Raw genomic sequence first — 288,358 nt, 5'->3', positions numbered from 1 at the left:
AGTTTAAACCACCTGCACTCAGCCTCTCAGATGGAGTAACCCAAACAAGAACCTTCTGCCTGTTTCCTTCACATAGAAAGAAACCTTCCAGAACCCTCTTGAACCAAGCAGAATTGGAAAGATCTCTGCACATCAGATCAATACTTTCTGCACTAAGAAATGCAAATTGAAAGAGGGAACAGAATATGTACATTTTACTACTTCTCCTCCTCCTTCTGGCATTTGACTCCATTACTAGATAGAAAGCATCTTTGTAGGTTCAAGCACATCATCGTAATTTCAAATGAAACTATCGCCTGGTACTCTAAGTGACAAAAGGCATGTTTCCAGTTCATGCCAATTTTGCATGTATTCATTCTTAAGTCCATTCTGTCTCATTTTTGTAGTAATCCACAACAACAACAACAACAACAACAACAACAACAACCCGCACAGAAATCCATCCTTTAAAAAATACATACAGTCATACCTTGGATCCTGAACACGTTGCAAATCAAACGTTTTGGCTCCCAAATGCCGCAAACCTGGAAGTGAGTGTTCTGGTTTGCGAATGTTCTTTGGAACCCAAACATCCAATGTGACTTCTGTGGCTTCTGATTGGTGGCAGAAGCTTTCTGCAGCCAATCGGAAGCTGTGCCTTGGTTTCCAAACATTTTGGAAGTTGAACGGACTTCCAGAACAGATTCCGTTCGACTTTCAAGGTACCACTATATTTGAATACCTATTTCAGGCTTCAACATACATCATAGATCATAGAATTGTAGAGTTGGAAGGGAATCTGAGGACCATCTAGTCCAGGCATCCCCAAACTTTGGCCCTCCAGATGTTTTGGACTACAATTCCCATCTTCCCCGACTACTGGTCCAGCTAGCTAGGAATCATGGGAGTTGTAGGCCAAAACATCTGGAGGGCCACAATTTGGTGATGGCTGATCTAGTCCAACCCTTTGCAATGCAGGGTTATGCAGCTGTCCCCTACAGGGATCGAACCTGCAACCTTGGCATTATCAGCAGCATGTTCAAACCAACTGAGCTATCAACATATTCTAACCTAAAATGCTTTCCTTTTAAAATATATTATTCTCTCGGGGGTTTTGAGCTGAGAAATGTATTGCAAAATTTGAGACATGACGTTCTAATCCATGTGTTTGTGTTGTGAATTAGATCCGTTGGCTTAAAAAAGTGGTCCAAATGTAATTCCCTTTCATCCCAAGTCCATGTGCCTGCATTTACACACGAGAGCACTGGACTCAAGATTCACCTTTGGCTCTCAGTCCAATTTCATGGTTGCGCATTCGAGGGAGGCAGCTGAAACTTAAAGAATGGCAACACTAGTGATTTGTAGTAGCAAGTTGAAACAAATTCACTACAAAGACAAAATGGGGAGAAACGGATACAGTAACAAGAAAATGTAAATAAGGACTGCTTCTTGTTATCAGGGGGTAGTTTATTGATTGCCCAACAGACCACAATAAATGATGGTTGCTGGACCAAGTTTGGCTTACGGGGTCACAGTTTGTGTTGGTCCAATCTGCATGTAGAAATCTTTAAGGTGGCATCAACAATGTTCTTTGCTACAATAGTGTTGCCCTACTGAGAGGACAAGTTATGGGAAGGAACCACCTAAATGGTCTAGCCTAGCGTTCCCCAAACTTGGGTTTCCAGCTGTTTTGGACTACAACTCCTATCATCCCTAGTTAGCAAGACCAGTGGTCAGGGTTGATGGGAACTGTAGTCCAATAACAGCTGGAGACACAAGTTTGGGAAACGCTGGGCTCTCCTATGTAGATGTCACATCCAGATCAGGGATGGAGAGCCTGTTTGCACTTCACATGTTATTGGACTACAACTCCCATAATCCCTGACCAATGGCCACACTGGCAGCGGCTGATGGGAGACGCAACCCAATGTAACAATATCTAGAGGGCAACAGATTCCCCATTCCTGATCCTACCAGCAAAGCACGGGGAAAAAAAGAAACCACAGAGTAAGGGCTCTAGTGCTACAAATGTTTGGTGAGATGAGTCAATATTGAATCTAAATCAGCCTTAGTAATTCACCCACCCTGCACTTCCATCTCACTTTGAAGAGATTTATGTGCTGAAGTAATACTGTAAACTGGGAGAGGGTTGTGGTCTTTGCAGGAGAGTTATCTCAGTTGTAGCCATTCAAACATATCATTTCCCCTGGATGTGTCTCCAATGAGGGCAGATGGAAACATTTCCCAGAACATCTGTTACCCATCATTCGTCTGTGCAGCAGCCCAGATGCTGATGACAACTTGTATGCAAATCACACCGACAAGTTGTTCAATGTCTTTCCTATTGAGACTGGGGTGGTTCTAGTCATAGCATTTATCTGATAGAGAAGATGTTGCCATCTCACAATGAGAGGTGCAAATGTTTTGTCAGGGAATAGGCAATTTATGTACCTTGGTTTGATACACATCTGGTGGCAAAAAAAAGTTTCTTATACTTTTAAGCATGGCCATCAGATTACATATTTCTGTCTAGAGAAATGGCATTCATATCTCTCTCTCTCTCTCTCTCTCTCTCTCTCTCTCTCTCTCTCTCTCTCTCTCTCTCTCTCCTTCTCTTTCTGACCTTGTATTTCAAAATTACTTTTATCTCAAGGATGTGACATATAAGAGAAAGAGACTGTGCAAGTATTACTGTATAAATGCCAGCCTTTTTAAGTGTTTGCAAATGCCTGCTATAAAACATTCACATTACAAGAGGTTGATTTACAACCTGTTATCAGTCTAAGATCTATCTTTCTCCTGTTCTGAACTCTAAACGAGACAGGAACATTTGGATAGTGTTGAAAAACATAGCTTCAAAATGGATCCCCGCTTTTAATTAACCCAGCTCCTTGGGTTGAAAACAAAACCACTGGCATTTAACAGATTATTATGGCATCATGCATCAACCTTCGATAATATCAAGCCATCGAGAACGAGGACTTTTAATGCGCAACTATAGAACATAAGGGCAAGAAAGGTGCAGCCCTTGAAAACTAAATTATCTTTAAAGCATTAACATTTACGCAGCTAAAAAGTATTTCAGCATCGGAGGCCGTAGTCATCAAATGGCCTTGGAGTATTCAGGCTGGAATCAGTAGAGCTACTCCAAGACAAGTGGTTTGTAGTTGGATCACTGCCATTGATCTCTGTCATGTGCAAACTGTACACACATGTTTAAAACAAATGGTTGCCTGACAGCAATGCTGGATAGATTTGTGGATTGTAAAGTCCCCCCCCCCTTTCAGGGAGCTCTTTGTTTATTGGCATAACTGCTAAACAACTCTTGAACACCTCTCATGGGAACCTTGTGACTATTGCCATTTTTTAAAAAGTATTTATATTTTATAAAGGTGATCTCCATTAGAAGAAATAAAGTGATATGTGGGGGGAGAAGGAGAAGTGATAGGGGGGCAAACGATGGCAACAAAGATGCATATGAAAGTGAAAATATGCAAAAAATAAAGAGAGCAATATACAATATTCCCATACTTGAATCTGAAAGGATGTGCTGTAGTGGTTGTGAATTGTTCTATCAGTTGTGAAGGGGGGACTTGACTGCACCTCATTCTCACGTTCTTTTATGCCACATTTAAGCTTCCACACCAAGACACGGGTGGCACTGTGGTCTAAACCACTGAGCCTAGGGCTTGCCGATCAGAAGGTCGGCGGCTTGAATCCTCACAACGGGGTGAGCTCCTGTTGCTCGGTCCTAGCTCCTGCCAACCTAGCAGTTCGAAAGCACGCCCAAAAGTGCAGGTAGATAAATAGGTACCGCTCTGGCGGGAAGGTAAACAGCGCTTCTGTGCGCTGCTCTGGTTTTGCCAGAAGCGGCTTAGTCCATAGCTGCCAAGTTTTCCCTTTTCTCGCGAGGAAGCCTATTCAGCATAAGGGAAAATCCCTTAAAATAAGGGATAACATGGCAGCTATGGGCTTAGTCATGCTGGCCACATGACCCGGAAAAACTGTCCGCGGACAAATGCTGGCGCCCTTGGCCTGTAAAGCAAGATGAGTGCCGCAACCCCAGAGTTGTCTGTGACTGGACTTAACTGTCAGGGGTCCTTTATCTTTACCTTTTTACCAAGGCATAGCATATTGTCCAAAAGAAAAAAGAAAAGAAAAGGGAATGGTAAGAATTTCAGCAGCTCTTTTTAGAAACATTCTCACATGCTGTGTGTGTTGCCTACAGGCATATGTAAAATCCCGTTCCCTACTGGTCTTTCAAAAATGAATGTTGTGACCTTTGCAGCAGGGAAAGGAAATTCATATGAAACTGAATGTTCTGTGCCAAGAGATTATGTATGCAGATGGATATATAATCTTGTTACCTAACCTATGGAATTACCACTGAGCTAGGTAATTTTGAGTATATTTTTTCCCTCATCCGCTCCTTAAAACTGTCTTCAAAATCACCTTAATAGTTTGTTCTGTTGCAGTGGGGGCATCAATACCACAGACCACTACTACTGCAAAGCATGTACCTTATTTAAACCGTCTTTCTAAAACGACTAACTAATTTTAATTGGCACAATTTGCCAAGATGAGCAGCCAAGGGCATGGTGAATTTCTGGCAAAACCAGCTGATTCCCAGCTCAGCTGGGAATGATGGGAGTTGTAGTTTGAAATTAATATCAACTCTCCCCTCATCCACATTGACAGTTAATTGGTGGGACAATTATCGCCTGTTCACCTCGCTTGCCACACGCCTCAAGCTGTTGGGTGAGGTGTTTTTTTCTCTCGGTTATCTTATATTTTCAGGAGCAGAAATATGCACGTGGAAACTCTTCTTCCTCGTGTGAATAGCACAGGTTGAATTTGGAAGATTTGACTCCAATCCCAACTGGTACAATGCAGTGCCCCCCCCCGTACTTTCAGGTGATCTTAAACTCTTCTTGTGGGAATCAGGAGCAGCACTCTTAGTGGTTCTCTGCCAGGGACTGTGATGAAGAGGTCTACACTGAGGAGGAATAGTGGGAGCTCGCCCCTCCCCCTACTCCTGGTTAGGATCCTGAATCTTCCCAGGAGCAGGGAAGTAGTATAGATTTGGAACAGTGGTTTGCAGAAGGACATAGTTCAGAAGGCAGAAGCTGGGCAGTACTGAGTGTAGAACAGCTAGGAGGAGAAGAACTTGGAGATAGAGTTAACAGACTCACTGTCGCTGGAAAGCATCTAGCCACTCAGCCCAAGGTCAAGGAGAGCAGATAAGGTGGCGGCACAGAATGCACAGTGGTTGCAAGATCAGGTTGCAAGATGCGGAAGTGAAGTGGGTGACTAGGGAGGAAATGGGAGGAACCCTTCATTGGGAGCACCTTCATTCTGAGGAATGGATTCTTTGTTCTCTCGCTGTGACCATCAAAACTTTTAACTGGTAAGAGACTCCTTCCGCTTTGTTCTGCTTATCTACTGCCAAAGGGGGGAAGGAAGCCGATTCCCTGAAGCCTGACATTCTCTGAATGTCCACTCCAAGGTCACAGGGAGCAGAGCATTCAGGGCTGAAACACCTGCCTCGTGGAATCCTTGTGGAACTTTGTATTAATGCCAGGCCAACATGGTACAATGTTGTCCTGAGTTTTATATTATTATTGTTTTTTCATGCTTTGATTTTTTTAATATGTTGAGCAGTATATAAATATGTGCAGTGAAATATATGCTCATCAAATTTGCAGATGGGAACAAACTGGGAGGGGTAGCTAATGCTGTAGAGGACAGAATCAGAATTCAAAATTACCTTAATAGATTGGAGAACCAGGCTCTAGAGCAGGCACACCTAAACTTTGGCCCTCCAGATGTTTTGGACTACAATTCCCATCATCCCTGACCACTGGTCCTGTTAGCTAGGGGTCATGTGAGTTGTAGGCCAAAACTTCTGGAGGGCCGCAGTTTGGGGATGCCTGCTCTAGAGGAGATATGGTAGCCATCTTCTAATATCTCAAGGGCTGTCACGTGGAAGATAATGGAGCAAGCTTTTTCCCCTCCTGCTCTGGAGAGTAGGGCTTGAACTGATGGCTTCAAATTACAAGAAAGGAGATTCTGACCAGACATATGGAAAATCTTTCTGACACTGTCAGAGCTGTCTGACAGTGGAATGGTCTCCCACAAGAGGTGGTGGACTCTCCTTCCTTGGAGGTTTTTAAGCAGAGTCTGGATGGATGCTTTAGCTGAGATTCTTGCATTATAGGGGGTTGGACTTGATCACCCTTGGGGCCCCTCAACATTTTGACAATTCTATGATTCGATGATTTTATGAATACATAAGCAAATAAATCCACGAATTCCTTTAAAAAACACTATCTTGAAAGATTTAAGGGTTTGCTGAGCATAGAACAGATAGAAGAAGAAGAAGAAGAAGAGATGCCTGTCTCGGGTAGTACCATCAGCGTATGTACAAAGGTCTTCATGCACCCCACAGCTTTAAAAATGCGGACTTCTTTCCCTTTGACAAAAAAAGCTGCTTTTCTGCAGGTCAGAGGACCAGCCTGAGGAGGGGCTGCCATCAGAAAGTAAAATCTGTGCGCAGATATACACAATATGCACATAGGAAGTTCAGTTTGCACATGTGACTTTCTTAAATCCTGCTTAGATTGCACAAAGACCATCATTTAAGCTACAGTTCACCAAATTATATTCTAAATATGCATTGGTTTTTTGCAAAAGGAATAAGAAACTGCATTGCTAAAGTTGCTGCTCCTGCGATGATGCGCACGTAGATAATTTATAAACCTAGAGAGAGAGAGAGAGAGAGAGAGAGAGAGAGAGAGAGAGAAGTTAAGCTTTACTAGGCTTCTTAAAAAGGTTAAGATACATTAGGATGAAGGTATACACACAAACATAACTTTGGGGCTGATAAGCCAGGTTAACTGTGTATTTACTGTATACTGCTGGACATGCAACCTGTCTGTGACTGATTCATAGACTGAGTTTCTAAATCCTGCTTTTGACAAATGTACTAATTGAGTTATTCATTAGTTATGTTCTCCTGGGTACTGGGTGTCAGCTGCAAGCCGGCAGAGGGTGCACATTGTCAGATGGAGCAATGGTAGGTTTTTATGGTTCCAGAGACAAACAGCGAGCCCATCAAATAATCAGCTTTTTAGATTATGACATGGTTGAAAGCAAATAGCTCCCTGGGACTGGACCTATGAACTTAACAGTTCAGCAGTATCTGTGTAAAACGATGCAACCATATGCTGTGCTTGTGAATGACAATTTGATGATTCCTTCAGTGGCAAAGGGAGGCAGATTGGGGGCCGAGAAATTTCTGGTGCCACAACACTTCACAAATTATATTTAAGTGGTTTTCCAGGTTATGAAGGTCTTTGTAACATCTGCAAATAAAATTCCTGACTGTATTTTATTTTATTTTGATATTATTATTATTTTGCATTTTAATCTTTATTGTTTTATACATTTAATCCCTTCACCACAAACAGAACAAAACAAAAACAAAACAAATACAAAAAATATGTAATTTTAAAAGGGTTTTCCATATCTTAAGACTTTCCTCATCCTCAGTATGAGACCTCTGTTTCCTTGTTGACTGCATATTTATATATCATTTAACTTATCATAACTTCATCTTAATCTTTGTATCATATAACATTGCAGAAGTTAATCGAAGCATCTCAGAGATTTCATATGAGAACAATGTTCTTTTAAAAATATTCTGAATAAATCCCATTCTTTGTTAAACTTTTGGTTTGACTGATTCCAAATTTTTCCTGTCATCTTTGCCAATTCTACATATTCAAATAATTTCAATGGCCACTCCATTTTAGTTGGTATTTTCTCTCCCTTCCACCCGTTAGCTATTAACATTCTTGCAGAAGTAGTTGCATACATGAATACCTTTCTCTGTTCCTTTGGAACCTCTGCAGCTATGATTCCTAAAAGAAAGGCTTCCGTTTTTTTTAAAATAAAAGCTAATTTGAACATTTTTTTAGCTCATTATAAATTATTTCCCAATTATTATTTTTTATCTTATTACATTTCCACCACATGTGATACATTGTTCCATTGGATTCTTTACATCTCCAACAAAGGTTTGAGCTACTTTTATACATTTTCACCAACTTGCTGGGTTTAATGTACCATCAAGAAAACATCTTCATGTATTTTTTCTTTTAAGGTATAGCATGCCATGAACTTATTTTGATATTTTAACCTAGTAGTTCGAAAGCATGCCAGTGCAAGTAGATAAACAGGTACCGCTGCAGTGGGAAGGTAAATGGCGTTTCTGTGTGCTCTGGTTTCCGTCACAGTGTCCCGTTGCACCAGAAGCGGTTTAATCATGCTGGCCACATGATCCAGAAATCTGTCTGTGGACAAACGCCGGCTCCCTCAGCCTGAAAGCAAGATGAGCGCCACAACCCCATAGTCACCTTTGACTGGATTTAACCATCCAGGGGTCCTTTACCTTTACCCTTTACCTATATAAACTATGATGCTGTGGTTCTGCATATTGTTTTTGCTTCTACGTTTTTGAGACTGATGCACGTTGGAAAGCAGCACATACATTTAAATAAAGACAACCAGGATCAGAGGTGAGAAGTATTTGGGAACTCCCCTCTACCTTGAAGTGCTGGGGCTATAAACTTCACGGCTGCCTCCTGGGATTTACCCAGAGCTAATTGTCTCCCATGCTGCCGCTGGAATGCCTAAAGGCCACCAAAGTCAAGTGCTTTGGTGTGCAATGATTGTAGACTGTCATTACTTATTAGTCTTTGAGGAATAGAGCAACAGCTGTTCCCATCACAAAAGCAATTCAGATGTTGTTGTTTTTGGAGGTGGGGTGGGGAGAGAGATGTATTTTTGTCCACAATGCTTTTGTTGGTTTGTTGGCAATCGTATGGTTTTGCTAATATTGCAAGCTAACGATTATGGAGAGCTGCCCAGATCTACCATCTCCTTTCCCCATGCACACAAAGCTCTTCCCTCCTTGCAAGGACTTTCTAATTCACTTCAGTGAAGTTGCTGGGGGGAAGCATGCATAAGCAGTAATGCAAATTGGGCTCAGCATCTAAAAATGATTTGAAGGACTGGGCATATAAAAACTGCATTTCTGAGAAGAGGCTGATAAGCATGGAACATTCCCCCCCCACCCAAATTGCCTGCTTCCCCCTATTTCATCATTCTTAATCAATATTTCCCCATAAATCAGCCTCTCCCCACTGTTTTCTATTTCATATTTCATCATTTTGAATCAATATCTTTTTTTTCATAAATCAGGCTCCCCCCACTGTTTGAACCATATATTATAATGGCAAAATGTTCAAGTTCTCCGGTGAGCCAAAAGGGGGGGGGGGCTGAACACGATGAGTGGCTTCTAATACCAAGCAGAATGAATAACCCCAGGAAAATGAACGCCTTCAACTGGTAAATTATATTTTTTTAAACATGTTTTGTAATCCGTTTAGTCAAAAGATTAATTTTTTATATATTTCTCCAAGCGCAGTAGCCAGAGGAGATCATTTAGTTGAATTTGTATTAGACTGTGTTTTAATGGAGAGACAAAAGCATCTTTTTTACATTGTGCTAGACACGCTCTACTTTCAGCTGTTCGTCATCCAAATTCTGTAGTCTGAATGTGGCTAAGGGTTGTTTGTTTCATACTGAAGCACAGTCCTAGCTTGTTTGATAGAATGTCAGTATTCTGATGAGAAGCAAAGTCTCAAACGCTCTGTGTCTGTGATTGAAACAGCTGTTTGGGGCTACATTTGAGCCTGTACACATAGAACTTCTGACCCACCAAGCCAAATGCAGCTCACCGGCCAGAGATTGCGACCTGCCAGTTGGTTAACAAACGCTGTATATTTTTTTTAAGTCCTAGACAGCCCATACAAGCTTCTTTAGGACTGAAATACTGGTTTCAGTTTGCTGCTCATGAGATTTGAAGACTTATGAAAAGACCTCAGTTTCTTGTGTGCAAATGGCCTCTCAGAATTCCCCCATCTCATTTGCAGGCAGCAAGAGTGCCAACTTGCCCCCATGACTAAGGGTCCCCAGGGTCATGGGTGCCATGCAGCGTGCATGGCCCTGGCACTGAAATTTTGGGTACCCAGCCCCTTCATGGGGAATTTTGTGGGTGCTCAGGCAGAGGCTGGCACCTATGGTGGCCAGAGAGTCATGCAATGGAGTTCAGTTATTTTGTCCAAGTGGATGAAAAATTTTCCACTCATTTTCTTCTTCTCACTCTCTTTTGCTGCTGCTGTAAGTAGCAACATGAGCTGTAACTGTGTTGGCAGCCTTGCTACTATTTTTCATCTCCCACAATGTCCTTGATCTAATATCATTTCATGGGTGTGTGCATGAGAGGGGGGGGAGTGGAATCTACACACATATTTAAAAAATGCTGTGAAAATGCTTTATTTAAGAAAGGTTTTGAAAAATACATTGAATTTTGCATAGCTCACTGTCGCCATCTAGTGTCTCATTTGTTTATCACACTTTGCAACACATTTAAAACGTTCTATTTGCCGCTGTGAGATGAGTCTGAGAGAGAGAGAGAGAGCAGAAAATGATGGAGAATATGCAGGGAGAATTCTGCAATGTGATCTTATGGGAGCAGTGGGAGTAGGAAGGTGGAAGCGAGTGAAATCAAAGTATCAAAAGGGGTTTCCCTCCCATAAAAATGTTATCTGATAAATTTTGGCTCGGCTCTTATCTTCACACGCACAAATGCTTAAAATCTGTTGGTACCTAAAAAACCTCAAAAGATTCATTGTGGGGTGAAAGAGAAAAAAAAAGCTTATGCTGCCACAAATCTGTTAGGATGCCACAAAACACATTGTTGCCATTGCAGCTTAATTCCATGCAAACTTGCTTAGGATCACCCTATTGATGTACTTTTTATTCATTGTGTGGGGGATGACTAAGGGGTGGAATGAAACACTTCAAAGGATGTGCACAGCTTTTCTGTACAGCTACTGGGTTTAAGTTCCTGCTTTCCCTTCACTCCATAATCTTTCTGATGCCATGCTGTTTCAGCATAAAAATTAAGGGGGAAATGCACTCGAAAAGATTATGGGCCTTGATAAACACCCTTTAAACCATGCCAGCTGAATCAACGGCGCTATGCAAGACAGAGATGTATTTGCAATGTGCTCTTTGTTTGATGCTTAATCCTTTCTTGAGCTGGAATGAAATAAAGCAGGTTCCACCTTTTGATGAAATTTGTTGTATGCTCCCAAATGATTGGTTTGAGCTATCTTGCACTTCTGAAGACCTAGCATTAATATTGCATTTGCAGAAGCTTAGTGACAATCTCGGCTGGTGTCAGGCCTTAGTATTCCATTACAGTATTCCCTACATATGATCTTTCTACCATGGGAGGGAAATAAAACTATGTTTCTTCTTTCCTTTACTCTCTTTTTTGCAGGGGGGAGGGGGGGAGTGCTTAGCTTTGGTATGTATCCTCCCAACAAGACATTTGTTTAAAAGTCAGGTAAGTGATCATATGTAAATAGGCAGTTCCTTTAACTTTCCCAGGGAGAGTAAATACTATTTTCAATATTCCCACACTCTGGTGCTACTCCTTTGCACAATGCCTGCATACTTAGCTCCATTGGACACAGTGGAATTCCCGAGTAAACGTGCATATAATTTATTTAAGGGTAGAAGAAAAGCATAATTTGGCCTGCAACATGTGCTAGGAGACCCCTCTTGCTTTTTCTACAATGCAGTCACTTCTATCAATTATTACAGTAAGACCCTTCCTTTTCCTCCAGAGAATTCCAGGTAGCATACATGGCTTTCCCTCTCCCCATTTTATCCTCACAGCAAACCCTGTAAGGTAGTTTAGACTGAGAGACAGTGACTCTTTCTGGGGGGTGGGGCATATTTGGCCCATAAGAACTAGGTGCCCATATACATTACTTTGTGCATGCCGCCCCATACATACATATAATATATTGGGAGCAAGAGAGAGCGAGCGAGTTGGGAGTGTAGAAATGAATTAATTCAAATATATGCTTTGCTGTTATAAATTCCAATTATTTGCCAGCATTCACGTTGAGCTTGAATGCTGTGCTGTACTAGTAACATTTAGACTTTGTACTGTGGCCAAGAATGTTTTGTTTCTCTATGTATTTGTTCCTGTCTTCCTGAGCATAGTTTTTGTGCATTTCTGCATCTTCGCTACAGGGTAAATGCATAAAGGATATGCAGAGCTTTTTTAAAATTTTATTTTAAAAATAACTTTATTTCAGCTCTTCAAAATAAAACAAAATACAAATAATACATAAATTATAAGAAAAAGAAAAGGATAACACAAACAAAGGGAACTACAAAATATACAAAAAAACCAAAACCAAATCAAGATTTGCAAAGGAAGACAAAAGAAAAGGAAAACACAAAGAAAACAAAATAATATTTCATAACACTTGATAATATAAATCATATAAATCAGACAAATACAAAACAAAACATTGCAAACAATACAATAAACATATAACTTTAAAAAATTAACTTCCTACCACTCCTACATCACTTCCCTTTTCCTACTTTAGGATATGCAAAGCTTTAACCACCCTGAGACCCCCGGGTATGGGGCGGTATATTATTGTTGTTGCTGCTGCTGTTGTTGTTGTTGCTGCTGCTGCTGTTGTTATTGTTGTTGTTAATTTATTTATACCCCAACCACTCTGGGCGGCTCCCAACAGAATATTAAAAACACAATAAAGTATCAAACACTAAAAACTTCCCCAAACAGGGCTGCCTTTAGATGTCTTCTAAAAGTCAGAGAGTTGTTTATTACCTTGACATTTGATAGGAGGGTGTTTCACAGGGAAGGTGCCACAACCGAGAAGGTCCTCTGCCTGTTTCCCTGTAACCTCACTTCTCGCAGAGAGGGACCTGCCAGAAGGCCCTCGGAGCTGAACCTCAGTGTCCGGGCTGAACAATGGAGGTGGAGATGATTAAATAGTGATTAAAACTTATTGTTAGGGGCAGCATGAATAGCAACTACGTACTCTTTGACTGATCATAAGTGTGCAATCAGTTTAGAGAAGTAGGAATGTGAAGCATTCATTGAAACCAAAATTCAAGGTGACGATGGGAAGATTCACACTTAAAAATGCTTGACCTAGATACATGAATTTGGCTAGCATCCTTTTCCTCTGCAGAATGCTGGGATAGTGTTGAAGGCATCAGAGGAAGTTTTCGGGCAGAGCAACCAGTTCCACCACACCGGACACCAAGCCTAGGGGCACCACAGCACGTCACAACTATAATGTAGTGATTTGTACAAAACAGAAGGTGAGAGGCAAGGGGTCAGGTGCTGAATTTTGGCCTCGCTCAGGGCTCTCCTCAAATCTGGAAGACCAAAGCCCACCCCTCAAGGTATCTCCACCAGTCAAATCATCATCATTATTATTATTTTTAAAAAATAAGGTGATGCTGATAAGTGGAAAATCTTGAAATGTGTCAGGAAATGCAAAAGGGGAACTTGGCTTAATTAAGGCAGGATGTGCTGGCTGGCGAGCATCCATTCACTCCGAAGTGATGATTAATTGTCAAGCTATAGGTATCATTTGCATTAGGTATGGTATTGATTTCTGGAGGATGACTCAAGCAGATCCAGCTAGGCAGCCTTCTGACGGATGCTGGCACATAGTGGGATCTGTAAAGAAAAGCTTTATCTGGCTTACCTCAATGCCACTGCTCAGAGTAAAGCCAAAACGCATGCATAGCCTTGGGGCATGTCCATAATTTCAACTGAACCAAACTACTTAGTTACACGGGAGGGCAAACGGTCCATGAACGTCATTGTCCCCTGCACATGGGTGTCACATGAACCCCTCCTTCCTCAATGTGCATGTAATGGTAAAAAAGTTTTTAAAAGGTAAAGGACCCCTGGACGGTGAAGTCCAGTCAAATATGACTATGGGGTTGCAGCGCTCATCTCGCTTTCAGGCCAAGGGAGCTGGTGTTTGTCCACAGACAGCTTTCCGGGTCATGTGGCCAGCATGACTAAACCGCTTCTGTCGCAACAGGACACTGTGATGGAAAGCAGAGCGTACAGAAATGCCTTTTACCTTCCCGCCACAGTGATACCTATTTATCTACTTCCACTGGCGTGCTTTCAAACTGCTAGGTTGACAGGAGCTAAAGACAACAGCGGCAACACGTGGGCCAATGAAAAATGAGGGCATAAATGTATATCTTTATAAGTTTCAGCGAAGCAATATTCAAGAGTACAGTACCTATAGTATCAAAATAAAATTCATCCAGTGATATAATTTGAATGCTTAGTGATATCTGTCGATGCAAATAATAGCAAATAATAGACAGTGATCCAGATAATGACACTGTTTCGATGTGGTCTTCCTCAGTGTTCAACTACAATATATATATATATATATATATATATATATATATATATATATGATATCAAGGACAATAACCAGCATGAACAAGGTTCTTAATAATCAAAAACGCTAATTTTCATCCAATACAATAAAGGTAAACCACACAAAAGTAAACAAAATAATAGCATACCTCAGAAATGTATACAGTGAACTTCTAAGGAGCAGTGGTCATAAAACTATGTAACCACTGCTACCCAAACCAAGGTGTTAAAAGTCTAATATACACCAAACTGACCACAGGTGACTCTCCTGCTAATCATGAAGACACAGAACATTTAAAGCTACAGACCAACTCTGATTTAAGATACAGAAATAAAGAAGCATTAGCATACAGTTAAATATCGCTTCGCTGCAACTTTTAAAGATATACATAAAGATATACATTTATGCCCTCATTTTTCATCGGTCCACGTGTTGCCGCTGTTGTCTTTAGTCTGGAGTTCACAACACAGGAGTTAGTTGATTTAAGGTTGACAGGAGCTGGCAGAGGCGGAGCTAGTTGCTCTGGCACCCGGAGTGGCACACATGCTGTGGGGTGAGCATCCCAGGGGGGTGTCGCCCACAGTGAGCATCCCAGGGGGGCGGGGCGGCGATGTCACACACACCCCTCAGAGATGACACCCAGGGCGGACCTCACCCCCCGCACCCCCCTTCCTCCACCACTGGGAACTGGGACAGGGCAATGGGAGCTCATCCCATCGAGGGGATTCAAACTGCTGAACATCTGATCAGCAAGCCCAAGAGGCTCAGTGGTTTAGACCGCAGCGCCACCCGTGACCCTATGTAACGCAAAGTGTGCATGGATAGCATTTGGAGTAAGGGAGAGTTGGCACATTTCGTCTGTATATGAAAGACATAGTCATCTTCCCTAACTCTTGTCCCCCCCCCCCCCCCTTCACAAACAGTTTTGCTCCTTTTTTTCTGAAACAGGAAACTGCAAAGAAGAGGTCAGCAATTTGTGGAAAGCAAATATATATTTCACCACCTCTGTTTTTGTTTCACCATTACCAGTCAGGTATAGCACAGTGCACACTCCTTTCAGAACCAGTTCAAAAGTTAATAATATAGGATGTCAGGAGATATTAATTAGGAAATTAAAAATTATAACTTTATGTGTTTAACTTATGCCTCATTGAACAAAACAAAGGAAATGATATTATGACTACAAGCATAGGTAAAATACTCTGTCCTCACCACTACTGATATATTCAAATACAGTGGTACCTCGAGTTACAAATGCCTCAGGTTATAAACGTTTCAAGTTACAAACTCCGCTAACCTGGAAGAGTTACCTCGAGTTGAGAACTTTGCCCCAGGATGAGAACGGAAATTGTGTGCCGGCGGCGCAGCGGCAGCAAGAGGCCCCATTAGCGAAAGCACGTCTCTAGTTAAGAACAGTTTCAGGTTAAGAACGGACCTCCGGAACGAATGAAGTTCGTAACTAGAGGTACCACTGTACTTATTTTCTAATAGTTCATCAGACTATATGTATTTTATTTTATTTTGCTTGCACAAATGATTTGTTTCAATTACCACAGATTTTACATTTCTCTGTTTCATAAGAGATCAGGTGCCTACAATTCCAACTGTGTTGTTACAACTATCAGAGGTATGGCAAAAATGCTATAGATAAATAAACTATGGGCCAAATTGCAGCAGGAATCTTCCATGTGCAAAATGGTGTTTTTTTTTCTCTCCATCCACCCCAGTGCCACCCCACAAACAAAGCCACTCCATGTACTCAGAGATATCAAAAAGTTCCTTCTGTTGCAATAATGGAAGCTGAGATTCAAAAAAGTACAGTGGTTCAGAACTTAATTCGTTCCGGAGGTCCGTTCTTAACCTGAAACTGTTCCTAACCTGAGGTACCACTTTAGCTAATGGGGCCTCCTGCTGCCGCTGCGCTGCCGGAGCACGATTTCTGTTCTCATCCTGAAGCAAAGTTCTTAACCCGAGGTACTATTTCTGGGTTAGCGGAATCTGCAACCTGAAGCGTTTGTAACCTGAAGCGTTTGTAACCCGAGGTACCACTGTATATGGAAAACCTGGCATGCAGGCAGAATGGTTACTTTTCTAGCAGTAATTTTTAGTCATCTCATCTCATATGCGCTTGAAACATTTTAAAGATTTGTACATTTTGGAGATGTCTGCACTTATCACCTTGTGTGATGCATATTTTTATCTATATACAGACAGTTAAACCAGTAAATGTCTGCAGTGCAGGCATGCCCTATCTCACATTCAATGCTACGCTGGGTTTTAAGATTATATTTCTGCCCTTTGAAATCCACCATCCATGCCACTTTCCCCCGTGACCCATTTGATCCTTTATTCCATGGGGAGGACCATCATCAGGGGGCTAAGGGCAAGAAAGCTCTGACATCTAAAAAAAAAACCCAGCAACAACAGTATGGCCAGGATGGCACTGGATCAAATAAGCAGTTGTACATTGAAAAGTGAGGAAGGAAAGTTAAGGTTTTATCCTTGGCCTTATTTGCCCAGCGTTTCCTGCAGTATCAGTTGGGGCTTGACCCTGAGCGCACCTGAGTTCATGGTGTTACCAATGGCCATCCCTTGATTTGAAGCTAGCGTTCTACTGTTAGCTGCCAGATGAACTCTTTGTACCGTTTCGGTTGACCCTGCTGTAGCCAGATAGGAAAACTGGCCGGAGGTTAAAGAGGGAGGGAGGGAGAGAGAGAAAGAGAGAGAAAGAGAGTTGCCCAGCAGGTCAAGGCTAGTGCCTCTGTTCCTCTCCGAACATCCAGTTAACTTAACAAGATTAGTGTGCTGTGTATTTGCGCTAGGCATGTACTTATCCCAGGACTGCTAGAACGCTCAGCAGCCGACACATTGTACAAAAAAAAAAAGAAAAAAAAGATGCTGCTTCAATAAACAGCCACTCTGTGACCAATTACATAAAGTGTCAGAGGCTTCTGGGACTTGTAGAAGTCTGGTTTGAAAGCATAATGCCGACTGCGACGCCACTTGGTTAGCTTGCAGTAAAGGGATTCATATTGATTACACAGCTGATTTTATTTGGGTCCCCCCTCCTTCCATACTTCCTCCCTTCATTTGTTGCATTTGCTTGACATATGCTCCTGAAAACTGACATCCATTGGGATTTTATTTTGGTTTGGTTTGGGGTTTTTTCTTTGTTTCTTTTTGCAGCTCGCGACTGCAAAAGATGTAAGCGATGGTTCAATAAGCAGAAAAGTAATACTTTGCTCCTCAGTTCTAAACACTCGTAGCAAACAGGGACATTTGCCATGGAGATGGTGCCCAAAATGGCTTCCCCGTTGCAACTGAGGAATCTATTTTCATATGATTTTTATGCCGGGGGGTGGGGGAGCTAATGCTACTCTAGACTGCATCAACAGAAGTATAGCATCCAGATCAAGGGAAGAAATACTATCACTTCATTCTGCTTCGGCCAGACCACACCTGGAATACTTTGTCTAATTCTGGGCACCATAATTTGGAAATACGTTGACAAGCTGGAACGTGGGCAGAGGAGGGGAACCAAGATCATCAAGGGTGTGGAAACCAAGCCTTATAAGGAACGGTTGAAGGAGCTGTGTATGTTCAGCCTGGAAAAGAGAAGATTAAGAGGAGATATGATAGCTATCTTCAAATTTCTCAGGGGGCTATCAAATGGAAGATGGAGAGAGCTTCTCTGGAGCGTATGACTCAAACCGATGGCTTCAAGTTACAAGAATGGAGATTCTGACCGAGCATCAGGAAAAACTTTCTCATGGTATGAGCTGTTTACAGTGGAACAGTCAAACAGCTCAAAAGCAGAAGTGAAAGGGTAGCAGCTTTGAAATAGATGACATATTGAACCCTTCTATTCAGCCCAGTTTCATGGGGACCAGACCATCTGCAGACTGTGCAAGAAAGAAAAATCATTTAATAGGTGGGAAAATTGTCACCTGAACTTCTTGTTTACCCTTCACAGATCAATAGACATTGAGACATACTGTCCATGGAAAAAGGAAAATATGGCATGGTATTTACATATGTTGCAGCATGTGTATGACATCCCAATCATGCAGATGATTTTTTGAGGTAGTCACTGCTGTAAAATGCAAGGTCCAACTTTCATCCATGAAACAGTCGCAGCAAATTGTACACTAGCCACAATGATTCTGCTAAAACATACCAGTAAAATATTCCTGTCAGGACCAGATCTAGATGATATGGACAGATTAGCTACATACGAACGAATTGCAGTGAATTGCATGTCGATGCAAAATAAGAATGGATAAATATGAAGAAATCTGGAACGAATATTTAAGCGATAAGGCGGATAGTGGTGGGAAGTAGGGGAAGGAGAGAGGGGTGGGGAAATATTGTTAAAAAGGGGTAGGCATAGGTATATCAGTGTATTCAAATCTGAATTGTCAAATTGTGTTATTATTGTTGTTATGGTTTTTGTTGTATGTGACTTTAGCGGTTGTTGTTTGTATTGAAAAAAATGATCAAATAATTTTATTTTATTTTTTAAAAAAGTTGCTACCCTTTCAAGAAGCCTTCCGTATTGGTACAATGCGCCCGGTTTAAGCACCCACAGCACCGTTGCTTTCATAAAAGATCTGCTTGATATCGTTTAAATTATTCTGCAGCTTTTTGCCAACATGTGTGGTAACAGCTGCTCCTGTGAGTAAGTTAAGTACTGAATACTCTTAAGTCTTATAAAAGTATCCTGTAAATCTTACTAAACTAGCAATAAGGATCACACAATTGCTGTGTAGATCTTATTAATATCAGAATAACTATTAGAGGGTTAATCTATATATCTCACTAATATAGCAGTAACCATTAAGGTATTTTAATAATAATAAAAGTGAACGTCACCTTAATATATAGCACTAATGGCTTTTGTATATACAGCAAATCTACTTTATTATTGTAATAAAAGAGGAAATACTACTCAATAAAAATAGCAGGAAAGAGAAAGAGATAGCTTATACAGCATGAAAGTAGTAAAAAAAGAAACCCTGGGAAGAAATGAAATACCCGCACACACACACACACACACACACACAAATTTTGCTGTAATATAAGTCTAAAGTACTGCAGGCATAAAGAGAATAAATTGCGGAACAGTGTCATGGAAGTTCATTATATGAGCAAAGATTATTTCACATGCATTCTGTCCACCTATGCATCTTTATTAAAATATTGTTTAATAATGGGATTCCTGATCAGCACCAAGAAGCAACTATAAAACCATATGACATTTTCCTTTTAATGTTCTATTTTCTGCCCAACCTGCTGTTTTTGTAGCACGACTTAAAAGAGGCATAGTTACATTGGCACTTGCCAAATTATTATTGTTATGGCCTTGAGTTTATAACCTGCAGTCTGGCAGGACTTAAAATATTAATGCCTTGTATTGATACTCTGCAAATCACCTCTATTCGACCCAGTAAGTGCTTGCATGGGAAATCTCCTGGCAGCTTGTAATATTTGAGGTATTACAGATAGGGGAGAGGGGAAAAAACTATTTTATGTATTAGAGGGACATCTAAATCATGCTGCTTTGTTTTCCTATATGATGGAAAACAAATTCCTATATATTTCCTATATTACCAGGGCAGATTTAGGGGCGTTTTAAGCCAATATTAAGGTCATGCAGCTCTCTACTGCATTTCTACTAGTGCTAAACTGAAAGTTCTCAGATGAAAACTTTTTGTTCAGAACTGCACATTGGGGGTGGGGGGCAAAGTGAAGTGAAATTGCTCTCCCTCCCCCTTTTTGGTGCTGCTCCTCCCAGTCTTGGAGAGTCTTTCCTGGTGGGAAGTCGCCTCTGTATCCAAGGGAAGGAGAAGAGCAGCTGATAGGAACAGCTCTCTTTCCATCTGCCCCTAACAGGAAGCCAGCAATGTCGTCCTCCTGAAAAATCATCAAATTGCTCTCGCCCATTTATCTATCCACAAGTGGGGTTGTGGGGTTGGGCTTGTCCCTGTTTACAGAAGCATTTTTTAAGGGTCGGAATCCACTGTGTGCCAACTGTGCCATGATGGGTAGAATTTAACATTGCACCTCGCTCCTAGCCAAACAACCCGGTCGATCAGGAGAAGCTTACACCAATCATTTGCTAGCTGACACAGATATATAGAGACCACTAGGGCTGTAGCTAAATATTGCTACTTGGTGACAAGAATAAGACATGCCATTATGAAAGCAACCACCAAATATAAAGTTCCTTGTTAACCCCATAGCAGATGGAGAGGCGACAGAGGCCCAGTTTTATAACAGCCATGTAATATGCTATAAAATTTTAAAATTGTGTAGTGCTCAATATTATTATAATGTAGGAACTGAATTGTATTATTCTTTTGCTGGTCTTTGACCGTATTAAAGTTTACTGCTACTACTACTAACATTGCACCTGGAGGAACATTCTGTCTGCACAAGCGTTTCAGCCTGCCAGGTGGGATGATCAGTGTATTTACACCCCTCTGACCTCGCTGCCTGTGCACCCTTCTCCATCTCTCTCCCAGGATGCTTTAGCAATGCTGCCAGAGGCAGGTCAGGTGAACAACACAGCCCCAACACAGCCTTCCATATGAGGAGCAGAGGCGCCATCTTCTGAAAAACACTGAGGGAGCCTGAAGTGATGTCCTTGCACAACATCCTGATGTCACTCTGCATCTGGCTCTTTGTTTGCCCTGAACAATGGGGAGCCTCCCCCCCAAGTAAACCAACAACAAGGGGCCCTAGGAGCCAGTGCCTATGTTCGGCAGTGGAATTTGCTACCAAGGAGTGTGGTGGAGTCTCCTTCTTTGGAGGTCTTTAAGCAGAGACTTGACAGGCATATGTCAAGAATGCTTTGATGGTGTTTCCTGCTCGGCAGGGGGTTGGACTGGATGGCCCTTGTGGTCTCTTCCAACTCTATGATTCTATGATTCTATGAGGAGAAAGTATATTTCCAATTACCAAACAACAACAGATGAACAACTTCATAGCCTGCCTCTTTGCTTTCAGAAGCATCTAGCTGGCTGCTGTTGAATTCTGGACTGATGGGTGTCAATCTGATCCACCACAGCGAGGTCTTGAGCAAAGTTGTTGAGCTTTTTCTTTTTAGGAAGACTTCAGCTTTCTTTAAGAACAAACATGAATTGTTGACCTGGGAGGAAGAAATGCAAACCTCCCCCCAAAATAGTGGTTTTAAGCTTGGAAGTTGTTTCCTTTGCTTTTTTCCATCGTGATGCCCTACATATGGGTTTTATCGGACGTTTTGCCAATTCGACAAAATTCCACACTGACACCATTTTTACACCTGAAAAGCAGGACATGTTAGTAATTTCCCTGACGTATGGCAAGCCTAGCCTACCATGATGTCTGGTGTTAAGTGTGTGTGTGTGTGTATAAAAGCTGGGATATAAACATTGTATTTTAAAGAAAAATCAAGAATCAGATGACAATGACGCCCTAAATATCGCTTTGTAGAATGATGAGCTGATGGAGGATGGAATGCTAGCAATGTTAGTAGCCATGTGAATCAAGTTATATATGTGTTACAGATAAACTTCTGGAACCACAGCTGTGAAGAGGTTTGACCTTGTGGACCATTTTTGTTGTGGCAACCACAATACCAAGCAATCAGGTGCATCGGATCTAAGGGACTGTGCAACTGGAGTCTTCCATCGCTTGTCTAGTAGAAATTTATGAAACATACAGGAAGGGAAAAAAATGTAAAATGTAATTATTGAGCTTGGGGGGAGAAACAGGCAAAATATAATCTACCAGAGTTTTTGTTTTAAAAACACAGCAACATCATGATGCTTTAGATATCCATGATTTTCCACACCCCCACACAAGAAACATATCAATGATGATGATCATGCTAAGCCACCATCAGGGTTGAGTTGCATCAATGGATTGGTGGGTAGAGTTATGACTCATGACATTTTTGCTCAGCTAAGTAATTAGACATGTGTTGTGCACTGCTTAATTGGATCTGCATGGTGGTACTGTGTAGGGGAACAATGAGCCTGAAACAATATGCATTAGCCCAGCTTGTGTTTTTGAAAAGGAAACAACTCTCAAACGCTCAGAACGTTGTGCAATAGGTCAACCCCTTTCACTTTGGAATGAGCCCTAGAGTTTATCCATTGAGCCTATTCCATCCCATTTGAAATCTCCATTCTTTGTCCTGTTCCTGAAACCAAATTTCCAAGGTCATTCATTCAGTTTATTTTAGATAACAACTCTGGTCTTCAATAGCTCAAGCTTTAAAATTGTAGCCCTTGCGTTTGCATTCATAGGACTTGATCCCGTTGAATGTGACACACACACAGAAGAGCCATCTAAAGCTCAACAGAGCCATGTTCCCCACCACATCCCCTGGTTCATGGGCACCACAAGAGGGCATTTCAGTGGTGTCACAGATACTTCCTTTATTCCATTCATTGCTGTGGATGCCATGCAAGTTGCACTGCATCCCTATGTACAGCCATATACTGTGATTCACGGAAAGATATTGGAGATATGGTAACTCCCCCCCCCCCTCAGTAGGCTGCATTTGGCTTGGGAACTGACAGAATTATAATAAGAGCCTGCTGGATCAGGTCCATAGCCCAAGTCCAGCATTGTGTTCTCACAGTGGCCAAACAAATACCTGTGGGAAACCCGCAATCAGGACTTGAGCACAAGAGCAGTCTCCCGTCTCTTTGTGGTTTCCTGCAACTGGTATTGTGAAGCATACACCTTTTAAGTTGGAAGTTGGAAGGGAAGCTGAGTATCTCGTTCAACCCCCTGCAATACAGGAATAGGCAGCTGTCCCATACGGGGATCAAACCTGCAACCTTGGCATTATCAGCACCATGCTCTAACCAACTGAGCAATCCAACTGAGCTATGGGGGCACAGCATCATGGCTAGTCAAGTTGTCCAAGAAGAGATTACTCCCAATTTCATGATGGTTACATTTCAAACACACACACACACACACACACACACACACACACACACACCTCACACACCTCACACACCTCACACACATACCTGTATATAATATATTTTTAATTTATATACATTGCAACAATTATTCAACCATAATTTTAACATTTCCAACTTTGACCCCCTTCCCCCTCTTTCTGTGGTTCTTTACATTCATTTTCATCCTTTCCTGTCAACTTATCTTCACTTATTCTTTTATTCATCTATTTTCATATACATCTCATACAGATTTTTGAAACTGCAGGTTTTTACAGTAATCTTGCCCATGCCTCGATCTGTTTACAGTTTATTTGCAAATGCTAAATGGACCATTTCCATTACTTTCCAAAAAGTTTGTCAACTTGATTTCTTATTCTTCCAGTAAGATTCACCATTTCTGCATACTCTATTAGTTTCTGTAACCATTCATGATGGTTGCATTTCAAGGCACCACACATTCAATTGTAATCACATATATCTGAAACACCGTGAAAAAGCCTGCAAATGCCCTGTTCTGGCCCGCCCCACCCATTTTTGTTATATATTTTTGTGATGTTTTCAGGTCGCTTCTGGGTTTGGCATGATGCATGTGTGTGTAGTCACATGTCAGGCGTGCCTATAACAGCCACTGCCTGTTTACAATATTGTGCACATTTTAACAGTAAACCGAGTGCATTTGATTCATAAGACCCTGATCTGGTGGCCTTCATTCGCACACAGAGCTCTATTTCTATGGAAGATGAGAGCCTCGTATCAGGGCTGCAAAAATCTGGAGCATATGGTGGGGCTCGATCCATGATAGTATACCTACATCCGTCAGTGGATTGCCTCTCACTCAACGAAAAACCATTGTTTTCAGCAGAAGTTAGACAATGCCTTGAAGAGCGATCTGTTATGATCAAAAGGGTAGCTCTTTGCCGAGACTGAGACAAATCCATTGCTACTAACCTCCAAGCTCTATCAGGCAGCTCATGACTAATTGAAAGCTCCTTTTGATTCATGTTTCGGTGTTGCCAGCCTACTGAGCCTTTTCAGCAGAGACTCATTCTATGAGCTGACAATTCAGACCAAAGACTAATGTGTCTTCTTCCCTGCCTCTGAGTGTTTCTACGGTGTGGGTTTCTCTCTCCCCACCCCCACTTCATATTCCCAATGGGCTCAGGTAAGGAATTTGCAGCATTTCATTTCTTATATTAGCTGGCACAATGTATTTCTGTCTCTTAAATAGAAATCCATCATACTCGTCAATCTCCTCTCTTGAAATACTATACTGTAATCTTGCGAGGCACTCCCTCTCTCCCATCAACAAGCCGTCCGAGGTTTATCTATGCTCCTAACCTTTATCTGAGACACTTGTCTGTTAATGCCTTTTCGAGGTAAGCAACCTCTCTGGCTACAGCATCAATTAATGTCCATTTAGAACATTACCCACCCTCTCGAGTTTACTTTTGGTTTGCACCCACACCACTCTCCCACTTCCTTCAAGGCACACACTTCCCTCAGTATGCCACACTTGTTTCTTACACTCCCATTTGGATTTCTTAGAGGATTTCTAGAACTCAGGAGGAGAAGCTCAAGAGCTAAGGGGTGGTACTTACTGAGGGAGGAAGCCCGGAAGAGTTGGGATGGATTTAGTGGCACATGATGGGGGTAATGGGTAGCACCTGGTGAGTGAGAAGATGGAGCCCGGCTCAGGGCTAGAGCCTGATAAGACATGGGAGCTCAGCTAATAGCAAATAAATAAGTAAATTGCTCAAGCCAACCTTAAAACTGATTGGCCCTGCCTTTGAGTTGTCTCCTACTCAGGAGGAGTGGCTGGTGTCATGCAGCAGCACTGCAGAACTGCCCTCCCACCAAACTTCGGCCGTCCAGATGTTTTGGACTACAATTCCCATCATCCCTGACCACTGGTCTTGTTAGCTAGGGATCATGGGAGTTGTAGGACAAAACAGCTGGAGGGCCGTAGTTTGGGGATGCCTGCTCTAAACTATCCTTTTAAGTTGCAATGAGGCCTGTGTCAAGAGAGTGGCTCTGTGTAACTGCTCCACTGTACCATAATAATAATAATATTTTATTTTTATTTTTATTTGCATGCTGCCCCTCTGACTGGGTGGCTCCCAGCAGAGTGTTAAAAACATGATAAAACTTCAAAAATCAAAAACTTCCCTAATCAGGGCTGCCTTCAGATGTCTTCTAAAAGTCAGATAGCTGTATATTTCCTTGACATCTGATGGGAGGAAGTTCCACAGGGAAGGTGTGACTACCGAGAAGGACCTCTGCCTGGTTCCCTGTAACCTCACTTCTTGCAATGAGGGAACCACCAGAAGGCTCTCAGAGCTGGACCTCAGTGTCCAGCCTGAGCAATGGGGGTTGAGACACTCCTTCAGGTATGCTCCTGCTCCCAAGAGATCTCATGCTTTCTACTAGAGACCCTGAGAAGACAGCTAAGAACTCTGAAATCTGGCACCCTCCCTATGTATAATCTTACCATTTAAGTAAGATTTAAGTTCTAATAAATATTTATATCATTTCACTGTAGTATTTCTGGCCCAAGTACTGGTGCAGATTCTTAGGATGATAACTCTAGATCCAGCTGTTTTTCGGACTACAACTCCCATCATCCCTAGCTAGCATCAGGGATGATGGGAACTGTAGTCTGAAAAAAACAGTTGAAGACCCAAGTTTGGGAAACCCTGCCATTAGGTCAAGGATAGGGAACTTGTGGCCTTCCAGATGTTGTTGGACTACAACTCCCATCCTTCCTGATCACTGGCGGTTCTTGCCACAGCTAATGGGAATTGTAGTCCAACAACATCTCGAGGAATGCAGGGTCCACATTCTTGCTTAGACTTGGAGCCTCACAACCATCAAGTGACAGAAATGAAGAAAGGTGAGTGTGACACAAAAGAACAGTGGGGGAAATACGAGGTGAACATAAGGAAAGGAATCTGGGTCAATAATTGTTATCACACAGTGGAAACTGAAAGGAGGTACTTCCTATTAATGGGGGTTTGCGGATGTCATTGCTCAGTCTTTATTTCACAGATGGCTTCTCCTCTTCAATTTCCATCAGAGAGTTTGCTGAGGCACAGAACAGTCTTCATGAGAATTCACTTTGAATGGTTGGGGTACCATGGAAGAAGCAAACCCTGAACATTGTTGAACTTGACTTGACAGATGATGTGTGGTCTCTTCCCATTATGACCAAATTATAGCTCTGTTATAGATAACTGAAGTGCTGTATCTATAACTCTCTCAGATAACGATGGCACAGACAAGCTTCAGGGAAAGGTCTAGCATAATTGTATCTAATACAAGTTATAAATAGCTTCAGTCTCCCAACTGTGCCTCAAATATTGGGACTGGCTCCAAGTACAATATTGTACCCTTTCTCCTAATCATAAAAAGTAAGACTATGTGCTTTAACTTCTTGTTTATATAGCACATTGTCAAACAGGCAAATTCTATCCTTCAAGAAGAGGAGATTTTGCCATGTGTGGGTGATCAGTTTTAGACTTGCTGAACCCACTAACTTCTACAGGGATGGAGGGCCTATTGTGATGGCCTTACCCAAGTGGCTTTCTTGTGGCTCTTGGGAATTATCCCATCATTTTTGGAGGTAGTCCTGCTAAAGCCCTGATGGACCTCTGGAATGGGCTAGTGACCCCAGCAGTTAACATGATACTCTTGGACAGCCTTCTTCCATTAGCAGAGCAAAACAGGTTCTCTTGTGGTCTAAGGAGGAACATTGTTGATCACTACAGTGATGAAGGCAAAAGACTTGTATTAAATCTGATCCAATGTGTGCCATTGCTCGCCTTTTGGTACCTACTGTGTGGTAGTGATCACGGGAATGAAATCTTCCTTTTCTGTCACCTTTGTGTCCTCCTCAGAGTTGTCTAATGGAGGCTTTACAGGTAGTCAGTTGACCATTATATCCTGGGCCCCAAGTAGGAAGAGAGGGAGCTTTGTAGCCTTTTGTGACCAGTTTGCTAGGCAATTTGCAGGTGAAGTTGCTCACACCTATTCTGACTTGCACAATGCAATTAAGGCAGGTCTAATAAATGCTTCTTCTTCTTCTTCTTCTTCTTCTTCTTCTTCTTCTTCTTCTTCTTCTTCTTCTTCTTCTTCTTCTTCTTCTTCTTCTTCTTCTTCTTCTTCTTCTATTTATATACCGCCCTATACCAGGGGGTCTCAGAGTGGTTCTCAGAATAAAATAAAAAAATGTAAAGCCACAAAATACATAATCAAAATAAAAACAACAACCCAATAACCCCCACCCCAAAAAACCTACAATTTAAAAGGGCATAGGATCCTCACAACATTTAAAGTAAGACAATTAACAAACTTGGACAGGCCTTGTTGGAACTTGTTGGAAAGACCATGATCTCAGAAATGTCTGCAGCAATATTTATTGGCAACCAAATGGGCCGGGTGCCTTTCTGATACAAAGACAAAAATAGCTTTGAAATAAGAGTGGGAGGGGAAAAGATTAGCTCTGGTTGTAGAGCTGATGTAGTAATAATGTTACATCTTCCGCAAGGGAAAGGCCTGTATCGAATGTTGCAAATGAGTCCTTCAAAACTTCCTTATATAGTTTTCTGAGATACTTTGTAATTTGTGCAGCCTGAGGATATGCAGAGAGACCTTGGAGAAATAAGAACAATCATTTGTTTTCTTGACTCTTGCCTTTCTTGGCTTTTACAGATTGCCAAAGGTTGATTGGGTGATGTTTAACACTGCCGTGTGTGAAGAATTAGCTCTGGCAAGACTAAAAGGAAACATTAGTAGGACCATTGCTAGGGCGGGGGCGGGGGGGGGGCATTCCCTGGTCCCACCACAACGAAGAATTTTCAACTTTTTCAGTTGTAGATATTCGATCCTTCGGCAAGCTGTTTGCATGTGTAGAGTCTTCTACATATTTCTGGACACGAAAAGGTTATCTCAATCCATTTCAGTTCAGATCGAGGGCAGTTTGGGTCTAGAGGCATTATGGAATTTTTGTTAACAGCCCAGCTCTATTATTTATATCTGCTCAGAAATATTCTGCACTCAGATCAAAATGGGTTATGTCCAACTAACTATGCATAATGTGGCACACCACCCCAAGCTCCGAGTGAGGTGAGATTCCAGGAATTCCAGGCACATTTGCAGTGTTGGTGTTTCCAGTTGAGACTATGGTGTCATTATGGTATATGGTTGATTTACACATACAGTTGGTGCCTTGCAAGACGTATTTAATTCGTTCCGCGCCTCAATTCGTTTTGTGAAAAATTCATCTTGCGAAAATTTCTTTTTTTGACCATAGGAACGCATTAAAAAATTTCAATGCATTCCTATGGGAAACCACAATTTGCAAGACAAATTTTTCGCAAAACGAATTCGTCTTGCGGGTCACCATCAGATCGCAAGACGCATTCGTCTTGCGAAAAAGTCGTCTTGCGAGGTACCACTGTATATACAACCTGAGCCTGTGGTGGAGGGGTTCACACCATTAACACCTTAGTTTCTAGAATCTCCTCTTTGTCTTTCCAACTACCAGTGCAATGAATGAAATGGCCTACCCATTTGCAATCTAGTAGAGATCTACTCTTCTCATTTCCTAAATTTGCTACCTAGCATAGTGCCTAGATGTTATGTACTCAGTTGCTACATTTTGGTTGCCATGATGGATACTTGTCAATTGTTTGTGCCACAAACTAGGCCCCAAATGCAAGGCCTGTGCTCCTTCACACTCCTGCCCTTACAGTTGCTTTTAACAGTTTGTCCTCGTTTCTATCTTTTTGTTATATAGGATATAATCATCATATTTTTTTTGCATTTTCTAATTTACATAAACAGATGAATTAAAAACATAAACATATAATCCTCCCCTCCATTGAGGATCTTAATAGAATGATTTCCCCCTCTGCATCTCTTTCATAACTCTTATTCTTATAAGTCATTCCATAGTTCAATTTTTTACCACAAGTCTTCTGTCAATCTTACCCATGTATGTAATTGTTTACAATAGTTTTTCAAATAAATCATAAACTTTCTCTGTTCTTTATTAAAGACCTAATAATAATAATAATAATAATAATAATAATAATAATAATAATTTATTTATCCCCCCCCCCATCTGGCTGGGCTTCCCCTGTCACTCTGGGCGGCTTCCAACAAACATTAAAATACATCAAATATCACAGATAAAAAACTTCCCTAAACAAGGCTGCCTTTAGGTGTTTTCTAAATGTCAGGTAGCTGTTTATCTCTGTGACCTCTGATGGGAGGGTGTTCCACAGGGTGGGTGCCACTACCGAGAAGGCCCTCTGCCTGGTTCCCTGTAGCTTTGCTTCTCGCATTGAGGGAACCGGCAGAAGGCCCTCAGCACTGGACCTCAGTGTCCGGGCAGAACAATGGGGGTGGAGACGCTCCTTCAGGTATACTGGACCAAGGCTGTTTAGGGCTTTAAAGGTCAGTGCCAACACTTTGAATTGTGCTCGGAAACATACTGGGAGCCAATGTAGGTCTTTCAAGACCGGTGTTATGTGGTCTCGGCGGTCGCTCCCAGTCACCAGTCTAGCTGCCGCATTCTGGGTTAGTTGTAGTTTCTGGGTCACCTTCAAAGGTAGCCCCACATAGAGCGCATTGCAGTAATCCAAGCTGGAGATAACCAGAGCATGCACCACTCTGGCGAGGCAGTCCGCAGGCAGGTAGGGTCTCAGCCTGCGTACCAGATGGAGCTGATAGACAGCTGCCGTGGACACAGAATTGACCTGTGTCTCCATGGACAGCTGTGAGTCCAAAATGACTCCCAGGCTGTGCATCTGGCCTTTCAGGGGCACAGTTACCCCGTTTAGGACCAGGGAGTCCTCCATGCCTGCCCGCCTCCTGTCCCCCACAAACAGTACTTCTGTCTTGTCAGGATTCAATCTCAATCTGTTAGCCGCCGTCCATCCTCCAACTGCCTCCAGGCACTCACACAGGACCTTCACCACCTTCACTGGTTCTGATTTGAAAGAGAGGTAGAGCTGGGTATCATCCGCATACTGATGAATACCCAGCCCAAACCCCCTGATGATCTCTCCCAGTGGCCGCATGTAGATGTTAAAAAGCATGGGGGAGAGGACAGAACCCTGAGGCACCCCACAAGTGAGAGCCCAGGGGTCTGAACACTCATCCCCCACCACAACTTTCTAAACACGGCCCAGGAGGAAGGAGCGGAACCACTGTATGACAGTGCCCCCAGATCCCAACCCCTCTAGATGATCCAGAAGGATGTTATGGTTGATGGTGTCAAAAGCCGCTGAGAGATCCAGCAGAACTAGGAAACAGTTCTCACCTTTGCCCCTAGCCCGCCGGAGATCATCAACCAGTGCGACCAGGGCAGTTTCAGTCCCATGATGAGGCCTGAATCCCGACTGGAAGGAATCCAAGTGGCCCGCTTCTTCCAGGCATGCCTGGAGTTGTTCAGCAACCACTTGCTCAATCACCTTGCCCAAGAATGGTAAATTTGAGACTGGGCGATAATTAGCCATATTTGCCGGGTCTAAAGATGTCTTTTAAAGAAACGGTTTAATGACCGCCTCTTTCAGCGGGTCTGGGAAGACTCCCTCACAGAGGGAAGCATTCACCACCCCGCAGAGCCCATCGCCCAGCCCTTCCCAGCTCGCTTTTATTAGCCAGGATGGGCAAGGGTCAAGGAGACAGGTGGTCGGTTTCACTCCAAGCAGCCTGTCCACATCCTCGGAGGTAACAGATTGGAATTGATCCCATAAAACATGACTAGACAGGGCTCTGCCACTCTCCCGCCCTGACCCTGCTCCCACGGTGGAGTCTACCTCTTTCCGAATCTGAGCTAGTTTTTATCCTTTACCTGCTTTAAGTCTCATGTGTTCAGTTTATCAGTATGTTTTATCTGATGCTGGTCTGTGGCTGAAATAAAGTTTGATAGTGATTCAATACTATAGGCTATCACCTCACCAGGCAATTCCAGGAATTTGAATCCCTGCTTAAATTTGACACTTGCTGGATCCAGGAATCAGATCTTCAAGCTCAATGTCTTTTGGCCTGGCTGGGCAATAGTGATATTTACCGTAGACCGCAATTGACTTCCCTGGGAGTGAGGTCCATTAAACTCAATGGGGCTTAGTTTTGAGTAGACATCGCTAGGATTGTGCCATTAATAAAACCATGCCACTTAATAAAAGGCAAATGCAACTCTACCCAGTTCATCATACAAATGAACGAGGTAGACTGCATTATAAGAAGATTAAAACCCCAGTTCAAAGGGAATGGGGAATGATGAAAGAGAGATAAATGGAGCAATAATAAAGCTATAAAATAGGGGGCTAATAGCAGATAATCATGACATAAAAGGTTTCCAGACGATGCCTTTAGAAGTCTACGGCTGTAAAGGTAGCAAGCAGGCTCTCGCTAAAGCTGCAGGTGGAAACAATAAATTTATGATTATTATAGCAATTATGCCCTCCTGTATACCAGAAGGAACCCTTTTTACCAGTCTTTTACCAGTTTTATGAATCAACCTTCACTTGCAGATAAAGCTGTCCCACAAAGAACCTTTATTGCAAAAATCTGTGTGTGTCTTGGGCATCTCCGATCTAGTTTTACTAGCTTTTCTCCCTCGTTCTGTTTTATATCTGTTTCTGCTACAACCCTGATTTTCAAAGTAACACAGCCTCTCTAATGATGCGGACAGGGAAGAGGGGCCCTATCCTGTGTGGCACTCAGTCACTACCCTGAAAAATACCCCAGATTCCGTCCTTGTATTCCTTTCTTCTGACATCAAAGTGCCTTTTATACAGGAATAAGCATTTTTCTTCTTGCTGTTTTTAGTGTGTTGCTAGGTGGCTGAGTTGAGCTTTAAATGGATATTTTATTGCTGTTGGTTGTAAATGACAGCTGGTTTTAAGTTTTGTTTTGTTTGCTTTCTGTTTTATGGTTTACATAAAATATGGGGAGCCACTTTGGTTCTGAAACAGAACACTGGTCCATCTAACCCAATATTGTCTACTCTGATTGGCAGCAACTCTCCAGAGTTCTCTGGACCTGCCAGGAGACTGAATGGGGAAAGACAGACAGACAGACAGACAGACAGACAGACAGACAGAGCACTATAGATGTTGTTTTAGTATTGATCATTCTCAAACCCTTTCTGACTCATACCGTATATGCTCATGTGGTCTGAACTAGCAGTGACTGACCAGGAATGAGACATTGAAATCATGGTAGATAGCTTCATGAAGGTGTCAACCCAGCTGTGAAAAAGGCAATTGTGCTAGGTATAATTTGGAAAGGATCTGAAAATAAAAATTGCAGCTGCCCAAGGCCGTTATAGAAATCCATGCTGAAAATGTAAAGGAGCCCTGGACGGTTAAGTCCAGTCAAAGGTGACTATGGAGTTGCAGTGCTCATATCACTTTCAGGCCAAGGAAGCCGGCATTTGTCCACAGACAGCCTTCTGGGACATATGGCCAGCATGACTAAACTGCTTCTGCCACAACGGAACACTGTAACGGAAACCAGAGCACACGGAAATGCCATTTACCTTCCCACCACAGTGGTACCTATTTATCTACTTGCACTGGCATGCTTTCAAACTGGGAACTGGGACAGAGAAACGGGAGCTCACACCATCGTGGGGATTCGAAACACCGACCTACTGATTGGCAAGCCCAAGAGGCTCAGTGGTTAAGCCTCATCTCAAAAAGGATATTGTAAAGTTGGAAAAGGCTGAGAGAAGGACACTCAAAATGATCAAGGGAAGCTCCCTTAAGAAGAAAGGTTGCAATATTTGGGACTTCTTAGTTTAGAGTTTAGAGAAAGAGGTTAAAGGTGCTTTTCTTCTGACCCACATCACAATAAACTCTCTGCCCTCATCTCCGGTTCTGATTTTCTAAATATCCTGAGTTGAGGAAAGGGGAGCAACCAGTGCTGGATTTATGTATAGGCTAAGTAGGCTGAAGCCTAAGGCCTCTAAATGTAGGGGGCCTCACCAGCCCTCCCACTCCTCAGCGGGCAGTATCCCCTCTCTTAAAATTGCAAACCCAAGACTTCATGCAAGGGCAGGGCAACACAGGCCTCTAAGTCTAGGAGGCCTCACCAGCCTTATGTCCTTTAGAGGAGAAATTGTGAATTGTAGAATCTTAAATACCCGCCATCATGCTTAGTTTCACTCAATTTTGTTTATAACACTCTTCCATTTTCTTCTAGTTGTGAGGGTGGGGGACATACCTGCCAAATTGCTGTCGGAGAAATAAGGGACCGGGCCGAAAGTAGCAGACCGGAAGTAGCGCTGCCGCCATTTTGGAACTGGCCGGAGCATGCTCAGAAGTGACTTTTCGTGCTGCTTTGCCCAGTTCCAAAATGGCCGCCACGCCAGAATAAACCGGGGAAAAACAAAAAAAAAATCATTTTTTCAGCTAGGAACAGCTGGAAAAACGGGGATTTCCCAGGGAATACGGGAGACTTGGCAGCTATGGTGGGGGAGAGGAGTAGCCTAGGGCCTCTCTTCATCTAAATCCGACCCTGGCCGCAACCATTTGCTGTCTCACATAGATTCCTTTCCTTAGTTCCCCTTAATGGCTCATCACCCAGGTTGTTTCCTCATGAGGAGGCTAGCCTGGCTATTCCAAGAATTTGAAGCCTTGATTATTATTATTTTTTTAAAAAAAACAAACAAAAAAACCAACAACAAATTTTATTGGTTTTTAAACAAATACAGTGGTGCCTCACAAGACAAATACCTCGCACAACGAAAAACTCGCTAGACGAAAGCGTCTAGCAATTCTTTGTTGCCTCGCAAGACGAAGCTTTCTATGGCCGCGTCTCGCAAGACTTTTTTTTGCCGCTTTTTTTTTGCCGCCTGCCGTTTGTTTCCACAAGATGAAAATTTTTGTAAGACGGCATGACCTGCGGAACAAATTATTTTCGTCTTGCGAGGTACCACTGTACAAATTCAATAACCATTAACCACTGGATCCAAGGATTAGAAAGGTCTTAGCATATACGTAGCTTAACACCCAAACTCATTCATTCATATATATGGCTCTTTTGAGCCTTTGGCACTTGTCATGGGCATGTCTGTGAAATTATTTCAAGCCCTGCAGTTATGGATTGTTTCACTCTTAAGCGCAAAACCAGTGTGCCTCTTCACTCGCTTGCCAATAACTTGCTTCATGGTATGAATTGTGTGCCTCGGAAAAGTTCGGCACTAACCCTTTCTCCTACCCAGTACTGTGTTGTTGTGACTTGGTCTGCCTGAGAATGAGAGAAGAAATGACCCAAGACAATCACTCCCATTGTGTTGAGATCAAAGGCAGCAAAAAGCACCCGAAAAAATAGCAGCATGAAGGGAAATAATTGCTTGCATTTCCAGGAAGATACTGCAGGTGGTGATAGCATAATGGGATCTGTCCCATATACAGTAAAAACCCATGTGCATGTCACACGATGCTGTGTTTTTGATGCTGTTAAAATAGGCTTGCCATACATCAGGAAAATTCCTGACATGTCCTGGTTTTCAGGTGTAAAAACGGTGGCAGGGGAAAAAATTGCCGGAATGGCAAAATGTCAGGGAAAACCCGGATGTATGGCTGTGCGATGGAAAAAGCAGCGGAAACAGCTGCAAAAGCTTAAAATTACTATTTTTGGGGAGGGAGGTTAAGGGTCTTCCTAAAAAAAGCTTTGCTGGTGCAGGAATGTTGCTTTTTGAAATATGGCAACCCTATATAAAACCTTGCTGTGATGGATCAGATTGACACCCATCAGTCCAGAATTCAACAGCAGCCAGCTAGATGCTTCTGAAAGCAAAGAGGCAGGCTATGAAGTTGTTCATCTGTTGTTTGTCCTCAGCATTTGGTAATTGGTAATATACTGCCTCCTCATCATAGGCACTGACCCCTAGGGCCCCTCATTTTTTATTTTTTATTTAGGGCGCCCGGCTCCCCTTTGTTCAGAGCGAACACGGAGCCAGGTGCAGAATGACTTCAGAATGTTGTGCAAGAACATCACATCAGGCTCCCTCCATGTTTTTTAGAAGATGGTGCCTCTGCTCCTCATATGGAGGTTTTATTTGTCTTAGCTATCAATGTTGATAGGCAAATTCTTAGAGGTAACTAAGGTAACTGGCACTGCCACATCTTGTGGCACTGAGAGCCGCACATAGACTTTGCAAGATTCCGAAGATAATAATAATAATAATAATAATAATAATAATAATAATAATAATAATAATAATATTTATACCCCACCCTTCCCAGTTTAGAAACCGGGCTCAGGGCGGCTAACAACAAATATAAAACATCAACCAAAAACAACTTAAAAACAACATAAAATACTTTTGGCTGTCCATAGGGTTTATTGTCAAATTTGTGCTTATTGCATTTGATGGCATATGGTAATAATATGATGATCCTCTTCCAAAGCAACTACTCTATTCCAAACTTAAAAATGGATAGCGTAATGCTGGTGGTCAACAAAAGAGGTTTAAAGACTGTCTCAAGGCAAACCTTAAAAAATGTAGTATAAACACTGACAACTGGGAAATACTGGCCTGTGAGCGCTCCAATTGGAGAACAGCCTTTACCCAAGGTGTCATGGGCTTTGAAGAAACTCGATCTCAGGACACAAGGGAGAAACGTGCTAAGAGGAAGGCACGCTTGGCAAATCCACACCGTGATCAACTCCCACCTGGAAACCAATGTCCCCAGGGCAGGGGCACCGGAGCAATCTCCGCACCACGGCGCCCGGGCGCCCGACATGCTTGACACGGCCCTGCCACTGTGGAAGGACGTGTGGATCCAGAATTGGCCTCCACAGTCACTTACGGACCCATTGTTAAAACCGTGCTTATGGAAGACAATCTTACTCGGCTACGAGTGATCGCCAAAGAGAGAAAGAGAGAAGAGAGGTCTTAAGACTTAAAGTCTGAAGTTGACTTTTATAAAAATGTTTTTCAGATACATCAAACTATTGCAAAACCATTCAGTTGAAATGGAAGCAAGGAGAATGCCGTTTTTCTGCAACCTGAGCATAAGACAGCTGGGGATCATACCTTTAGTCTTAATAACTCTGTGGCTGTGGGTCTAATAAATGAGCGATGAAGACCACATATTGATGCCTTCTGAAAGAGAACCAACTAAGTAGGATGTCCAGCATGGTTCTTCCTATGATCTTATTTAACTTTGTACACTTGGTGTCCTTTGCTCTTTGTTAAAATGGCTGTCTGTAGCAAGACAACTGAAGCCTGGGAGCACTTTTCTTCTTGATGAGCAATCTGCTAGAAGACCTGTGCCTCTACATGTATGCAAGGACTAAGGCTGTCTGTCTATTAAAAGGCAGCAGTTCAGGGAATGTCCCTCAAAGAAACCAGGCTGGCACAACCAAGCCCCCTGTGGTGTTAGCTGTGAAATGCACATTGTAAAACAAAAGATTAAAGGCATTGCAAAATGTAATATCTTTCCTGGTAATCTCACCACTCCTGTGGAGAAAATTAACATTCTCTTTTTTGGGGGTGTCAAACTTCAATCATAAAGTTGATCGTTAGCGCTGCAGGTGAACTCCCGATTTAGCATCCTTGTAACTAGAAGGTCTAATGGCTTTTTCAGATACCGTAATTCAGGATATGATCAAACCTTTTCTGTAGGAAGGGAGAGGTGGGCAGGAGGAGAAGGCCTAGAAAAGCAAGTCAGGAAGATTGGAAGCCGCCGATAAAAGGTGGTTCCTTTGCTTTCATGCATAACACACTATTATTTCTGCAAATTGGCTACTTCTTCTTGGACCTGCTCAATCACTTCCCATATTGAAAAATGCAAGACAGTGAATGAGCATTGTGTATCATTACAAAACTTTGAGAGTCAATTAATCTTACTGTATATTAAATGAATACCGGTAGTACTTTGATATACAGTATAGGGACGCGGGTAGCGCTGTGGGTTAAACCACAGAGCCTAGGGCTTGCTGATCAGAAGGTTGGCGATTCTAATCCCCACGATGGGGTGAGCTCCCTTTGCTCAGTCCCAGCTCCTGCCAACCTAGCAGTTCAAAAGCATGTCAAAGTGCAAGTAGATAAATAGGTACCACTCCAAGCGGGAAGGTAAACGGTGTTTCCGTGTGCTGCTCTGGTTCGCCAGAAGTGGCTTTGTCATGCTGGCCACATGACCTGGAAGCTGTACGCTGGCTCCCTCAGCCTATAGAGCGAGATGAGCGCCGCGAACCCAGAGTCGGTCACGACTGGACCTAATGGTCAGGGGTCCCTTTACCTTCACCTTACTTTGATATATAAATCAGCATATGCACATTTTATGCAAATCCCTGCTCACTCTCATTCCCTTTGTGTTAAGTGGTCACCCCTTGTGTTAGGTATGTTAGAGCATTTGCTCTATTCCCATGTGGGAACCCTGAAAAATACAATCCACCCCCCTGAAATGTCAGTACATGATGTGTGGATTCTGTAGACAGCTTCCTAAACTAGAGCAACACGTTGCATGACATTATTTCTAACTAGTGATGCTACTATTCATTTCCTTCTTTGCTCTAAAGCAGGCTTCCTCAAACTCAACCCTCCAGATGTTTTGAGACTACAACTCCCATCATCCCTAGCTAGCAGGACCAGTGGTCAGGGATGATGGGAATTGTAGTCTCAAAACATCTGGAGGGCCGGGTTTGAGGAAGCCTGCTCTAATGCAAGTTGTTAGATTCAGCCTCTTTTGTGGATAGGTGGAAGCAGTTGCGGAGGAAGTGGCTTCGGTACCCAGGGTGGTGGGGGCGTGGCACGTCACACGTGGGGGCATGGCACGTCGTATGTGTGAGTGTCCCAAGGGGGAAGGCGTCTGCCCACAGTGATGTCACTCCCCCAGGCTAGCACCTGGGGCAACCCACCCCCTTCCTCCGCCACTGGGTGGAAGAGATGAATGGGTTTCAGAAATAAGAGGAACTTAAGTTTTCACAGAGTCTTTCATTGTCCCTGCCCACTGGCTCTGGGATTGAGAGTGAGACTGGAATCACAAAGTTTATAAAAAGGACTGAACTGATGCCATCTGTGCCCCAACTCAGATACACACACACACACACACACACACACACACACAGAGAGAGAGAGAGAGAGAGAGAGAGAGAGAGAGAGAGAGAGAGAGAGAGAGAGAGAGAGAGAGAGAGAGATATTCAATCTCCTGGAAAGTTAGATTTCATACAATTTCCAGGCTTTTTTCCAAGCCTTGCACTATGCTTTCTCTGACACCTTCAATCAGAGTTAAAGGAAATGAGGAAAAGCTGCAGGATTAGACCATAAAAGGGTTTAGATAAGCTTCAAATTTAATCAGGCACACTTTGGAGTGCTTATCAGAACTGCACCTCTGAAGTGTTTGAGGTTCACCCATCACTAACATGGGAGAAATGCGATAGAGGAAGCCATCTGTCAGTAATGCAATATGACCTTCCATTGTCACCTTAATGCTTAGTGGAGCATCCTGCCCCCCCTTTCAGTAGTACGTTTACCGTAAGTGCAGTGCACCCACACAAAATGAGACCGTTCAGTTTATTAGCCAGCGGTTGGAATTTGTACTGTGTGGATAGGGGTAATTATTTTGAAACCGAGCTGCATCTTGAATTGGTGCTGGTTTATCTTATAATGTTCCAATGCTGGCTGCAAGCTCTACTGTTTTGTGCCAGAGCAGAAGGGCTGGAATGAATGTTTCTTTAAACTTCTGGGCTGGGTTGCTGTTCACTTTATTAAATACAAGGGCAGTGAGCAGAGGCTAAGGAGAAAAGTTACCGCCAAGTGATATGCAATTAGCACAGGGGCTGCAACCTAAGGCCCCCGGGCCGGCTCAGGCCCACCTGGCTCCAAAATCCAGCCCACACCGCGAAGCTGGAACCCGCCGCGAAGCTGGGATTCCAAGCAATGGTGATGGGAGGAAGAGGCCGAGCGGCGGCGGCTCTGCCAATCAAACACCATGCCTGGTTTACCTCAGCGACATTTGATTGGCAGAGCCGCCACCGCTCGACCTCTTACTCTTGCCGCCACCACCCTGGTGCTCCTGTGGGTCAGAGAGTGTGTAGCAGATGAGCTCACTCTGCCTACCCGCTTCACGAGAAGCAGCAGCGGTGGTGGTGGTGGCAGCCCCTGGGAAGGTAAGTGCAGCACCTTCTTTCTCTAGGTGGGGAAGAAGCCGGTTTCGCACCACCACCAGCAGCCCTTCGGCAAATGAGGCAGGTGGCAAACCGAGAAGGCAGCTAGGGCTGGGGTGGGGGTGGGGAGGAAGACTACGTGCCCCCCTCACAGTGTGCATAGGAATTTGTTATCTATCTATCTATCATCTATCTATCTATCTATCTATCTATCTATCTATCTATCTATCTATCTATCTATAGTCCGGCCCTCCACAAGGTCTGAGGTCTGAATTGGGATCTCTGTACTCAGCAAACAGATCCAAGGAGTTGTTAAAGATGCGCATCAATGCAGCCAAATTGAGGGGGCCAGCGACATGCTGACCTGGCATGTGACATTAACACCCAATATTGAGGGGTTCTAGCCTCCTCCTCAAGAACTTTGGGGGGGCACATATCTGACTTCCTTACTGCCTCACCCCAATGGGTGTTCCTGTATGTATGTATGTATGTATATATGTATTTGGCCTAGTTGTCTCTTACTGCACGTGTTTATACAAGTCCCGCCAATGTTTTAATTCGCTTACAATGTATCGTCAAATAGTCAATAAATTTCCCCCGTTCTATTTATAAAAAGTCTTTCTTCTTGGTTTCTTCTTCCGGCAAGTTTCGCCATTTATCCATATTCTGATAAAAATTTTTGCCGACCTTCCTTTGTCGGAACTGTTTCTTCCTTCCATCTTTGGGTATAAATCATTTGAGCGGCCGTAGTAGCATACATAAACATTTTCCCCCTGTTCCCTAGGTAGTTCTCTACCAATTATATCCAGTGCTTTTTTTCTGGAGTGGCAGGGGTATGCATACCACTAAACATTTTGTGAGTCTTTGTACTTTTGTCCATTTACTTTACTGTATTTATTTTTCCCAATTTTAACTACAAAATGGTGATTTTATTGAGTCAAAATGAAAGTACCCCTAAACATATTTTTAAAGGAAAAAAACAAAACCCATTGATTTTACCTAAGAAAAAAGCTTCTGTCCCCCCCCCACAAAAGTCATCTTCATTGTTTTCTTTCAACTCATTATAAATCATTCCCCAGAAAGCTTTTGCTGTCTTACATAACCACCACATATGGAAAAATGTAACTTCTTTCTCTCTACATTTCCGACAGGTATCTGATTCCGACTGATACACTTTTGCAAGTTTACTGGGAGTCAGCTACCATCTATACATCATTTTCAAATATTTTCTTTTATTGCATAACATGCTTCAAATCCACATTCCACAATCTTTCCCATTTCAATATTTTGCCCTATACCCCCAACGCTCCATTAAGTGCCAGTGACCCCCACTTTGCTGTGAAATTAGCCCAGCAGTTTTGCAACACCCGTTGAGCTGCTTCTCTTTCTTGGGATGTTTGGGGCTGGGATTCATTGGGTTCACATTTTAATACAAGCCTGTTTAATTCACACAATTCATAAGCTGAAATGCAGCTGCCCTTCTGAATCTGCCATACTCTGAATTTTGTGATGCAGTTCGTCAACCCAAAAATGTGCACAGGAACACGCATGTAAGGTGAAAGTGCACACGGGAATGAAAACACATAAAAATAACATTAAAAAGTGTTTTGTGTTGTGGGAAATGGCTGCAAGAATGCATATGTTAGGAAAAATGGCTCCATTATATTGGCTTTTTGCTGACAAAAACATAATACTCAACTGGTGAAGAAAGGGGCCAAAAGGAACTTAAGATGAGAAAACATGAGAAACAGCTTGACTGATTAATCCATCCCTTCTGCCTCCCAACCTTCAAATCATCTTCATTTATACCTCCACTATTTTCCTGACTTTTTACAGCTCTCCCTACTTTTCAGTCTCCTTACTATTGGATTTCATTTTTTAAAATATATTTATAACTAGGTTTTTTCTGCATTTATATAAAGTTGTGATTCATAGGCAGCGATCAATAAATACTGGGTAGGAACCAAGTAACTTGCTTAACCAGTGCTAAGATTTACACTTAATAATAATAATATTTATACCCCGCCCTTCCCAGTCAAGACCAGGCTCAGGGCAGCTAACAACAGAAATATCAAAGCAAGTATAAAAGTATAAAAGAAACAATTCAGTTAAAATGCAGATTAATACAATGTTAAAATTCAATTTTAAAATTAAAAATCTACAAGTAAGATAAAACCATTATAAGATAAAACCTTAGGGGAGGGTAAACCCGGGGTCAGACTGTGTGAGTCCAAAGGCCAAACGGAACAGCTCTGTCTTGCAGGCCCTATGAGAAGATGACAAATCCCGCAGGGCCCTAGTCTCCTGAGACGGCGTTCCACCAGGTCGGGGCCAGTACTGAGAAGGCCCTGGTCCTGGTCGAGGCCAGCCTTACCACCTTGTGACTCAGGATCTCCAGTATGTTATTATTTGTGGACCTTAATGTCCTCTGCGGGTCATACTGGGAGAGGCGGTCCCGTAGGTACTTGTGTAACAAAACGTTCCCCTTTCCTAAGCACCTGCTGTACAACCTTTAAATCTGTGTTGTGTTCTCCCCAATCCACTTGAGAAGACATTAGGCGGGCATGGGGTTCTGCTGCATGCAGAATAGATAGATAATAGCCTCTTCATCCCAAAATTCTCTTTCTCACTTGCCCTTCTTTTCCTGAATTTCACCTTTCCTTCTTTGATTTCCTTCTTCTTTCTCCTCCTCCTTTCAGCTGCCTTCCTCAAGGTCTCCCATTCCTTATCTTCCTAACTCCTGAGCATCTCTTCTCATGAGACTCTCCATCCACTCACAAAGCTCTTGAGAAACATTTTGACCCAGCTGGATTCTTGAAGTTTTTGAACAGCCAGGAGGAAACGCTACTGAAAATTATTGCATTCCTGCTGTTGCCATCTCCCCTCTCTCATATTATGTCTCAGAATGAGGCTAGGTCTGGGGCATGGTACCGGATGAAAAATGGTGGTCAGCCTACCAACACAGTAGGGGGGAAATACAAGGGTGGGGGGTGGGGAGCAGATGTTCCACTGCTCCAGCTAAACGGTAAGCAACATCCCTGAGAAACTTCTAGAGAATTTCTCCTGCCCCATGAGGAGTTTGTGAAAACCCCAACACAATGCTTCATCTCACCACGAATAAGGAGGATAATTTTGAGAGAACATTTGCACACAGATTTACTCGTGTTGAGCAGACTTTATAGTTAGCCCATAATGGTTTGGGAACACTGTGAAAAGCTGCCGCTCACTGCTGGCCATGTGCAAGATGAGATAAAACAGAGCCATATTTACATAAGTCTGACACCAGATAAAAGCCATAGTCTTTATGAGCTGAGGGACTGGGGAAATTTCAGAGCTGCTTCATCCAACTGTTCCTACTTTGATATCCCTGTGCAATTCCTGTCATCCTAATTAATGAAGTGAGTCCTGTGAGACTTTAAAGGATTCTGCTACAGAGCCCAAATTGCCCTTTATGAAAGTTTTTGTTAAAATAATAATAATTTAAAAATGCATTTCGCAAATGGGCTTGGGCGAGGAAAGCTGACAGCCTGGTACAGTATCTCCCTGGTATCTGTGTGATGTGTAGTCAGAACGTGGCATCAGGAGTGACTAAGGTTGCCATATTTCAAAAAAGTACAAACCAGGACATCCTGAAAGCTGTTGAGCTTTTTTTACACAATTGACTTGCCTAAGATCCAGGACAAAGTGCCGCCTTCTGGAAATCCCAGTAATGTCTGGGGAAAATATGGACATATAGCAGCCCTAGGAGTGACTGGTGGGGAGGAGTGGTGGAGAACACATGGCTTTCTGGTTACTGCATAACTGCCAAGTACCCCGTTTTCCCCGGGAAACCCCCGTATTTTCTTACCGTTTCCCGCAGGTATCCCAAATGGCAAAATACCCCGTATTCCCCTGGATTACGGAGCTCCTGCCAGTGGCCATGTTCTTCTGGTGCTGTGCCAGCACTGGAAGTCACTTTTACGCACTTCCGGACATGTGTAGAAGTGACTTCCGATGACATTGTGCCCATTTCCAAAATGTCAGCAGCGCCAGAAGTCGCTTCTACGCATGTCCGGAAGTGCGTAGAAGCGACTTGCGGTGCCGCGGCGCTGCTGATCCCGGATTTTTCCAATCCGGAACTTGGCACCTATGGGTTACTGCCATCAACATAACACAACAGCAGAGCCAATCTGGTGCTGCAGAAGCCTCACTGCCACCTTGTCCCTCTCTCAGGTGACCTTGTGATTCCGTAACCTTTGGCCTTGTAGTAATAAATAGGAAAGTCCTACTAATGATCCATGCCGTGATAGAACAGAAGGCTTTGTGCTACTTAGACCTGGACTATTGACCTTCATCAAGCTTCATTCCCAGATGAAGTTCTTTAATTTTGAGAGCCAAATAGACACGCTGCAGAGAAACAGTTGGGGGCAAAAGGAAGGAACAGTTAAAGAATCTGAAGAGTAATGGTAGAAGGGGGGCCGGTGAGTCTGAAATATGGATGCGTCAGAATGAACAATTTGTTGGAATTAGGGGACTGAACTGACTGATCAGAACTGCTTCATGTGATAGCATTTTTCCTGGTGTTGGGCCTAAGTGTTGTGGAGTTTCATGTGATGCTTCCTGCAGTCATTTCATCCCCCCAATTATTTTTATTAATTTTTCAAATTAACGGTAATTAATTTAATTTAATACAATTTCTTAAAATCAGGTTTCCTGCTCGTGTTCCAAGCATTTGATAATTTCCACACATCTCCCATATGCAAATATATGGAGGTTTAATGATCAAATAAGCATATAAAACTTGCATGATCAAATTACTAAGATTCCAGTCATCTATAGCCTTTGCTTGTACTGAGCTGATATGAAGTGGGGGAGGAAATGGAAAGTCTGCCTTTATCTTTTCTTAACTTTTTCATGTACATCAACTTAAAGCTGATTCATGCAGTCACATTATTCGCCCTATACTCACATACCCTCCAAAATTTCTCTGATGAAAATAGGCACGTGCTATTTAATAATAATAATAATAATAATAATAATAATAATAATAATAATAAATGATGATGTTGATGATGTCCTGACCATCTGACTGGGTTGCCCCAGCCACTCTTTGTGGCTTCCAACATGTATAAAAGCAGAACTTTCCTATAGATGTCTTCTAAAGATTGTATAGTTACTCATCTCCTTGGCTCAGGGGTTGCATAACTCCATTCCCTCCAACATTTCTCTGATGAAAATAGGGATGTCCTAAGGAACAGCGGGATGTTCCGGGGTCAAATCAGAAACTGGGATGGCTTCTGTCAACCAGGGACTGTACCTGGAAAATAGGGACACTTGGACGGTCTGTGCTTACAAATTTCAGGTGGCATCCTGATCATCATATAGTTTCTCCATTTGCAATTGAGTGATTCGCCTGGATCGTTGTTTGAGGGGAGAAACATTTTGAGGTGAAGAAATTATCACCATGATAATTGCCCATGTGGAGTGTCTCAAAGTGCAAGGCCCAAATGAGATTTCAGAAAGAGAAAGCTGCTCTTTCAGGGGTGCTCCCCCTCCATAACATTTCATATAATTAAGGATCCGAAATCAGGCTCCTTTCACTGCGACTGTCGTCTTCAAAGGTTACTATGACATTTCCAAAACATTCTGTTGCACATATGAATGAACCATGTTTGTTCCTTTGCCGTTGCTATATCTACAACACCAGATCCTTTGGAATGGAACTTGACATTTTACATGGCAAAACAGATTTCTTTTTTGTTAATTAAATTTGAGGAATTAATGGTCTCAAGTTGTAATGTTTAATAAAGTATAAAACAAACATGACAGAATGCTTGCAGTCAAGGCAGCAAAGATCCAACTGCAGCACTTTAATAGCTAATCCTGAGGAAAGCACGATTACTGATGTGGGGATATATCTAAATAAGGGAGGAAACCTAATTTTCCAATAAGGGCAGTGGGAAGGCTGAGTTAGAAGGAGGTCTGCAGTCAGAGGGAGGGACCTGAGGCGTGTGGTCATTTTGACGTGGCAGTGGAAAGCTCAACCACCATTGCTTCTTATCCTCAGTTTTCCAAGTCAGTATCGCCAAAAAGGGAGCACTCTGGGCGGCTCCCAACAGAATATTAAAAACACAATCAAACATTAAAAACTTCCCTAAACAGGACTGCCTTCAGATGTCTTCTAAAAGTCAGATAGTTGTTTATTTCCCTGACATCTGATGGGAGGGCGTTCCCCAGGGCAGGTGCCACTACCGAAAAGGCCCTCTGCCTGGTCCCCTGTTCTTATGAAACACTGTAATGCATTTGATTAACTGAGCAAACTCATTTTGATGTACGCCAATGCTCCCATGCCTGATAAGGGCTAGGTACTCACAATGTTCAGGTGACCTCCCTATGCATTGAAAAAAATGCATGCAATGGTCAGCTGGCATGTGAAGGGTTTTTTTGCACCTCTATCTGTACATTCCTCAAGCTTCTCCTGGAGTTAGCTCAATAAAGGTAACATTTCTGCCACACATTTAAAACAATCATACCACTTAAAAAGTTAATAAACTACAGTTCCCAGGTTTCTCCAGGACTATTTAAGTGGTACGAGTACTTTAATGTATGAGTGCTTTAAATATTTGTATAGCTAATGCTCCCCTACCCAGCCAGATTAAGGTAAAGATAAAGGTAACCCCTGGGTGGTTAAGTCCATTCAAGGGCAACTATGGGGTTGCAGCGCTCATCTCGTTTTCAAGCTGAGGGAGCTGGCGTTTGTCCACAGACAGCTTTCCGGGTCATGTGGCCAGCATGACTAAACCGCTTCTGGCGCAATGGAGGACTGTGATGGAAACCAGAGTGCAAGGAAACGCCGTTTACCTTCCCACCGCTACGGTACCTATTTATCTACTTGCACTATTGTGCTTTCAAACTGCTAGGTTGGCAGGAGCTGGGACAGAGCAATGGGAGTTCACTCCATCATGGGGATTCAAACTGCTGACTTCTGATTGGCAAGCCCAAGAGGCTCAGTGGTTTACACCACAGCGCTACCCGCATCTCAGCCACACTAAACGAGCTCCATGCCTATGCTTCAGTATGTGGAGCTACCTTGTGCAGGCTCACAACCTCCCTCACATGTTTTTTCAATGTGTATGGGGATGGGGTCATCTCTACTTCCTGGAATTATAAAATATATTAGAATGGTTAATTCTGCTCTTTAAATACCTCATATTTAACTGGCATCCTTCCTTCTCAATATGTTTGGCATTTGATAGCACATAAGTGTTCCAAAATCATTTATCTTCATAAGCAGAATGGATCGAGCCCTCAGGTTAGTACCATGTCCATCTGAAGGTGGTCTCTCTCCCCCCCCCCCCGAAGCAGGATATTTAATTTAGTTAGCGACTGTGGAGTTCCTCATTCTCTGTGGGCTTAAGCAATTATTGAAAAAATGATAAACGTGCTTCAAAATTTGTACAGTGTTTTATTCCACTGGATGCACAGTTACATTATTTGTTTTAAATGACCATGGTTTGATTCTGTCTCTTCAGAAAGTTATTCTGTAACTGAGGCTCGCTTTATCAGAAAAGGCAAGAAGATTTTCCTGCCTCAAAAGTAAATAGTATAGATGAACATTCTTAGATTGAATTGCTTAATGTAATTGCCAAATAGTACCGGTAGTAGTAGTAGTAGTAGTAGTAGTAGTAGTAATAGTAGTAGTAGTAGCAGTAGTAGTAATTTATTTATTATTTATACCCTGTCAAAAAATGATTGCTCATCCTTCCATTGACAGGGATATTCAGCTAGAGAGCCACCAGCATTGTCAGATCCAAAACATGACTTGGGCCAAACCACACATTCTGCTAGTACCCTGTTTCTCATATTTTAAGACATACCCATAAAATAAGCCATAGCAGGATTTTTAAGCATTCAAGGAATACAAGCCATACCCCGAAAATAAGACATAGTGATAGGCGCAGCAGCAATGCCGGCCGTGGCAGGAGGAGGAGGAAAAAAATAAGACATCCCTTGAAAATAAGCCATAGTGTGTTTTTTGAGGAAAAAATAAATATAAGACATGTCTTATAATATGAGAAACACGGTATAGTGGTACCTCAGTTTTTGAATGTCTCAGAAGTTGAATGTTTCGGTTTTCAAACACCGTAAACCCAGAAGTAAATGCTTCAGTTTTTGAACACACCTCAAAAGTCGAACATGTTTTGCGGCTTCTGCTGAGTGCAAGATTCTGAAGCCTAGCTGCCAGCTATTGAGTTTTCAGTTTTCAAACATTTTGAAACTCGAACAGTCTTCTGGAATGGATTACGTTTGGAAACCGAGGTACCACTGTATACCATACTACCTCCAAATGGGTTCCACAAGGGTGTCTCAGCTACCTCTACAGCACTTAACTTCATCCTCTCTTCCAACATACATCAGAACTGCTAGAGTCAGACTATGGTGGAAGACAATATATCTGCAGAAACCTGCTTAGAGGAGGAAGTGAAGTCTCTTGACCTGAGGTAGGCCTGTTCTAAATGGCCTTGTCTAAATGAACACCAGATAAAACAAAGCACATTAGGAGGGTTGGAGTCCAGTGTCATCACTATGCTGATGGCATCTAAATCTGCTTTTCTGAATCACGAATCAGGAGAGGTTGTATATCTGAATCATGAGGTCTTAGACTGGAGTCTGCACACAGAGGTGTGCTGGATGACTGAATCCTGGTGAGATGGATGTCCTGTAGGGGTGTGTGTGGTTTCTGGGTTCAGAAGTTAGGCATCTAACTTGTCCAAGATGGGATTGCAGTGCCCTTGAAGAAACAAGTATGTTGTCTTGGGGTGCTCCTAGAGCTATCATGTCACCATAGGCCCAAGTGACAAAGAGCCCCCTCTTATCAGCTTCAGTTGGTGTACCAGCTACAGCTTTTCCTAGGTGGGAATAGCTTGGCCACAGTGACCATTGTTATCTTTGTGTCTTAGTTACTACAATATGATTAATGTGGGGCTCCAGAGCTGCATCTAGCTAGGCTGTTGTGTGATGCATCTGGCTCCTGCCATGTAGCACTTTTAATGAAAGAACTGTGCAGGCTGCCATTTTGCTGTTGGACCAAGTTGAAACTTTGGGTATGAATAAGCCCCTGAACAACTTGGGACCAGAATACCTGAGATAACGGCTTCTTCCATGTTGACCTGCCCAAACAATGTGTTTAGCATCAGATGGCTGGTTATACCACAACCTGCAGATATCCATCTGCTACCAACCATGAAGAGGACCTTTTCTGTGACAGCCAAACTCTGAATTAGCCTCCCCCTAAAAAAACAAAGTATGCACACAATGTGTTGGAGATTCATTCCCCGTGTCTGCAGTCATGGGATTGTTGTCTATCACATGATGGTGTATGTTTTTTCATTCCACAGAGTGGGAAGTGACGGAGAGAGGATGTTTGTGTTACTGTGTTCTGTAAAGTGGGACTATTGTCCTTTGTTCTTTCTCTTTGCTGTCTGATGCTAGAGAGAGTGGGAGCCATGTTGCAGTGCTCTGAGTGTATTATATGTAAATAAATGTAGATTAGCCAAAATGCTGAGTTGCTGAGGTTTGTTATGCAACTGCAAAGACTCTGCGGATCCCTAAGTGTGCTGATGTCTCCAAGGCATCAGTCACTGTGATGTTCAGGCTGGAGAAAGCTTTTGAAGCTGCCAAACTATTGACCAGGAAGGAGAGAACATGCCATTCGGGCATGTGCATTTACTAAGGTCCTACTCGTGTGCAGGCTAGGCCGAATGGAGGTACTGACTCGCCTGGGTGGGGGTGGGGGGAGGAGGGGATGGGATAGGTCAGGACACGGTGGGGCCAGTCACAGTGATGAGCCAGGGTGGGGGGAAGAGGGGGCGTGATACATCATGGGTCGGGACAGGGTGGGGGGAATCACAGGGATAAGCCGGGGGTGGGGAGAGGAGGGGGCGGGATACGTCATGGATCAGCACAGGGTGGGGGGACTCATAGGGATGTGCCTGCATAAACAGAACACGTGTAAAACAGGGGTACTCTGAAGGGGAGGGGAGTCTGAAGGGGGACTCTGAGTCTCCATTTAACAGACTGAGCCACAGCAACGCATGGCAGGGCCAGCTAGTAACAAAATAAATGTGTATAAAAGCACAACCCTCTAAACTGATAAAAGACCATGTCCTTTATAAATTAGGCAGGCAACAATATCGTTATAAAACTGGTTTATTTCTTAAAAATAAATACAAAAATATAAATATAAAACATTGGCAGATAGAATCTGATGAAATGAAGTTGCACAAAGTTTTTTTTTTTAAACCAGCTGCATATCACATTAACACCACGTGTATATTTTCAGGGAAATTTGTAATGTACAGAATAGGGGCATACGTTTTCTTCTTCTTCTGGGGCCACAATTTCTAAAAAGAAGTGCACAGAGGTTCTGTGCATTAATTTTAATTATTTTCCACTTTCTTTTTCAGAAATTGCACAAACAGAACCCACAAACTAGAACTGCCACTGAAATTTTACCTATAGCAAAATTCAAAGAATTTATTGGAAAATCTGATGGGTTTTGCACACTGGGCTGTCAGAGCAGTAATTTTTTGTGACAGAAAAAAAATATTTTCTAGGCATGCAGATTTTGGGGAGAATGCTCTCTATGCAAGATTTTGGAAAGCTCTCCGGGGTCTTGTGTGGGCAGTTCCTGAAAAAGAAATAAATTTCTAAGGAGAAACATAGGAGTGCATGTGGAACGTGCATTCATGACCCTCTGTGGATCACAGTCTGGGTCTTTTAAAAAAGCTATATTTGCAAGTGTAGAACATGTATTTAACAAAAGCAACTCAAATCTATGGTTGCTCGGGAGATTATAAACCTGCACAAAGGTAGTGTATCCTTTATTTCATAAATTGGACCACACTGAATTTCAATAGCTTTGGCTTTTGGAAAGGGGTTAAATAAAATGTTGTATATATTCCATGTGACATTCTACAAGAAAGAATAAAGGACATTAATGAGCAAATTCGAAAGGAAACAAGAAAGAAAGGAAAGGGGGGGAAACCCATTGTGCTGAGTGGCAGGAAAACGTTCCTGAACATCAAATATTGTCACGTGGAGAAGGTGTCTGTAAAGTTACTTCCTTTCAAATGAACAAAAACTGTATATCCTACGGTCGGTTAGGAAGTGTCTTTATCGCTTTCGCCTCCACCATACATCTCAGCAAGCTTATTAAACCGAGGCCCCCATTCCTTGAGGTAATCATAGTTTTGGTCTCCCTCAGTAGTACCAGACTCTAAAGAACTCAAGGATTCAGCTATAGAATCATTTCCTTCATAGGCGTAAGTTGCCAGGGAATCGTACGGTGGCGCAGAGGGGTCATTATCATGCTCTTTCAACCTTTGGTTAATGAAATCCCGGACATCTGTGTTATCTGGGGCAGAAGGAGTCCTCCGTGGTATAAATAATGTTTCCGGGATGATATCTCGGCGTAGCTTCTTATCTTCGATAGCCGCGGGATTCCGCAGTGTGCCAATATCAAAAGCCTGTGTGTCTTCTTCTCCACCACCTTCATCATTATAACTGACAATGTTGTCTCTGATATCTTCTTTAGACAAGATCAGAGGCTCTTTCTTTCGCTGCCTCTTTAGTGCAGCAAACAACACCACTATAACTTGGAAAAAAGAAAGAACACCATTAAGAAGGAATTCCAATTTGCGATACTAACAAACATATCTGTTGTGTCCATCTTTATTATTATTATTACAATTTTTTACCAGCTTGTTGCAAGATTTGGGTATACAGTGGTACCTCGGTTTTCAAACGTAATCCATTCCAGAAGACCGTTCGAGTTCTGAACCGTTCAAAACCCAAAAACTCAATAGCCAACAGCTAGGCCTCAGGATCTTGCACTTAGTGGAAGCTGTATGGCATATTAAACTTCTGAGGCGTGTTCGAAAACCGAATCATTTACTTCTGGGTTTATGGCATTCGAAAACTGAAATGTTCGTCAACTGAGACGTTCGAAAACCAAGGTACCAATGTACTCTACGATGTATTTGGCATCCTGTATCAAATCAACACACCATTGTTGTGTTGTGTTTTTATACCAAATCTATGAATATTGGAACATATTGTTTCAAAAGTCAGGTGCCTGCCCCTCTCTCTCTGCCAAGCGGTGGCAAGAGCCCAGCCATGCACTCACAAAGGGTCTGTCTTTCTTTGGAGAATTGAATGTGTGGCAGAGACTGCTGTGCTTTTAAGAAATGTGGTTTATTTGCCTATTTACACCTTCAGTCTGCATGGAGGGAGTCCAGATCTCATGGCATGGTCATTTCAAAAGGCAGTAGTGCAAGCCGCCTACAGCCAGCCCTCCCTAAAGATGGATCTCAACTCTTCTTCCTGCTTCTTCTTCCCAGGAACCCTTTTCCTGTCCCCTCAAACATACACCCCATCCCCTTGGTAACATCTCACTCTCCAGTGGACCATCAACACCTTTTGTCATGTATAAAGTTTGCTCTTCAGCCAGCCAGGCAGGCTGGTTTGCATAAGCCAGCCCAGGAATTCCCTATCTGGCACAGTTCTGCACTTTAATCCATATCCCAATTAATTGAAACCCTGGAAAGTATGGGGTTCAGGGGCATTCCCCCCACCCTTAAATCTATAACAATATTAATCTACGTGCAACCATTGCTAGAAACCTACAAAGAAACATTGTGGGGGATTTGTAATCCTGACCCTTGACTTCCAGAATAGATAAAATGAGAACATATGAAATTCCTTGGCTGAATCAAAGCAAGAAGGTCAATCTGTGTTTTTTTGTGTGTTTTTTACTGCAATACTTCTGGAAACTCACAGAAAGGGTGTGAGGATTCATTATTTATTGCTTTAGCAACGAAGATGTTGCTATGCATTTGCAAGGGGGCAAGACTCCCCTAAATTTAGTGAAGGGTAGAATTTGGCAAATATTTAGATTATGAAGGGAAGATGCCAGGCCGATGAAAAATGCAGGTTGAACCAATTCTTCTGTTCGGAAGATTGCTGACAGTGATGCCATTAAGAACCCAAAGGCAGCTAAGCACCGGGCCATTAAGAACACTTGACCGTGCAGATGTCATCCTTCTTCCCAGCTGAGAAGTGGACAGTAACAGAAGAATTGAGAGGGCGAAGTTGCCAGGGGTAACAGAGGGTGTTTGGAACCAAGTTTGCTGAAGCTATGAGAGGAGCAACGAGAGGCACTCTTGGGGTGTAATGTTCTCCATGCCCTCCAGCAAACCTCAGGTAGTAAATATGTGTAAAAATAAACCATATTTCATAAAGACACTACAGTCTCCTCTGTGCCTCAGAAACACAAACCCAGGTTAAGTGCCAAGACCCCTAAAATATGGCTACTGCTTGGCAGAGATTGGGGTGGCCTGTAACAAGGTATTTATCCTGAATGTGGATGTTCCTCTTAGCTATCCTAACAGCTGTTGAGAGTTCTATCCCCCTTGAATATGACTAATCCTTTTTAAAAATAAAATCATCTGTATGCCATCACTGCATATTTCGGTCATGAATTCCTTAAATTACTTATGCATTATGTGAAAGAATTTCCTTTTGTCTGCCGAGAACCTACGGCAAGTGCACTTTAACCTAATACTGAAAACAGCCCGCCCAAAATAGCCTGCTTCTTTTTTAGTGCTATAGTCTGTAAAATGCAACGCTTAACTAATGCTTCCTTTGTTCTTTTGCTTCGAAAAGTAGCTGCTAATTGTCATTTCAAACTTGACAGCTGTTCTTTGACATCTCCCATCTCCGTTTCCCTCAGATCTGCTTGCTGAAGCAGGAACTATGCCTTCTTTTGAGGAAAGAAGCGACAGCAAAGCTAATTGGAAATCCACAGTTTTAAAAAAAGTTTAATTGACCCCATAATCCCTATTAAAGAGTGTACTATTTTCAGCTAGGATGGCTTGGTGGGGCTGTGTTGTGCACCTGACCTCTGTGTGGCTGAGTCACTGCAGTGTACTGGGATGGTAAGGAGGGGGCCAGGATGGAAGAAAGGTTTTTGCGATGCAAATTTGCCAGCAGCAGCAGAGCCATTCACCTTTCTACTGGCACCATTTCCCCTCCTCCAAATCCTGCAATTGGTTCCACCAGCCTGCGATAAGGTAAGCAGCATAGCTTCACCGTGAAATCCGCTGCCGTCTATTTTAGGTCATTCACTCATTTCTTCATACGTTGCACAATTTGTTTACACGGATAAAGTATTCCTAATTTAGGCCGAAAAGCGCCCGGAAGTTCAAAGGAGGGGGTAGGAAACTTAGGATTTTTTTTTATTTTGTTAAACAAAGAAAGAGAGAGAATAACAGAACTCCACTCGAGCTTGTTATCTCCAAAGTGTAGAGGCTGATTCACACGTTTAATTCAATTTCCTTTTTTCTTTTTTAAGGCATGGCAGCATTTCTTCTCGTCTGTTATTTCCTTTACTCTCTAATGCAAAAGTTCCCTTTTTGCTCGGTTCACCAAATGATTCAGTAATAAATGTGTGAATCTTGGAAGAGGCACACTTTTTACTCTATGTGAAGCTCTCCAGAGAGGTAATTATGTGTACATATTTTATAATATAGTTTTAATTCTATGAATGTTCAATTGTGTTGGGGTTTTTCAGTTGCTCCTGGGACAAAAAATTCCTCAAATTTGATGCCTGTGGGCAGCTTGGCACACTCAGACAATGCCCTTGTTGCCGACCAAGGCCCCTAGACCCTCTCATTTTTTGTTAAATGAGGGTGTTTTACATTTTTACTTTTTGTTGTTGCTTGGCTGGGTTTTTTGGTGGTGGGGATGTTGCCTGTTTCATTCATTCATTCATTCATTCATTCATTCACTCTCTTTGTTTTTCTTGCCCTGTTAAAAATGTATTGCCTGTTGTTTGGGCTGGTTCTGAGCACTGCCAGTTTTTCTTCTTCTATGAAATAGGTGTTTTGTGGTGCCCACAACAGTTGCTTAGATTTCCTAATGTGCCCATGCACCTGACAAAAAAGGTTGGTGATCTCTGGAGCAGCAGCATGCAAGCTGGAACGTGCTGAAGTGGTTATGCAGTTCCGACATCATCTGTGCAGGTCACTCACCAAGATAATATTGTACCCTAATCCAATTTCAGGGACAATCAGTGTTCCAATTTGATTACTGAAAGGTGGCGACAAGTATGTAAGGCTGCAAAAAAGACTGGCAGGGCCTAATAGCAGTGCCATTTCATTTAGCAAAGAGTAGTGTTCCCTTGCAACTTACCCAGGAGAATAATGATGCAGAGCAAAATGGCAATGAGCGCTCCTGTGCTAAGACCTGCTGGAAGGAGCAAAGCTTCAGCATTGCAAGACTGCATGTTCCCCCGGCTGTCACAGGCGCACACCCGGATAGTCAATGTACCCGTGCTGCTTTGGATGGGGTAGTCATTGTCAGATATCACCACTGGCAGAAGGTAAGTACTGATTTCGTGCCGGCTAAAGCCATTCCTCCTCGTCAAAATCCGGGCAGTGTTATCTAGACCAGTTAGCCACAAACAATGTACAACATTACAACAAAACCACAGAGCTATGCACTCAAGTGTTACATTAACAGAACTTGAACAGACTTCTCATTAAATATTTTCCCACAGCCACAGTTCCATGTTTATTGACATTTCCCCTTGCCATTGTTTTAAATGAACAACCCCCTCCCCCACAATTTTGTCATTAATAATGCGAGCTAGCATGAATAATATTCAAGGCCATCAATGTCCCCCTCCATTTCCCCTTCACTCAAAAGAACCGGTTTGTTTCCTTAATGAGCAATTGTTATTTTTTGTCCCCTAACAGGAATCGAGTGGTATGGGACATGGGATATGACTCCATAATCGCTGCATCATAGACAAAATGCAAAGAAAACCCCAAGAAATGTCTAGCTAACCCCATGGACAATCTGAATGATTGAAGGTGCACACTAGTAACTGAACCTCTTCTGGATTAAGCTAGATAGATGACAGATATCCATTGGTATCTGAAGAAGTGTGCATGCACACGAAAGCTCATACCAAAATATAAATTTAGTTGGTCTTTAAGATGCTACTGAAGGAGTTTTTTTTATTTTGATCCATTATTGGATCTCTCATCTCTGAAAAAATTGGCGGCTGATGTGCTGCTGGGGGATGGATATACCATTGACTATTGTACATGATGATTAATCACATGCAAGAACATTATGCATTCACTGATCACATACTAGGTAGGACTCTGCCTTCATACCCTGCTTGTGGGTGTCTCAGAAAAGAAAAAAGTAAAGTAAAGGTAAAGGACCCCTGGATGGTTACGTCCAGTCAAAGGTGACTATGGGGTTGCGGCGCTCATCTCACATTCAGACTGAGGGAAGCCAGCATTTGTCCACTGACAGCTTTCCAGCTTATGTGGCCAGCATGACTAAACCGCTTCTGGTGCAACGGAACACCGTGATGGAAACCAGAGTGCATGGAAATGCCGTTTACCTTCCCACTGCAGCAGTACCTATTTATCTACTTGCACTGGAGTGCTTTCGAACTGCTAGGTTGCCAGGAGCTGGGACAGAGTAACGGGAGCTCACCCTGTTGCAGGGATTCGAACTGCCGACCTTCCGATTGGCAAGCCCAAGAGACTCAGTGGTTTAAACCACAGTACCTCCTGTGCCCCCAAGGGTGTCTCAGAGACATCCAGCTGGACACTGTTGGAAATGAAATGCTTGAGTAGGTGGACCAGTCCACCATTTTGCTACTACAAAAATCATTTCCCAATGGGAAATAAGAGTTTATCTGGAGCTAATGTACGGGATCTTGCAATGATGGCATAGGTTTTGCTCTACAGCACTGTTCAGTGGGCCAGAATAGTGCCTTTCTGTCCTTTGAAATTGAGTTGAGACATGTCTTTATTTCTATGCCGTGCTTCTGAATCCAGTCACCCAACTACACAAATAATTGTTGTGTTGTGTTTTATGATGGGCATAAATCTGAATAAACATCTTTTGTTTCACACAAATAATGGAATGCTCCAGAAATGTGCACAAAGAATCACTCATCTCACATCCCACAATGTCTTATTCATTATACCTTCATTGTCCTGGACTGTGAAATTTGGATTAACAGCAGCTAAACTGAAGAAAAACTTTTGTCCTCCAAGGGGATCATCTTTGTCAACTGCACTTATCGTTTGTATTAGCTGCGGAAAAGGGCAAAGAAAAACAAATTCACGTTTGTGAGAAGGTTGTCTGATTGCTCTGAGAAGTACAAGTGGCCTTGAAGGACGCTTTCAAAATACGCTTCTGTGTTTGCATGGTACATAACTTTTATCCACTCCAAACAACACAGTCAAGTCAAATACAAATTACATTATTTACCTGGTTTCTTTTTATTTCCCAGAGCTTTAATAGGCAGCTGGAGGCCCAGGAGCCAAATCTGGCTTTAGAAAACTTTGCATTTTGCCCCATATCCTTTATGGTCTCTCTCTCTCCCCCCCCCCACTATTATTCACTTGAGCTGCTTTCTTCCAAAAGGAGATATAGGCAAAGAACTCTTTAATCTATCTTCCTGCAGTAGGAACAACGAGACACGTTTGGATAGTTTATCCTTGCCCCATCTCCCACAATGTTATGCCTTTCAACTCCTCTGCACAAGAGAACAGATGGGAAAGTGTGGTGGGAAGGCCTAAGGGAAGGACTTTGGCTACCATGATTCATCTTTATGAAAATCAACTTCAGATTTATCTTAACTATGATTTACTGAAACAAACCAACTTCAAACTGTGATTTATGAAGCCAACTTGTTTCAACGAGCCATAAACAGAGATTAATCACAGTTTAGGCGTCATATGTAACACTAAATGGTGATAAAATGAAAATTTCCTCTCTCCTCCTTGTGGCTGCATTGAAAAAGGAGAGGGAAAGTGAGAGTAAAGGAAATCAAACCTTAGTCACATAATGATAAACCATGGTTGAACGTTCTGCTCAAATGATTTTGTTATGTCAGAACTTAATAAACTGCAATTAATCTTAATTGTGAATTAGGGAAACAAGCCAACTTTAAACATTGGTTTACAATTCCGGTTTGTCCCCCTATACCATAGTTGAGGTTCAGCTAACCACAGTTTCCGGTTCATACATAGTTATAAACCATGGTGTAAGGGGAAAAGAATATAGAGATCCGCTTCCCCTCATCAGGAGTAGCCCCTCCCCAAGCAGCGGGAACAGCAAGGACGCTCAGGAGTCCAGTCAGGAAGTGGGGAGAGAGGGCCAGGGCTCTCTCAGCAAGGGAGAGCCCCTGCGACACAGGAGAGAGGAAGAGAGAGAGGGGGAAAGGGGGGAAAAGGAAAACATGGAGCGCAGACCTTTCCCCCCCGGTTCCGGAATTACGCAGGAGAAGGAGGGGAAAGAGATTTGCCGTCCCTAGGCTCTTATGCTGGAAAAGGTCCAGGGGCGGTTCAGTACCGGATTCTGCGTCGGACCAAAGCAGACATGTTGTACAGACCCAGCTCACTGTAAATAGGCTGTACCAAATAAAAATTGCTGAAAGACAAGCATGCGGAGCGTCGTTTACTCTAGAGGGGAGCCGCAACAATCCCCTGACACATGGTTAACTCAAATCAGAAGCAAAAGTTTATGGCCTTTTTGCAACCCCAACAATGAAACTCAGTGGGTGATATTGGGCCAATAGCTGTCTTTCAGCCTAATTTAGCACATAGGATTGCTGTGAAGATAAAATGAAGAGAGGGAGAATCATGTGTGCCACTTTGAGCTCCTTAGAGGCGAGACGGGATAGAAAAGTAATAAATAAATGCACAGGTAAAGGTAAAGGTAAAGGGGCCCCTGACCATCAGGTCCAGTCGTGTCCGACTCTGGGGTTGCGGCGCTCATCTTGCTCTATAGGCTGAGGGAGCCGGCGTTTGTCTGCAGACAGCTTCCAGGTCATGTGGCCAGCATGACAAAGCTGCTTCTGGCGAACCAGAGCAGCACACGGAAACGCCGTTTACCTTCCCGCCAGAGTGGTCCCTATTTATCTACTTGTACTTCGATGTGCTTTCGAACTGCTAGGTGGGCAGGAGCTGGGACCGAGCAACGGGAGCTCACCCCGTTGCAGGGATTCGAACTGCTGACCTTCTGATCAGCAAGCCCTAGACTCTGTGGTTTAACCCACAGCGCCACCTGGGTCCCATAAATGCACAACTCCCAACTAAATCAATATGGAAGAGGAGATTAAAAAGTCTTTGCCTATTTATCCATTTAGGAAGAATGCAGTTGTGGACACACTCAGATGCTACAGACTCTTTAGCCTTTGTTCAGTTCAGAATATGAAATCTGTTGAAAATTAGTTGTAAACCAGGAAAAAAAAGCTTCTTTCTGCTAATAGTGCCCTGCACACGTATGTGACTTGCAATTTGTTTGTAGCCTGGTCATGTGTATTGAATTTAGCAGGCATAGCATAAACTTATGGCCTCAAATGTGGCATGGGAAGTAATGTAAATACTGTACATCTAGGTCTTACTCCATTTCTCAACCTATATCTGAGAGCTTATAGTGGCGTTTGGCTAAAGGGATCCAAGGTGCTACCTGAGATGTTGATGGCTGGGGGATTCAGTCTGTTCTCACTACACATGAACCCATCTGAGGTGAAATGAGAAAGTGCTGCTCTCTGCCCCCCCCCCCACCATTGTGCCCCATCTCCTATTTCCACCATTGCCGGGGAGTGCCCCCACTCTAGCCAAACTTGGCAAGAGCTGAGGCATCCCTCAAAGCATTGCCTCTTGTCTTCTCCACCCAGGGGCGGGGGGGGGGGAGATGAGCAGCAAAACTGTGCACACACCGGTGAGAAGTGGGTGTTCTACAAGCAGCACCAGCGGTGACGCAGGTGGGACATAGCCACCTGCTTCCGCCACCTGAAGCGGGTGCTTTCTCATTGGTGGGCTGGCTCCGGGTTGAGTAAAAAGGGAGATGCTTGCTCTGCCTGGCTTCAGGGCCCTGCTAAACTCACATGGCATCACCCCGAGGACAGAGAGTGTGGGACCATTTCCCCCCCCCCTGTCCCCAACCTGCCTGCTGCTCTGTCTGTATGGGGAGTGGGTGGCCGGCTAATGATATTCCAGTGCATGCCTTAGCTCCTGACTGAAAGTACCTGGCAGCGTAAATGAAAATGGTGAGTCAAGGGAGAAGTCTGTCAAATTCCCCCTCACCCTTTCTGAGTAGAAAATTCCGGCTCAGCCTCTGATCATAGCTGCCAAGGGAAACCCCCCCTTTTTAAAGCCGTTTCCTGCTGTCATCCTGAATGGTGAAATATCCCGTATTTCCCCCGGATTTCTTCCGGTGCTGCTCTGCCCATGTCTGGGCACCGGAAATCGGGCAGTGCTGGCACTGGAAGTTGCTTCTTTGCATAGAAGCGACTTCCGGTGCCGGCGCTGTTGATCCCGTATTTTTCTAACCGGGACTTGGCAGCTATGCCTCTGATAAAAGTAAACCCTATGGAAGGATGGAGCACAAAAGCTCCCCTTAGATACTCCTCTGCTCCCCTCTGACAGGAAACATAATAGAAGCATTCTCCCTGCCAATTTTGGCAAACCCTTAAAAAAATCCTCCCCCCTAAAGGTGAGAACGTGTGCCCCTCCATCAACCCCACAAAAGTGGAAAAGCAGTTGGGGGGAAGGAGTGATTTGAGCAGAAAAACAGCAGGAAGTGAAAGAGTTAAGGTGCCCCTGTCCTCTCCCTCTTCCCATTTTCTTTGTCCTCAGGAGGCACAATTGTGAGTTGCAAGAAGCCCTAATGGCAGGTACTTTGCCGCTCTTCAAGGCAAAGTCATTTCACATTGATCCAAGTACAGTTCAAAGCATCTCCTAAAGAGGCAAAGCAAAGCAAATGTTTGTCCTTCTGATGCAAACAACTTTTTATGCTGTTGTGTGATTTGCCCACAGAAAGCCTTTTGAGATAAAAACCGGCATTTGCATAAAAATAGAAGGCTGACAGTGATGTTTTAGAACACTATCCGTGTCAAGTCAAAGCGCAATTGAGTTATGTAGCAAAGGATGCTTAAAAAATGATTACAAATTACTGTTTGTAACATATAACACTTTCCTCCATGAAGGCAGCACTGAATGCAATTAAGAGGGTGGTTTTTTTTAAGGACAAATCCGAGAAAACAACTGAAGAGAAACTGTTTTCTTTTGGGGGGTGGGGGGTGGGAAAAGGAGCTTGATGTCTTCCGAGCACAAAGCTTCCTTTTGTGGATCTGCAAGAAAGTCATTTGGTAATTTACATGTTGATGTAGCTGGGAAGCATTGCTGTACAAGGCTGGAGTCTGATTTGCTGGCAGCCATTTCCCCCCTTTTCATGTTAAGTTCCCCAAACTGCTCTCAAAAGCAATCTTTCACTCTTAAGGAATAGACACATTATTGTAAATGAATGACTTGGTGCCTGTTCCCATAACAGAACCAAATAGCTTTAAACATTTCCATAAACGACTTACTTGGCCTGCTCTCGCATTTTCACACACAAAAGTATCATAGAACACAGCAAACTGTGGCGCGTTGTCATTCACATCCAATATCCGAACATAAACAGAAACGCGAGTCATCTCTTTGGGGTTATCTGTAAAAGCAGGGGAAAATCAGTAATCTTTTTTAAAAAATAGATTCTCTTTTCTATCAGAACTAAACTAGGAGGCCATAGATACATGGCACTTTAAGAACAACAACAAAAAAAAAAACCAGCGGTTTCACTATATGAATTTCTACCAGCTAAGGCAGAATCTTTGATGCCACAACTTCAAACACACAGAATTAAAGATGATTAAACTAGGAGGTCCTTTTATGTGTTACTCATACTTTGTGAGGGAGAGTCTCACCCTTAGGGGACCCTCTGACAGCATCTGTAGGATGTGGGATCTGCCCTAATCCATGCTCCTCTCACACCACTCTGCTCACATAAAAGGCATGGGGTGGGGGCCTACACCATAGCTCCTTTGCAGACCAGCATTGACCTTCCCCTAGACAGAAGCAATTCTGACATGGTGAGAAGCTCCTAAGAGCCTACCTACATTGACTTTTCCAGTGTGGGTGTACCAGTGTCATGAAGGAACACGCACTGCAGTGGCTCCCACATACTGAAGCTTAACATCACATGAGGTACTGGGTCTTCCACATAAATCCAAAGAAAAATAATTTCCCACAATATGCTCTTCTCATTCAAAGATGAAGAAAACATTTGCATCAACAGCAATGAGCTTACTGATTTCAGCTGCTATCACACTAAGATTGTGCCATTGTGATGTTTCTCGGTCGAGCATCTTGGAAGTATAAATAGATCCATTTCCAGAATGTATGTTGAAGATTCGGTCAAGGTCAGTGTGGCGATCCAAAGAAAACCTAAATTGGATCAAGTAGAGAAAGATTTGCCAACTGCACATGCACCGCTTTCATCTTCTTATAAGGAACAGCCATTCCAATTTAGTGTTCAGACAGATGTTGCATCACTAGAGTTGTGGAGCCATTGGGAAGCTCCTGATCCAAATTTTATTCAGACCTATCTCTTCCCAAGATTCTTAAGAAATCATGAAAATCTCTCTGCACACCCCCCCCATGACAGTTCCTAAAGCCATTTTGCACAATGAACCATGGACTCGATGAAGATACAGAAGCACTTCCAATCCCCACTTGACTATTCTCATGCGTGAAGCAGAAGAACCATGAGGAGTGCAGCAGCCCCACATACGGCCATCAGAAACGCCTCTGAAATGTTACTGAGTCTATGTTCCTTTTGTTGAAAAAGTATCCAGCTCATTGACATGTGATATGTAAACTGCAATGCTGGGCTCACACCGGTGGTGGTATAAAACTTGCTTCAACTTCTACTGCAGTGCTATGTCTGTCTTTGCTCTTTCTTCCTCATCTTTTGTACTGACTATGGTAATTTCCTCCCAGCTTTCTCCTCAATGTTATTTGATTTCTTAATCTTTGCTTCCTTTCATTCTCTTCCCTTTTGGTGACAGATCCCTGTTTGCCCTAAACAACAGAAACCCAGTTCCATATAGCATGTGCACCTTTGGGTTCTGGAGTGTGTATGTGCTTTTAAGATGGAGGTCTTTCTCTATTCTTGATGCTGGCCTGTCTAATAAAGGTTCCATACAAAATGTTCAGAGTATTGATGCCTCCGAGTTGCACTTCCGTGAAGAAAGCAACCCAAAGAAGGCAGCAACATTGCCAGTATGAAAAAAGAATTATTGCACCATTTGCCGAGGCAGAAAAGATGTGTGCAAGCCTGTGTGCCAACGACTTGTGTTAGCACAAATATATATAATCATCACTGAGGAAAATTCATATTTAATCTCTGCTTTTTTTATATGTACTGTGTTGCTGCATCAAGTGTTTTCTGCATTCTGTAAAAAGGCAGCTCTGGCAGAACTGTAATAACCAACTACTGTGCTTTAATAAGCAAAAAGGTATCTTTTCTTTCCCTGTGAACTGAACAAGATAAATACAGTCATTTACCTTTATTAGCTCTATTATCTCTGTGGTCCAAAAATATTTAATTAGAACGGTACAATGTAACCCTGCTGCTCCTTCCTCAAACCCCAGATAATTTCATGGAAAATTGCAAAAATTGTAGGGACAGTTTTTTTCCCGTCCATTACTATCAATAGTTCTAGTTAATTATTCACCTACAGCTTATTTCACAGAAAACAGGTTATTTGGCTATGCTGAACAATGGGTTGCAACTGACATCAGTGTCAATGTTTCCTCTTCATTATCTTCTCACAAACCAGCTATTTATTTTGGCACAGCCAGATTGTGTTGGGTAGGGGTAGGGGGTGCATTGGCAGGGAATAATTATTGTTAAATTCTTTGGATGCGAAGACCTACCTTACTATCAACATGCAACCTCCTTTATTGGAGGATTTGTCCTGCTGCACCACAGTCCTGGATTTGCATGATAGTCCAAATTGAAGCATCTGTAGTGCTTTTTAATACAATCTTGGATGTGCATGAAATCAGGGAACCCACTATGGTATTCTGGAAAGTTGTTTCTCTCTTTGTTCTCTATGATTTGGACAGCTCTTAAGACAACATAACAAAGTTTTGCACAACAGCTCCAGAGACCGAGGAGCAAATGTTTGTCTATGTTTGGAGGGAAATGGAAAGCCATTTTAAATCAAGATGGCAGACTGCACATTTCAAAACTGCAGTGATTTTTGGGGGGTTTCTTGGTGCGTGCCATTACTTAGAAATTATTTCTTCTTGCGGATTCCTAAATAGTGACTCTAGATAGCTGGATTTGAGGAAAGAGGTGTCATTTCTTTTCTTTTCCTAGGAAAAAATATCAGGTAATATATTCCTATAGAAATATTAACTGGTTTTCTGATGCCCTATCCAAACTTGCCAAATACATTTGCCAGTACTTGTTTGCCCATTTTTTTTCTGCCGTACATTCACATCTTTCATTAACTGTTGCTGAAATTCATTTTGTCATTCCAATAAATATCCAAACTGCATGGACAGACATTAATAAAGCGGTCATATAATGGAAACAATAGAATGGGATGAGAGATGAACTTTTGCCAATACAGAGCTTCAAGTCTTGGCATGGCCAACTAACCTTCATTTTTAGCTCATGTTTGGCTTATGCTATTGTCAAATATGACTGAAATGAATGAAGGAGCCAAACCAGAGTTCTCATTAGTTCTTAGTTGTATAAATATCACATATAAACAGTTGAGGAGGAGAAGTAAAATAACATGCTTCTGAAAACAAAACAAATCCATAGAGCCGAACCAAATATTCATGACAATGCTCCATTGTTCTCTGAACTTTCATTGAATATGTAATAGCTGCAAAATGATATCTAACAATTCATTTTGAGATGTGTTTTCAATAATTACAACAATATTTGGCAGTAGATGGTATGCTATACTTAAGTCATGGACTGCATTTGAAAATTGATATGCTATGACATAGGTTGAGTTTGGACAAGCATATCTGCTTAATAAGCTGAAATATCAGTGAATTGGTTGGTTGTGCTTATGGGTCTCTGCTTCTGCTTTTATTTGAGGAATAGAATGAATAAACCAGCAACTCTTCCATTAACTATAGTTGCCTGGTAACAGCTTCAGAATAAGCCAGGCCAATATACCGTGGTTTGGTTTAAAACCTAGCATGTCCTGAAGCTGTTAACTATGGTTTTCCAATTACCTGTAGTACAAAATGGGAAATAATGAAAGATTTCATTGTTTGCTCCCACTGCGAAAGGGACATTCTAACTCATCCATTTTGAGATTTCAAATTTGATGTTTGCCAAAACATTTGAATGTCAATTTTAGATTTAAAGTTGCATAGTCAATTTCAAAATTCTGCGTTTTAAGTTTGGATTTTTTTGGGTAACATTTTGGCTCTACAAAATAAGCTTCTGGGGGAAAAAATGACACAATGTTGTTTTGTCTTGTGTGGAGAGTGAGATACAGTGGAACCTCGGTTTATGAACACCTCGGTTTACGAATTTTCGGTTTATGAATGCCGTGGACCCATCTGGAAAGGATTAATTCACTTTCCATTACTTTCAATGGGAAAGTTCACTTCAGTTTATGAATGCTTCAGTTTATGAACAGACTTCCGGAACCAATTACACCCATGCTTCGGGTTAAGTACGCTTCAGGTTGAGTACTCCGCGGACCTGTCTGGAACAGATTAATCCACTTTCCATTACTTTCAATGGGAAAGTTTGCTTCAGTTTATGAACGCTTCAGTTTATGAACAGACTTCCGGAACCAATTGTGTTCATAAACCGAGGTACCACTGTATATACCTATTGACTAGGGTTTTTTTCGCCAAAAGTAAGTATCCTTCCGTAATAGTATCAGAGCAGAGACAGTGCTACTGTTTCATTACAAAAATGAGAGACAGAAAGTCACAACATTGCCTTGAAATTTCATACTCTGGCCTGATAGACTTCTGAGAATGTCATTCTACATGATCAAAACAATCTTCTTCAAGAATACAGTATCACTCAGTACAGGAAAGAATACCTTAGATATTCTTCTTTATCAAGTCCTTATGCCTACCTTTCTACGCATCTCACCAGTCAGAGTAACAGTATCAGCTGAAATAACTAGATATAGAGATGTTATCAATCTAGGGTTGTTGTTGTTTTTTTATTCTGGCCTTTACCTGATAGGACCTGCAGCTGAATCTGGATCTCGGGCCATCACAGTGCCTATGATTGTGCCCACCTCAATATCTTCATGGATCTCAAAAAGGTAAGAGGATCTGCTGAAAATGGGAGGCTCATCCACATCTTCCACTGATATTTTCACAGTGGTCGAATCTTTGAAAGGTCCGAGGTAATAAAAGCGTGGGTCAACATATAGATTCTCTGCCTCCACTTTCAAAGTATATAGCCTTCGATTCTCATAGTCCAGTGGCTGTAAGACAACATAGGGATAGAACAAAGTCAATAACACAATGACACAACAATGTGTTCAGTGTCAGAAAGTCACATTGTGAAAAGTGGGATAGCATGGCAAGCACTATTTGCCATTTATGTAATGGCAACATTATCCCAGGTACCAAAGGGAATACAATAATGACATATTCCAAGATACATTATCACTTGCTTTATGGTGGAGTGGCTAACATGTGCCACCCCAAAATGTTGGGATACACCTGTTGACCATGCTGGCTGGGTTGGATGGGAGTTTAGAGTCCCGGATGTAGTGGGTTAATCATTGGGTCTTTATCCAGCTTTTGCCATGGACAAGTAGTCATGCATAACAACTAGTGACTCTAGATGGGGAGGACACATTTCCATTAAACACAAACACACACACAGTCATCTAGCCAATTTGATGAGGACTGGGTGATCACACAACTGAGAATAGGATTGAATACTGATTTCCCTTGAAGAACTGGAGTGCTGGGTTTAGATTGGTAGGGCTAGCCCAACCATTAGGGAGAGTTAAACATGCAGCTCAGATACCCCCCGGTTCTTCCTCCTGAGCCATTCCCCTCTGTCAGATGACAGAGTTGTCCATGCACAAGGCCTGTCCTCATTAGCCAGTTGGCTCATGCATATTGGAGGGAGATTTTCCACTGTCGTGCTTCTGTATATGAAATGGCGAGATGGCACCATCTTGTCACTAGGCAAAGCAGTGGCAGACTTTGGGCTCTCAAATTTCAGCGGCACCTTTTGCAACGCTAACATTTGGTGGTGCCCACAACCTCTCACAGTCCATTCTGCAGCATCACTGTGGTGTCCTTTGCAGTGTTCTGCCCAGCGCCACCGTACCAACAACATCACCCTAAAACCAACTCTTGGAAAGAGAGAATAGGCCCTCTCCTCCTCCTCCTCCTCCTCCTCCTCCTCCTCCTCCTCCTCCTCCTCCTCCTCCTCCTCCTCCTCCTCCTCCCCCCCACTGTCCATTTACTTGTCATTTTAGCTCAGAAGAAGAAAGCAATTTGAGTGGAGACTGCTATTCCTTTCCCTTGCTTTCAGAACTGCTTGCTTAAGAAGCAATGGGTTCTGGGATGTGGCAGCAAGCCTCCTGCTGGGATCTGAGTAGTTGCCCAATGATGCCAGTCCTGAACTTGGCACTGAATCAGACTCTTCTTCCAATTGGGGAAAAGGACGGGTGTGCATTGTGGGGAAGATATCCACCACTGGAACAGTTGCCTGGCCATTGAATCAGCTACTCATGTTCTCCTTGCCCTCAATAGTACCACAGCTGAAGCAGGAGTACTGTACAATTGTTCAGACCATGAACTGGCACCCACACTGTGGAGAATGCACATGTGCCAAAACGTTATGATCCAGTTTAGTACCTAGTTTAGTACCTGTTTTTCCCAGTCATTTGCCAAGAAAGTTTGAAATGAGTGTCTCAAATGCAATTTGAGAAGAGGCAAATCTACACATCATTGCATCAGATCAGAGGTGGTGACATGACTGAATGCTTTTGGAAAGCCCTTACACCTGGAAAACTAGATTCCAGAGAAAAGGATTCAGGTTTTCCTTTTGATATTGTAGCTTTGAAAGTGCAGGGCTCCTCCCTGCCCACTGGCAAATAATTTTAGAAACACAATCCTTAATGAAATGACATGGTCTAGTTTTACCAGCATATCTGCTGTTTTTGTGACCTTTGTTTCAGTGGGCAAGTCGCTACTTCCTAACTACCTTCTAATGCAATTGAGTGGTTGTGACTGTAGAATGAGACAATCCCATCCATGCCTTTATGCATCAAATTGTCAGAAGGATTTGATGTAAAAACAAATAGTTCACTTGGCTGTTCTGTCTTTGCTTCAGCTCTCAAGTGCATATGCAAGTTGCGAATCTTCAAGTAATAGCAGTTTGCATGCAAAATCCAGGGTCTCATCATCAGCACCATATAAAGCAGTTTTAAAGTCCACAACATTGGCCAAGCGACCACCATAAGGCTAATTTTACGAAGATCCAAGCTGCGCGCGCGCACACACACACACACACACACACACACATGCACACCATGAATTTAAATTATCTTATGGAAAATCAAAATCTGTGCATAACCTGGTTCATTTACATTGCATTTCATGAATCTCACATCAGTGAAATTTTGGCAAAATATATGTGACATTTTGTCAGCAAATGCTTTTTAAAGTGAGAAGATGAAAAGTTTGGAGTTATAATTAGAATACTGTGTGTGTGTGTGTGTGTGTGTGTGTGTGTGTGTGTGTGTATAGACAAGAGATTCCATTCTCCGATTTCTCTGTGACTGCAGATGAAAAGTGCTAGCTAATTAATGATTTCTAGGGAATGAACAAGCTGAGAGAAAGTGCAGCTTGTCTGACACTGGAGCAAAGCTTCATTAGCATGCACAATATAACAGAGAGATATCAAAAGGTGGACCCAAAATGGATTCTGGAGACATTTTTGAATTTATTTCCCCTCAAATATTTAAAGTTAAATTAGTACTCATGAAGGATGCCAGGCTGTCTTGGCGCTTAAATCTTCTATTTACTCTGAAGTTATATTACGTTGGCAACAAACGCTCCCTTCCCACATTTTTGAGATTCCCCTCCCTCCATCTTAACCTTGTTTTCAAGGAGAACTTTACGTTGTACATGCTAATTATGTCTCAGATATATTCTCAGATTTTCAAACTGCCAAAGGTAGTGCACTGCAATGCAACAATCTGTCCTCCAGATAGATACTGACAGGGAGACACAGAATAGCTATGTGGACACCCATTCATTGTGGCTGTGAAGGACCATAACTCTTTGAGAAACTGCTCTGGAACTATGAAAACTCTGTTGGCTTCCCACAAATCTCTAAGGCACTTCCTCTCAATTTTTCTTTGAATTTTGCTTTGGCAAAATATGGCAACAGTTCTAAATATGGCAACAGTTCTATTGATGACAGCTTTTCCTCTTTTGATACAAATATGAAATACTTTGCATTTGGGTCCACTCTTCTACCTCTGAATGCATTACTGTTAAAATATTTTTCCTACAATAAGCAACCTTTGCTAAATTTGAAAGGTATGGCAAATAACTGCACCGCTATCCAGAGGACTGGACAACAGAGTACACAAACAAGTGTTTGGAGTTGTTTTGTTTTGTTTTGCATTTGTAAATTTAGGCTTCATCTCTGCAAACGTCCCTGGGTTCCTTTAGAATGCGGCCAATGGTAGTACTGGTCTATCCCAGTTTTGAACTCAGAGGGAAGGCTTGTGGATGGAATTTGGTTTGAGCACAGTGTTCTTAAAATTGGTGACAACAGGAAGAAGCACTTCAGCTTCTTGAACAGGTTAGAGCTTCTACCTTTAAAAGGCCCAAAATATTATGCCAAGGTAGCAGCAATGTCAATTTACATAGCTGGCAAATGTGGAGTAGGATGAAACCATTTAATCACAAGGGCATATTTTATCCATTAATAAGATAAAGCTAATGCCCTAAGATGCAGACCCTCCAAGTGTCCCTATTTTCCAGGGATAGTCCCAGATTTACACAAGCCATCCCTGTTTTTGATTTGATCCCAGAATGTCCCACTTTTCCTTTTCCTATTTTCATTGGAGAAATGTTGGGGGGTATGGAGTTATGTGACCCCCAAGCCAAGGAGAAGACCTTGAGAAGACATCTGAAGGCAGTTCTGTATAGGGAAGTTTTTAAATGTTTAATGTTTTATTATGCTGTTATATATGTTGCAAGCTGCCCAGAGTGGCTGGGGCAACCCGGTCAAATAGGTGGGGTATTATTAATGGAATAGGACGTCTCTATTTTCATCAGAGAAATGTTGGAGGGTGTGCAAGATGACTACACACTTATGCCACTTATGGAATCAAGAAGCAACATAACTAACTAGACCAGGTCTGAAATGAGTCTGTTAATTATTTTCCTGAACAGTTTTGATTATACAAACAAATGCATACTTTGGGGGGAAATTTTAGCACTGTGCATTTTTTAGCACTCCACCTTTCACTGCCTCTCCTTTGCATCAGTGACCTAATCATCGTGTGGCCCAAACTGATCTGCTGACATCATCACATTAGATAGTTTGCTTTTCAGCAAATAAACAAAATAAATATGCATAAACATTGCCTCCTAAGCTCTGCAAATATGAAAAGAAAAATTAAAACTCCCCCACATACACTCTTTAGTGTAACTAGTAATGAAAAAAATCATTATGGTTATTGCTTGTTGTTGTTTAGTCATTTAGTCGTGTCCGACTCTTCGTGACCCCATGGACCATAGCACGCCAGGCACTCCTGTCTTGCACTGCCTCCCGCAGTTTGGTCAAACTCATGTTCGTAGCTTCGAGAACACTGTCCAACCATCTCGTCCTCTGTCGTCCCCTTCTCCTAGTGCCCTCCATCTTTCCCAACATCAGGGTCTTTTCCAAGGATTCTTCTCTTCTCATGAGGTGGCCAAAGTATTGGAGCCTCAGCTTCACGATCTGTCCTTCCAGGGAGCACTCAGGGCTGATTTCCTTAAGAATGGATAGGTTTGATCTTCTAGCAGTCCATGGGACTCTCAAGAGTCTCCTCCAGCACCATAATTCAAAAGCATCAATTCTTCGACGATCAGCCTTCTTTATGGTCCAGCTCTCACTTCCATACATCACTACTGGGAAAACCATAGCTTTAACTATACGGACCTTTGTCGGCAAAGTGGTGTCTCTGCTTTTTAAGATGCTGTCTAGGTTTGTCATTGCTTTTCTCCCAAGAAGCAGGCGTCTTTTAATTTCGTGACTGCTGTCACCATCTGCAGTGATCAAGGAGCCCAAGAAAGTAAAATCTCTCACTGCCTCCATTTCTTCCCCTTCTATTTGCCAGGAGGTGATGGGACCAGTGGCCATGATCTTGGTTTTTTTGATGTTGAGCTTCAGACCATATTTTGCGCTCTCCTCTTTCACCCTCATTAAAAGGTTCTTTAATTCCTCCTCGCTTTCTGCCATCAAGGTTGTGTCATCTGCATATCTGAGGTATCCCCTTCATGGATCAATGCCTTGTCGTGGCGAAGGGGCTTGAATAACTCGGAGAAGCTATGAGCTATGCCATGCAGGGCCACCCAAGATGGACAGGTCATAGTTGAGAGTTTTGACTAAACGTGATCCACCTGGAGAAGGAACTGGCAAGCCACTCCAGTATCCCTGCCAAGAAAACTCCATGGTTATTGCTACTTCTATCTTATTATAGTCCTATGTCTACATTTTTGTAATAGCTTTTCTATGTAAAGGAAATGTGGAATCGAAAATGGAGTTACATGGCATTTCTGGACAACAAACTAACTTTTAATAATGGTACCAACTCTGCAAAATATAAAATGTAATTCCAAAGTTGATTATTTTAAAGCACTCAGTAATTCATGGAGATAACATTCACCTTTCGCACTGTTATAACTCCCTCCTGTGTATCCTTCTGTGTAACAACGTCAAACATATCCCTTCCATCACCATCAACAATGCGGTATTCAAGTTCGGCGTTCCTCCCAATGTCTGCATCAGAGGCTTTTATGGTTCCAATGGCAGTGCCAACTGGGGAGGATTCTGGGATACGAAGGTGGACTGAGCCTGCAAAGAAGAAACCGTCAGAAATACATGAGCATTTGTTAGTTACAAATCATGTGATTAACAGCAGAATCCCATAATGTCTACCCAGAATCAGAAGTATAGCCCGCTGAATTCACTGGGGCTTACTCCAAGGTATAGGATTGCAGTTTAATGACTCCATAGCTTTAGCCATTAATTCAAGAAAGTAACACTTTGGGGTATACTGATTTCATTCAAGAGACATAACTTTGGAAAATCTTGTATGTGCGAAGGCTTATTCTACCTGTCCAACTTCCCAATGGGCTTTTCCAACAGCGAACTCCTATCATAACTTTAGGTTTGAACATTTAAAGTGGATTAAAGGGCTCTGCCACCATACTGCAACAAATCCAGTTAAAAATGGACTTTTGCGGTTTGGAAAGTGATGTGAAATGTATTGCAAAGTGTGGAATAAGTGAATGATTAATGGGAAGGCTTGAAACAGGTCTTAGTTCTGGAACGTTAGTTTTTCACACCAGAATTTATCCTATATATGCCAGTCTTTCTCATTTTGAAGTTGACTGAATCTACGAAGTCATGCCTTTAATCCAGCAAGCCTGTCTTATTTGAAGTTCACTTCCAAACATGGCATTAAAGCACTTTTAACAAAGAAGGAGCAGATGAATTGCCCAACAGCACCAACAGTTGCTTGGCTGCAGGTAAAATTTCACCTAATTATGTGTATATTCAAACACATACTCATGCTTGCAAAAATGCTCCCCAGTTTTGTTTAATACTGATGCTGAAAAACAGTTCTCATGTCTTCGGGAGGCTGCCCGTAAGTGTGAATAAGCCTTGCTCATTGATATTAATATACAGCATTCTGATAATAACTGCATAAGAGGCGTTCAATTTCATTAGTCCCCTTGATACATGGTCAAGTCAGCAAATCAGATAAGAGATAAGAGCAGTTTAGTGTACAATTTCACATTTGACATGAATTGTATTGATTCCTCTTTTAAGAAAGAATCAATAAGGCCTTCAGCACTTCCATGAATCAAACACTTTTTAGGCCCTTTCATGAACCCATTAGTTTTGTTACTTTTAACGTGATTTAAGTCTCATTAATAAAGAGGGAAGGGAAAGGGGAGGAATGCTTCATTAAAAAAAATGCCCCATTGCAGAAGGAGGGAGTTTGGGTTATGTCTGCATCTGCAGATATAAATTTGCTCTGAAGGGACTTAGCAAACATCCTCTACCGTAGATGGAAGGAGCATGTGACCAAAATAACAATGGAAATGAAATGAAATACAGGAAATCTATTTCGAACAGAGAGTGAACCTTCAGCAGATAACATACTGATGTCTAGAATACTGTATTATTCGCTTTCATACGAATCACAATCCCAATACCAAAATATGAGAAGAAATACTAAATAAGCTGTGTCAATCAGCCAGGAGAAAACATTGTTTGCATAGGGACTAAGCAGACTTTACTCTGAAAACAATGTACACTGCAACATTCCCCCCCCCCAAATCAAAATGCTCATGGTTAAAGGGTCATGATTGCAGCTATGCAGACTACAGTTTACTTTGCATTAAGTTGTAGAAAAAAATGATTACAATAAGTTCAAAAAGCTGAAACATTATCCCACAACCTTCTCCCCCTTTTCTGCTGTTGGTGCTTAAAATTGGACTAAACATCTGAATATTATTGTTGAGTGCCTGCATTGTATATGCACATTTTATATGAACTGTGCAGAAGTAGCAAATGGGTCTCTGTATGTGTTCATGGAGAACCAATAACATGGCATGAGTCATTCCCACATCTTGTCATCGATACACAAGTCAGTCTTCAGAGATGAAGCACATATTGCTAGGGTGAAAAAGGTAAAGGACCCCTGGATGGTTAAGTCCAGTCAAAGGCGACTATGGGGTTGCGGCACTCATCTCGCTTTCAGGCCGAGGGAGCCAGTGTTTGTCTGTAGACAGCTGTTCTAGGTGTCATGTGGCCAGCATGACAAAACCACTTCTGGTGCAATGGAACACCGTGACAGAAGCCAGAGTGCATGGAAATGCTGTTTACCTTCCCGCCTCAGCAGTACCTATTTAACTACTTGCACTGGCGTGCTTTTGAACTGCTAGGTTGCCAGGAGCTGGGACAGAGCAACAGGAGCTCACCCCATCATGGGGATTCGAACCGCCAACCTTCTGATTGGCAAACTCAATGGTTTAGACCACAGCGCCACCTGCGTCCTTACTATTGCCTCCTGGTGGTAGACATGCCCCATCCAGTCAGGAGCATTTAGAAGTACTTATCTAGTGACTCATCATCACCATTAGGTTGACCATCTCCATGCCTCAAGTTGACCTTCCTGGAAGATATCTGGGGCCTATGATCACACAGTGAGTACATGCAAATAGTATGTCCCTTGCCACGGGGACCATGTAGGATAGCATTGCTGGGATAACCCTGGTCTGTGGCTCCAACTCTTAGATATCTTCCAGATTAGCTGTCCTATTTGGAATCGCCACCCTGTGTTCATTCACATATGGACACAGACACTGTTCTTGCAAAATTCTTGCATCAACTCTTTTCTGTATTGCATTGTTGTTGTTGTTGTTGTTGTTGTTGTTGTTGTTGTTGTTTGTATAATTTAAAACACAGTTACCACTCCAACCTGTCCAATGTGGACAAGGAAAGCACTGCCGAGTCTTTAAGTTACTTGTTTGTTGGCAGTTCAATGATAGGTAAAGAGCCAAGTCTTTACAAGAGGAAACAGTACAGATATGTAAGACCAGTCAATGGCAAACTTTTAAATACATTAGAAGGGAACTTTGGTGACTGAAACTTACTTATAGTTAACAGTACAGAAAGGGTCTTTGCCGTAGAGAATTACATTGCGGCACGATACACCATGACAGTGTGTAAACTCTATTCCCTCGTATGTTATTGCAGTGCAGAACCTGCTATTCTGTGGCTTGATCTTGATGCTAGAATGGGAAGATCTGGACCTTCCTTTCCTACCAGATGCACCCTTCCTTCTAAAGCTTCTGAACATTACTATGGAACAGAGCAAAAGAAGTGTAGCTCCTGCATACCTGTGCTAATGTACAAAAGGATTCCAAGAGTCAAAGTCAATGTTACCATAGTAATCTCAGATTCTTGTATTTCTTTTGACACTTGGGAGCATTAATAACTCAATCTAAACTGAAGCAAAATCATTCAACTGATAATGGTAAAATAATGGGTGCTGCAACATCAGCCATCTTTGGTACGTTATCAAAGGGCTGCAGAAGAATATGATGGCACCAAACAAACGGAAAGCACAAAGGAAACTGTTTCTTGATACCAAGAGTTTTCAGTCTCTCTAAAATATGCTTTCTAGGGGGGCGGGGAGAGAAAGATTCAATATATTACAAAGTACAAACTCCCTCTGTTTTACTTGTGCTTTAGACAATATTATTCAGGAGGCATTTTTAAGTCTGGTTGTCATTGTTTTCTAAAACAAAAACAAAAAACCCTTGGTAGTTCAGGAGGCAGGGTTTAAAAAATTGAGTAGTACTTTTACTAATGTGCTTTTAGTAACATTTATTTATTTTAATTCAGTATGCATATGTTAAGCCTCCAACAATATATTTAACAAGGGTTCTCTTTTCTAGATATTTCGCCCAAGAAGGATTGAACAGGCCTTTTGCGGATCAATAAACACGTCGATACAAATATTCCGGGCACCTCTGTTTTACGTTATGGAATGCTAAGACTGAATATCACTTCATATAACCTGCAGCAGATCTTAAAGTTGTTAAAAACAATGACACATAGAATTTGCATCCATGGGACAGCTGGGGGTGCTATGCTCCTATTTCTTCCTCTCTCAGGATATGTGTCTCTCCCTATGTGTGCGTCCATCTACAAAGTTAATAAGTCAAAAGAATTATTTTAGAGAGTGCAAATCTAACCAAAAGTGACAAGTAGATGCTAAGTTCAAATGAGAATGTGTGTGTGTGGGCGCGCAACTGTGTCTGTTTAGAGGAGTGAGGTTTAAAATATCCATGGCATCAACCTAATATTACCATGGACCCATAGCTGCGAAGTCTCCCGTTTTTCACGGGAAACCCCCGTGTTTTAAACCATTTCCCGCTGGCAGCCCGGATTGGAAAAAATCCCGTAAATCCCCCAGATTTCAGTACCTGCCAGGGAGGCTCCTTCTGTGCATGTCTGGACATGCGCAGAACCTATTTCGGGTGCTCTGCCCATGTCTGGGCACTGGAAATCGGGCAGAGCGGCACTGGAAGTCACTTCTGAGCATGTCTGGACATGCATAGAAGCGACTTCTGGTGCCGCTCTGCCCATGTCTGGGCACCAGAAATCGGGCAGTGCCGGCACCGGAAGTTGCTTCTACGCATATCTGGAAGCGACTTCTGGTGCCGGCGCTGCTGATCCCCGATTTTTCTAACCAGGAGTTGGAAGGTATGCACGGGCCTTTCCTCGCAACTCAAGCCAATGCGTAGTAAAAGCTGCGCAGAATTGGGTGGGCATTCAGGCAGGGCTCTGGTGCTTTCAGGGCAGTGCCTTGCACATCAGGGCCCAGATCCAGTTGCCTGGGTGGTGCTCAGTAATTTTCAAAAAAAAAAAGCATATGGAGGCAAAGATGGCAAGCAAGTTAAGAGAGCGCGAGGGGAGTTCTGTGCAGTTCAGTAGGCCAGATACATGCTTATTTCCCCCTCCCCTTCTCGATTCCCACCTTCACCCCAAATACCAAGAACTATTCTGGAGTTTCTGCAGCTGTGACTGCTGCTGCCCCTCCCCCAAACAAGGATGTCCCCGTTTCATTTAATATTCATTGTTTTTAATAACAGCGAATAAATCCGTGTACAGTATAAGCCTTGTGTTCGAGTGTGTGTCCCATAATCTAGATTTGCTTTAAATTAAACCAGATGGCAGTCGCCTCACTCTTTTATTCTGATGCTTTTGTAGTACAGAAGGGCTATTAAAGGAAGCTTACTCTGGGGGAATCGAGGCGGATTGTCATTGACATCAGTCAGGGTGATGTTGACTGTCGTGGTCCCCGATAATCCACCCATCTGGCCTCCCATGTCTTTTGCCTGAATGACAACTTGGTACTGCTCTCGGTTTTCCCTGTTCATGTTTGGTAGAGCTGTCCTGATGATTCCTTGGAAGAAAATAAACAAGCATTTGTTAACATTGCTGGCATTCACTTTGCACGGCAAGTCACACACACAAACACACAAATAATGTACCCATTATAACATTGAGAGGGTATATTTTAAAATATCAGGAATAGTTCAGCAAAAAAATGGCCAACACAGTGAGAAAGCAAAAGCAAGACGTAGAGAAAAATCTATATATTAGTGGGTACAAAACTCCTTGCAAGTATTATTATTATTATTATTATTATTATTATTATTATTATTATACTGCCCTTTAACCAAAGATCCTAGGGCAGTGTTTAATATTAAGAACATAATTCACACAGCATAATTCATGCAATATTATTATAATAATTAGTACTAGTAGTAGAAGTTCTTATTCGATTTATATACTGCCCTTTAACCAAAGATCCTAGGGCAGAGTTTAACATTAAGAACATAATTCATACAGCATAATAAAAAAGCATAATCATAAAATAATCATTAACAGCTCCCACCCCCTGTGTTTAACAGTCCATAGCTTATTTAATGGTCGGTGGCCTGGGTAGAGAGGAATATTTTTGGCTGGCACCTAAAGACATGAAATGATGGCACCAAGCAGTATCTGTGGGGAGAGCATTTCATTGATGGGGAGCCACCGCAGAAAATGCCTATTCTCATGTTGTCACCCTCCAAACCTTTCAGGGAGGGGGGACATATAAGTTAGTACAGTGGTAGCTCAGTTTTCAGATCCAACCACCAATCCGATTTACTAGTTTAGTGAATGTGGATGACATTTTACATGAGAATGAGAGCATTAAAAAAAAAAAAACCCCACTTCTTCCTTGTCTATAAATCTGAAGTGGTACAGTCCAGAAATCTACCACCTCTTGCCGTATACTGCATATAAATTAGCTCTTACAATGCATTCCCTATATTTCCCCCAACCCCTTTCTGTTTTCAAAGTACAAAATTCATACATCCGTGATTTATTCAGATTACAGTCACCAAATCTGCATTTTAACACTTCTCACACTTCAGAGTTTCTGAAGTTACCAGAATATGGCATGTAGCTGAAGCCTAGTCATGGGTACTCTGCTTCATTGAGTGACTGGCAAAAAGGCATTCGAATCCTTCTTGGAATATAGAAAAATAGAAACAGCATCCCTGACCTGTTTCTGGCTCCACGGAGAAATATGGTTGGCCTTGAAGTATGCTATAGATGATTCTGGCACTGTTGCCATAGGAAGGGTCATCTGCATCGGTGGCTGTTACTTGCACAACAGAAGTACCTAGAGTATTCAAATAAAACATAGTTCCATAATCTCAGATGCCAAAAGTATTAAGCACTACATTCAAAGTAGCCCTCTTAACAACTCCAAGCTATCTTCCTTTCTGCCTCTGGAATCTCTTGTCATAGACGCCCATATTTTAAAACAACGAATCTTAGACGGAGAGTCAAGGACAGAGCAATTTATATCATCAGTGCCTCTACATGATGCCTGGTGGGTCATGGACGCTCCAGCAATCCTGAAAGCATGGAGGCTAGCAAAGGTAAATCAACACAGAGTTATGAGCTGCAGGACTCAAGGTTACCCAGGTGCATCTCCCAGCATAAATTAACTCCTGAACCACCAGCCCTCCTTGCATGAATTAGTTGAGTGACACTAATTTCCTTTGTAAATACTGAACAGAGGTTCAAGGCTGTATTTCATTTCACATTGACAAAAATATATATCGTGGTGTGATCAAAAAATAATAATGGGTTCAGACACCACTGGTGGCAGACCCATGGGGTCTCATATTTCGGTGGTGTGCTCTGGAATACCAAATCTATACCCCACCCCAGCTTCTTATGATCCATTCTAAATAATAACTGTGGCAACTCTTGCAGTGTCCCTGAGCTTTGGCACCCAGTGTGACAGAACTGGCCATGCTCCCTTAAATCCAAATATGATACCATCACCCATATACAGAAAAGAAGGTTCAGTTCTAGGTGGTTTCCCCTGATTATAATATATAGTTGTGAGTACCCTTTTTGTTTCCATAGGGTTGGTATGCAGGGCTTTTCAGGGAGAACTCACAGGAACTCAGTTCTGGCATCTGAAGGAGCATCTCCACCCCTATTGTTCAGCCCAGACACTGAGGTCCAGCTCCGAGGGCCTTCTGGAGGGCTTCTTGGTAGCAGCGCCCACCCTGTGGAATGCCCTCCCATCAGATCTCAAGGAAATAAACAACTATTTGACTTTGAGAAGACATCTGAAGGCTCCCCTGTTTAGAGAAGTTTTTAATCTTTGATGTTTTATTGTGATATTCTTTTGGGAGCTGCCCAGAGTGGCTGGGGAAACCCAGCCAGATGGACAGGGTATAATTATTAAATAATATAAAGTGAGATGAGCGCCACAACCCCACAGTCGTCCGTGACTGGACCTAACAGTCAGGGGTCCCTTTACCTTTATATATATACACCATATTTATCATCATCATCATCATCATCATCATCTTCATCATTATTACTGTGGCACCTTTGGTTAGAAACTTAATTTGTTCCGGGGGTCCATTCTTATCCTGAAACCGTTCTTAACCTGAGGTACCACTTTAACAAATGGGGCCGCTCGCTGCCACCACCACACGATTTCTGTTCTCATCCTGAGGTAAAGTTCTTAACTCGAGGTACTACTTCCAGGTTAGCGGAGTCCGTAACCCGAGGTGCCACTGAATTATTATTATTATTATGGCACCTCTTTTTCTAGAAAAATAGCATTTTTGGTATGTATTTTAGATGTCTCGCTGCCTACAAAACTACTATGTCACAGAGAATGCCAGGACAGAATTATCTCCCCTCTCATGCTGGTTTCCTAGGTGGAGGATTTTTTTTAAAAAAATATTTTGTACATTCAGTCATCTGCAGCACCACCTGATGTTGGAAGTAGTAAAGAAATGTCGGGATCTGCCTTACCCTTGCATGTTCTCCAGATATTTGGGACTACCATTGCTGACTGGGGCTGCAGTTGTAGCACAAAAAGATCTAGAATGTACCAGTTTAGAAAGCTGACTTACACTGCTCCAGAGGGGTCTTTTTTTTTTTTTAGATCTGCCTATAGATAGCCGGAACTGAGCTTGGGGACCTTTTAGATGCAAAGCACATTCCCCAGCACTGACCTACAATGAATTCTGCTGAAGGGCCTTATGCAAGTTTGCTACCTTAGCAAGACCCAAGCCATGATGATTCTGATGGAAAGACGTTGTGCCCCTTCTGTTGTTGTTCTTGCTACTCAGCAAGAATTAGCCTTCCAAATTCCAGCTCAAGGCTATTCCTCTTTTTCTTCATCATTTAAACTGTGCCTTGTGAAATCACTGTTCATGTTTCTTTAAAAGTAAACCTCTTCAGCATCTTCCTTGGAGGTTAATACAAAAGAAAAATGGGGCAGTATCTAAACGTTCCTAAATCCGCCGCTGAGCAGTGCGTCGTATTTCTTCCCTCTTACAATGACTGTGATTTTGCCTTATGTGGTAGAGTAGACATTTTAACGAGGAGATTGAATTAGTGGCCACAAATGTGAAGTTACCGTACTAATGCTTGCATGTGTTTCTTTATTTCCCCCCTGTGGGATTTGAATGCTGAATGTAGTCTTTTCACACATTATGTGACAGCAAATCTGGGTTTGTCAAAAGATTTTGCATTCAATAGGGAGCTGCAGCACATTTGGGTTCTCGGCTGAGTGTGCCTGTGAGCTCACACATAAGTTTTGTGGGTATGAATCAGCCCTCAGTCAGTCTCCAAGACTTTATTCTCATTGAAGAGAATGAGGCATCCCTTCCTCATGTGTAACCTTGTGTATACTTGCTGAGAAAGGTGCAGACATGGAATAATGACCTTTGCTATTTTTATTGTAATTTGTGCCCATATATGAAATATATTGAAAATCAGGTAATATACAGTTCCCTTATAAATAGAAGAAAACACTAATGAGATCCATATAGATGCTATTATTTTAAGTACTCTTTGGCAATCACTCGTAGCCGAGTAAGATTGTCTTCCATAAACATGGTTTTAACAATGGGTCCGTAGGTGACTGTGGAGGCCAATTCTGGATCCACACATCCTTCCACAGTGGGGACATTGGTTTCCAGGCGGGAGTTGATCACGGTGTGGATTTGCTAAGTGTGCCTTCCTCTTAGCACATTTCTCCCTTGCGTCCTGAGATCGAGTTTCTTCAAAGCCCATGACACCTTTGGTAGCACTCGCAGGCCAGAGTTTCCCCGTTGTCAGTGTTTATACTACATTTTTAAAGATTTGTCTTGAGACTGTCTTTAAACCTCTTTTGTTGACCACCAGCATTACGCTTTCCATTTTTAAGTTCGGAATAGTGTAGTTGCTTTGGAAGACGATCATCAGGCATCCGCACAACATGACCAGTCCAACGAAGTTGATGTTGAGGAATCATTGCTTCAACACTGGTGATCTTTGCTTCTTCCGGTACACTGATATTAGTTTGCCTGTCTTCCCAAGTGATGTGTAAAATATTTCAGAGACACTGTTGATGGAATCTTTCGAGGAGTTGGAGATGACGTTTATAAGTGGTCCATGTTTCACAAGCATATACGGTAGTAAGGTTGGTGGTATAATAGCTTTGTAAACAAGCATTTTTGTTTCCCTGCGAATGTCCCATTCCTCAAACACTCAGCACTTCAATCACACTCTGCACTTCAATCGGGAGAAAGCCACACTTGCAGAGCTCAGGCTATGCTGGATTTCGGCATCAGTGTTGGCCCTTGTGGAAAGGTAACTGCCCAGGTAAAGAAGTGATCAACACTTTCCAACGTTACCCATAAAAGCTTTATCAATAAAGCTTTATTTAGCACCTCACCTCTTGCTTTTTCCTGCAAGACCAACTGCAGTCATTAACAGTCATCAACAGGCTTACCACTCCTATCAGCCAATCACCCATTCCCACCACCCTTCTGAGTAATACCCCTCCCCACCCTCTGACTATATATAGGGTCTGGTGACTTCTGTTTCAGTGTATCTGAAGAAGTGTGCATGCACACGAAAGCTCATACCTATGACAAACTTAGTTGGTCTCTAAGGTGCTACTGGAAGGATTTTTTTTATTATGTTTAGTTCTACTGTTGAACAGCTCTTACTATCAGAAAGTTTTTTCCTGTTGCTTAGTCGGAATCTCCTTTGTGTTTTCTTGCTTCCACTCCCCTTCACTGGCTGATCTTTGTGGGTAAAATCAGTGATGGTACCACAGCATATCTGACACATGGCCGGGGAGCAGGGGGAGGAAAAGATGCAGGGTTACTACTTTTGATGGCTCTTTTGTGTCGGAGGAAAGGCTATGACTCCGTTGCAGAGCATGTATTCTGCCTGAGAAGGTCCCAGTTTAAACCCCTGGCATCTTTGAAATATTGTGTTTTAATGTTGTAACTGGCCTTCGGAACTTAGGGTGAAGGGCAGGCAATTAATTAGTTAACAATATTGGCGGGGCACAACTTTGGGGAAAATGTCCAGGGTTTCACTCATCACAATACACTAGGGGTTGCCATGTTTCAAACAGTGAAATTCCTGACAGAAGAGTTGTTGAGCTTTTTAAAGTTTTGCCTAAAATTGGTGAGCTTTTTGGGCAAAATCGCAAAAAAAAAAAAAATGCCAGGAAATAGGGGGGAAACGGACATTCCAACATGGGCTGCCATGTGTCCAGGTGTTCCCAGACATTGGACTGATTTCTGCCTCCACACTGCTGCCAACTGCACTATTCTGGATATGTCCAGACATATGGCAACCCTAAAATATGCAGAAGGACTCCCAAAATAAAGCAGAACCCTACACTCTGGGGAAGGAACCTCTGTAAAACTGGTAAATCTAAAGACTAAAATTACCTAACTGCATCGCCGAGCTCTGCTTATCCATCAGTCTATCTGCATGAGTATTCAAGGTAGAAGGTATTTATTCCTAAACTTTAGACTCGGGGTCTTTTGCAAAGAAGTCCTGAAACACTGCCACCCACTTCCTGAACACTCACACTCTTGCTAGAGGCTCAGGCAAGGCACAGTTTCATTCATTGCCGATAAAATGATGGATAATTAAAGCAGGAGATGGGATTCAGTCTATTGAATTCGATAAGTTCGTAATGAATAATTTGGCCAGCTTTAAAGGCATGGTGGGTTCTATGCTGTAGCTTCCCTGCCTTCCACTTTGCTGTGCTGAAATGTATGAGCTTCTAATCAGCTGGAAGACTTAATCCGTTCCAATCCATTTGAATACATTAAGGGCCTTTCCCTTCTGTTTCATCTCAACATTTAGCCGGTTTAGAAACTGCACAGCCTTCAAAGGCTTCTGAGGTACAATTAAAGCGAGCCCTGACTCACCCTTTCAGCACCACCCGGCTTGTTACTTTTCTGCTTATTATACTGTTACCTTTTTAGAAAAATCATTTTTATTCCTTGCCTTGCCAGCCAGTTTCTAATCCCTTTCAGTGGTGCACCCAATGCCCCGTGCTTTGTAGATCAAATCTTTTGAAGAATCGACGAGTCCTTTAGCAATGCATCGGAGGGTAGCAGAAGCGTTTTGGGAAGCCAAACAAATTGCGAGACACCATTTCCCACTTCTTTTTCATTTCTTTTTTTTTCTCAGTTTAGGAATAAGCTAAAATATTATTCTGGCTCACCAGGCAGGTATTTCTTAACACTGTTCCTCATATTTGCTGAAAGCAAATTCTACAGCACAATGTAACACTTCTTCTTTAGAAAGCCTAAGTGTACTACTAAGATATGGAAGGAGGCGGGGGGTCAGAGCTTCCTAACACAGCACCTGTTTTGCAAAGACAAGATCCCAGGATTCAGTCTCTGCAATTTATCTCAACATCTGAAGTAACACAGGGAGAATGGATTGCATCCCTTGAGGCAGCAGTGGTTGGTGGGAAGTGACATTTTTAAACTTTCTTCCCTATGTTAAAAACTCTCTGAAACGCCAGCACAGGTGGGAAAGGGTTGGAACAGAATGTTTCTCGCTTGCTTCAATAAATTTCTAGATGCAGGAGGAGTATTCAAAACTTGAATCCCCGACTAGCAGGCTGAAGTAGTCCAAGCCACATTTCAATTGTCACCTCATTTCCACCTCATTCTCCCTCCCTCCCTCCCTCCCTCCCTCCCCTCTGTGTGTGTGGTTTTGGCCAAGCTTAAGTCTTTCGAGCTTCCTCAAGACCCAAATTACATTGAATGAGCAGATATAATGACACAGAAGCAGATACCTGGACAGCACCACCGGAAACTGGAGATTCGGTGAGTGCCAAAAAATATTTTTGAATGCTCTTTAAAATCAACAACACCTTGCATGCAGCAAACAAGTATACATTAGACAGTCCTCTTTCTGATGTAGCTAAGACATGCAATAAACTTTCTTTAAAATAAAAATGGAAGAGCATTTGACAACTTGACACTCTGCCTGCAGACCGCAGTGCTACCACTTCACTTTCCCTCCTTATTCTGCAAAATGGTGAGTTCTCAAAAAGATTCTTTCAGGTCATTCTTCCAATGAGATCCCTGTGATAGGTTTTTTTAATGCTACAGGAATGACTCCAAGCGTGGTTATCATAGCAGATAGCCACAAATTCAAGGGGGGGAGGGGGGAGATGAATGTCTCAGGCCACTCCTGTAAATGCAGAGTAAGTGTGTTTGTTCTGCCTTAAGTGGCAGAGCAGTTTGCTGGGTGGAGAAGGGATGTACTGTGCTTCCATATCCCCCACTCCAGAGCAGTGCTGCAGTTCTGTAATTATAAATTCTGGACCTAATGCTTCTGCAGGGGTGCCAACTTTAATAAAATATTGGGGAGGGGGCAGGTAAGCCCAACCCCATATAATTAATCATATGACACAGTGCACAAACACCACTTTAATGGCAATGCCCATTAACATTGGGGGGGCACAGCCCCCTCAAATATTTTATTGGGGAGGCAAAGCCTCCTTGGCCCTTAGGAGCTGGCTCCGATGCAAGAAGGGGGAGGTTCTCCTTAGATTATAATGTGCATTAATTGTACTCTGGTCCATAGATTGATATTGAAATATAATTGGAATCATTGTTTTTCAAATGAAATGCAATAGGTACATCAAATGAAACAAGGCTTTTAAAGGGAGGCTAAAGGGCATTTTAGAAATGGACAGTAGGGAAAAACACCTCTGGGTACATCGTACCTCCCAAGTGCCCTGGGAAAAATGGGGTCAGCCCGGATTTTCATGTGAGATCGTAGCGGACATATTGGGTGGCTAAACCTCACTCTCAACAAGGCTGTATATTGTCTCCCTGCTTATTTAACATATATGCAGAATTCATCATGCGAAAGGCTGGACTGAATCCCAAACTGGAATTCAGATTGCCGGAAGAAATATCAACAACCTCAGATATGCTGATGACACAACCTTGATGGCAGAAAGTGAGGAGGAATTAAAGAACCTTTTAATGAGGGTAAAAGAGGAGAGCGCAAAATATGGTCTGAAGCTCAACATAAAAAAAAACCAAGATCATGACCACTGGTCCCATCACCTCCTGGCAAATAGAAGGGGAAGAAATGGAGGCAGTGAGAGATTTTACTTTCTTGGGTTCCATGATCACTGCAGATGGTGACAGCAGTCACAAAATTAAAAGACGCTTGCTTCTTGGGAGAAAAGCAATGACAAACCTAGACAGCATCTTAAAAAGCAGAGACATCACCTTGCCGACAAAGGTCTGTATAGTTAAAGCTATGGTTTTGCCAGTAGTGATGTATGGAAGTGAGAACTGGACCATAAAGAAGGCTGATCGCCGAAGGATTGATGCTTTTGAATTATGGTGCTGGAGGAGACGCTTGAGAGTCCCATGGACTGCAAGAAGATCAAACCTATCAATTCTTCAGGAAATGAGCCCTGAGTGCTCACTGGAAGGACAGAACGTGAAGCTGAGGCTCCAATACTTTGGCCTCCTCATGAGAAGAAAAGACTCCCTGGAAAAGACCCTGATGTTGGGAAAGATTGAGGGCACAAAGAGAAGGGAGAAGGAGACAACAGAGGACAAGATGGTTGGACAGTGTTCTCGAAGCTACCAACATGAGTTTGACTAAACTGCGGGAGGCAGTGGAAGACAGGAGTGCTTGGCGTGCTCTGGTCCATGGGGTCACGAAGAGTTGGACAGGACTAAATGAGTAAACAGCAGCAGCAGCAGCAGCAGCAGCAACCTCACTCTCTTGCCTTGGAAAAGTGCTTTCTAGGGGCGAGAGTGAAGCACAGCTCCCAGAAGACACACATCCTAGTATGGGCCTTGAAAAAGTGGACAGTATGGGTACAGGTCCTATGTCTGAGTGAGCAAAGAATGGCAGGAGGTTATTAATGCCTGAATCTCTCTTTGTAATTGGCCTTGACATTTTAATTGTTTCATTTCAAGACACACTAACTGTGGTAAGTGCTGCCCCTATTATTATGCAGGTTGAGGAAGGGCACTTCAGGCAACAGAATGTGCCCTAACTTTAAAGAGGTGAATGTTATCATTTATTTAGCATACTACTTGACTTTTATTGCCACAGAGTGGGGCATTGTGAGTGGGGTTCACCCTGCACATGCATCAAAGCATATTGGACAGTCTCTGAAATGTGGTTTCACAGTTGCCAGTTTCCTTCCCTTGTAACTGGGCTGAATTCTTTTTGGAGAGGAAATATGCAGTAAACCCAATATATATTGCATAAGCCAGAGGTTTTCAACCTTTTTGAGCCCATGGCTCCCTTGACTAATAACCTTATTTCTGTGGCACCCCTGTGGGGCTCAGGAGCCCAGTTATATCACCCCTTGCCTGCAGAGCCGGCACCCTTTTTCGATCACCTTCCCTTGTGGAGTGTTTCCTCGGCCTCCTCTCTTCTCCCCTCTCTCTTGGGAGTCCTCCGGGCAGCCGAGGCAGCTGCCCCTGGTCTCTGAGCTGCCCCCCTGCCCCCAAAAGAGGTGCTTCCTCACACTGCCCCACAGGGGCCTGGAAAGAGGATGCCCCCATTCCCCTGGGCAGCTTGTAGCCAGGGCAGCTGCAACAAACAGCTGTTTAATAATAATGATAATGATAATGATAATAATTTATTATTTGTACCCCGCCCATCCAAGGCGGCTTCCAACAAAGATTAAAATACATTAAAATATCACACATTAAAAACTTCCCTAAACAGGGCTGCCTTCAGATGTTTTCTAAATGCCAGGTAATTCTTTATCTCTTTGACATCTGATGGGACGGCATTCCACAGGGCGGGTGCCACTACTGAGAAGGCCCTCTGCCTGGTTCCCTGTAGCGTTGCTTCTCGCAGTGAGGGAACCGCCAGAAGGCCTTCGGCGCTGGACCCTCAGTGTCCGGGCAGAACAATGGGGGTGGAGGCAGGTTCAAGCCTTTGGGAGGCAGAGATGCAAGAGGGCATCAGAGGAGGCAGGGAAGGAAGGAGGGACAGAGGCACACCATCATTCAAGGCGCCCTAGGGTGCCAAAGCACACTGATTGAAAACCACTGGCATAATGCTATTAATACCCCTGACCTGAAATCATGCTCAATGTATACGGGGATTGATAATACGTTTTGCTGTGGATTTTTTGCTGTGTATTGTTTCTTAGTTGTGTGGTGTAATAATATTCAAAGACCACTTGGGCAAATGAAGGAAATGTGATGGGTGTCCAGTTGAGAAGAATTATTGTGGCTTTGGAAACAGGAAGAGAGGAAATATCATACTAATGATGGAGTGAAGGGAAAAGCCCGAGGACCAAAAGTATGTGGTAGCTGCTATAAATAGTTGGACGGACTTCTGAAGAGAAAGACAAAAGGAACGCTAGCTGAAAATGATGGCAGGATAACTGCTGCAAACCGCCTGTGAACCCAGAGGGAGGTCGCACCTGTGTGAAGTTTGCATTGATATCTTTGAGGTAGAAGGGTGGAAGAGATTAGAGGGCCGAGGGACCAACTAGGAAGGATGACAGCAATCAGCAATGCTGAGAAATGTAGCTGGGGTAATTCATACGATGAGCTGCTAAAGCCCAAAGATCCAAAGGTAGGCAAAAGGTGGGCAGAGAAATTAAAGGCAGGGAATAAGTAGGTTAGGAGAGATGAATGGAAGGGACACAGTGAAAGAAGAGCGAAGGATAAAAATCCTAAAGAGTTTTCAAAGCTGCAAAGTCTTTCATTGGCCTTAGCAAGCCAACAGAAAAGCAGTGGTGAAGATAATAAAAGAATGGGGGCGTCATGTTGCAGCCAAGGAAGAAAAATTATATCCAATATATATTTCTCTACAAGTTGCTGCCGTGTGAGAGACAAATTGCATTGTAGAGGGGGCTCCTCAAACCGGGGCTTAGACTAGAGCCTCTAGATCTTTTAATCCAGCCCTGAGACTCCCGGGATAATCACTGATTGTTTCATAGACAGTGGATTAATATTTAGGACATAAGTACTACTTGTTGAGTGATGAGACAGAGAGAGATAGAGTTAAACAGCTGGTGTGGCAGGATCTTGTTAAGAATGCAACAGTAATGTGATGTGTTCCAAATGTAACCTGTTCCAAAACAATCGTGCCGTGCTATACGGGACTCTCCGGAAACACAAGGACACACAACCTGCATCCCCTTTTAGTGCATAGAAATAAAACGAGACTTGTGAACTAGGGAGAATGGAGGACAAATTCAAATTTGTTTCAATTTTAATGAGAAACTACCTAATTTGCACTTGTCAGATCAACACGTAAACCAAAACACAGCTGTCGTCTGAAATTTGCACTTCTTTGAATTTTGGGATGTAGTTCTACAACTAAACAACGAGTACCAAAATGCATATACTTGGGGTAGCTGTGCATAGAAATGCATTATATTAGGGAAAATTGTTTGCAAAAGTGTGTATATTGGTAAAAATTGCATAAAGAAATATGCACCAAAATGCTGACAATTTATCACGAGAATTTTAAAGCAATCAATCACAAATTGCTGCAGAAATGTGGAGAAGTGAATTGAAGATTGGAAAAGTGAGAAGCTGAGAGAAACCAAAATTGAGATTGTCCATACCTAATTATGAACCTTCCCTCACATTGCTATTTATCTGGCAGACTCTTGAAATATTGGGATGCCAAGTTTGTGGCACATCATGAATTATTTGTTTTTAATTGGCCAGTTTGAAATTTTTGAGGGGTGAAACCTAACAGCCTTGTGGCTGCCTGATGCTACATGTGACAAGCTAGGTCAGCCAGGTACAGATAGCTCAACTGGTAAAGCATGAGACCCCTGAACCTCAGGGTCATGGGTTTGAGTCCCGCAATGGGCAAAGGATTCCTGCCCTTGCATGAGGTTGGACTAGATGATTCTTGTGACCCCTTCCAACTCTACAATTCGATGATACTATGATTCTATGCCAAACAGATCCACCGATTTACTTATAAATACAGTTTCCATTCTACAGACACAGATTCATGCTCTTGTATGCTTCTGAGAAACACCATTAGTTCAAAACCAAATAAAACAAATACAAAAAATTAACGAAATTTGCTTATATGCAACAACTAATGGTGTAACAGTGCAAATCCATGAAAGCTCATTCAGAAGCAAGTCCCAGTAAGTTCAGTAGGCTTTACTCTCTACTAAACAAGCTTGGGACTGTAGCCTAAGAAATCTAGTTTCTATCCACATTACAACATGAAAGTGAACCCCCTTCCAAGGAGCACACTCAATGTATATGGGAATCAGACTGAATGACTTGCCACACCTGCAGCTATTCTCTGTGCACAGTTCCTAATCCAGAATGGAACTCTGTACATCAAAGCTTGCTTCCATACATATACTTGCTTTGCTGGGTCAGCGTGCATTAATTTGCCCTTTGTGTCTTGGTGACGGAGGTCTATTGAATTAAGGAGCATCCCAGTCCTGCTTTCTGGGCTGGCTAAAAGTGCACAGCTTGGATGTTACACCAGATAGCTAAGAACATTTTCTGTTGGGGAACTCTGAGTGAACAGCTCATGCTTTCATGCTCGGGATGTAATTGGTTGCGACATTTGCAAATGGGGAATGAATATTCCTTCTGGTCAAATGGAGGAAGGGCCATGGCTTAGCTTCTTCCATAGCAAATAACACAGCAATTAATGTTTTAGAATCTTTGTTTTATGGCTTCCAGTGGGTTGGTGCACTTTCTTCTCTATGCATCCTACGGACATATCAGTGAAATGTATCTGAATCCTGATCCAGGAGTTTACACTAGATTACCTTCCAGTTCTGTAATACTGTGACAATAAAAGTTATATTCTAGTACTATGGTATGTGCATTTATTCATTAGTAACCACTGTGGAGTGATGGATTCTCTCTAAGTTCTAATCACAGTCGCTCTCCCAACTAACTGTTTAGTCTCAAATTATCCTCTGTTCCTTCACTTTTTATGGAGAATATAGATCACTGGGATACAAGTAATAGGAAGAGATCCATACTGGATATAAAATGCATCACGACAACAGCACTACTACTACCATAAGGATATGAAGTGTGCAGTTCCTCATTCCATTCCATTCCACTGTTTTTCCTTAAAAAGAAAAGACAAGACCTAATTTAGGGCATCCCCCCTCCCCTGAAAAATGCAATTCCCACCCTGGCTGCCTGAATTTACAAGAACAGGACATATGTGGTGTCTCACCTTTGCAGACATTTATTTCCATTTGAATGTAACACTCACCAACAACTGACATTTCAGGAACACTTGCGGTGTAAACTTCTTCGGGAAACGTTGGTTCATTGTCATTGATGTCATGGATTTTGATGACAAACTCTGATTCAGGCTCCACTGGCCTGAGTGTTCTCCTGTTAATAGCCTGGGCACGTAAGGTGTAGTAAGCTTTCTCTTCCCTGTCAATTCTTCGTGTGGCATGAATGTCACCTGTTTTCTCATCAATAACAAAAAGAGTGCCAGCTCCATCTCCGGACAAAATGTACTTGAGGGACCCATCTCCTTTGTCCTGGTCAGAGTGAAGCTAAGGTTGGGTGGTGGGAGGAGAGAGAGAGAGAGAGAGAGAGAGAGAGAGAGAGAGAGAGAGAGAGAGAGAGAGAGAGAGGTGTTTAATAAAATGGTTCAGAAGACAGCGAGTCACACAAGGTGCTTCAAGCAAAATATGCATTGACAAAGCCAAGTCCCTTTCATTTTATGCTGACTCGATATATCACCATGTGTGTGTGCGTAGAGCATTAAAATTGTCATTTCCCAATAATGCACAGAATATTCGTTAAGAGCTCTGCTCCCATGGCAGATTTTAGTTTCTCCGGCAACACCTGTTCCGTGCTGTGGAACATTCCTGTCACAAATCTTAAAGAAGAATTTTATGGTAATGCTGACCTTTTCTTCCCTTGGAAAAGAATCTATTAAACATTCACAACCTGCTGTGTTAGTTGTAAATTCTCTAAACAGATAAAGGACAAGGCGGGGTACGTGATAATTAAGAAAAGCTGCATAACTAGTGCCGGAGCTGCACAATTTTTGAAAGAAAGCTTGTTATTTCTTCCCAAAGAGCAAATGGGGAACAAAATCTTATGGAGAATCTTGCAGTCTCCCTAGGTGCTCTGCCTGTGATCTTAAGGTGAATATATATCCTCCGCTTTCCCATTCACCAAACAGTGCTATCTCCCAATGAGCTGTTAACTTCCACTAGATTCCACTACCAGTAGATCAGGCACCCCCAAACTCAGCCCTCAGATGCTTTGGGACTACAACTCCCATTGTCCTTAGTTAACAGGACCAGTGGTTAGGGATGATGGGAATCGTAGTCCCATAACATCTGGAGGGCCGAGTTTGGGGATGCCTGCACTAGATATTCAGGAGGGGTTCTGATGTTCTGTGAAAGACCACATCAAATGTGGAAACCATCAGGGAAGGAAATATCAGGGAAATGGAATAAAGTGTTGTCTGAATGCAGTCTGCAAACCCAATTCCCTTCATTTTTCAAAATGGAGGTCCCTGGAAATGTATCAAAACTCTCCCTCAAATTCAGCTGGTCTTCACCATTAAGCTCATACATTTTCTGCTACTCAGCGTATCTTAAGATCTAAGGCGTCCTTCCATATGCAATACCTTTATGAGAACGTGACAGCATCCTTCTCCCTATTTTATGAGCTTTCCGTGCATCAATACCGTTAAAAGTCTTTGCCAATGAGGAAGGACAAATCTTTAATGTCTTCTACAACTGTCTACTCAGAAATAAGCACCATAGAGTTCAATGGAACTTCCTTCCCAGATAAGTGTGAACAGGATTAAAGATTTAATGGGCTCAACTCAAAATTGAACTTACGCCAAGAAGACCGATTTCATTTCACATTAGTAACACTGATGCAGGAAGAAATACATGCAGAAGAATGAATGTAGCTTTCATTTTGTGTGCATCAAGCAAGTTCAAGCAAACAATCTGGGGTTCCCCCCCCCCATGCAAATAATCAGCCATACGGTTATGTCCCTAATGATCATATTTGCATACTGATTTCATTATATTTAAATGTTAACAGCAGCAACAACTTTTTCTGTGTGTAAGCAATCTGCTAGACATTTGCATGCTATAAAATGCATCCTGGATAACATGCTTAAGGAAATATGTATCAACCTTATGGGGGGAGAGAGAATATATCAGAAAACCTATAATGAGTGAAGAAACCATTAGAGGCTTTTTTTTTAAAAAAAGAGCAGAATCTGTGAGGGGCTGCCCCCCCCAACAACTTCGATTCAGAACAGAGGAACGCTAATAAAAAACTGGAGCAGTGATTTGCATGATCATCTTCAGTCATATCAGCCAATATAGAAATTAATCACATAATTATTAGTTCAGGTTTGAGATGAAGGATGGGATAGGAATTGGGGGGAAACTATTTTGATACCTCTTGTTGTCTCAACTATTTTATAACCAGTGCTATATTTTGAAATAAGCACAGGTTTCAGGAGCCAGTAACATCAGCCCATACCTGCCAAGTTGCTGTCGGAGAAATAAGGGACCGGGCGGAAGTAGCAGACTGGAAGTAGCGCTGCCGCCATTTTGGAACTGGGCGGAGCATGCTCAGAAGTGACTTTTGATGCTGCTTTGCCCAGTTCCAAAATGGCGCCGTGCCAGAAGTCGCACTGCAGCCATTTTGGAACTGGGCAGAGCAGCATCAAAAGTCGCTTCTGAGCATGCTTCACTCAGTTCCAAAATGGCCGCCACACCAGAATAAAGCAGGGGGAAACAAAAAAATCTGTTTTTTCAGCTAGGAACAGCTGGAAAAATGGGGATTTCCCAGGGAATACGGGAGACTTGGCAGCTATGCATCAGCCGTGTCCAATGATAACTTATCTCCTCCAACCAACAACATCAACTGTGGTTTCGGCAGAACCTTCACTTTATACACATCGACATCCACATTCGCCCAGCCTTGCAAAGCTGCACATGGGGCAAACTCTGCTCAAGTCTTTGCTGCTGGTCATTTCCAGGTGTTTAAAGAGCAACGTGACAATGTCTTAGCTTGGAAGAATGGAAGCGGTCTTCAGAATGTCACTGCCCACTGGCACCATGCAGCAAGATGTGTTGGGTGTTTTTTTTTTCAGGGCCAGCTCTAAGCAACATCCACATCTGGCACCACATCCAGATACAGATGTTGTCCTATCTCCAGATGAAGAGCTAACATGGAGAAAGAGGCTGCAGGTCATGCCTCTAGTCATACCATTATGACATAAGGCTTCCTCTAGTCCCACATCCACTGTCAGGGCCATCCCACCCATGAGGCATGGTGACCAGGTGATTGTCTCGGGCAGCAGGATCCACAAGGGCAGCGGATCTAGCCTCCAGGGAATGCTTCGTGCGCTACCACAGCGACAGCTACAAGTGAGCTTCTTGGTGGCCAGATCTGCCACCTCCTTGGCATCCCCCATGCCTCCTTTATTGTGAGCTCTTGACGAATAACAAGCACTGCTGGTCTTTTTTCACTGCTTGGGAAGAAATGCCAGAGACTGTCCTCTGGGGTCTCCCCCTGCTTGGCCAGATTCAGAGCAGGACCCTCCCCACTGACAACAGCCTCTGGTCACCTTTTCAACCATAAGGTAAGGATGATTTGATTTCCCCCCACTTGTTCCTGAGGTAGATCTTCACTCACCTCTTTCTTCCCAGTACTATATAGATCTTTATAAGAATGTGGGTTGGAAAGACCTCAGTTCAAAGTTCAACTCAGCAACAAATCCATTAGCCGGCTTTTGTCAAACCCGCCAAGTTCTTTTTTAGCTTCCTTCTCGTGACTGCAATATGTGAAGCATTGACCTAACTTAGGACCCAGACTGTTCAATTTTATTCAGCAGCAGTGGTACATCACTGATATTTGGTGGTGATGGCGCTGTTTGTGGAGGTTCTTTATGTTCCTTGGAAGCTATTCTGTAATGGGAAGAGAAGCTGTTCTTCCCCTGTGCCTGTTCATCCTTTCTGATCATTTTAACTAGTGGGGATGCAAGGACAAAGACAGCATGACAACATGCCATACATGGGAAAGCGGGTAACTCCCCCCCCCTCAATACAATTCAATGAAGGAAAGAAATTGATTCTTTGGGTACAACATAAAGTGTCCATTGGCCATCTTAGGCTGTGGTCTAAACCACTGAGCTTCTTGGGCTTGCCAATCAGAAGGTCGGCAGTTCAACTCCCTGTGACTGGCTGAGCTCCCGTTGCTCTGTTCCAGCTTCTTCCAACCTAGTGGTTCGAAAACATGCCAGTGCAAGTAGGTAAATAGGTATCACTGTGGCGGGAAGGAAACAGTGTTTCCATGCGCTCTGGTTTCCATCATGGTGTTCTGTTGCACCAGAAGCAGTTTAGTCATGTTGTTCACATGACCCGGAAAGCTGTCTGTGGACAAACGCCAGCTCCCTCGGCTTGAAGCGAGATGAGCACCACAACCCCATAGTCACCTTAGACTGGACTTAACCATCCAGGAGTCCTTTACCTTTACGTTCTGATGTATGCACATTATTAGAGAGCAGACGGCATATCAGCGCCCTATTACCAATAAAGCTGAAGAACCACATCCCCCTTTCTGCAAAATAGCTATAACTATGACAGGTAGGGTTATTGCAGTGACTGCTCAGGGGTGCATTGTATCTTTGACTGCTCAACAGAATAGCATCCTCTTTGACGGATCTCTGTCAGTGAAGACCAAACTACATAGATTCAGTGGTAGGAATAGCCACAAAACTGGCTGCAAGACGGTAATCTCATAGCAATCCCTGAAGTCATGGAACCTTGAACAATCTGGTCATTCAGAGATCTCCCCCAAGGAGATCAAGTGATCACACCAAAATATAAATTTCATTTGCAAGTGGGCCACACTGCTGAGCCCCTAATTATGCTTGTTATTATTTACTGCTAGTACTATCTATTTACTAGTTCAGAATAAAAAACAACTATTTTCTTCCTCTGTCAGAACAACAACTAAACAAAAGGGGGGAAATTAAACTGTCAGAAGGAGCAGGGAGCTCACAAATAACAGTGAAGTTCTCATTTTCTGTCTTACATGTAAAATGTTCACACACGTCTTTTGGCTAATGGGCATCTGCGATTTATGTCAGCCAAGCTGAGAAAGGAAAAGACATCTGTTTCACTTAGCAATTTTGTTTCCCAAAATGATCTGCTGTAAAGATGTGGTTTTGTTTTTATATCTGTCTCGGATATTTTGCAAACTGTTATTGCAATGAATTCCTTTCTTCTCTCCCCAATGGTAGCATTTTCATTCTCCAGCAGTCAACACCACATCTTCCTCTCCGGAAATTTGAATAAATCTGAATATTTTGCACATTCATTTCCCACATTCATTTCTTTATCATTGGGACTTCACCTACAGCAACCGCAATTACTGAAAGTGATAGCCCTGCATTCCAGTAATAACATATGGCTCTTCCCTTTGAATATATTAATTGGTGTGATCTAACATAGTGTTGTTAAGCTGAAAACTATTCAAGTGTTGTGACTCATAAATGCTTCATAACGTCAGGAAGGAGTTTGCATGAAATGGGCTCTTGCATATTTAAGTTCAGTAGAGATCTGACAGGCAAAAGTGACACAGTTGCTAGAAAATTTAAGTGATTTTTTTATATTTTTAGCATGCTTTCTAAATTAATTTTTCATCCGTTCCAGTATATTCAATTCTCTTGGTGCTGGTTGTTTTAAGCACTGTCCAAATCATATTTAAATTGTCAAACTTCTTTCTTCCCTTCGGCATAGATCTTTTTGAATGTGCTTGGCTCCTGTTGTAAAGCCTTGCCTCTGACCCAGGTGAAATCTAAACACATATAAAAACCGTTCTGAAAAAGCTTTTTTAAAAAAGTGTTTTTAAAAATACAGTACACTGAATTTTCCATAAGGCTCATGTTCGCCATCTAGTGTCACATTGTACTTAAAACACATTTAAAACATTTTATTTGCAGCTGCGTAGCTGAGTCCCTGGTGTTGAGATCCCACCCCTTAATCCTCTGGGACTGCCTTGTGGGCAGGGGAGGCTTGGTAATCCAGCAAGCTGACTGGAGTTTGGCTGTCTCAGTTGCATCCAAGCTACAGCCAGAAGGGTATGTTCTAAGGTTGCCACCTTTGTTCCGGGAAAATATAGGACAGAGCAGGGCAGGATGGTTGGGGGACACCCCCCCCTTTATCTGGTGCTGAAGTGACCAAAGCAATCCATTGCAAGCTATTGTAGCCTAACAGGATGGCCTCTCTGGAATTTGTCGCACACGGATGTGTGTGGCGCGCGCACACACACACGTGATTTTGTAAAACTGTCTGTGCTCAGCTACCCAGAGTTTAAATGCATGACCTTTTGCACATCCTTTCAAAGAGATGCATTTGGAGAGGATCTCTAACTTGGCACAGATGGTAGATAGATAGATAGATAGATAGATAGATAGATAGATAGATAGAGCATGAGCGAGGGAGAGAAGACCTAAAATTCAGGACAAAACTGTATCAATACAGGACATAGCATATTCATAGAATCGTAGTGGGAAGGGACCCTAAGGGTCATTGAAAAATGGGACAATCCTGTATTATATGGGATAAGCGGCAAGCCTAGATGCTTACACCAAACTTAAACAAAGAATAGCTGGTATGAGCACTGCTTGAGAGATGGACATCAAGAGATGTTTGATTTTGCCGTGTGGCCTCACACTACCAGAATAGTAAAGGGACGCAGGTGGCACTGTGGTCTAAGCCACTGAGCCTCTTAAGTTTTGCCGATCGGAAGGTCAGCAGTTTGAATCCCTGCAATGGGGTGAGCTCCCATTGCTCTGTCCCAGCTCCTGCCAACCTAGCAGTTTGAAAGCACATCGGTGTAAGAAGATAAATAGGTACTGCTGCGGCAGGAAGGCAAATGACATTTCCATGTGCTCTGGTTTCCGTCATGGTGTCCCGTTGTGCCAGAAGCGAATTTGTCATATTGGCCACATGATCCGGAAAGTTGTCTGCGAACAAACACCAGCTCCCTTGGCCTGAAAGCGAGATGAGCGCTGCACCTCATAGTTGCTTTTGACTGGACTTAACCGTCTAGGGGTCCTTTACCTTTAACTTTTTACTAGGGACATGGGTGGCACTGTGAGTTAAACCACTGAGCTTAAGACTTGCTAATCAGAAGGTCGGCGGTTTGAATCCCCGGCGATGGGGTGAGCTCCCGTTGCTCGGTCCCAGCTCCTGCCAACCTAGCAGTTCGAAAGCACATCAAAGTGCAAGTAGATAAATAGGTACCGCTACAGCGGGAAGGTAAACGGTGTTTCCATGTGCTGCTCTGGTTCACCAGAAGCGGCTTTGTCATGCTGGCCACATGGCCTGGAAGCTGTACACTGGCTGCCTCGGCCAATAACATGAGATGAGCACCACAACCCCAGAGTCGGTCACGACTGGACCTAATGATCAGGGGTCCATTTACCTAGGCAAGAGTAGGCAAGAGGTGTGTTGTCAGTGTATGGTGGAGCATGAGCATAATTGTGTGTGTGTGTGTGTGTGTGTGTGAGAGAGAGTGTGTGTGTGTGTGTGTGTGTGTGTGTGTGTGTGTGAGAGAGAGAGAGAGAGAGAGAGAGAGAGAGAGAGAGAGAGAGAGTTTAAAAAACAATCAGGTGGTGGCTAGCTTGACATATATATGGTTACAGAAACTCACTTTATTATTTTCTACATTTTTTTAAAAAAAAAGTATTACTTTTTCTGCAACAAGATAATGCCTACCCCCAAGTTAAATCAGTTTAGCACCAGGGCAGGAGAAGCAGCCTCCGTTTTATGTCTGTAGCCCTGATGGCACCATGATCAAAGCAAGTTTACAATGCAAAATGGCACATGCTCTGAGTATTTCTCTTCTTCCAAAATCAGGATTGGCAAAGTGGGTTCTTGTGTCAGGGACTGGGCAGTGGAGACAGCCTCCCCATCCTGACCCTTCCAGGGAGAAGGAAGAGGAAGACAGTATAGATTTACAACAGGGGGTTGAGGGAGGTAGCAGCTCAGAGGCAGATGAGGGGGAAATTGGGAAATTATGAGAGAGCCAGAGGGACACCCAGCTGACGTGTTGTCATTAGAAAGCATTCCAGACCCTCCATCTCCCAGAACCCAGTGTGCCTTAAAAGTAGGAGGGCAAAGACTTCAAAGACTTTGTCTTTGTGGCTTCTTCTTTGTGGAACAGGAATTCAATAATATGAAGCACCAATCATTCCTATGAGCTGGACCACAAAGCCATCTTCCTAGCCCCCTCACTTGTAACGCTTAGATCCTCACCGTACTCATCCAGATCTTATTCCTGGTTCCTTATCTTCTTCTGGGTTATTTTTTTTCCAAATACAGAGAAAAAGCTGCAACAGAGTGGATAAAGGAAATGTGGTTGTATGAATCAGTCCCAAAGTCAAACATAAAGTTGATTGTTTGATGGGTACAGGATTGTGAATGTATATTAATAGGCCTCAACTTGATGGGGTACAACCTGGAAACCAATCTAAAATTTTCCCCAATAGTAAAAGTTTATGTATCCCCCAAATAAAACTATTCACCACCTATTATGGAGATCCATCTTGACAGGGCTGAGATGCAGTGTGACTGTTAAATGTTTTTGGCTTTACCAAGATTTAAAGCATATCCTCTTTGTGACATCACACCTGACATCAGAATGGCACTTTTGCATTCAACCTGGACTATCTCCATGCCAACAGCAATGGCCAGTAAACTTCTGGGGCCAAGTAACCAATCAGCCTGACTACCCAGTTGTTTCTATCTAGACTATTGGATGTTTATTTTTTGCTCTCATAATCAAAGCCTGAAGAAGAGCTGTGTATAATCTGAAAACCTCCTTCTACTGTTAAAGAAAACTAATAGTCAGGTACTGGGCAGAGGAAGAATGGTGGAGACCACCTCCCCATCCAGACCCTTCCCAGGAGGAGGAAGAGGAAGGTAGTAAAGATTTACAACAGGAGTTTGAGGGAGGGAGCAGCTCAGAGGCAGATGAGGGGAAAAGTTGGGAAATCATGGGAGAGTCAGAACAACACCTGGGCTGACACGTCATTAGAAAGCATTCCAGACCCAGCATCTCCCAGAACCTGGTGAGCTTTAAAAGTAGGAGAGCAAAGAGCTCAAAGACAGGGGGAAAGTTAGCAGCACCCGTAGAGGAGATGATGAAAATGATGAATGAGGAAGGGGGTGTGGAGATTCACTCGGGACAATGGCATTATCCAAAAGGCTGAGTTCTCTCTGTAAAGTTTGAAATAAAAAAGGACGGTAAGAACCCTTTCCTTGTCTTTATACTATTCTGGGAAACCAGCCGGGGGGGGGGGGGCTGACAGCACCCTGACATCTTGTTTGTTTGTTTCGTGCTTAAGCATATCAGAAACGTCATCGTGAGGCGGCAGGTGATGGTTGGTGAGGGAGAAATTATCACTGTGTCTTGCATATGGCTGTGTCAAGAGGGCTCCCTCTGTTAGATTGTTAACTCCAGAAGTGGCTGATATGCTTGGGTGTGACTCCTGACCTAACGCTGGCCTTGGAGCAGCTAGCCTGGATGGGACAGGGGGATGCAGGGGCAGCGGCAAGGTTGGGGCTACAGGGACATACCAGCGGGCCATTTTGTCTCCACCGATGTGTCTGCACAGCCCTAACAATGTTGCCATTCTGCCGTGCTCCCAGACCTTTCCCGGCAAACTGCAGCAATTTCAGTTCTGTTAGGGGTTGGTAGGTAGTTCTGTGACTCTTTCCAGCCACCCCAGTCACTACTGACTATGTTCAGGGTGATAAAAATACTTAGGTGGAATCTAGACACATAAAAACCACTGAAAATGTTTTTTTAAAAAACAACAACAACAACAACACACATTTTGAAAAATATATTGAATTTGCCATAGCTCTCCATCGCCATCTAGTGTCACATCTGTATAATGCACTTTACAACACTCTTATTTGCGGCTGTATAGCTGAGTCCTTAGTTGCAGCAATGATGGTATAATCACACAGGCATACTGTATGCACCATACAGGTCATGGATTCCCTTTATATCTATGTTCAATTCATAGGTAGAAACATATTTGTTCCCATGTAGTGTATTAAATGGCCTTTAAGTTACCCAACAATCAGAAGCAGAACTCTCTCTCTCTCTCTCTCTCTCTCTCTCTCTCTCTCTCTCTCTCTCTCTCTCTCTCTCTGTGTGTGTGTGTGTCTAGATATTCTATTTCCTTGCCACACATTTGGTCGTTTTTTCTTTTCACTTCATAATTCTCCTCCCAGGACATATGCCCTCTCCATCTCTTCTATGACATCTCACTTTTAATGTGACTCAGCTTGGTGCCAACTTTCGCTCATTTGTAACGGAATCACTTATTCCAACTTTACACTGAAAGGCGTGTTAAAAGTAACTCTTTGGTGATGAAGAATTTTACACTGTATTTCAATCAGACACTTAAAGTCTCACCTTTAATAGACTGAATTCTCACTCATTTATGTTGCCATACTTTGAAGTTCCCTTTCATTCTAAGTTAAAGAGAGAGAGGGAAAAAAATAATCATGCTGGTGTGTGTGTGTGTTTGTGTGTAGGAACAGGCCTTGAAACCTATCAATAATTGTGAGCATCACAACACAGACAAAGCAATGCTTTCCAAAACTGATAATGGGGGTCAGCTTCCCACAATGAGACCCCTTACGAGCTGCCAAAGGATAAAATAAAATAAAATGTCCATAATTTGAAGCAAAAGCAATTAACACATATTGTATATTGTGGGGAAAATTCTTGAACATTTCATCATGGGGTTATCTGATCCCCACTTTTTTTAAAAAAAAAACTTACAATGACATTATTAAAATATCTGAAGCACAACTGTAACATTTACAACTTGTGATGCAGTACAGTACTATTTTTATCCTATCCTAATTTTCTTACCAAACTGCACCCTCCAATTGCCCTTGAAAGCATGCTAATCATTCATTTTTACTCATTTTTAATTACTCAGGACAGCAAGCTTTAGGACTGGACAATTAATCTTAAGGGTGTTTTCACACATTGTGCAGAGGCAGCTCCTATTTTATCACTGATATTTTAAAAAAGCAAGTTTCAGCCAATATTAGTTTCCAGGGTAGTGTGCCTCCAAGAGACAAACAACTGCATGTTTATGGTTCTGCACGTACATTTACAGAATCTTACATGTACACACACAAGCACAAAAACAGAATTAGAAGGTACAAGGTAAAAAGGTAAAAGGTAAAGGACCTCTGGACGGTTAAGTCCAGTCAAAGGCGAGTATGGGGTTTTGGAGCTCATCTCACTTTCAGGCCAAGGGAGCTGGCGTTTGTCCACAGAGAGCTTCCCGAGTCATGTGGCCAGCATGACTAAACTGCTTCTGGTGCAACGGAACGCCATGACGGAAACCAGAGCGCACGGAAACACCATTTACCTTCCCATCACCATTTACCTACTTGCACTGGTGTACTTTAAAACTGTTAGGTTGGCCGGAGCTGGGACAGAGCAACAGGAGCTCACTCCATCACGGGGATTCGAACAGCCGACCTTCCGATCGGCAAGCCCAAGAGGCTGAGTGGTTTAGACCACAGCGCCACCCACGTCCCTTTTTAGAAGGTACAGTATAAACAACTCCCATACACATTGAAAACATGTGTGGAAGCAGTCACAGGGCCATGGGGTGTAGTCCATACCCTCCAAGTGTCCCAATTTTCCAGGGAGAGTCCTGGAATTATGAAAGCCACCCTGGCTTCTGATTTGATCCCGGAATGTTCCTATTTCCCCTACCAGTGCTGTCGCTGATGAGCTTGGGGAAGAAGATGAGCTGGTGCTTGTCATGAGCAGCAACCATGGCAGATGCAAAGCAGCACCCTGTTACATCTCCATGGTCTCTTTGTGGCCACTGCTGCTGGCCTACTTCCTTGGGCATCTCATAGTGGCTGCTGGAGAGCAGGCGAGGAGGAGTAGAGGCTGCCACCACCGAGGTCCAGCCCCACATAATGGGTTGGCTCTGGGGAGCAGGCAGGGGGCAGGGCCACCCTGAGCACGAAAAAAGGGAGAGCGGAGCAAGGTGCGAGGAGTCTTGATTTATTTTTTAGAAAATGTTTTGCACGTCCGCATCTGTGTCTAATGTTGCCCCTTTCTAAAGTCCGCCCCCCCAAAAATTTTATTTTTATTAATTTTTGAAATTATTACAGGATACGAGCTGCAGCCATAAATAATTCACAGAATGCGCATCCAAACTCTGCCATTAAAATTCCGTTCTGGAGTTCTTCCTCGGCACATAGTTAAAATAAAGGTCTTTTCTCAAATTCAGCCTCTTTACCACATCTGTTCGGCAGCAGTTCATTCTCTCTCCTCCCCACTGCATTCCTCCAAAAGCAGTCCAGGAATAATTTTAAATAAAGTCCATTCATTTTTTTTTATTAAACATACTTTTTATTAATTTTACAGAATACAAAAAAAAAAAGCGGTACATACATAAACACCTTTTCCACCTCCTTCCTACCCACCCACATGGGTCCTCCCCTGCCACAGAAGTATCCCATGTATGTGAACAGTCAGAGATGTTCCATTTTATGCTTGGATTTCTGTCCAAGTCCATTCAGCCTCAGTCAAGGGGGGAAGGAATAGTAAAACCTTGTTAAATACCTTGTTGAGCATAAATCAAAAACCTCCCCACTCTTTTCTGAAGTAACAGACAGTATAACACAGGCAGCCCCAAACTGCGGCCCTCCAGATGTTTTGGCCTACAACTCCCATGATCCCTAGCTAACAGGACCAGTGGCTGGGGAAGATGGGAATTGTAGTCCAAAACATCTGGAGGGCTGAAGTTTGGGGGTGCCTGGTATAACATAACAGCGGCTACACACATCTCTTTCATTTTACAGGGGAGGACAAGAAGAAAGGAGACCATTTAAAAACCATTAAAAAAGCCTTGCCCTCCCCCTTCCTTTCCCAGCTGTTTTAAGGATTCTCAAGCTTCAAAGAAAACATTCAGATACCATCAAAGGGTGAAGCCCATTCCTTTTGGTACCTAACTGATTGCAGCCCGTTAGCATATGTCAGTCGAGGAGCACCTCTTGATTACTGCCAATTGTCCAAATTATAGAGGAACCAACTACAAATCATGCTGGAGACGGAGGCTCGTGCATGATAGGGACACCCTCCCAGGTTGTACCTGTTCTGCCTTTCAGGTTGGCAGACACAGGCTTGATTGGCACAGTGAGCTGCCCAGACCCCACTGGGCAACGTTGCCATGATTTTTGCCTCATAAATTCTGTTTTTCCCTTGCCTGAACCTCCTCGCTACCCGCAGAGGGCAGTGAGGAGCTACCACCACTGACTGGTGATGTAGCCCGAAACCCTCTAAGGTTTCCGGTGTGTTTTTCTTTCTGTAAATCTAGCAAAGAATAAAATAAAATATAATTGGGGTTAAGGGGCTTTCTCCAGATGGTGGAGGGCATAGGTGCTGTGTCCGTTTGGTGTAGCAGTGGTGGCACTCACCCTCCTTCTGAAAGGAAATGCTCTGTGGGAAGGGGTTAAAAATGTGGGGTCAAGGAGGGTCAGTTAGGGGAGGGAGTGACAAAGGTCTCTATGCTAGTCCTGCTGCACTCACCTGCTGAAAGCCCCTTTGGTGTTTGTTGGAATGAGTTCTTGCTGGGTACAGATGCATGTGCACAAAGCATCTAAGTCAGGGGTCAGCAAACTTTTTCAGCAGGGGGCCGGTCCACTGTCCCTCAGACCTTATGGGGGGCCGGACTATATTTTGAAAAAAAATATGAACAAATTCCTATGCCCCACAAATAATCCAGAGATGCATTTTAAATAAAAGGACACATTCTACTCATGTAAAAACACCAGGCAGGCCCCACAAATAACCAAGAGATGCATTTTACATAAAAGGACACATCTACTCATGTAAAAACATGCTGATTCCCAGACCATCCGTGGGCTGGATTTAGAAGGCGACTGGGCCGCATCCGGCCCCCCGGGGCCTTAGTTTGGGGACTCCTGATCTAAATTATCAAAAAGGTGAAAAGATCCCTGCAAGAATGTTATTTGCCCCAAAGTAGAAAGATGAAGAGGTCTCAACAAAGGAAGATTGGATAATGAAACTAATGGAGTATGCAGAAATGGCGAAACGTACTGGAAGAATAAGAAATCAAGACAAAAAACTTTTCAGAAGGGAATGGAAGTGGCTTATTAACTATTTACAAATAAACTGTAAACAGATTAAGACGTTTGCTGGATTATTGTAAACACCTGCAGTTGGTGTTTTTTTTTTTTAAAAAAAATGAGATATATATTAGAGTAGATGAAAAAAATAAGATAAGAAGATTTGGAGTACGCAGGAAAGGACGGAAATAAATGTAGGGAACCGTGAAAAGAGGCAGATGGGAGTCGAAAGTTAAAAAGTTTAAATTTGGCAAAATAATTGTTGTAATGTATATAAATGAAAATTATAGATAACATTTTTAAAAATGGGGAGGAAGGTGAACAGATCCCATGGTTTCAGCTAGGTGGACAAGAAGCAGTGATTTTGGAGATAAATTTATTTCCCCTTTCCCTCTGTTTGCAGGAGGTGGGAATTCTTTAAATTCTGTAATGCTTACTCATTGTAAATTGTATTTCCAATTCACACCAATGCATACACCGCTCTCCCTAAATTCACTGACCCTTTCTCTCCCAGATTCTCCTCATTATGCTTCTGCTTTTATAGAGGGCAAGAAAAGATCTGAGAGTCCTTTGGATGCTCATTCATTTCCTGTCTTCTCCTTTATTACTAGATTATTCCCCGCTCCCGCCTCAATAATAAGGCAATGAAAATTCTGCAAACAATTCCTAATGTAGACATTTACAACAGGGGGGGGGGGACCCAATCATCGCCTGGCTGGGTAATATTACTTCTAGGCAGCATATATTTTAATTGAAGAAAACATGTTCTTGCAATCCTCAGGAGCCTTCCCTTCGTCACATCTTACAATTTTCCTTGCACCTTCACTATTTAATATCCATCATTACCCATTTAGTCATTCATGCCGGGCAAAAATTATACCTTGTTTGGTTTTAGAAACAACATTTTCTGTCTACTCCCACCCTCTGGCTAGTATTGAAATATTTTCCCTAATTGTGTGTATATTACGGTATATCCACAACTAGTTCTTTATGTGTTTGTATGAAATGAGAAAACCACAGGATGATTTGCCTAGCTACCAGCGGGAAACATTTATACTATAATCAAATAAATTATAAATCACTCGTTATTTTGGTCATGGCTTCAAATCAGTTACTCTTACTTCCAGGTAAGTGGGTAATGAGACAGAGGGAGACGTTTGCTTGTTTACTGCTCAGCCTCATTGAGCAGACCTCTCATTTTGTCAAATGTTGCCCTGCTGACATTCAACATCATCGTTTATTATCTCTTTCTCACTTTAGCACTCATTAAATGGGCAAGACTGGAATCTATTTGCTTATACAAAACATCACTAGCAGAAGACACCAAAGCAGTGAATTCCCAGTCGCTGAATCAGGCCAATTCCCATGATTTATACCAGGTTACAGAATTCACTCTGCTAATAACAAAGCCAGTTAGAACTGGATATGGAACAACTGATTGGTTCAAAATTGGGAAAGGATACGACAAGGTTGTATATTGTCTCCCTGCTTATTTAACTTATATGCAGAATTCATCATGCGAAAGGCTGGACTAGATGAATCCCAAGCCGGAATTAAGATTGCCGGAAGAAATATCAACAACCTCAGATATGCAGATGACACAACCTTGATGGCAGAAAGTGAGGAGGAATTAAAGAACCTTTTAATGAGGGTGAAAGAGGAGAGCGCAAAATATGGTCTGAAGCTCAACATCAAAAAAACCAAGATCAAGGCCACTGGTCCCATCGCCTCCTGGCAGATAGAAGGGGAAGAAATGGAGGCAGTGAGAGATTTTACTTTCTTGGGCTCCTTGATCACTGCAGATGGTGACAGCAGTCACGAAATTAAAAGACGCCTGCTTCTTGGGAGAAAAGCAATGACAAACCTAGACAGCATCTTAAAAAGCAGAGACATCACCTTGCCGACAAAGGTCCGTATAGTTAAAGCTATGGTTTTCCCAGTAGTGATGTATGGAAGTGAGAGCTGGACCATAAAGAAGGCTGATCGCCGAAGAATTGATGCTTTTGAATTATGGTGCTGGAGGAGACTCTTGAGAGTCCCATGGACTGCTAGAAGATCAAACCTATCAATTCTTAAGGAAATCAGCCCTGAGTGCTCCCTGGAAGGACAGATCGTGAAGCTGAGGCTCCAATACTTTGGCCACCTCATGAGAAGAGAAGAATCCTTGGAAAAGACTCTGATGTTGGGAAAGATTGAGGGCACTAGGAGAAGGGGACGACAGAGGACGAGATGGTTGGACAGTGTTCTCGAAGCTACGAACATGAGTTTGACCAAACTACGGGAGGCAGTGCAAGACAGGAGTGCCTGGCGTGCTATGGTCCATGGGGTCACGAAGAGTTGGACACGACTAAACGACTAAACAACAACAACAGAATTCACTGGGCACTGAAATTCTTCCATTGCTTGTGAAAATGCAATTTTTTTGTTGCACGTCACCCCAAACTCTGAGTGGGGTTAGATTCCAGGGGTTCCATGCACTTATCTAGAGTTTGGTTTCCTTGGAATGAGGGGCAATTGAAACTTTGGTGTCTTTGTGATACAGTCGTACCTTGGATCGCAAACACCTTGCGAGTCGAATGTTTTGACTCCTTAACACTGCAAACCCAGGAGTGTTCTGATTTGCAAATGTTCTTTGGAACCTGAATGTCCAACGTGGCTTCTGATTGGCTGCAGAAGCTGCGCCTTGGTTTCCGATTGTTTTGGAATTCGAACAGACTTCCGGAACAGATTCCATTTGACTTCCAAGGTACCACTGTATAGCCTGAGCCTATGATGGATGAACATCACCCCCAGCATTAACACAGCGGACACGGAGCAATGGATTCAAACTACAAGAAAGGAGATTCCACCTAAACATTAGGAAGAACTTCCTGACAGTAAGAGCTGTTCGACAGTGGAATTTGCTGCCAAGGAGTGTGGTGGAGTCTCCTTCTTTGGAGGTCTTTAAGCGGAGGCTTAACAGCCATCTGTCAGGAATGCTTTGATGGTGTTTCCAGCTTGGCAGGGGGTTGGACTGGATGGCCCTTGTGGTCTCTGCCAACTCTATGATTCTATTCTATTCTATTCTACTGCCAGAAGATCTTGCTTCTCTCATAGCTACAGCCTTGGATTCCAACAGAAATCAGGCATGTCTCTACCTCTCAGCTGCCCAGCCTATAGTCTGCTTCTAGCATCTAGAGTCTAGCTCACATGCCTCAGCGCTGGCTTTGTCTTTCTGACTATGAAACAATTGAGGGAGGTAAGCTGTTAGTGTACTGGTGCAGAAATGAAAGTGTGCTTGTTTTTTACTATCTGTTTCAGTGCCTTGCTCATTCTTTTCTTTGTTTCTCTTTAACCCCCCCCCCCCCCGAACAATTCCTAAGAAACTGGCATCATCTCTTACTGGAGTATAAACCTGAATTGCTCAATGGGTGTTTCTGCTCCTCCCTCTATTTTGGCTCAGGCACAGCTCACCCAGAGGTCCTCCTCCAGGAAACACAAACCCCACTTCTAACGCCAATGTTGCATGCTACCCAGATCTCTGAACTGCACAAGATCCCAGGGGTCCCAGGTGCTTACCCAGGGTTCAGATTCCTTGGAATGAGGGACAGCAGATACTGCGGTGCCTTTATGATATATGGCTTATTTACACATATGTACAACCTGAACCTACAATGGAGGGGCTTACAGCATTAACATTCCCCAAAGGCATTATTTCTTCCATAGCCATAGCCTTTAATCCCAGCAGAAATCAGATGTGGCTCTGTGTCTCAGCAGCCTGCAGCCAGTGGCATCGCAACAGGGTGGGGTGGGGGCTGGGGGTGGAAAGGCGGTGCACTCCTGGTGCCACGTCTGTAGTTTGCTGCCGGCGCCACTCGAGTGTCATACAGACAGTGGTGGGATCCCGCCATCGCCACTACAGCCGCATGTAGAGGATCCCGGCACTATCTGTACGGCGCTGGAGTGGTGGCGCCAGCAAACTGCTATGTACAGCACATGTGCAGTATCGCTACGTACGGTGCATTCATTGTATGTTGCGACACTCGACATGCATGCTATGTAGCGATGCCCCACCCCAGGTGTCACAATGCCTTCATTTGCCCCTGCCTACAGTCTGCTTCTAGTTCACACACCTCAATTCTGGCTTTTGTCTTTCTAACTACCAGACAGTTGTGGGAGTGGGACTGACCTATTTGAGCTCTGGCACAGAGCCATCTCCTTTCTTACCTTGATGACTCATACTTACGGGCCATTACCAAAAATCTTATCTGACTATTCCAACAATTGGATCCTTGTTTGCTCCAGGGATGAGAAGGAACTCAGGCATATCACAGAATCAGAGAGTTGGAAGAGACCACAAGGGCCATCCAGTCCAACCCCCTGCCAAGCAGGAAACACCATCAAAGCATTCCTGACATACGGCCGTCAAGCCTCCGCTTAAAGACCTCCAAAGAAGAAGACTCCACCACACTCCTTGGCAGCAAATTCCGCTGTTAAACAGCTCTCACTGTCAGGAAGTTCTTCCTAATGTTTAGGTGTTTAGCCTCCCTCCCCCCAACCCCCCCCAACATACTTCACAGCAATATACCCGTGTTTTATTCAATTGATTTTAGTCCTCAATTTCAGCAGAATTGTGTCCTAAGTTTCCCCCCTCTCTCCTACACATGTACTTTCATGCTCCGAAGAACAATCTTTATTGTTTCTGGTATCTAATAGAAAATGTTACATTGCACTTTGAGAATTTTATTCATTAAAACAAGCTCCTAATCTTCACAGCTTGAGAGGAAAGGTTAAACTGTTTTCTTCAGCCATTGTGAGTATGAGCGTTCTTTTAATAAAATAAAACTACAACTCTCGATGTTCTTATTTGGATTATATACGTACCTACGTATTTAGTCAGGAGAAAAAAGAGCTTTTGGGAATGATTCAGACAAAGCTAAGCACCTTTAAGTTCTATCTTTTTTTTAGGGGGAATAAGGGAGCATGCGCCTTATTTCTCCAGTTACATCAATGGGAGCGGAACATGATTCTGACTTTTTCTAGGTGGGCTGGATTGTATCAAGAGCAAGTTATTTTTTATTTTATTTTTTAAAAAAATAGCGTGGACACATACAGAATCTGGATAGCGCTGTGGTCTAAACTTCTTGGGCTTGCCGATCAGAAGGTCGGAGGTTTGAATCCCCACAATGGTGTGAGCTCCTATTGCTTTGTTCCAGCTCCTGCCAACCTAGCCATTCAAAAGCATACCAGTGCAAGTAGATAAATAGGTACCTCTGTGGCAGCATTTCTGTGTGCTCTGGTTTCCGCCACTGTGTCCCATTGCACCAGAAGAGGTTTAGTCATACTGGCCACACGACCCGGAAAGCTGTCTGTGGACAAATGCCAGCTCCCTCAGCTTGAAAGCGAGAGGAGCACCACAACCCCATAGTCACCTTTGACTGGACTTAACCACCCAGGGGTTCCTTACCTCTACCTTTTTACTTGTGCATCCACCTGAATTCTCCTTCCCTTACCTGAACAGTCATGGCCATAACAATAGTTACGGCTAGCTGCAGTTTATTCTCAAACTCTCAAGCTGAAACAATAATTAGATCCTAGTTTCAGTCTCTGGTGTATGGGATATCTCAGTCAATAGAGCATGAGAATCTTAATCTCAGGGCCATAGGTTTGAGCCCCATGTTGGGCAAAAGATTCCTGCGTTGCAGGGGGTTGGACTAGACGATTTTCGTGGTTCTTTCCAATTGTACAATTCTGAGATTCTGGTTTGAAAGCAAACTATGGTTAGATGTAACTATGCTTATGAGCAATGAGTTAAAAATCTTTTCACTATCCAGAAATGGGAGAGGGGAATGCCACATGAGTCCATGTTTGGTGATCTTCCCAGCATGGCATCTAACCAAGACTATTATCTTCCTTTAGTGTGACAGATTTCACAGATGTAACCTCACCATTTTTAAGCACAAAAGATGAGCAATTCCCCGCTCCTCTGAAGTTAAACTAATCTAATGAAAATATTTCTTTCAAATTCCTAGAGATGTTCTGTGGAGAAGAAAGCTCCAACTTCTCACAGAATTCATTTTAGATGAAAATCCTTCCTTCCTTCCTTCCTTCCTTCCTTCCTTCCTTCCTTCCTTCCTTCCTTCCTTCCTTCCTTCCTTCATCTAGACCAGGCTTCCTCAACCTTGGCCCTCCAGATGTTTTTGGCATAAACTCCCATGATCCCTAGCTAGCAGGACCAGTGGTCAGGGATGATGGGAATTGTATTCTCAAAACATCTGGTGGGCTGAGGTTGAGGAAGACATTATTCATTTGCTGCATCTAAACAACTCAGAAAAACATTAAGGGCCAAAGCAAAGCAATATCAGCTAAAACTGATAAATATTGTAGCCATACAGCTGTCCCCTGCATAGGGAAGCCTTTTTAAGGCTTGATGTTTTATTATGTTTTTATAGGTGTTGGAAGCCACCCAGAGTAGCTGGGGCAACCCAGTCAGATGGGTGGGGTACAAATAATAAATTATTTTTATTATTACATAGTTTTGCGAGACGACTCCCCTCCTGATTAGCCTTGCACCTTGCACCAATACTTTAATAGTTGCCATCTTAATGCAGCCCAGCCTGCATTTTCTCAGCTGAGTTTGCTTTTTAGGAAGCACAGAGCATAAGAACTGCCACACAGGAGCGTACCTAGGGAATGGTCAAGTTAGCCCCTGCCAAGGGTGCAGGCACAAGGGGTGGCACAAAAATTGTGCTTCTCGCCTCTGGCTTGGAGGGGCTAGAAACCCAAACACTCCTTGCCAATACAGTGGAACCTCGGTTTATGAACACCTTGGTTTATGAATTTTCGGTTTACGAACGCCGCAGACCCATCTGGAACGGATTAATTCACTTTCCATTACTTTCAATGGGAAAGTTCGCTTCAGTTTATGAACGCTTCAGTTTAAGTACTCCGCAGACCGTCTGGAACAGATTAATCCACTTTCCATTACTTTCAATAGGAAAGTTCACTTCAGTTTATGAACGCTTCAGTTCATGAACAGACTTCCAGAACCAATTGTGTTCATAAACCGAGGTACCACTGTAGTGCAAGGGAGCCTAGGTGGGCCTCTGCTTCTACACCAGCTTTTGTCGAAAGGAACAACATGTGATGCAAACCAGAAGACTCCTTGCAAAAGGCCCATTCGTTGAGTAGGCTTCGAACATAAAATATCTGTTCCTCCAGCAACAAGGATGGGGAATGGACAACATCCTGGTAACTTGCAGCTTAAACTCTGAGCCACTGTGCTATCCCATCTCTCTTTCTCCCCCTCTATACTTCTGGCCAAGTGAAAGTTCTGTTGCTGGCAAAGGAGTGAAGAGGAGGGCTAACTCGAATTACGATTGGTTCAAGAGCCAAAATGACATGGTAGGGTCATTGCCCGTAGCCCTAAAATTAAGGGACAAATCCTGCACAAGTGTGTTTGGGGAGAAATGCTGCAATGTCCAAGGGCTGCAACATTACAAATAACAATGAAGCTGCCTTTTGGTGATGCCATGCAAAACTGGAAGATGAAGTTATTTAATAATAATAATAATAATAATAATAATAATAATAATAATAATAATAAATTTATATCCCACCCATCTGGTGGGGTTTCCCCAGCCACTCTGGGCAGCTTACAACATATAAAACACAACAAAATATCAAACATTTAAAAACAAGATATCCTATAGAAGTGACAAACAAACCAATAAATCAATAACAATAAACAATAATAATAATAACAACAACAATAATAATAATCGGTTTACAGTTATTTCATTGTTGTTGTTTAGTTGTTTAGTCGTGTCTGACTCTTTGTGACCCCATGGACCATAGCACGCCAGGCACTCCTGTCTTCCACTGCCTCCCGCAGTTTGGTCAGACTCATGTTTGTAGCTTTGAGAACACTGTCCAACCATCTAGTCCTCTGTCGCCCCCTTCTCCTAGTGCCCTCCATCTTTCCCAACATCAGGGTCTTTTCCAGGGAGTCTTCTCTTCTCATGAGGTGGCCAAAAGTATTGGAGCCTCAGCTTCAGGATCTGTCCTTCCAGTGAGCACTCAGGGCTGATTTCTTTAAGAATGGATAGGTTTGATCTTCTTGCAGTCCATGGGACTCTCAAGAGTCTCCCCCAGCACCATCATTCAAACAATCATAATCGGTTTACAGTTATACCCAAATTAAAATAACCTCTGACCCCAACTAAACAATTTAACCGACATCAACCCAACAGAAAGAGTTTGGGAAATGATGGGCCTACTTGCATGAGATGCCTGAGAAAAGGGCTGGTGCGATCTCTCTGTGTCCCACCCATCCTTTCTATATCTTGCTGGTTAGGGGAGGCCAACTGAAGGACTCATGTTCAATATGCCCAGATCCACCTTCTTACTGCCACTTGCCTTCAGGGTGCCAGATTACAGCCCAGTGGTTCCTAGCTGCTGATCCTTCTTTTAAGGCAAGCCATTTTACACAACATGGGAAGCTTAGGGTCTCTATATTTATTATAAGCCATGCTGTTCTGTACAGAAGGGACAATGAACTTGATCCGTAATTATACCTTGAATCACAACAGAAAATATGCCAGCTTGGAGCAAGCCCCCCAAAACAAAACAAAAACCCATCTGCTGTAATCATTAGTTAACTTTTTTTCCAGGCTCTGTGGACAAAAGAATCCTGACAAACATGCACACATAAGCAAGGCTTCCAGCAGAGAGACGTTATTTTTAAAAGAAAAGCAAAGAAACATTCATTCTTCAACTTTTGTATCGCCGTGAAATACCCACAAGGGATATGTAAGTCGCTGATTTCCCTCCGCACCGCCCCCATCGAACAGCCCACACTCATCTCAAATGCCCAAATAACTAGGCGATTTAAAAGGTCAACAATGCTTGAGAAAGAAAGAGGGGGGAAATGGCCCTTAAGCACCAGATTTAAAATCGCTACTCAAATTACCGAGCTGCAGCTATTGCAGCCAAATATAACTTCAAACAACCATTTTGGATGACCTCTCTTTATTTTTTATTTATTCTTTTTATTATTGATAGTTATATCACAATGGATGTTTGCTTTCCCCCTCCCCTCCTCCATTAGCCGCTGCTTGAATACCAATTATCCCATTTTAATCCTCTCTTGTAGAGGGCGAGGGAAGGCTTTTGCGATGGGGAGCCACCAACTCAGAAAGAGAAACTTGTTTCCCGAGACATTGATTTAAACCTTGAATACGGTTTTACATAGTGTTTTCTTTCCCTGAAAGGGAGAAAAGGGGAAAAGAGACTGCCTATAGTCTCACATCGTTTGCAAGGGAGAGTCTGGCTGTTTCCCAGCGCAACAGTAGCTAAGTGCATCTCACTAATGATCCTCTTGTGTGCCTTGTGGAAGGATGCCCATTGCTTACACTGCCCCTACTCTAATTCTCCCGGCCAGCTGATCAATAAGATTCCATTTCTTTGCACCCGCCTGCACCAATTGTCTCATTTAGATGTGAGAAGCAGCCATGGCAGATCAATGCCACAATGGGGGCTGCGGTGGGTGGGCTCAGGAACTTTTCAAAAATGATTCCTGCAAAAGGGTCTGTACGGAGCAAGCCACTTGAGGGCAAGGGAGACTCCACCTGTGTTTCTCAGTAGTAAAAATGTAGCTGACCGGTCTACTGACTGGCCTAATTAAAGCCTACGAGCCCAGGTTTATGTCAGAGCACCCTAAGATTCTCAGTGCTTGGAGTCGGATGAATTAGCAACTAGCTCCACCGGACACTTATAATGAAGAAAGGCATTCTGGAAATACTGAGAATTGCTGCTGATAATAACCATGGTTACTTGCTTTGCGCATTATCCCTTGCCTTGTGAGTCTGTACTGCGGGGAAATAATTGAGACTACTTGTAGGAAGTACAAAAAGTGGGTTGTGAGAAGAAGCCCACAGTTGCTTACTAGCTTCTGGAAACCTCCAAACTGACCACAAATCCCATCACAACATCCAGCTTAGCAGGCTCTCTCTCTCTCTCTCTCTCTCTCTCTCTCTCTCTCTCTCTCTCTCTCTCTCTCTCTCTCTCCGTGTGTGTGTGTGTGTGTGTTCTGATTAACACAACAGAGGATTTCTTATTTATGTGGCACAACATTTTGGCTTCTGCCTTCATCGGCTGCTGTTTGGTGCTTTCATAATTGTCTACACATCATACTGCCCGATCTCACTGATAAACTAAGACAACAAGATTTCCACATCAATCTAGGCTAATTGACTAAAAAAAAATCCCTGCACAAATTAATAGCACCAGCCCAGACAGGCTTTGTCCCTGGTCACAATAGTGTAACAGAGCCCAATAGGAAATTATTAAATCTGATCGAACATAGCAAAGCAACTCAACTCTCACTGACAACTATGTCCCAAGATATCTTCCAGGCCTTTGATTGCTTAGAATGGAGCTACCTATCAGCAGTACTAGCCAACATGAAGTTTGGCCCCAACTTCCTATAACTGTCTGCACACACACACAGACAGGTAAGAGTGACAGATGGAGAGTTTAGCCTGCTGGGGGCTCATAGTTGATGGATAGAAACCCCTGCATCTTCCTGCAGCAGCCCATGCCATTTCTATGCCACGTGGGGAGTTGGCCTCCCGCCACAGTCGGCCCACTGGCTTCAGTGCTAGGTGCAGACAGAGGAGAGATGGAGCAAGCATGGAATTTCATGTACAGAGGCAGTTTTGGGGTGCTCCGGGTGCCACCCTGCAGGGGGCGCCAAAAGAAAGCTGCAGAATGGAGCATAAGAGGTGGGGGCGCCTATCCGCTGAAATTTGCCAGCCCAAAGTCCGCCATGGTCATATACTTATGTGCATGCAGTTCTTAGCTTCTTAACACTAATAGGCAAGTATGTGTGAGTCTAAATTGTCCTTTGCCCCATGCATACTTGGACCATGCAATGAGAACATTCAACAAATTCTGGCATCATCTCTATTACTTCTCATTCCTCGGTGATTTGGGGAATGGGATACGATACCAGAGAGCTTGCAGGAATTATTGCAGTGGAGCCCACCCCTAAGGTTTCTGGGCCCTGGTAAACAGCAGCGACGGCATTACTTTGTGGCAGCACCCATTACGGACCAGAATTCAAAGTCGGCATTGTCTTGCGAATGTACAGCTGGCATTCAAGAAAACAATAACTCCCCCCAAAGTTGTTTCCTGAGTGGAATGGGTTTTATTCCACCACAATCACCAATCTGGAAGACCAAGCCACCCAACATTAAACATCATAATAGTTAGTTGGAAGTTAGTCATATTGTTTGAAGCAATGCTCACTTGAGTACAATCATAAAAACATTGTCCAAACAACAACCACAAAAGGCAGCAGAGTCTCTTGTTTAACCCCAACCCTCTGCAACCCAAGCAATCAGTCTTCTTTGCTCTGCAACTTTGAGAAACAGCCGTGCAAAATGGTCCTTTCAAACCATAGTGGCTAAAATGTCTTAATTAAGTGGAATTGTGTTCTGAGCACTTTGTCGGGGGCATTCAAATAGCAGAAGGTTCTTTCAACATTTCCACAAACACAGGTAGCACTTCATAATCCTCATTAGTCAGAAACACGTCTTCTGCCATAGGAAATATAAATGCAGAATTTCTGATGAGTTCGCTTGCCGAAGTGCTCCTTCTCTCTCTCGGCATCATTCATAAAAATAATGAGGCAAGTAATATTATTATTATATTGTTAGTTTACCTTTTAATGATTCAGGTCAAGTGAAAGGCCGTTCAGTATGAATATTCTCTAAAGAATTGCAGGCTGGAGCAATATGCCAGGTGATATGTGAAAGGAAACCCTCTTCATTCTGGATAGACCAAATGTGTACAAGAGGAGGAGGAGGAGCAGGAAAACCAATGCTCTTTTTAAAGAAAAAAAATGGTGCTGGTGAAGTGCCACACTTTTAACATGGGTGTGTGTGTGTGTGTGTCAGGACTGTGTACCATTGAGTCCCCCCAGAGGATAACATTAGCTAGCCTTGCTCCCACCCTGATGTACTGAATGATTTATATAAGGAGACTGTGCGAATACAAACTAAAACTACATAGGTTTCATGGTTGTGGACCCTTTAAAAAGCAGAGCAACATGGCCCCTCGAATCTCGCCTGCAGATTTACCGACCCTGCTAAGAGCACAAATCATCATTATTAGACCCCCAATAAGTTATTGCACCAATAAAACCCCATGAAACTAATTTCCCTCAGTGGAAACCAACAGACAGATTGCTTCCTTACCTTGTTAGGAAACCAGAATTAATAATAAATTTCATTTCTGGCACAGTAGCCCATTATTTTTTGATCTGCTTGCACGACGGTGCTGGAAATAAGTGGATGGTTTCAGCATACATGCCAACTAGGGAGGTTCAGGGAATTTGAATATATTTGCATATCCCCAAGCAAGCTCACCTGAGCCATTCCTCCTGAACCAATCTGAGGACTGAAATAAAAAGGTAAAGGGACCCCTGAACGTTAGATCCAGTTGCGGACAACTCTGGGGTTGTGGCACTCATCTTGCTTTACTGGCCGAGGGAGCCAGTGTACAGCTTCCGGGTCATGTGGCCAGCATGACTAAGCCGCTTCCGGCGAACCAGAGCAGTGCACGAAAACACCGTTTACCTTCCCGCCGGAGCACTTTGAAATATACTCTTGCACTTTGAAATATACTCTGAGTCAAGAGTGAATTTCTTGCTCTTTATTTGGCTTGTAGTAGCAATAGAAGAAGAAGAGAAGAATGGCTCTTTCCCAAAAACGTCTGCTTATATACATTATTTACACAATGGGCCTTGCGTGATTGGCTACTTCAGGGATGCACCTGTGGACCAATCAGGTTGCGAATTGACTTCTGCCAACAGCCTGATTGGCTGCTCCTGCAGGCCAATCAGGTTGCTGATTCACTTCCACCTGGAGCTGGATTGAGTGGCTCCTGCGGATCAACCAGACTGCTGCATTCTGGATCCTATTGTTCTAGGATTCAGCTCAGTACATAACACACTTTGACGTGCTATCGAACGGCTAGGTTGGCAGGAGCTGGGACCGAGCAATGGGAGCTCACCCTGTCACCAGGATTCAAACCACCGACCTTCTGATCGGCAAGCCCTAGGCTCTGTTGTTTAACCCACAATGTCACCTGAAATATAGTTCTCCTTTAAATTGGTTTTAGCTTCCACACAAGACTTTTTCCTCTTTTTTCTTTTTCTATTTATTATTATCATAAATAAATATGGTAATCATAAATTAATAAGAATGTGCACCCCTCCACCGAGACCATTCCATCGTAACTATCCAACCTCCCAAAATTGCAACACCTCTTGTGATGGTTTGACCCTTTCTGTTTTAACAGCACAAATTCTACAAACACCTTCCATATCTCCTCAAAATCATTTCTGCTGTGTATTCCCCATCTTACCTTAATGGTACATATTAATTTATCATTAATAGCTATATCCCACACCTCTTTGTACTGTCCTTCCATTTTATATTCTGCTTGCCCCTTCCACTTCCTAGCTATCACAATTTGTGCAGCTGTCAATAAATTTGTGAGCAAGTCCTTCATAATGCTACCTCTGGATGTTTGGTCAGCTTTAACTTAGAGATTTCTGTTATATTTGCCCCCCTTTGCTTCCAGCATTCCCAGAAGCAGGGAGACAGGCAAACCCAGAAGCTGCACAGTTGAGAGAGGAGCTACCCAGCTACCGGTATGAGATCGTAGCTAAGCAACCAGAAGGGAGGGAGCAGCTGGACGATTCATCAATCGAGAGTTTCCCCAAACTCGGAGGTCTGAGCGTGTCAGAGAACAATGGAGGTGTGTGTGGGGGGGAGAAACTTCCCATTGGCGTGCTTCTTCCTGCGGAAGTGGGGAGGAGTCAAAATAGGCAGGAGTCAAAGTAGGCAGCTGATATCCTTATGGAGGGTTGCCTGTTTGTGTTTGTAACAGAATGCTGTAATAAAAGAACTATAAATCTACCAAATGCTCATTAATTCTTATTGGTGAGCCACCAGAAGGGAGAGGGGAGCTCCCATACTTGACAATGAAATGCAATAAATTCTCCAAAAATTGCGACGTGGCCAAATGTGTGTTGTTGTTTTTTGTTTGTTTGTTTTTTTAGAAAATAATAATCCAGTCTTGTTTCACAGGTAAGAGCTGATCCAATAAACTAGGAAGCCTAGTCGCCAATGCAGTTACCATGGCCACATTCAAAATGGGGCTACAACATCTCCAGGAATGATGCAACAAGATGGCCTCCCAAGGATATTGTTCAGACAAAAAGATGGCTGGGCCATCAGCTGTAAAGACCAATGTCCCAGGAATTTTCTGGGGTGTGCTGGCAAAAGAAAGAGTCGGGGAAAAAAAACACGTAACCTAGCCTTAGATAACAGCTCTTTCATTTCCGTTGGATCTTGTGACTGACCTTAATTAATTGCACTACAGAAGGATGACAATTGGACACAAAATAAGAAATGATGCAGCTACGGGAGAAAATGATCACCATATGTTTGAAACAGGAGCAGGAAACCTGATTTTAAGAAATTGTATAAAATTAATGTAATTTGGTTTGATTTGTAATAATTTGTAATAATAATAATAATAATAATAATAATAATAATAATAATAATAATGCACCACTGCTACAGTCAACTTCACAGCCCTCTTCCCACTAGATTTTTTTTAAAACAACACCAGGTTACCAACACTGGACTACTCATGGCTTTCCACACATTGAGCTTCACTCAAGTGATATGCAGCATGTTTAGAAATAGCACAAAGTGAATTGTTTGGAGCTCAAATTGTAACACATGAAAATACAACACAAGAAACAAAAGAAGCAATAAAGACACAACTGAAAATCACGGAGAAAGCTAGCAAGGTGCATCACAATGGTTACAATAGATAGGCAAAATAATAATTAAGCAATTCGCCAAGATTCTCGGCAATTTTCAAGAGGCCCATGGGGGTGCGGAGTTTGGGAACTACTGGTTTAAATGTATATACAGTCTGTTCTCAGGGGACCTCAGATGTAGTGAAATATTCGTGTCAGTTAAATAATAATCACAGAGCTGTTACAACTAAACTAAAACAGTTGTTTCCCCCCCCTCTCTCTCTCTCTGTGTGTGTGTTGCTGTTCTTAATCCATCTACACATCTATTTCCGTTATTATTTTCTGAATTGGTCAACAAACTAGGTGCACCCAAAGTCCATTCTCCTTCTTCCTTTTGTGTACTCTTTTGCATTCTGAAATGGCTCTATGATAATCCAAGATGGTGCTCGCGTTTTTTGGAGATCTGCATAACGTCATGCAACTTTGCTGCCACATAAATGTCTCGAGGACTTTTATTGCACAAAACCTGTTTAAGGGCAGGCAGCAAGAAGGGCAAAAGGATTCTAAGCTATATTAGAGCCAGGTATTATGTTTGCACTGCAAAATGTGCTTCCTACACTGAAAGTCAGTGAGTAGTCACAGGATGCAGAATATATTGCTTTTAAGCATTTCCCTCAAGAGTCAGCATACCTTTTCACAATGTACAAAACGCTTTGGGCAAACGTTTCATAAATGGATCTTAAATATCAGATTTCAATAAGAAATTAACTGGAATTTCTAGCTCTATACTTAATCAGTGTTGAGGGGAAAGACTAAGTTCGACAAAGTTTGAGAAATACTACTGGTGCAAGATAAGATTCAAGGATTCAAGTCCTTTCTAAAACTATATTTTCAAAGAGGATTACAAATTGTACTGAGAGATGGTAGATTCTCAATTTTTCAATTCTAGAGTTTCTTTGATTATTTCCTTATAACAAATCATGCCAGTAAGTCCACCTAGTTTAGCGTTGTCCGCTCTGACTCACAGTGGCTCTCTAAGGTTTTATAGACAGAGAGTCCCTTCTAGTCCCACCTAAAGATGCCATGGACAGGGATTTAACTTGACACATTCTTTATGCAAAACAGTTGCTCTAGCACTGCTTCATGATGTGTTAGCGCCCACACATTCTTCCTCCTTTCATTCCCCACCCCGCACCCCAATTTTAAACAATCTTTACTCTGCCAGTTATCCCAATGGGAACACAGAATTCAGTGGCCAAGATGCTCACCGGAGCAAGGGGGTTTGAGCATATTACACCAATCCTGGTCCAACTGCACTGGCTACCAATTAGTTTCTGGGCACAATTCAAAGTGCTGGTTTTGACCTATAAAGCCTTAAATGGCTCAGGACCGCAGTACCTCAAGGACCGCCTCTTTCCCTATGAACCTACCTGAACCCTGAGATCATCTTCTGAAGCCCTCCTTCGTGTGCCTCCTCCTCAAGAGGTCCAGAAGGTGGCAACACGAGAACAACAACAACAGCAGCAACAATTTATTATTTATACCCCACCCATCTGGCTGGGTTTCCCCAGCCGCTCTGTGGCTCCCCTTCTGTGGAATGCTCTCCCCAGGGAAGTTCGCCTGGAACTTTCATTATAAACCTTTAGGCTCCAGGCAAAAGCGTTCCTTTTTAACCAGGCCTTTGGTTGATCTGTTTGACATCCTATACCCTTTTAAAACTTGGCTCTTGGGAGGGGGGGGCGGTTATTGGGTTGTTGTTTTTATTCTGATTATATATGTTGCTATTTTTCCTGTGAACTGCCCTGAGACCTTCAGGTATAGGGCGATATATAAACTCAATCAATCAATCAATCAATCAATAAAATAACTATGCCAGTCCCACGGCTATTGTACTTTCCCCCTATTCCAGGAGCATTGTGGGGAACTTAAAGCGCCCTCAATCTAGAGCAGGCATCCCCAAACTTCGGCCCTCCAGATGTTTTGGACTACAATTCCCATCTTCCCCGACCACTGGTCCTGTTAGCTAGGGATCATGGGAGTTGTAGGCCAAAACATCTGGAGGGCCGCAGTTTAGGGATGCCTGATCTAGAGGGTCAAAAACTACTTCCCATCTACTCCTGATATATCCTCAGAATGCCTCACTATGGCTTCTTGGGTCAAACCTCTTGTGGAGATGATGATCCACAGAATTTTCTGGATCCTGGGATGCCCTTCCAGGGACCACGGGATTGTGCTGTTCAGCTATAATCCTCAAACTTGCTGTTCTGACACTGCCCTGGCACAATTTCAGGCTTATGAACAGAATATATCTACTATGTCAGTTATGAATTCTTGGAATGCCCCCCCCCCACTTCATCCAATGACAGATATTACTATAAAAGTTATAGTCCAATAATAAAATCCAATATACCTCCTACATGTATATGCCCTACAGATTCATCACTGTTTTCATTAGCTGGGGAAGCATATTTAAATATATCGATTTTCATTTACAAAGAAAAGAATCAACTCATAGCTGAACTGATGAATATCATATTTCTAGAACTCTACCCTTTTGTTTTTTAATTGACTTGTATTACTCTACACAGCCTTTAAGTTTGAAATCTTTTACTTGGACAATAGCTTTTGCTTCTAGACTTTAGCACTGTCCGTGAAGCCAGTCTGGGTCAACTGATTGTCCCTGTGGAAGGCAGAAAAAAATATGCCTCCACAGGCACATTCACTCTGCATACAAGCCATCCATTTAAAGCAAAACCAACCCCAAACAATCTGGGGAACTGATTCTGCCCCCCTGCAACAGTTCTGTCCCTTATCACTTTTCCCCTCTTCTCCTAAACTGGCCGAATGACCCAGATCCTGCCAAGACTTGATCACACACTGTCAAGAGAAGGGGTGAGGATTTAGCTCATCCTTCCAACTGGAGCTCTGAATGCTAAACATCTGTGAGGAACATGGTTTTCAAGTATTCTAGTGGCTGAATAGTCTGGTTCTGTCATGAAACAAGAAGGGTTTGGATTTGATATCCCCCTTTATCACTACCCTAAGGAGTCTCAAAGTGGCTAACATTCTCCTTTCCCTTCCTCCCCCACAACAAACACTCTGTGAGGTGAGTGGGGCTGAGAGACTTCAAAGAAGTGTAACTAGCCCAAGGTCACCCAGCAGCTGCATGTGGAAGAGTGGAGACGTGAACCCGGTTCCCCAGATTACGAGTCTACCGCTCTTAACCACTACACCACACTGGCAAAGCAACTTTCTTCAGGCAGCAGGAGAGGGGAGATAGAGGAAGGCAAGAATGATGTCAGACTACCACAGCAATTTTTTAAAAAAAACTTTTCAGGGGGCACTATTTGGATGTCTCTTTGGGAATGAAAATGTCCGGGGCATGTGCTCAATATTGAGCTAAGAGGACAGCCTAGAATACATGAAACGTTCCCCAGAATAACAGTGTCTGGAAGAATTGGTGGTCTGAGAAAGCTGTTTTCAGAGATGCATATCGCCCGTTGCTGGTATTATCTAGAAACCGAATGAGCTTCTAAAAAAAACCACCCCAGCATTCCTCAAACACCTTGTTTGAAAACCATTGGATTAGGACATGAATGCAAGGATATGGTCTAGCAAAAAACATTTTGCACAGTCCTCAAATCCATTTGCACATATCAGTTTGCATCGGGAGCGGACAGTGTAGTGTGTGGGGGTACTCATCTGAACTCTTGACAGCCGAATCACCGCTGCTTACAGGAAAGAAGAGGGAGAGGGGCCAAACAGCAGGGAGGTTGGCGCAGTGCAAATGCACCAGCAGAGCCAGCCTGATATTTCTGCTACTGCATCAGAACTGCACCGCCCTTCCTGACACCTCCCCACCTCCAGGTTAGCAACAGTGCTTAGTCGTTGATGGTGGTGATTTTATTATTTGAACCCTGCCCATCTGACTGGGTTGCCCCAGCCTTTTCAGGCAGCTTCCGGCAAAATATAAAAACACTAGATAAAACATCAAACATTAAAAAATTCCCCTATACGGGACTGCCTTCAGATGTCTTCTAAAAGTTGTGTAATTCTTTATCTCCTTGACATCTGATGGGAGGGCGTTCCACAGGGTGGGCACCACTACCGAGAAGACCCTCTGCCTGGTTCCCTTTAACCTCACTTCTCACAGTGAGGGATCTACCTGAAAACCCCTTGTGTTGTTTCCTTATTGTTCCATGAGTTGGTGGTGTCCAATGTGAGCATTGTGCATATGCGCATTCACCCACAAAAAACAGTCATGATGTGATTTCATCATCAATGATTCCTCGTTGCACAGTAACTTAGACTGCACTCCAATACACAGGAATGTACCCTAGTGAACTCAGTGGGCTTTTACTTCTCAGTAGATGTGCAAAAGATTAAGTCACAAAACAAATAAATGATGGGATTGCATGATGACAACAATTGTCCTTTGTGTGGTCATTGCATTCAACTTCCTTATATTTGTCTGCAGGAAAGTGCCCAGTAGTCTCAACAAAGTTTGGGGAGGAAAAACAAACAAATGAACCCCAAAGATTGACAAGGCTTTTCCATATACAGTTAGTTTGGTATCCAAAAATCTAGCCAGGGAAATGATGGGGATAATTTGCAAAGCATCCTTAAAAAGAACTACTGGTAACAAAGGCAAGTGCAACTGACTTTCAGGGTTGGTGTGTTGTGTGACAAGCACACAGAGTGCAATGAGATTGAGTGGGAGGGGGGAGGCTCGGTTAATTTCATTGTACACAGATTGTACATTGACAATAAAGGCATTATATTTCTAAATAATTGTTAATAAATGAAGCCCTCAGCCAAAAGCTTTTGTTTCTTGTTATTTTTCCTCAAAGTGAAATCCATGCAACCAAGTTTCTGAAAGAAGCTGCAAACAGCCAAATAGGAAGAATAAGTTAGTCAACTTTAGCTCTTGGGTAGGAAGTGTTGATCAGAATTGTTGATTACTAACACTGACTTTCACTTACAAATAAGCTGTGGCCTTTGAGAATTTTGCCGCTATCTAGTGCCATGTTCCTTTGGTGTTAATGAATGAGAAACGTTCGGCTTCCTTTCTTCTTCCTTGCACCCCAGTGCCTCATTATCTCTGAATATGCTTTATAGATGGGAAACTGAAGCCTTCTTGTAGAACACTTACAAACACATTAACACTTCCACACAATATGTTATCCTTTAGGCACTCCTGTGGTTAGTTCTATTACATTTGTGGGAATCCTCCCCAAGGGTCCTTGGCTTCATTGGCCTCATTGGACATGTTAAAGCTGTCAAACATGAACTCCACTCAATTGTGGTGAGAGATGGCTTGGATTTTGCAACCATCCCTAGGAGTAAGTGTGGCTCACTAAAGGAGTAAGCCACATTGTGATCTTCTGGCAGGGCAAAAATAAGGAAGATGTTATAAGAAGAAAACGGCTCAAATTCCTTGCATGGGCCAAGTTAAGGCTTGTATTTTCTACCTCCTATGCCTATATTATCCAATTGTTTTATAGTGCATAGTTTAACAATATATTTAAGATCAAAGTACAGTGGTACCTTGGTTCCTGAATGGTTTAGTTAACAAACAAATCGGCTCCTGAAAGCCGCGAACCCGGAAGTAAGTGTTTGGGTTTGCAAAGGTTTTTCAGAAGCCAAACGTCTGTTTCGGCTGTCGGAATTGTTTCTGGGGCCAATCAGCTAATCAGAATCCACGCCTTGGTTGTTGAACATTTCGGAATTCGAACGGACTTTCAGAATGGATTCAGTTTGAGAGCCAACGTACCACTGTACACATTTTGTATTCACACATTTTTTTTAAAGATCATGCTTTTGTTGGCCACTTGTATCTGAAGAAAAAGCCCGATTCTGGAAAGTGCTCCCTTACACAGATCAGGGCTCCACTGCTGTTACCTGCTGAAAATCCTTCCTCTAGCAGCTGTTCACCCTCAAAGGTGTTTTGAACATTGTCAGATCTTATGTTTTAGCTCTGGAGTGCTTTTTATGAGCTTCCTTAGCCAAAGAGGACAAAATGATTTCCCCCCCCCCATTCAATTTGGCCTATCTGAATTAATAAAGCATATGTAATATGGCATGTTACATTACATTATGTGAGGTTATTTGAGTTGAGTGTCTGTTATGGAGCAAAGCAACATAATGCAATGTGGATGTTTAGTCAGGGTAATGTGGCATAAATGGAATGCTTTCAGGACAGCTTCCACTGTTATATGACTTATTGCAAATCCATATTTATCTATTTTTCTTCCCTTCCAAGGGAATCTGCTGCTTATCAAAAGGCATAAAATATAATATCTCCATTCATAGATGCAAAAATATTGTGCTAATTAAAAACAGAGATGAACGGTTTGAGGAAGGAGAGATCTCCTGTTTCAAATGCCAGAGTTTGAATGCGCTTGAATAACCTCAGCTAGAAAATTTGCACAGGAGCACAAAGCCTTCTGGCTATCCCTGAATGGCTCCGAATGAGTCGCTGATGATGAGAATGGCACACTAATTTGTAGGCATAGATCTGTGTGAATAGCTCCCCCAACTATTTGAATTGTTTTGTGGTCTAGTGGCCCTATACCAAAACACAATTCCCTGGAAGTTTTCTACTAATCTCATTGGGGCTGAAATCCAACTGCATGTAGGTTTGAAACATGAATCTACTCGAACTCAGCAAAAATAGTGACAAATGTGCACAAAGCCAGGCAGCAAGTCCACTATAATAACTAATTCTGATCTTTGTGTTGAGTCTACGCAGCTGAGCAACAGACCCAATATATGAAAAAGAGAACACCACTGTTTTAGCCAGACAGTCTTCATCAAGAGCTGCTAACATGGTTAGGATCAGGCTATAGGAGCATGAAAGTGGGACCCAGGTGGCTCTGTGGGTTAAACCACTGAGCCTAGGGCTTGCTGATCAGAAGGTCAGCGGTTCGAATCCCTGTGGCGGGGTGAGCTCCCGTTGCTCGGTCCCAGCTCCTGCCAACCTAGCAGTTTGAAAGCACGTCAAAATGAAAGTAGATAAATAGGAACCGCTACAGCGGGAAGGTAAACGGCGTTTCCATGTGCTGCTCTGGTTCACCAGAAGTGGCTTTGTCATGCTGGCCACATGACCTGGAAACTATACGCCGGCTCCCTCGGCCAATAATGCGAGATGAGCGCGCAACCCCAGAGTCGGTCACGACTGGACCTAATGGTCAGGGGTCCCTTTACATTTACCTTTATAGGAGCATGAAATATGTTCAAACCTGTTCTTGGATTTTTATTATTATTATTAAAAAAGAAAAGACTTGTCATTTCTTCCCCTGAAATATCCTTTTGCCAATGTGTGTAGAGATTTCTCTAGATATTATATTATATAATTACGCCATCAATATTCTCTGCATAATGCTGGGACCCAGTCCTTCTATTTGATTCCAGATAGGTATTCTAAATATCAAAGGAGTTCCATCCAGTGCTATTATTCTAGATAAAGAGGTGCTGGAGCTCACTATGAACTTCTCCCTTGTTCTCAAAGATTGGCAATGGTGCCCACCTGAGAGGTGCCGGAGCTGAGCTCTGGTGAGTTTTGGCTGAAAGAAATCCCTTGTTCCCACAGTCCCATAGATTCCTCTCCTAGATTTCATGATGCTATAATTATGGCCCTGAGGGCAGATTATGGTTGCTTCAAGAAATGCACCCTCATAGGGCACACAAGAAACTCACAAGTGTTTGTGCGCATTTATACTGTAACATTGGAAGTGGTTTCTCTTAGATCTTCCTGATAGCGATATGCAAGAGTCATCTCCAAAATCTAGGGATTTATCCATAGGGAAGATACACACGGCCACTTCTGACATAGAATCACTCACGTATCATCTATGAGTGTTTCCAAGCATGGATTTTATCTGACATTCTACTATGGAAGATTACGCACTGACAGGACTTCGGGTAACGTAAGCTACAGGCCTCTCCGCACTTCTAGTGTAGTAGTTTTCAGACTTTCTCCTCCAGCAAACCCTTTCCAGATTGACTCACCCAATCAGATATCGCTAAATGTACTGCACAGAAAAACAAGCATATTGCTGAGAATTATGGAGGTGCTCACTGAGATCACAGGAGCGAACTCCTAGGGGCCGAGGTCCCTTCACCCCACAATAAAACATTTGAGGAGGCTGCCCGCCCCAAGTTGATGGACATTGCCATTTAAATGGTGTGTGCACACCACGTCATGTGCTCAGTTATATCAGGTGGGGCTTACTTGGGCCCCCCAATATTTTTTTCAAGTTGGTACCCCTGACTGACCTCATGAGGGACAATGTCCAGGTCTGTTCAGCCTCAAATCAAACTTTGATTTGATTAAGAATGAACCTGTCAGGGCGGTTGCTGGCTACCCTCGAGCAACGACACTCCAAACCATCTTGTCTTTAGTACTTTTATTGTGAAAGTTATTTACAAGGCAAGAGCTTCATGAAAACATGTCTACTCAGTACTATCAGATTCTCCCAATGGCGCTTTTTGGCTCCTCCCCCAGCAGAGTAGTTTGGGGACCCCAAATCTCCTCCTCCTGCGTTTGCGAGCCACTGATCGCCTCAGTTCCGGGGTGAATTTGAAAGGACGCCCCTCTGCTGTTTCGCCGCTGGAACTCTCTGCTGGCCCCTCCTTCCTTGCTTATATCACAGGCAGCAGGTAGGGCTCTTGTATGCTGCCTGAGCCCTGGCCTGCTCCGCTCACTTCCTCCTTCCTGTCTCCTGTCCCTCCACTGTTGTCCGAGCCATTCGAAGAGCTGGATTTCATGGGGGGGTGGCTGTTCCCTGTAAGCCCACCCCCTTTCAGAACCCTACAGCATACCATGTACAGGTGAAACTCGTAAAATTCGGAAAGTGCATTTATTTCAGTAATGCAACTTAAAAGGTGAAACCAATATATGAGATAGATGCATGACATGCAAAGCAAGATACATCAAGCCTTTAAAGGTAAAGGTAAAGGGACCCCTGACCATTAGGTCCAGTCGTGACCGACTCTGGGGTTGCGGTGCTCATCTCGCATTATTGGCTGAGGGAGCCAGCGTACAGCTTCCAGGTCATGTGGCCAGCATGACAAAGCCACTTCTGGCAAACCAGAGCCGCACACGGAAACACCGTTTACCTTCCCGCTGTATTTATCTACTTGCACTTTGACGTGCTTTCGAACTGCTAGGTTGGCAGGAGCTGGGACCAAGCAATGGGAGCTCACCCCGTCGCAGGGATTCGAACCGCCGACCTTCTGATCAGCAAGCCCTAGGCTCTGTGGTTTAACCCACAGCACCATTATTTGTTGTAATTGCAATTATTTGTTGTTAGGCGGGTCAATTTTAAATGGAATGTAATTAATGAAATGTAATGGCGATGTTTATTTTTGTATTATTGTAACTATTTGTTTTATTACTGTGGAATTTCCAAAAGAAAGCATTTGTAAATTTAAAAGAAAAATTAAAAATAATAAGTTGCATTACTGAAATAAATGCACTTTTCGACGATATTCTAATTTTCCGAGTTTCACCTGTATTTGTTTGTGGCCTGTTCATTGCAGGGTAATCGATAGCCACCGTTTATGAAAGTCTGGGTAATTAATTTTCCAAGGAACCCCATCAGGGCTTTCCTAGTGTATGGCATGCTGTCATAATGGAGTGGTAGGGATGATGTCAGCTGCTACACAAATTTTCACACTTGGGGAAGATTTAATGAATTTAGGTCACTTGCAATTTGGCTACAGGTATTAAATCACTGAAATGGCCACCTACTGCAGCCAGAGTTTGTGATACATAAGTAATACTTAGGATAGGGTCCTATAAAAATCCTTGGAAATCTATAGTACTACACCAGAGCTGCAATTTTCTTTCAAACCAGGCGAAAGTACTTGAGAACAAAGCTTTGTCCTTTTTTAGGTCTATGCAACTGAACATAAAACTCTTTCACTCATGAAATTACTAATCCAAATTTTCACTTCATGTTAAAAAAAGGGGGTTGTTAGCAAGGGTCACCTTTTTCATCAGAGGAAAAGTCAATGTTGGTAGATGAAGGGTAGTTGGTGTTCCAGAGGAAGGTGTACAAACTATAAAATATAAGTCATACTCAAAAATGCTTTTTGTATACAAAAATCAAATCAACAAATTCAGAAATGCAAAAATCACACGATTTTTAATCCACATTAGATAAATGTGTGTTTCAATCCAATACTCCCATTTCTAAAGCTTTTGGTTTTATTTTTTTTCAACAGAACAAACAAAAGGTCTCTATATATTTGAGAATGAAGTCCTCAAAGATAATTTCCTACCATTAAATCACTGCAATGCATAAGAAGAATAGGAGAAGATATACATATTGCCTACCTTGCCTACATATTGGTTATCCGAGCCGGTATATTCCTCCAGCAAGAAGAACTGGTTCCACATCCAGCCTCGCTTCTGGCGGTGCAGAGCTTTTCCTTCATTCCCTATTCCACGTGCAGCAAAACTTTTGGGCTGCTGGTCTGTAGTCCTGCTGAATACCATTGCTGTTAAGCAGGGGTGGAGCAGGCACACCCAGAGTAGTACCACCAGCAAGCCTTGTTGTATTATCATCGTTCTCCTCTGCTGACTGTTTTCTCAAGTGCCTTTGGCTTCAAGTTGGACAGTTTGCCTTCAACTGAGCTCTAGATAGTCTTCAGTGGAACGTGAAGCCAAGCTGTTTATACCAGCTCATCCCTCGTCTGGGCATATCCAAAATCTTAAAAGGAAACAGCGAGAGAGAAAGAGAGAGAGAGAGAGAGTGCAATACAGTTACATATATATAATTGCAGGCTAAAAGTGTTCCCTTTGTTTGCATTAGATTTCACATTGTTCCTGGCAGAATAGCTGTAAAATCTTACAGCAAATTGGTTAGCAAACAGCTGATGTGGCAAGTATAAAGGTTATCTAGAAATTGTCACCTAATCAGAGCTTGGTAAAATATATTCAGCATGAAATGCTTGGGGAAAATGAATTGTGCAGATAAACGTGTTTTCCTCTGCCCCTCATCAACTACCCTTACCTTTAACGTTTGTATTTAAGGTCTTTGAGAACATTCATCATGTAGACTAGGGGATCTGCACCATTGGCACTTAGATATTAAATACTGCAGTCCTTACTTGAAATGTTTTCCACCTGATTTGACTTACAAGTAACCCAGTGTTTTATTAATCTTGTTACCAAGAGGCACTTAAAGGCTAATGCAAAGGCCGCTTTTGAAACCACAGAAATGGTGGAATACTAGTTCCCCAGGGTGCTTTAAATGGCAAAAGAGGACATCATATGCATCGGAAGAAATACAACATGACAAGAAGCAAACTTTCTAATAGAGAGAGTTTCTGGGATGCAAAGTTCCAGCAAAACCCAACGCAGAATACAAAGCCAGTGTCAATGGAAGGACTAATGAAATGGAAGGTGGCCTCTTTTTCTTCTTCTTCTTTTTGCCACATTGGATATACAGGGTCAAGCGCTGCATCCCAAAGACATGTCTTTATTTGTTCCTAAAATATTTATTAGGAAATTATCAAATTGGAACTTGAACCTGTGCTCTCTTGTCTGTTAGCTTCTTTGGCAACGCTAGCTCACAATGGTAATAGAATCCCTAGAATGCAACTTCCTTTGCTAAAGTCAGGCTTAGTGGTCAATCAAACCTTTGGCAGCTGCCTATTGCTGAACTTCTTGTTGTACTATAGATAGGTTCTACGTGACTATGATACATTAATGGATGAACCTAAATTGAACAGATTTGCTCCATGCCCACCCAGGAGCCCTCCCTAAAAGCTGAAGCTCAACACTTCTCCCCATATCCCTTCCATAACTTTGGTTATCTTTGAGCTTGCATAGCCCAGCTGGGTAGAGCATGGTGCTGAAAATGCCAAGGTTCCAGGTTAATATATATATACCGTATTTGAATTTTCTGTTTTACATTTTAGAATATTCATTTAGCCAACATTAAAATATCAATGACTTCCCTTCTCCTTTCATTATTTATTAATATCTCCATTATTACATCCATCAAAATTTATTTACACTGTTGAATTTATCTTAATGTTGCCAACGTTTTCAAGTGTACACAGTTTCCCCCATACATTCAATAAACTCATTGCATTCTTCTTTAGTTGGGACCTTGCTCGTTTTCCATTTTGGGGCTAACAAAACACAGGCTGCAGTAGTGGCATACATAAATAACCTTTTGTGACACATTGAAATTTTTGTCTGAATTATCCCCAACAAAAAAGGACTCTGTGTTTTTTTTAAAGTACTTAATTTTTTAAAAAATTCATTATGAATTATTTCCCAATACTCTTTTACCCTTTTACAGGTCTACCACATATGAAAGAACGTACCCTCAGCCTCATTGCATCTCCAGCACTTATCTGATTCAGTCTTATACATCTTAGTAAGTCTACTCGGAGTTAAATACCATCGGTACATCATTTTCAGGTAGTTCTCCTTCAAGGAAGAACATCCTGTAAACTTCTGATCACTCTTCCAAAGTTTCCCCCAGAGATTGAAATCTATATTATGTCCTATATCTATTGCCCAATGTGTTATAGAGGCTTTGCCAAGCTTGTCTTTTGTTTCCCCCAATGTTGCAGGTTTGATCCCCATATGAGACAGCTGCATATCCCTGCCTTGTAAGGAGGCTGGACTAGATAATCCTTGGGGTCCCTTCCAACTCTACTATTCTATGATTCTCCCTTCTGATGGAAAAGCCATTTCCTCTTCCCGTGGAGATGACTTTGCGGGCTGGGAGCAAGCCCTCCCCACGCACATGGGGCGGGATAGCCCCTGCGCCATTGGTTGGTCCTCAGCCACATCTTCCTTAGGCCGTCCAACCCGGACTTTCCGGGGGCATGGCATGGGCTTTTTAAACTGCCCCTGGCTGAGGACTCACCCCTGTTTCCCCCCTGGTTGGTCAGTTCTCCCGCCCTCCCTTCCTTAGGTCAGGCTCTTTATTTCTTGACCTTGCTATGGACCTTGGTTGGTCGCCTTGGTTGTTCAAGGGGCCTGGCAGGAATTTTTTCCGCTTGGCAAATTTGCACCGGCCATTTGGTTTTTCGCCTACCTCATAGCGAATCATCACAACTTTGTAAGGTTTGGTGGTTAGGCATTGGAGTATTAGGTTGAAGGGGAGGGGAGGTAGTGGCCATCACCTACCCTTCCTAATTCAAGGGTATTCTGTTAAAGGAATCTGGGGGGTATGGTCTCTGTCCGAAGCCCCAGACGGGGGGGGGGGATCTAGGGGGCTAGGGCCATGGCACGACCCCTAGTGGTGACTCTTGGGGAGTTCCTAGTTGATGTGCATCAGCAGGGCTTGTCCTATTGGTGGTTAACCCTTCTAAGACTTCTGCAGGCAGGCAGGAGTCAGATATAGTCGTGTGATTTCCAATGCCTAAGCCAATACCACTCACATTCTGTAACCAATAAAGTTGTGGCCTTTTTTTGTCCATTAACCTAAAATACTGTTTCATGTGTCTTTATTCCACTTCCTGGATGGGTTTGGGACCTTGCCACACAAAGGAGGATTCACGGAAGCTTCTTCATCTCATTCCACTCTCAATGACCTAACACAGGGCCACAATTTAATATAGAGTTATATGAACTGTATTAAATTTAGGGCATCAAGCAGATACTCTCCAAAGTAATCCACTTTAACACCCCCTTTTGAATCAGATGAGGGAGTTATGCCCATTATTACAGTACTTCAAAAAGGGGGAAAAAGGAAAAAGGGAGGGGGTTTCTCCAATAATGAGCCATGAGGCTTGCCTTGACCGATTAACAATGCATACGCTTTGCAAATCGTTTTGTTCCCTAGAAATGAATTAGCAATCAGTAGACTCTGTAATTCTAAGTGCAAAGCCCTGACCTATATTACTTTATATCTACACAGAGTATTGGTTAGAAATTACTGCTATTTTTTTTTTTTTAGAAATATGGTTTTGTGTTTTCCTGACTAACTCGCACTCGAATTTTCAATAGAATGTTTTGCAATGAGTTTAGTACCATAACCAAACCATGAAAACCACTTTGCTTGCTTTTATCATCATATTTTTTAAAGCAGTGTTTGTGAACCAAGGGGGAAGCCAACCCCAGAGAGAGGGCATACGAAAATCTAGCAGGGTGTGAGTGTTCCCCCCAGAAAGTGTAATATAAGTACAGTGGTACCTTGGTTCTCAAACTGTTCTGGAAGTCTGTTCCAAAACCAAAGCATTCCAAAACCAAGGTGCGCTTTCCCATAGAAAGTAATGCAAAATGGATTAATCCATTCCAGACTTTCAAAAACTACCCCTAAAACAGCAATTTAACATGATTTTTACTATCTATCACAGGGGTAGGCAACCTAAGGCCCATGGGCCAGATGCGGCCCCATTGCCTTCTCAATCTGGCCCACGGACGGTCCGGGAATCAGCATGTTTTTACATGAGTAGAATGTGTCCTTTTATTTAAAATGCATCTCTGGGTTATTTGTGGGGCATAGGAATATATAGTCCAGCCCACCACAAGGTCTGAGGGATGGTGGACCGGCCCACGGCTGAAAAAGGTTGCTGACCCCTGATCCAACAGGACCATTGATGCATAAAATGAAAGCAATAATGTACTGCAGACACACAATCAATCAATCAGTAGCTGAACTGGGTTCCACAGTAAAGAGAGAGAGAGAGAGAGAGAGAGAGAGAGAGAGAGAGAGAGAGAGAGAGAGAGAGAGATGCAAAAACAAAATGAAAAAAAAATAGCAAAAAAGACTCAAAACAGAAGTGTGGCACTCAAAAGTGGAGCACGTTCGGCTTCTGAAAACAGTTCGCAAACAGGAACACTTACTTCTGGGTCTGCAGTGTTTGGGTTCCAAGCTGTTTGAGTACCAAGGCATTTGAGAACCAAGGTACCACTGTATAAAAATGAATTCACAAATTTTCAATCCATTTGAAAATTCAAATGAAGTAATCTGGGGAGCCAGGTTTGAAGAGTGGGGATTATGTTAGCAAAAGGAGGCATGGCTTTAAAAGATTGAGAAACAGTGTTTTAGACAAATCAGAGGACATGCAATAGTAAGCTGGAAATCTACCTGGAAGAAATAAGAAAGGTGCACGTCAACCTGAGACAACTTCACCCTTCCTGGAGTTCCAGGAACTCTTCTTCCTGGAGCCAGTTTTGGACTATGGTCTGTGAAACCAGAGTTCAAAAATGCACTCAGCCACCAAGCTCACTGGGTGACCTCAGCCGTATTTATTGTGAGAATAAATGGGGAGGAGTACCATGTATGCCAGGGACACAGGTGGTGCTGTGGGTTAAACCACAGAGCCTAGGGCTTGCCGATCAGAAGGTCGGGAGTTTGAATTCCCGCGATGGGGTGAGCTCCTGTTGCTTGGTCCCTGCTCCTGCCAACCTAGCACCTCAAAAGCACGAAGTGCAAGTAGATAAATAGGTACTGCTCTGGCGGGAAGGTAAATGGCGTTTCCGTGCACTGCTCTGATTCGCCAGAAGCAGCTTAGTCATGCTGGCCATATGACCTGGAAGCTTTACACCAGCTTCCTCGGCCACAACCCCAGAGTCATCTGTGACTGGACCTAACGGTCAGAGGTCCCTTTACCTTTACCTTTACCATGTATGCCACCTCAAGGTCCTTGGCAGAAAAGTGGGATATAAACACAACAATAAATTAACATTGGAAACATATCATGATCTAAAAAGTAGGGGTAGCAGCTACCAGTCTTGGGTAAAAGGTAAAGGTAAAGGGGACTTCCGGTCCGTCGCGGCGGAGAGAAGGACGCAGGGACTTCTCGTGCCGAAGTCCCTGGCCTCGCGGAGGGGGGGGAAGTCCGCAGAGCGAGCGGACTCCCCGTAAAAACACCGGGTAGAGAGTCCCGGTGACTCACGCGCCCAGCGGCTGCTCCGTTTTGCGGATCCCCTGCTGCCCGAGAGCTCAATAGAGCGATCGAGAGCCGGCGGGGTGGAACCACGGGAGCCATTTTGGGCTATATCTTACCTCCGAGAAGCGAAGCTCCGAGTCCTGACCCGGCAAGCGGCGGATTCTTCCGAACAAAATTAAAGATTTCCATAAAGTAAGTGGAACGTTTATTTGGACTATAAAATCATTAATTGGGAAAATAGGAGAGACTTTAAAGAAACGGAAGTCGGTCTCTTCCTAATGGAAAACCGGGAGGCGTTTTAAATAAACTCAAGCCGAAAGAGAAAAAAGTTTCAGGGTAGGTGGACCCGAGAGAAAGAGAGACTTTTCTGAACCTTCCCAGCTCCCGAGTCCGGCACCCCTCGAGGTACAGCATTATCGAGGGGAAGAGTGCTTTGACAGCTGTCAAAAGCTGTCAAACTGTCAAAAGACCGGGTGGATTTTATCGTGCTGCTGTCAACAGTAAAAAATTGTTTGAAAGTGAGGCAGAACTATTTAATTTGGAATTAAGAGTGGATTTGTGATTGAGTTAAAGACAAAGGAAAAGAACAGCCAAAATGGAGTTGATCGTCTAACAGGAAGGAATTTTCCAGTACCCTTTGCTCCCTATCTCCTGTTTGTCTGCGGTTAAGAGAAGTATGAAAACAAAGTACTCTCGAGCCTTCCAGGACGCGGTGCTGAACTATCTACAAACATGGGAGGACATTTACAAGGAACGGCAACATCCCAATTTACCATCAGTTGAGGCTGAAGTCCAAGTTCAGGACTTAGAGGATAATTTGGACTTGGAGGTGGTGGAGTTTGAGACTGTGTGTGAGGAGAAACAACTTGATGAGAATTTGGAAGGGGACTTGGGCTATAAAAAAGATGTCTGGGATGAAGCAAAGCACGGATTTCAAAAGGAAGAGAAACAAGCAGAGCAAGAAAATGAGAAGATCAATGGAATTGAAGATCCTGGAGGGGTTAAAATGTTGAGTGGTGTTATTGAGGGATGGGAAAGACAGGGGCAGGGGGGGGACAAAGGCCTGGAGATGGAACTGGGAAAGAACAGGGGTGGGGTGAAAATTTTAGTTAAAAGGTTTTGTTTTGGCTTTTGAAAGACGGTTTTCGAAATCTTGGCTTGTCAATGGAAATGCTGATCCAATTGGGGGAAAAGACTTAGGGAGAAGGGATGGAGGGTAAAAAAAGGGAAAAAAATGCTGTACTTTCTGGAGGGTGTTAGAAGAATGGCTGAGGAAAGAATTTTTAGGTTAAATATTAATGTTTGTGAGTTCAGATAAGTGTCTGGGCAGAGAGCTGCCTATCCTCCTCTCCTTACTCTGAGATACCCAGTGGCAGGGGGTGCTCGGAGGGGGGAGGAGGGGGTGGAAGGAAACCCAGACGCAAATAATGGAACCTTGGAAGTGCTGTGCCCTGCGGGCTCCTCTTGTGGCAGGAGGGGGTCTGTGGGAGGATAGCATGGAAGAGGAGGAGGATTAAAGTTAATATTACAAGAATAAGATTTTGATTTGGAATAGGAAACCCGCCATAAGCAATTAGAGATTGTTAGGAAAACCAGAAGGAAGAGTATCGAGGAAGTCACAATTATAATGTTATGATAATAAGAATTGGGAATTTATAACCTTTCCCTATTGTTGATGTGTTGTTTGTATTTGTTTAAATATGCTTATGAAAGAGCTGGGGAAAACCAATCCTCAGAGCTCCTCCACTCCTGTCCCTTCAGTGGCAGGGGGGGGATGTGGGGGGAGGAGGGAGGGGGGAGGCTAAACCCAACTTACAATGGACCCCTTTGATTCTTAACGCACACGGGTACTACCGGTGGCAGAGGTGGACCGGTGGGTGGAGAGAAAATGAAGGGACAGTGTTATATTGTATGGTTTGTTTGTTTTGTCTGTATAAAATTAATAAAAAATATTTTTTAAAAAAGGTAAAGGTAAAGGGACCCCTGACCATTAGGTCCAGTCGTGACCGACTCTGGGGTTGCGCGCTCATCTCGTTTATTGGCCGAGGGAGCCGGCGTATAGCTTCCAGGTCATGTGGCCAGCATGACAAAGCCGCTTCTGGCAAACCAGAGCAGCACATGGAAACGCTGTTTACCTTCCCGCTGTATTTATCTTCCTATTTATCTACTTGCATTTTGACGTGCTTTCGAACTGCTAGGTTGGCAGGAGCTAGGACCAAGCAACAGGAGCTCACCCCGTCACAGGGATTCGAACCGCCGACCTTCTGATCAGCAAGCCCTAGGCTCAGTGGTTTAACCCACAGCGCCACCTGGCATTAAATTCTGGTTGGCATAGCTTCAGCTGCAGATATTAAAATAAACCAGAGTAGTTCTCATTGTATTCAGTCTCTCTCTCTCTCTCTCTCTCTCTCTCTCTCTCTCTCTCTCTCTCTCTCTCTCACACACACACACACACACACACACACACACACACACACGCACTCCTACACAGGTATTTACAAATTCATGCCAAAAAAAATTATTTGCACGCGTCTCAAAGAATGAACTACAAATTAGGAAGCTTCAGATCTTGCATCTGCAGTGAAGTTACTAGGTGGCTTTGGAGTCAACAGCCTCTGAATTGCCACAGCTTTCCCAACCCTATTATAATGCATGGGATAAATGCCAAGCATGATTGTGCTGCTGTGATACATACTGGACTGAATTCATGTTAACCGTACCCTTTTACTTCTTACCCGACTTATCTGTTGATTAAATACGAAAGTAGAGCTTCATGCATCATCTGAAAGTGACAGGGATATTCACACCAAAACTACTGAAAACAATGTGCATTTTTGCATAGACCAGAACTTACAGCAATGAGTCATTCAACTTAACGTCGAATTGTAAACGATTTGTCACCTTGTATAATGTGCAATTTTTAGGGAATCAACTGAGCCGTCTTCTCTCAAAGAAGATGCCTGTAGACCATATCTAATGAATATAACAGCTTGAATGACACAGATTGGAATCCAAAATACTATGCCAGTTACAAGTTGTTACATTTCCCTTGAAGTCAAAATTACTTGATATATGGTGTGTGTGGGGGGGTGTTATGTGCCCATGAAAATGTGCGTGCATGCACACACACAGAGAGAGAGCTCTAAGGCAGGCTATAAAAAACATAAAGGATCCTTGGATGGTTAACTCCTGTCAAAGGCGACTATGGGGTTGAGGCACTCATCTTGCTTCAGGCCGAGGAAGCCGGTGTTTGTCCATAGACAACTTTCTGGGTCATGTGGCCAGCATGATGAAACTGCTTACTGACGAAAACCAGAGCACACAGAAATGCCATTTACCTTCCTGCCACAGCGATACCTATTTTGTGCACTGGCGTGCTTTTGAACAGCTAGGCTGGCAGGAGTTGAGACAGAGCAACAGGAGCTCACCCCACCACACAGATTTGAACCGCCGACCTTCTGATCAGCAAGCCCAAGACGCTCCATACCATGCCTGACTAACATTTTGGGCTGCAGTCCTAACAGTCCATGTGGGACAGAGCCAAAGAGATGCCCTGCAGTTGTGGGAGCAGCAGATTGTAGCCACTCCATTTGGAGAACAGCCTTTACCAAAGGTGTCATGGAAATTGAAGATGCTTGAACTCAGGATGAAAGGGGAAAACGTGCTAAGAGGAAGGCACATTTGGCAAACCCTCACCATGATCAACTCCCACCCGGAAACCCAGCGGCGGAGCAATCCGATCAGAAGCTTGGGGTGGCACACATGCCCTGCATCCAGAGGCGTGGCCAGCCACCTGCGGGGGTGGGGCCAGCCGAGGCAGGATGCTCCGTGGGGCCTCCAATGAGTCTGCCTGCCTCCTCCCTCTCAGCTGCCCTACAGCTGAGGGGGAGGCAGTGGGCGGACCGTTTGGGCAGCGTGAAGCCTGTGTGTGACCAAGCCACCACGTCACTCCCAGGAAAGACGCGTGGCTCGGGTGCACTGCAGGCCCCACATTGAGTGCTGCCCAGCATTTTGCCACCTTCCTCAGTAGTGACACCCAGGGCGAACTGCCCCCTACCGCCCCCCCTTCCTCCGCCCCTGCAGAAACCTATGTCTCCACTGTGGAAGCACGTGTGGATCCATAATTGGCCTCCACAGTCACTTACGGACTCAGTTAAGACCATAAAATAACACATGTGCTCCAATCTCATTAAAAGGAGGGAATACATGATTTCTGCAACAATGTGAAAGCTTAAAATTCATACTTCAAGTATTCTGAACTATGTTACCCTCCCCCCCCCCAAACACTACTCCTCCACAGGCCTCACTACCAGTGTGTTCAATAAAATCACCCCATAGTGCATAGAAGTTATCGTTTTTCTTTTGATCTCTTGCTACCCACAATTTCCATGTTAGTTTTTCCAACAAAGTTGCCTGCCAGACTGCTTCATGCCACTTCATCACAACTATGATGCCGGAGAGCATACATAGTCAGACATATATGCCCCTATACATCAAGGACAATTTGTTCATGGAAACAAGACTCCCATGTGTGGATCATTTGTCTGGGAGAATGACAATCTGAGAACCACAAGCACATTCTACTAGAGAGATGGTCTCTGCTGTCATTTCTGACAACGTCCATCACTCATCGTGAATGAGGGGGAGCCTCACTTCACCCTCCCTCCTGGTCCTGCCAAGTGATAATCAGCTCTGTTCAAGATGACAGCAGCATTGAAGATCCTCGTGTGCACCATCAACAAACACACAATCTCCTGCTGCACATGAAGATCTTTGGAGAAAGTTTTCATGTGGCGAAAAGATTCTGCTTCAGGAAAACATTTCCCTGACAGGTGGTGTGCAAATAGATGCACATTTAAATATTTATACAGCAGAAAACACTTGACTTTGTTGCTCAAAGTTCAGTATGTGGCAGTAAGGACTGCCCACTACATCTATAGCTTTTTTTGTGTGGAAAAAACAGCAACAACAGATTAATCAAATGGAGCACTTTTTGGACTACCTGTGTGAGAGGGATACACTTTACAAAGGTCTGTTTCTTCCCTCCTAGCTGCATAGGCATATATATTCCACTTTCCGCACATTCCCATTTGATGTTGAAGTGTTGTTAAATTTCTCTGGGGAAATAATTCTTGGATGTTAGCAGTTGTTATTGAATTTCCTTCTTGTTAAATTAGGTCAGTGGAATGAAAGCTTGGATGGAATTTGTCGAAGTTACAAAACTAGCTAATGCACACGGAGATGGCAGGCAAGGCTGCTTAATGGATTCCTATAGTAGTTTCAAGTCTCTCTTCCACCCCTGGCCTGCCATATCTACCCCTTTTGAGACTCCTGCTTGAATTCAGTTTGTTGTCTTAAGTGCAGGAACTTTCATGATCACCTAGCTGAAAGCAATGGTGTATTTCTGTGCATTTAAAAAGCCCTGGTAATCGAGAGCAGCCGTGTTCGTATAGTGAACACAAGGGAGTCTTCCCCTTAGAAAACTCTTAAAACATAAAAGAATTGCCATAAAGTCAACAAGACTCACTTTGTGCTGTGTTAGATTGTAAGTATAGTTGAGGCAAGCAACCTTTAATGCACTAAGCATTATTTTTTTACAGTACAAAAATAACTTCTGGATATTTTCATTGTGCACTGGTTAAAGTGTATGCATAGTATAGAATTAGTTTGACAAGTTAATAATTTTAATCTACAGCAAACCTGGGTAGTGTGCAGCCCTGTAAGGCCTAGCCTAAAATATTCATTTTTTCAGAGTTTCCTGTTCCTGCTCTCTCTCGAACCCATATATACCATATACCTGGGGATATTTAACCCCAAACCCACTGACCCAAGGTATTTCATTCGTCTTATTGAAACTCTTTTCGCTTCCTTCAAAATTCCTCAGATTTTCATCTGAGGGGAAGTCTTCAAAATTATTATTTTCCCCAGTGACCTAAGAACATATGAAAAACCCAAACAGAGAAATTCTGCTAATTCCATCAAATGAAAATAAATTCCTCAGATTCTCCATCTGAGGATAAAATCCCACATTTATTACAAAACTGGTGTGTGTGCATGCAAAATGTTTCTGTGCATTCCCACTTTCTCTCTTTGTTGTGCACGTACACAGTACTCCATATATTTCCATCGGCCCACCAGCTGAGGTCCAGGTCATAAAGGGATATGTACTGCAATGGGATGTTACACTACATGGCTGCCTCCTCTTTCCCTCATTCCCATATGTCAAGTCTGGAACAAAGCAGCTGCACAGCTAACCACATATGAACCAGCATGCCGCTCACACAGCCATGAATTTTCCATCTGTGACCTATAATATGCTTATTTTTTAAAAAGACGAACACAGCATATAAGCATTTATGACATTATTTGCATCCTTATGTACCTCAGAACATAAACCAGCCTACATCTACAGTAAAATTTGCACTGTTACTTTCCAGTACAGGCCAAACCCTCTGAAGGGCTTGATTTCAGCACGCATCCTTTAATAAATGTTTGCTAACAACAACAAAATCAAAACTTGATTTCAGCTTCATAATGCACACATCCTTTAATAAATGTCTGCTAACAACAACAGCAGCAACAGCAACATGAAAGCTACAGTTAGATGCACAGTTTCTTATCTTCCTTGTAGGAAGGAAAGATAGTGGTACTTTGGTTCTCGAATGTAATTCATTCTGGAAGACCGTTCGAGTTCTGAAATGTTCAAAAACTGAAGCGGAAACGGCTGTCTGCAAATTCAATTGAGAAAATTTAAAAACATGCAGCGGAAGCCATTCACCTTCCAAGGTGCATTCAAAAATGGAAGCATTTACTTCCGGGGTTTCGGCATTTGGGTTCGGAAATGTTCATCAACGGAGATGTTCGAGAACTGTAGTTATTATTATAAAGCAACCACCAACAGAAGGGGGGGGGGGAGGGAGAGCAAGGTCCACTGGCTTCTCCCAACAATCCTGATCCCATTTGTAAGCCTTGCACTCCTTTTTCCTGTATTCTGAGATTCTCTATTTTCTTCCTTAACTTTATAGTTGCAAAGAAAACCCTGAAGTCACGGGGGCTGTAAAAATGTCACAGGCTTGCCAAAACATTTGAAGTTATCTATGAAAGTATATTGTAACAAACCAACCTCTGGTATACCAACTGCAGCAATTATTTGTTGGGCTAAACACATAAATAAACTGAACCTGCAATTTTGTATATAGACCTCCACCATCCAGTTTGGCTTCTGATATCCACTAGGGCAATGCAGGTTATTTGTTCAGTATATTAAAGTGTTGTCTGATGTAAATCAAATATGATAATTAGTTGCACAATTCTAATGTACATCGGAGAATTAATATATCATGCTAAATCTGTAATACAAATGACTATGGGGAAAGGTGTGGGAAAAAGTTGAACCAGTATAAAAGGATATAATAATAATAATAATAATAATAATAATAATAATAATAATAATAATGAATTATTTATACCCCACCCATCTGGCTGGGCTTCCCCAGCCACTCTGGGCAGCTCCCAACAGATTTAAAACAGAATAAAACATCAAATATTTAAAAACTTCCCTAAACAGGGCTGCCTTCAGTTGCCTTCTAAAAGTCAGATAGTTGTTGTTTTCCTTGACATCTGATGGGAGGGGGTTCCACAGGGCAGGTGCCACCACCAAGAAGGCCCTCTGCCTGGATACAAATAGTTTATGTTTATTATAGGAAGTAACTTGTATGATTATAAATTTGACCCTTTAAACACAAAAAGTGTCTGAAATAATTGCATCTGAGATTTATTCTGTTTATTGAGCATTTTTAATTATTATTATTTTTAAAAATGGTGGATGTCCTAGGATAGGGAGGGCACAATGTGCTAGCATGCTTTCAACAATCTAGATTAAAACTGAATGAACCAGGTTAACATTTCCTGTGTCCTCCAGGTGATTTCCTGCCCTGAAGTGTGATTTCCATTGAATGACACTGACTTTCTATAGAAAGACACTTTCTCCCTCCAGGGCAGCTAAAATGTGGAGTCTCTGGGCATTTGCTTTTCAGCACTCTCACCCTGTCAGTCAGCTACTGAGTTTATCAGAGAAATGGAAGCAGTATTAAAACTTGGCAAGCATCTAAAAACCAGCCCTTAGCTCATCAAGAGCTTGCAGCGTCTGCTCAGGCTGAAGCCTTGCAGCTTCAGAGAGCAGAACCTGTTCACCAAGGCATGAAGAACTGGGGCATGGGGAAACAGTGCATGCTTAGGAGACTGTATAATTTAATAATGTGCTCACTGATGTCTGTATGCAAGCGTCTCAAAGTTGTGCTACAGCCCAAGCATAAACCATGGAGAATACCATTGCTGCTAATTAGATGGTGGCAGTACGAGTAAGCTCTCTTGTATAGACAGACAGGTGCCAACCGAACAAGTCTCAGGATGAAAATAATCATCTTCCAGATGAAAAGTGCAGGGGAGGAAACACCTTTATAAAGCTGAATAATTATTCTTCCATGAAATGCAACTTCCTCTTTATTTTTACTTTCAAAACCTTTTCCTTTATTATTCACAGGGATGCTTGGGGAAATTTGAGTTATATGAAAGTACCTGGTCTGCACCTCTTGGAATAATGTGGAGATCAGAATTTAGCTATGGGTCTGATTTTGTACTCCTCTGATCATTGCAGCACGGATGTGAATTAATCAATAATAATAATAATAATAATAATAACAACAATAATAATAACAATAATAATTTATTTATACCCTGCCCATCTGGCTGGGTTTCCCCAGCCACTCTGGGCGGCTTCCAACAGAAGAATAAAATAATCGATTAAAGATTAAAAGCCTCCCTAAACAGGGCTGCCTTCAGATGTCTTCTAAAAATCTGGTAGCTGTTTTTCTCTTAGACATCTGATGGGAGGGCGTTCCATTCCATGGCGTTCCATGTACCTTTAAGCACAAATGCACAAATGGCATTTGTGCTTAATAGTACATATTTTGATACAAACTACCCAAATGTGTTGGGTTTTTTTTAAGAAACAAAAGTTTAAATACATACACAGAGAAGTTTTTTTCCCCTTAAAAAATCACAGATTGCTGTGGAAAATGAATGGAACTGAATAATGGGTAAAGACACAGGAAATGCTCCCCCCCTGCAGTGGAACATCACAGCGTTAGGGTTTCAAGACAAACCCAAATAAAATTCAATGAGAAATTTAAAAAGTCAGTGAGAGTATTGATTCCTCCCCCCCCCCGCAAGAGTATTTTGCATATCCCTGCAGTGTCACCAGAAAAATGTTGCCAGGAAAGCATGCTCCCCTGTAACTTTGAGTATTATCTCAGCAACTGAGCTCAAAAGGTTTCCATTTTGCATGAAAACCTCCCAGGATCCATCACCCAGTGACAAGAAAGTAGTTTACACTGGCTATACTCTAGCAGCATAGACCAGGCATCCCCAAACTGCGGCCCTCCAAATATTTTGGCCTACAATTCCCATGATCCCTAGCTAACAGGACCAGTGGTCGGGGAAGATGGGAATTGTAGTCCAAAACATCTGGAGGGCTGAAGTTTGGGGATGCCTGGCATAGGCCATGCGAGTGGTTCTCCATGGAGTCTGGAACCTCTGGAATCTGCAGATGTCTTACTTTCTACCATGTTCCAACCATGTGATCCATCTATTGACTGGCTATCGAGGGCCCTGAAACATCACATAGGCACAACCAAGCATCGCATTGGCATGACAACATAGCAAATGCATTCATACCCACTCAAGTTAGGGACCTGAAGCCAAAAGGATGCACACTCATCCCCCCCCCTTATTTGCATCCCACTCACACCCTTTTTCATAGCAAGAAAAGGTACATCTCATTAACTCAGAGGTACCCACGGTCTTCTCTCCAGATGTTGACTACAACTCCCATTATCCCTGGCCATTGGCCATACTGGCTGAGGCTGACAGAAGCTGCAGTCTCATACAATTGGAGGACACCATATTGACAACCTCTATATTACTCTTCCCCTCCTTTGTTCCACTGCAACTTTGAGCATTCTTTCTCTACCTCAGCCCTTAATGGGATTCCCAAGCTAGAACTGGCATTCAATCTGGGTCCTTCTCCTCCCCATTTCCGTATTTATTATTTGCATTTATTATTTGCAAGGGCTTTAAGAGACTAAATAGCGTGTCAGTGCTTGTATTTCCCTTCATAACATTTAAGCAAGGATTTTTTGAAGTGTAGAGGAGGCTCAAGGAGTCTAAATGAGTTCAGCCTCCATCTGAAGTTTATTCCCCCATCATAAACTTTTGACAAAATGCATTAGAGTTAGTTGTGTATGCAACTGAGGACTCATTAGGAAATAGGGAAGGGGAGGAAATTCGATTCCGTTCAGATAAAAAGGTGAATCTAAGTAATTTGCAGTTTCTGAAACAATGCGCTAATCGAAACACTCCCATCCTTGGAAATTCATATCTCTCTGAATTTTGTGATGCATTTCTCTAGCCAGGTATTGTGTACAGAAGTGCATACACATTTGCTGGGGTAACATTTGCATAAAAATGCCTATATTAGTAGAAGTAAGTTAAAACATTGCTTTGCAAATACGTGTTTGAGAAATTGCATAGAACCAATGTGTATTGGGATAACTCGATACTGAAATGCTGGTGAATTTTCATGAGGATTTTTAAAACAAAAGACATCTCAAACTGAGGTAGAAATGTGGAGGATTGAATTTAGAACTGGGAAAATGAGAAACTGAAAAACGGACAGATTTGCCCATCCCTAAAAACAACCTAAGCAATCCCAAAGCCCCGGAGAATCGTTTTCTTGCATTTATATGCCCATATTCAAATATTGCTGGGCTTACAGTCAGTCTGCCTCAATCTTCTCCAGATCCAAATTTCAATGGGATGTGTGCCTGCTCCCTTGTATACTGCCACCTGATCATACTCAACTGGAAGACAAAGAAAGTGTCATGCTCAGGGAGGTTAGAGAATTAGAGCTATGAGATGTGCAGAAAAAGTCATACTGAGCATCAGACTTGGGAGGAACAATATGATACCTACCCACCCTCCAATGTGATTTCTAGAGTCATGATAATCAGTATCCCAAAGCCAGTGGATGTCAGGCTTGGGGAAGGGTGCGAGGGGAGAATTGCTAAAACCTGCTGCACGAGCATCAACAGGCTTTTAAATCCAAGGACTAACATAATCTAATTGAAGCTGGTTCAGGTCTTTTCCAAAGAGGAATGCAAAATGCATCCTTTGAGGGTCACATATACTGTCTCCTTGTTATATTTATAAATATTAGCCATTACATTGGCCCAGAGGCTTACAAATCCCACTACAATTTCACCTAAAGTCTGAAGTGAGCTTGGGGGGTTTCCTCTTTACAAAATCTTATTAACAAATAAAAGCTTTAAGCTAGTGGAATTTTCTTTGTGTGAGCATTTTCTATGGCAAAATTCAACTGTGGAAGGAGTGCCTGAGAGACAACAACAGATGAATTTCAAGGGAAACAAAAGCATGTGGGAAGGGGGTAGGAAAATTGCTCAGCCTGGAAGTTTGTGTGTGTTTGTGTGTGTTGCACATCTTGCAAATATTTGACTGCACGTAATTTTCCAGAGGGGTGCGGGCGGCGATGTGGTCTAAACCACAGAGCCTAGGGCTTGCCGATTGGAAGGTCAGCGGTTCGAATCCCCGCGATAGGGTGAGCTCCCATTGTTCGGTCCCACCTACCGTAGCAGTTCGAAAGCACGTCAAAGTGCAAGTAGATAAATAGGTACCACTCTGGCGGGAAGGTAAATGACATTTCCGTGTGCTGCTCTGGTTTGCCAGAAGCAGCTTAGTCATGCTGGCCATATGACCCGGAAGCTGTCTGCGGCCTATAGAGCAAGATAAGCGTGCAATCCCAGAGTCGTCCACCACCCCATACCCTGTTTCTCATATTTTAAGACATACCCATAAAATAAGCCATAGCAGGATTTTTAAGCATTCAAGGAATATAAGCCATACCCCGAAAATAAGACATAGTGATAGGCGCAGCAGCAATGCCGGCCGCAGCAGCATCCCTTGAAAATAAGCCATAGTGCATTTTTTTTTTGAGGAAAAAAATAAATATAAGACGTGTCTTATAATATGAGAAACACGGTAGTTCTAACCTGCAAAACTTCCAGGTTAGAACTATGGGGGGAATGCTGTCTGAATCCATGCCACATCTGAACCATTTTGAACTTAGAAAAATGATGCTGAAATCCAGAAAAGGAGACGATAGTCACAGTGGGGCGGGGGGGGGCAGGGATATGGAGCATCACTTGGCAGCAATTTGCTAAACAAAGTACTGTATGTAATATCAGATAGCTTACTAGTTATGTGCCTTACATCAGTGTGTCACTAGTCTCCAGAGTATGCTTAAAAGGGAGAGAGGGAGATTAGGAGTGCTTATATCTGCAAGTACTCCATTAAGAAATTATCCTTTAAGAAGCTTTACAATGAAAGATTGCATTCTCCAGAGAAACACTGGGCACATGAGTCATTTTTTAGCAAACGGGAAAGCCGCAATCTAGAAATCAAACCAACAAAAGCATGTGTTGAAGGCTGCATAGGTTCGCTGCAAATAAAATAATTCTTACAGAATGTTGATTTCAGTGATGTGGGATAATACCGTATGTATCTACATCTGTGCATTGTTACTTTCATTATTTTGAAAAGAAACAACAACAATTTGTTTCTGAGTTGCTCTGTGCTCTCTCCACTTTTATCTGTGTTCCGTGTTGCCCCGTTCACTATACTGGAGAACTTGAAAACAGCTCTAACTTTCCCCCTTCCGGCCAAAGTGGGTGAATTTATAGGTAAAAAAGGTGAAGGACCCCTGGATGGTTAAGTCCAGTCAAAGGCGACTCTGGGGTTGCGGCGCTCCTCTCGCTTTTCAGGCCGAGGGAGCTGGTGTTTGTCCACAGAAATGGGAGCTCACCCCGTCATAGGGATTCGAACCACTGACCTTCTGATCGGCAAGCCCAAGAGGCTCAGTGGTTTAGACCACAGTGCCACCCGCGTGAATTCATAGGGCTAGCAGTCACTTCAGAATAGATTAAGCCTGCCAAATTGTAGGCAGAAGCACGCAGGGGTTTTCATGCAAGGCACCTTTAAAGTGTGATTCTTTCTTTCATAAAAAGGGGGCGGGGAGCCTATAACTTCATTATTATCCAAACTCGATGCAATTCACTGACACAGTCAACCCTTCTGAGGGGGACAAAGCCCGGCAAATTTCAAAGCGGTAGCTGCAATGCTTCTTTCACAAGGGCAGAATTTATCATTTCAGGATGAGTGCAGTAGAAATCAGAGGAGGCTGGGACACTGAAGGTGGAGGGGTGGAGTAGCATTGATCCCCAGGAAAAAATTGGGGTGGGGTAAAGGGGAAGAGGAGGGGGGAGATCTCTGTGTGTGCATATGTTGGTAGAGGAGCAGGTCTTCCCATCTTTCCCAGTCTTCTTCTGATCTCTGTGAATATTCCTAGCATTTTTAACCTGCAGTTTGAATTTTTTGTGCATAGGGCTGCTTAGTTTGTAAATCTAAATCACCAGCGGAGGGCCTGTGTTTTCCTTTGGCTGTTTGAACATGCTTATTAGCATTCTCTATCCTTTTGACTTTTCCTTTCTCTCTGACTCACGCTTCTTTCAGAATTAAAGGATCTGAAAATGTTATATGGGCTTATGCAAGATGATTGAATCTCACTGAGGATAAATTATTATAATTAAAACAAAAAAACCTTAACAGTACTTTGAAGAGTTGTTATTCCCACCCCCCTCCCAAGTCCAGGAACAGGCCTTTTGTGATGGACCTGGAAGCAGGATACCTTGTTTCAACAGAATCCTGTTATGGCTTAAAAGACTAGCAAATTTATTGTGGCATATGCAAATCCACTTCTTCAGATGTGGGAAGTATTATCCTAACTTGCAAGAAGACAGATCCCTGGTTGGGGAGGACGATGAACACAACAAGGCCAGAAAAGAACAGATAGCACCAGGGAGGTTATCATTGACATTATCATGTTAATTTACAATGGACATTCTCAAAAAGCAGTAGTTGAAGGCACAGAAAACCTAGCATTGGTAATCCAATTACTGGGACAAGTGTGCAGTTGTTTTACACTTTCACCCCCAATTTTACATTGGTTGGGGAGATGGACCTGTGTGGTTGATCAAACAAGGGAAGGGATTTTGACTTATGTCAATCCCTACTTCGATAAAACGTAAGAAGCTTAAATATATATTTTTTTGTAAATATCTGACTGTCTGCACCAGAGGAGTAGTAATTAGGGAACTTGTTACAGTACTTGGAACTGATGATGATGATTTATATACTGCCAGTGCTTCCCCCCCCCCCCTAAAAAATGTTTAGGGATACTCTCATTTTGACTCAAGAAAACCACCATTTTATAGTTCAAATCAGGAAAAATAAATACAGTAAATGGACAAAAGTACAAAGATTCACAAAATGCTTAAGGGTGCGTACCCCCAGGAAAAAAAGCATTGTATACTGCCCTTCATCACAAGATCTTAGGGTTGTTCACAATATAAAAAATAACAAGGTAAAAGCACAAATAAATAGTTTGACCAAAAGCAACAAAATATGAACCCTTCCTTCCAGAAACACATTTAAAAGGCTGTAGAATGTTAATCAGCCAACATATAATATTCCTTAATATTGCTTTTCCCCAAAACATTTTGGCTTCTTGTAACTCCCCAACTCCTGTGTCTTTTTATCTGAACTATAGGAGCTTGCAATTTGCAGTATTATTATTTTTCCTTAAAGGAACTCTGGAGATCTTTGGTCATTGTCTATTTCTTACGCCACTCTGCTTCTGTTTTCTAGATCTGTGTAGCAGGGAATAAGCCAGGTGTAACTTAAATGAAAATAGCTGTTCCTAGAAGTAGCATTTGCTCTTTATAGGTCTGATGCTCTCATGTATGTTAATTGTATTGAGAAGGTATGACTTAGCTGTGGTTACTAACACAATTCTATTCATTTTACTCAGAAGTAAGTAAACCCCCAGTGGAATAATTATAGCAAGTATGGGATCGGAGAACCAAATTGATCTATTTCCTTTTCTGTTTCCTCTGTGCTGAATTTTAGATTTCAAGTTGCTCGGGGCAGGGGCCTGTGACAGGTACCTTAAGGGTGAAAGATAACTTCTGTGCTGTTTTGTTCCATTGTATAGAACTTCACCGTAATGACACAATAATTATATTAGTTGTCTCTGAATCAATGTTTTCATTAATCATATTCATCATTAAGATATTATCATTGCCATAATGTTGGATAACTCACTGGCTTCACCCTCACTTAGCCAACAAGCCACTCATCCTGCCCCCTGGTCCAAAAACTACCAACCACCATTAACAATTAGTCAAAATAGGGTTGAGTCAAATGTACTTACAGTGGTGCCTTGCTTAACGAATGCCCTGCTTAACGAAATTTCCGCTTAATGAAAGGTTTTTTCTAGTGGAGGTTGCCTCGCTAGACGAATTCGTTTTACGAAAAATTCGTCTAGCGAATTGCGGTTTCCCATAGGAATGCATTGAAATTCAATTAATGCATTCCCATTGGCAAAAAAAAAAAAATTCAAAAAAATTCAATGCATTCCTATGGGATTCGCTAGACATATTTTTCGTTATAAGAAAAGACCTGTGGAATGAATTAAATTCGTCTAGCGAAGCACCACTGTATCAGCATAGTATCTACTACCCCAAGAGCTAATGAAAGGTTACATTTATTACATTGCTGCTGCACGCCCAACTATTGCAATATAAAGTCTATTTCTCACATTCATTCATTCATTCATTCACCGTGTCAAAAGTAATTTTAGGGTTATTTGGGGAAGTTTTTAATGTTTGATGTTTTGTTTTGTTTTTAATATTCTGTTGGGAGCCATCCAGAGTGGCTGGGGAGACCAGATGGGTGGGGTATAAGTAATAAATTATTATTATTATTATTATTATTATTATTATTATTGGCATTTTCCATTTTCCAACAGTGAGGTGCACAAGCAGCCTCCATCTTGAGCAATGCTCAGAGTCAGTGTTTTAGGCCTGTTGAACCCAAACAGTGTCAGATTCTGGGTGTAGATAGCTAGGACATTACACCAACTCTAAGTGCTAGTGCAGATTATACAGACTGTATCTAGTGATTTGCATTTTCAGTATCATAACTTTGTAAAAGTTTGTTTGAAAGAAGTAATCATGGAAAGAGTTGCATTTCAAACAGGAAAAAAGGATCAGAAGGATGAAAGAAATCATTGTAAGAGACTTTAGCATGGATGTAGCACTTTATACTATCAAAGGATGTTGCAGAATATTCACTAATTAAATCGTTCTCGCAATGCCCCCTGTGCTGTTAATTACTATCAACCTCATGTACATACTAGTATGAAAAAAGTACAATTGTACAATTGTAGCAAAAGGGACAAAATGAAGGAATTGTGTTGCATCGTAATTTGTCCCCCAATAATTCAAAATCAGGTCTCTGCATGCCTATACAAGTAAAAAGGTAAAGGAAACCTTTATATTTACCGTAATTCCAGCCAAAGGCAACTATGGGGTGTGGCGCTCATCTCCGCTTTCAGGCAAAGGGAGCTGGCATGGGTCCACAGACAGCTTTCCGGGTCATGTGGCCAGCATGACTAAACCACTTCTGGAACAATGGAACACTGTGATGGAAGCCAGGGTACACGGAAATGCCATTTACCTTCCCACCACAACGGTACCTATTTATCTACTCACACTAGCGTGCTTTCAAACTGCTAGGTTGTCAGGAGCTGGGACAGAGCAACAGGAGCTCACTGTACCACATGGTTTCGAACCACCAACCTTCTGATTGGCAAGTCCAAGAAGCTCTGTGGTTTAGACCACAGCGCGACCCGTTTCACCAATTAGCGATCTCTAACAATTTATTCCCAGAGCAGTCCTTTCTTTTACTCAAGGCTCCCCTTTGATACCTGAAGGCGCATCTCCACCCCCATCATTAATCCTGGACATTGAGGTCCAGCTCTGAGGGCCTTCTGGAAGTTCCCTCACCTCGAGAAGTGAAGCTACAGGGAACCAGGAAGAGGGCCTTCTCGGTAGTGGCGCCCACCCTGTGGAATGCCCTCCTATCAGATGTCAAGGAAATAAACAACTATCTGACTTTTAGAAGACATCTGAAGGCATCCCTGTTTGTAATCTTTGTTGATGTTTCTTCTTCTTCCTCTTCCTCTTCTTTTTCTTCTTTTTCTTCTTCTGTGGGGAACCACCCATAGTTGCTGGGGAAACCCAGACAGATGGGCAGGGTATAAATATATTATCATTATTATTTGCTTCTCCAAGAGCATAAAAATGGCAAATCAGTGAATGCTCTTTCGCTTTTTCATTGTTAGAGGTTTTTTGTTGTAATACTACTACTAGGGACCCAGAAGGTCGGCGGTTCGAATCCCCGCGGCGGGGTGAGCTCCCGTTGCTTGGTCCCAGCTCCTGCCCACCTAGCAGTTCAAAAGCACCTCAAAGTGCAAGTAGATAAATAGGAACCGCTACAGCGGGAAGGTAAATGGCGTGTCCATGTGCTGCTCTGGTTTGCCAGAAGCGGCTTTGTCATGCTGGCCACATGATCTGGAAGCTATACGCCGGCTCCCTCGGCCAATAATGCGAGATGAGCGCGCAACCCCAGAGTCGGTCACGACTGGACCTAATGGTCAGGGGTCGCTTTACCTTTACTACTACTACCGTAGCAGGTTGGTGTGGAGGGGGAGAGTTGGTGGTGTTGTCAGAGGTGGATTTAGGGCAATGTGACCAGTTCTGCCAAACTAGGCGGGGGCATAACATGGTCTCACATCCATGACATGGTGAAATGAACGAGAGGTGGCATGCCAAATTTTGGCCTTGCATAGGGCACAATGGAAACTGGAAAGACCAAAGGCTGCCCTTCCTTTTCAGCTCTTAACTTCTATCCATCACCAGTGGCCTTACGAGAGCTCTGTGAACCACTAGCAGCCGAGCAGCACGAATTCTACAAAGTTATCAATAAAGCTAAGGTTTATTCACTTGCACTGGCCATTTAAAGATAACCTGGTAGTTCTTTAATGCAGCATGACAACTTGAAAGCGGAATGCAGCATGGCAAGTTGAAGCCTGCTTGTGTAGTCGACATCACCTCCACCCGAACGCACCCTATGACACCAGCATTTGGGGATTATGGTTCTAGGGGAGGGGGGGGGAGATCACTTGACCGAGATTCAGCATCAGCTGCTCAAAAGGCCTACCTACTTCCCCCCCATGCCCTGCAGGGTTAAGTACTGCTGAAAGATCCACTCCTATTATGTTTAAAGGTAGCTTGCTTGGCTAGACTTGCGGTTTAAATTGTCACTTTAAACTACAAGTTTTTGAGGAGTACCTTTTACCATTATGGGCAACAGGAAATATAGCTCGAGGGCATGACTGTACAACCCTTAATGCCTACATATATTGTGTAGTCAAAAGGAAAGTGGGACAGTTCCAAATGCATGGAAGAGATGCAGTTTGAAATACACAGGAGATTATCCTATATAAATACATCAGTGGTGCCACTATTACGAGAAGAATGTCTTGTCTTCAGTATAACGGGTGACTTTGAATTTAAGAGTGTAGCTCAGTGCTTTCAAATCACATTTAATTCAAAGTTCCTAAGTAGGGACATGATTCAGGGCACTTCTTCCTCCTAACTTCAGGGAGAGCTCAGTAATCCGCTCCCACTAAATTCTAAAGCAGATAGAAGTGCTTAGAGTCGGCTGAATCGTGTCCTAATAATTATCAACAGACCAATGCAGATTTGCTTTCAAAGGGAGATGATTAGTACAATTAGATTTCAAAGAAAAGCTGATTCCCCCCACCTCCTTCTAAAACACGGTGACTTATTGCACGGAATCACAAAACAAGAGTAGCAAAGGAAACAACGTTGCACAAAATGTATTTAATTATGGGGAACAACAGCATCAAGTGAAAAAGAAAGAAAAAGAAGCCAACAAAATCGGGTCACCATATGTTAGTGTGTATTCAGCAGGTGTCTAAAATAATTGGAAGATTCTGATTGTTCGTTGAAAATTTTTATCAAAACATTCATGGCATCTCAAAGTCAGTAACTGTGACAGAACTCTGGCAAGATTCTACAGCTGTTCCTGGACAAAGATTGCTTAGCAACCATGACCCATGCATTGGTATCTCCACCCCCATCGTTCAGCCTGAGGTCCAGCTCCAAGGGCCTCCTGGCGGTTCCCTCCCTGTGAGAAATGAGGTTACAGGAAACCAAGCAGGGGGCCTTCTCGGTAGTGGCACCCACCCTACTGAGTGGATGGGTAAAACACCCTCCCATCAGATGTCAAAGAGACTTTCTGAAGAGATCTGAAGGCCGTCCTGTATCGGAAAGGTTTTAGTGCGTGAGGTTCTGTTGTGTTTAGGTATATTCTGTTGGAAGGTGCCCAGATTGGCTGGGAAAATCCAATCAGTTGGGAGAGGTACAAAAATATCTCTTCCTCCTCATCGATACCTACATCTCATCAAATGTTTTAAAAAACCCATTTTATTTTTTACAGGCTTTCCTGGAAGAGTGACTTGACGATGGTTTGTGTGTTTGTTTGTGTGTGTGTGTGTGTGTTTTACAAAAGTTCACCTGTTTTTAATTGATTTCATTGCTGTGTATTATTGTGGCACTATCTTTTGCAGTTTATAAATATTCCTGATAAATAAATGATAACATTAATAAATTGCACTACTCTGGAATAGGGATGGCTAAATACACCAATTCTGGTTTCTCTCAGTTTCTCTTTTTTCTTCTTCTTCCAATTTTCAGTTCAGTTCTCCACATTTCTACATCAGTTAGCAATTTTTTAAGTCCTCATGAACAGCCATCAATGTTTTTGTGTGAAGTTCCCCAACTATACATGTTTGAATACATAATTTTGCATAGAATACACATTTTTGCAAAGCAATTTCCCCTAATATATTGCTTTTTTGTATGCTACCAACATACTTATCTGTACACTTAATAGAATAGAATAGAATTACCATAATATATGCATTATTTTATTTTATTTTTGCACATTGCTTGGCTGGAGAAGTGTATTGCAATACATGGATAAGAGTGAATCTTGAGCGATAGCAGTGTTTTGGATCTCATGCCGTTTTTGAAAAATGATAATTTGGAAAGTTTGCTTTTAAATGTAAACTGAATTGAAATTCTCCCCCATCGTGTTCAACAAACACCCTGCACTTTAGGGAAGTACCAGACCTTCCCACTATTTTATTCAACAATTCTGATCTCATGAATATTGGCAATGTTCAGAACGGCTATCCACCAAAAAGGATAATTGATTTTGACAATGGTATGATTTTTGCAGTTCCAGAATGGTTTCTACACATGTTACATACTGCATGCATAATTAACTTGATTGCATATCATTCCCTATTCAAAAGAACAAACTTGGCTTTTTCACAGTTTTCCCCATTCATTCTCACTCATATGGATGTACATTTCCCCCTCAGATATTTTTGTCTTCCCAAACATTGGCATTATATTTTCAGGACAATTTTCTCCAATACCCAATTTTAGCAAGTGATGCAATTCTCCATTTAAATAATTGGCAGCTTTTTTCAAATTGTTCCTAGCTCTTGTTCTTTGTGCAGAGTCCAGCTACTGTATTGCACTTTGCTATTACAAGTTCTGTTAGCCCTATTCTGATCCTTTCTTCCTATTTAAAAAAAATCAAGCATGGTGAGCTATTGTGCAAATGCTGGACTTTTACTTATCAGTTCCCCCATTTAAAGCCCAACAATCTTTCACACCACACTGTTTCTCATGGAATCACGTAATTGCAAAGTTGGAGGGGAGCAGTGCAGGAATCACAGCTAAAGATACTCTGACAGATGGCCATCCAACCTCTGTTTCAAAAACCTCCAAGGAAGGAGAGTCCACCGCCTTCTGAGGGAGTCTGTTCCACTGTCAAACAACTCTTACTGTCAGAAAGTTCTTCCTAATAGCTGGAATCTACTTTCTTGTAATTGGAATCCATTAGTCCAGGCCTACCCTCTAAAGCAGCAGAAAGCATATTTGCACCATCTTCCATGCGACAGCCCTCCAGGCATTTTAAGATGGCTATCACATCACCCCTCAGTCTTCTCTTCTCCAGGCTAAACATACCAAACTCTTTCAACTCTTCCTCATTAGGCTTGGTTTGTGTGCCAAGGCCCCATGACCCACAGTTCCCTAATGGACAATACACGAGTATTTTGGTTTATGGGATAAAAAGGCCACAACTTTATTGGCTACAGATATGAGCAGTTTGGCTTAGGCAATGTGTGGAACCAGGCTGTATCTCAACTCCTGCCCATCCGCTGGGACTCCAACTAAGGGCAAACCACCAACAGGACGAGCCATTTGACATTTATCAAAGAGGGGCACCCCAAGGGGTCCCCATTGGGGTTGTGTCATGGCCCTAGCCCATGTCCGGGCATCAGACAGAATCCACACCCTCAGATTGATTTAACAGGGTATCCTTATTGAGGAGGAGCAGGCGGAGGCTACAACTTCCCCTCCATCCAAACAAAGGCCAAGAGAAGAGGGTCTGCCCAGCAGCACCATGGTTCAATCTCCTGGGCCACACCCCCTCCCAGTGCTGATTGGCCAGCGCCAGTGACATGGCCTGGATGATGCAAAAGGGGCCATCAACTCTCCGCCCCATGCAGGATCACTGGATGCCTGGCCACAATGCCGTCCACCAGAAAAGGTAAGCGGACTTCTCATTACATTCCCATTCAACACATAGCCTTACTTAGCTATATCTTTTTTGGTTTGGCTATTACTAATTGGAGGAGCGGGTGAGGTTTTCTGCTTGTTAAAATTTTGAGAAACAGATCAGCAACCCCGTACCCTAGCCTCCATTAATTAAGTCTTGTTATAACTATGGAAAGATAATGGCTTAAGTAATAGCCCACCCCACCCCATGTGCTGGCTGATTGCACATCACATTGTGCTTAATTTTTGAACCTTTTGTTTTGATAATTATTATTATTATACTGGCCAAGACAGTTATTGAACCACATGACTCGAAATCTCTAGAGTATTCTGTGTGACATGCCAGTTGCCCCTCAAATTACTCACATCTTTCCTAATTTTTCTGTTTCTGAAAGTCTGCAGAATCAGTGCGTCATGGAACATTACAATACGGCACTGAGGCTGTCAAAGAGAGAAATCACCAGCGAAGAGAGCTGGGCTTACTTTGCATAAGTATATTCATTCATTCTCTCGCTCGCTTGCAAGCGAGCAATGTTAAGAGAACAAAATGGAGAGAACTATTGGAGCTTCCTGCGTTTCCCACTGGGGAACTTGGGACCACAAGTAACAGAATCAAATCATATCTGAGACGGGAGCCATGATCACACCAGGGGAACTAAATGTGCCTGCTTGATGACATCTGGGCTTTGTAAACTCCTTTCTTCCCAAAGGGGATCCATATGTAAAAATCTGAGTCTGTTTCAGCCTAGCCGCAAATAATACTGACAAGCGGGATGTTTGGTATGGCATGTAGCGCATATGGCACAGCAAAAAAGCCTGATTATAAAATAAATACAGAAAATGAAAAAGAAAGCCTATAACGGGGCCACGTGGCACTACCCAAGTCCTGTAAAAGCTTTAAGGTCAGCTTGCATGTTGATTGTAGCAGCAAGGGAATTCTGCTGTAAAATCACTTGCTTCACTTTGTCCACTCCCAACTTGAAAGGACTCAGAATGATACAGTAACAACTTGTGGCTACAGAGAAACATTTTATTCCAGAATCAATGGAGGTCGAGCACTTGGTATTTTGCTTCTAGGTTACCCACACTCAATCTAGTTCCATTGTTTCTCCCCTCCCTCCCTCTAAAGAATACTTATTGAGAAGCTGATTTAGTTATTGGGGTGGCGGTGGGGAGAAGCCTCACTGCATTGATTCTGCATTACCCTGCAGTGTGTCCATTTGAAAACAGATGCAGGTGGTTCTGGCAATGGGGGTGTGTATCCATCCAATGATGTTGTGGTTGGGTGACTACGATAGCAATTGCCACTTTCTTCGTTCTTCACTTGGGGCAAGTACAAAGAGAAAAAGGCTCAGATAACCTAACCAAGCAGAGGGTTTTCAACTGTGTCTAAAATAGCTTCATCCACCTAAAATCAATCTAGATTTAAAGTAGCATACAGTTGTACATTGGTTCCTGAACTCAATCCATTATGGAAGTCCATTCAACTTCCAAAATGTTCACAAACCAAGACACGGCTTCTGATTGGCTGATTGGACCCAGAAATAATGCTGACAGGCAAAACGGATGTTTGGCTTCCAAAAAAAAAACAAAAAAAACATTTGCAAACTGGAACAGGTTTGCAATATTCGGGAGCCGATATGTTCGAGAGCCAATCAATCAATCAAGCAAGCAAGCAAGCAAATCTTTACTATGGTCATAGACCATCATAAGTAGGGTGGGGTACAATCATTAAAAATTTGTAAAACATTTTGGAAAGCTAAAATTCTTAAAACAGAAGGTTTATATAAAAGGAAGCTAAAAGAAGGGTTAGCAGCATGAAACGGCTGTGGAAGAGCATAAAAGGTTAGTATATAAAGAGCTATGGCTATCAATTTACAAAGGATTCTGATATGAGTGTTCATTAAATCCAGTTTGTGGCACAGGTCATGATCTGACTAATTCTGGTCGCTGCTATGCAGAACCTGGCAACATTGCATGTTGCAGCAGGGTTGGTATCTGAAAGCAGGTAAAGGTAAAGGGACCCCTGACCATTAGGTCCAGTCATGACCGACTCTGGGGTTGTGGCGCTCATCTCGCGTGATTGGCTGAGGGAGCCGGCGTACAGCTTCCAGGTCATGTGGCCAGCATGACAAAGCCACTTCTGGCAAACCAGAGCAGCACACGGAAACGCCGTTTACCTTCCCACTGTAGCAGTCCCTATTTATCTACTTGCACTTTGACGTGCTTTCGAACTGCTAGGTTGGAAATAACCCAAGATGCATTGGTTCTTTCAAGAGTCTGAATATGGGAGATACGCGCCCGCACACACACACACACACACACCCCTTCAGAAGCATAAAGATTACCACAAAATAGCAGTCAGTATTCTAGCACAGACCAAGTCAAAACTTAACACAAGATATATTGTTGCCATGTTTTGTTGGATTCGGAGGAGGCTGAATTTCCAGTAGTATCCAAACTCTATGCACCTATGCTTACAGAATGCAAGCTTCATTTACTGGGAGTCTATAAACCAGTTTCCAGCTCTCTCACACAGAGTTATATACATATGCTTATTTCTGAAGGCTTGGAAGATAAACAGGAATTAGGGTCATATTTTGTCAAGAGAACTTTGCCGGGGTGAGAAAATGTAACCTATAAACTGAAAATCCCATGTTAAATTGAAATGCCAGATGTTGTATCATATCACATTTACTAGCAAGCATCTGCATGTTAATATTGGTTTATTCCTGTTTGGCTTTCTGTATGTGTAGCCTCTGGCTAAGCAGCCAGCTGTAATAAGGGAAAGCAACATCCACAAACATTGAGAGATTTCTGAAACGAATGAAGCTTCCTAGAGTTTTCCCTTCAATGGATATTTATGTACCCTTCAAATTGAACGGGTCAGGTAGAGTCCTGGCGATTAGACTTTTGCAAACAATTTTCACAGAAAAGAGAAACTTGGTTCCTTGGTTTCAGGAATGGTGATATAGCAAGGAAACATTACATTACAGGGTTGATATGTACATCATTTAGAGAACGCTTCATTAGGCATAGCTTTTTTTGAAAGCTGGATCCAAGCATTGTGTGTGCAGCAGAGTGTTTTAACCTATATATTTCTACACATATGTGTAGAATGCCAACAAGAAAAAAATACTGGGAATTATAGTTGCAGAATATCTGAGTGTAGAGATGAAATGAAGGAATTCAGTCTTTTTAAAAATTATTTTCAGAAGTCAACATTTCCCCTACCATGCATCCTTCTGACATACTGCCCTCAGTTTGATGACCCATGCACAAGACTTTTGTAGAGGTTTCAAAAGACATTGAAGAATTAAACTCTAGAACAAGCAGTGCAGATGACCTTTGAAAGACGATGGTCTAGGCTCATTTGCCTAGAATGTATTTAACCTACATGTCTGGTGAAGTGAGGGACTGAAAGTTGCTAGTTTTCTCTTCCATTTGGAAGACTGGTTCACTGAGAAAAGTCACATCCCCCCAAAAAAACTAAAGGAAAAGACAAATACCTTCTGTAACTTTTTTTAAAAAATTGTATACTACAGTTATTTAGTCTGTGCATCATAATATACTACAAGCACAAAAGTTCAGTGATCCCCACACTGAAGGTTTGCAATCTAATCTATATAACTATTTATCACTAGGTTTTTGAGAGAGCATGAGTTTAGAAATTCAAATTTTAGCTCTGGGACTGGAACTCATGTTTCAGATTCATATTCTCCCACTAGCCTAATTAAGATCAGTTGACATTTTCCACCTGGTGTGGAAACTTCTTGCAAACTTCTGTAGTGAGATGAGACCAGAAGGAGCATGCATGGTTTGTAGGCTTCTCATGAGTACCTGGCCGTCCACTGTTGCAAGGAAATGGGCCTCTGGCTTAACCCAGCATGCCTCTTCTTATGTTCTTATGAACATAATTATGAGTCCTGCATTATACACTGCATAGGCCTATTGCTAAAGATAAGGACCAAGCAGGCAAACCAATTGTAAAACACTCTTATCCGCAATTAAGATAAAGCAATTAGGATGTCCTTTTCTCCCAAGCTTTAACTTCTTCATACGGATTTATGAGATCAATCATATTAAAATCAGTAGGACTATTGTAATATAGCCAATTACAGATTGTGGCCATAAAAATGTAATTAGTGTATAGAGGGGAACCTCGGTTCCCGAATGCCTCTGTTGCCATATGTTTCGGTTCTTGAACGCCAAAAACCCGGAAGTAAATGCTTCTGTTTTCGAACATTTTTCGGAACCCAAACGTGCAACATGGCATCCACTGAGTGCAAGAAGCTCTTGCAATCAATGGGAAGGTGCGCCTTGGTTTTTGAACATTTCGGAAGCCGAATGGGCTTCCAGAATGGATTTTGTTTGATAACCGAGGTACCACTGTACTAGCATCATTCCTATAACATCAAAAGTAAAAATATCATCAAAAAGCATTATATCTTCTGCTCTGGACTGGAGATTTTGTTTCAGAATCTGAGGAGTCATCAATGTTTAATGATGTTAATAATAATAATAATAATAATAATAATAATAATAATAATGGCCATTATTAGGAGCAGAGAATGAAAAGGTTTCCGCAAGAGGGATTGCCTCAGCAGTTGCTTCCTACAATGATCCAGAGATAGGACACACATACAGTGTTTTCCATGTCTATTGAGGGAGTTGTATTTAATTACAGGAAGGCCTTGTCCCTGGAACATACCAACCGGATCTTTCCAGAGGAAAGGGAACACACTTTGGTTCTGGCTCTGCTATCACTGATTTAAGAAAAAGGGAAGGGGTGTAGAGCAGGCATCCCCAAACAGCGGCCCTCCAGATATTTTGGCCTACAACTCCCATGATCCCTAACTAACAGGACTAGTGGTCAGGGAAGATGGGAATTGTAGTCCAAAACATCTGGAGGGTTGGAGTTTGGGGATGCCTGGTGTAGAGGGTTGGGGTTGACAAGGATGGATTTAGGGACAAAGGAGGTATTAGCAGCAGGGGGCACTTCTTCAGATTGCATTTTAACCCCCTGCTCTGCAAAATTATTATTATTATTATTATTATTATTATTATTATTATTATTATTATTTCCAAGCCTGGCTTGAGAGAACTTCACTAGCATCTCTACTTCAAAGGTTATTATCAGCACTTTAAGGGAAGCCTGAAAATGAATTGGTAACCAATGCAATTGGCACAGGGTGGGTTCAACGCAGTTGAATTGCCTCCACCCTATTGCCACCCTGGAAGCTGCATTTTGTATCAGTTTCCTTCAAAGTCAGTCCCATATAGATGGCATTGTGAGCAGTCCAGTCTGGATCTTAACTAAGGAATTGCATCTAGTCCATCTAGGTCTGCAGAAATGAGCTCTCAGCATGGGTCTGAGCATCCAAAGGTAACACTGGACCCAGGAGCTGAGTACCTGGTTTTTTAGGGGACCTGTAACGCCATTCAAAACACACCCATCCATCCATTCAGGCAGGATTCTCAACCAACAGTATCCCCATCTTGTCTGGATTATAATTCAACTTGCTCACCCTCATCGCAACCTGAATTGCCTCCAAACAATCATTCAGAATTTCCATCAAAATGGAGGCTCAGTGACGTTGAGGAGCTACACGAAACACATCCCCTTTGGAGGTCATTCTCCTAATAATAAGTAGCTACATTTAAAATAGTGCTAAAAACAAAACTCAGTCTCTGCTGTTTAATACCTGCACTTCAACAAGGTGCGCTCATAACAAAGAAGCCTGAAGGTGACAAGTTATAGATGATGTTCCAACTCTGCTTCTCATCTGGCTTCCTCTCCCCAAGGACTGGTTCTCACATCAAATATAATAATAATAATAATAATAATAATAATAATAATAATAATAATAATAATATTTAATTATTTATACCCCGCCCATCTGGCTGGGTTTCCCCAGCCATTCTGGGAGGCTCCCATAGAAAATTAAAAACACGATAACACATCAAACATTAAAAACTAAACAGGTCTGCCTTCAGATGTCTTCTAAAAGTCAGATAGTTGTTTATTTCCTTGACATCTGATGGGAGGGCGCCACTACCAAAAAGGCCCTCTGCCTGGTTCTCTGTAACCTCACTTTAGGGCCTTAAAGGTCAGCATCAACACTTTGAATTGTGCTCGGAAACATAAAGGTAAAGGTAAAGGGGCCCCTGACCATCAGGTCCAGTCGTGTCCAACTCTGGGGTTGCGGTGCTCATCTCGCTCTATAGGCTGAGGGAGCCGGAGTTTGTCCGCAGACAGCTTCTGGGTCATGTGGCCAGCATGACAAAGCTGCTTCTGGCGAACCAGAGCAGCACATGGAAACGCCGTTTACCTTCCCGCCAGAGCGGTCCCTATTTATCTACTTGCACTTTGATGTGCTTTCGAACTGCTAGGTGGGCAGGAGCTGGGACCGAGCAACGGGAGCTCACCCCGTTGCAGGGATTCGAACCGCCAACCTTCTGATCAGCAAGCCTATACTCTGTGGTTTAACCCACAGCGCCACCTGGGTCCCTGCTCGAAAACAATTAAGATTTTTCAGAACTGGTATTATATGGTCTCGGTGGCCACTCTCAGTCACCAGTCTAGCTGCCGCATTCCGGATGGGTCACCTTCAAAGGTAGTCCCACGTAGAGCGCATTGCAGTAGTCCAAGTGGCAGATAACTAGAACATGCTTCACTCTGGTGAGACAGTCTGCAGGCAGGTAGGATCTAAGCCTATGCACCAGATGGAGCTGGTAGACGGCTGCCCTGGACACAGAATTGACCTGCGCCTCCATGGATAGCTGTGAGTCCAAAATGACTCCTTTATCATTCCATTGTCAGTGAAATCATGCAAGTATTCCCCAGTCCACTGGTCCCACTCTGGCGCTTTTTGCTGCCATTGTTGTGGGCATTGCCTATGCAACTCTGACAATCCAGGTGATGCAAAAAGTCAAGTGATACAGAGGCCATGTGGGAGCCTACCACAATGAGAGGCGAACACATCACAAAGATGGCACTTGAATCAGGCCTGAGAGACTCCTATCGATTTCTATATATTTCCTGGATTCATCATCTTAGTTATTTCATATTTTTGGAATTTTTTCAATATGACACATCTTCCGTCCTATGATATGTTACAGATGACTTTAAAAAAGAAAAAGAATTAGATACGGTAGTTAAATACTCCTCAAAACATGTTCCTCTCAAAAACTGTTATGCAGACCACAAGATGGCACCAAAGGATTTAAAATCATAAACCTTGAAGGAGGAAGCAAAGAAAGAGACCTTGATGGGAATTTCATCAGGAAACTCTACTGTTCACCTTCAGGTGGGTCAATACATTATTAACATAACCCTGCCTGCTCTGACATGCCACTATAATGCCTAATTTAGATTCATTTAACATGCTTAATGTTTCCCTTTTGTGTGTGTGCTCAGAGAAACAGTAAGACTTTTGAACGAAGGGCTTCAATTGTTAAACCGTGGTATGTATGGGAAATGGTCAAGGGAGAGGTTTCAAGGGTAGCCAGATAATGTAACATTAGCTTAAAGGTAAGTTACTTTTGAAAAAAAGGATTAATTTAAATGAGAATTCAGCTAGTGTTGTTATCCTATGACGAGACACAGAAAAAGACAAATTGCAACTTCTATAACCCAGTGATAATTTAGAATTGTCTTATTTACACACTCACACATTACAGCAATATCCTCCTTCCTTGGAACTGCATCACAATCCCTACAATATTTTGGTAAATAAAGGGTTAAGTATCCATAGCAATGTTAAACAAAATTATTTCCAATACATCAAAAAAAAAAAGCAACTGGCTTGCACATAAGCAGGAGCTCCTTGTCATTGGATCTGGGCTTTGAAAAGTACAAGGCTATTGGGGGGGGGGGTTGTTTAAGAACCACTTTTTGTTGTAAACACAAGGCTTCCACATCTCGATACGCCCTGTTTTATGGTATTCCTAGGACTGAAAAAACATGAAGGGGTTCAAGCATCTGGCTGCACCACAAACATAATTTAAGGCTACAGACAAATGCAGTTTTGTAATCTTAGCCACATGATCTTTCTCTTCTATCTAATTTAAACCGGCTTTGCCATCCTGATCTCTGTTACTCAAAGCACAGACTTCTGAATTAGTCGGAATATGTATAGGTAGCAAACCTTTAATAGGATTATTTCTACAGTACTTCAGATCATCATTCAGTTTTCAATTCTTATTTCTCAGGGCTCTGCAGAAAAGTCTCTCTGAGTGTGGAGGCAGGCACTCCTTAAGAGAAATATATGCATAAATCATTCTCCTTTGAACCAGCGTATTTGTAAAAGCTGAAAAAGATTCACGGTTGTAATCCTGCACAGAAAATTAGATGCAAAGGTACTGTTAGAAGCTTTTGCACTGGGTCTCAAATCTTATGTGTCTTCTCTTCCTTTAAAAAAAAGAAAGTAAAACTTTTATAATTTACAATGCTGCTATGCATGATAAAGAACATAGTTGTACCGTAGTAAGACTCCCAGCCACCCATCATCTTAATTTGCTCAGAGATTGTGTGGAGTGAGTTGTGTGTTTGTGTATTTGTGTGAAAAGCTAGCTGGCAAATTTGAGAGATCATGTAGTTCAGTGATATGGTTGATTGATTTCAAATATTTATTTGCTGCCCTTCATTATAAAATTCCTGGTCAGTGTACAAGGTACATTAGGAAAACAAGGAACTAAAATTATAGCGACACTCCAAAGAAGAAAGCATATCAACACAGTTGTACCTTGGAAGTCGAGTGGAATCCGTTCCGGAAGTCCATTCGACTTCCAAAGCATTCAAAAACCATAGTGAGGATTCCGATTGGCTGCAGGAAGCTCCTGCAGCCAATCGGAAACGGCGGAAGCCCCAATGCATGTTTGGTTTCCAAAAAAACGTTCAAAAACTGGAACAGTCACTTCCGGGTTTCGATTGTTCGGCAGCCAAAACGTTCAAGAACTGGACTGTTCAAAAATCAAGGTACAACTGAGTAAAAATCACTTAAAACTGGACATTTAAATCAGCAGGTGTTTCGTTGGCTATATAGGTCTTCAACAAGCCCTGAAATACAACTAAGATTGAAGCCTGTCATCCTTCAGGGGTGAGGTGATGCCACAGCAAATAATGCCCCCCCCCCAATTGCCACAAGATATACATGTGCAGATAATTGAAGAACAAGGAAGTTATGATCTCTAGTTGTCTGTCTTGAGAGACAATGGAGTACACCTTCAAGGGTGAAGTCAAACTGCTGCATTTGCAGCACTGAAGTGACCTCCCCAGGGTAAAACTGAAGGGACAGGATTGTAAGGAGCAATGCATTCTCTCTGATAACCAGGTCGCAAGTCGCTCAGGACTTCATATCTCAGCAGCATCACTGTGAACCTGGCCAAGTCGGACTTCAAGTTGTGACTTCTCTTTATGTCAGCATCCCAATTTCAAGAACATTGGAAGCGAAAAAATTGGCAGTGCTGCAGCAGCTGCCATGCCATCAGTAAAGCATGGAGGGGGGGGGGGAATGCCTTGGTGATGCACCTGAAAGTGAAAAGTAGGCATGTGACAAGCAGATGCTTGCAAATACATGCTCATGTTATAGGGTTGTGCCAAGTGAGCGCACCTTCAGTGGCAATCCCAAGAAGCTACGAGGATGCATTTAAATTTCACACAGTTTGAAATGTTTGGGTATGACACACTGGCTCCTAAAAAACACTGTCACCCTGTTGGTAGCTTATTGCATAAATCCACCTAAATACCCATAGTCAGGATCACCTTTGCATCTTCCCCCACCTAGTTCCCATACCATAATATTCTGTTCAGTCTATTTTAAGCAGTAAGCTCATCTAAGGCCAGTTAAGGCAAAGAAGAACATGTCAAAATTGTGCATAATCTAAATCTATGTCTATGTAAGTATTAATGCTCTCAGGTTTTTTGGTTTTTTTAAAAAAGAATTAACTCTACCTGCAATAGATATTCATAGTCAGAGCTAATCTCCAGAAAAGTAGATCTGGCCTATGACTTACAGAAAAGAAAATGAAGGATTTCATTCCCCATGTATCCATTAGTCTCTCTCTCTCTCTTCCCCCGCCAAAGTCCTTTAAAATTTATGCTTGCATTTTGTCACCAACTGGAGATTAGCATTAATGGACAGCTATGTAGCACATTCTCCATCAGAGGAGGATTCCCCCCCCAAAAAAAGTCGAAGGGCATAAGGCTATAAAACTGCAATAGGTGTACATTTAACTAGAACTTGCTCCAGAGAGCAAGGACTATTTTAGCTATGATGTCTCTCTCCTATACCGTGACTCTCCACATGGCTGCTGCAATGCCCTGTGCCACCAGCAGGGGTGCAATTTCAAGTTTCTGTAGGGGAGGCAACATTCGAAACAAGGTTCAAAGCCCTGTTCTAGTATATATTAAATATTAAATTGCAACAGGCCTATGTCATCTTTCAAAACTCCCCTCAGATAGCCAGTTATTTTATCTACCGCTTTGTATTGCTTTTAAATGTTTTTGTGTTGTTGTACACTGCCCCAATGATTTGAAGATATGTCAGTATATAAATACTTTACTATCTGAATAAAAAGCAAGTTTTAAAGTCTGCATACTAATATTGATTCAGGTTTTCTCAGAGTTGTACTTCTATAGCCATACAATGGATACACAAGAGAGAAGTAGTGGCAGAGTCAGGATAAACACAATTGCCCACCCACCCCCAACAACAAAAGAACAGTCTGTAGGGTAAAAAGCTTTAAAAAGCCAGTCCCATAATAACTCAAGGGCATGGAATGGGGAAAACTTGCAACCAGGTAGGAGGTGGGAACATAATGTAATGCCTGGAATATGAGAGGAGAAGATTTAATAGGCCTGTTTCACACATCATCAAAAGCTGAACCATGCAAATACATGAAATTGTGGTCTCCAGGAGAGGAGATCACAGTCTTTTTGCTAAGATCCAAGGTATGGCTTATCATGTTATCCTAACCGAAGCTCATAGGTTCCTGGAGACCCCACCAGTTGTAAATTATAGGACAAACTTGGGTAACAGCACATGGTTAGTTTCAACTCCCGAAACTGTTCGAAAACCAAGGCGCGGCTTCTGATTTGCTGCAGGAGTTTCCTGCAGTCAAGCAGAAGCTGCATCAGATGTTCGGCTTCCAAAAAATGTCTGCAAACCAGAACACTAACTTCCAGGTTTGCGACATCCTGGAGCCAAAACGTACGAGTGTCAAAGCATTCAAGAACCAAGGTATGACTGTATTACTCCTACTATGGTGGCAAAAAGGATGAGTCCCTTCCCACCTTGGACAAACAAGCAGTTCACCTGGAAGCTAGTGCATGAAGAGGTCCGACTGGCAACAGTTTGCAGACAGATGGAAATTAATATTACTACTACACCTGGAGAATAAATGTTGAGAGACAACAGATGTTTTACTCTGTCTTTTTCTCCCTTCCTTTTTCTCTGCATCTGTTAAGAAGAAACATGATTCTTTTTTAACCTTTCAAAATGGCACGTTACATGTTTTTACATATTTGAAAATATTTTGCAAAAGGAAATTAACACACACACACAATATGTTTTGTAGTGTTGTGGAGGAAGGAACATCGGCTCTATCCTCTGCTGTGGAAAGAGAATTACAGGGCCCAGTAAACACATGAACCAACAAGAATTGTAAGGTTTTAAGAAGATAGGTGGATTATTATGACTCTGAAGAAAATCCTGGTTTGCAAAAGTGCCATTTGAGCCCATTGCACATCCACAGGAGCAAAATGCTCTTTTATACATGCAAATAGATTGACAGATATAGATATAGAGTCCCAGTTACTGAAAGTTCACTTTGCTTGCCTTGGATCAGAAAAAAAGCCTTTGAAACCAAGGTATATTGCTGATAAATCTAACAACCTACCATACTGCAGAATTATAAGACTAGAGGGAAAAAAGATAGTAATTTTTCATCTGATATTTTCACTTCCAATCCTTTCATAAGAGCACACCATCTAAAAATAATGCAGTTAACAATAACAAGTTGCAGTGTGCAATTTAGCTCATCTCAGTGAATTTGTTGTTTGTTGTTGTTTAGTCGTTTAGTCGTGTCCGACTCTTCGTGACCCCATGGACCATAGCACGCCAGGCACTCCTGTCTTGCACTGCCTCCCGCAGTTTGGTCAAACTCATGTTCGTAGCTTCGAGAACACTGTCCAACCATCTCGTCCTCTGTCGTCCCCTTCTCCTAGTGCCCTCAATCTTTCCCAACATCAGGGTCTTTTCCAAGGATTCTTCTCTTCTCATGAGGTGGCCAAAGTATTGGAGCCTCAGCTTCACGATCTGTCCTTCCAGGGAGCACTCAGGGCTGATTTCCTTAAGAATAGATAGGTTTGATCTTCTAGCAGTCCATGGGACTCTCAAGAGTCTCCTCCAGCACCATAATTCAAAAGCATCAATTCTTCGACGATCAGCCTTCTTTATGGTCCAGCTCTCACTTCCATACATCACTACTGGGAAAACCATAGCTTTAACTATACGGACCTTTGTCGGCAAAGTGATGTCTCTGCTTTTTAAGATGCTGTCTAGGTTTGTCATTGCTTTTCTCCCAAGAAGCAGGCGTCTTTTAATTTCGTGACTGCTGTCACCATCTGCAGTGATCAAGGAGCCCAAGAAAGTAAAATCTCTCACTGCCTCCATTTCTTCCCCTTCTATTTGCCAGGAGGTGATGGGACCAGTGGCCATGATCTTGGTTTTTTTGATGTTGAGCTTCAGACCATATTTTGCGCTCTCCTCTTTCACCCTCATTAAAAGGTTCTTTAATTCCTCCTCGCTTTCTGCCATCAAGGTTGTGTCATCTGCATATCTGAGGTTGTTGATATTTCTTCCGGCAATCTTAATTCCGGCTTGGGATTCATCTAGTCCAGCCTTTCGCATGATGAATTCTGCATATAAGTTAAATAAGCAGGGAGACAATATACAACCTTGTCGTACTCCTTTCCCAATTTTGAACCAATCAGTTGTTCCATATCCAGTTCTAACTGTAGCTTCTTGTCCCACATAGAGATTTCTCAGGAGACAGATGAGGTGATCAGGCACTCCCATTTCTTTCTCAGTGAATTAGGCATTCTAATTAAACTACATCCAACCTTCTGGAATCCAGTTTGCAGGCCATTCCACAAATGCATGCAGTGACCCAGTTGATGCATAAAATGACTGCATGCAAGCTAGCATTAGAATAGCTAAGCAAGAGAAAGAGCCTGCATAGTTTGCAGCCTTCACCAACCCGGTGCCCTCCAAGTGTTTTGGATTATAACTCCCAATAGTCACAACCTGTATGGCCATGCTGGCTGGGGCAAACAGGAAGAGCACCAAATATCTGAAGGGAACCAGGTTATCAAAGGTAAAATGCCAGCAATGTGAACATTTAGGTTTGATAATCCGAGAGAGGCCTGAACAACCTATTATCAACCAAGGCAATTTCAGCCCACAAATCAAGTATGGTTGCCACCAAAGTTTCACTTAGTCCCATTTAAAGGAGAATTCAAAACATGACCTGTTTATAAAGCAAAGAAGAACTGGATTGTGTGTGGGAGAGGGAATGAGCAATGTATGGAAACCATAAAAAATGAGGAAAAAAATGGGACCCCTTCAGGAGAACAGCAGATAAGTTCTAAACATCAATGGCCAAAAGGACACTTCCCATTTGTTGATAAAGGCGGCATCAAGTAATGACTCAAATGTGTTTGCGTGAGCACACCCTGTTCCCCAATAAGTAAATAACTAGACACCACACAAGATACTGGTTTTGGGTTCAAATAAGGCCACAACTTTATTGGTTACAGATGTGAGGTTTGGCCATAGGCATTGTGGTAAGCAACTGTACATTTCACTCCTGCCTGTCCACTGGGAAGGTTTCTAGGGATGAAGCTGTGTGGGGAACACACCCTATGACCTATTTCAAATTGGCGCGTCCCCTGAGAGGTTCCCATTGGATGAATAGTATGGCCCTAGCCTCCACCTGGGCATCGGACAGAAGCTACTCCTCCTGGAACCTTTTAACATGATACTCTTAGCCGTGGAGGGGCAGGCAGAGGCTACAGCCGCCCCTCCAACCAAGACTAGGCTTACCTAATGCCTATGCACCTTACAAAGTTGTGATGATTGCTATTGGTGAAACCCAATTGGTGGTGCCAATTAACCAAGAGGGGAAAATTCCTCCTTGACTCTGAGAAGGCTAGGCGACCGACATTTTCCATAGCAAGGTCAAAGCATCCATAAAAACCCTAATCTGAAGGAGGGTGGGTGGAAGAACCGGCACAGCGAGAGAAAAGGCTGAAAGGTCCTGCCATCCGGGCATTTAAACTTCCCCTGGGCACAGCGCCAAGGGCTGCAATTGGTCAGTTGGCCCTGCACCCAGGGGAACGCCCCCTTATTCCTGCCGCCATTGGCCCATTTGGCGGCAGAAATACGATCCAGCCTGTGATAGATAGGCCACCCACCTGAAAAGGGACCAAATGGACATATCAGCAAAATCATAAGTCAAAAATGCAAAAGATGGACGTTGCAGAGCATCTCTGCTGCTCTGTAAAGTCTCACCGCTGTGCCCAACCAGAGTTTGATATACACCTTCACAGAGGGGTAGTGGGTGATAGGCACAGCGCATATGTGACAAAGAGCTGAAAGAGGAGTGGAAGGATTCAGTTAATGGCCACTGTAAAATGTGGCACTAGGCATATGAAATAGAACAAGCTTTCCTTCTGTACAATGCATTTTTTTTACTTTGCCGGGAACTAGCACCTCCCACTGTGACACACCCGTTGTGGGAAAACTCTTCTAGTTTTGCAAAAACGAACACAGGCAGAACCCCTGATGAATATGGTGTTTTTCCTCCCACCCCCTGCCGCCATAGGGTAACCTCTTGCAGACTGACCCACAAAGTCATTCCCTAAAGAGCATCAACCAAATTTGTATTTTGTAAACCGGTTCCTAGTTTTAGTTGATGTATGACGTGGGTTTTCAGAGCCTCCTCTATCAGTGCCTCTATCCAGTGCTTTTTCCCTAGAAAAATAGGTGCCAGTACTAGCCAAGAAGTTGTTACAGTAAGTGCCATGCTTTTTAACAACAACAACAACAACAACAACAACAACAACAACAACAACAACAACGGTGTCGGTACTGCGTACCCTTGAGTACCCCCCCTGGAGAAAAGCACTTCCTCTGTCCCACACCAATGGGATGAACTACGTGATATGTTTCATGACATTATACTCCTAGGACCCAGCTACATTGGCAAAGAAAAAGAATTTTATATGTGTTGTTTTAGGCATTCTAACACAATGACACCAGATGGCGCTGTGGAGTTCTGCTTTTGCCAACCCGATTTCTCATACAAAGTTTACAATGCGTTTAACTGAAACGCTTCTTTGATGTGTCGGGATCCAGCCTAGATCCAACCCTAGTCTGCATATAAGTGGGAGTTAAATGTGCTTAACTTTGGCTAGATATGCCCCAGAGTGGTAGGTGCTGATGACAAATGATAGCATGTAATATGTAGTGGGAAGATGGTCATAAATGGTCCCCGGTGGAGTATTTTTGCAGTAAACATAGTAAAATAATATGAACACCCTATAACCCGATTTGCAAAACAGATGATAGGATGTATTCATGTTTACAATTAGGATTGGGTCATAACTATTCATTATTATTATTATTATTAAAAATCTATTAATTAAAGGATTGGGTCATAACTATTAAAATGTCCATTTAATTAACAGAGACTCTCATATGCAATGCTAATGCTTAGGATGAAATCAGGACAGAAGTGTTATGCATATGCAAACTGAAACAAGTGTCATGTTATTCAACATATTTTGAATGCTTCGCCCCCAAGAGGGAGGACTGCATTGTCACCAACAATTTATGACTTAAAAGCTCAAGTGTTATAACATCTGCAAATATTATAAGGCTGCTTCAATTTTAAAATCATGCAGTCTAGGCACACTGAAGAGAGATATTCTATATTGTTTATAGGGTGACACAAAGCACCAAGATAGGATGAATGCAATACAGTCAACCTGTAGCAAACTACGTGGCCAGTGATAAAATCATAATAGCAAAAAATAATAATAATGCATATATAGTGATATAAAAATGCATAGAATCCAAAATGGTGCAACGACTTCTTTGTTCTTCAAAACACAACCCAAAAAAAGTCCTTTATCTTTTGAGCACTAGCAAAACCTGGAAGATTTTTGGCCGTTTCATTTCCTGATAGGATTTCTTTTCTTTTTTTTTCATGGGCTGCTTTTGCAGCAACCATTTTCTTTTCATATTTTGATTTATGTGCACTGCACACACAAAAAGGAGAGAAAGTATAAAGTTTAGGTTGGCAACAAGGAAAGTTCAGAAAGACAGTAGCATGTTGCTGGGTAGGTGGGGGAAAGCATATATGTAGAAGCAATTCCCCCACCCACCCCATGTTTTATATTCCCTTGACTCAAGCTACTGGTGCTGAGAAAATATTACACACTGCCAACTAGCAGCCTTTAGTTCAGAAGCTGCTTCCCCAATCTCATCCACTCTGCTAGAGCAAGCGAAGCAATATCTCAAAAGATACTTCCCGCACTCGTGCCACCTGCAGCACACAATTCTTCCTTATCAACTGAATGCACAAGAATCTATTCCACATACAGTCCTGGGAGGCATTTAAAAAAAAGGGGGGGGGAGAGAAGAGCTGCTTCTAGCAAGATACCAGAAATGGATGCAGATTGTAAATTAAAGAAACAGAATATGCGAGTACTTGGAATGAAACTTAACAGCTGACTCAGACCCAATTCTTGGTATGGGAGATGGTTCCATCTCATGCCTGTTTAGCAACAAGATAATGTAGAAAGCACAGACAGGACAGGACAGGACTGTAGAAACATCAGAGGTAGAATCGGCAGGTGAGGTTGGAGTGATTCATCCCTTATTATCCCTTTCCCTCCTGCATGGTTTATTGCAACACTGTATCTCTGGGGGGGGGGGATGGGATTGCCAGCCATGCATGCCACTCTCATAAGAGTTAAGCCTTAGCCTGGCCAATTTATACAGTCGGAATAATCATCTGATATAGGGCCCCTTGTGAATAATACCTATTTGCAATGCAGGGGGGGGGGGGCTGCATTTCAAATGCTCCCATGCATTAAAACACAAAACAAACAAAAAGTTATTCACATGTAGAAGAGGACTAGGACAGACCCCAGCCCCTGCTGTGCCAGTATAAGGGATTGTGGGCCTTTTAAAAAACGGAAACAGAAAAACAGAAAGAAAATAGGGATACAATTGAAATGTGTTCTGTTCCTCAGTAGTCTGAAGGAATACTGTATGAACAGGAGTGTTCTTACTATAATTATATGTGTTATATTAAAGAAGGAATAATCAATCGATCTAAACCATGCTTCCCAAAGTCTACTGCCATTTTAACAAAAAGTCTATGGGGGTTTGAGTGGCGTAAGGGATAGGAACACCTACATTACAAAATCAGAATGGTTCAGCTATCATTTGGTTCTGTTTGGTCATTCTTTGTTGCAGATAAATAAGCTTACTTACAAAGTTCTAGGTTCCAGGTACCTCAGTTGACAATCATGACAACAAAAGAGTCTGAACCTGGTTAAACCAGTATTTCAGGTGGAATAAGGAGCATAGAAGCACACATTGTAGACTGTCTAAAAACAACTGAATTGCCATAGCTTCCTCCAAAAACTCCACCTCCATTTCCCTGCATTTTCCTAATCCTACGGTTTCTAGGAAGATCTAGGTTCAGAACTTTGGCAACTAAACATATCTGAAACTGATTAGAAGTATGTGAGGCAGTGTAAATGGTTCAATAGGCCTTGATTTAAAAGACTTCTCAACAAAAATGGCTGTACTCCAAAGCACATTTACTTGCAGGTAATACTGTTTGCAATGAATCGATTCCCCTGAATTGTGTTTAGGGCAGACACACAGTGAAAAGAAGGGTGGACCTCCATGGATTAGCAAATGTGCTAAAGCATAAGAAGCCTAATTCAGGGCCAAATTTACCAACAAACAAAATACACCTATGAACTCTATTTTTTAGATGCTCAATAGTCTCTGAGGGAAAATAAATGGGTTCTCACCCAAAACAATCCCCTTCAGCGGCGGAGCTTCATGCTCCGTCACGGGGGCGGAGAGCAAGCGCGCTGCCCCCAGTGATGTGGCATGCATTTTGGGGGCGTGCCGTGCAATAGTACGGAAACATATAAGACCATGTAAAACCAACACAATTTATGGGTTCAGAGGTCTCATTCTTAAGATTTCTTCTGTCCATCATTTCATTGGCCTGTTTAGCGAATTCATTCGTTAAAGGATGAGCTATATTTTTGAGATGCTTAATCTTGTGGTGGGAAACAAGTTCAGCAAAAAGAAACCCTGCAATTTCTTTACTATTGTATGTTCAAGTTATAAGGAATGCCTTTCAAATGGGAGGCAGAATTTGTGCAGGCTACAAAGAAGACCCTTGGAGTCCACAAATTGTGTACTTCTCAACAGTGGCAAAGTATATATTATACCAGGGATCCCCAGACTTACCAGGCTTCGGGCCGGTGCCCGCCGCGCCGACTGCGCGGCGGGACGGAGGGCAGGGGAGTGTGCGCACAGCCGCCCGGAGGGCGGGGGAGTGCGCACCCGTGCACATGCGCACACGCACACGGGCGGGAAAAAATTGCCGAAAATTGCTTGTGCGCATGTGTATGGGCCTCCCCCGACCCGGAAGTGCATCGGAAATGACCACTTCTGGGTCGGGAGAGGCCCATACGCATGCACACAAAGGATTTTCGGCGATTTTTTGCCGATTTTGAATATCGCCACCGTGCTGCGCGCTGTAAGAGCTTACGGCGGCGGCAGCGGGCGGCGGGGGTTGTCGCGGGCCGGATTGGGAGGCCAATTGGGCCGCATCCGGTCCGGGGGCCATAGTTTGGGGACCCAGTATTATACACTTGGGAGCATGTGTGTCTATCTTGTATTTATTCCTGAAAGTACTAAAGCACATCTTTAATTCTGAGATGAAAGCCCAGGTACAAATGGATATGATAGAGTGATAGGAAGAGTTTTCAAATGTGTTTTGGGGGAAGCCCATGTATGTTGACATGTTGCATGTGAATGCATTTATTTTTGCTTTATCATGGATGATATCCAACAAAATCATCAACAACTTAAGTCCGTTGATTTCAGTTGGTCTTCTCTGACTAACACTATATATCACTCGTATTTTTAGACCATCTTTTTCAACTGAACTTCCCAGGGTGCCACAGAGTCAGAATACAGAATAGACGACCAACAAAAAGCACCATAAAATAATAATAACATAGAGATAGCCAATAATAATAATAATAATAATAATAATAATAATAATAATTTATTATTTATACCCTGCCCATCTGGCTGGGTTTCCCCAGCCATGCTGGGCGGCTTCCAACAAAATATTAAAATGCTAAAATAAAATAAATCAAAATATTAAAATACAGTAATTCGTGAAACATTAAAAGCTTCCCTAAACAGCCAACAGCAGGGGATTGCATAGTCACACAACAGCAGATGATGAGCCCTCAGTGCCCAAGCAGAATAAACAGGTCTTCAACTGGTGAAATGTTATCAGAGGGGGGAGTCCATATGACTCCAATGGAGGGAATTCCACATTCAGGGAGTCATGACCGAGAAGGCCCTGCAAGATGGAACTCTTAGCATCATTAGCTTCAGTACTGTCCAAAGTTAACCTCTGACATCAAACCTGAGTGACTGATCAGAGAATACATGGCAAGTGGGGTGACAGAAGAGCATGAGACTCTTAATCACAGGGTGGTGGGTTCGAGTGCCACATTGGGCAAGCAATTCCTTCATCACAGGGGGTGAGGCACTCGTGGTCTCTTCCAACCCTACAAGTCTATGATTCTATTCATCACCTGTTCTGCCTTTTCAGTTGTATCAACTGCACCACATTGTACAGAGTATCCTGATGGATTGCTTTGAACATTATGTGGAAGTGACAAAGCAAGAAGAGGGAGATGTGCAAAGGGGCAAATCGTGCGTCTCTCCCATGAGGAGGCCTGCGACGCAAAGATAGCTTGCAGCAGATGTGTGACTCCACTTTGAGATGTTGTCCCCAAAGCATGGAAACTGGAAGGACTCGCTTCTGCTTCCTGCTTCAATGCTACCATGATGCACCTTGTGTGGAATTCTTTGGTCTCCAGTGTAGAGATCCACAATGGATTAAATCCTACATGTCACTTGTAAAGTTTTCAGATCAGCCATAAAGAGTCCTTCACCTGATGGTTTCTTGTTCAAAATCTGGTCTTTCTGCAGCATTAACTAAGATGTGAACCAGTCTCCCTGTCACCTATTAAATAAGAAAGACTCTGGTGCATCTACAGTGGAAATTTTATAGCTGAGATGTATGTTGCATAAGTTGTTCTCACTTCTGGATGTCTCCGTCTCTTCCCTCTGTTGCTTTATCCAGGTCATCTGGGCCAACATTGGTGTTACATAGAAGCCAGAACTTGTGGAGGAGTCCAGTGAGGAGAGTGGGCAGAATATTTCAGCCACTGACAATGAATCAATTGGCAAATGGACAGTACTTAATACAGTGATAGAAGGCATGTCACTTTGTTATCACTTGCTCAAGCAGTCATCCAACCCTTTACTGACCCTTGTGAGCTACTGCTGCAGCCTAGTGGCATTATATGGGATGGTTTTTTTAAAATAAAAAACCCATTTTTAATCAAAAATATCTAGACAATTAGTCATCTGAGCAAGTATTGCAGAGGAAGAGAGAGAGAGAGAGACCCTCAGCATCTATTTCCCTAAGATATCACGTTGAGGTCAGGAAATGACTTTCTGAGTGCCAGAAATGCTTACCATTTTCAAATTAACCTTCTCTGTCTTCGGTACTGAGTTCTTTAATGAGAAAGATGAAACAATATAGTCTTTGTTTAATAGCCATGTTCATTGGAGAGCTCCCTGGATTGCTTTTAACTTTAACAACAAATTACTTTGGACGATATAATACAAGAGAAATGATGCTCATCTAGGGACCATGGCACTATGTGTAGTGTATCAATTTTAAAAAATTGCAATTCTGTTTTTGGCACCCGAACCCTTTTTAAGCTATGTATTCCTGTACTGGGAAGATTCCTGCATATTTTTGAAGTAACAAATGACTGCGACTCCGAATAAAAATCAATACAGTGTCAAACATTGCTTAAGTATGCCCACACAGAACATTCTGCATATCATGATAGCTACAAGTAAAGGGCTATCCCTTTAAGACTAATCTGTTCCACCCAAAGTTACCAGCCTAAATTGGAGACAGACATGGCAACGTAAAATGAGTGCAAAGCAAGCAGCAAAAGCTGTATTCTCCCCCATAGTTACTCCCCCAAAATCAATCATATGGTATGACAAACATAAAATGAAAACAGTGTAAGTGACGTCATTTGTTGTGACATTGAGCCTCTAATAAAATTAAATCCATCTATTTAAATGCCACATTGATACTCAGAACCAACTAAAATCACAAAAGAGAGGCATTGCATTATGGAACAGTCACCCACCCTCACCAAAACACATTGCACAGTAAATCAGATTCCTTCATCAGGGCAGGGCTTGAAATTGAGGAGTTTGCAGAGCTAGAACCAGGTAATTTGATTATGTTCCAAAACAGAGCATCTCTCTCCTCACCCAGCCACACTGATGGCATGAATCTAGAGGAGTCTCTTCTCCTCAGGGTAGACAACTTCTCTCACTCATTCTTTACTCTCAGCCAGCTTTTACATCCACCTTTTCTTTCGCTCTCATGCAATTTGCCTTTGAAACATTAAAAGGAAAAAAAAACCAATCACAGCAGAGGAAGGTATTTCAGATGAAAGCATATTAGCATGCACGGCGATATGCAAGAGTGCTGAGGAGCAGCTCTCAAGAACAAAACATTTCTGAAAGGAGATCATTTGGAAATTTGGTACTGAACCCCAAGCCAAAATTTGGCCAGATATGCATAGGAAGCCAGCTGTCACAAAAAATGAAGTAAATGCTCCTTCCTCCCTCCCGCCTCTCTCAGTATGGCACACAGGGAGAATCAAAATAATGCCCCTCCAAGCATCTTGGAAGTAATGGATGTGCAGTTTTGAACAACACAGATGCTCCTCTCTCTCTCTCTCTTCTTTACCAGAGTGAAAGACAAGGACAGGAGGAAATGGCTCCATTTGTGTGCAAGCAAACAAAGATGATAGGTCAGGTTCCTCTGGCTGCCGTTTGTCACAGATCACACGTGCGGTCGGTGGCACCCTTTATGCTAAAAGCCCTGTTAGGTTTAGGTGGCTACATCTGGCACCATGTCGCACGTTCGCTTGCTGCTAATTTTTGCAGCGCAGCCGTAAGAGCAGCTGACAATGGGGACTTGTCAGGATGGGGACTTGCAGCATGCTGCATTAATTTAACACCACATCAAATATGGATTTTATTGCAGCAGCGACAGTAAAAAGTCGCACAACTGCTGCCTGTATTCCCACTTAACGCACTGTCCCTCTCTCTCTCTCTCTCTCTCTCTCTCTCTCTCTCTCTCTCTCTCTCACACACACACACACACACACACACACACACTGCTCTACTCTTTCTCAAGTACACAAAGCGGGATGGGTACACACGCTTAGCATTCTCTGCGTATCCTACAAGACATCAAGACAGTCGTATAAGTTTAGCCCATGTGCATCAATCCATCCCCACTGTCTACAAGGAGCAGCCTGAAGCAGGATTCGCACTGTGTGTGTTTGTGTGTGTGTGTCACACTACACAGCGAGATATTATTCAGGAGGAGGAGGAAAACTATGAAAGTGTTATGGATGGGGAAAGAAATCCATTATCCTTCGTGCAAGGATTCTGCAAAACCTGGCTTGTGTGTTTGCAATTGAAGCTCTGACCATGATAGTCACCCTTGTGAGAGATTAAGCTTTTCAAGTGCACACAGAATTTATCTTCCTCCTGCTTGCCCTCCTACCAATTCCTTCACAACAGCAAAATGCCGGTGGGCAGTGTGTGTGTGTGTGTGTGTGTGTGGTCAGGAATTATATGTTGCTCTGAATCTAGCTTGGCAATTAATGAACCGGCTTTGCAAACTGCATAGCTCTGTCATTCTTGAGCAGGTAGAAACGCAGCCCACCTAGAATTGCAGATATATATATATATATATATATACGGTATATGTGCAATTCTACCTATATATGTATATATAGACATAAGTTCTCTCTTACGACCATCATACAATCCTGGAAAAAGTTACATCTTTCAGATCTCTGCTGTTGTCACAATAAAACATACTGCTGCTGTTAACAAACTCTCTCTCACACACACATAATAAAAGCCAGGAGCAAGAGCGTTCCTACCTTTCTGCCGCGAATGAAGGAGCGTCCAACAACCTATGCAAAGCCGTGGAATAATTGCAATAGCTTCCTTCCTTCCTCTTTGTTTTAGCGGTTTTCTCCTATTTCTCTCCCCCCCACAAGACTGATCCTACTTGAATTTAATTCAGGCTTATTCTCCGAGCATCACTTAACTCTGGACAGCAGGGAAAGGAGGGGCGAGGGGGGAGCATTCGCTCTCGCTCTCTCCCTCTCCTCTCTGACTGGTTTTCATTCAGAGCGCCTGATTAAAAAAAAGAAAAAGAAAAAAAGCCACCACACAGGGGAGGAGAGAGAGAGAGAGAGAGAGAGAGAGAGAGAGAGAGAGAGAGAGAGAGAGAGAGAGAGAGAGAGAGAGAGAGAGAGAGAGAGAGAGAGAGAGAGAGAGAGAGAGAGAGAGAGAGAGAGAGGTTCTGCTGATGGAGCCGCAGCACTTGCCATGGGAAGGTTACACAGACTGGAAGGAAGAGAAGGCTTTTCCAGGCTCACAGTGATTTGCAAGTGAATGTGGTGGGAGGGGAAGAAAGAAAGGAGGGCTTTCTATGGAAGACTCCCTCCTCTTGCTCCTGACAGAATAGCACTCTTCTGCTTCAAGTCCAAGGTAATCAGTTCATCTATTCCGCTTGCTGTAATAATACACAATCACAGCATCGCCACTCCTGGGCTTTTTCTTGCTGGTTTGTTTTTAACCGCCGCCCCCCCCCTCACCCCCCACTTCCTCATTAGATATCTAATTTTCCTCCCTCTTCACCGAGAGAGAGAGAGAGAGAGAGAGAGAGAGAGAGAGAGAGACTGCGGCACTTGTCATGTCAAATCCAACAGACCCCCCACCCCCACCTCTCAAATTAAATTACAGCCCTCTCAGAGATGATATCGAAGAAATTGGTGTTTCCAATTCACACACACTCTTTAACTGCCTGGTCGGGGTTTATCTGCTGCTCATCCTCAGCTATGTTAGGATGAGTTTGCTTCCCCCCCCCCCCGAGTTGTACCGGACGCCTTTCTGGCAGCAACTGCCCATAAAAAAAACCCCACGCACCGAACAAACTTGAGTTATTCCGACCTCTTTGGGGTCCAGCGGTTTTTGTTTTTTGTTTTGTTCCAGCTGATCTCTAGCATCACATTGTGTTTGGTAACATTTACTGGGATCACCGCCCTGTAGCTTTCCATTCTGCAGATGTAATCCTTTGCGCAGATTAAATCTGTAACAGTTGATGCTCCCTAATGCAACAAATTGGACTCAGCACAATCCCTTCTCGGATCCCACTGAACCCGAACCTTCAGCAGTGGGAGAGAGGGGGAAAAATTGCACAGACTCCACGACACTTTTGGGGCAGATACTGCAAACACTCCCCTAAGCGTAAGCCAAAGGATGTCAGTGTTGCTCCATCCACTCTGTGCCACAAGGATTTTAAATAATAATAATAATAATAATAAAACCCCTCTTCAAAATATGAGAATTGGTTCAAGTGTCCACTTACGATGGAGGGAATTTTCCAAACAATAAGGTAGCCTGTGAAGTAATACTGTATTTTGCTCCACACCACCAAATAATTAAATTGGCTACATACATATTTTAATAATTTAATTTGTTGGCGTATGTGTTATATTTCAGATCCTGTCCATAAGAGCTCACAGTAATATCTGTATGGCTCACAAAAAAAGAAACAACGCCTATTAAATGATAAGCCTCTACGAAGACAGTAGACTTGCCAGAACAACAAACAAACAAACAAACAAACAAACAAATGTATATCCCTAGAGGCCCTCTGAATGAATGAATGAATGAATGAATGAATGAATGAATGAACAAGAATCAATTCTGCCCTTTATCCTGTAAGTCAAAAGAGAACAGATCTGAGATTATTTGTCACATGGGCCATAAGTGACCTATAGATTAGTGATTAGCAACTGGAAGTCCCTATACCAGTACCCACCAGGAACGGGGAGTCATAGCAAAGGCAATAATAGGGTATGCAAGAATCACAACTGTCGCAACAGGACTATCTCAAAAAGCTGCCTTTGGAGGTCAGTTTGCTATCTTGGCTTTGAACATCCCCATCCAATTCTCAGAGTGGCCTTCTAATTGCTGACCAGAGGACAGCTGGGCTGTTCCTTAATATGCATTTCTTGTCCTCCCATGCTGAAGCGCCTGAAACGTAAGAACACATTCTGCCATTGCAATTATATAGAAGTCATAGCTACATGGTGAGGCGTCACTGGTTTGCGCTGTTCCGGGGTGAGGTAGGGACATCACCCTTGTCAAATAGAATGTTACAACTGCTTGAAGGACTGCGGGAATACCACAAGCAAAAATGCTGTATTTGTCTGAAGATGCTAGCCATAGTTGATGCTTGACAAACAGCAGCAGCAGCAGCAGCAGCAACGAAATAGTCGGGTGAGGCTGAAATCCACACACTTACCCGAGAGTAAATGCCATGGAATTTACTGAAACTTCTGTCTGGGAGTAAACACTGTAAAGGATTCGAGTATGGGAAACCCACTGTGTGTATAGCAAAGAGTTTGTGCCTGAAATCCTCCCCTTATTCAGAAGTAATTATAATTTAACACAGTGGTACTTACCTCTGAGTAAACATTACAGATTGTACTTTAGGATTTGCAGTAGGAGGACTTGAGTTCAAATTCAACCACACAACACAGTGGGATGGTCTTAGACAAGCTACTATCTCACAGCCCAACCAGCTCATAGGAGACAGGGTGACATTTGTGCGACTATAACATTGAAACAGTCACATACTCTGCCCTAAGCTTCACGGAGGAAAGGCGGTGAAATTTACTTGTAACTGATAAGCAAAGCTTGCCTGTAAAGCTATTCACCACAAGGAGCAAGCTACAAACACATACCGGTACTGTAAATGCTACAACTGAAGTGTCGTGAATTGGTATACTTCAAAAAGTCCAATTGAAAGAGGAAAAATATCTGAGGGAACGGGGTGGGGGTGGGGGTGGGGGTGGGGGGGTGGGAATACACCACATCAAAACACAGTTCCTACTTATTAAGTCGTGCTGGCTCCACACCTTACAACAGACATCTCAAAATCTTGGTCTTTTCTTTAAAAAAGCAAGACAGAAATTGCAACCACTTTTCCTCAAGGACACACAACCACTTGCCATACTCTCTCTGTTTCCTTTAACTCCAAGTTGCATCAGTCATACAGACATACCTGAGCAGTCCGCCTCCTCAAATCGTTTCCCTCCATTTACCCGAAGCTCGGAATGAAACAGTCCTCGTTTTTTTTGTAAATTCTCCACAGACAGAGCCAGCCATGTGAACTTCTGCAGAAACTACAGGCGTTTCCAGCAATGCTTATTCTGCCTCTGTTTCATAAAGGCACCAGACCTGCACACTTTCTCTCCGTTGCATGAGGTCAAAGCAGCCTCTTCAAGCAACAGCTACTGCAGCTCAGGACTGGGAGCTAGCGAGCACTGAATTTAGGAAATATGGCACACCTGCAACAGAAAAAAGGCTCAAGGACTGAGAGCTGCTAGGGCAATTCTGGTCCCCTGGGAGATACTGCCTGACCCTTCATTTGCCAGTGCAGGCAAAGAAACTGGATGAGCTACAGTCATGACAATGAACATTTCTGCCATAATTTGTGATATATCTGTTTGTGACGTATATGTTACAGTGAATGCCCTGGATATGGTGAATGCTAAGACTCATACAGTATATGAATGTTGATCCCCCAGGATATCTTGCAAAATTGTCACAGCCCTAATTCCCCCTTCCCTTTCAGACATACCGGTGAATGTCAGTAGGTAGCATGGAGCAAATGCTAAATGTTAGATAACAACATTTACTAGTACTGTATGTCTGAAAAAGGGGACAAATTAGGGCTTCGCTGCGTATTTATTTATTTTATTTTTAAAAATATACTCCTCCTTTCCTCCAGTGAACTCAAGGTGCCATGCATGAATCATCCCTCACCTAAAAACTTTACGTGAACATTTTGACATGCTGTGAAAACGACTCCTTTTGGTGTTGTTTTTTTAAAAGGGGTGATTTTACCAAAATGTGGCAGATGTCTTTACTCCCAAGGTAACTGTCTCAAAAAGCCCACCCCCACATTTTTACAGTGTCCTTCCTTGCAATTCTTTACCTTTTACTGATTCAACACACCACCTCCTTGTTTCTTCTCAATGTGATCCCAGCCAGTCTATTCCTTGTGATGCCATAAAACCATGAAGCCACTCATATTGGATTATGTGTCAACATTTTTGAGGGCAAAAAAGCCAGTCCTTTTCCCTAATCTTCTTCTTCTTCTTCTTCTTCTTCTTCTTCTTCTTCTTCTTCTTCTTCTTCTTCTTCTTCTTCTTCTTCTTCTTCTTCTTCTTCTTCTTCTTCTTCTTCTCCCCCCCCCCACCCATCTGGCTGGATTTAAAAACACGATAAAACATCAAACATGTCTCTGCTGTTAATATCTGTGCTTCCACAAGGTGGGCTCATAATAAAGTAGCCTGAAGGTGACAAGTTATAGATGATGTTCCAACTCTGCTTCTAGTCTGGCTTCCTCTCCCAAAGGACCCGTTCTCACATCTAATAATAATAATAATAATAATAATAGTAATAATAGTAATAATAGTAATGGGAATAACTTAACAATTTAACAACATGGTAGTTGCTGCATCATTAAACTTTAAACGAAGACTTGGATAACAGCCCGTATTGGAAGATTGGAATGAATTCAGGAAAAGCTGCGCTGGCAAATAGACAGTTGGAAAAATATATATTTACAAATAAAGCTGTACTCGATGGATGAAAGGATATATGATTTTGGATATGATTGAGAATCGCATAGCCAGGGACGGAGAACTTTAAAGCGATAAAATCAGAATGTGGAAAATAGGAGAACAACAGAAGAAGGCAGGAAAGAGACATGAGACATTCTTCAAGAGGTCCAGACTATGAGAAGCCTGGAAAGAATTAATAATTAATGATTTGGTTTACAATTTGTTCTTTTTTTAGTTTATTGTTTTTAATTGGAATATGATTACATGTTAATTGGCTGTTTGTATTGGAAAATTAATAAAAAATGATTTTTTTAAAAAAGAAACTGACGTTTTAAAATATTCTCATTTTATGTCAGATGAACATAAAATAGGTGTTTCTGTTTGATAAAGGATCACAATCAGGAATATCCATTATGTTTCCAGAGGTGGGGGCAGGGGGTCTGAATTAATAGTCTGACCTTCGCCTCAAGCACAAATGCACACTGAGTGAGAAAGAACTAAATATCTGACATATGGTCTTCAAAGTAGTTCCCCGAGCTCACCCATTGGCGGTCATCAAAGAGTGTGCTGCCCCCGCAGTGGGGAATTTTTTCAAGGTCCATAAGTTCAAATGAATTGTAGGAGCCAAATATTGCTGTGATTTGGGCACATTGAGATGTTGAATACTGTTGCATGCCACCCCAATCTCTGATGAAAGACACACCAATCTCCAAGCGGCATGAGATTCCAGGCACTTACCGAGGGCTTGTGTCTGCTTTTGGAAATGAGACACAGTTGAGACTGTGGTGTCTTTAGGATCTAACGTTTGTTAACACATAAAGGTAAGGTAAAAGTTGAAGGACCCCCTGGACAATTAAGTCCAGCCAAAGGCGACAATGGGGTTGTGGCGCTTATCTCGCTTTCAGGCCAAGGGACCTGGTGTTTGTTCACAGACAGCTTTCCTGGTCATGTGGCCAGCAGGACTAAACTGCTTCTGGCACAACAGAACACCGTGATGAGTGCCAGAGTGCACAGAAACGCTGTTTACCTTCCCGCCACAGCGGTACCTACTTGCACTGGTGTGCTTTCGAACTGCTAGGTTGGCAGGAGCTGGGACAGAGCAATGGGAGCTCACCCCACCGTGCAGATTCAAACCACCAACCTTCTGACTGGCAAGCCCAAGAGACTCAGTGGTTTAGACCTGCAATGGAGGGGTTCACACCCCCAAAACGTCTTGCTTCTCCCTCTCTTCAGCTCACTGTTTTGCTTCTAGGTCACAAAATCTGCTCTAAAACACTCAGCTTTTTCTAAGAGTTGAAGGAGGAGCAGCACCCATTTGACATCTGGTCCAGATCCCGCATTCCTTTGTTCTCTTAATGGCCAATCACCCACATGATCACCTCAACAGGCAGCTAGCCTGACTTGATTAACATTCAACACTTGTTGGATCCAGTGATAAGAATGGTCTGGCACCCACAAACTTGTAACAGTGCTTTTTTAATCCTTTTCAAGGCTGAAAAGCTTGATAGTTCCCATTTATGTGTTTTTATTCATATGGTGCAAGAAATGAGTTTTTGGTATTTTTATAATGCAGAGGAGGACATTTTAAAGATGGTTACAGGTAGGTAGCCATGTTGGTCTTGGTCGAAGTAAAATAAAAAAAATTCCTTCAGTAGCACCTTAAAGACCAACTAAGTTTTTATTTTGGTATAAGCTTTTGGTATCTGAAGAAGTGTGCATGCACACGAAAGCTTATACCAAAATAAAAACTTAGTTGGTCTTTAAGGTGCTACTGAATGATTTTTTTTATTTTATTTTAAAGATGAACAGGATAGGGAGAGGGGGAGAGGATGTTCCTATTTTACTAAGAGAAATGTTGGAGGGTATGAAGTTATGTGACCTCCGAGCCAAGGCAATAAGTAACTATACAACCTTTAGAAGACATCTGAAGTTAGCCCTGTATAAGGAAACTATTATGTTTTTATATATGTTGGAAGCAGCCCAGAATGGCTGGAACAACCCAGTCAGATGGGCAGGATATTATGGAATAGGGCATCCCTATTTTCATCGGAGAAAAGCTGGAGGCTATGAAATTCCCCCTGTTGGAACTCTGTGGGGGGGAGAGAAAAGTTAAAGAGAAATGGCAGCAGAGAGTGAAATAATTTAGTATCCCATCACCTTATTCTCTGCGGAAAATCACCTAGTTTCCCCCTCAGTTTGGCCCCACCAGTTTCATTTGTTGGTAGGTGGAAGTGCTGTGGGTGGGTGGTGGGTTATTCTTTATTTTAACACTATGTTCCATTTCATTACAGGACGCCAATGCTTGATTGAGTAAATGTAAGCATTTTGAATATCAGGGACACAGTGTTGTTCTCCCAAGTTTTTTCAGCCTTTCCTTAACTCCAGCAATGACAGTGGCATTTGAAAATAGCAAAGCCAGTTTGCTCAACCTGTTTACTCAATCCTTTTCTAACGTAAATAAATTACCCCCATTCTAAGTGTCAGCGTAGCATTTTTCAGAGGGAAGATTTAATCAAAAGTGTATTTTAGTTGGCATGGCTGTAAATTTCAGCCCATTGCTCCAGTAGTGTTGCAAATGCATCTCTTCCTGAAGAGATGACAGGAAGTAAGATTGCCATCCCATTATGCTGAAATAAGCATATATGTGCATATGCAATTGCACGGAAATGAACAAACGAGCAAGCCCTCCTCCTTTGATAAGGTTAATCTGTGTTTCTCCAGATACATTGTCTAAACTTTGCACTTGCCAAAATGTGATGGCTTAAACGATAGAAAGCGACAGCTAACTAGCTCCAGTCCCATCGCTCACACGAGGAAGAAGCGGAGCTTGTGCAGCGAAGCGTTTGTCATCAAAACAACATCACGAACATTTTTCATTTTTTAAAAATGTAGTGCGTAAAATTAGGACGGGTGCAGCTACTGTACTATATAATTAAGAAAAGGGATGGGGAAGAGAGAGACCGGGCTTCTGTACAGTCACACATATGGACTGGCACCAGTGCAGAGCAGCATCTTAGAAACTTTGCACCTGTTGATATTTTTGGACTACAACTCCCATCACTCTCGACATTTGGCCATGTTGGTAGGGTCTGTTGGAAGCAGGAGTCCAACAACACCTGGAGGCCCATTCATTTATTTAATTTGCATCGCGTCCTCCATCCAAAGATTCCAGAGAAATTCACAACATAAAAATGAAAGCACAAGATGCTCTAGTTCTGTCTGCAGAAAGCCCACAAAAAGTGCTGGAGCTTGCATGTGAGAACATTTTACAGCATTATAGCTGCTGCTCAACAAGAGTAGGAGGAATGCATATACATAGTCATGTTTCTACTTTGTGGTGGCGACAAGTGATTTCATCTCCAGGGATTCTTGACTAGTGGGTGGTTCCCCCAAGAGCAAGGCCAACAAACTCACCACCATATCCTGAAGAAAACATGCCCCCCCCAAGGTGCTTCAGCTTTTGCAACCCCCCACAAATTTACATCTGCCTGTCTGTGAGCTGAAGACGGTGAACTCCACTATTAAGAAACAGTGACACCTTTTGTCTTGCTCCTTGCCATAATGATAGGCCCTTCCACAACAGTCAAAGCCAAATCACAACAGCATGTGGGGTGTTCTTCGTGTGTGTGTGTGTGTGTGTGTGTGTGTGTGTACAGTGGTACCTCGACTTACGAATGCCTCGACTTATGAAGGTTTCAACTTCCGAAGTCCGCTAACCCAGAAGTATTTTCGCCGTGTGCGCAGTCTGGGTGCTTCAACTTCCGAAGTTTTCTACTTCCAAAGAGCGTCGCGGAACGGATTGCCTTCATAAGTCGAGGTACCACTGTGTGTGTGTGTGTGTGTGTGTGTGTGTGTGTGTGTGTGGCGTCAGGTGATTCTGACTCATCATTAGCAGTGCTCATGCTGATCTGCAGTCTGACTGAGAAGGTGTTGGCACTCTGATGAGACTGCAGAAAGTCCCCCAATGGTGGAGAACACTGTTGTGTGAATCCACCCACAACAGGCCGTGCCTCAGGACCTTGCTGAAATGCAATGAATCATTTTCTCCATTCCAAAATCAAAACACAAGAAGGAGCTGTGACGTTTGTTCAAAACTTGTGTGTGTGTGTGTGTTCATATACACTTTTGTTCTGCTGCAGTTTGGCATCCCCATGAGCTCCAGCATAATGGCAGAACAGCAGGCAGGTGAACCAGCAAGAAACATGAGTGGCAGGCACTCCGGGTGAGCTGTTTAATGGATGCGGAGAGGCACTTCAGAGGGAAGTTTGGCAAACTTCTCTCTGAAGCACCTCCATCTCGCCTTGAATGAGTGCATCATGTAGGGATAAAAGGTAAAAAAAAGGTAAAGGACCCCTGAATGGTTAAGTCCAGTCAAAGGTGACTATGAGGTTGCAATGCTCATCTCGCTTTCAGGCAAAGGGAGCCGGCATTTGTCCACAGACAGCTTTCCGGGTCATGTGGCCAGAATGACTAAACTGCTTCTGGTGCAACAGGACACTGTGATGGAAGCCAGAGCGCATGGAAATGTTGTTTACCTTCCTGCCACAGTGGTACCTATTTATCTACTAGCACTGGTGTGCTTTCAAACGGCTAGGCTCGCAGGAGCTGGGACAGAGCAATGGGAGCTCACCCGGTCGCAGGAATTCTGATTGGTAAGTCCAAGAGGCTCAGTGGTTCAGACCAAAGCGCCACCCACGTCCCCTGGCATGTAGGGATAAGCCAAGGTGGGTCAGGTGTAAATAGAGAAGGGGTTGGGCAGCTGCACGAAACGTGGGCTTGGAAAAGGAGTTAACGAGATTCCTGAGTGAATAAAGCAGGAGCAGCATGTTAAAATGATAAGTTTAATGTACACAACATGCTGGGTTTGAATTCATTGCATTTGGAATGCTGCAAAGAGAAGTTTACCTTAAGCAAGAGTTTCCGCTTAAAGCAGGAGGCTGGCGTTTTCCCATTACAGTGAGCTAAACTACCTGATGACTCGTCTGCCAGAGACCCAAGCTGCAGCTCTCACAGCAGGAGAGGAAACTTGAGATGGCTGGCAGTAGTTGTTGCAGACAAGCTCTGCAATGTTGAACAAGCTTAGAAACTCTCTCTGGGACCAGAGAGAGGAACATTGACTGAACTGCATAAAGAATGGGAAGGGCTGGAGCACATTTCATGTTTGCAATGTGCTCCTTGGTTATTTTGTTCTTAACAATATTTATATGTAACTAATGTTAAAAATATTCTGCAGGAAAGCTTTGAAACTCATCATTGGGGTGGAAAGCTGATTGGTTTCTACCCAAGGTCCAGATCAGGGATTCCACTGAACCACTCTAACACAGCAGTCCCATGTGTATGCATGTATTATTAAACATTTACAATTCATAAATAAAAGTACAATTTAACAAACCACAATGAATCTGGAGCAGCCAGACAATTCTCAGTGGCCTGGTGTCAAGAAGCAGCAAAAACAGGGGTGAATAAATATGTATTCAGGAGGTAGTGAGAACTTGGAGGAATTGATGCCTGGCTTATTTCAGGGACAAGACTATTCCACAAATTAGGCACCACAACATAAAATCTTCCCCCATGTAATAATAATAATGATGATGATGATGATGATAATAATAATAATAATAATAATAATAATAATAATATATTTATTTATACCCCGCCCATCTGGCTGGGTTTCCAGGGTCTCATCCTCCGATCTCAACTGAGTTGAGTGTTGATTTCATGCTCTTTATTTCAGCTCATGGTAAACAGTGAGTGAGTGAGTGCTTTCCCCAAAAACCTCTGGCTATATATACATTATTTACACAATGGGTCCCGTGTGATTGGCTGATTCAGCTCCCCTCCTGGAGCCTGATTGGACTGTTCCTGCAGACCAATCAGGTTGCTGCCTTCTAGGATCCTATCTGCCTATTGTTCTAGGATCCAAGCTCAGTACATAGCATCAGGTAGCATAGCTGCCAAGTTATCCCTTTTTTAAGGGAAATTCCCTTATGCTGAATAGGCTTCCTCGTGAGAAAAGGGAAAACTTGGCAGCTATGTCAGGTAGGTCTATGTGGACAAAGGTGTTTCTTCAGATAAGCAAGCCCTATGTTGTTTAGGGTTGACAGACAGGGCTGCACTTTAAGCAATGATGTCACATGCCTGCAGTAAACTTGTCAGGGGGACACTATACAGAGAGCCGAGCCCTGTCATCCTGACTAGCTCCTCACCCAGCGTCAGCACGAGCAGCGAGTCAGGAGAAAAGAATGAGGAAGTGAGTGGGGTGGAGAGAGGGCTCTGTCAGGCATCGGAGCCCCAGTCCCGCTATGAGAGAGGGTCAGGGGAGGAGTCTGGAGAGATGCCGGACACAGGGCTGCCAGAAAGGAGACCGTTCCCTCCGACACCTGAATTGAGGCATGCTCCCACCCGTAGGGCCAGGGGGAGGTGCTTTGGGGTGCCCAGGCTTTTATGCTAGGCAAGAACCCGGAAGAAGCCATTGCGGGGTTCTGACTCGGACTAGGCAGTCATGTTTGCTGAGATCTTTGCACTGTAAATAATATGCACAATAAAACTCTGAAAGACAAGACGGAGTGGACCGTCTTTACTCAAGAGTAGCTGCAGACGCCTCTGACAAAACTGCTCCCACAAAGCAGTTGTCAGCTACTGCATTTTGCACAGGTTAACCAACTTGAAGGTCAGCCCCACATAAAGTGCTTAACAGGAATCCAGGGATCTCGAGGTTACCAAAACATAGATCACATAGACCCATAGCCAGGTTATCCTCATCCTGCAAAACATGTGCCTGACACACCAGACAAACCTGCACAACACTTAGATAAAGTTTCCACTTGGGGTCCTCAGACACTGATGGAACCAGGATTACTCCCAGGCTATGGACCCACCCCTTAATGGGGAGTATACTCTGTCCCATGCCTGATTCCTAATTCCTGGACCAGGAACCTCTTTCCCACAATGCATCCATCTTTTCTGGATTCAGTTTAAATTTATTGGCCCAGGATTTGCCCCACCGCACCTGATTCAGTTGTAACAGTGAAACAGAACTTAATAATATCTGTGTACTTGTGATCCTGGACCTCAAGTCCCCTAATGAATTGCCCCAATGGCTTTATAACTAAACTAGCGTTCCATAGTCTTGGAAGTGAACATTTGCTCAACACAGCTTTTCGGCTATCGCCTCTTCTGTACAACAAATGCTATTTATGAAACGACCTGCAATCTAGATCTCATCCGGACGGTAAATATGAGAAAGTAACAGGATTAGAGCACCTTAAAGAAAGAATAAAGAACAAGTGCCTGAAATTAACTTCCCAACCTAAGGGGGGGAAAATCAAAAGAGTTGAGGCAATTCTCTCTTACACTTTCACAGGCTGTCCCCTGCAGACATAACCTTTTAATTTCCTTTCCATACTCCAGAGAACTTCGGACTCCTGTGTCCATCATACCTGACCCTTACAAACAACGTTCCATGTTGTTAAATTATGGTTTGATTTTGTTGTTAGATGCCTTGAGGTTTTAAAGGAGAAATAGTAGAATATTAATATTTTAAAATAAATAAACATTATCTCCGTGGTTCCTATAGAAATCTCCCTCTTACTTCCCCGTGGTCCCAATTTGACTCCCCAGCACCTAATCACCCAAGTCTGCTGTTGGATAACTTGGTGATGGTTTTGATGGCTATATGGAACCTCCAAGTTTAAATGTCTTATGACGCTGAACACAAGTTGGCAGGAAGCAATAGCTGGACAGAGCTATTGACCTCAATACCTGCTTGTGTACTCTCTTGAGGCATTTGGCTGGCCACTGTGGAAGACAGGATTGTGGCATTGACACATCTTTGATCTAATCCAGAGGTTTTTATGTTCTCACACATATGGTCCTCAGATAGATGAGGCTGCCACGACTATGAGGCATGCAGGACTCACGGTACAAATTCTAGCTAAGTATGTTTAGCAAAACAACAACAACAACAACAACAACAAAACCACACATTTACTGAGATTCTTGGACTTTTTTTAAAAAAAGCATTTAAGGTAAAGGGACCCCTGACCATTAGGTCCGGTTGTGGACAACTCTGAGGTTGCTTTACTGGCCGAGGGAGCTGGCGTAAAGCTTCTGGGTCTTATGACCAGCATGACTAAGCCGCTTCTGGCAAACCAGAGCAGTGCACGGAAATGCTGTTTACCTTCCTGCCGGAGCGGTACCTATTTATCTACTTGCACTTTGTGCCTTCAAACTGCTAGGTTGGCATTGTTTAAAAAAGAAAGTACGGTATTCAATCCGGAGCAATGAAATAAAACTATGTATCAGATACTTCTAAAGAATGAAGGCATACGAGAGGAAAATATACTGTATGCCGGTAGAAACAAATGTGTTTTTTTGTTTGTTTTTAATGACCTGATGCACAGATGTTGTATTGAGAGCAAACTGAATAAAAGCAACTGCTTGTGGCAAGGGCAGGTATAAAGGAAAATTGACAAGAGCCCACACAATCCATAGGGCTCTCAATAGATTAAATGGAATTGTACCAGACACATGATCCATTACTTAAAATATAACCATCAATCAATAGATTTTCAAAGCCTTTGCCATGTATGTGCAGTTTGAGTTGTATCACTTGCCAATGAGTAAGATTCATTTCAACTGGGATTTTTCTTCCCTTTTTCTTTTGCTTTGTTGTACTTCCCACTATGTCAATTTCCTTATGCTCACTTTCTAACATTTCCAAACAAGGATATGAAAACATCTGAAAGAACAGCCGAAACACAAAGTTGAGCGTCCTTGGGATGACTCAGTCATTGGCAAATGATAAAAGCTGACAAAGAGAGGAAAAGAAACACTGAGGAAGAAAACCAAAGCAATTTGACAAAGGTCACCAGGCAGATTAATGACAACAATCCTATCGCCTAAATTATCCTAATGTCAAAGGGGTGGAAACTCCATCACCCCCAATGAAATATACTCGGAGTCGAGAGTGAATTTCATGCTCTTTATTCAGCTTGTAGTAGCAATAGAGGAAGAAGAGAAGAATGCTCTTTCCCCAAAAATGTCTGCTTTTACACAATGGGCCTTGCATGATTGGCTACTTCAGGGCGGCACCTGTGGGCCAATCAGGTTGCGGATTGACTACTGCCAGCAGCCTGATTGGCTGATCCTGCAGGCCAATCAGGTTGCTGATTCACTTCTACCTGGAGCTGGATTGGGTGGCTCCTGCAGACCAATCAGACTGCTGCATTCTGGATCCTATTGTTCTAGGATTCAGCTCAGTACATGACACCCAACAATCTGTTTTACCCTAACATCCTGCCTTCCCTTATTAATCAATACCCACATTACTCAGTTACTTACTTTGTAATAATGCAGTAATCTGGAGAATTCACCTTTTGTGGTGGGGGCTCAACTGAAGGGGCAGAGGATCGTCAAGCCTCTTTCCTGTGATAGTCACCCAGGACTCGGCTATGCCAAGAATCAGTGTTTTGAATGCGTTATAAACATGCAACACCAGATGGTGCCAGCGAGCAAAATAAATAAATCCCATAGTGTTTTTTATTTTGTTATAATGATTTAATTTCTGACATCATCATCATCATCATCATTTCTATACCACCCCATACCCAAAGGTCTCAGGGCAGTTCCTTATTTATAGCATTTTTTCCTGTTTGTAGATCCACTCCCAGTCCTTCACTTTCCTTAGGATAATTCACACAACCATTGAATCACTGGGTTGAGGGATGAGTACAAAACACCCAACAATGCCTACATGAGCACATGGATTTCCCTATACACAAGCATTTCCAAGTCTTGAGCTCAGAATCATGGCATGCCGTAAAAGAAGTTATATTTAGTGCTTAAAAGTTCTCCTGCATGTTGTCCAACTGTTCTCCATCAACAAATGTGTGGGGGAGAGAGAAATTTCATTAAAAAATGATTGAGCATAAGAATTTCGGTAAATTGTCAGCTTGAAGGAGAAAGACATTGAAATAGATTAGGTTGAAAGAGAAAGATTTTTGCCTATTCTGACAGGCATATGGATAGCCGATGAGGGTACATATTTGTGGATTAATGTATATGGAGGGCAGCACATAACAAGTGTGGTTTTAATGCCATGTATACCGAAGTTTTTGCTCTGCTCAGTTTTCCCTCTAACCTGGACATTTCTGGAGTTAACAGATAAGGGGCATAATCAAAATTAACAGAAAGGCTGGGACACCAGAACGTATATTATTCCCATGATACATTAGCCATGTTGATACAAGCCATGGTCACACACAAAAATAATTGATGGGATACATGACGTAGGGTTGTAATATGTCCAGAATTTCCCAGACATATCTGGAATACTGCAGTTGGCAGCAGTGTCTAGGCAGAAATCGGTAAAAATGTCTGGGAAAATCGACATATGGCAGCCCATGTTGGCAGTGCCATTTTTGCCAATTTCCCCAAAACTGCATTTTTTGAAAACTACGGCAACCCTACATGACAACACCATCATTCCCTTATAACAGCTTCAAATCCTGTCAATGCTAATTTCATATTTTTCTTTCTTATACCAACATATTTCTCCCAAATTAGTGTATTTTTTTTCTTTGTTCTGTCTGAAAACAGATGATCATTTACTAAGTGGAAATTCATCATGTTATCATGTCATCAGCTTGGTAAGCTGGTTGTCTTCTGCATTGTCCTGATGAGTGATCTGCAGAATTTTATCATGATTCCGCACCTGATTGGAAATTTGGGGGAACAGGGATCTGGTGAAATTATTTTTACCACTTAGGAGAACAAAAGAAATAGCCAATTTGCCATGTGGGTCTGTGAACTAACTGGCAAGTAATGATATCTGATGAATAGGAGTCTACATTCAGCCACTGTGAGTCACTGAAGTGACTCACAAAATGATATCCTTACAGTGATTTAGAAGGCTCAGAAGCATAATTTCTCATTTTAACGACAAGTAATTGAGAACTGAAAAAATCAGCCCACAGATGTAAGTGCAAGGAGGTGAGGTGGTTTTTGTTTTGTTTGTTTTTTTAAGATGGAGAAAAACTGCTTTGAGGAAGAGCTTTTCCAAACAAATGGTATTTACATTTTATGAAAGAAAGAGAGAGAGAGAGAGAGAGAGAGAGAGAGAGAGAGAGAGAGAGAGAGAGGAGGAGGAGGAGGAGGAGGAGGAGGAGGAGGAGGAGGAGGAGGAGGCGGCCAGTAAAATGTCCAGGATGAAATACATTTTTTTCAAAAAAAAAAAAGTACACAAAACCACTACTGGTATTGCACTCCACTCCAATCTCTGAGTGGTGTAAGATTCCAGGAGTTCATGTTTCTTTTTTGAAATGAGTAGTAGTGGAGATTGTGGTGTCTTCATAATATATGGTTTATTTACACATATTTACAAACTGAGGCTATGATGGAGGGGTTCACAGCATCAACACCCCCAAAAGGGTCTAGTAGTTTCTCCCATAGCCACAGCCTTGGGTTCAAACAGACATCAAACGCCTTGCACTGCCTCCCTGGCTTTACTTCTAGGTCATATCCCTGCATACTCTGCCTTACACTCTGGCTTTTGACCTAATTATATACAAGATGGAGGAGGAGCCCCACCTATTTTCCATCCAGTCAATAGCCCCCCCCTCCTTTGTTCTCAGAATGGCCCATCTCCCAGGCGATTACCTCATTCGGAAGCTGGTGTAGCTTATATTTTAACACTTGCTGGGTCCAGGAATTTGAAGGGGTCTGGCACCCCTCGAGCTCATGACAATGACAATGATACTGAACGATTACATGGTAATTATTATTATTATTATTATTATTATTATTATTATTATTATTATGCCTTCATTAAATTTGTATACCACCCATAGCTGCCAAGTCTCCCGTATTCCCCGGGAAACCCCTGTTTATCCAGCTGTCCCCAGCCGAAAAAAATGGATTTTTTTGTTTTCCCCCGGTTTATTCTGGCGCGGTGGCCATTTTGGAACAGGGCAGAGCAGCATCAAAAGTCGCTTCTGAGCATGCTCCGCTCAGTTACAAAATGGCGGCAGCTCTACTTCCGGTCTAGTCCCTTATTTCTCAGGCCGGAACTTGGCAGGTATGATACCACCCTTCATCTAAAGTTCTCATTGCAGTTCACAGCAAAAAATACAAGATAAACACATGAAATACATAAGGGAAATGAGAACCAAAACAAATCAAGTCAATTCCTTCCCCAATACCCACAAACACATTTAAAGGGATATAGGATGTTAGGCCTGGCTGAAGTGGAATGTTTTTGCTGGGCGCCTAAAAGCATATAAGGTATATGAAGGTGCAGACTGAACCTCACTGGGGGAAGCAAATGGGGAGCCACTGCAGAAAAGGCCCATTTTTGGACCACCCTCTGAACCTCTCCTGGCAGAGGCACAAATAATGCTAGTATCTCCTGTTTCATTTCGGAACAAATGTTGAGTATATCTGAAGAAACCCATGCACCGGAGACAAATCAGCATGAGAAACAGTCAAAGGGACAGATTGTATGGCAAAGGTTTGGAACCTGCAGACTCCACCCAACTCCCAGTTGGTCCCACCAGTATGATGAAGTCAACCTAGCAGTTTATGATGAAGCCCTAAACACATTAAACTGACTGTTCCATGGGGCGATCTTTGAAGGCCTTCCTTCTGATATCCCACTGTCTGAGTTGTAGCAGGACACATGAATTTCTCTACCAAGAGGGGCGCACTTAGTGTTTGTTCAGCACTGAGAAGAGATCTCTTTTTTCCCATGCCCTTTCAGCTTTTTAAATCTCATTGTTTTCTTCTGCATTTTCTCTTTTCTTTTTCTTCCCATTTGAACTGCCATTAAAAATATCATTGTTCTAGGTGTCCCTATTCCTTTCTCTTTTTTAAATGTTCACTGCCCTGAAAACTTAAGGGCAGCGTACAGGTTCTTTAAAAATAAAATGACTAAAACGAATCCATAAGGGGCAAGGATATGAACACTTTAGGTTTGAATTGTCACATGAAATGGAATGCCTGAGGGAACTAAGAAGAATTGACTGGTGTAGAAAAACGGAATAGCTTCATTAGTAAAAACTTGCCCTGTAATTGAAGCTTTGTTCCAAAAGATGTCTTTGATTCCAGCTGAAGCAAAACAAAAAGCGAAACGGCACCTTGCGAGTGAGGCTACAAGTGAGAATGGATATCGAAACCACACTTTGTGTTGCACTGACATCCTTCATTTGAACTGACAGAAAATATGGCGGCTGTTGTGTACCTGTAGCTGAAAAAGAGAGGTTGTAACTATGCTACCTGCTTGGACTGATTCCTTAATGCCTCCAGCAAAACAAGGCACAACCGGCTGTGGTTGTTTTTAACAGCCCCACTGAAATCTAGGGCATATGCAAGTATTTTCTGCCCTACATTAAATCCCAGTTCTCACAGGGAGCTGCTTCAATCACCACGTGAAGACCGAAAACTTTGGGTCCTCTTTTTCTTTTAATTGCAATTTGTCATATTGTCCAATCCTGGCAGAGATAGGATGGACTGTGGTCAACCTTAATGATAGTGTGTTTGAAACAAGCTAGCTTTGAACCATAGGTTATGCAGTGGGACTGTTTCAACAAAACATAGCTAAGGTTAACCATAATTTACAGTGTGGACATGACAATAAACTGCAGTGAATGATAAACTAGGGTTGCCATATTTCAAAAAGTTGAGCTTTTTTTTAAAGGATGATCAGCAAAAATGATACTGCTGACACGGGTTGCAGTATGGCCGGATGTTCCAGGACATTCTTAGTGATTTTACCCGGACCATGCTTCCAACAGCAGTATCCTGGGTATATCTGGGAAATTCCGGACATATGGCTGAATCAGAAACTTCTGATGTCCTCACAGGCACACCAGACAAGAGGGGAGGAAACAGCTCACTATGGTTCAATCTCAACACAATAAAATTACTTGGTTGGGCTTTGTTGTCTGAATGATGTCTAAGCACTTTCCCTGACCCTAACTGGTTACTATTCTCAAAGTAACAGGATTGATCAGGTAAAAGTAAAGGTAGCCCTGACAGTTAGTTCCATTCGTGGACGACTCTGGGGTTGCGCGCTCATCTCGCTCTATAGGCCAAAGGAACCGGCCTTAGTCCACAGACAGCTTCCGGGTCATGTGGCAGCATGACTAAGCTGCTTCTGGCGAACCAGAGCAGTGCACGGAAACACCGTTTACCTTCCCGCCGGAGCGGTGCCTATTTATCTACTTGCACTTTGATGCGCTTTCGAACTGCTAGGTTGGCAGGAGCAGGGATCGAGCAACGGGAGCTCACCCCGTCACGGGGATTTGAACCACCTGATTGGGAAGCCCTAGGCCCTGTGGTTTAGATCACAGCGCTACCCATAGCTGCTAAAAATAAAAATAAAAATCCATCCTTCATTCCCAATGAAATTCAAGGTTTTGAGTCAGTCATCAGTCAAACCTGCTTATTTGTACTATCCACTCAATGGTGACTGAAAGCGTCGGAGGCTCAAGAAGCCTTAAATCTTCCTTTAATGTATGTTTAAGTCAGTGAAGTTGCAATCCATTCATATTCACTTCAAGATACGGTAGTGACTGAAAAAAACCCTTGGAAAAGAATGAACCTCAACATCACCATCTGTCCTGTGGAATGTTTTCAATGTATTTCCCCCCTCCCCTTTTGGTTTCACTGTACAGTATCTGCATGGGGTTTGGGGGGTTGGTTGGTTGTAAGTTACTTTAGGTTGTCCTGGGCAAGATAAAGTGACTAACAAATTTCTTTAAAAGAAGAAAGAGTGAGAGAGCAGGGAGACAAAGATGACATCTTTGTGGAGCCATCCTCAATTTGGACTGTCCCCCTGAAAACCTTGGGTCTACTTTATATCATGTATTTGTTCCCCGTTAGCAAAAAGGTGATATACAAACACAAGAAATAAAATGTTTTCAAATTAAGGATCCAGACGTTTTCTATACAGTAAGTGATGCCTGATTGATGGTTTTTCATGGCTGCTATTTCCCTCAGTTTGGGGCAATGGTTGGTGATTTGGGCCAGAATGACAAATATAACCAAATCTCCAGATCATTGTGTGTGAAGAGCCTTTCAGCTCTTTTTTTTTTTTTTTTTTTGCCTGCTCAGCTGCTTGGTGAAGTCAGTCAGTATTATTCCCATTATTCCCAGGAGCACAGTCTGACACCAAATCTACGTATGCAAATGGAGACTTAGTTTCTTTCCTCCCCCGCCCCAAACTGCACTAAGATGGCAAGTGGCTCAAAATTATACCATTTCCCTGATGTGCTAGTTTTGCATATGCAAACAGCTTTATTTGCATTTGTTGTTACTGGAGCACACTCAAACTTTTCCTGTTTTCAGGAAAAGATCTGTTGTGCAAGACTGCTGTATACAAAGTTGGGCGTGATCATGAATTAACTGGTGCCATTCCGCAAATCCACCAGTCAGACGTGAGCCTTAATGCCAACTGCTTCATTCTAGCCTCAAAACATTGCCTTCTTGTTTTTAATTCCTTGGCTCAGAATGCAAACCTGACTGACTTGTAATGAAGTGAGCATTACGACCAACATCCATCCCCCCCCTCTTTGACTTGGATATTAATTTGAGCCAGAGAAGAAATCCTTTGCCACATTCCCTGCTTATCCAACATTCAACCCCCTGCAGGAATCTGTTTGCCCAAGTGGGGCTCAAACCAATGACCCTGGGGTCCCTCCCTCCCTCCCTCCCTCCCTCTCTCCCGATCTCTCTCTCTCTCTCTCCTATCACTTTCTCCTTCACTCTGTCCTTCTTCTACTCCCTGCATATGCAATTCTGAAAAGCCTAGTTTCCCCACTGAGCCTGATGGCATCCAGGACTCAGCTATACAGCTGCAAATAAAACGTTTTATGTGTGCTTTATGTGCATTAAACAATGTGACACTAGATGGCGATGATGAGCCTTATGGAAATTTCAATGTATTTTTTAAAACGCTTTTTTAGAAGACCATTTTCAGAACGGTTTTTATATGTGTGTAGGTTTCACCCCAGTATGCCAAAGCATTTCTCAATTTGATCCTACTACACGGTTTTGCTTGTTTTGTATTATTTTACGCATTGCAACTGCCCATTATTTTTATTGATTATAGTTTAGTAATTCTTTATTGTGATTGATGTGTGAACTGTTTAATTATTATTTGACGATATTTCATTTTACTGTTTACTATTATATTCTAAAGGATGGTGGAGTATTGCTTTATTTGATATAAGAAGCTTATTTCAAAGTTATTGTGACTTTATTGGATCACATTATTAATACTACTCGTGTGAGCTTTGCTGTCTATTTTGTTGTTTCTTCCACTTGTAAATCCTGTGTATAGTAATACAGAAAAGAAGTATACAAATTAAAAGTGAGATTAAATGAAGCAACAGCTATGGAAGGAGTTGCTGCAAAAGATGAAAGTGCCCCTCCCACCAGATTTTTCTTAATGCACATATAGTAGGGTTGCCATATTTCAAACAGTCAAAATCCGGTCATTTTCAGATTTCCACATGGATATATCTGGTAAAATCCAGATGTATGGCAACCGTAACATGTATAACAGTCCTGCTTCCTCTTTCTCATACAGTCATACCTCGGTTTAAGTACACCTCGGTTTGAGTATTTTCAGTTTAAGTACTCCACGGACCATCTGGAACGGATTAATTCACTTTCCATTACTTTTGATGGGAAAGGTCGCTTCAGGTTAAGTACACTTCAGGTTAAGTACAGACTTCCGGAACCAATTGTGTTTGTAAACCGAGGTACAACTGTACTTGAAACCGAAGGATTGCTGCTTTTTTAATATCATTCCAAATCATCAGATATTGAACTTTGCTGTTTTGTGGCTGCAGTTTAAATAATTCAATACTGTTGCTACACAGTTTTCATCCATTAGTCATCCTTTCATAAATAAACTCTGAGGTATCTAATAGGAAACAGTTAAGTGAATAAGCAAAGCACATTTCAACCTGTTTTCCTTCCTCGGCAGCGATCCCATCCCTCCTCAAATCTTTTCAGGGATTCTTAGTATCATCATAAGAGGTCCTGCCTTCAAATTTTGCCAGCTGTTTTCCCCCCTCAATAGGAATTCACACGGCAGTTGCTGAGGTTGGCTGTTTATTGCCCTCTCTCATCTCTCAAAAATGTCACCAAGTAGCATGAAATGAATTTTGCATAAAGACTTCTATGAGACCATAATGTTTTTGCTTCAGGGGGCAGTGGCATTCGAGAGGGGGGTGGATTAAACAAAAAATACCCCCCTTTTTTAAAAAAAAGGATTTTGAAATTCAGCTGAAAACCTGACAGCAGCCAAGGGGCTTGGTTTCAGTCTCTCGTTAGGTCATTTAGTACATCTTTTCCCTCCATCTCCTTCCAAGGAAAGCAACTATTCAAGGAGTTAGGAGTACTGACATTTCCCAATTACGCTACTGTACAGCATAATACAGAGTTATGAGTTATAATGAAGGCCTACGGGAGACTATTAGCACAGTTTTTTTGGAGATAGCAAAAGGCTTTCTTTAAATATTTATTTTAGTCACTAACCTATATGTAGGAGCAGCAGTTGAAAGAGATGTTAGTGAACAGGCATCATCTTCTAATGTAAACGACAGGATGGGGCAGGTGAGCAGCTGTTTCCGCTGCTACATCAAGGATTTTTATTTTCTCCTAAGCACTGTGGCAATTGAAAATAAGTCTATTCTTTCATCCTTCTTGAAGACAAACCGGGAAATAGATTGCACCAAGCGGAAGCACACTGAGAACAGTGCTGTGGTGGGACAATTTGCCAATTTGCCCACCCCATAAGACAGATTTCCAAATGTTCATCGATAGTCAATGTGACTGGAGAATACTTGATAGTTAGAAATAAACTCGGGGGGCCATATCCAGGTTTGTTAATCGTCTTACTCTAAATGTTGCGAGGATCCTATGCAATTTTGAAATGTGGATTTGGGGGTGGGGTAGGGTTTTTTGGCTTGTTGTTTTTATTTTGATTATGTATTTTCTGTAGCGCTAGTCCTGGCACACTGTTGGCATGCAAAGGGGTCCTTTTTATAGTCTTCTTTCCCATTGCCATCCATGGGCTTCTCTGCAGAAGGGCTGTCTCCACCGCTCTTCTCCTGCCCTCCTCCTGGACCATCATCAAGTCGATTTCCTGATGGTAAAAATAAAATAAAAAGGACCCCTCTGCATGCCAACAGTGTGCCTGGACTAGCGCTACAGCTCGACGCCCACAGCTCTTGCGTGAGGCATGATCAACCTAAGTGAAGGGCCTTGTGAAAATGGATGAATGAATGTGTGAGTTTTCGAACCTCTTGGCACCAATGTATTAATGTATACTTGACTATATGAAATAAATGTTACATGAAAGGTGTAAACCCAGATCTGGTCTCCAATGTGTCTTACTGAAAGTCCTATAGAACACGGAATATCACTTCTCTCCCCCGATTTTAAGAGAACAAAGTCACCATGGTTTAGTGACAATGGGAGGGTGTTCCACAGGGCGGGTGCCACTACCGAGAAGGCCTTCTGCCTGGTTCCCTGTAACATCACTTCTCGCAGGGAGAGAACCACCAGAAGGCCCTCGGCACTGGACCTCAGTGTCCAAACTGAACGATGGGGGTGGAGACACTCCTTCAGGTATACTGGGTCGAGGCTGTTTAGGGCTTTAAAGGTCAGCGCCAACACTTTGAATTGTGCAATGTAAGCTGCTGCCCCACTCCTTTCTCAGAAAGTTGAAGCTGCCTCATTCCACTGTGGCTGGGCTACACAGGGCCATCTGGGTAGCTTGGGGTCATCAATCTGCACCTGCTTGTCCGGTCCTAGCATCAAGATTGTCACTCAAACCCATGACTGCTATGAACACTTTTTAAAAGCGGAAGATGCTATTCACAATCTTTGTGTTATATCTGGATAGTGACCCTCTCGTTTCCTTCCTTCCTTCCTTCCTTGAGCACGTGAGGCAGCTGAGAGACAAGGAAAGAAGGAAGGATAGATCTGGGAAACTGCAAGCTAACAGGAAAGAAATTGCTGAAGAATTTAGGCCCGAAGAAGGCTGGATTTTTTTTATTTTTTTTTATTTGTAGATTTAAGGAATGGAAGGGCAGACTCACAGGATGTATGGTTGCCATACGTCTGCCATTTTGATACAACCCATGGTGACACAAAAAATAATTGATGGGATACATGATGTAGGGTCGTAATATGTCTGGAATTTCCCGGTAATATCTCGAATACTGTGCTGCAGTTGGCTGCCATGTCTGGATGGAAATTGGATAAATGCGCAGGAAAATCCAGCCTCCCCTGTGGGCAGTGCTGTCCCCCCCCCCAAAAAAAAAATTCCCCAAAACAGAATTTATGAAAGCGATTTTGCCCAAAAAGTCAACAACTTTTCTGTCCAGATTTTCACTGTTTGAAATATGGCAGACTTACAGGATGTAGAGAGGTAGAGGGGTCCAAGAAAATAGAGCTTTCTTTGTGACAGAAGGGCTGCATATCTCACTCCAGCTGAGGTCTCCTTGAATACTTGAATGCTAAGAACCTATATTTAGTTTTGGTCTCTACTGATCACTGTGACACTTCCTCCAATTTAAAAGAATTCCCCTTTGGTCTTAGCAAATGATGAAAGAGACTGAATAGCATTGAAGGAGGAGGGATTCATGACATCCTTTGAAATGCAACGGTACCTAATTGCACCAATAATCTACCTTGCATATTTTTTTCAAGATCTCGCAAAACATATTGATCCAAGCATTACTTATTCATCCATCTGAAAATCTCTCTCTCTCTCTCTCTCTCTCTCTCTCTCTCTCTCTCTCTCTCTCTGCTTTCCCTTCAAAGACAGAAGAAAGCCCCACACAACCATTCCCCATCATTCACAAAATTAGCCACAGACTGTAAGGTTATTGCATTATCCACTTAACGTTCAGTATAAACAGATCAGCTCCATGTAATAATGCACCTCTGTAAGTCACCACTGACTGTCAGATTCGCAAGTTTTGAACAGGATTTGTATTCACCTGAGGAGGAATATCAGAAGGAGGCTGCATTAGTGTAAACAGCTTTCTTATTAATCCAGGAGAGATGACATTGACGTGCTAAGACAGATTTAGCAAATACCTTCATCTAAATCACACAGTGAACTCAAAATGGATCATTTTTAATCTAGGCAATTGTACACAAATCATCTGGCACTCAGAGACATTTTGAAATTAAATCAATAGCTAAGCCTTTCACAAGGGAAGCGTAATTATCGCAGGCAAAATATTCCAACTAACTTGCTGCTAGTCACCATGGCCTGTTTATATTTCATGACAAAAGAAACCGGTGTACAATTGGGAAGCACACAGCTAAGTACAACTGGAATGAAAGCAACACCCTGCATCTAGGCCCGGGTCCGGTGGCGCAGGGCACCAGGCCACCAAGGGCGTCACTGTGCCCGCGGAGAGGCGTAGCAGAGGCGACCTCAGGCGCATCTCTCAGCTGTTCAGCGGCTTCAGGCTGCTCTCCGGAGGCGTGCGGACCTGGGGCCGCCTCCGCCGCGCGCAGGGGTGTCACAACAGGGGGCGGGCAATGCCCCCTGGCCCAGGATCCATCACACCAGAGGGCCAGGTATACTGAAGACGGCCCTGTCCTGCATTACAAAACACCAAATAATAATAATAATAATAATAATAATAATAATAATAATAATAATAATAACAACAACAATAATAATAATTCCGCCCTATACCCAGGGGTCTCAGGGCTTTTCACAGAGTAAAATCAAGATATAAAACCACAAAATACCTAATAAAAATATAAACAGCAACCCAATACCCCCCCCAAGAAAAACACATTTTAAAAGGGCATAGGATGTAAATTGGATCAACCAAAGGCCTAGTTAAAAAGGAACATTTTTGCCTGGCGCTTAAAGGTGTACTTCTCCTTAAAGAACTTCTCTGGGGAGAGCATTCCACAGCCAGGGGGCCACTGCAAAGAAGGCCCTTTTCTTTTGTTTCCACCCTCTGGACCTCTCGAGGAGGAGGCTCACGAAGGAGGCCTTCAGAAGATTATCTCAGGGTCTGGGTAGGTTCATATGGGAGGAGGCGGTCCTTGAGGTATTGCGGTCCTGAGCCGTTTAAGGCTTTACCAAGGAAATATAAGTTCTGCTAATCACCAAGTTTAAGCAAACATGCAGAATTCCATTCATTTCGCACAACATTCTGCTTTTCTTTTTTCCTGGTACTGTTTTGTGTAAGACATTCCAATTTTCCTAGATATAGCCAGGAACAGCCTCACACTTGAACTCTTGACAACAGAAGAGTTCCACAAACTTCCACAAACCTTCGAACATATACCAGCACCCAGGAGCGTTAGAAACTTGGCTTTCATGGAAGCTGGGATTTTATAGGCATGATATGCTCAACCATATGTTTTCCCATGCCACAGGATCCCACAAGATTGCAGCACACACAGAGCTCGTACAAAGATCTGCTTTGTGTTACAGACATGTGTGCTGCTTCTAAACCGCTGCAAACACACAGTGTGTGTTTGGAGGGCAGACATGCATTCCCAAGGAGTCCTAGCGAACACGATTGTAGCATACAGTGAGAAGCAACAGCATTTCTCAATTATCCGTTTCCAACTCTCCCAAGCTATCAGCCAGTTATCTAGGATCCTTGCAGGTACTTAATAAATCATAGATAGAAAAGCCCTTTGGGCATACTTAGCCCATATTGAATGACCTCTATTATCTTACTATATGTATTTCCTATGCCCATGAGAAATACAGCACATCTCTAGTTCCCTTTAAATAATAATGTGTTAAAGAAGAGGGGAGGAAGCTCTTGGCTGTTAAGATTAATGTGATGCACAGAAAAACTGCAGCAATCCTAAAGCACACCAATTTACTCCCAAATGCTTTCTCCGTGTGGGGCTAAGAGAACGTTGGGCATGCATCAGAGTTGCTGGGGTTATTTTATTGTATGCATTAATGCACTCACTATTATAGTAAAAGGTAAAAGTAAAGGACCCCTGGGCGGTTAAGTCCAGTCCAAGGCATCTATGGGGTTGCGGCGCTCATCTTGCTTCAGGCTGAGTCATTTGTCCACAGACAACTTTCCGGGTCATGTGGCCAGCATGACTAAACCGCTTCTGGCACAACAGAACACTGTGACAGAAACCAGAGCGCATGAAACGCCGTTTACCTTATTGACACAGTGGTACCTACCGGTATTTATCTACTGCACTGGCATACTTTTGAACTGCTAAGCTGGCAGGAGCTGGGACAGAGCATCGGGAGCTTACCCCGTCATGGGGATTCAAACCGTCAGCCTTCTGATCGGCAAGACCAAGACCACAGTGCCACCACTTCCCTGCTCTTATAGTAGCAAGCTACACACAATGGGCCAGTGCATCTGGCTGTTAACCAGAAGGTTGGTGGTCTGAACCCACCCAGGGATGACTGTAGACAGGATTCCAGCATTGCAGGGGGCTGCAATGACTTTATTCTGTGAACTGCCCTGAGACCTCCAGGTATGGGGCAGTATATAAATTCAATAAATAACAACCACCATCCGGGTTCGGCGCGCACGCATGCGCAGAAGCACTAAAGTGCGTGCTGCGCATGCACGGAAGCACCAAATCACAACCCGCGCATACACAGACGTGGGTTGCGAACGCTGCAGGTTGCAAATGTGCATCCCGCATGGATCACGTTCGCAACCCGAGCGCCCACTGTACAGTGGTACCTCTAGTTACAAACTTAATTTGTTCTGGAGGTCCGCTCTTAACCTGAAACTGTTCTTAACTAGAGGCGTGCTTTTGCTAATGGGGCCTCTTGCTGCCGCTGCACCGCCGGCACACCATTTCCATTCTCATCCTGGGGCAAAGTTCTCAACTCGAGGTAACTCTTCCAGGTTAGCGGAGTTTGTAACTTGAAACGTTTATAACCTGACGTGTTTGTAACTCAAGGTACCAGTGTAAATTGCTTTTTCTTTACCCTTCTAGCTGAGTCCCAAGTGTCCCTATTTTCCAGTGACAGTCCCAGATTTATGGAAGCTGTCCTGGTTTCCAATAATGTTCTGCTTTTCCTTAGGATGTCCCTATTTTCATCAGAGAAATGGTAGGACACCCCTATTTTCACAGGAGGGTATGAAGCAATGCAACGCCCGAGCCAAGAAGATAAGTAGCTATACAACCTCCTATTTCCATCAGAGAAATGTTGAAGGGTATGGAGTTATCTGATCCCTGAGCCATTTGAAGGCAGCCCTGTATAGGGAAATTCTTTCATGTTTGGTGTTTTATTATGTTTTTATATATGTTGGAAGATGCCCAGAGTGGCTAGGGCAATCCAGTCAGATGGGCAGGGTATAAACAACAACATTATCATTATGGAATAAGACGTCCCTATTTTCATCGGAGAAATGTTTGAGGGCTTGACATTGTACTATTCTGTGTACATTGCGGTAGCCTTTGGCTATGTGCAATAAAAATGACTGACTGACAATGTGCCTTCCACACAAACAGATTATTTGTGTGAGCAAATGGCACAAATGAGATGGCTGAAAGACGGCTGAAAGACGTACTATAAGACCCAAGAGGGGAACAAAAAAAAAAAGAGAAACAGAAAGCTGGGTGGAGCCATTTCTATCTCAGTGCTGCCTGTTCTGCTGCTATCACAATTAGGAGAGACCAAGCTGAAAAGCCATCAGGTGTGTAGACATGTGTACAGTCTATGCCTACCCTCAACCTAGAGAGGTGATGATGGCTCTTAGCTTTTCTCTGCTTCCTCTTGTCTATTCTGTGCTGGATAATTAAGCCCAGAGTGAATTTGCCAAGTGATCATTTTTATATTACCTTTTAAGATAGGCAAAAATCACAGAATTTCTCATTAATGAGCCTCTGTAACGTTTCTGTATTTTAATCAAAGGCAAACCAAGCACACAGGTTTAGGGTAGCCTCTTCCCACCCACTCCCCAACCCCCACGTTCATTTGGATTATGCTGCTTTTGTTTTACTAATTGTGTATCTTTCTTGAGGGACCAATATATTTATTAGCAAGCAGGTGGCAACATACCTGGAAAGTCGTTGTGCCTCTTAGACCTGTTGAGATTGCAAAACTTAGCTGTCATTTTTTGTTTTTAATAATTGGTTCTCTTGAAGGTGCGATTTTATATTTTATAAAAATTTGCCTTTTGGTCAGCTTGAAGTAATAAAGCACAAGATGGCTGGCTGGCTGGCTTTATTGTTAGCAACCATACCTGGGTTTAAAAATCATCATCATCATCATCTTGGGAGTGATGAAAATTACTATTGCCACACTGCAATTAGCACCAGTTGGGTGAATCCCCTTTGAAAGCAATGGGAACTTTTTTGTCTTCAAATGTTTCTTGCAGCATGGGCAGATTTTTTGGCAGGCTTCTGGAGCCGCCAAAAGGCTATCAAAAGCCACATGGATATCCACACCAGTGGTAATTCAGGAGAGGAGATTCCTGTAGCAAGGCAGAGGAGAGATCAAGTTCCCATTCACTGAAGTTCTAAAACTGTGACTGAACTGTCCGTCTTGCCAAAGGCAAGGTGGCTCTTTTAAAATGAGATTCAGAAGCAATACAAAATACACAAGTGAGTGAGAAGATTAAAGATTTCATTCTAAAACAGCAAGCAATGTATACATGGTTTTGACCTATAAAGCCTTAAACGGCTCAGGACCGCAATACCTCAAGGACCGCCTCTTCCCATATGAACCTACCCGGTCCCTGAGATCATCTTCTGAGGCCCTCCTTCCTATGCCCCCTCCTCGAGAGGTTCGGAGTGTGGCAACACGAGAATGGGCCTTCTCTGCAGTGGCTCCCCATCTGTGGAATGCTCTCCCCAGGGAAGTTAGCCTGGCGCCTTCATTAAACACCTTTAGGTGCCAGGCAAAAATGTTCCTTTGTAACCAGGCCTTTGGTTTATCTTATTGACATCCAACACCCTTTTAGAATGTGGCTTTCTTTTCTTTCTTTTTTTTTTGGGGGGGGGTTATTGGGTTACTGCTTTTGGTTTGATTTTATATGTTCTGGTCTTGTTGTGAACCACCCTTAGATCTCTGGGTATAGGGCGGTGTATAAATTGAATAAATAATACATACATACAGTGGCCCCTTGACTTACGAATTACTCGACATCCGAAGTTTTTGACTTACGAATGGGACAAATGGCCGCACGCTTACTAATTTTTCTACATCTGAACGGAAACCGTTGGCGGTTTTAAATGCGGTTTCCTCGACTTACGAATTTTAGATGTGGTTTCCTTGACTTACGAATTTTTCCGAATATTTTTTTTTTCCTATGGGAAACCGCTTTTTGACTTATGAACTTTCCGACCTACGAATGTGCATTCGGAACGGATTAAGTTCGTAAGTCGAGGGACCACAGTACGTATGTACATACATACATACATACATACATACATACATACCAAGCAAGCACTTCAAATTGCCACTTGGAAGCCCCCAAGAAGCAGCGAAGTGACTCCCCAGTTAGCCTCAGTTTGCACAGCCCTGCGGCCGATCAGTTTGTGCACGAGCTTCAGAGAAATTCTGCCCAAACCTTATTTTATCGATAACTCGTGTAGCTTTCAAGACTGGCTACGTGCAGATCATCTATTAGCCACCCCCTCCCAATGCCTTACTTTCTCAAAACAATGTCAAACATGAAAGAAGTTACCCAGCACTATCCTTCTGAACTGATAAGGCGGGGGGGGGGGGAGCTTCACCTCCTCCCAATGTTCCCAAAACATTTAAGATTGTTCTCAAAACATTCAAGAGAGAGGGAAGGGGGAAGGAACAGAGACAGGAAGGACTCCGTGTCAGACCACTAACTCCTCAATACATTTTGTCTTCTGGATGCATTTCCCATACACTGTGCCACTTCAAACTGCAGGTGGCAGTAGACACGGCTGGCTGCTTCTTCATACAAAAATATTCCTGCATGTGGAAAGCTAGCAGGTCAGGGGGAAAGATTCCAGGCCGGCCCCTGTAAAGAAAGGTCACGTTTCTGCTCAGAGCACCTGTCCTTATATTGATCAACTCGTCATTTCTGTCCCTTGAGCATTCTGAAGTTGTACAAGCAATACTTAAATTTATTACCCTCAACGTGAAGTAAGGGCAGAGGACTTTTTGTTGTAGAATCCACTGCTTGAAGCGCCAAGGGTTGCCAAGTTCACTTTGACAGAAGTTTCATCTGCAGCAGTTAACCGCTGATAACATTTAGCCTTGTACCGCTGGAAGTTTCATTGCAGCAAACTTCCTCTGCTCCAAGCGACAGAAGCAAGCGAGCCTGCTTTTTAATAGTCAAGCAGCATGTTTTTGTGCCGCTATATATCTAGCACAGTGTAATAGTCCAAAGAGATTCAAAGGGCAAGTCCAGTTCACATGAAACCTGCTGATCACGGCACATTTAGGGCTTCTTCATATTGCTCAATAATCCCTCAAACCCTCATTTAAAACAAAAATGATACAGAGGTTGTTTACAGAGTAAATTAATTTTTCACAAATGCTGTCACATCAGCTGTTATTAGACTCTCATCCAAGCAAAGTACCCAAAATTGTTGTGCTGCTGGTAGTCATGACTGAAAACACAAATTTACCAATATAACTATATTGTTTTCAGAGTCAATGAACTCTACATGATATGGAAGAATGCAGCTTATCTGGGAAGTCTGAGTAGATTATGTGCACTCAGCGATAACAAACAGCATAAATTATGTTACTTGGACACTTAGAGAGACAAGGAGTGAAGAGAAAGGACAGTGTTTATCCTCAGTAGGAAAGAGAATAATACAGAAATAAGGAGCATGAGGTTTGCTTGGTGTAGTGCATTTTCCAAAGGCAGCCACGTTGGTGCTAAATAATCCTGTCAAGTAGATACACAATACCCTCTGACATTCTCTTCTGTGGCAAATAGTCATCAAGTTGTCTGCTATAAGAAACTAAAATTAGCAAACTTGAGTGAGACAGTCACCAACCCAGTAACAAAAAATGTGATGAAGCAAAAATTAGAAGAGGTTATATTGGAGACAGAAGAATCACAAGGGCACAATTTCAGACCCTCCAAGTGTCCCTATTTTCCAGGGACAGTCCAGGATTTACAGAAGCCATCTCAGTTTCTGATTTGACCCCAAAATGTCCTGCTTTTCCTTAGGATGTCCCAATTTCCATTGGAGAAATGTTAGAGGGTATGGAATTGTGTGACCCCTGAACCAAGGAGATAAGTAACTATACAATCTTTAGAAGGCGTATGAATGCAGTCCTGTATAGGGAAGTTTCATCAGAGAAATGTTGGAGGATATGGCAGAACATCCCTATTTTCATTGGAGGGTATGGAATTATGTGACCCCCGAGCCAAGGAAGCTTTAGAAGTTTTTATAGTATAGTATTGTATAGGGACGTTTTTTGATGTTTAAAATTTTATTATGTTTATTCTGTTTTTGCTGTAAACAAAAACTGGTGAAGGATCTAAGGCAGGCTTCTTCAACCTCAACCCTCCAGATCTGAGCCCTAGCTAGCAGGACCAGTGCTCAGGGATGATGGGAATTGTAGTCTCAAAACATCTGGAGGGCCGAGGTTGAGGAAGCGTTATCTAAGGCCCTCTCCAGAGTACACCCACCAGCCTCCTATGTTGCATCTGGAACAGACAAGAGCATATGCACTTCAGGAATCACCACAGATCACTGGTCTTCAACTGGTAGGTTAGGACCCTTTAGTGAGCCACAGCCTGGTCCAAGGTGGGTTGAAACATGAGCACTATCATCATGCAAATTATATGGTAAAAGTTAAGGAATGGGTCCCCAAATGCATGTTTGAGTTAAATTGTGTCCTGGGTCTGAAAAGTTGAGGATACCTGCCGTATCTGCATGCAATTAACCAATTCAAAAGGCAGTATAATATATTTTGTTATTTGTTTTAACAAATTTTATATACTGCTGGATGTTGGTAAAATCTCTAAGCTGTTCCAAGGGGCTGTCACAACTTCCTGTATTGGGAAGTTTTTAATGGTTGACATTCTATTGTGCTATTATTTGTGCTGGAAGCTGTCCAGAGTGGCTTGGGAAACCCAGCCAGATGGGTATGTTGTTGTTGTTGTTGTTGTTGCGCGTGCACACAAGCTATTTCCATCGCTTTTCTGGGTTGGAAGTCGGCAGCCGCGCCACACTGCGCTGGTAAGAGCGGGTGACGGGGGTCCCCGGGGGCCGCATAAAAGAGCCTCGGGGGCCGTATGTGGACCCCGGGCCGTAGTCTGGGGACCCCTGACTAAGAGGGTGGTGTTGTGGGTGTGTTATTCCTGAGCCTGGGAATTAGGTGGGTGACGTTCTCTGAAGGGGGTTGCACTCTGGCTGAGAGAGAATCTCCATAGTGTGGAAACACTCCTGGATTTCAGCTTGTCACTGGAATGTGTAGTGGTTTCTGTGACTAGGAGAGCTTATGCTCAACTTAGGCTGGTCTACAGCTTTGGCTGTTCTGGATCGGAATAGCCTGGCCTCAGTTGTCCAGTTGCTCTATATTCTTTATTATTCTTTATTTAATTTGTATACCACCCTTTATCAAAAGTTCCCAGGTGGTGTACAACATTACTGAACAGCAATGATAAAAAGCATAGTGACAGACAGCATAATAAAAAAATAGTCACCATAATAACAGTCCTCTCCCCCATACTTTCACAGACCATAGATTATTTAATAGCCACAGGCCTGGGAAAGAGGAATGTTTTTGCCTGGAGCCTAAAGACATGCAATGATGGTGCCAGGTGAATCTCTCTAGGGAGAGTGTTCCACAATGGGGCTACCCTGGGGCTGTGGCTAGTGCTTGGTTGATAAGCAGGGCAGCCTATGAGACCATGAAAGCATTGCATTGTCTGCAAATGAGCCACTGGACCCAATTTAAGAAGTCGGTTTATGGCCATGCTGTAGTGTAGTGCTTATGCGACTGTGAATATAGGTGGCTAGGCTCATTGTCTCGAGGTTTTGGGGGGGGGGGAGGTAACAAAACTGATTTCCAATGTGCCCCCCTTTATTTCCATAACAAGTCCTTGAGTCTGTACTCTGGATAGTGACACCGGGGACCTAGAAGGTGCAGGGCTTGTCAGTTCAACTCCTGTACAGTCTCATCAGGGCTGTCCTTAGGACAATAGGAGCAACTGGGGCAAATTGGGCCCCGCTTGCCATTCCTAAGCCCCCCCCCCCGCACCAGGGTAGTCTAGATGGATTTTATTTATATCTATAAGATTATGCAGACTTTGGCTGTGAACTGGGGCCCTACAAAAAAACAAAACAATAAAGTTGTGCCCCACTGCTTCAAATTTGTCCCCACTGGGTAGCACTGAGTCTCATATTTGCCGGGGCCAAGTTGCCCTGCACTCGCACAAAGTCTTGGGTTTGCAATTTTGGGAGAGGGGAGACCACCTGCTGGGGAGCGGGCAGGCTGGTGAGGTCCCCTACTTAGCCTATACATATATCCGGCACTGCAGTGGAATTTGCTCATGCCACGAATAGATGTTTCTACAATTGGGATGCAAGGATCCGACTGGCATGGGAGGGAGGGGGCATTTAAGTTAGAAAAGCCTCATTTATGACGAGCAAGAAGTGGCTAGAGCAGTCCTTCCGCATTCTTCATATTTGCTCTTAATTTTTCAGACAGGTCACTGGTTCTCACATTAATGTGAAGTTTTCTAGAATTCTGCCGACACCACCTTTCTAACCATTAGTGGGCTCTGGGGCATTCTGGTTCATCTGAGAGGCCTGTCATTCCAGAACTGGGAGCAAACTGCACAAAATGTCAACATATCCTCTGCTTCCCCTGCCCCCTGCAACACACAGTACTTACAAAACGATTTCGCCCCTGTGGCAAAGAGAAGATAAACAGCTGGTACGCTGCTGTCTTTTATACAACCGGCTGTAAGTTTTCACAGGGACCTCTATAATGGCTAGCCTATAATTTCTCTCCCAGGACTGTGAAACCATAAGGGCTGCTTCAGTTGTCCTGCCTGGAGGTGATATTCGAAGAAATGTAATGGCACATAAGAATAAGCCGTTGGGGAGAATAACACCTATGGAAAGGTAGAAAGCTTTGCAGCGTGGGAAAGAATCTGTGGAAACCTGCAGTCATATTTTTCTGCCTGTTTCTTTCACACATTTCAAGTCCTATAACTGACTGCCAGCATTGTAGAGAATTGCATGTCCCTTACTTATCCATAATAATAATAATACAGTCATACCTTGGAAGTCAAAGGGAATCCGTTCCAGAAGTCCGTTCGACTTCCAAAACGTTCGGAAACCCAAGCACAGGTTCTGATTGGCTGCAGGAAGCTCTTGCAGCCAATCAGAAGTCGTGGAAGCCCCACTGGACATTCAGCTTCCAAAAATATTTCGCAAACCGAACAGTCACTTCCAGGTTTGTGGAGTTCGGGAACCAAAATGTTCAAGAACTAAGCTGTTCGAAAACCAAGGTAATTATTATTATTCTTGTTAATAATTCCACTCTGGGCAGCTCCCAGAAAATATTAAAAACATGATAAAACATCAAACATTAAAAACTTCCCTGAACAGGGCTGCCTTCAGATGTCTTCTAAAAGCTATATAGTTGTTTATTTCCTTGACATTTGATAGGAGGGCATTCCACAGGGCAGGCACCACTACTGAGAAGGCCCTAGTTCCCTGCAACACACCCCTTTGCGCAATGCATATTCTCCATCACTTCTCTGGTGCATCTTCCACTGACCTAAATAAATGATAGCTGAAACCAGCAAATGGACAACAAAAGCCACCGTCATCAACAGCTGCTAGTCCATAGCTGCCAAGTTTTCCCTTTTCTCAAGAGGAAGCCTATTCAGCATAAGGGAATTTCCCTTAAAAAAAGGGATAACTTGGCAGCTATGTGCTAGTCACAATGTCTATATTCTACTTCTGCTGTGGGAGGCAGTAAAATCTCTGAAACCAGAGAAGGAGAGCTTGCAGATTTCCCACAGGCATTTGATTGGTTTCTATGAGATCAGGATGCTGAAGTGGATTATCCAATGGCCTGATCCTGCACTGGCACATGGGTTTTGCGTCCATTGCAATGTCCTCAAGTCCACCCGTGTGATTCTCCAGTCTGAGGCAGCGGACAGATTTCACCTGCAAGATTTCAGCCCGTTTGCTTTTTCCAACAGAACTCGGTGGCCTTAAATGTCGGTGCCCTTCGTTCACTAAATCAGACTGAGGCCACCCAAACAGGTTATCCAGCATTTGTTTTATGCTGCAGAAAATGTAAGCAGGGGAGAGAGATCAGCCCAGCTAGTCTACTCTTTTATAAAAAGTCGGCAGAAAAAAAATCCTTTTTTGTACACTTGAGATCAGCTGAAGCTGCACTTCTGTATTGCACAAAACCAATTTTATGTCCCTGCACAAATACACATTTTCCAGGAACTGAGACTCCACAGAGGGAGAGAGAGCGTTTCCTCAAGTAATTACTTAAACATTGGTTTGCAAAAAGTAATAAAAAATGCAGGGTCGATGCACTGGTTTTATTTTATTTAAATGCTGAGTCATCTATAAAACTAAAGAAATTAAAATGTTCTATGCCAGTTAATTAACTTTCCTCCATTCTGCATCTTTTCGGACCCACAAATTATTAGAGATTAACAGTGTAATTTCTGAAGATTTGTGCAAGTGCATTTGACTGCTGCATGGGAGTATTTGTTATGTTCTGCAGTATTATATGGTGAAGCTGACAGTACAGATCACCTTAAGAAGCACTTACGTGCCAACGAAATGATATTCATGAATGGGCCAGAAAATGCATTGTTATATGAACAGCTGAATGTAAATAATATATTGCAATGGTCTGAAACGTTTTGAGCTTCGTGGTGAATTCAGGTGCTTTGCTTGATCCAAGGTTCTCTGCCATCACTGAAGAGTGTGCATTAGGATACATTCAGGGGTCAGCAAACTTTTTCAGCAGGGGGCCGGTCCACTGTCCCTCAGACCATGTGGTGGGCCGGATTATATTTTGGGGGAATAAATAATGAACGAATTCCTATGCCCCACAAATAACCCAGAGATGCATTTTAAATAAAAGGACACATTCTACTCATGTAAAAACACCAGGCAGGCCCCACAAATAACCCAGAGATGCATTTTTTTTTTAAAGGACACATTCTACTCATGTAAAAACATGCTGATTCCCAGACCGTCCGCAGGCCAGATTTAGAAGGCGATTGGGCCACATCCGGCCCCCGGGCCTTAGTTTGGGGACCCTGGGATATATCATAGAAGCTCCCTCTTTCCAGAATCTATCCCAAGAATGATTGGACTGGGAAGGAAGGAAGGAAGGAAGGAAGGAAGGAAGGAAGGAAGGAAGGAAGGAAGGAAGGACTCAGAATGACTTCTGAATGTGTCACTACAAAGCAAGCATTTCACCAGAAATGATCCTCAAGGCCACTGCAGACGAAGGAAGTTAAGTAGCTAACTCCCACTGGCATTCAGGAGCAGTTGGGTACTGCCCTTGCTTGAAAATCACACCCAGTGAGATTCAAATATATTAACATTCAGCATTCAATGAGTTGAAATGTGACTTCATTAACACATACTGTGAAAAGTTACTGGCAAAATGAAACCGATGAGCCTAGTTGGTTCCCTTAGTACACCAAGATATCTGAACTGCTTGAGCTTTCCAGTGTGTGTGTGTGTGTGTGTGTGTGTGTGTGTGTGTGTGTGTGTGTGTGTTCACCCTTGGGTAGAAAAGGAAGTCTTTAAAAAAAAAAACAGCTTGGAAGATAGGAGACCACAACTACAGCTCTCATTTAATGTAGTTATTGCTCTCCCTATTATGCTTAGCCTACCAGTGTATTAGGAGAGTACCCTGCAATCGTGTAATGGCAATGTTTGAGAGACCTTACTTAAAATAGAGCCCACAGTTCTTTTTCTGTCTCAGAAAAGTAAATGGTCAATGCACTGTGCAACTTCAAAGAGTTATTTTGATCTCCTTTGAAGTTTCCCCAGTTCACTTTTGTTAAATAAACTTAACACAGGCTCCTAAATTTGGGCTCTTGCAGGAATTTTCTTTCCCCTTGGCAGCAGCCTACAATAGACGATTATGTTGATTCTGAAACTAGGAGACTTGCATAAATATGCCCCGTAGGGGAGCGAGTTTTTGATGAAATCGTGGATGTTCCAGCCATCATTTTCAAATATGAAAACAGAATACTAGAATATCACTACTGGCAGGTTATGTTTCAAATCAATATGTGACAGGTCATATCGAGACCATATATTTGAAGCTCTCTTATACTACTCTTATACTACTTTCTCTTATACTACAGTCATGGGAAATCCTGGGAACTGTAATGTGTTAAGGGTGTTGATATAGCACCCTTAGCAAACTCAGGACTTTCCAAGGCTGTTCAAGTGGTATAAGAGTGCTTTAAGAATACTCAAGGCAACAATAATAGACCCACCACATGTCCCTATTTTCCAGGGAGGTCCCAGATTTACACAAGTCGACCTGGTTTCTGATTTGATCCCTTAGGACGTCCCTATTTTCATTGGAGAAATGTTGGAGTGTATGGAGTTGTACGACCCCTGAGCCAAGGAGATAAGTAATTATACAATCTTTAGAAGATATCTGAAGGCAGCCCTGTGTAAGGAAGTTTTTTTTATAAGTTTAATGTTTAATTCTGTTTTTATATATGTTGCAAGTCACCAGAGTGACTGGGGCAACCCAGTCAGATGAGCGGGATAATAATAATAATAATAATAATAATAATAATAATAATAATAATTGATGCCCCTATTTTCATCAGAGAAATGTTGGAGGGTATGACAGTTTCTTCACATCAGCATGCACTTCACCTCTCTCTCCATTCTCTCCCATGCTCTCTCCTTTTCAGACTGTTCCTTCAGGAGGTTCTCCTCTTCTCTCAGTTCCTCGGGCCCATTATTCTCACCAATATCCTGTAATGGCTTGGGTCTCTCCCACAGACGTGAGACAACTCCGGCAGTCAATTATTTCAGATTTATTGCTCAAAGAAACAAATCATGATGGAGCTCAGCTACTCAGCATCCTCCCCCAATGAAGCAGTTGCTGGGACTGAGCTATGCCCCCTTTCTCCCCGCCCCCCGACAGGAAAACCCCCGCCGTCGTTTCCTTTCCCTTTCACACCTCTCGCAAAGTCTTGAGAGCCTACGAGTTTTTGGAGAGGCTATTGCAGGTCTTCCTGTGTCTGATTCACTGCTGGAGCTGACAGGCTGCATAACCACTTGGACTTTTCCCTCCCTGATCTCTGTGCTCAGAGATCAAGTTACGACTGCAGTCTGCCACCGCTTCCTCCCATAGCTGCCAAGTCTCCCGTTTTTCAAGGGAACCCCCCGGGTTTTAATCTGTTTCCCGCTGGTCTCCCAAATTGAAAAAAAATCCCGGAAATCCCCCGGATTTCCTACCTGCCAGGGAGGCTCCATCTTGGGTGCTGGCGCCGCCCGATTTCCGGTGCCCAGACATGGGTAGTGCAGCACCGGAAGTAGCTTATACGCATGTCCGGAAATGCATAGAAGCAACTTCCGGTGCCGCTCCGCCTGTGCCTGGGCACCGAAAATCAGGTAGAGCGTCATCGGAAGTTGCTTCTACACATGTCTGGAAGTTGCGTAGAAGTGACTTCTGGTGCCGCACCACTGCTAATCCCACATTTTTCAGTGGGAGACTTGGCAGGTATGCCTCCTCCCTGCACTCCAGCCTTATCTGTTCCCTCTGTCTGCCAGCAGTCCCATTTCCTGTCAGCAGGGCCGCCTCGCCCATTGACTCCAGTGGCGCGGGGCGCCAGGGCACCTGGGCGCTGAGGGGGGCGCTGAGGGGCGCTGGTGGCACTGAGGGGCACCCCAGCAAGTGGAGGAGCTGCGTGGTGACCTCCCATTTCGCTCCGCCAGTCGCACCGCTCAGGATCTCCGCTCAGGGAGGTAAGCGAGCGGAGCAGGGGCACTAGGACCCTGTTCCGCTCTGCAGCGCCACGGTCATCCCTCACCCCGGCACTGCGTTTCATTGGCATTCCTGTTGGTGGGAAGGCTTGGATGCCTTCCCACAGTCTAGGACTCTCCCCGCTGCCCTGCTGGCTCCACGGGGCCGGGACGCCGGGCCTCTCTGCAGGCCGCACTCTCCCTTCCTGGCCCTGTGGCTCTCGGCTCAGCCGAGGCGTCGCCCCAAGGCCTTCCGGCTCGGGGGAGACGGTGCGCTCCTCCAGGGAAGGTAAGAGCTTTCCTTTTTTAAAAAAAATTGAGGGGAAGAGCTGGAGGTGCAGAGGGTTTTTTTTTAAAAAAAGAGTGGGGGTGGGGGGTGCCCGAGGGATCCCTGCACCAGGGCGCCCAATGTGCTAAAGACGGCCCTGCCTGTCAGCGAAGGGCCATCGCTGACATATCCCTTCCCTAGGCCCAGGGCTTTTTTCAGCCACAATTCACTGGAACTCAGTTCCGACCCCTCTCGGTTGGGTTTCATGCTGAGTTCCAGCACCTCTCTCCCTAGAAAAACAGCACTGCCTGGGTACTGTGCTTCTCTAAGCCTGTTTCCTCCTCAGCATCCACATTTTCTCAGCCCCTGCTACTCTTAACTAATCCCTTTAGCCAAGGATGGCTAACTTGTAATCCTTCAAATACTGTGGGACCACAATTTCCATCATGTCTGACAATTGGACATGCTGCTGGGGTGGGGTGGGGAGTTGACGGGCCACAGCTTTCCCACCCCTGGTGTAAATGAGGAATAACCTTCATTCTGAATACATTTCAGAATCCATGTTATGTAGGCAGGAAGAGGAAGTAAAATATACAGAAACTGGCATAGACCAGGCTGCTTCTTGCATGTTCCCTGAGAGCTGACCTTTTTAATGACTGTTCTGTATTTTCCTTCTTCTAATATAATGTTTCCTCACTGAGAGAAATGTCCTTCAATCTACGGAGACTGCACGGTTTGTAAAACTACACAAATATCAGATTTCTATTGCTAATTTTGTGAAATGCTGGAAACTGTTGTTGGAGAAGCAGTGCAAAGGGTGACAAATTACAGCACATATAAGTGTTGATTTTCTTTCTCTGCATTTAATAATGTTGACATTAAACTAGACATTCTACTGTCCTTTCAACAATGGTAGCTGAAATCAATAAAATGTCATGTTCACCTTACTTTTTATTATTATGTTAATATCTGTGGTAGTCAACAAAAGCATGCTATTTTAAACTGTTGTGCTTGCTTGTGGCTGGATCTGTGCCTCTTCTTTACAACCTATTTAGCATATCCCATCACCTCTCACTTCTGTGCCTAAAGCAAAGTTTGAAAACAAACTAAAGCCTCATGCTCAAAGATTTCTATAGTAGTGCACACACTAACAAACAGAAGATCTAGTGACCAAAGAAAATGAAATCCATGTTCATTTGGGGAATGAGGTGGCTTACAAGGCATAGAAAGAGGATATCAGGGATATATGAAGTCCCCCCATTATTTCCAGGACCTTTAAAAACCCAGCTAGAGTGGGGGGGGGGAAGCATACATACAATGAAGCAGACAGACCTATTGAATCAAATTAAAAAACACAGCATTCCTGCTTAACCAGATATTGGATTGGGTTCAGAGCTTATCAGCCTATTGACAAATTGGACATTTAGCTGCCCAGTGGGGAGATGCTGAGCAACTGAGCCCCAGCCATCCTCACCGTTCTGATCAATGTACTTTTTCTCCAATGTACTTTTTCTCCTCTGTCCATCACTTGTGCCGTGATGCAAAATTAAAAGGGAAGGATATGGAATGAAGGAGTAGGAGAGCAAAACTGGACACTTGGACAGAAGAGGACTAATGGGACAAGAGGAATTATGGGACTACTGTGTGAGCGGCTTAAAACCCATAACAAACTACAGCTCCCAGGATTTTGAGGGGGAAGTGGTTTAAGTGTATGGTGTACAGATAGCTCAAATAAATAGAGAAAATATTTTTAAAGCCCTCTGTTGGAAACAATATCTGATGAATGCCTAATTATTAGCCAGACTTAGCTTTCATTTACACAAGATCAATTATTATTGAAGTTAGCAGGAATTGCCTTAGGCAGCATTTAGCTTAATAAATAGGTCGGTTTTCAGGGTCAAATGCTGCTGTAACATCTTCCAGCTCCCTATAATATCATTGCCACCTCACCCTGCCCTATCTCCATCCTGACCAAAAGCAGTTGGAACAGACCCTTTACAAGGTACTTGCATTTTCTCCCCTTTGCTTTAGCAAACCTGCATTTGGGATGTGGAGAACGTAATTCATTTTTTTCCCTAGAAAGTGATCTCCCTGAGGACTACCCAGACTACCTCCTTATGTGCAAGACTGAAAATTTGATCTGACCAGAAGCTACTCATTGGATGAGGTGGGCAGGCCGGAGGCCTGGTTGTCCTCTTATATACCTGCTGAGATTGACAAGGCATCTGACCCTCACCTGAATCTCATAGCTCTCCTGATGAGTTCTTTGATCTGCCCACCAGATACCAGGCACTCTACTATTTAAATTAGGCCCCAGTGTTTCTGTTACAATCCCATTCTCAATTAAATAATCAATTTAAATCTAGAATTTAAGTTCTCAAAACTTTCTTATTTGTTAAGTCAAGCAAGTAAACTACTGCTCTCAATTCCTTACAAACAGTATTTCTACCTGCAACACACTTGCTCTCCCTTTCACCGATATTTTGTTGCCATTTACAACTGTAGCTGCCTCTGATTAGTTATCATTTAACCCTTGAGGGAAATAATTAGCATCACATGTCATGTGCATGGAAGTTGCCGAACGAATTAACCAACTAGAAGGATTACTGTTAATAGAACCAGTTTTCCTATAAGTTGATATTGCTGGATAGTTTTGATGAACTGCAAAAGCATTTTTAGTTTGCTTTCTGTTGCCAGCCTGGAACTTGTCTTTATTAGAACCACTTTGTTTTGTATGATTCCTTGCAAATGAAAGAAAACAACTTTTCTGCTTGTATATGTTGATAACAAGATTGTACAAAAACAAGATTGAGTGCAGGCCTGGCAAGGACGTAGGCATCCTGACTGTGACAAATGTGACCTGGGTGCTTGCTTGATTAACAGCTGTTGGGAACTTCAAGGTCCCTGCTCTCCCTTCTTATGGTCTTTGTACTGGACCTGGACACTCCAGTAGAGAGCATTCCATGTCAAGAAGGTGGGCAAGTGGGCACCCTATCAAATGACAGGGCAGGAGCTACACTGAGCAGGGCCTTTTCACTGGTGGTGCCCATTGTATGCCTCACTCTTCCCAGACCTGCTCTCTTTGGGCCTGTATTTTGGAGCTTTATAATTTAGGAAGACTTTGGAAGAACTGGTTGACAAGTCTTATCAGTTGCTGACATATGAGCGAATTTTATTTGCTGCTATTCTGGGCTTCTGGTGCACTAGGGTTTACACCAGCATAATAGATTTGGCCAGAATGCCAGAAGGGATACAATTTACGAGCTTTCTCCTTTATCTGCACAGCAGGTGGTGTTCAGTCAACAGTGCAAAGGGTGAGCTGAAGTGTTCCCTGCTGGTTACCTGCTTTCAGAAATAGGGGTCACTTTTTGGTAGTACCCAATTGGTTAGCTGTCAGATTCTAAGCTCCCTATTGGTGGCTCTTAGGTAATTCACAAAATACAGAGTCCATTCATAAAACAGCGTTCATTCATAAAGCAGTAACATAAATCTCCATTGCTACATATTGAGTATATATTTCAGCAATAGAATGTACAGTACAGGTTTATGGCCATGCTGTAGTGTAGTGCTTATGTGACTGTGAATATAGGTGGCTAGGCTCATTGTCTCGAGGTTTGGGGGGGGGTAACAAAACTGATTTCCAATGTGCCCCCCTTTATTTCCATAACAAGTCCTTGAGTCTGTACTCTGGATAGTGACACCGGGGACCTAGAAGATGCAGGGCTTGTCAGTCCAACTCCTGTACAGTCTCATCAGGGCCATTCATGAAACACAGTGTTCGTTCATAAAGCATTAACATAAATCTCCATTGCTACATATTGGGTTTATATTTCAGCGGTTCAGCATACAGGTTTATGGCAATGCTGTAGTGTAGTGCTTATGCGACTGTGAATAAAAGGTGGCTGGGCTCAGTGTCTCGAGGTTTGTGGGGGAAGAGGTGACAAAACTGTTTTCCAATGAGTGCCCCCCTTTATTTCCATAACAAGTCCTTGAGTCTGTACTCTGAATGGTGACACCAGCTGCAGGGCCCACTGCTTCAAATTTGGCCCCACTGGCTAGTCCTGAGTCTCATAGTTGCTGGGCTTGAGTTGCCCTGCTCTTGCATGAAGTCTTGGGTTAACATTTATTTGTATTCCTGTTGATTGTTTGTTCATTCCACACCTTTCACCCGACCACTTTTCTAACTGCAAAATAAACCATTTTTCAAAAGTAGATTTGTCGTGCTAGGGTAGCAGAGATTTAGTCCACCCACTTTAATTGTGCAAATCTAAACTTCCATGTATGCTCCCAAATGCCTTCTGGAACAGACTGACAGTCTGGAGGCACCCAAAGACCCAGCAAACTAATGATCACATTTGAAGGAGCCAGCAGGTGGATCAACCACCTGCAGAGAGAATGCACCGGGGACAGAAAAAAAAACACAAAATGTGACCATCTCTTTGTTAAACTCTTCAGTTTGCCTAATGAAATCCTGACACTGCAGCATTTTCACAGCTCCCCTCTGGGCAACACTCCGAACCATTTTCCAGATTGGCTGACCCACTGCTTGGAGAGTAATTTATTTATTGAATTTATATTCCACCTTTCCTCCTGAAGAGCAGGCTGGGGAGCTCCGTCTGATGGATTGCTTAGTTGCCCACTGGGAAGATATATAACAGACTCTGCCATATGTAGCAGGAACTGTACAAATACAGAAACTGTATTTTCCTAAAGCTCTTCTCTTACCGTGATGAAAGAAATATGCATAGTTCTTGCTACACATTCCTGGTATGGCAAGTTATTCAATTGCAGCCATTTCCCAGGTTTTCCCAGGTGAGACTACAGGCAACTGGGAGAAGCAGCTGTGGAGTTGGGGGACTTTTGCAATTTATGAACCTGGTTCAATATTAGCATGATTAACCAGAGATGGGACTGCAGTTATATGCATGGGGGGGGGGAGAGAGCTTTGCTGAATATGGGAGATCTTGAGTTCTATGGGACAAAGTATTTGTTGGAGGAGAACCACCCCACCCCAGCCCACAGAGTGTTCCTAAAAACACACCTTCATTTTGATACATCTTGACTTTGACACATACAAGTGAGTAGAGTATCTGTCATTCATGCCTAGAGGGGCAGAAGAAAAGGTTTTGGGGTGGCATTGCCCTTAATCAAAACTTGCCCACTATACCTGAAAATGGCCAATTCAGCCTCAATAAATGGGTGCTCTGAAATACCCCCCCTCCAATCATAATGAAGGCAATTTCGCTAGTTATGAAGATAAAACACATCTCCACAAGGTTTGCTTGTAATAGGACATGCTGTTTTCTGTGGGCTGGCTGTGATTATGAAACAAAATGGGGAAAAATAATAATAATGTGAAATCCATCACCTCTTTAAAATGGGCAATTTAACAAAAGCCTTATTAACAACAAAAATTGGAGTTCTAAAGAAGCTGTTCTTGGTGAAACTGTAATTCTTGGGGTGGGGAGAGGGGAGTGGGGGAAACAGTGCTGGCAATTAAAATTCAAGTCCAATCTGCAAGTGTTATCAAATTAGAAAGACAGGAATTAATTAAGTTCTAGGAATGAGAATCCAGCATTTTTAATGATAAGCTAGGAAAGAATTTGCTTAATCAAATGCCACACTGACATTGGTTTTATTGATCCTTTTGCATGGCTGCCTTATTGAACCTCAGTTTTAAGGAGAGAAATTGGAAGACCAAAACAGCTGAAGTGTTGCCGAAGGAATGATCTGCATACCGGTGGGTGTCAAATTCTGGTGACATTTAGGTTTTCAGCATTGCAAAATCCATTTTTTTGATTTTTCTCAAAAGCTGCTGGCTATCCTTGTTCTCTTTTCAATGTTGTCAGCTCTCTTCAACAGACACTTTGCACTTTTTCCTTACAGTACTTGGAAGCTTGATAAAAAGGCATTTGTGTTTCTTCCTTAATGGCATTGTTCTAGTTTTTCTCCCCTCTTCTTCATTTTATTCCCTGGATGATTTCTGTACAACTTGCAACCCACTGAGTTGAGCAGAACCAACCAAACGTGGATTTTGGTTTACCAAAGAGGTGACTGCCATTGTGTTTTGTAGTACTGGGCAGGTATCTAACTGGAGGCAGCTAGTGAACCTTTCTTTTGTTATAAAGTATCAAGTATGTGTTTAATTAGCCTACATTCTACCTAAAGAGCATAGGGAGACTTATATGTGGGAATTAGAGTCTGTTCTTCTTATATTCAGCAACAGAACTGTGATGGCACCATTCAGATGTTTATTGCATCAAGAAGAACATTTGTGCAAGACAGAAAAAAGACATTTGTCCCCTCTCCTTGCAACAATAAATGTGAAATCCTTGTCTGGGTCTCACATTTTTCAACTAGTCCACACTACTGGGACTGGCATTTGGGAATGGCAGTCTAGCATGGAGTCAGGATAGGTGGGGAAGAGAGGGAGAGGAAATAGGAGGTATACTAAACAGGAGGAATTATTGAGTTGAGGATCTGCTGGTACATAATCCCCAGCAGGACATGGTGAATGCCATTTAGGCTTGACATGTACATTTTGGGTAAATGCTGGACAGCAGGACCTGGGTGCACACATTAAGTTCATAGCCCAGGGTCACCAAACAAGGAGGGAGTATATGATATGATAGCCATGTTCAAATATATAAAAGGATGTCATATAGAAGAGGGTGAAAGGGTGTTTTCTGCTGCTCCAGAGAAGCGGACACAGAGCAATGCATTCAAGCTACAAGAAAGAAGATTCCACCTAAACATTAGGAAGAACTTACTGACAGTAAGAGCTGTTTGACAGTGGAATTTTCTGCCAAGGGGTGTGGTGGAGTCTCCTTCTTTGGAGGTCTTTAAGCGGAGGCTTGACAGCCATCTGTCAGGTATACTTTGATGGTGTTTCCTGCTTGGCAGGGGGTTGGACTGGATGGCCCTTGTGGTCTCTTCCAACTCTATGATTCTATGATTTCTCCCCATCCTTATCTAGGGAGTCACAGCTGGCAGATGAATCCTTTGTGCAGGGGTCTGGAGGGATGCTTCTCTTGCAGAGTTAGTTAAAATCCCAACCTAGCCTTCCTATCTGGATTTGGAGCACTTGCTTAAATGCTTTTGCAGTTCATCCAGGTTGATATATTTCAATAAATAACCCCCCCCACCTTTCCCCAGTCTACCTCTTCTCCCCCCTTTTCTTCCCAATGTCTCAACAAATGAAACTGATTTGTAAAAATGTTACGAGAGACATTGCACATATGTTTGTAAATCAAGAAAATCTTTAATAAAGATAGATAGATAGATAGATAGATAGATAGATAGATAGATAGATAGATAGATAGAAACCATCAGCTCAGTTCTGGCCTCGTGAGTCTTGTTTGTGGGTGCTGGGGCAATGATCCTTTGTGTGAGTATGAGGTACAACTGACACATGCTAGTGTCTCTGTTTTCAACTTTGAAAGGGTGGATGTGGGGTGTGGGTATGTTTATGTCTGCATCTCTATCTAGCTATCTAGCTATCCAGTGCTTTTTTTCCCTTAAAAAAATATTTAGGGGTACAGTACTCTCATTTTGACTCAAGAAAATAACCATTTTATCGTTCAAATTGGGGGAAATAAATACAATAAATGGACAAAAGTACAAAGATTCGCAAGATGTTTAGGGTTATGTGTGTTGGGAATTCCGTTCCACCTTAAGCTACAGACATGTAGCTGTTGTATGTCACATGTCTGTGAACCTCCGTTGTATATAGCTTTTGCTTTTGCTTCTGCGTTGTGACCGCAAAGGAGAGCAGACATGTTTTTCTCTCTCCTGAGATATGCTTAAATAAACGCTTGTAAAAATGCTACTACTACCATCTCTCGCCTATCATTTCTGCTGCACAGTGGATTCTGCTATTACAGCGTGCCCTGGCTTCTAAAGCCTGGGTCGTTCTCATGCTGCACGGAGGGTGGAGATTGCCCACCAGCCAGCCGGGAGGGCACTCAGCCCTTGCATCTCCCTTGGTGCTCGTGAACAATGTGTACCCCTGTGTCCCCCCAGGAAAAAACACTCACTCACTCACTCTATCTACCTACCTACAGTATCTATCTAATCTTTCTTTCTTTCTTTCTTTCTTTCTTTCTTTCTTTCTTTCTTTCTTTCTTTCTTTCTTTCTTTCTTCCTGCATTAAAACATTTAATGTGTGTGTGTGTGTGTGTGTGTGTGTGTGTGTGTGTGTGTGTGTGTGTATAGATAGATAGATATACCGTATATTCTGGCGTATAAGACGACTGGGCGTATAAGACGACCCCCCAACTTTTCCAGTTAAAATATAGTTTGGGATATACTCGCCGTATAAGAAATATGACCTGGCGTATAAGACGACCCCCGACTTTTGAGAAGATTTTCTTGGGTTAAAAAGTAGTCTATCTCCACTTCAAGGTCCCTCAGCCAAGATCAGAACAGTGGCAGGTTAGAAAAGTCAGTTTAACCTTCCCACCTGCCATGATTTACACAAAATCCCTCCCCTCGACACTGTTATTTATATTAGGCAGGAGCTCCATTGGCTCCCACTGGTTTGTTCCCTGTTAGGAGTACATTAAATGCAATAACACATTTAATGTCCTGTTTTGTTTGACCCAGGCAAAAAGTAGATGTAAGAGAGGAGAACTATTCAACATACCCACAATATGCTCCCTTCGCCCCCCCCAAAAAAACCCACTTCAGCAAGCAACAGCACAAAATATAACTTAAAAAAACCCAGCAATAAGGAAACACACAGCCACAAAATACATATAGGCCTGCATCTCAACCACACAAAATATGTCAATCAATCAACTAATCAAGTCTTCAGACACATAAAAAGGAGAAAAAACAAACCCTAAAACAGATGGTTGCTGCACACATTTCACCTTTTGCTTATTTCTTTTCTCAAATAATGTAAATTTAATGCTTCTATGCTGAACCAGTAGGCATATGGGCATATCTATGATGGGCATATGTAAGTGAATGCCGCCACGTGGCAGTCCACAGATCTTCTTAGTCCTCCAAATAGCGTTTCCCCACAGCTAACTGTGCCTCTGAAAGCTCTGTACCTGGCAATTTTAGTGCATGCTGTGGTCCTGACCTCCTTAGAGATGGTGGGGCTTTTGTTACAGAATAAGCGAAACTTTTGCGCCCACTACCAAATCCTTTAATTATATAGCACAGGAAACGCCTGCTGTGATAAGTGACATGTGGAAGGCTTGTAAATGGCAAAGACCTTGGGTGGATCAATGTGACTCTCTGCGCTCACATAGAGAGATGCAGCAGCAATGTCACACAATCCGTGCCAGTGGGCCCAAAGTAGATTTTACCTTCACTGCAACAACCTACCCTTTAGCTCACATCCCTCCATCAGTGTTAATGGACAACTATTCACTTAAATGGCCAGAAATAAATGGACATTGCAGGATTAACTTGCTGGTTGGCCCCGATGATCTGTTTGAGTCTAGTGAACCTGTTCCTACCTGCAAAATCTGGCTTCTCTTGTTCCTTGATCAAGCTGAGACCTGTCCAGATGTTTAGCATTGAATGAATATCTGTATGTGTGTCCCCAGGCTAGTGCATTCATTTTAATATGTCCAGAGAACATTGTGCACACAGCTTTACACTGATGGCTCTCTCCAGTGCTGGGACTCACCCTTGTTCTCTTATAATGGCAATGTAACCCACCAGCAAGGTGGTGGAGCTGAGTGTCAGGTACTGGGCAGAGGATGAGGACACTGGGGAAGGGGGTTATGTCAAAGGCTGGGCAGAGGAGGAGGAGGACTGGCGGAGACTGCCTCCTCATCCTGACCCTTCCAGGGAGGACGAAGAGGAAGACAACATAGATTTACAACAGGTGTTTGCGAGAGGTCACAGCTCAGAGGCAGATGAGGGGGAAAGTTGGGAAATAATGGGAGAGGAGGAGGAGGAGCAGCTGGCTGACACGTTGACATTAGAAAGCACTCCAGACCCTCCAACTCCCAGATAGAGCTTTAAAAGTAGGAGAGCAAAGAGCTCAAAACCGTCTTCTTTGTGGCTTCTTCTTTGTGCAACAGGAATTCAATAATATGAAGCACCCATCATTCCTTTGCTGGACCACAAAGCCATCTTCCTAGCCCCCTCACTTGTAAAGCATACAGTAGATCCTTACCATACTCATCCAGTTCTTATTCCTGGTTCCTTATCTTCTCCTTCTTAGGGTTTTGTTTTTTTTCAAATACAGAGAAAAAGCTGTTATAGAGCGGAGAAGGGAAATGTGATTGTATGAATCAGTCCCAAAGTCATACATAAAGTTGATGATTTGATGGGTACAGAGTTGTAAATGTATATTTATTGGCCTCAACTTGATGGGGTACAAACTGGCAAACTAATCTAAAACTTTTCCCCAATAGTAAAAGTTAATATATCCCCCAAATAAAACTATTCATCACCTATTATGGAGATCCATCTTGACAGGGCTGAGATGCAGTCTGACTGTTAACTGTTTTGGACTTTACCATGACTTAAAGCATATCCCATTTGTGACATCACACACGGCATCAGAATGGCATGTTTGCATTCAACCTAGACTATCTCCACGCCAATAGCAATGGCCAGTAAACTTCTGCAACCAAGTAAACATCAGCCTGACTACCCAGTTGTTTCTATCTAGACTGTTTATTTATTTATTTTGCTCTCATAATCAAAGTCTGAAGAAGAGCTGTGTATAATCTGAAAGCCTACTTCCACTGTTAAAGAAAACTAATGGTAATTGGGCCGAGGAGGAATGGTGACTCTTTCAGGGAGGAGGAAGAGGAAGATAGTATAGATTAGGCACCCCCAAACTGCGGCCCTCCAGATGTTTTGGCCTACAACTCCCATGATCCCTAGCTAACAGGACCAGTTGTCGGGGAAGATAGGAATTGTAGTCCAAAATATCTGGAGGGCCGAAGTTTGGGGGTGTCTGGTATAGATTTACAACAGGGGTTTGAGCAGCTCAGAGGCAGATGAGGGGGAAAGTTGGGAAATCATGAGAGAACCAGAACAACACCTGGCTGACACATTGTCATTAGAAAGCGTTCCAGACCCACCATCTCCCAGAACCTGGCAAGCCTTAAAAGTAGGACAGCAAAGAGCTCAAAGACAGAGGGCATGTAGCAGCACCCCTAGAGGAGATGATGAGATCCAAGAAGCAGGGTTCTATAGCGGCTAGCCTCTCTCTGTAATGTTTGAAATAAAAAGGACGAAAAGAAACTTTTCCTTGTCTTTATGGTTCCTGGGCAACCAGCTGGGGGCCACTTACAGCATTCAGACATCCGGCTGGAAAAAAAGGCCTGGTTCTCCCCATGATTAAAAGGTTTCTGGTCATGCATCAAGATCTCTCTGTGTATTCAGTTACACACACTTGGGTTCTTTATCCACAACATGATGGACAGGCATAGGTCAAGGCAGAATTTGTTGCCTCAATGATGCTTCTGCTCATTAATTTATTTTCTCTTGAATATCCTTCTGAAGAGAGCGATGGAATGTTGGAAGATTTCCCCCCCCCCTGCCTGTGGATTCTAGGATATCTATTGCTCTTTACTGCAAGCACATATTTACACGGATATAAGGAAAAAACCTGTCTCTCCCTGGTGTATGTTTGTTTATGAATAGAAAATTTCGATGGGCATGTTTTGAGCTCCGGAATACTCTACCATATTCTGCACAAAACAGGTGATTACAGATAAGAACACCCAACATGCTTAGCTTTGCAGTATATAGATTTCCATTCATTTTGAATGAATGGTGCTTCGAAGGAAACCCCTGCAGATATCCTATCATGTGGAGGAACACATCTTTTACAGGTACCTTTCTAAGAGCTTATTGCTGAATTGGCTCCTTTTTTTTATTCCTCCTCCGGGAAAGCATTGTTCTACTGAAAAATAGCATCCCACCCATCCAGAGAGTACTTCTGAATATGCTCCAGGATACATTTGAAGAGTCAGATCTATTTACGAGGTGGAAGATCAGGAAGGGGGGGGGATTGCCTATTACCCAATTGTTTGCTGGTGTCCCCAACTGCACTTCTTAAAGTTGATGGGAACCTCTTAGATTTTTGGTCTTCTGTGCATACATTTACAGCTAAAATGCAGGTGCTAATTACAAATTGTACCTCACATTTTAGCATCAGCTAAAGGAAGAAATCTGAACAAAAGCAACTAGTGAAAGGGTATTAAAAAAAAATTGATACCTTTATTGTCATTGTCCCCTTGCGGGAACAACGAAATTACTCGGATGCTGCATCCACTCAGATAAAGCATTCTGCATAATCCAAAATTACAAAACCTAATTAAAAACAGTAAATATAATACAAAATAACAAGTAAAATAAGATGACTTCAAAGTCCAGGCTTTCCATTTAAGGCCAAAATTGCTCTAGAGAAGAAACTGTTCCTGAGACGGTTCGTTCTTGCCTGCGTTGTTCTATATCTCCGTCCCGATGGCAGGAGCTCAAAGAAATGGTGACCAGGGTGCGTTGGATCTCTTGATGTGTCTAGTGCTTTTCTATGGCACCTGGTGGTGTAGATTTGTTCTAAGGTGGAGAATGAGCAGCCAATAATGCTCTCTGCTGTTTTAATAATTCTACACAGCCCTGCTCTATCCTGAGAAGTACAGCTTCCGTACCACACACATAAACCGTACGTGAGCACGCTCTGTATGGCACAGTGATAGAAGGCAAGCAGCAGCTTTTGTGGAAGATGGTTTTTCCTTAAAATTCTCAAAAAGTACAGTCTCTGCTGCACCTTCTTCACAAGCCCCCTCGCATTAACACTCCAGGACAGATCCTCCTGTAACTCAATACCTAGAAATTTAAACGTGCTATAAAAGGCATAGCACGAACCAATAACCTCTTAGAATTTCCGCCATACTCTTTTCTTAGGCCTGTATTATTTTACTGCTTAATATCCATAACATTTATTTTAAAAGCTAGGCTAGCAGAAAATGGTCCAAAAATAGCTAGCACCCATAGATTCAGTGGCAATGTGAGTCTGAGTAGCAGCCGCTGGTGAAAAATAACAATGGTTCCCATCTATATTCATGCTGTTGTGAGTCTGCTGTGAATGGGACTGGGGTTTGCACAAAAGAGTGTTAATGGGCTGGGATGACTAGCTAGTGGCTGTTAATAGCTCAATTTGAGAAAATAGTTGAGATGGACATAGGTCATCCATTGCGAATTAGGAGAAAGTATGGAAAGGTGAGTCATCTTCTTTGTTCCCTAGGTTTGGGAATGGGGCTATGGCTTGAAGGGAGGGGGACTGACATTCATAGGGCAGAGATAGGCACAGAGTGAGTTTTAAGCCAAAGGCACATAGGAACTGCTTGTATTATTATTATTATTATTATTATTATTATTATTATTATTATTAATTGAATTTATATACCACCCTATACCCAGGGATCTCAGAGTGGTTCACAGAATAAAATCAAGATATAAAACCACAAAATACAGTCATACCTCAGTTTACGACTGCCGCGGTTTGCGACCAATCGGTTTGTGACTGCCGCAGACCCGAAAGTGTTTACATCCGGGTTCCGTGGCGCGCAGATGCACAGAAGCGATATGCGCGGCATGCGCATGCACAGAAGTGCTTTATCGGCACTTCACGCACGTGCAGAAAAGCCACTCCGTTTACAACATACTCAGGGAGCGACCGGCTCCTCGGAACGAATTGCGGTCGTAAACCGAGGTATGATTGTACCTAATAAAAATAAATCAACAACCCAATAGACACGCCCCCTCCATTTTATGTTTTTATTTTTTAAAAAGGGGCACAGGATGTAAGTCGGATCAACCAAAGGCCAGGTTAAAAAGGAACATTTTTGCCTGGCAACTTAAGGTGTATAATGATCACCAGGCGAACGTCCCTGGGGAGGGCATTCCACAGACGCAGAACCACTGCAGAGAAGACCTGTTCTCGTGTTGCCACCCTCCAGACCTCTCAAGGAGGAGGCACACAAAGAAGGGCCTCAGAAGAGGATCTCAGGGTCCAGGTAGGTTCATATGGAAAGAGACAGTCCTTGAGGTATTCTGGACCGTTGTATCTCTCTCAGGGGATCTGATGAGTGTCAGTGGTTCTTTTGCCTGCTAGAAGTGCTTATGTTATTTGTTCCACCTATATTACTCAATAATTACAATTATTTTTTTATGAATTATTACTACTATTACAGTGGAACCTCGGTTTATGAACACCTCGGTTTATGAATTTTCGGTTTATGAACGCCGCAGACCCATCTGGAACAGATTAATTCACTTTCCATTACTTTTAATGGGAAAGTTCGCTTCAGTTTATGAACGCTTCAGTTTATGAACAGACTTCCGGAACCAATTACACCCATGTTTCAGTTTATGAACGCTTCAGTTTAAGTACTTCGCGGACCCGTCTGGAACGGATTAATCCACTTTCCATTACTTTCAATGGGAAAGTTCGCTTCAGATTATGAACGGTTACTCCGCGGACCGTCTGGAATGGATTAATCCACTTTCCATTACTTTCAATGGGAAAGTTCGCTTCAGTTTATGAACGCTTCAGTTTATGAACAGACTTCCGGAACCAATTGTGTTTATAAACCGAGGTACCACTGTATTTAAATATCAATACCACCCTTCATCTGAGGTTCACAGGGTAGTTTGCAATAATAATAATAATAATAATAATAATAATAATAATAATAATGCTAATAATAATAATTACAAACCATAGTAACAAACAAAAAACAATAACACTGTTGTTGTGGTTCCTGCTGGCATCTGTCTGCTTTGGGAGGAAATGGAACAGTGTTTTTTTGTCTTCAGAGGCAGCCCCAGATGTTAGGCTGTCCCTGTCCAGATAAGGGCACAACTGAGTCACCAGCTGAAGTTGATGGAAAGCACTCCATGCCACTGAGGCACCAATGGATCCATAAGTACCTCCAAGATACATGCCTGCTTCTTCAGAGGGAGTGTAACCCATCAAGAGCAGACAATCTCACATCCATCCGATCTGGGGAACCACCCAGTTCCCCAGTATGCAGAACAACACACAAGGAAGTTTCTGGTTACAGGTAGGTAGCCGTGTTGGTCTGGGTCGAAGTAAAATAAAAAAAATTCCTTCAGTAGCACCTTAAAGACCAACTAAGTTTATATTTTGGTATGAGCTTTCGTTTGCATGCACACTTCTTCAGATAGTTTCTGTAAGTTTTCTGTTATGCTTTTTACTATGTCTCATCTGTTTACATAAAAAATAATAATGAACATAATCTTATGATTTCCATCTTATTTCATTCCCCCACCCCAAAGAGTAACACTTTTAAATGTGCTAGAAGTCACCCTAAAATGTTAAAGAAAAGAATAAGAATCTATAAAGTTATATATTTTGTTGTAGGTGTGTTTTTGTTGTATTTGTATTTGTATTGTGTGTAGAGTTATTTGTTCATTGTTTTATTATTTGTGTTTATAAAATGAGTAAAAATGTTTTGGGGAAAAAGAAGAGAGAAACGAATCAAAGACTGGAAAACAAGGCTCCCAAAGAAAGGATTAAATGAAATTGAAGTAGAGTCACTTGATAGATAGCAAAATCAGAAGAGGAAAAATGTATTTATAGTAAAGAACACTGACAAGTTCTTTAGATGCAACTTTAGGGTCATGGAATAGAATCCTAGAATTGTAGAGTTGGAATATTGAGTCCAACTCCCTGCAGTCTGGAATGTTTCACCCAGTGTGGGGCTCAAACCCACAACCCTGAGATTAAGAGTCTCATGCTCCACCAACTGAGCTATCCTCAAGATCCTCCAATGCAAGAATTCCGTTGTCTTTTCTTCCTCTCCTTCCATTGATCTCTTCTTATCTACTCTAAATTGCTTCAATTTATTTCCACCAAAGTCTTTCTTTTCCCCATCTCTTGTTCGTTTTCATCTTCCTTCCATCTGCTTCTATCCTCTAGTAGTATCACCATCCCTTTCAAGATCCTCAAAGCTGTCCCATGAACCCATTCGTGACATTTGTCACCTTCTCTTTAGTATTGTCACATTTGTCACCTTCTCTTTAGCTTCTAATTCATTTTTCAGGAGGTATATGGATACAGTCCTGAAGTGCCCTGTGAAATTGGGGCCTGAAGCTCAACGGTGCCCCACTTCAGGGTGGTAAAAGATACACTTTTTGAAAGTGCTTGATCCTGGAGAAAAAGGCGGAGAAACTCCAGACCACTTCAGCTAGGCATCTCAGCAGATTACAGTCCAAAACACCACACCCTCACTTAGTAAAAGAAAGAGGTCTGTACTATAAACACTGACAACTGGGAAACACTGGCCTGTGAGTGCTACAGTTGGAGAACAGCCTTTACCAAAAGGTGCCATGGGTTTTGAAGATGCTCAAACTCATGATGAAAGAGAGAAACATGCTAAGAGGAAGGCACATTTGGCAAACCCTCACCGTGTTCAACTCCTGCCCGGAAACCTAACTGTGGAAGGATGAGTGAATCCAGAACTGGCCTCCACAGTGTGGAAGGACGTGTGGATCCAGAATCACTTACAAACTCACTTTTAAACCCGTGTTTATGGAAGACAATCTTACTCAGCTACGAGTGATCGCCAAAGAAGAAGAAGACAGGAGAGAGGGCTTTGGAGGCGACAGTAGTGTGGGTAAAGAAATGGGCACATGTGCAATTGGATGACATCAGCATGCTTCCTGTCTTCTGCACTAAACAATTTATTGTGCTTTTATCTATTTTACTTTAGAAATGTAATTAAGTTTGTGTTTGGGTAGGTACCTCACATCATTTACTCAAAGCGATGGAGATGGCCATCCATTTTGTGCAGATACAGATAGCAGCAAGGATGAATTAAGAGGGAAATTAATCATAAAGGTAATTAAAATATATTTGTTACTCTCATAAAGCTGTCACGGAGAAATGGAATTTGTTTGTGCAAATTCCTTAATTGCAGGCTATACAAGACTAATATCTCCATATGTATCTCTCGTTCATTATTCACCAAGCAATCTGTTGCCTCTGACGTTCCAAACGGGCATTTCAATGAAGTTTGCTCTGCATACAGTATGGCATTTCAAGACACATTTCTGTAACCCAAACCATTCGCCTTCCCTAAGACACAGGCTGAGCACACAGGTGGAGTCAAACAGGTTTTTAAAAAAGGCATTAGTTGCTGCAAAATAAATAAATAAATAAATAAATAACCCAGTAGCAAAATTCAAGATGCTATAGAGTCTGTGCTAAAATCCTCTTTAGGCTTATGACTGAGAGCCGTACATAGAAGTTTTGACCAAAGGGACAATAGTGTCACCTCTCCCAAATCTTTCCAGATATTTGCACATAGGCACTGGGGCTTTCCATTCCCCCCCCCCCATTTCCTTTGGGCACCAGATCCCTGTGTTACATGAGAGTGCTCCATTTTTTTTATTAAAAAAAAATTCCAGTTCTGAAAAGTGCCATCTTCTTTTTTTGAAATAATTTTTATTTGATTTTACAAGCATAAAAATATGACAATACAACTATACACATCCATATTCAAAGATTCCCCCAGATCTCTGGACTTCCCATCTTCTCCCCCATGGGTCCTATTGTCAACCTTTTCAACTGCATATTATTCAGTAGTCTCTATTTTATGTCACTCCATTATCTCCATAGTATTTGCTACATTGCAAGTGTCATTGCAGTCCTGCTAATGTTTTCATCTGCTTACAGTGGTCTCCAAGATGAATTATAAATTTAGAACCAAGAAGACCAAAACTTTAACAAAACTGAAAAGTGTCTCATTACTAAGTGTCATGGGGGCTGCTTTTGAAAAAACGGGAATGTAGTTTGTGGTTTATAGTTGTATTCGGATATTTTCATCATTATTAAGCTGCTTGGAGAACCATAGTTTAACCCTCGCAGAGCTACAATTCCCAGGTTCTTCAATGAACTATTGTTCCAGAATTCTTTGGGTGTGTCCTGCTGCGTTCAGCAATGTGTTCATCATCCCAGCTTTCTAGACTCTCTCTTCTCCTTGGTTTCTGTGGTTCTGGCTTTTGACAATCTCCTTATATCACTTCTATTTAATCTTTTCAGTGTTCTGTAATTATTCCTTCAGTAGGCAGATCAATGTATTCTAAGGAGGACTTGGGCTCAGCCTCTGGCAACTCCACTTAAAAGGATCTCTGGGACATGCCTCTGAGACCATGGAGAACCAATCAGAGTGCTGGGCTACAATGGGATAGATAGGCTAATGGCTGGACTTGCTGTAACTCAGGTAACTTCAAGTATTTCAATGTGTCCCTTTAGGGCCCCTTTAAGATGTCTTTAAGACGTGGGTGGAGCTGTGGTCTAAACCACTGAGCCTAGGGCTTGCCGATCGGAAGGTCGGCGGTTCGAATCCCTGCGACGGGGTGAGCTCCTGTTGCTTGGTCCCAGCTCCTGCCAATGTCAAAGTGCAAGTAGAAAAATAGGTACCACTCTGGCAGGAAGGTAAACGGCTGCTCTGGTTTCGCCAGAAGTGGCTTAGTCATGCTGGCCACATGACCCGGAAAAACTGTCTGTGGACAAATGCTGGCTCCCTTGGCCAGTAAAGCGAGATGAGCGGCACAACTCCAGAGTCGCTCGTGACTGGACTTAACTGTCAGGGGTCTTTTACCTTTTTTAAAGACATCTTTTCCACAGTCTGCATCCTCTCTAGGTTTGCTCACTTATGTCAATGTCTTCAAAGCCACCTGTATGCTGATTAGCCCCAAATCCATCTCTACGCACCTGCATTTTCATCAATTTTCGAATCTAAATGTGTTGATTAGATATCAACATTTATTATGCATTGTACTCATTTTAAAACGGCTCTTTGCAAACCAAATGGCATGGTAATGCACAATAGAAGACCGAAAATGGTCAAACCAACATAGATGCAACCCTCAGACATAAAACCATAACAGGCAGTAAAACACAGTAGGATAAATAGAACTCAGTAGGACACACTAAACAACCAAAAATGCCCAAGGGAAAGCAGAAAGGCTCTGGCATCAAACTACATGAACAACAGAGTCACTGCCAATTGAGCTTCTCTGGGGAGGTTGTTCAATAGTTAGGGTGCTATGACAGAGGCAGCTCTCTCCCTTGTCAATACAGAATGTGTAGAAGGTACAGACAAGGGAGAAATTTTATTCAGTTCACATTTAAAGGGAAACCTTCCAAATTCATACTTTCCGAATCAACACTAGAACTGTAACACACTGTTCTGAATTTTGCAATGCAATTCTTCAGTTAAATAGTGAGCGAGATAGGTGGGGGAGTAGGGTTTATAAATCACACAAATCAGTGGAAATAAGAAAAAAATGCATTATATTAAGGGCAATTGCTTTGCAAAAATGAATTTGTTGATTAAAGTTGCATAATAAAATTATGTATTAGAAGTTTGAGCTAAAATGATGATGACATTTCATGACAGCTTTGCTTTTTTAAAAAAAAATGCAAATGGATATGGAAATACTGATAAATACATTTAAAGAGAGGAGAAAATAGATACTGAGTGAAACTAAAATTGACAGATTTCTACACCTAGGAGCTGATGGTATGTGTTCCTTGCCATGGGCTCCTCTCATGTCTCCCACAGGGCATGTGTGTCTTTAAACAGCCCCCGAGGGGGTGAGAAAGTGATTGTCCCAGCTGGCCTGGTTGCCTGGCATCTCTCAAGAGTGAGCTCACTTACCTGGACTTGTATCAGTGTGACAAAACCATGATATTATGCTGATGCACTATTGCACTCAAATGTTTGGGCTCTGGATGCCAGAAGACTTCGTTATCGCTAAATCATCTTACATTGTAAGATGTATCCATCTCTAGCCTGGTTTAATGTTTCTTAAAACACCTGGAAAGAGCAAGAGCTAGAATTTCCTTGATGTCTTTGTCTTATTGCTGCTTGCTTTCGCTTAGGCCCAGTTCATGCATTATACAAGGACATAGTTTCTGCTTCCTTGAAGCTGCAGTGATGTATGAACTAGCAAAATCACGTTGGGGAGGAGATAAGTTGCATAGGAAGCTGAAGGAGAGAGCAAATCAAACTGAGGAAATTCCCACATTGTCGGTTCTACCTGCCCGTGTGATTTCAGCATTTCATAATGTTATGCTGGCAACATAAGACACAGCCACAGGAAAGCAACAATCTCACAATTTGAGTAGCTTATGAATCAGGCCTTCGTATCTACCTTCAGTAGATAATAGTACATTCCTCAATTTTAAATACACACTCTTGAAGATTTCTGTCTCCTGGTTAATTTCTGGCTTTGGGGAAGTATTTCACTCAGTCTTGTATGACTGAAAAATCTGGCCATTGTGTTAACACAGCAAAGCAATGCCATATTACAGGAATTCCAAGATTGCTTTTGTCCAAGCTGCCAGGGCTGGCTCTAGGGGTAGGCTGGGTGGTGGGGGGCGCCAGGGCGCCGGGCCAGCAGGGGGGCACCGCACAGCGGAATTGCATGGCCGCCCACCAGCCGCGGCAAGAGGCGGGGGCAGGGCGGGGGCGCTGAAGCGATCTCCGCACCACGGCGCCCGGGCGCCCAACATGCTTAAGACGGCCCTGCAAGCTATTTTGGTTTTATGAACAAAATCCCTTAAAACCACCACAAAAATCCCTTATTGTATAATAATGGTAAGAGTTCGTGAGCATTCTGAATCTACAGTGGGGGTGGGTGGCTACCACTTAGGAGCCAGACAGAAACAAAAGTTTAAAAATATATGGCACTGTTGCCATGTCGGAACATTAAGCTTGTGTGATTGACATAATGCCCTAATTGAAGCAAAGCAGGGGCCAGCAACCTTTTTCAGCCGTGGGCCGGTCCAATGTCCCTCAGACCAAGTGGTGGGCCGGAATATATATTATTATTATTTTTGTGGGGGAATGAACGAATTCCTATGCCCCACAAATAACCCAGAGATGCATTTTAAAGAAAAGGACACATTCTACTCATGTAAAAACACACTGATTCCAGGAACGTCTGTTGGCCAGATGGAGAAGGCGATTGGTTGCCTACCCCTGAAGCAAAGCATTATTCATCTGTGGAAAGGCACATTAGAATGAACATTAGCCCCATTTGGGGCTGGGGGAGGGGAGGCAGCAAATCAGCTCCACAATCATATAGTCGATTATATTATTCAATGGGATATGCAGGATAGCTCCAGCTTCCACCCCATTCTACATAAAGAAGCCAAATGATCAGTTGAATCTTATTTCAACACTCATGATGGAACAGCCATTCCACTACACTCAAGGGCAGAAGGATAGTTTAGAGGATGCAGGCCAGCCCACATGGCATACATAGCTATGTATCTTCTTCTTTGGCGATCACTCGTAGCCGAGTAAAAATGTTTTCCATAAACACGGTCTTAAAAGTGAGTCCGTAAGTGACTGTGGAGGCTAATTCTGTATCCAAGCCTCCTTCCATAGTAGGGACATAGGTTTCCTTGTGGGAGTTGATCATGGTGAGGGTTTGCCAAATGTGCCGTCCTCTTAGAACGTTTTTCCCTTTCGTCCTGAGTTCGAGTGTCTTCAAAACCCATGATACCTTTGGCAAAGGCTGTTCTCCAATTGGAGCGCTCGCAGGTCAGTGTTTCCCAGTTGTCGGTGTTTATACTACTTTTTTTTTTAGATTTGCCTTGAGAGAGTCTTTGAAACTTTTTTGTTGACTACAACCACTACACTTTCTATTTTTAAGTTCAGAATAGAGGAGTTGCTTTAGAAGACCATAATCAGGCATCCAAACAACATGACCAATCCAACTAAGTTGATGTTGAAGAATCATTGCTTCGACACTGGTGATCTTTGCTTCATCCCCTGGCCCAGGCAGTAAGTCAACAGGGAGAATCAAGCAAAAAGAAATAATGGGATAAATGTCTGAAGAATATCACAGTATCTCTAAACAGAAATTATATAGAAGAAGAAGAAGAAGAAGAAGAAGAAGAAGAAGAAGAAGAAGAAGAAGAAGAAGAAGAAAAAGAAAAAGAAGAAGAAGAGGAGGAGGAGGAGAAGAAGAAAGAAAGAAAGAAAGAAAGAAAGAAAGAAAGAAAGAAAGAAAGAAAGAAAGAAAGAACTCAAATGATGCATTTCTGATGATGGAAATAAAGCACAACAGCCAATATATTCTCAATTACTGGCAGTATTGGTGGGTTTGGGTTTCTATCCCCAACCCTCCATCAAAATCTAATCCTTTCATGCTGAAGTACAGCTCATTATTATTCCACCATTGGCATTTGGATGACGGTGTGACAACCTGTTATTACCCATACAGAGCAAAGCAGGCTCATTCCATTACAATTATTGCAAGGCAGGCCATTTTGTATAGTCTTGTTTGCTGTCACTGTGTTATACTCTACTCCACGTACCCTGAGGCCACAATGCAGCGCTTCAGGCACAGCCTCTCTTGCTAAGAATTGCGCACACACTATACGGCTGAACACGTCGTTTTAATTTGCCTAAGAATAAAGAATAGAGAGGAACAAGAGGCATCTCCCTCTGCCACCCGGTCAAAAATAAACCTATGGGCTTACTGACGCACTTGAGCCCAGCACACCCTGAACACTTGCTGTCCTGTGGGCAACAGCACCGAGCCAGACGGAGCACTGAGGGCCAGGGGCAACAAGAAATTGGGTACGTGAGCCTCCAAGGGCAGCGTACTATGTTCACCCTGTCAATTTGAAGAATCATGTTTTGGTTGGATGCAGAACGGCCTCCAAGGTCCCTAAGTAAGCAATGTATGAGTGAGCAGCCAGTGTCTCTTTTGTCACAGGGAAAGGGCAAGAATCTCCCTTCCAGGGCCAGCCTCCTGCAATGCTCACATCACGAAACAAGCAAACATTTGTGCAGGCTTGGATGGGGGCTACTTTCCTTTCAAGCACTGTAGGCAGAGGTCATGCCAACTCATGTTTTCTGTGCAGCAGGCCTAATGCACTGCTGTGTTACATTTAAGTTAGTTGAAGCAATGGCACCACCATTACTAATAAGAGAGGACTCTTTGTTTGTTTGTTTAAATATTATTATTATTTATTATTTTAACAAATTAATAATAATAAAGTCCCAATGTGTCCTGTGTCTTATTTACTCTGGGAGGGATGGGGTATCGCCACACAAATAAATATAAATAGAAATGTTCACCCCTCCACCGAGACCATTCCATTGTAACTATCCAACCTCCCCCCAAAAATTCAGCACCTCTTGCAATGGTTTGACCCCCTTCTGTTTTAACAGCACAAATTCTACAAACACCTTCTGTATCTCCTCAAAATCATTTATCCTGCATATTCCCTGTCTTACCTTGATAGCACATGTTAATTTATCATTAATAACTATATCCCAGAACTCTTTATACAATTTTTCTATTTTATATTCACCTTGCCCCTTCCACTTTCTCGCTAGAATAACTCGTTCAGCTGTCCATAAATTTGTGAGCAAGTCCTGTGAACCTTCTGTGAACCTTCCACCCCATTGTAAATTGATAACAATGCTACCTCTGGAATTTCGGTCAGCTTTAGCCCAGTGATTTCTGTTATCTCCTTAAACACCCCCCCAAAAAATGTACATATTTATACCCCCACCACGTCACCATAAGTCCTGGTTTCCTGGAATCCCCTCCAATATAACACTGAATATTCCTTGTCTATCTGATTTAATCTTGCTGGTGTTAAATACAATCATACTGACTTATAGTATTTTTCTTTTATCCTTAGAGACAACATTTTCAAAGTGTGTTTCTCCCCAGTGTATTTCCCCGCAGGGTTGACTATTTATCTGCCCTGTTGTCTCCTTTTCCCTCATCTCTTTTAATTGATCTTGTTGATCCTCCATTTCTACTATTATTTTATAAATTTCACTGGTTTCCCCTTTTATAAGAGAGAGGACTCTTATACGCTTATCTGATGATACTCGGGGCTGCAGCCCTGTGCATGGTGTTCACTAAATCTATCTACCTATGGACCTCCCCAGTTCCATCGACATTCCCTTACAGCTCCCCCACATCACTCCATCCCTTAGAAAACAAGAATTTTTGTGTAGGACGTTTAGCCCACTCTAATAGTTCAGAGTACTTCACATATATAGTTCACATTCGCATCATATATTTGAAGCACTCATATTACTAGCACATAGTTTTCCCCAAAGAAGCCTGGGAAATGTAGTTTTTTTAAAGGTGCTCACCTCACAGACCTACCATTCCCAACTACAGTTCCCAGGATTCTCCACGGCGGCATGGAGAAGTGGCATAAGAGTACTTTAAATGTATTGTTGAGATGTGACCATAATCTCAGTAACTGTCAAGGCTCTGTCAAGGCTTCGGGAAAACTTTTCATTCCCCAGCTGCAGCAAAAGCAGACTGGGGCGTACCCAGGATCAAAACTGGGGGGGGGGGGCAAGAGAGAGGGAAGGAGGGAGGGAGGGGGGAGGAAGGGAGGAAGGGAGGAAGGAAGAAGGGAGGGAGGGAGGGAGGGAGAAAAAAGAAGAAAGAAAGGGGGGAGGAAGGATGGAAGGAAGGAAGGGTGGAGCTCCCGTCTGCCCCCCCCCCAGCTTAGGCTGCTCCTCCCCCCTCCCACATTCCTGTTGCTGGCTGCAGCCGTGGAGGGGGTGAAAACAGCCCGATATCAGGCTGCTTCTCGCTCTCCCCACGTGCCTGTCGCTGGCTGCAGCCGCGGAGGGAGCGGAAACAGCCCGATTTCCATAACCCGCAGCGTCTTTTTCCCTTCAGGTTTTGGAGGGAAAAAGTGCGGGTTATGGTCCATAAAATACGGTGTGTGTATATATATATATATATATATATATATATATATATATATATATATATATATGCTACACCAGGCACCCCCAAACTTCGGTCCTCCAGATGTTTTGGACTACAATTCCCATCTTCCCTGACCACTGGTCCTGTTATCTAGGGATCATGGGAGTTGTAGGTCAAAACATCTGGAGGGCCGCAGTTTGGGGATGCCTGGTCTGCACTGCCTATGCTGAGTGGTAATAGCTCTCTAGGAGTTCGGACAGGTGGTCTTTCACAACCCTACCTGAAGATGCCAGAGATTGAACCTGATACCTTCTTCATGAAAAGCTGATGTTCTACCACTGAGCTATAATTCTTCCCCTATATGTATGGTCACAGCTGATGTGATTTCCCACACACACCCAGACTCAGAACTCAAACTCTTGGTCATTGTCATATACTGTACGTGCTCTCCATGGTTCACAAAAACCTGATCATGGGCAGAAATTCCAGCCCCTTCCCCCAGTGTTTTATATGTGCTTCTTCAGCAATTAATGAGAATCTTGTCAAGGAAAAGAAAAATGCCACTTTCTTTTATACTAGCTTTCCCAAAGGAGGTTTTTTTTTAAAGAAGAAATGGCTAGAAGTTAATTACTTATGAATGTTGACAGGTTGGCTGGCCTGAGTAGCATTTTTCTCTTGGTGTGTTATTTATTGAAGATCTACAAGAGGTCTCTGGGGAGCCATGCACAATGAATACTCTCTTTTGACAAGCCTTATTTTCCTTTCATTTTAAAGCGATCATTGTATAGCAAAACTCCGATATACACAAGAACTGGTATCTTAAGGGAGCACCCCCAAACACACAAAGCCCATACATTCTCTTTCTGAAGCATACTTTGCTTATATAAAATATTTTCAACTAAGGAGACTACCCAGAGAACACCCTGAGTCTAAAGTCATATGCCAAAAATCTAGATTCTCTTCCTCTGAGGGGGGAGTCCATGCACATGAGAGGCTTTGTTTAAAGATGCATCAATCTAGAATTATGCATGTTGCAGAGAAAGTGGATAGAGAGAGATTGTTCTTCCTCTCTCAGAATATCAAAACTCAAGGTCATCCAATGAAGCTAAACAGTGGGAGACTGTCTTCTTCTTCTTCTTCGGTGATCACTCATAACTGAGTAAGCTTGTCTTTCATAAACACGGTCTTAACAGTGAGTCCGTAAGTGACTGTGGAGGCCAATTCTGGATCCACTCATCCTTCCACAGTTAGGTTTCCGGGCGGGAGTTGAACACGGTGAGGGTTTGCCAAACGTGCCTTCCTCTTAGCTCGTTTCTCCATTTTGCCCTGAGTTCGTGCTTCTGCAAAATCAGTGACACCTTTGGTAAAGGCTGCTCTTCAGCTGGAGAGCTCGCAGGCCAGTGTTTCCCAGTTATCGGTGCTTATACTACGTTTTTCTAGGTTTGCCTTGCGAGCGTCTTTAAACCTCTTTTGTTCCCCACCAGTATTTTGCTTTCCATTTTTAAGTTTGGAATAGAGTAGTTGCTTTGGATGATGATAATCAGGCATCTGAACCATATGGCCAGTCCAACAAAGTTGATGTTGAAGGATCATTGCTGGTGATCTTTCTTCTTCCAGTACACTGGCATTAGTTCACTTGTTTTCCCAAGTGATGTGCGAAAGGTCAGAGACTATAGACAGACAAAAGAAAGTACTTCTGACACAGTGCACACCTAAACTATGGAATTAACATTGTCAAACTGTGGCTTGTACAAATGCCTGTATACTCTGCATCTATCCACTCCCACCACTGGTTTAGGAAGCAGTATATTCATGTCATTAGCCTCCTTTCCTTCAAGGAGCTCAAGACTGCATGTGTGGCTCTCTCCCTCTCCATTATTCCACTCTCAACAACCTAGTGAGGTAGGCTAGGTTGGGAGTTGGTGACTGCACCCAGGTCATCCAGTGAGCTTCATGGCCAAATAAGGATTTCAACCCTGGTCTCCTGGATCCTAGTCTGACACTCTAATACACCATACTGGCATGTACTTGGAAGCACGGGGTACACAAGTGAGATAATTCTATTTCATCATGCATTTATTGTGCCTAGCTTGCCATTCACAAGAAAGCCTTCTTCTCTATCCACATTGCCTATCGGACAACCCTGTAGGAGTCAAGAAAGAAAACAAAAACATGGACAGCAATAGTCATCCTTGCTTCCCTATTCTTCCTTTTCCTCTTAGAAAGTCTTTTGAAACCAAGGGAAGTGTGGGGTCTGCTTGGGAATGTTTATGAATCTTCTTTCAGCTCATTTCAACCTACAGTAATATTGTAGATTGAGGAGTTCCATTTGGTATCCATTGGAACTATTAGCGCAATTCTCAATTTGAAGAAAGCCCTGTGCTGATGATAAGCCATACATTCTCAAACTATCAGTATATGGTTGCAGAAACTAGAATCAATTCAATCCAAGCCATTTCATTTGCAATTCAAGGAGGTAAAAATGTACAAGAAACCCCAGAGGTCCTAGTTTAGTGGTTATATGGACATAAAACTCCTAGATGTTTATGGGCAGAGCTACACATGAACTTATTTTGAACTCCTTTTCCAGGGATGATTCAGTGTAGGCTTTCTGTAGTTTGTTGCAATATCTATATGAATGGCCACAGGTGATTGGTGTTGACAGGTCAAATATACATATCTTCCACTTGGGTTGCTGTTGGCAGCCACAGTGAACAGTGAAAGCAACCCTAGTTTCTATCACTAAAGCTTGATGGTATTTGCTCCTACTTCCTGTAACCTGCAGATGCATTTTTTTTTTAAAAAAAGAGCATGATACCATGCACTTTTTCCTGATCTTAGAAGTTGAATCTCTAAGTGGGAGTTCAGATATGTTTAGTACACATACATTTTACACATGCGCACAAACACATAGTAACAGTGCATTCCATCCCTGAGAATTTCCCCACCTCTCTCTATAAGATAATAAATCTTGAGACTTGCACCTGACCAGACCACAGTATTTGTGAAATTTAGTCAGACATGCATTTAAGGATTAGCCTAATTATTTCAGAGAGAAATAATTCCATGCTGGGGAGCGAAGAGGCTGGCAGAGGAGAGCATTTCTACCTTTTTTTCTGCCAACCCCAAGTGGCTAAAAGTTTCTTTTAGGACTTATTATTTACAAATTAAATATTAGAATTAAATATTCTATGTAAAAAAACAAGCAAGCAAGCAATTATGTTAAGAAGCACCTCTTAATACACAAGGGGGTACAGACCTGGTTATTGTAGAATAAAGGTACATGATAGGCAGCTGTCAGAAAAGCACCTTTAGCAATGTGTAATCATTTAAACAGTAATCTCGGTTTAAGAACAGAAGCATTAAAATGAACACAAAAGAGATTTTTCTGCTTGTAAGCTGTGAAATTTTGTAAGCTAGGCATAGATCGAAAGCCGGTTATGAATCCCAGAAACAAAGTCAATATTAATAAAACAAAACAAAAACCCTCAAGAACTAATAAAACACAAACAACACAATGCCATATTTTTTTTTAAAAAAATGCTCCACACCATTCCAAAGGTGTTCTGAAAAAGTTCTCCTAGTCATTCTGTGGTTGGGCCAAAAGGAGTCTCCCAAATAAGTCTCCCAGGAAGTTAGCAAAAATGTATAAGACAGGTACAAATATCTGCTGGAAATGTAAAGAAAAAGAAGGCACCTTTTATCATATGGGTGATCTTGTAAGGTAATAAAAGCATTATGGGAAATGATATATAATGAGCTCAAAAAATGTTTAAATTAACATATATTAAAAAAATCCCAGAGGCTTTTCTATTAGAAATTGTAGGTGCTGATATTCCAAGGGAGCAGAAAAGACTTTTTATATATGCAACAGCAGCCACACGGATGCTGCTAGCCCAGAGATGGAAAGAATAAAAGTTCCTACCAGAGAAGAATGGCAAATTAAACTGTTGGACTATGATGAGGGCTTTTTCTCTGTGTGAGGACATATTGACCCGATAATATCTGTGTTGGTCAAGTAGCTTGATATGAAGTTTTCAATAATCATGTGCGGAGGGAACCTGAAAATAGAATTTGGCATCCGTAACCAACAATGGGAAAGTTCTCTGGACACGCTTGAATATGTTGCTACAATCTCCGCCTCCTTTTTATTGACCTAACAAATTGCAAGTTCCAAGGCCAAGAAGATGCCATTGTGGTTAATGAGCAGGGTTAAGGAAGCGATTAGAGGCAAGAACACTTCCTTCTTATCCAAATGAGAACAAAACCAAGCGCGACCTTTGGCAAATGAACTACAATAATGGATGCAGATCTGAGGAGCACATTGCTTAAAACATTAAGACAATTTTTAAATAAAATAAAATAAAATATATTAGAAGAAAAGTGGCTAAGGAAATGTTTGGACCTTTAGATGACGAGGGAATTAAAGGTGCACGAAAGGAAGAAACAGAGATTGCAGAGAAGCTGAGTGATATTTTTTTCTTGTGTCTTCTGTGATGGAAAAGTTTGTTTGCTGGGCAGTTTGGGTCACCAAGTGTGTGTTTGACTGGCAACAGCGTCTGATTGGCCAGAGTTCCAGGGGAAGGATATGGTTGGTTTGGAGAGGTTAGACAGGTTTCAGGTTGGGAGATAGGGTGAAGGGGTTCTGAGGGAAAAAGGAGATACACACTGAGGAGACTGTCCATAGGGAGAGGACAGAGCCTCACAGCTGGGATAGGGAGACCAGGCTGAGGGTCTGGGGAAGGTATCCAGACAAGAGTATGCTGGGAGGGCTGAGTCTGAACCAGGATAGACAGATCCTGTGAGAATTCAGGCTCCGTGGGTGTCAGTTTAGCCAGGAGGGGAGAATTCTCCTAGGTACTGAAGACTCCCAACCCAGTAACAAGGGGAGAGCGGATGCCCTGGGTCTGTAATACCATTTATAATGCCTCAGACATGGGATTGTTAAGAGAGGGGGTAAATGAGGAAAAATGTTGCTCGCTCATGAACCAAAGTTGGGAAGGAAGTGGTATAGTATTAGGAAGTATTGTATTACCTCAGTGACAGACACTGATTTGAACATTTTACCATCTCTTCTGGAAACCTGAATATTTATCTACCTGAAGTGTTCCAACTGATGTTTAGTAACTGAAGTTTAAGAAGAGTTGTACCTATAATATTGTGTCTAAGCCTGAGACATCTTACAGTTAAAGTATCTGAGTTGAATTCTACCTGAAAGAACTCGTTTCCTGACCCACTTTGTGTCATAAACTTCCTTTGTTTAATAAAACTTTTTTGTGTTTGTTTGATCAACTCCTGTCTGAGACTGTAAATCAGGCATCCCCAAACTATGGCCCTCCAGATGTTTTGGCCTACAACTCCCATGATCCCTAGCTAACAGGACCAGTAGTCAGGGATGATGGGAATTGTAGTCCAAAAAATCTGGAGGGCCGAAGTTTGGGGAAGCCTGTTGTAAATCATTAAGTTTTCCCTCACACAAGTCCCCCCACTAGATAATCTGGGGTAAATTGTAGAAATTTGTGTAATTGGTGCACCGTGAGGTAGTCGCACTATATTTAATTGAGGGCCGGCCGAACGGAGCCAGGGTGGGAAAGTGCCATTGTGTTGTCTCATCTTCACTGTCAAATATGTAGGGCAGATCCTTCTACCTAAACTAGCTTTATTAGGAAAGGAGTCTGAAGAACTGAGGCAAATCGCAGTGAAATGAGACAAAGTTCCATAGTGTATCAACACATTAAAAGTGGGAGGGGGGAATCATTTGGTTCAACTGCGCCCCCCCCCCAATAATTCTTTAAAAACTCATGTGTGAATTGCTGATCTTCTACCAAAAAAAAAATATGTAACTTGTCTCTAAGAGCAGCCTCTGCATCTGTAGACTAGAAAGTAGTCATTTCCCCCCCAAAAAGATTCAAGAAACCTGCAGTCCAATCAGATTAATATTTGCCCTGAGAAAATTGATGGAAAGTTTTATGAAAGATGGAATTACCAACCATATAAAAAAGCAAGACTTGCTGAAAAAGGAACAACTGCCTTTGGAATTGTCTATTATTTGTGAAAGCATAACAATATTCTTTTCCCTTTGGACAAACGCCATATTAAACTCCCCACCCCACCCCCAAAATAATAATTTTTTAAAAAACAAGTAGGCTACAGAGATATAAGAATGAGAGCTCTTAAATATGCATAGGAGAGAGAATTTGATAAAACAATGCAAGGTTTTCATTTTCATATTTATAATTTATTACTTCTTCCTACCACTAGGTTTCAGTGTGAATGATATACACTAATGAATGATTAGGTCCAAGAAATTATTATGAACTGCACGACTCAGACTTGAGTTAATAAAAAACCCCACCCCTTGGCAAAAAGTACTAAGTAACTACAATGTTTCAGAATTATGCAATAAGCGGACGTGGTCAAACTCCAGCTTCTTACCGGTAATAATAAGCTAAAGGTTTTCTTTGTTTCCAAACCAACCAAAGTTCAGGACTCAGTTGGGGGTATGTGGCTCTCCAAAACTCTCTATCTTGTCCCGAGGCCACACCTGTTGGCAGAGTAGCTAAAATGCAGCTAGGAAGCCAAATCACGTGCAATTTAATCAAAGCTATTGCAATACTTTAAATTCACACAATTAGTGTTCCTGTTTGAAATTGGGTTCTACGGGGTCCAAAATTGGTTAATCTGCCCCCTGCTCTTACATGTACTGGGGATTTCACTCTGTCCATCATGTGTACTTTCTTAAACAACATATTTCTCAGCCCAGCAGCAATTAATTTACTTGTAGAGTGAGAATTTTCAATGCATAAAAGCATCAGAGTAGTTTCGATTCCCATTTCCTTTTCATTATCGCCTTACTACTTGACAGTGAGCATTAATTAAACAATGATGCTGGAATATCGAAGAACATCTGAGCCTTGGGTGTGGGGATGTTTGGTGTGTTGTTTTATATACATATATATATATATATATATATATATATATATATATATATATATATATAAACCCAAACAAACCTGTGAAAGACATGATGGGCAGTTTCCAACAGTCTTAAATAAGAGTATTTTAGAGAGCCAGGAGCCATCGATTTCAGGTGGCCTAGATAAGAAGAAGCATCTTTTGTTATCACTTGGTATCACACCTTTTGCAGAGACAGGGGTTCAATTCTTACTGTGGTTCTTGCAGGCTGGGTGGGACGGCAGCAGCAACAACAAGAGAGCTGGAGACAGAACTATTTCCAACATGCTTCTCAGGACTGGGTCAATACATTCGGCTGCTTAAGGCAAAAGATGACTCCCCTCCTCATTCAGTGTGGGGAAAGGCAACTAGACTGGCAGTAGACTCTCATTGTGACACTGTAAAAGAGACAGTGTCTACTGCACTTGAGAGCAGCAAGTTAGCTTAAGGTAGACTGAATGACACAAACAGCTTTGCCTTTCAACGCCTCTCCATGGCTGCCAGCCCCCTCGATATTTGCTAAAGGTGTGCTCAGCCCTGACTATTCCCTCAGCAGTGAGCAATGCAAGTTCAAAGAGCCACTGAGAATGATCTCATGGAAGAGTTATAGGTTGAGCAACTGAGTGATGTCGTCTGTTTCACTCAATCTTGTGCTGCTGCTACATCAGCAAGGAGCCCCTCCAGACTGGTGCTGCTCGCTGGTGCATTATGCCAGTGTTTCCCAACCAGTGTGCCTCCAGATGTTTTGGGACTACAACTCCCATCATTCCTGACCACTGGTCTTGCTAGCTAGGGATGATGGGAGTTGTAGTCCCAAAACATCTGGAGACACACTGTTTGGGAAACACTGCATTATGCAACATGTCAGACACTGCATTCACACCAGATACAATATAGATCACTACAATGCCAATTTAAACAGACGTGTCTTCCCCCAAAGAATTCAGGGAGATGCAATTTGTTAAAAGCGCTGAGACCCCAATTCCCCTCGCACAGCTACAGTTCCCAGAGTTCCCCGTGAAGAGAGATTGACCATTCAACTCCTCTAGGAATTGTTTTTTGCAAAAAAATGTGTGCATTAGGGAGAAATTCACACTAAAATGCTGCTGACTTTCCATCAGGATTAGTTAAAAAATATATTGCAACATGATATGGATATATAATTAACTGCATGGAAGAACAAGAAACAAAGATAAACCAAAATTCACCAATTTAGCCATCCCCACCAGAAAGGGGCAAAAAAAGGAACCCCTGGATGGTTAAGTACAGTCAAAGGCGACTATGGGGTTGTGGCGCTCATCTTGCTTTCAGGTTGAGGGAGTCAGCATTTGTCCACAGACAGATTTCCGGGTCATGAGGCCAGCATGACTAAACTGCTTCCAGTGCAATGGAACACCGTGACGGAAACCAGAGTGCATGGAAATGCTGTTTACCTTCCCACCGCAGTGGTACCTATTTATCTACTTGCACTGGCATGCTTTTGAACTGCTTGGGTTGGCAGGAGCTGGGACAGAGCAATGGGAGCTCATCCCATCATGGAGATCCGAACCACCGACCTTCTGATCGGCAAGCCCAAGAGGCTTAGTGGTTTAGACCACAGCGTCACCCGTGTCCCACCAGAAAGAGGAGTGCAGGCTGCAAGTGATAATGGAATGGAGGCTTCTGCTGTGGAGTGAAACAGCTGCAGCCACCCCTACCACAATTTTGACTTTCCTGTTGAGGACTCAGAATGCCCAGGCCAACCTTTTCCACATTAAATTAATTCGCTCCATGCTGCGTACTTCTGCACTATAGACACGGCAGCCAGATCTGCAAGTCTGCCATTTCTTACAGAACCCCACAATGTGTGCAAAACCTTTTCACTTTGCCGCTTGGAAGGATGCATATATAAAAATACACAAAAGAGAGAGAGCTGTTGCACAATCCTGTCATTTCTATCCAGCAAAGGTAGAAAAGCATTAATCTGCTTGCTTCGCAGGTGCACTTATCAAGTTTCATATCAGGATGACTTGAAGCAGAACCAAATTTAAACTCAAGGACAAAGGGTACTGATTCACAGAACTGTCATTCAGTGCTTTGGGCGATGCCTTTGCCTGCATTACACACCTTCAGCACCTGCTTGTTACTCACACAGTTATGTTGCATTCCCAACATGTCCACATTTCCCTTCCAGCACATTGATTTGAGGATTGGATCTGAACATATTCATTCAGCAGAGATAATATCTGCCAACCAAACCGATTCCCCCCCCCCCCGGAATGTGACTCCACCCACAGCCAGACAGCAATAAAAGAAAATGACTTCTGGGAACAGGAGGTTCTGGAGGGAAGTGAATTGGAGCACAATCATGCATATGGATGTTTTACTTTTTATTTATTTTTAACACTCCAGAGGATGAAATGTTACGACGGGTACCGAAAACCCGATACATAATATGAAAGATGCCAGGGTTTCTAGTGTTTATCCATGGTTTGGTTTCCTTGTCTTTAGGATATATTGTCTTTATTTACACCTATATGCAACAGGAGCATAAGATGGTGGGATTCGCAGCATTATGCTGACTGACCCTCCCCTCCTCTGTCCCCCAAGGGGAGCAGGTGGCGCTGTGGTCTAAACCACTGAGTCTCTTGGGCTTGTCAATCAGAAGGTTGGTGGTTTGAATCCCTGTGATGGGGTGAGCTCCCATTACTTTGTCCCAGCTGCTGCCAACATAGCAGTTCGAAAGCACACCAGTGCAAGTAGATAAAAACACCAGTGCAAGTAGATAAATAGGTACAGCTGCAGCGGGAAGGCAAACGGCGTTTCTGTGCACTCTGGCTTCCATCACGGTGTCCTGTTGCACCAGAAGCAGTTTAGTTATGCTGGCCACATAATCCAGAAAGCTGTCTGTGGACAAACGCCAGCTCCCTCGGCCTGAAGCAAGATGAGTGCCACAACACCATAGTCGCCTTTGACTAGATTTAACCATCCGGGGTCCTCTACCTTTTCTTTTCTTTTTACCTCCACCCCCCAGCCAAAAATAGACCCGCAGCAATATAAAAGGCAGACATCCCTGAGAGTGAAGCTGTTTCAAGGAGATGGGAATGCTCTAGGTCCAGGGATGCAGAATCTTTTTGGGGGGTGGGTGGGTGGGAGATAATATGCTTTGGGTATATGCTGGAAGAGCTCAAGCCAGTCGTGGGTAAGGCCAGAGTCAAAGGAATCTCTCTCTCCCTCTCTCTCTCTCTCTCTCTCTCTCTCTCTCTCTCTCTCTCTCTCTCTCTCTCTCTCTCTGTGTGTGTGTGTGTATGTGTGTGTGTGTGAGAGAGAGAGAGAGAGAGAGAGAGAGAGAGAGAGAGAGAGAGAGAGAAGAGAGAAGAGAGAGCCCATCTTCCTTCTCTCCTTCTCTCCTATCTTGCTCTCTCTCTGACATGGGAAAAGAACAGGTCACTCTTTCAAGTGTTCTGAACAGATTGCTTGCAAAGGTCTTTTGAAATAAGGCTGAGGACACATGCAGCCCAGCCCTGCATCACGAAGATTGCTGGATAACTAAGCTGTCTATTTACAAATCGCCAGAGAGAGAAGGAGAGAGAATGCATCACCGAAAGGAGGGCACAGATTTGCATAAATTTGCTTATGCTACTTGACACATACATATGTGAATTAAGAAATATGTTGTATTATTTAAATAGAAATACAAAACATCTCACCCTAACAAAGAAGACAGCCCACGTACCATGTGCTGGCTAAGTCTCTTATCCCAATGCTTATTGGTGCTGGGCAACTTCCAGAGCCCTGCTGCTCTCCATTTTATGGTAGTTTATCTTTAATCTGGACTTGGACCAGACAGCCCTTCAAACTGAGGACTCTGAAGACAGCCAGCTCTATTAGTATATAACATCTGAATGAAGAGAGGCTATGCAGGCCCTGGAGCACAGCCTGGACTCTGTGGTGAGCTGGATAATGGCCAAGAAACTAAGTCTAAATTCTGGCAAGACAGAGGAGCGGTGGGCAAGTGGTTCCTGAGTTTGGATAACTGGTCAATTGCCTGCTTTAGATAGGGTCATATTCTGGGTGTGCTCCTCCAACTATCTCTGCTATTAGAGGCCCAGATGACTTCAATGTCTTGGACTTTGGCTACTAAGACAGCTACGGCTGTTTCTGGACTGGGATATTCTGACCACTGCCATCCATGTGCTAGGAAGCTCCACATGGGATTACTCCAAAGTGTTCTATGTGGGGCTGCCCCCAAGGTTGGTCTGGAAACTGAAGCAACTGCAAAATGCTGCAGCCGGCCTGCTCACTGAGGCAAAATAACACAAATCATGCCACTCCTGTTCTATAATGTCCTCCTGTATCTTTTTATGTGACAAATGCTCTGGCTTGTTTTTCTCCCACATTCACTGAACAAGAGTGAACCCCCAAATAGCAATATAGTTGTACCTCAGAAGTTGAACGCCTTGCAAGTCGAACGTTTTGGCTCCCGGACACTGCAAACCCGGAAGTGAGTGTTCCGGTTTGCAAATGTTCTTTGGGAACCGAACGTCCGACGCAGGTCCCATGGGTTCTGATTGGCTGCAGAAGCTTCCTGCAGCCAATCGGAAGCTGTGCCTTGGTTTCCAAATGATTTGGAAGTCGAATGGACTTCCAGAACAGATTCCATTAGATTTCTGAGGTATGACTATAATATGATAACAATGGGGAAGCATCACAGAACAGCTAATAAAGTGGAATGATGTGTGGACAGTCCAGTACAATCCACTACTAATGTGCTTTTATGGCATCAGTGACATATTGCAGAACACATCCAGAAAAAAATACACTGCTCTGGATAGACCCTCTGTGAATTACAATTAATTGCTAGTGAGATCAACCACAACTACTTGTTGCAGGTCACTTTAAGGAGGGGGCTGGTAGGAAATCCTTCTTTAATGATTTGTAGCCATTTGGGACCACGGGTGGGAAGTAGCTTCCTCCCTAAGGATTTGAAGCAAGTGGAGGACATAGTATTACAGTACTTGATATTATTGAGTGATTGCATTGATCTCCACCTTCTTCCAAGACTTTTAGAGAGACACACAGGGCCCTATGCCCCCTTTTGTTTTAGTGAGGTATGTTAGGTTGAGTTTTCATAGAATCATGGAGTTGTAGAGTTGGAAGGGACCCTGTGGATCGTCTAGTCCAACCCCCTGCAATGCAGGACTATGCAGCTGTCCCATACAGGGAATGAACCTGCAACCTCGGCATTATCAGCACCATGCTCTAGCCAAGTAAGCCAACCAGGCTGACAATTCTACATTGCCTTCTCTGAAAGTTAGCTGCATTGAACTTTTGTGAGTATCTCCTGTGAAAGAGCTCACAGATTCACTGGCAATGTGTGATTTGTGCTCATGATGAATCTCTTTTATAACTAGCTTACAACCAACACAGCAATCCAAGTTCAGAACGATACCCGTGCAAATCATCTCAGAGTTTGCATTAATTGACAGTTGCAAAGGAGAAAAAAAGTCTCTTTGTTCTCTCTCTCTCTCTCTCTCTCTCTCTCTCTCTCTCTCTCTCTCTCTCTCTCTCTCTTTATAAAGTGGTGCTATGCACGGCCAGCTGTATTATAATCTCAACAATTACTTATTGGGCTGAAAAGTGTCTCTCTGAAAATGCCCTCAGTGCAACTTGGAGCTTGAATACATTATATTGTACTACAACCCACAGGCAGATTTGTTCTACTTCCAAATATGTATTCTAGTTGATATATAGTGTAAGGTGCATTGTTACTATGTCACTGATTGTCAAATTTATTGAGTTAACAAGGAAGAAATATGTCAGGTAAAACCTTAGAAGTTGCTTCAAGGTTCTGGGTAGCAGATGTTTAATGGCTTCATCTATAGCCAGAGGATTTGTTTGGAGACTGTCCTGGAATTAATGGAGTAAGATCTTTTTTTCTAGCAATATATTGTGTCCTTTTTAGTGACTTCATATCAAGGGCTTTCTGAATCTGAGAGAGCTATTAAAAAATATGCACGAGAAAGTGTGTGTGTGTGTGTGTGTGTGTGTGTGTGTGTGTGTGGTCTGTTCTATAGCTTCTTCGTGCATTCAAAAGAACAAATGCAGGCATCAAATGTATTGGGAATGGGCACAGTGTTTGCCACTCACACCCCAATGTCCCTTGTCGATGCTTAGCATGATTGCTCTAGCCTTGACCTTCCCAAGTTGAGCAGGAAGGTCTGAAGCGGGCTTCTAACTGCATTTGTCTAAACATGCTTAGTAGTGGCCTTTCAACTGGGAATCCTGAGCGTGTAGGTGTCACAGCACTGTCAACAAGCCAGGACATTCACAGCGCAGGCCCACACACAGAAGGCACAGAATGCTATTAGCTTTTTATTAGCAGAAAAAATGACAATACAGCAATGTCCCTGGTTCATCTTAACTCAATGAAAGTGTTGCTGAAACTAATCTCTAGGCATACCTGTCTGAGGACGATTGGTGGGAGCCACCCCCTCCCCCTGATCCTGAATCTTCCCAGGAACAAGAGGACAGCATAGATTTGGAACAGTGGTTTGCAGAGGGGCATAGTTCAGAAGGCAGAAGCTGGGAAATACTGGATGGGGAACATCTAGAAGAAGAAATTCTGGGAGAGAGAGGGTTAACAGATTCACAGTCATTGGACAGCATTTCTCCACTGCCCTCCCCAAAGTCGAGAAGAGCTCAGGAAGTCACAGAACAGAAAGTGCAGAGGGTATAAGCTCAGATTCCAAGACGTAGGAGTGACGTAGATTTATAGGGATGGAGGGGTGTGTGCCTTAATTGGGAGCACCACCATTTCTAGGGAGACATGTTCTTTTATCTCTCACTGTGATTATTAAAGATTCTAACTGGTAAGACATTCCTTTGGTTTGATCTTCTTATTTACTGCCATGGGGGAGGAAGCCGATTCCCTGAAGCCTGATAAAAACCCTTCCCCTCTAGCCTCTCATTCTGGATCCCACCCAAGCAGACAAAGGCTGCACTGAGCAGTGGTCTCCTCCTCTGGACCTGTCTGTCGCATTGCTCAACAACATGCAGGCACCTCCTCAAGTGGGGTGTCATAGGGGGAGGAGAGTCAGCAGAAGCATGCATGCATGTTCTAACCTTGTCCTGGAGGGCCCTCCTGACCCCCCCCCCCTTGATCACTCAAGTCTCCTGCTTCTATCAGCTCTCAGCTCATCCCTTCAATAATCCACAATCACTACATTCCTTTCAGAGAACATTTGGAGTGATGATATAAACATTTTATTTTGGGGGCTGGGTGTTTTTTTATTCTTCTTTTTAAACTGACGGCTGCTTTATTGAGCTGTAATCTGATATTGGTCCAATACGTGGGAACAGGTAGGATCAAAAGAGAACAGTACAAATAAATAAATACATATTAATCTTTCCAGCTGGACACACAGAAGGCTTAGCTCATTCCACAAATTAAGCCAAACTCATTACTACTTTATCAGTCTCCGGCTAATATTATTCACCATCATTTATATTATTCATTGTTGATAGCTCAGCCTTCCTCCAAGGAACTCAAAATGACGGCTTGGCTCACGACAACTTTACGAGGTCCGGTTGAGTTGTAAACGAAGGCCTTGTCCAAGGTTAACTTCAAGGTGGGTGGCTGCATACACATTGCCAGAAAAGAAGCAATTCATCATCAAAACCATGGGGACAATAGTTCAAGATTTATGTATATTAATGCATAGGTATAGAGGAGAATCGGGAAATGGTTTTCATAATTTAAAATGGAAAATGATTCATCTTACCATCCCCACCATGGTGGGGAGGACTGTAATCAGGTGACCTGTCTGCTTGCTCAGTTTGCTATCCAACGATCTGATGGTGATCCATTTCAAAGCCCCTGGCATCTGTTCCCCATTCTCGTGGTTCTTTATGCATCAACTTCGATTGGACTAGTCACTAGACAGTCCTTCCAATATGCAGGGTTGTCCTCTGTAATGTATGACACATCTTCCGCCCACTGTTCAAAAATAGCTGTTCCACCATCTGGAGATGCATGCCTGGGAATCATTTGATCTTGACTGTTTTCACACACTAATACCCCTCCTGTATAATTATATCAGTTATATTTTATCTGCACAAACATTATTATTATTATTATTATTATTATTATTATTATTATTATTATTACTATGCCACCCATCTGATTGGGTTTCCCAAGCCACTTTGGGCGGCTTCCATCAAACCAAAAGACAGTAAGACATTAAACATAAAAAGCTTCCCTGAACAGTTCTGCCTTCAGATGTCTTCTAAAAGTCAGATAGCTGTTTATTTTCATAGGGCAGGTGCCACTACCGAGAAGGTCCTCTGCCTGGTTCCCTGTAACCTCACTTCTCGCAATGAGGGAACCACCAGAAGGCATACCTGTCTGAGGACGATTGGTGGGAGCCACCCCCTCCCCCTGATCCTGAATCTTCCCAGGAACAAGTGTCCAGGCTGAACGATGGGGGTGGAGACACTCCTGCCAAAGCCGTTTAGGGCTTTAAAGGTCAGTACCAACACTTTGAATTGTGCTTGGAAATGTACTGGGAGCCAATGTAGATCCTTTTGGACTGGCCTTATAAGTCCCGGCAGTTGCTCCCAGGCACCTGTCTGGCAGCCATATTATGGATTAGTTGTTGTTTCTGAGTCACCATGAAAGGTAGCCCCATGTAAAGTGCATTGCAGTAGTCCAAGCGGGAGGTAACCAATGCATGCACCATTCTGATGAGACAGGACATAGGCAGGTAGCGTATCTGCTGGCGTACCAAATGGATCTAGTAGACAGCTGCCCTGGACACAAAAGTGATCTATGCCTTCATGGTTTTTAAAGGTTTCAGTGGCTTGTAAACTGGTTTTTAGGAGCTCTTGTTGATCCAAGCAGCTCCTACTGGAAATGCATTGCTGCTCTTGTTTTGATCATTGTTTAAAATATTTTCTTGAAAGTTAAGGTAAACATACTTGAAGTAAATAAATAAGGAAACAAAAATGAATAAATGATGCACTTGCTAGCTAGCACATTTGGCTAATCCATGGCATTTCATCCATTGCTCTGATCAAACCCTTCTGCTTGGTTTAAAAATGATTTCTTAAGTTAAGCAAACAGAGTGCTAAGTTTTAGAAATAAGAGAGAGGCTTTGCTTCATGGATATAATTTTGCAAAATCAGTCTTTGCTTTGTCTATGAATCAGGCAGACCCATTCAAATGATACTGTGAATAAGGCAGAGGATTTACTTAATTAAAATCATACCAAGGCATTTCCTATTTCATGAAAAAGAAGAAACAATTGCCTTATTTCACAAATAAAGCAATTCCACTAATTCAGCACAACATCTATATAGTGCACACAATGGATAACTATGAACTAATGAGCCAAAAACTCTGCGGTGTTGTTTTATATGAATTACCAGAATGAAAGTGACTTGCCCTTTTACTAAACAGAAGAACTGAAATGTGTAACAAATGACAAAGACAGTCCGCATGCACATTGCAGGTAACCTGTGGATAAGTTGGAAGTCCTTCTATTGTTGTTGCTGTTGTCGTTGTTGTAAAGGGGGTGGGTTGGAGGGTTCCCTCCTTACTGCTTTTGCTGTTGGCCCTACATATTTTGCAGCTGTGGTGTTTTAGCAATGGTGTTTCTTGGAACCTGGTTGGCTGCCATTTTTCTTCTTCTCAGCACTCCCTGGAATATGGGCAGCAATCATTCTCTCTGGTAGCCTTTGTAGAAACTGCTACCTCCCTAGGTATTGCACTTAAACCTTGTGAGTCAAAGAGTGAGGGTAGATGTTTCTTTGTCTTGTGGCTCTCAGCCAAGGATTCCCAAGCTGAACACAACATGGCGGCCAACAAGACATCAATGGAGATTGAGATGGAGCAGGCAAAGTTTCTGGTGGTGAAGGGGAACCTAGCATGTGGTTGGCAGCAACAGTATGAGTTTATGGTAACCTTCAAAGCCACCTTTCAGTGTTTCCTCATGGCCAACCTTCAGTATGAGGTTGATGTTGATGTCTGCTAGCAGTACTGTTTGTTTGTTTGTTTGTTTGTTTATCAGGTGTTTACCAGGTTGTGCCTGGCCGGGCCTCCCCAGCCACTCTGGGCGGCTTCCAACGGAATATTAGCAACACAATAAAACATCAAACATTAAAAACTTCCCCAAACACTTGGGCATGTTGCCTCCTTGCATGACTTAATACATATTTGGTGAATTCGCCAAAGAAAGCATTTTTCTGTTTCTCTTCCCGTAGATCTTGCAATACTGTATTATTCTTGGCTTGCTTGCCTGAATATTGAAGAACAAGAAGAAAGAGAACTGTAGGTTTCCCAGAAGCAAAAATGTTAATTGCTCAGCAACAGAACTATTAAAGGATGCTGCTTTTTGATTCATTGGTGAATAAGTAAGCTTTGGGACAATGCAAACATTCATTCCATAGGCAACTAAAATGATAACATTCAAAGAAGGTATAATAGGAAATCTTGGAGTGTCTTAGACAAGGAGCAGACAGCGTTATTTTAAGCCGAAGAATCACATTTCCTCATGGCCAAACCTATGGGAATCACATGCCTGCACTGGATGTGGACAAAGCCCAAAAGTGGGTGGAGCAATTGATGTGACTCTAACCTTTGTATGGCTATATTCCAACCATACAAAACTCGGCACAGCTCCATCTAGGTAAGCAAGAGTTCAGGGACACATTCCAGACCATTAAAGCACTTGAAGAGAATGCAGGGTTAGTTAGGAGAATCTCGAGGTTCACACAGACAGGTCTGGACAAGCACATTTGGTCCCCACACCTGAGGATCCCATCATTTCCTTAGCTTTAAGCCTTGCTCAACTCTTCAGTACCTACAGATATAGAGCTTGGAAAGAGGATTCCAAGGAAGCAGCTGACTAGCCTCATTGTCAGCCTTCGTGGAATGGGCTTCCTCTCCAGTGACCGTAAATGAGCAGATCAAATGAAAGGAAATTATTACCAGTAAGTTCCTTTCATAAACACAGCAAAGGACAAAGGAAAACATCTAACTAGAATGGTGGTGCTCCCAATTAAGGTTACTCCCCCCTCCACTCCTATTAATCCATGTCACTCCTATGTCTTGTAATCTGAGCTTGTAGCCTCTGCGCTTTCTGTTCTGACATTTTCTGAGCTCTCCGTGACTTTGGAGAAGGGGGGTGGATGCTATCCAGAGACTGTGAATCTGTTAACCCTCTCTCTTCCAGTGTTTCTTCTTCTAGCTGTTCACCATTCAGTATTTCCCAGCTTCTGCCGCAGGGGGAGGGGGAGGCTCTCACCATTCTTCCTCAGTGAAGCCTTCCTTAGCACGGTCCCTGGCACACATATTCTAAAACAGGGATGGGGATCTGGATCAAGTCAGCAGGCAAAATTATATCCATGAAGCAAAGCCTCTTTCTTATTTCTAAAACTTAACACTCTGTTTTTTCAAGAAAGGACTTGGATATATTTTAGCCTCTCTCTTTTTACCACATTATAAAGCATTTTGTTTGTTTGAATGAGTCTAATTTCTATTTGTTCAATTTCCTGCTGTCCCAGGTTTTCTTTTGTATTTTGCGCTATTCATTCCTGTGCCTTTTCAGCAGTCCCTTGTTATTTTCCTTTTCATTTGCATGTTATCTTGTTGCCTCCATACTTTTGATTTAAGTTTTGTTTTCTCCCCAGCCTGGTTTCTTTTTGTTTATCTTGATGCCTTCTTTTATTTTACAAATCATTCTCTCAGAGTCTTTTGTATTTTGCTTTCTAGCTTTAAAGTGTGCTGCTTCTCCCTCTCCTAGTTTAATACACATCTGACCATCTAGAACACCATATGGCTGACTGATGTAATTCCAATAAAGTTACTGTGTGCCTGTGTGTAAAATGGTAGGTACCCAGATATCATTTATCCTTTACCTTTGTAATTGCACTACCAACCTTACTGTATGCTTGTGAAACATGGTAATTGCTATTGCACTACCAACCTTACTGTATGCTTGTGAAACATGAACCATTTATAAATGCCATCTCCAACTCCTCAAAAGATTCCATCAATGGTGTCTCCGAAAAAAACTACACAACACTTGAGAAGACAGGCAAACTAATGCCAGTATACTGGAAGAAGCAAAGATCACCGGCGTCAAAGCAATGATCCTTCAACATCAACTTCGTTGGACTGATCATGTTGTGTGGATGCCTGATTATCGTCTTCCAAAGCAACTACTCTACTCTGAACTTAAAAATGGAAAGCATAATGCTGGTGTTCAACAAAAGAGGTTTAAAGACTCTCTCAAGGCAAATCTTTAAAAATGTAGTATAAATACTGACAGCTGGGAAATACTGGCCTGTGAGTGCTCTCATGGGCTTTGAAGACACTCGAACTGAGGATGAAAGGGAGACGCATTCTAAGAGGAAGGCATGTTTGGCAAACCCCACCATGATCAACTCCCGCCCGGAAACTTATCTCCCCACTGTGGAAGCACGTGTGGATCCAGAATTGGCCTCCACAATCGCTTATGGACTGACTTTTAAAACCGTGTTTATGGAAGACAATCTTACTTGGCTAGGAGTGATCGCCAAATAATAAGAAGAATGAGTCTGCTGTACTGTAGATTGTGACTTCATGCATTTTGTAGCTTGTTCAAGGTGCCAACAGATTTTGCATGAGGAACAGAAGTGGCAAACCTAACCCCAATGAGCTCCAGGTTTTACTCCTGAATAGATATGGTTAGTGTTGTCCTGTGGGACTCTTGTGCCTCCTTTGCCAGATGCCATCAGTTTGACTCTGAGTGCTTGGTCACCTTCAGTACAAATGGCACTGGGGGCATGGAGGTCAGATCTGATCAGTAAAGATAGCTGGTACCCAGGAGCCCCCCCTTTGTGAAATAAAGATCTGATGGGGGGGGGTTCATCCACACTTCTGCTTGTGCCAGCTGTTTTCTGCTTGACTTGCACTTTCTAGTTTAGCCTCTATGACATGGGTAGGCAAACTAAGGCCCGGGTCCCGGATTTGGCCCAATCGCCTTCTAAATCTGGGACGGTCTGGGAATCAGCGTGTTTTTACATGAGTAGAATGTACCTTTTTATTTAAAATGCATCTCTGGGTTATTTGTGGGGCCTGCCTGGTGTTTTTACATAAGTAGAATGTGTTCTTTTATTTAAAATGCATCTCTGGGTTATTTGTGGGGCATAGGAATTCATTCATTTTTCTCTCTCCAAAATATACAAGGTCTGAGGGTCAATGGACTGGCCCCCTGCTGAAAAAGTTTGCTGATCCCAGCTCTATGAGAACAGGGTGCTGGAATTGATGGGCCTGAAGTTCTTACTTTGCCTACTTTTTGGAAACCCAAACAAGTGGTAAATGCAAAATGGTACAACAATATTTTATATAAGGCAGATGATCATTCATCTTGATGTGTTTGAGCCAAACATTGTCACCTGTGATTTATGATTCAATGGTCTTCCATAGTAAATAAAAACGGGCCCGGGGGGGGGGGGGCTTGTTCAGCACTTACAGGTAATTTCTGGCTTGAAATGTGTTAGGATAAACAATCCCCATGTCAAAGTCAATATTTTCGGACCTTTCTGATTTGATGCAGCACCTATTCTTTTGGACTACTACTTCCAGTGCAAGAGACCATTGGAAAACCACATTGAGTGTTGTATGTATAATGTAATGCACACTCAAGTGGTATACTGTCTCATCCTTTCATCTTGCCCTCTGACTCACATGCAAAAAGCTTGGCCACTTCCACTGATGCCTGCCAAATATCTTCTTTGGGATTGACATCTCTAGAATGCACAGAAAAGGAAACAGGGGTTTACATCTAGGAATCCATTTGGATTCTTTTTTCCCCCAGACTTAAAGCAAGACGCTCTCAATGCAATAATGTAACATTAACTTATATAAATAACCTAGGCGTTTTACTGTGACACAATATTCTGCAGACACAAATTGTACATTCAATCATCTTGTCAGCCAAAGTAAAGAAAAACATATTTAATAGAGCCCAGAGCCTCAGGGACAGAAATAGATGCCCTTGCTAACCAAATTTGCCAGCTACAAGAATGTTTGTATAGAGTTTAAATTCAAAACAATTTTTCTCAGACAAGTTTTCTCCGATGCAGTACACTGTGCCACTGGAGTATGTAGTGTTGTATAGTATCTCAATATACAACTTCAATATAACTTTTAGTAAAGGTCTGTCTCTGCATCAGTTGTGGTACACTTTTCCATTTAATGTAGCCAAAGTGCTTGAAGTGTCAAGAATAAATGCTTAAAGTGTCAATAGAGGAATCAACTGTTATAAGGGGAAGAGAAAGATGCACCACCACACAGCAGTTTTGATTGCCCTTGTTCTCCTTGTTTGCTTGTTCCCCAGAAGATGCTGGTGTAGTCATTGGGATGATAGGCTGATGGTTGAGTTCATAGCTGAGAATAGGGACATGGATGGAGCTGTGGTCTAAACCACTGACCCTCTTGGGCTTGCTGATCAGAAGGTTGGTAGTTCAAATCCCCGTGACAGGGTGAGCTCCCGTTGCTCTGTCCCAGCTCCTGCCAATCTAGCAGTTCGAAAGCATACAAGTGCAAGTAGATAAATAGGTACCGCTGTGGCAGGAAGGTAAACAGCATTTCCGTCACAGTGTTCTGTTGTGCCAGAAGCGGTTTAGTCATGCTGGCCACATGACCCAGAAAGACAAACGCCGGCTCCCTCGGCCTGAAAGCGAGATGAGCGCCGCAACCCCATAGTCGCCTTTGACAGGACTTAACCATCCAGGGGTCCTTTACAATTAACTTTACTTCATGGCTGAGTGGGAATATGAACCCTGGTCTCTCAGGTCAAAATCTGACACTCTAAATACTACATTTCCAGCATATGCTTTCTGCACCAAGTTCTGGGTGATGGATCTCAGAAGCCTGAAGTCTGTGCACCTTTGACTGACATCGTATTGACTTCAATGTCAAAGGAATCCTTGGCTCTATAACTAGCTGAAAATAATGTTTTCGGGCAGGATGATGCTTGACTCCAACTCCCATCAACTCCAGCCAGCTGCCAGTGGTCTGAGATGAAGGATGCAGCAGTCCCTCAACATCTGGAGGTCCACAGGTGTCCCGTCCCTGTTTGGGGAGTGGAATTCTCCAATCTGGCCTTGTCGCCTTTGATTCAGATATTACTTAAGGAAATCTTTTAAGTAAATCTTTGATTCAGATATTACTTAAGTAAAAGGAAATGCAAGAAAGCAAAATGGCTGTCCAACGAGGCCTTACAAATAGTGGGGGAGAGGAGGCAAGCAAAATGCAAGGGAGATAGGGAAAGATACAGGAAACTGAATGCAGATTTCCAAAAAACAGCAAGGAGAGACAAGAGGGCCTTTTTAAACAAGCAATGCAAAGAAATAGAAGAAAACAACAGAATCGGGAAAACCAGAGATCTGTTCAAGAAAATTGGAGATATGAAAGGAACATTTCGTACAAAGATTACCATAATAAAGGACAAAAGTGGTAAGGACCTAACAGAAGCAGAAGACATCAAGAAGAGGTGGCAAGAATACACAGAGGAATTATACCAGAAAGATATGGAGGTCTTGTACACCCCAGGTAGTGTGGTTGCTGACCTTGAGCCAGACATCTTGGAGAGTGAAGTCAAATGGGCCTTAGAAAGCACTGCTAATAACAAGGCCAGTGGAAGTGATGATATTCCAGCTGAACTATTTAAAATTTTAAAAGATGATGCTGTCAAGGTGCTACACCCAATATGCCAGCAAGTTTGAAAAACTCAGCAATGGCCAGAGGATTGGAGAAGATTAGTCTACATCCCAATTCCAAAGAAGGGCAGTGCCAAAGAATGCTCCAACTACCGCACAATTGCGCTCATTTCACACGCTAGCAAGGTTATGCTTAAAATTCTACAAGGCAGGCTCAGGCAGTATGTGGACCGAGAACTCCCAGAAGTGCAAGCTGGATTTCTAAGGGGCAGAGGAACCAGAGACCAAATAGCAAACATGCGCTGGATTATGGAGAAAGCTAGAGAGTTCCAGAAAAATGTCTACTTCTGCTTCATTGACTATGCAAAAGCCTTTGACTGTGTCGACCACAGCAAACTATGGCAAGTTCTTAAAGAAATGGGAGTGCCTGATCACCTCATCTGTCTCCTTAGAAATCTCTACGTGGGACAAGAAGCTACAGTTAGAACTGGATATGGAACAACTGATTGGTTCAAAATTGGGAAAGGAGTACGACAAGGTTGTATATTGTCTCCCTGCTTATTTAACTTATATGCAGAATTCATCATGCGAAAGGCTGGACTGGATGAATCCCAAACTGGAATTAAGATTGCCGGAAGAAATATCAACAACCTCAGGTATGCAGATGACACAACCTTGATGGCAGAAAGTGAGGAGGAATTAAAGAATCTTTTAATGAGGGTGAAAGAGGAGAGCGCAAAATATGGTCTGAAGCTCAACATCAAAAAAACCAAGATCATGGCCACTGGTCCCATCACCTCCTGGCAAATAGAAGGGGAAGAAATGGAGGTAGTGAGAGATTTTACTTTCTTGGGCTCGTTGATCACTGCAGATGGTGACAGCAGTCACGAAATTAAAAGACGCGTGCTTCTTGGGAGAAAAGCAATGACAAACCTAGACAACATCTTAAAAAGCAGAGACATCACCTTGCCTACAAAGGTCCGTATAGTTAAAGCTATGGTTTTCCCAGTAGTGATGTATGGAAGTGAGAGCTGGACCATAAAGAAGGCTGATCGCAGAAGAATTGATGCTTTTGAATTATGGTGCTGGAGGAGACTCTTGAGAGTCCCATGGACTGCAAGAAGACCAAACCTATCCATTCTGAAGGAAATCAGCACTGAGTGCTTACTGGAAGCTTCAACCTGAAGCTGAGGCTCCAATACTTTGGCCACCTCATGAGAAGAGAAGAATCCTTGGAAAAGACCCTGATGTTGGGAAAGATTGAGGGCACAAGGAGAAGGGGACGACAGAGGATGAGATGGTTGGACAGTGTTCTCGAAGCTACGGACATGAGTTTGACCAAACTGCGGGAGGCAGTGCAAGACAGGAGTGCCTGGTGTGCTATGGTCCATGGGGTCACGAAGAGTCGGACACGACTAAACGACTAAACAACAACAACAACAACAAATCTTTTAGTTGACATTCCTGCATCACAGGGTCAGAAGGGATGACCCTCGGGGTCCCTTCTTTGTTGCCATTGATTACTGAAGAAAGAGCAGTAGCAGGTGAGTCATGAATGCCAACGGATTAAAACTGAAAACAACCACAAGTAGGCATGATTCCATCTCTTTAGGAGGGGAGCAGATAATGTAGGACTAAGTTGAATACCACCCTGTATACAGTCGTACCTTGGAAGTCGAACAGAATCTGTTCTGGAAGTTTGTTCGACTTCCGAAACATTCAGCTTCCAAAATGCAGCTTCTGATTGGCTGCAGGGAGCTCCTGCAGCCAATCGGAAGCTGTGGAAGCCCTATTGGATGTTCAGCTTCCTTAAGAATGTTCAAAAACCGGAACACTCACTGGAGGTTTTCAATCGTCTGGGAGCCGAAACATTAGACTCCCAAGGCATTCTGGAGCTGAGGTACAACTGTATTTATATGCCTGTGATATTAAAGTCGGGGACGCGGGTGGTGCTGTGGATTAGACCAGAGAGACTAGGGCTTGCCGATCAGAAGGTCGGCGGTTCGAATCCCTGCGATGGAGTGAGCTCCCGTTGCTTGGTCTCTGCTCCTGCCAACCTAGCAGTTTGAATGCAAGTCAAAGTGCAAGTAGATAAATAGGTTCCTCTGGCAGGAAGGTAAACGGTGTTTCTGTGCACTGTTCTGCTTTGCCAGAAATGGCTTAGTGATGCTGGCCACATAACCTGGAAGCTGTACGCTGGCTCCCTCAGCCAATAAAGCGAGATGAGCACCGCAACCCCAGAGTCATCTGCGACTGGACCTAATGGCCAGGGGTCCCCTTTACATTTACCTTTAATATTAAAGTCATACTGTACTTCATGGGTAGGCAAACTAAGGCCCGGGGTCCAGATCCAGCCCAAATCACCTTCTAAATCTGGCCCGCAGATGATCCGGGAATCAGTGTGTTTTTCCTTGAGTAGAATGTGTGCTTTTATGTAAAATCCATCTCTGGGTTATTTGTGGGGCATAGGAATTTGTTCATTTTTTCTTTCAAAATATACTCCGGGCCCCCCACAATGTCTGAGGGACGGTGGACCGGCCCCCTGCTCAAAATGTTTGCTGACCACTGTCATACTTGAGGGTCAAACTTGATAGGCACTAAAATAAGCAGCAAATACCTGTGGGGAATTTTTCTCCAAGGCTTCTATCCCCACACAGAAATGGAGGTGCAGGAGGAAATATCCATTCTAGTGTTAGTGGATAAATTGCACCTTCACAGTGAGAATCAGAGTGCAGTCAGCTATGGGGGTTATTGCATTAGTTTTCTTGGTCATAATGTTAGTGTTTCTTCCGGATTCTAGTATTCCTTTTTCACTGCATTACCTGTTGCATTATGAACCTTTTGTCAATATGCAGCCATTTGCACTGCATTTCACTCACATCAGTGGGCATGGCAGGACACAACAGCAGACACCATTGGACATGTTGGCATCCTTTATTCCCCAAATCCCAGTCATATAAAGTAATACAGTAAAGGCTTTCTGGGTGAACTGAAAAAAAAATGTTTAAAATGACTTTTGTTTTTTAAAAAGCCTTTTTATTAGGAATCCTAGGTACTGACATCCCAAAGGAACATAAAAGACTCTTTATGAATGTGACAACAGCAGCACAGATGCTACTAGCACAGAGATGGAAAGAAGAAACTGTCCCCACCAGAGAGGAATGGCAAACTAAGCTGATGGACTAAGCCGAAATGGCAAAGCTGACCGGAAAGCTCAGGGACCAAGAGGACAAAAACTTCAAGAAAGAACGAGGGGGGAAAATAGAATTTACTTAGGAGACCACTGCAAGCAGATGAAAACATTAGCAGGATTTTAATCTCACTTGTAATGTAACAAATACTATGGACAATATGGACACATATAAAATACAGATTATGATATAATATGCAGTTGAAAATGTTGACATTGGGGCCCATGGAGGGGGTGAGGGGAAGTCTCGAGATTCAGAGAAATCTCTTTAAATGCATATGTATTTGGCTTTGCTAGAAATTTATATCTGTAAAATCAAATAAAAATGTTTTAAAAGGAATGCTGCCCCAAATTCCATGAGCTTACAAACAGAATTTCTTACTGGAACCAATTAACATGACAACAGACACTAAATTTCCACTGGATTCTGCTAGATTTCCAGACATGGCTTTTAAGCCATGCGAAAAAGCACATAAAACAGGGAAATTATCAGGTAAAGAAACTTCAGGAAAATGGAATAAAATGTTGTCTGAACAGAGCCTCAGGGCCCTCTTTCTCCTGTAATTAGTTAAGAGAAAAAAACCTGAGCTGCCTGTTAGGCTCATATCTAGTTAGGGAAAGAAAAATAAGTGCCTACTGAGAACAGAGAGCTACTGTATCATAATGACAAAGAACATTTGCACGGAACATAAACATTTTTAAAAGCGCAGAATGTTACATCCTATTACTTGATTTCGTTGACCTGTGACTTTGTTTAGCAGCAGCATCACAATAACAGGGAAATGCAGAGTTTCAATTAATGAAATATTAAAACAAATGGTCCAATCAACAGCACAGTTGTTGCATTATTTAGAATAATATTTAATTCATCACTATTGCTCCTTTTTCCTGAATTATGTTGATATTTTTATAAGATGCACTTCCTTGGGAAATTAACCTTCCTGCAGAAGACTGCAGCAATGATGACGAGGTTCCACTGCCTGAGTATGTTCACACAATTGTCAATGAGAAGTGGGAAACTTCAGCCGTGGCAGAAAGTGGGTGGGATGGAGGACCCTCTGCCAGCTTCAGTGACAGCTCAAAGCATCGGAGATGAAGGGAGATATGGGGGAATCTCTAGCACCTCAGACAACAGAGTACATTTTGTCATGCAAGCTTCCACACAATGTGATCCTCAGCTCCCAACTCTTTGTTTGACACACAGAGAGAAGAAATAACATAAGGCATATGCGTTTGCCCAGGCAGGCGCATCATGTGACCTATGAAAGCAGCAAAATACAATGGTGGTGGGATAAAATCAGGCCAAATCTTTATCAACAGCAGCAGGCAGGGAAAGAGTTGGCATGCCATTGGGTCCCAGGATCAGTTCCTCATTCCACAAGCCCCATGTTGCCGGAATGGATCCACTGGGTTTGGATCGCTCCAAACTTGTACGATGGGAGTCTGCATGTTTTGAACCTTGCTGTGGTGCAAGCCAAGCAAGCAAGGTCTCACTGGGGGACCAGGGTGCAGATTCCAACTAGGCAGATATCCAACCCACGCTTGGGTTTGCCATGGCCAGACCTCCCCTCAAGCCCCTATAATATGTTGATCCTGACCAATGCCAGTTCCGCCCTCATACAAACAATATTCTTCCGCCTAACAGAGGAAAGCCATAATTTCATTGAGGGAAAGGCGGGGGGACCCCAACCAAGTGCCAGTCAGGTTGAGGAGGGATTCTTTCTGGCCCTGTCAACCAGTGACTCAAAATTGTCCATTGAATGTTCTAACTTGGGTGGGTGGGAAGCTCTCAAAGCAAAATGGCTGTGAGCTCCAGGAGAAGCAGCCATTTATAGGTTTTCCCCTCCCCTCTTCAACAAGAGTTCATGGGGCAGTTCCCCCCCCCCCATGAACCTATCACACAGAGAAGGTAGACCAACTGTCATTCTTTCTGCATTATGTTGCTTCAGTTATGGCATTACCATTTTCTTTATTATTCAAGCTTTGTCTGACATAGACGTGAGCCCCTTGCTTTGCTGAAAGAAACGAAACGCTGCACAAGAATGGTGGAATATACTAAACCGGGTGAGTGAGGGGATATTGCCAGTCTGACAGGAGGATTGGTTTTTTAAAATCACCCCCACACTGCACAACAGTCACCCTAGATGAATCAACGGCCATATGTTGTGTGGGGAGGGCACAGATGCCTAACAACATCCCATGCTTTTTTTTCACATACCCTCCAACATTTTTCTGATGAAAATAGGGTTGCCCTATTCCATAATGATATTTTTTCTACCGTATTTACTCAAATCTAATGTTTACCTCTTTTGGCCAAATTACATTGCAGAAATTAAAGTGTTTGATGGCACATTTATATTTGACAGCATTTTTTTGTTTTTTGTTTCAAGGTTCTGATTCAAGTAAATATGGTATTTCTACACCACCCTGCCACTCTGGGCAGCTTCCAACAAATTTAAAAGCATAATAAAACATTAAACTTTTTAAAAACAAAACAACAACAACAACAACAACAACAACATTCCCTATACAGGATTGCCTTCAGACTGCTGGGGGGGGGGCAGATAAGTCTATATTTCTCCAATGAAAATAGGGACATTCTAAGGAAAAGTGAGACACTCCAGGATCAAATTAGAATCAGGGACTGCTTCTCTAAAACTGGGACATCCCTGGAAAATAGGGACACGTGGAGGGTCTCTTTTCAGTCCTGACAGGAATGGCTCTGCCCTTGTGAACTGGAGAAGGGATCCCTCCTAATGAAAGGGGGGGAATAATGGTATCACCGTCTTTGCTTATTTTGGTCCTCTGAACCAAATCAGTCAAGCAGCAAGGAGTGAAGCCTGCAAAGTTAGTCACACAACAACCCAAGCTCAGGGGCATAGCAAGGGGGTCTGTTGGGGGCAGTCCACCCCGGGTGCCACCGTGGAGGGGGGGTGACACTCGGCACTCCCCATGACTCCCAATCCGAGCCCCACCGCCCGGTTAAAAGCCTCTCTCGGCGCGGTGGCTGGCTTGGGAGGCGTGCTTTCCTTCGAGGGCACAGCGTGTTTCTGCCAAGGTCATGATGACTTTAATAGTCAGGGCAGAAGGAGCCTGGGCTTCACTTACTTTCTCTTTCTATCTCTTTCTTCTGATGTGGTGTTCTGTATCCTTAGTGTTAAGTTTTAGTCTTGCTATAAGTTCTTGTAAGCTTTCTTGTAAGTCTGCTGCAACTGGGTTTTTTATGGGCTGTGCCAATCCTGAATGTATTGGATTTGTGACCATTATGCCCATTTGCCTTCAGTAGTAGTAAAGCTCTGCTGGATGAAATATTAATTGTGTCAGGAGTATGGGCAGGAGTCAGGCTCTGGGGCCTGTAGTGCTTTGCAGGACTGGGGCCTGCCTCAGCTTGTGCTGGAGAAGCAAGGAGTGGCCACACAGGTGAAGACCTCAGCTTGTGCTGGAGAGGCAAGGAGTGGTCACTCAGGTGAGGCCACTTGATACCTCACTGCACCTGGTGGCAGGAGCTGGGAGGGATAAAAGCCCAGCATTTCCCTCCAGCTCTTGGCCACAGCAACGCTATCCTTGCCTGGTTGCATCTGGCCTCTTGCTCCTTGGACCCTTGCCTTGCCGACGCCTTGATTCTTGCTCCGTGGACCCTTGCCTTGCCGACGCCTTGATCCTTGCTCCGTGGACCCTTGCCTTGCCGACGCCTTGATCCTTGCTCCGTGGACCCTTGCCTTGCCGACGTCTTGATCCTTGCTCCGTGGACCCTTGCCTTGCCGACGTCTTGATCCTTGCTCCGTGGACCCTTGCCTTGCCAACGCCTTGATCCTTGCTCCGTGGACCCTTGCCTTGCCGACGTCTTGATCCTTGCTCCTTGGACCCTTGCCTTGCCGATGCCTTGATCCTCGACCCTTGTACCTTCGCCTTGCTTCTTGTTCCTTGAACCTTCGCCGTGCTTCTTGTTCCTTGAGCTTTCGCCTTGCTCCTTGGACCTTCGCCTTGCCGACGCCTTGCTCCTTGACTCCCAGACCTTCACCTCTGCCTTGCTCCTTGACCCTGCAACTGCCTGCTGCTGGACCCTCAGCCCTGCACCTGTTCCTGCTTCTACACCACCATCTTGCCTCTGGTCCTGACGCCCGCCGACCGGACCGTGACAAATTGCCTCTGGTCTATTTTTGGGGGAATTCTGCTACGTGTTTAAGTTTTTCCTCTACAGAAGCATCTAGGGAGCAGTGGGCACGGTGTTCCAGGAGGCTGAGGTAGACAAGGGCCCACAACCCAGCTCCCTAGTTGGTCAGGTGGGGCTTGTTAGCTCTGGGAGGAGCAGCTAGAGTAGGCTTGGAACAAGTGAGGGTCACCTGCGTTATCAAGCCCAGATGTTGCAATCAGCAGGCAAAGTATAAAAGAGAAGCAGAGATGAGCTGCTGCGTCTGTTGAAGTGCCCATGTTGAAGAATCTCTGCTCTGATGTTCTAGATCTCTGTGGGACTGTGCTTTGGTTTGGACACCTGGATTGAGCCTGGAATGGGGACTTGACATATTGACCTGTTGCCAGGTAGGCCAGGGGTTCAGGAAGCTGGTGAAAGATGCTCTTGTTCCATGGATTCTGTGTTTTCTTTCTTGGTTGCATGCAAGCATGACAAAATGTGGAGAGCTTCTTTTTTATATAAAGATCTTGCAAGGGCACGGCTGCATATTCCTGCATTGGACCAGGTGGTTCTCAGGGTCAATTCCAACTCTAATATTTTGTGATTCTAAGTGAAAAAATAGCATCCAATAACATACTTCCTGCCTCTCATTTCTTCTTGTGCACGTGAAATTTGCTCCGTAACAAAATATATTGTTGTGGGTTGTTGGTTGGGCGAGGCTGTAGGCCCCTCTGATTCCTGGATCCAACAAGGATCTGACTGCAAGGACAGCCAGACAAGTTTCTTGGGAATGGCTCCCAAAGTAACAAATGTACTTTGGGAATGGCTCCTAAAGTAACCACAAATGTAACAAAGGAAGTAGCTCTGTGTTGTAGAACAGATGGATGGGGCGCCCACCTCCCTGAACTGTCTGGTAGTTAGAAAGACAAAATGACAGAGTTGGGTGGGCTAGAAACTAGAAGCTGGAGGCTGCAGCCTGGGCAGCTGGGAGACAGAGCCATGACTGAATTCTGTTTTGAATCTGAGGCTGTGGCTATGGGTGAATCAAGACCCTCTTGGGGTGTTAATGCTGTGAGCCCCTCCATCGTAGGCTCAGGTTGTGTGTACATATATATGCAAGTAAATCCTATATCCTGAAGACACCATCGTCTCTGCTGTCCCTCATTCCAAGGCAGTATGGAATTTCATACTGCTCAGAGATGGAACAATATGTATACAGCTCTATTCTCACGCGCTCTAAACATCTCTGCAGCAAGAATGAGGTTATATTGTTTTTATTTTCCCTAGCTCCCTATTTCTGATGTTTTTGTTTTGTTTTCATAACTCCTTTCAGGTTGATTTATTCTATCATTTATCTTCTGACTATGCCAGAGGCAGAAAAGATGGAATAGGAGTGAGTTTTAAGGGGGAAGCATTATGGAAATGTATATATATATATATATATATATATATATATATATATATATATATATATATAAATAGAGCTTAAAAAGACACTAGTTGAAGATTTCTGGAGTAAAGCTTTAATTCTCTCCTCTAGGCTGTATTGTGTTGTGAGTTATGTACCATTTTCCTAGCAATAGATTTCCCTCTGATGGAGGAGGGGGGGGGGAATGAACAAACAAATAACTTTACTAGTCCCTTGTACCATTCAAAAATAGTAAACTACTAAATATCTAAGGAATATTAAAACAAATATTTTATTGCAATGTTGTGCAAAGGGACGCAAAAATAGCAAGGAAAACAGTAGGGTAGAATAAATTAAAATAAGTTAGAAGCCACTGAGGCACCGTTATGTTTTGTTTAATTTAAACAAAATATGAAATTGTTATGGAAAGATTCTGATGTGATGAGTACCATCTGCTGTTATTTTGTTATATAACAATTTGCATAAAATCTATTAAGTTTGTGTATTGCATGCTTCAGGAATTTAATAACCTAGAATTATGTGTGACATGCATTACATGACAACAAATTGGAAAAGTGTGGATGGTCCTAAGTCAAATCACATCCAGGAAATAGTGAGGGGGGTTGCTATAAGTGGAACTCTCCCTGCTCCAGAAGTGGTACCTTTATGGGAGACTGGAGAAACTGAGGACTCATCTAAACTTTGCATTTAAAGCAGTATCATAGAATCGTAGAGCTGGAAGGGATCTTGAAATTCATGTAGTCCAGGCATGTCCAACAGGTAGATCGTGATCTACTGGTAGATCACTTATCGTCTGTGGTAGATCACTGGTAGATCACTGGCTCCACCCAAAGAAGCTCAGCAACTTTGGCTCCCTCTACATCTTTGCCCTGAAGCCCCCTAAACAGGGCTTTCCTTCCTAAAAGAAAAAAGCTCAACTTTGACCCGAACCTCCCAAAACATGGATGGCTTTCCTTCCTAATAAAGCTCAACAACCTCGACCTGTACCCCCCAAAAAGGGGTAGATCACTGCCAGTTTTTAACTCTGTGAGTAGATCAGTCTCTTGGAAGTTGGCCACCCCGATGTAGTCCAACCACTTTAAACACTCATGGCTTCCCCCATGAAATTTTGGGAACCATAGTTTAAGGGTCCTGAGAGTGGTTAGGAGACTACTTTTCCTGTCACAGCTACAATTCCCAGAGTTCCTTGGGAAGAGGGATTGACTATTAAACCAGTGTTACAAGAATTCTAAGGTCTCATATATCAGTTAACATAAGTATATAAACCACATGTCTGAAATAGTACAGGAGAGCACTCCTGAAGCCATTTTGACTCTCCCAAATTTACCTCAAATATTTCTCTGCAAGGAGGGAGGAAGTGGAAAAGCCTCCCCCTTGCCTTTTTTTGCTTGCAAATCCTGTCTTAAGGGTGTATTTGTGTATGAATAGGGTGAGCTTGTGACCTGGATTCAGGAACTAAAGTATTAACTATCACAAAAAGAATAGGCTGCCCAGGTAATGCAATCAGTGACCATTATCAGGTATCGTGGCAGACAGGATGTCTGCTGAAGACCGCCTTCTCTGCTGTAGACCGCCTCCTCCTGTGATGTATGTATGATGTTTTAGAGGGGTGGTCTTGGGCTACAGGGTGGGCAATTTCAAAAGTCTATATAAAGGCTTGCGCACCATTGTTCAGGGTTCTCCTCCCTCCTGCGTGTGGTGAGTCAGGACCCTGTTGCAACAGTTTAATAAAGATCAGGCTTACTAGCCACTTTGCTTCTCAATATACTTTGATTGGCCTCTGTTATTTTCTCTTACCAATAGGGAACCCACTTAAGGACTCTATACCGGCTCTTGGATACCTCATAAGGGAAAAGGAGCAGTTTTTTCAAATAATACCAGTTTGGGAACTGTAGCTCTGTGTGGGGAATAGGGTTCTCCTAACAATCTTTGGCACCTTTAACAAACTAAAGTTCCCACATTCTTTGAAGGAAGCCATGGCTGTTTAAGATCATCATTGGTGGGAAATTTCTGAGACTTTTTGCCCCCTACCCTGGTCACATCCTCTGAAGTGAGGAGGGCAGTGACTGGAGAAAGGGCCTTTTCAGTTATTTTCAGGGGGTTTTATCAGCCAGAACTAGGCTTTCCTTTTGGGAATTATAGGGACAGAACTACCCAAACTGTACAGAAACTTATTCATGTATGCTGCTACAGTGGCAAAAATGTTACTTGCCCTGAAATGGGAAAAAAGTAGAAGTCCCAGCAAAGGAAGAATGGATGCAAAACTTATGGAATATGCAGAAATGATGGAAATTACTGGGAAGCTAAGAAATCAAGATAATAAACAATTTCCATTCTTTTATAAAAAAAAGTTTGTTATTTACAGATAAATTGTAAACAGATAAGGACATTGGCAGGATTATTGTAATAACCTGCAGTTTCATAAGAGTATATATTTAAAGCAGATGAATATATGATTAAGTTAAGTTAATTTGGATATGCAGAAGATATTAAAAATTTTAAGGAACCACATAAAGAGGGGGAAAGACGTCAATTTTTGAAATGGTAAATTGACTGTAAAATTATTGAAATGTGCAAACCTGAAAATTATGTATATATATATATATCAGCCAGAACTCACCAGAACTCAATTCCGGCACCTTTTAGGTGTGCACCATTGTAAGAGAGCACTTTTCCCCCCTAGAAAAATACCACTGGTTATGTTAACTAATTTATAAGTGCCTTTGAATACATCTCTATAGTTTTGATGCCCTGCATGTGGCATGTCCTCCTCAGGGAGGCTTATCTGGTGCTCTATTCAAAGTCTTTGTTGCACCAGGTGAAAACCTTCCCTTTAAAAAAAAAAATTAAAATCAAAATAACCTGACCTTTCAACATGATACTTAAGTGGTATGAAAACAACTGGTTCTACTCCTTTTTAATTACCTGGGTCCCCCCTCCTTGCTAAACTATGACAATATACATTATTTTAAATTAGTTTTACTCATCAACCACTCTGGGGGCTTTGTTAAAACATTACAGTGGTACCTCGAGTTAAGAACTTAATTCATTCCGGAGGTCCATTCTTAACCTGAAACTGTTCTTAACCTGAGGTACCACTTTAGCAAATGGGGCCTGCCGCTGCCCCACGGCACGATTTCTGTTCTCATCCTGAAGCAAAGTCCTTAACCCGAGGTACTATTTCTGGGTTAGCGGAGTCTGTAACCTGAAGTGTCTGTAACCCGAGGTACCACTGTATAAAGAAAGAGAATGGGGCTGGCATTAGGATAAAAGCAAGCTTTCTCCTCCCTTCCAACCTTTCTGCTTTTTTGCAATGTCGAGCCCCTATGTGCAGCCGAAGAGGAAGTGGTCTCTGTCCTATGCTTTCTCAAACTTGAGAGATGAAGTGTCCTATGATTCTAAGCACGTTCACTCAGAAGCAAGTCACACTGAGCTCAATGTTACTTTCTCCCCAGTAAGTGTGCTGAAAAGTGTACAGTGGACGCTCGGGTTGCGAATGTGATGCATGCAGGAGGCACGTTCACAACCCGCAGCGTTCGCAACCCGCAGTGCCGCATCTGCGCACACACGGGTCGTGATTTGATGCTTCTGTGCATGCACAAAGCGCAATTTAGTGCTTCTGCACATGCGCGAGCGCCAAAACCCGGAAGTAACTCATTTGGGTACTTCCGGGTTCGGCGCGGGACGCAACCTGAAAAGACGCAACCTGAAGCTTCTGTAACCTGAGGTATGACTGTAATCCTATGCACATTTTCTAGGGAGGGCTTCCCATTAGACCCAGTGGGACTTACTTTTCGGTAAATATAGATAAATGGTTGGTGTGTTGTTTTAGTTCCATATACTTGGCGGAGAGAAAGAGAGAAAACATCAGGTAGGCATCCTTTCTTTTTGTTTATAATGTGCCAATGCTACTTTTGTCATATTGGATTTTGTGCAATGCGCAGACACAAAACAAGCAGCACCCTAAAATGTAGTAGTCTAATAATAATAATATATTAATAATAATAATAATAAATTTTTTATTTATACCCCACCCATCTTGCTGGGTGGCTTCCAACAAAAGATTAAAAGTACATTAAAACATCAGTCATTAAAAGCTTCCCTAAACAGGGCTGCCTTCAGATGACTCCTAAACATCAGAGAGTTGTTTATTTCTTTGACAATTTATGGGAGGGCGTTCCTCTCATTTTTTCTCATTTTGAGACATCCTGGGCATCCGTGAACTAAAATGGAAGGGAATGGGCGAATTCAGTTCGGGTGACTATCATATCTACTACTGTGGGCAAGAATCCTGTAGAAGAAATGGAGTGGCCCTCATAGTCAACAAAAGAGTGGCAAAAGCTGTAATGGGATGCAATCTCAAAAATGACAGAATGATCTCGATACGAATCCAAGGCAGACCTTTTAACATCACAGTAATCCAAGTTTATGCACCAACTACCGGTGCTGAAGAAAGTGAAATTGACCAATTCTATGAAGACCTACAACACCTTCTAGAAATGACACCAAAGAAGGATGTTCTTCTCATTACAGGGGATTGGAATGCTAAAGTAGGGAATCAAGAGATAAAAGGAACAACTGGCAAGTTTGGCCTTGGAGTTCAAAATGAAGCAGGGCAAAGGCTAATAGAGTTCTGTCAAGAGAACAAGCTGGTCATCACAAACACTCTCTTCCAACAACACAAGAGATGACTCTACACATGGATATCACCAAATGGGCAGCATCGAAATCAGATTGATTATATTCTCTGCAGCCAAAGATGGAGAAGCTCTATACAGTCAGCAAAAACAAGACCTGGAGCTGACTGTAACTCAGATCATCAGCTTCTTATAGCAAAATTCCAGCTTAAACTGAAGAAAGTAGGAAAAACCACTGGGCCAGTAAGATACAATCTGAATCAAATCCCTTATGAATACACAGTGGAAGTGAGGAACAGGTTTAAGGATTTAGATTTGGTGGACAGAGTGCCTGAAGAACTATGGATGGAGGCTCGTAACATTATACAGGAGGCAGCAACGAAAACCATCCCAAGGAAAAGGAAATGCAAGAAAGCAAAATGGCTGTCCAACGAGGCCTTACAAATAGCGAAGGAGAGGAGGCAAGCAAAATGCAAGGGAGATAGGGAAAGATACAGGAAACTGTATGCAGATTTCCAAAAAGCAGCAAGGAGAGACAAGAGGGTCTTCTTAAATGAGCAATGCAAAGAAATAGAGGAAAACAATAGAATGGGGAAAACCAGAGATCTGTTCAAGAAAATTGGAGATATGAAAGGAACATTTCGTACAAAGATTACCATAATCAAGGACAAAAGTGGTAAGGACCTAACAGAAGCAGAAGACATCAAGAAGAGGTGGCAAGAATACACAGAGGAATTATACCAGAAAGATATGGAGGTCTCGTACACCCCAGGTAGTGTGGTTGCTGACCTTGAGCCAGACATCTTGGAGAGTGAAGTCAAATGGGCCTTAGAAAGCACTGCTAATAACAAGGCCAGTGGAAGTGATGATATTCCAGCTGAACTATTTAAAGTTTTAAAAGATGATGCTGTTAAGGTGCTACACCTAATATGCCAGCAAGTTTGGAAAACTCAGCAATGGCCAGAGGATTGGAGAAGATCAGTCTACATCCCAATTCCAAAGAAGGGCAGTGCCAAAGAATGCTCCAACTACCGCACAATTGCGCTCATTTCACACGCTAGCAAGGTTATGCTCAAAATTCTACAAGGCAGGCTTAGGCAGTATGTGGACCGAGAACTCCCAGAAGTGCAAGCTGGATTTCGAAAGGGCAGAGGAACCAGAGACCAAATAGCAAACATGCGCTGGATTATGGAGAAAGCTAGAGAGTTCCAGAAAAACGTCTACTTCTGCTTCATTGACTATGCAAAAGCCTTTGACTGTGTCGACCACAGCAAACTATGGCAAGTTCTTAAAGAAATGGGAGTGCCTGATCACCTCATCTGTCTCCTGAGAAATCTCTATGTGGGACAAGAAGCTACAGTTAGAACTGGATATGGAACAACTGATTGGTTCAAAATTGGGAAAGGAGTACAAAAAGGTTGTATATTGTCTCCCTGCTTATTTAACTTATATGCAGAATTCATCATGCGAAAGGCTGGACTAGATGAATCCCAAGCCGGAATTAAGATTGCCGGAAAAAATATCAACAACCTCAGATATGCAGATGACACAACCTTGATGGCAGAAAGCGAGGAGGAATTAAAGAACCTTTTAATGAGGGTGAAAGAGGAGAGCGCAAAATATGGTCTGAAGCTCAACATCAAAAAAACCAAGATCATGGCCACCGGTCCCATCACCTCCTGGCAAATAGAAGGGGAAGAAATGGAGGCAGTGAGAGATTTTACTTTCTTGGGCTCGTTGATCACTGCAGATGGTGACAGCAGTCACGAAATTAAAAGACGCCTGCTTCTTGGGAGAAAAGCAATGACAAACCTAGACAGCATCTTAAAAAGCAGAGACATCACCTTGCCGACAAAGGTCCGTATAGTTAAAGCTATGGTTTTCCCAGTAGTGATGTATGGAAGTGAGAGCTGGACCATAAAGAAGGCTGATCGCCGAAGAATTGATGCTTTTGAATTATGGTGCTGGAGGAGACTCTTGAGAGTCCCATGGACTGCTAGAAGATCAAACCTATCCATTCTTAAGGAAATCAGCCCTGAGTGCTCCCTGGAAGGACAGATCGTGAAGCTGAGGCTCCAATACTTTGGCCACCTCATGAGAAGAGAAGAATCCTTGGAAAAGACCCTGATGTTGGGAAAGATTGAGGGCACTAGGAGAAGGGGACGACAGAGGACAAGATGGTTGGACAGTGTTCTCGAAGCTACGAACATGAGTTTGACCAAGCTACGGGAGGCAGTGCAAGACAGGAGTGCCTGGCGTGCTATGGTCCATGGGGTCACGAAGAGTCGGACACGACTAAACGACTAAACAACAACAACGGGAGGGCGTTCCACAGGGCAGGCACAACTATTGAGAAGATCCTCTGCCTGGTTCCCTGTAACCTCACTTCTTGCAGTGAGGGAACCTTCAGAAGGCCCTTGACGCTGGACCTCAGTGTCCAGGTTGGACGATGGGGATGGAGATGCTCCTTCAGGCATACTGGACCGTTTAGGGCTTTAAAGGTCAGCACCAGCACTTTGAATTGTGCTCAGAAACGTGGGAGCCAATGTAGGTCTTTCAAGACCAGTGGTCTCAGCGGCCGTAAAAAAACAGTAGATAACATCTTTGAAAAGGCAGAGAACTCTTTGATTTGAAAGGTCTTTTTGTCCGGCACACAAAGGATGACAATTTTAATTCTATTAGAGTTTAATTGCTTTTTTAAAAGACTATGCTTTATATTTTTAGCCTTTTGGATTATATTTGTGGTGTTGTAATTTGTGCAAGGCGCATGGAACCTGGGGGAATTGTTGCCAGGCAAACCCATTTCGGGAGGGCATCCCATAACTGGGTCAACGCTGCCATTTAAAAAGTCCTCTGCCTTGTTCAAGTCTACCTCATCTCTAATGGGATAGGTGCTTGGAGAAGGGCGTTGGCAGATGTTATTATAATATGCGAAGCATACACTTCACACATTCCGTCTTCACACTCTGTTTTCTAGACCAATGGTCTGGGCGAAGGAAAATGGCCTACAGATAAGTTGATGTTATTTTAAAATTTGTGAGAGCCACCTGGGGTATTGTTTGGGGGGGGGTTGCTGTTGCTGATGCCATTTTTTTGTATCTTAAGATTTATGTGGAAAGTTTCTGATTTTGATGTTCATTTGTCTTTGGACTACTTTTGTAAGCTGCCTTGAGCGTGGCTACAACTTTGGAAAGACGGCAACCTTAAATTGTTTTCCACATTTCCACACCATTTTGTGACTTGTTTGTTTTAAAAAGGTCCTTATGTAACTCCATCAGGATTTCAGAGTGAATTTCTCCGAACAGACACACATTGGGATGCAATGCTGCTTACCATAAACATTTTTGCACTGCAGGCTTCCCCATTGTAATGCATTTCTGGATATTCTTTTTTTGGGGGGGGGATATATGCCTGTTGTGCCCACTTTACCTCAGGTTGTGCAAAATTTGGAAAAGATCAGATTTTGCTGTGTGGCTGTGCTTTGTGTATTTTTTTCTGAAAGTGCTGACTAAGTAGGCTTGTTTTAAATGTGATCTGAATCGGATCCCCCCCCCCAATCCCTTCCACAGGGAGAGAGGACACCAAGAAAAGAATATTTCACTATACAACGTTGTACACTTCTAACAATGTGTTTAATGTTGTTGTTCACAGCTAGCCCTTTCTGACTAAAATGTGTCAACGCTATAAGCAAGTGAGTTGCATCAGCAGGAGCTGGCTGAGGAACTTACACATAGAGTCATACCAAGGCTTAAACAAATGCTCGGTTTAATGGAGAAAGTAAAAATGACAACAATTAAACTAGTCTTACACAAAACACCCACACAACCAAACCACCCACCAAAAGCACACTGGGAAATCGCCCAGCACAGAGGCAACACACAACACCCCTGATATACCCTGCATCATCAGCTTCACAGCAACACCTGTCGAGCTGCTCCACAGCTGCCGAGCCCCAGTCACTAAATCTTTCCTGACTCTTAAAGGTACAGTAATACCTCGGGTTACGAACTGCGATCCGGAACGTGATGGGCAGCGCCATTTTGCGCATGCGCAGACCGCGCGCGATGAAAACACTTCCGGGTTTGCGCAGTTCGTAACCCGAACTGTTCGCAAACCGAGGTGTTCGTAACCCGAGGTACGACTGTACAGTGAAACAATAATGACACTTTTACACAATTATTCAACAAAATGGTTACATGATGTCTCATCCTGGCTTGGCAGTCTTACAGACAGGCAATTTTGTTTCAGGCTACATGTGAGCTTTCCTCGGGAGCATATCTGTTTGTGGTTGTTACGAGGAAAAGTAGCTAACACATGTTTTGGAACTGCACTTTTCTCCCACCTTCAATTTAAACAAATACATTCAAGAACAGACCTTTGATTGCTGGTACAAATGGCATCCCCCCCCCACTGCGTTTTGACTATATATCATTATTTCTTAGGTGCACATATATTTCTGGTTGTCTTGAAGAAATGCAGTCACAATAAACATTTGACAATGCACTGTATTGTTGAAATTTAAATATTTTTTTCATCCTGAAGCTATACATCCCTGATCCAGTGAATACTGTAGTTGTAAAAGTGTAAAATAAAGCTGGATTGAGGGACCAATTCTTCTTCTTCTTCTTCTTCTTCTTCTTCTTCTTCTTCTTCTTCTTCTTCTTCTTCTTCTTCTTCTTCTTCTTCTTCTTCTAAAAAAGTGGATCTATTGCAATTAGCATCCTTAATATATTAGTAATTGATTCTAATGGCCGGGAGACTCCATTTCACAGTTCCGTATTTGGAGTTCAGTAGAACATAAAATGGTATTAGATTTACTAGATTTCTTTTAAATGACTGGACAATAGTCTAGACATTGCTGTTCATAAAAAAGGGGGGGTAGAAACCACCACCCCCAGAAAGCACAACTTATTGAAACATAGTTATGGGGAAAGAGCTCTTCTCATGTCACATCATCCCCACAGTAATTCCAACAAGTGTGAATTTATAATTAATTGCAAAGAATTTGAGAAGTGAATATTTCAGTTTAAATTAGATGGATCAGGGATGTCAAACTTGTGGCCTTTGGGGCTCTGCAATCTGGCTCTCTTGGGTGATTTTGTTAATTAAGCGCATATTTTCTTAAGGGGAAAAGAAGTGTTTTGCTTGCAGTAGCAGCCTGACTGTGCAGGAGAAGTGTTTTCATCACCCGCTTGCCACAGGGAAGCTGTAGGGAAGCTGCTTCGCTTTACTTTCCCCGAAGGCTCAGGGGACAGTGTGATGATGTGAGCTACGAGTCCATTGAGCAACTGCCATCTCTGCCCTTGTGCAGATGTTTAGCAGCTCCCAAAGAGTTTTATGCCTGTTGCATAAAGAGGAGAAGCAAGATGAGCATATGCAAACAAGGTGAGCTCACTTCAGGCTTTTCTCTTGGCCGCAGTGAAAACAGGATGCTGGAACCGAGGTACATTTGGCATGCTCTCACAGGGATCCAACCCCATCGTTCAGCCCAGACACTGAGGTCCAGCGCCGAGGGCCTTCTGGAGGTTCCCTCACTGCGAAAAGTGAGATTACAGGGAACCAGACAGAGGGCCTTCTCAGTAGTGGCACCCGCCCTGTGGAACGCCCTCCCATCAGATGTCAAGAAAATAAACAACTACAGTGGTACCTCGACTTGCGAAGACAATCTGTTCTGCGGCCATCTTCATAAGTCGAGGTTTTTGGATGTCGAAGTGCCGCTTGTGTGCATGCGCAAAGCGTGATTTCGCACTTCTGCACATGCGCTGACCACACGTGCCGCTCTGCGCAGGCGCAGAATGCGCACACCGCAAAAAGACTTCCGGGGTTGTCAACTTCGGAAGTCGAAACCTTTGGAAGTCGAAGCATTCGGATGTCGAGGTATTATTGTATCTGACTTTTAGAAGACATCTGAAGGCCACCTTGTTTAGGGAAGTTTTTAAAGTTTGATGTTTTATCATATTTTTAATATTCTACTGGGAGCCACCCAGAGTGGCTGGGGAAACCCAGGCAGATGGGTGGGGTATAAATAATAAAGTATTAGTATTAGTATTGGTATTAGTACCCCACCCATCTGACTGGGTTGCCCCAGTCACTCTGGGCAGCTTCTGACATACCATACTTTTCTGTGTATAAAACTAGGTTTTTTTCTGTAAAAAAATTAAGCTAAAAAGTGGGGGTCGTCTTATACATGGATTGTGCATAGTGCAAATTTCTTAAATTTGATTCTCCCAAAATAGGGGGCAGCTTATACATGGAGCATCTTATATACAGAAAAATACACTATATAAAAACATAATAAAACGTTTAATGAGAAATGCTTCAAACCATAGAACCACCTCTTTTGCCAGGCTTGAACGCACTCCTCTGGCTGGTTATATTCTTTTCCTCTGCAGCAGCCTGTTTTCTACTGGTTTTAAAAAGCCAAGAGTGTTTGTTCTTTTTGGGTAAAGGGATTTCCCAAACATCTCCAGTTGGCAAGATGGTATCAACAGTTTAGAATATGCCTAAGCACTTGCAGGGTTTTGTGGGGTAATGGCAGGCTGTGCACTGCGTGGTGCTTTTGCACACATTTACAGGCGCTCATATGGGTGCACACTAAGACAAGATGCATCCAACCCACAGAGATTTAACACAGAGAGTTCCTGGAGAAGGAAGTCAGCTGGATTCTGGATGAGAACGCTACAAACTAACACAAACATAATTGTAACAAGTTAGTTGTGTAGTTGAAACAAAAATTTTTAAAAAATCCTTCCAGTAGCACGTTAGAGACCAACTAAGTTTGTCATTGGTATGAGCTTTTGTGTGCATGCACACTTCTTCAGATACACTGAAACAGAAGTCACCAGACCTTTATATATGGTGAGAGGGTGGGAAGGGGTATTACTCAGAAGGGTGGTGGGAATGGGTCATTGTAACAAGCCACCTTTCAAAGAAAAAGGGGGCAGGGAGACCAAGATTTTGCCAGGGATAGGAGCTGCTCAACAATTGATGCTTAGCCAGTAACTGCACATGTTGCCAAAATACATCTGAACAGAATCCAATGTGAGGGAATTAAAGAGAGTAGGCAGCTGCCTATTGGGGCACACCAGAAGGGACACCGCCTTACCTGGGAATGCCAGGGATTGAGCCTGAGACCTTCTGCAAGCAGAGCAGATGCCCTCCCACTGACTCACAGCCCCTTCCCATCATGCCAGCAGTAGCTCTGGTGCTGTTTCTCACAAGGCCAGCTCCTGATGCAAACTGCGGCTTTGCTCCAGACATGGCAGGGCTTGTGGGGCTGCAGTGTCAAGGGCTGTCAGCATGCTCGTTCAGGCCATGCACAGGTCAGAGGGAAGACATGGGGCTAAATTGCAGTTAAGTTCCTCCTTTAGAGGATGCTGCACTTTTGGATCCTCATGCTGTCCTGCCAACCCAACGCCATGTTGTGAGGCTGGGGTGTGTGGTATAAAAGCGCTCATGGCTGTTGTGTCCTTCTCACTAGTAAGTTTAAAAAATAATGATTGATAACCCAGGGTTATTAAAGCATGACCGTACTTGTTCA

The 288,358-nt window shown here is 42.9% G+C and overlaps 1 protein-coding gene across 2 annotated transcripts; it reads right to left on the bottom strand.

Moving 5' to 3' along the window:
* Positions 1-49,646: 49,646 nt before the first annotated feature.
* Positions 49,647-180,537, bottom strand: CDH10 (cadherin 10). Of its 2 annotated transcripts, none has more exons than XM_035125727.2 (12): positions 180,082-180,537; positions 129,383-129,758; positions 90,272-90,566; positions 77,751-77,870; positions 76,434-76,601; positions 71,280-71,467; positions 65,596-65,849; positions 61,667-61,803; positions 60,906-61,027; positions 56,511-56,619; positions 54,689-54,940; positions 49,647-51,092 (listed from the first exon to the last, which is right to left on the bottom strand). In XM_035125727.2, exons 2-12 carry the CDS (start codon positions 129,611-129,613, stop codon positions 50,599-50,601), a joined length of 2,370 nt encoding a protein of 789 aa, XP_034981618.1. In that variant the 5' UTR covers positions 129,614-129,758; positions 180,082-180,537; the 3' UTR covers positions 49,647-50,598. The 2 variants fall into 2 exon arrangements, with proteins under 2 accessions (XP_034981618.1, XP_034981622.1); XM_035125731.2 differs by having other exon boundaries at positions 49,647-51,086.
* Between the last annotated feature and the right edge of the window lie 107,821 nt (positions 180,538-288,358).

The sequence above is a fragment of the Zootoca vivipara genome, chromosome 8 (genome assembly GCF_963506605.1).
Source record: "Zootoca vivipara chromosome 8, rZooViv1.1, whole genome shotgun sequence".
Taxonomy (NCBI): domain Eukaryota; kingdom Metazoa; phylum Chordata; class Lepidosauria; order Squamata; family Lacertidae; genus Zootoca; species Zootoca vivipara.
This window is presented reverse-complemented; position numbering and strand designations above follow the sequence as displayed.

Excerpts from the sequence above, each read along its gene's own strand:
- CDH10 (XM_035125727.2), bottom strand. The coding sequence starts at position 129,613 with ATGATAATACAACAAGGCTTGCTGGTGGTACTACTCTGGGTGTGCCTG. Across the intron at positions 65,850-71,279 it reads GAGTTATAACAGTGCGAAAG|CCACTGGACTATGAGAATCG; the intron begins GTGAATGTTATC and ends GTTGTCTTACAG. Across the intron at positions 61,028-61,666 it reads TGTGATAGCAGCTGAAATCA|ATAACCCCAAAGAGATGACT; the intron begins GTAAGCTCATTG and ends CTGCTTTTACAG.